We start from the raw sequence: 288,358 nt of genomic DNA on the forward strand, positions 1-288,358 counted from the left end.
CCTAACCCTATCTCTAACCGTAACCATAACCGAAACTCGAAATCTAACGCTAACTTCTAACCATAATCCTAACCCTAAACCTAAAGTGAACACTAATGCTAATGCTAACCCACACTATAAATCAAACCGTAATCCTAACCCTAACCCAAATCTAAACCTAATCTCAAACACTAATGTTAACGCTAACCTTAACCCTAACACTTAACCTTAAGTCTAATCCAAACACTCTCGCTAACCCTAACCCTAAACATAACCATAACCATAAGCCTAACCTCCAAACCTAAACATAACTCAAGCCCAAAACCTACCATAACCATAACCCAAAACCTAACCATAACATCTAAACTTAACCCTAACCCTAACACTAACCCTCTAACCCGAACCCTAACCCTAATCCTAGTCCTAAACCCTGTGGAGAAACCATAATCCTAAACCTAACCCTAATCCATACCACTAACCCTAAACCTAAACCTAAAACTAACCCCCAACGTAACCCCAATCCTAACCCTAACCCATATCCTAAACCTGTCTAACCATAACCCTTAAACCTAAACCTAACCCTAACCATAAAACAACCCTATAACAATAAGCTTTAACCTAAACCTAACCCTAAACCTAACCATAACCATAACACTAACCCTAACCATAAACCATAAAACTAACCTTAACACTAACCAAAAAACTAACCCTACCCCAACCCCTAATCCATACTATTAATCATAACCCTAAACCTAAAACTAACCCTAACACTAACCCCAATCCTAACCCTAAACCTAAACATAACCCTAACACCTAACCCTTACCCCAACCCTAACACTAACCATAATCCCAACACTAACCCTCACTCTAAATCCTAACCCTCACTTTAACCCTAATTCTAACCCTTATCCTATCCCTAAAATTAACCCTAAACCTAAAACTAACCCTAAACCTAACACTAAACCTAAACCTAAAACTAACAATGACCGTAACCCTAAACCCTAACCCTAACCATAACATGATCCGTAACCCTAACCTTAACCCTAACTCTAACCCTAACACTAAACTCGAACCGTAATCCTAATCCTAAACTTAAACCTAAACCTAACCCGAACTTCTAATCCTAATCCTAACATAAACCCTAACCCTAACCATAACCCTAAGCCTAAACTGTAACTGTAAAATTAATCTGAACACGAACCATAACCCTAACCCTAACCCTAACCCTAAACCTAACCCTAACCCTAACCCTAACCTCTAACCCTAACCCAAACTCTAACCATAACACTCTAACCCTAAACCTAAGCCTAAGCCTAAGCCTAAGCCTAACCCTATCCCTAACAGTAACCCTAACCCTAACCTCAATCGTAAACCTAACCCTAAACCTAACCTAAACACTGTCAAACCCTAACACTAAACCTAACACTAACCCTAAGCCTAACACTAACCTCTAACCCTAAAATTAATTATAACCCTAAACCAAACACTAACACTAACCCTAAACCTAAACCTAAACCTAACGCCAAACCTAACTTCTAACACTAACCATAAACCTAAACCTAAACCTAACCCTAACACTAACACTAACCTCTAACCCTAACCTTAACTATAACCCTAAACCTAACCCTAACCCTGACCCTAAACAAAAGCCTAACCCTAACAGTAACACTATCTAACCCCTATTCTAACCCTAACCCTAATCCTACCACTTACACTAACATCTAACCCTAACCTTAATTATAACCCAATCCTAAACCAAACCATAATCCTAACCCTAACCCTAACACTAACATCTAAACCTAATCCTAACCCAAACCCTAACCCTAACATTAAATTTGACTTCTAACCCTAACCCTAAGCCTAACCCTAAACCTCAACCTAACCCTAAAACTAACCCTAACGACAAACTCTAATCCTAACGCTAACCCTAACCCTAGCACTAACCCTAACCTAACCTAACTCTAACCCTAACCCTCACACTAACCATATCCCTATAACCTAACACCGAACCCTAATTCTAACTCTAAACCTAACACTAACGTAATCGTAACCCTAACCCTAATCGTAATCCGAAGCCTAACCCTAACCCTATCTCTAACACCTAACCTCTAAACCTAACCTAACCCTAACCCTAACTCTAACACTGACTCTAATCGTAACACTAACCCTAACCCTAAACCTAAACCTAACTCTAACTATAACCCTACTCCTAACCCTAACCCTAACCCTAACCCTAACCCTAACACAAACCCTAATCCTAACCCTAACACTAACCCGAAAAATAACACTAAATTTAACTTAAAACCTTAACCCTAAGCCTAACCCTAATCCTCAACCTAAGCCTAAAACTAACACTAACGGCAAACCCTAATCCTATCCCTAACCGTAACCCTAGCAGTAACCCTAATGGTAAATATAACACTAACTCTATCCCTAACATCTAACCCCTAAAAAACCCTAAACCTAACCCTAACAATAACCTAATCATAACCTTAAACCTGACCATAATCCAAAGCGTAACAATAACCGTATCTCTAACAACTAATCTCTATACCTAACCCTAACCCTGACCCTAACCATAACACTAACCCTAACCGTAACCCTAATTCTAAATCTAACCCTAACCCTAACACTAACTTTAATCCTAACACTTATCCTATCCCTAAACCTAAACCTAACCCTAACCCTAAGCTAACCCTAACCCTAACCGTAACTCTAAACCCTAATCGTAAACTTAACACTATCCCTAACCCTAAACATAACCCTAACCATAATCCAAACACTAACACAAACCTAAATTCTAACCCTCACCCTAAATCTTACCCTGAATCTCAACTTAACCCTAAACTTAACCAAGACCCTATAGCTAACTTCTAACCCTAACCCTAACCATAAATTTAAGCTTCAACACAAACGCTAACACTAATGCTAACCTCTAAGCCTAACCGTAACCCTAACTGGAACATAACCCTAACTTCAAATCTAAAGCTAACTTCTAACCATAATCCTAACCCTAAACCTAACTGTAACCCTAACCGTAACACTAACCGTAACCCTAAAATCGAACCATAAGCCTAACCCTAACCTGAACCCTAAACCTAACACTAACCTCTAACCCTAACGCTAACGGTAACCCTAACCTTAACACTTAAGACTAACCCTAACCCTAACACTATCCCTAAACCTAACCCTATCCCTAAACACAACCCTTAACCTAAAACTAATACAAACCCTAATCCCTAACCCTAACCATAACCCTAACCATAACCCTAACGCTTACCCTAATCCTAACACTAACCCTAAACATTAAACCTAACCCTATCCCATGCCCAACCAAAAGCCTAACGTCTAACCCTAACATTAACTAAAGCCCAACCACTTACCATAATCCTAACCCTAAACCTAACCCTAAACTCTAACCCTAACATTAATGCTAACACTCTATTCCTAACTCTAAACCTAACCCTAACCGTAATCCTAACCCATAATGCCAAACCATAATCCTAACACTAAACCTAACCGTAACTCTAACACTAACCCTAACCCCATTCCTAACCCTAACCCAAATCCTAAATCTGTCTAAACATAACCCTAAACCTAACCCTAACCTTAAACCTAAAACTACCCTCTAATCTTAACCTTTATCCTAAAACTAACCCTAACCCTAAACCTAACCATAACCCTAACACTAACCATAAATGCTAAACCTAAACCTAACCCTATTGAAAAAACTAACCCTACACCTAACTCTAACCATACCACTAACCCTAAACCTAACCCTAAAACTAACCCAAACCCTAACCCAAATCCTAACCTAACACTAAGCCTAAACTTAACACCTAAACCTTACCCTTACCCTAAACCTACCCAACCCTAACTCTAACCCTAACCCTTACCCTAAACCTAACCCTAACCCTAAACAAAATCCGAACAATAACAGTAACCCTCACACTAAACCTATCCTCTAACCTTAATCCTAACAATTATCTTATCCCTAAACCTAACCTTAAACCTAAACCTAACCCTAAACCTACCCATAACCGTAACCCTAAATTATAACCCTAACCCTAACACTATCCGGAACCCTAATGTTAACCATAAACCTAATGCTAACACTAACTGTAACACTAATCCTAACACTAAACTCAAACCGTAACCCTAATCCTAAACCTAACCATACTTAACCCTAACCCGAACTTCTTACCATAAACCTAAACCTAACCCTAACCCTAAACCCTAAGCCTAACCTGTAACCCTAACATTAATCCGAACACAAAGCCAAATCCTAACCCTAACCCTAACCCTAAATTCTAACACTAACCCAAACCCTAACCCTAACACTCGAACCCTAAACCTAAGCCTAACACTAAATCTAACCCTAACACTAACACTAACCTCTAACTTTAACATTAATTATAACCCTAAAACTAAACCTAACCCTAACCCTAATCCTAAGCTTACCCCTGACACTAACCCCAAACCTAACTTCGAACCCTAACCCTAACCCTAACCCTAAAGCTAACACTAACCCTAACACTAACCCCTAACATTTACTCTAACCCAGTCCATAAACCTAACCCTAACCCCTAACACTAACCCGAATGCTAAGCCCTAAAATTAACCCTAAACCTAATGCTAACCCTAAGCCCTAACAATAACACTAACACTAACCCTAAACCTAACCTCTACGTTAACCCTAGCACTAACCCTAAGCCTAAGCCTAACCTTAATAGTATAATCCAAAGCCTAAACCTGTCCTTAAACTTAACCACAACCCTAACCCTAACCCTAATCATAACCTCTAAATCTAAACCTACCCCTAACACTTACCGTAACACCTAAACTCTGACACTAACCCTAACCTTAACCCTAACCGTAACCCTAACCTCTAACCATAAACCTAACCCTAAACCTAACCCTAAACCTAACCCTAACCCTAAGCCTAACCCTATCTTTAGCGATAACTCTCTAACCCTAACTCTAACCCTAACCCTAACCATAACCATAACCATAACCATAACCATAACCATAACCATAAGCATAACCCCTAACACTAACGGAAAGGCCTAAAACTAACACTAACCCTAACACTAACCCTAAAACTAACACTAACCCTAACCCTAACCTCTAACCTCAACCCTAAACCTAACCCTAAACCAGCACTAGCCCTAACCCTAACCCTAAACTAATCGTAACCCTGAACCTAACAGTAATCAGAAGCCTAATCGTAACCCTATTTCTAACACCTAACCTCTAAACCTAAACATAACCTAACCCTAACAGTAACCCTAACCCTGACCCTAAAAATAACACTAACCCTAAACCTAACCCTAAACATAATTCTAACCCTAACCCTAACCTTACCACTAACCGTAATCCTAACCCCTACCCTATCGCTACACCTAACCCTAACCCTAATGCTAAACATAACACTAACGCTAAACATAACCCTAAACCCTAACCCTAACCCTAACACTATTCCTAGCCATAAACCTAACACTAACCCTAACACAAATATAACTTCTAACCCTCACACTAAATATAACCCTAAATCTCAACCCTAAAACTAACCATAACCCTATAGTTAATTTCTAACATTAACACTAACCCTAAACCTAAGGTTTAACCCAAACGCTAAAACTAACGCTAAACTCTATGCCTAACCCTAACCCTAACCATAACCATAACCCTAACTCCAAATCTAACGCTCACTTCTAACTATAATCCTAACCCTAACCCTAACACTAACTCTAACACTAACCCTGATACTAAAATCGAACCGAAACCCTAACACTAACCCTAAGCCTAAACCTAACCCTAACTTCTAAGCCTAACAATAACCCTAACCCTAAACCTAACAATTAACCCTAACTCAAAACCTAAAATTATCCCTAACACTAACCCTATCCCTAAACACAACCATAACCCTAAACCAAAACCTAACCCTAATCCATAAAACTAATCCTAACCCTAACCCTAACCTTAACACATACCTCTATCAATAACCCTAACCCTAATGTTAATCCTAACCCTAAACTTAAAACTAACAATAATCCAATAATCATAAGCCTAACCACATCCCTAACTATAACCATAACCCTAAACATAACCATAACCATAATCTCTAATCCTAACTCTAATGCTAACCCTAACCGTAAACTCTAAGCCTAACCCGAAAACTAACCCTAAAGCTAACCCTAGCCTTAAAAACTAAATCTAACGCTAACCTCTAACCATCAACCGAACACTAGCCCTAACCCTAACCCTAAACCTACCTTAAAAATAACACTAACACTAACCCTAACCCTAAAACTAACTTCTAACCCTAACCCTAAACCTAAACCTAACCATAACCCTAACACTAACCCTAACACTAACCCCTAATCATAACACTAACCCTAACCCTAACCCCTAAACCTAAACAAAACCGTAAGCCCTAAACCTAAATCTAACCCTAACACTAACAATAATCCTAACACTAAACCTAACCCTAAATCCTACCACTAAACCTAAATTTAAACCTAAGCCCTAAACCTAACCCTAACCCTAACCATAAAACCAAACCTAACACTAACCCTAACTGTAATCATAACCTCTAACAATAAATTTAAACCTAACACTAACCCTAACACTAACCCTCTAAGCCTAACCTTAACTCTAACCCTAAACCTAACCCTAACCTAACCCTAATCCTAAAACCTAATGCCAAACCCTAAGCCTGAACCTAACTCTAAACCTAACACTAACCCTAACCGAAATCCTAACCTTAACCCTAATCCAAAACTTGTCTAACCCGAAGGCTAAACTTAAACCTAACCCTAAAACTAACCTCTAAGCATACACTTAATACTAAACTTAACCCTAACCCTAACCCTCAACTTAACACTAACCCTAACCGGAACCTAACCATAACACTAACACTAACCCTAAACTTAAACGTAACCCTAAACATGACCCTAACCATAACCATAATCATAAAACCTAACCCTAAAACTAACACTATCCCTAACCCTAAAACTTACCCTAACACAAACGTAACTTGTAATCCTCACACGAAATTTAAACCTAAATTTCAACTTAACCCTAAAACTAACCATAACCCTATAGCTAACTTCTAACCCTAACCCTAACACTAAACCTAAGTTTCAACCCAAACGCTAACCCTAACACTAACATCTAAGCCTAACCCTAACACTAACCATAAGTCTAACTCCAAAACTTACGATAACTTCTAACCATAATCCTAACCCTAAACATAACCCTAACACTAACCCTAACGATAAGCCTAACGCTAACCCACCCTAAAATCAAACTCTAACCGAAACCTAACACTAACCTCTAACCATAACCTTAACCCTAACCCTAACCCTAACCCTAAACTCTAATTGTAACAATAACCCTAACCCTAAACTTAACCCTAACATCCAAGCCTAACCCTAACTCTAACCCTAACCTTAACCCTAACACGAAACCAACTTCTAACCCTAACACTAACCCTAACCCTAAACCTAAATCAAACCGTAACCCTAACCCTAACCCTAACACTAACCCTAAACACTAACCCTAACCCTAAACCCTAACCATAAACCTAACACAATCCCTAACCCTAAACCTAAATGTAAACCTAAACCTAACCCTATCTCTAACATCTAACAGCTAAACCTAATGCTAATACGAACCCTAAAACTAACACTAAACCTAACCCTAACACTACCTAACACTAAGCCTAACCCTAAAGCTAATCATAACCCTAACCATAACTGTAATCTGAAGCCTAACCTTAACACTCTCCCTAACACCTAAGCCCTAAACCTAACCCTAACACTAAACCTAACTCTAACCCTAACCGTAACCATAACCCTAACCCTACATCTAACCCTAACTTCTAATCCTAAACGTAACCCTAACCATAACAATAATGCTCACCCTAATCCTAACATTAATCCCTTACCCTAACCCTAACCCTAAGCCTGACTGTAATACCTAACCCTAACCCTAACCCTACCTCAAACTCTGTTGTTAACACCTAAACCCTAACTCTAACCCTAACTCTTAAACTAAAGCTAAAACTAAAACTAACCCTAAACCTAACCATAACTCTAAGCCTAAACCTAATCATAACCGTAAACCTAACGATAACCAGAAGCCTAACCCTAACCCTCGCCCTAACACATAACACCTAAGGCTAACCCTAAACCAAGCCCTAACCCTAACCATAACCATAACATTAACCCTAACCCTAACACAAACACTAAGTTCTAATACTAAACCTAACCCTAACTCTAACACTAAACCTAAACCTAACCCTAAACTCTAACCCTAATCCTAACCCTAACCCTAAACCTAACACTATCCCTAACCCTAACCCTAGCCTAAAGCTAACACTATCCCTAACCATAAACCTAACCCTAAACAAACCCTAACCTAACACTAACTCTAACCCTAACACTAACCCTAACGCTAATGCTAACCCTATATATCACAACAAACCCCTAAACTTAACCCTAACCCTAACCCTCAAAAAAATCTTAACCAGAACCCTAAACCTAATCATAACCCAAAATGTAAACATAACCCGAACCCTAACCATAACCCTCTTCCTAACACATAATACCTACCCCTAAACCTAAACCTAACCCTAACCATAACCATAACCATAACCCTACCCTAAACCTAACCCTAACCCTAAATTCTAATCCTTACAGTAACCCCACCCCTGACACTAAACATAACACTAACCATAAACGTTAACCCTAAACCTAACCCTAACACTAACATTAAACCTAAACCTAATTCTAATGCTAAATTCTAAACCTAACCATAAAACTAACACTAACCCTAACCCTAACTGTAACCCTAACCCTTAAATTGATATTAATGCCTAACCTTAACCCTAACCCGAACCCTTAAACTAACCTTAACATTGACCATAATACCTAACCCAAACCCTAACCGTAAAGCTACCATAACCCTATCCCTAATGCTAACCCTACACCTAAACCTAAGCCTAACCCTTACCTCTAACCATAAGCTTAATACTAACCCTAGCCCTAACCTTAACCCTAACCCTAAACTCTAACACTAACCCTAACCCTAAACGTATCCCTAAAACTAACCCTAAACCTAACACTAAACCTAACTTCTAATACTAACCCTAACCCTAACCCTAAAGCTCAACCTAAACATAACCCTAATCATAACACTAACCCTAACTCTAACACTAAACCAGACCCTAAACCCTAACCATAACCCTAACCCTAAAACTAACCGTAAACTTAACACTAAACCTAACCCTTACACTAAACTCTACCCCTAAACCAAACACTAACCCTAACTGTCAACCTAAACCTAACACTAACCCTAACCGTAACCCTAAGAATAAACCTAATTGTAACCCGAAACCTAACCATAACCAAAAGCCTAACACTAACCCTCTCCCTAACACCTAACACATAATGCTAACCCTAAACCTAGCCCTAACGCAAACCCTAATCGTAACCCTAACAATAACCTTAACCGTAACCCTAAATTCTAATGCTAAACCTAGCATTAACCCTAACCCTAACCCTAAACCTAACCCTATCCCTAAACTTAACCCTAACCCTAAACTCTAACATTAAACATAACACCTAACACTAATTATAAACCAAAGGATAAACATAACATTAATCCCTAACCCTAACCCTAACGCTACCCAATAAACTAACCCAAATACTAACCGTAATACCGAACCCTAAACATAACTGTAAACCTACCATAACAATAACACTAACCCTGACCCTACTCCTAAACCTAACAGTAAACCATACCTCTAAACTTAACCCTAGCCCTAACACTAACCCTAACCCTAAAATTAACCTTAACCCTAACCCTAACCATAACACAAAACTAACAATAACCCTAACCCCATACCTCTAACACTAACCCTAACGGTAAGACTAACACTAAACCAAACTTCTAAACCGAACCCTAACCCTAACCCTAAACCACAACTTAACCCTAAAGTTTAACCTAACCCTAACCGTAAACTTAACTCTAACTCTAACCCTAAACCTAACCCTAACACTAACCCTAAACCTCAACCTAACCCTAACCTTAATCATAACACTAACTCTAACCCTGAACATAACCCTATCACTAACACCTAACCCCTAAACCTAATGCTACATCTAACCCTAAAACTAACAGTAAACCTAACAGTAAAAAACCCAAACCCTAACACTTATTCTAACCCTAAACCTTAACCCTAAACCTAACCCTAAACCTAACCCTAACCCTAATACCTAACCCCTAACCCTAACCCTAACAATAACCCTAACACTAACCCAAACTGTAACCATAACCCTAACCCTAAACCTAACAATAACCCTAACCCTAACGCTAACCCTAACCTCTAAGCCTAACCATAACTCTAAACCTAAAACTAACCTCTAAACATAACGCTAAGCCTAACACTAACCCTAACCGTAACCCTAAATTCTAATCCTAACACTAACCCTAACATTAACCTGTAAACCTAACCATAACCCTAAACCTAACGCTAAACTCTAAACATAAACCTAAGCCTAACCCTAACCCTAAACCTAACCCTAACCCTAATCCTAACCCTAACCCTAACCATGAATCTAACCCGATCACTAACACCTAACACCTAAACCTAACCCTAAAACTAAAACTAAACCTAACCGTAACACTAACCCTAAACCTAACCCGAACCATACCTTAACCCTAACCCTAACCCTAACCCTAACCCTAACCCTAACCCTAACACTAACACTAACGCTGTCCCTAAGCCTAACCCTAAACCTAATTGTAACACCAACACTAACTTTAAACCGCAGCCTAACCCTATCCCTCTCCCTAACTCTTAACCCATAAACCTAAACCTAAAACTTACCCTAACACTAAACTTAACCATAACCATAATCCTGACCCTTAACCTAACCCTAACCCTAAATTCAACTCCTAACCCTAACCCTACCCCTAACACTAAACCTAACACTAACCCTAAACTTTGACCCTAAACCTAACCCTAACACTAACACTAACACTAACCCTAACCTAACTCTAACACTAAACTCTAACTCTAACACTAAAATTAACAATGACCCTAACTCTATTAATCTCTAACCCTAACCCTAACCCTACCCCTTAAAATAACCCTAACACTGACCGTAACACCTAACCTTAACCCTAAACCTAAACCTACCATAACCCTAATCCTAACACTAACCCTACCCCTAAACCTAACCCTAACCCTCACCTCTAACCACAAACCTAACACGAACACTAACCCTAACCTCTAACACTAACCCTAACCCTAAACCTATCCCTGACACTAACCCAAACCTAAACCTACCATAACCCTAACCCTAACCCTAACCCTACCTCTAAACCTAACCCTAACCCTCACCTCTAACCACAAACCTAACACTAACCCTAACCCTAACCTCTAACACTAACCCTAACCCGAAACCTATCCCTAACCCTGACCCTAAACCTAACACTAAACCTAACTTCTAACACTAACCCTAACTATAAACCTAACCCTAAACCTAAACCTAACCCAAAACCTCAACCTAACCCTAACCCTAATCATAACCCTAACCCTAACGCTAACACTAACCCGGAGCATAAACCCTAACCCTAACTCTAACCCTAAAACTAACAGTAAACTTAACACTAAACATAAACCTTGCACTAAACTTTATCCCTAAACCTGACACTAACCCTGTCAAACTAAACCTAACCATAACCCTAAGACTAAATCTAATCGAAACCCTAAACCTAACCATCACATGAAGCCTAACACTAACCCTCTTCCTAAAACCTAACCCCTAATGCTAACTCTAAAACTAGACCTAACACTAACCCTAACCATAACCCTAACCCTAAATTTAACCCTAAACCTAAATTCTAATCCTAAACCTAAGCTTAAACCTACCCCAACCGTAAACTTAACCCTAACCCTAAATTCTAACACTAATCCTAATACTAACCCTAACTCTAACCCTAACCATAAGCCTAAGCCTAAATGTAACATTAATCCCTAACCCTAACCCTAACGCTACACGTTACACTAACACAAACACTAACCATAATACGGAACCCTAACCCTAAACCTAAACTTACCATAACACTAAACCTAACACTAACCCTACCCCTAAACCTGACCCTAACCCATACCTCTAAACCTAACCATAGCCCTAATGCTAACTCTAACCCTAAACCTAAACTGAACTCTAACCCTAACCCTAACCATAACACAAACCTAACAGTAACCCTAACCCATATCTCTAATCCTAACCCTAACCATAACACTAAGACTAAACCAAACTTCTAAACCTAACCCTAAACCTGAACCTAACACTAAAGCTTAACCTAAACCTAACCCAAACCCTAACCTTAACCCTAATGCTAACCCTAAACCTAAGCCTAAACCTCAACCTAACCCTAACCCTAATCATAAAACTTACACTAACCTTGAACCTAACCATCTCACTAAAACCCAACCACTAAACCTAAAGCTAAAGCTAACCCTAACCCTAAACCTAATCATAACCCTAACACTAACTGTAACCCAAAGCCTAACCCTAACCCTCTCCCTAACACCTAACACGGAACCCTAATCATAACACTAACCCTAACACTAGCCCTATTTGTAACCATAATCCTAACCCTGAAGGAAACACTAACCCTAACCCTAACTCTAACCCTAACCCTAAACCTAACACTACCCCTAACCCTAACTTCTAAACTTAAACCTAACCCTAAACCTAACACTAACCCTAACACTTACCCTAACCCTAATCCTAACACTAAAACTAACCCTAACCCTGATAGTAATACCTAACCCTAACCATAACCCTAACACTACCATAAGCCTAAACCTAACCCTAACCCTAACACTAACCCTAAACCTAAACCTAACCATAACCCTATACATAACCATAACCCTAATCACAACCATAACCATAACGATAACCATAACCATAACAATAACCATAAACTCTAAGCCTAACCCTGACCCTAAACATAACCCCAAACTCTAACACTAAACCTAACACTAACCTCTAACCATAATCCTAACCCTAACCCAAACCCCAGCCCTAATACTAACCCTAAACCTAACCCTAACCTAAACCCTAACCCTAACCCTAACACTATCCCTAAACCTAACCCAAATCCTAACCGCAAACACTAACACTAAACCTACCACTAACCTCTAACCATAACCCTAAACCTAACCCTAGCCATAACCATAAACCTACACCTAAACTCCAAACATAACCAAAACCCTAACACTAACCCTAACCCTAATTCTAAACTCTAACCCTATCCCTAACCCTAACCCTAAACCTAACACTAAAACTAACCCTAAACCTAACCCTAACCTTATCCCCGAAACTAATTGTAACCCTAACGCAAACCGTAAACGGAAGCCTAACCCTAATCCTTTTCCTAAAAACCTAACCCCTAAACCTAACACTAACACTAACACTAACCCTAACCCTAACCCTTACCCTAAACCTAAACCTAAATCTAAGTTTTAACCCTAACCCTAACCCTAACCTTAACCATAACACTAAGCCTAACCCTTACCCTAACCCTAAACCCAAACTCTAACCCTAAACCTAATGTTATCCTCTAACCATAGCCCTAAATCTAACCTTAACACTAACACTAACCATAACCCTGACCCTAAACTCTAACCATAACACTAACCCTAACCCTAAACCTAACCATAACCCTAACCCTAACACTATCACTAACACCTAACCCTTAACCCTAACACTAACTCTAACCCTAAACCTAAAACTAAATCCAAATTTTAACCCTAACCTTAACCCTAACCAAAACAATAACACTGAGCCTAAACCTAACACCAAACCTAATGCTAACCTCTGACCATAACACTAAACCTAATCTTAACCCTAAACTCTAACCCTAACACTAACCCTAACCCTAACATTAAACCTAACTCTAAACCTAAACCTAAAACAAACGCTAACCTCTAACCATAACCCTAACCCTAACCCTAGCCCTAACCCTAACATTAACCCTAAAATCTAACTGTAAGCAAAACCCTAATGCAACCCCTAACACTAATTCTAAACTCTAACCCTAAACATACCAATAATGCTACACCTAATTGTAACCTTAGCACTAACTGTAACACGAGGCCTAACCATAACACTCTCCCTAACACCTAACCCCTAACACTAACCCTAAACCTAACCCTAATGCTAACAACAACCCTAAACCTAAACCTAACTCTAAACCTTACCCTAACCATAACACTAACACTAACCCTTACCCTAACACCAACATTAACCTCTAAACCCAACCCTAACCCTAACAGTAACCCTAACTCTAAACCAAAGACAAACCCTAATCATAACCCTTACCCTATCCCTAACTCTAACTCTATCCCTAAACCTAAACCTAAGCTTTAACCCTAACGCTAACCCTTACCCTAACCATAAGCTCTAAGCCTAAGGCTAACCCTAAACCCTAACCCCAGACTGTATCACTAAACCAAACCCAAACATCTAAACATAACCCTAACCCTAACCCTAACCCTAACCGTAACCCTAACCCTAACCAGGACCCTAACACTAACCCTAACCCTAACCCTAACCCTAACCCTAACCTAAACCCTAACCCTATTCCTAACACTATCTCTAACCTTAACCCTAACAGTGAACCTAACCCTAACCTTAACCTGAAAACTAACCATAACCCTAACTCTAACACTGACACTAACCCTAAACATAAGCTTTAACCGTAACACTAACCCTAATCTCTAAGCCTGACCCTACCAGTAACTCTAACCCCAAACTCTAACCCAAACCTAACACTAACCTCTAACCATAACCATAACCCTAACCCTAAGCTCTAACAGTAAAACTAACCCTAACCCTAACCCTAACACTGAAACAAATTCTTACCCTAAGACTAAACCTAAACCAAACCCCAACCCTAACAATAACACAAACACTAACCCTAAACCCTCACCATAAACCTAACACCATCCCTAACCCTAACCCTAACCCTAACCGTATACCTAACCGTAACCCTAACACTAACACTAGCCCTATCCCTAACATCTAACCCCTAAACCTAATGCTAAACCTAACACTAATCCAACAATAACCATAACCCTAACAATAACCCTAACCCTAAACATAAGCGTTAACCCTAACCTTAACCCTAACCCTAACCTCTAAGCCTAACCCTAAACTCAAACTCTAACCGAAACCTAACACTAACCTCCAACCATAACCTTAACCTTAACCCTAACCCTACCACTAACCCTAAACGCTAACCATAACAAAAACCCTAACACTAAACCTAATCCTAACATTTAAGCCTAACCCTAACCCTAAACCTATCCTTAATCCTAACAAGAAACCAACTTCTAACCCTAACCCTAACCCTAACCTAAATCTAAACCAAACTGTAAACCTAACCCTAACCCTAACACTAACACTAAACCCTAACCCTAACCATAAACCCTAACCCTAAACCTAACACTATCCCTAACCCTAAACCTAACCATAAGCCTAACCCTAACCCTATCCCTAACACCTAACACCTAACCCTATCCCTAATCCTAACCCTAAAACTAACACTAAAGCTAACCCTAACAGTACACTAACCCTAAGCCTTACCCTAAAGCTAATCGTAACCCTAACCCTAACCGTAATCTGAAGCCTAACCTTAAACCTCTGTCTAAAACCTAACCCCTAAACCTAACCCTAACTGTAACCATAACCATAACCTTAACCCTACCACTAAATCTAACTTCTAATCCTAACCCTAACCCTAAACCTAGCCATAACCCTCACCCTAAACCTAACATTAATCCCTTATCCTAAACCTAACGCTACACATTAAACTAACCCTAAGCTTGACTGTAATAACTAACCCAAACCCTAACCCTAACCCTGTCGCTAACACCTGTACCCTAACTGTAACCCTAACTCTTAAACTAACCCTAAACCTAAACCTAACCCTAAACCTAGCCCTAACACTAAGCCTAAACCTAATCATAACCATAAACCTAACCGGAACCAGAATTCTAACCCTAACCCTCTCCCTAACACCTAACCCCTCACGCAAATCTTAAACCTAGCCTTAACCCTAGCCCTAAAGGTAACACTAACCCTAAATTCTAATCCTAAACCTAACACAAACTCTAACCCTAAACCTAAACCTAACCCTAAACTCTAACCCTAATCCTAAATCTAAACCTATCCCTAAACCTAACACTATCCCTAACCATAAACCTAACGCTAAACATAAACCTAACACTAACCCTAACCCTAACATTAACCCTAACCCTAACGCTAACTCTATCTCTGACACCAAAACCCTAAACTTAACTCTAACCCTAACCCTAAAACAAACCCTAACCAGAACCCTAAACCTAATTGTAACCCTAAACGTAACCGTAACTCGAATGCTAACCGTAACTCGAATGCTAACCATAACCCTCTTCCTAACACCTAACACCTAAACATAAACCTAAACCTAACCCTAACCCTAACCATAACCATAACCCTAACCCCAAACCAAACCGTAACCCTAAATTCTAATCCTAACCCAAACCCTAACACTAACACTAAACCTAACACTAACCCTAAATTTTAACCCGAAACCTCACCGTAACACTAACACTAAATGTAAACGTAATTCTAACCCTAAACTCAAACTCTAAGCCTAAAACTAACACTAACCCTAATACTAACTGTAACCCAAATACTTATACTAACATTAACCCATAACCCTAACCCTACCCATTAAACTAATCCTAACACTGACCGTAATACCTAACCCTAACCCTAATCCTAAACTTACCATAACCCTATCCCTAACACTAATCCTAAACCTAAAACCTTCCTCTAACCCTAAACCTAAAGCTAACCTCTAATCATAACCCTAAACCTAACACTACCCCTAACCCTAACCCTAACCCTAAACTCTAACCGTAACCAAAACCCTAACATTACCCTAGCCCTAATTCTAAACTGTAAACCTAACCCAAAAATTAGCCCTAAACCTAATTGTAATCCTAACCCTAACGGTAACACAAAGCCTAAACCAAACACTCTCCCTAACACCTAATCCCTAACACTAACACCTACTCTAACACTCTCCCTAACACTTAATCCTTAACCCTAAACCTAAACCTAAACCTAAACCTAACTCTAACCATAACCCTAATCCATAACATAACCCTAACCCTAAATTCTAATCCTAATCCTAACCCTAACCCTAACCCTAAATTCTAACCCAAAACCTAACCCTAACAGTAACACTAAACATAACCCTAACCCTAAACATAACACTAACACTAAACCTAACATTAATCCCTAAACCAAAAGATAACACTACCCCTTAAACAAACTCTAAACCTGACAGTAATAACAAACTGTAACTCTTAAAGTACCATAACCCCAATCCTAAAGCTAACCCTAACACTAACCCTAAACCTAAACCTAAAACTAAACCTAATGCTAACCTCTAACCATAACCCTAAACCTAACACTAAACCTAACCCTAACCCTAAACTCTAACCGTAACCAAAACTGTAATGCTACCCCCAATCCTAATTCTAAATTCTAACCTTAACCATAAAATAAACCTAAACCTAATCGTTACCTTAACCCTAACCCTAACAGGAAGCCTAACCCTAACACTCTCGCTAATACCTAACCCCTAACCCTAACCCTAAACCTAAACATAAACCTAGCCCTAACCTAGCCCTAACCTTAACCCTAACTCTACCACTAACACTAACCCTAAACTATAACCATAAAACTAACCCTAACACTAAACCTAAGCCTAAGGCTAAACCTAACACTCACCCATACCTCAAACTCTAACCTAACTCTAACAGTAACGCTAACCCTAACCCTAAACCTAAACTCTAACACTAACCCTAACCCTAAACCTATCCCTAACCCTAAAACTAACATTAAACCTAACTTCTAACCCTAACCCTAACCCTAACCCTAACTTCTAACACTAACCCTAACCCTAAACCTATCCCTAACCCTAAACCTAAACCTAACATTAAACCTACCTTCTAAACCTAACCCTAACCCTAACCCTAAACCTCAACCTAAACCTAACCCTAAACCTAGCCCTAAACCCTAACTGTAAACCTAACAATGATTAAACCTAAACAACACCGTAAACATAACCCTTACCCTAAACCTAAGCCTAACACTACCCCTAAACCTATCCCTATCCCTAACACCTAATCCAAAGCCAAACCCTAAACCTAACCCTAAACCTAACACTAAAGCTAACTCTAACACTAACACTAACCTTACACCTAACCCTAAACCTAATCGTAACCCTAATGCTAACTGTAACCCAAAGCCTAATCTTAAACCTCTGCCTAACAACTAACCCATATCACTAAACCTAACACTAAACCTAAACCTAAACGTAACCATTACCCTAACTCTACCACGAACCCAAACATCTAAACCTAGCCCTAACACTAACCCTAACCCTAATGCTAACCATAACCATAACACGAAACCTAACATTTATCCCTAGCCCTAAGCCTAACCCTTCCTCTTAAACTAACCCTAAACCTGAATGTAATACCTAACCCTAACACTAACCCTAACCATAGCATAATCCTAACCCTTAACATAAACCTAACCCTAACACTAACCCTAAGCCTAACCCTAACACTAACCCTAACCTTAACCCTAAAACTAACCCGAACCTTAACCCTATCCCTAAACATAAACACTAAGCCTAACACTAACCGTAACCCTAACATCAAACTCTAACACTAGACCTAATGCAAACCTCTAACCATAACCATAAACCTAATCCTAACCCTTAACCTAAAGCCTAACCCTAACCCTAATACTATCCATAGTGCTAAACCTAACTGTAAACCTAACCATAACCCTAACCGTAACCCTAACCCTAACCCTAACCATAACCCTAATCCTACCCCTAACACTTAACCACTAACTCTAACCTTAACTCTAACCCTAAACCTATCCGTAAACCTTACCCTAACCCTAACTCTAACCCTAACCCTAATCCTATCCCTAACACTTAACCCCTAAACCTAACCCTAAAACTAACCTTAAACCTTAAACCTAAACCTAACCCTAACCCTAAACCTAATTGTAACCATAACACTAACCATAACCTGAAGCCTAACCCTAACCCTCTCCCTAACACCTAACCCATAATACTAACCCTAACACTAACCCTAACCCTAACGGTAACCATAACCCTAACCCTACCCCTAACACTAACTTCTATTCCTAACATTAACCCTATCCCTAAAACTCACGCTAACCCTAAACTTTAACCCTAAACATAAGCCTAAGACTCACCATAACACTCACGCTAGAACTAACCCAAAACTCTAATGCTAACACTAACCCTCACCCTAACACTAAACTTTAACTCTAACCATAAACCTAATTCTAACAGTAAACCTAACGCTAACCTCTAACCATAACACTAAACCTAACACTACTTCTAAACCTAACCCTAACCCTACATTCTAACCGTAACCAAAACCCTAACGCTAACCCTAACCCTAATTCTAAATTCTAACCCTAACCCTAACATTTACCCTAAACCTAATTGTAAACCTAACCCTAACGGTAACACAAAGCCTAACCCTAACACTTTCACTAACATGTAATCCCTATAACTAACACCTATTCTAACACTCTCCTTAACACCTAATCCCTAACCCTAACCCTAAAACTAAACCTAACCCTAACCCTAACCCTAACCCGTAACCCTAATCCGAAACAAAACCCTAACCGTAAATTCTAATCCTAATCCTAACCCTAACCCTAACCCTAAATTCTAACCCAAAACCTAAGCATAACCGTAACACTAAACATAACCCTAACACTAAACATAACACTAACCCTAAACTTAACATTAATCCATAACCCAAATCCTAACACTACCCCTTAAACAAACCCTAAACCTGACAGTAATAACAAACCCAAACCCTAACAATACCATAAGCCCAACCCTAAAGCTAACCCTAACCCTAACCCTAAACTTAGCTCTAACCCTAAACCTAACGCTAACCTCTAACCATAACCCTAAACCTAACCCAAACCGTTAGCCTAAACTCTAACCGTAAACAAAACACTAACGCTACCCCCAACCCTAATTCTAAATTCGAACCTTAACCCTAAACTAACCCTAAACTTAATCGTAACCTTTCCCCTAATCGTAACATGAAGCCTAACCCTAACACAATCACTAACCCCTAACCCCTAAACCTAACCCTAAACCTAAACCTAAACCTAACCCTAACCTTAACCCTAACTCTACCCCTAAAACTAACCCTAAACTATAACCGTAACACTAACCCTAACACTAAACCTAAGCCTATGCCTAAACCTAACCCTCACCCATACCTCTAACTCTAACCTAACCTTAACCCTAACCCTAACCCTAATCCTAATCTCTAACACTAACCCTAACCCCAAACCTATCCCTAACCCTAAAACTAACATTAAACATAACTTCTAAACCTAACCCTAACCCTTATCCTAAACCTCAACCTAAACCTAACTCTAACCATAACCGTAAAACTAACCATAACCATAACCCAAAGCCTAACCATGACCCTAAACCTAACTCTAACTATAAGCCTAACCCTACTTCTATCATTAACCCTAACCCTAAACCTCAACCTAAACCAAACCCTAACCATAACCCTAAAACTAACCATACCGTCACCCAAAGCCTAACCGTGACCCTAACCCTAACCGTAACCCTAACCCTAATTCTATCCTTAACCCTGACACTAACCCTAAACCTAAACAAAAATCTAAACCTAACACAAACCCTAAAACTAACAGTAACGCAAAACATTAACTTACCACTAACCTCTAAACCTAACCCTAACCCTGTGACCCTAAACCTAAACCTAATCTCTAACCCTAACCCTAACACTAACCCTAACCATAACCTCTAAGCCTAACCCTAACACAAACGCTAATGCTAAACTCAAAACCTAAACCTAACCCTAACACTAACAATAACCCTAAACCTAACACTAACCCTAAACTCTAACCCTAACACTAACACTAACCTTAACCCTAACCTAACCCTACCTCTAAATCTAACCCTAATCCTAAACCTAACCCTAACCCTAACCATAACTCTAAGCATAAACCTAATCGTACCCCAAAACCTAACTGTACCCAGAAGACTAATTCTAACCCTCTCCCTAACACCTATCCACTAACTCTAACCCTAAACCTAGCACTAACCATAAACTTTAATGTAACCCTAAATCTAACCCTACACCTACCATAAATGGTAATCCTAAACCTAACCATAACCCTAAACTTAACACTAAACCTAACCCTAAAACAAAACTCTAACCCTAAACCTAAATGTAACCCTAATCCTAACCCTATACCTAACCCTAAAACTAAGCCTAAACCTAACACTATCCCTAACCCGAAACCTTGCGCTAAACCTAAACCTAACTGTAACCCTAAAGCTAACTCCATCCCTAATACCTAAATCCTAACACTAACACTAACCCTAACCCGAAAGCATAACCATAACCCACTTCCTAACCCGTAACACCAAGCCATAAACATAAACCTAACCCTAGCACTAACCGTAACGCTAACACTAAATCTGACTCTACCCTAAATTCTAATCCTAAACCTAAACATAACCCTAATCCTAAACGTAAACCTAACCCTAAAATTTAACCCTAAACCTAACCCTAACCCTAACACTACCCCTAAATCTAACCCTAATCCGAAACAATAATCCTAACCCTAAAACTAAACCTAACCCTAATCATAAACCAAACCCTAAACCTAACATTAATCCCTAACCATAACCCTAACTCTACCCCTTAAACTAACCCTAACACTGATCGTAGTAGCTAACCCAAACTCTAACCCTAAACCTACCATAACACTATCCCTAAACCTAACCCTACACCTAAACCTAACCCTAACCCTTACTTCTAACCCTATCCTAACCTTGACCCTAACCACAAACCTAACCTTAAACCTAACCTTTAACACTAACCCTAACCCTAAAACTACCATAACCCTAAACCTAACCCTAACACTAACCCATACCTCTAACACTAAACCTAACCCTAAACCTAACGCTAACTCTAAACCTAAACATAACCCTAACACTAAACATAACCCTAAACCTAACGCTAACTCTAAACCTAAACATAACCCTAACACTAAACCTAACCGTAACACTAACCTGTACGTCTAACAATAAACCTAACCCTAACACAAACCTTAACCCTAAACCTAAGTCTAAACCGAACACTAACTTCTAACCCTAACAATAAACCTAACACTAACGCTAAATCAAACTTCTAACCCTAACCTTAATCCTAACCTTTAAATCTAACCCTAACCATAAACCTAAACCTAACCATAAACCTATTCCTAAACCTAACCCTAAACCTAAAACTAATCCTAACACTAACCCTAACCCTAAATTTTAATTCTAACTCTACCCCTAACCCTAAACCTAACCCTAACCCAAACCCTAAACCTAAATCTAAGCCTAACCCTAAATCTAACTCTAACTCTAACCCTAACTCTAACACTAAACCTAACCCTAACACGAATACTAATCTCTAAACTTAACCCTAACCCTAACCGTAACCCTAACCTAAATTTAACCACTAACCCTAATCCTAACCCTAACACTATCCCTAACCCTAAGCCTAAACCTAAACCTAACACTAAGACCAACACTATCCTTAACACCTAACCACTTACCCTAACTCTAAAACAAACCCTAAATCTAACCCTAACCATAAATCTAAACCTAATTGTAGCCCTAACGCTAACCCTAACCCAAATCCTAATGCTCTTCCTAAAACCTAACCTCTAATCCTCACCCTAATCATAACCCTAACCCTAACACTAACACTAACCCTAACCCTAACTCTAACCCTAAACCTAACCCTAAACCTAACATTTACCCTAACAATAACCTTAAACCCTAACTCTAAACCTCACTATCCCTAACCCTAACCCTAACCTTAAACCTAACCCTAACCCTAAACCTATCCTTAACACCTAACCCCTAACCCTAACACTAAACCTAATGCTAAAATAAACCCTAAAACTAACCCTAACTCTATCTCTAACCCTAAGCCTTACCCTAAAGCTAATCATAACTCTAACCCTATCCATAATCTGAAGCCTAACCTTAAACCTCTCCCTTACCCCTAACCCCAGCCCTAAAACTAACCCTAACCTTAACCGTAACCATAATCCTAACTCTACCACTAACCCTAACTTTAAATCCTAACCCTAACCCTAACCATAACCCTAAAAGTAAACCTAACATTAATCCCTTACTATAACCCTAACTCTACCCCTTAAACTAACCGGAAGCCTGACTGTAATACCTAACCCTAACCGTGTCACTAACACCTAACCCCTAAACCTAACCATAACCCTACCTCTCAATCTAACCTTAAACCTAAACCTAACCTTAACACTAACCATAACCATAAGCCTAAACCTAATCCTAATGCAAAACCTAACCATAACCAGGATACGAACCCTAGCCCTCTCCCTAACACATAACCTCTAACTCTAACCCTAATCCTAGACCTAACCTTAAAAGTAACCCTAACCCTAACCCTACACCAACCATAAACTGTAATCCCAAACCTAACCCTAACCCTAACATTAACACTAAACCTAAAAACTAAACCTAAAACTAACCATAACCCTAACACTAACACTAACCCTAACCCTAACACTAACACTAACACTATCGCTAACCCTATACTTTACACTAAACCTAACCCTAGCCATAACTTTAACCCTAACGCTAACTCTATCCCTAATACCTAACCCCTAACACTAACCCTAACCCTAAACTAAAGCCTAACCATAACCCTCTTCCTAACACTTAACACCTAAACATAAACCTAAACCTAACCCTAACCCTAACCGTAACTGTAACCATAACCGTAACCCTAACCCTAAACCGAGCTCTAACCCTAAAAGCTAATCAAAAGATTAAAAAAACCCTAACCCTAAATGTAACCTAATCCTAAAATTTAACCCTAAATCTAACCCTAACCCTAACACTAACCCTACACCTAACCCTAATCCTAAACTCTAACCCTAACCCTAACATTAATCCTAACCCTAAGCCTAACCATAAACCGAACACTAAACCTACCATTAATCCCTAACCCTAACCCTAACCCTACACCTTAAACTAACCCTAACACTGAACGTAATACCTAACCCGAACCATAACCCTAAAACTACCATAACAGTATCCCTAATCCTAACCCTACCCCTAAACCTAACCCTAAAGCTTACTTGTAACCCTACCCTAACCCTGACCCTAACCACAACCCTAACCTTATCCCTAACCTCTAACACTAACCTAACCCTAAAACTATCCCTAACACTAACACTAAACCGAACACTAAACCTAAATTCTAACCCTAAACCTAACCGTAACCCTAAACCTCAATCTAACAATAACCCTAACCATAACCCTAACCGTAACCCAAAGCCTATCCGTATCACTATCCCTAAACCAAAACATAAACCTAATCCTAACCCTAACCCCAACCCTAGCCCTAACAATAACCCTGACCCTAAAACCTAACCCTAACCCTAACCGAAATGCTAACCCTAAACCTAAGCCTAACCTTAACCCAAACTGTAAACCTAACTCTAACATTAACCCTAACCCTAAATTCTAATCCTAAATCTAACTTAAACCCTAACCCTAAACCCAAACCTAACCCTAACCCTAAGCTCTAACCTTAAACCAAATGCTAACCCAAACACTAACCCTAAACCTAAACCTAACCTTAAATCTAACCCTAACCCTAACAAGAACTCTAAATCTAAAACTAACCATAACAAGAACTCTAAACCTAAAACTAACCATAACCCTAACACTAACACTAACCCTAACCCTAACACTAACACTAACACTATCGCTAACCCTATACTTTACACTAAACCTAACCCTAGCCATAACCTTAACCCTAACGCTAACTCTATCCCTAATACCTAACCCCTAACCCTAACCCTAACCCTAACCATAAACCCTCTATCCTAAACCTAACCATAAACCTAACGCCAAAGCTAACAATAATCCCTAACCCTAACCATAACACTACTGTTAATCTAACACAAACACTGACCGTAATACGTAACCCTAACCCTAAACCTAAACCTAACACTAACCCTAACACTAACCCTAAACCTAACCCTAACACTAAAACCTAACCCTAACTCTCATATCTAAACCTAACCCTAACAAGAACCCAAAACTAACCCTAACCTTAAACCTAACCATAAATCTAACAATCATCCCTAACCCTAACCACAACCCTACCAGTTAAACTAATCCTAACAAGCACCATAATACGTAACCCTAACTCTAACCCTAAACCTACCATAATACTAATTCTAACCCTAACCCTACCCCTAAAGCTAACCCTAACACATACCTCTAACCCTAACCCTAACCAAACCCAACCCTAAACATAACCTTAATCCTAACCATAACTTTAACACTAAACCTAACCCTAACACTAACCCTAATGCTAACTCTAACCATGACCCTAACCCTAACACTAACCCTAAACCTAACCCTAAACCTCAACCTAACCCTAACCTTAATCATAACATTAACCCTAACAATAACACCAACCCTAAACCATAACCATAACCCTAAAGCTAACGGTAAACCTAATCCTTACCCTAAACACTACCCCTAAACTTAACACTAAACCTAACCCTAAACCTAAACCTAACACTAACCCTAAACTTAAACCTAAGCCCATACATAATTGTAACTCTAAACCTAACCATAACCCGAAGCCTAACACTAACCCTGTCCGTAACACCTAACCACTAAGGCTAACCCTAAACCTAGCCATAACCCTAACCATAACCCTAAACCAACCCTAACCATAACCCTAACATAACGCTAACCCTCTCCCAAACACCTGACCCCTAAGCCTAACCATAACACTAACCCTAACACTAACCCTAACCCTAAATTCTAATCAGAACCGTAACGTTAACCCCAACCCTAAACCTAAACTCTAACCCTAACCCTAACCCTAACCCTAACACTGTCCCTAACCCTAAACCCAATCCTAAATCTAACACTATCCCTAACCCTGAACCCTACCATAAACCTAAACGTCATCCTAACCCTAAACTTAACCCTAACCCTAACCCTAACGCTAACTCTATCCCTAATACATTACACCTAACCCTAACCTTAAAACACTAACGCTAAACCAAAGCCTAACCATAACCCTCTTCCTAAAACCTAACACCTAAACCTAAGCCTAAACCTAACTTTAACCCTAACCACAACCAAAACCCTAACACTAAGCCTAAGTCTAACCCTAAATTCTAATCCTAACCCTAAAAATAATGCTAATCCTAAATGTAACCCTACCCCTAAAATTAAACCCTAAAACTAACCATAACACTAACAGTAACATTAAACCTAACACTAACCCTAAACTCTAACCCTAACCCTAACACTAACCCTAACCCAAACCCTAACCATAACCTAACCCTAAACATAACCCTAACCCCTAAAATTAAACCCTAAACCTAACCGTAACCCTAACACTAACATTAAACCTAACATTAAACCTAAATTCTAACCCTAACCCTAACCCTAACCCTACCCCTTAAACTAACCCTAACACTGACCGTAATACCTAAATTGAACCCTAACCCTAAACCTACCATAACACTATCACTATCCCTAACCCTACGCCTAAACCTAACCCTACACCTAGATGTAACCCTAAACCTTACTTCTAAACCTAACCTAACCCTGACTCTAACCACAACCCTAACCTTAACCCTAACCTCTAACACTAACCCTAACCCTAATACTAACCCTAACACTAACCCTAAAACTAACACTAAACCTAACTTCTATCCCTAACCCGATACATAACACTAAAACTCAAACTAACACTAAACCTAACCCTAACCCTAACCATAACCGTAACCCAAAGCCATTCCATAACACTATCTTCTAACAATAACCCTAACCCTAACCCTAACATTAAACCTAACACTAATTCTAAACCTAACACTTACCCTAACCCTAAACCTAACCCTAAACCTCAATCTAACCCTAACCCTAATCATAACCCTAATTCTAACTCTAACCTTGACCCTAAACCCTAAACCTAACCCTAACCCTAACCCAAACGCTAATCCTAAACCTAGCCCTAAACCTAACCCTAACCTTAACCCTAAACCTAAACCTCAACCTAACACTAACCGTTACGCTAAACAAAAACCTAACCCTAACCCTAACTCTAACTCTAACCCTAAACCTAAAACTAAAACTAAAAATAACACTAAACCTCAACCTAACCCTAACACTAATCATAACATTAATCCTAACCATAACCCTAAACCCTAACACTCACCCTACAACTATAGTTAACCGTAAACCTAACCCTAAACCTAAACCTTATCCAAAACTCTACCACTAATCCTAACACTAACCCTAACCCTAACCATAAACCTAAACCTAACACTCACCCTAACCTTAACCATAAGCCTATACCTAACCATAACCCAAAACCTAACCGTAACCTGAAGCCTAACCCTAAACCTCTCTATAACAACTAACCACAAATGCTAACCCTAAACCTATCCCTAAACCTAACCCTAACCCTAAACCTAACTCTAACCCTAACCGTAACACTAAACCTAACCCTAAACCTAAACCTAACCAGAACTCTAACCCTAAAGTTTAATTCTAAACCTAACGGTGACCCTAAGCCTAACCCTATACTTAACCCTAACCCTAAACTCGAATCCTAAACCTGACCCTATTTTTAACATTAAGCCTAAACCTAACCCTAACACTAAACTCTAAACCTAAGTCTAACGCTAACCCGAAACCAAACTCTAACACTAAACCTAACTGTAACCTTAAACTTAATCCTAAACCTCAACCTAACACTAACCCTAACAATAACCATAACCCTAAGCACTAACCCTAACACTAACCCTAACTCTAACACTATACCTAACCCCAAACCTAACACTAAACCTAACACTATCCCTAACACTAAACCTAACTCAAAACCTAACCCTAAACCGATCAATAACACTAACGCTAAATCTATCCCTAAAACCTAACACGAAACCCTAACCCTAACCTTAAAACAAACCCTAACCTTAACTCTAAACCTAACCCTAAACCTAATGGTAACCCTAAACCTAACCGTAACACTAAGCCTAAACATAACCATCTCCCTAACACCTATCCCGTAACCCTAATATTAAACCTAAACCTAACCCTAATCGTAACCATAACCCTAACCCTAAACCTAAGCCTAACCCTAAATTCGAATCCTAATCATAACCCTAACCCTAAAACTTAACCTAACCTTAACCCTAAACTCTAACGCTAAATCTAACACTTAACTTAACTTCTAACCCTAACCCTAAACCTAACCCTAAACCTCAACCTAACCCTAACCATAAGCCTAATCATAACCCTAACTGTAACCCAAAGACTAATCATAACCCTGTCCCTAAGCATAACCCTGACCATAATCCTAACCCTAACCCTAGCCCTAACCGTAACCCTAAACCTAACTCTAAACCTATCCCTAACCCGAACACTAAAACTAACTCTAAACCGAACACTAAAACAAACCTCTAAACCTAACCCTAACTCTAACCGGAACCCTAACCCTAAACCTAAGCTTTAACACTAACCCTAACCTTAACCTCTAAGCCTAACCCTAAGCATAACCCTAACACCAATATCTAACACTAAACCAAATGCTGACCACTACCCATAAGCCTAAACCAAATCCTAAACCTAAACCTAAAACTAACCCTAACACTAAACCCTAACACTAACCCTAACACTATCCGTAAACCTAAACCGAATTGTAAACCTAACCCTAATGCTAACCCTAACCCTAACCCTATCCCTAACCATAACCATATCCCAAACACCTAAACCTCTAACCCTAAGCATAAACCTAACCCTAGACCTAACCGTAAACCTAACTCTGACCTTAATACTAACACTAACCCTAAACCTAACACTGAACCTTATCATAAAACTAACACTAACCATAACTGGAAGCCTAACCCTAACCCTCTCTCTAACAACTAACCCCTAACCCTAACCCTACACTAACCCTAACCGTAACCCTAACCGTAACACTAACATTAACCTTAACCCTCTCCCTAACACATAACCCCTCAAACTAACCCTAACACCAACCCTAACCCTAACGATAACCCTAACACTAACCCTAACCATAATCATAACCCTAAACCTACACCTAACCTTAACTTCTAATCCTAACCCTAACCCTAACCCAAAGCCTAATGCTAACCCTAAACTCCAACCCAAACCCTAACACTAAACCTAAGCTAAACTCTAAACGTAACCCTAAGCCTAGCCCTAACCCGAACCCTACCACTTAAACTAACACTAACCCTGATATTATACCTAGCACTAACCTTAACCCTAAACCTACCATAACCCTAACCCTAACTCTAACTCTACCCATAAACCTAACCCTAACCCATACCTCTAACCCTATCCCTAACCCTAACACTAACACTAACCCTAACACTAACCCTAAATTAACCTCTAATGCTAACCCGAACCCTAACACTAACCTATGCCTAATGCTAACCCTAAACCTAACACTAAACCTAACTTCTAAACATCAACATAACACTAACCCTAAACATAATGCTAAATCTAATCCTAACCATAACCCAAAGCCTAACCGTAACCCTATCTCTAAGCCTAACACTAACCCTCATCCTAACCCTATCCCTAAACCTAACCCTAACTCATATATCTAACCTAACCGTAACACTAACTCTAATCCTAAACATAACCCTAAACTTAACCTTTAACCCTAAGCCTAACCCTAACCTAAATTTAACCCTAACCCTAACCACAACCCTAAGCCTAAATCTAAACCTAACTCTAAAACTAACCCTAACACCAACCCTAACACTAACCCTAATCCTAACACTTACCTCTAACCCTAACCCTAACCCTAACCCTAACACTAAAACTAAACTTAACCTTAAACCCTAACCCTAACACTAACCCTAACCCTAACCCTAACCGTAACCCTAACCCTAGGCCTAACCCTAAATCTAAACATAAATCTAACGCAAATGCTAACCCTAACCATAACACTAACCCTAACTTAATCGTAACCCTAACCATAAATGTAACCCGAAGCCTAACCCTAAACCTATCCTTAACACGTAACACCTAAATGTAAACCTAAACCTATCCATACTCCTAATCCAAACCCTAGACCTAATCCTCACTCTAACCCTAACCCTAACACAAACCTAACCCTGACACTAAACTCTAACCATAACCCTAACACTAACCCTAACTCTAACCCTAACCATAAACCTAACCCTAAACATAACATTAATACCTAACCCTAACACTAACCCTATGCGTTAATCTAATGCTAACACTGTCTGTAATGTGTAACCATAACCGTAACCCTAAACCTATAATAACACTAAACCTAACCTGAACCCTACCCCTAAACCTAAACTTAACCCATACCTCTAACCCTAACCCTAACCCTAACACTAACCCTCACTCAACCCTTACCGTAACCATAAACCTAGCCTTAACACAAACCCTAACACTAATCCTAACCCATACCTCTAACCCTAAACCTAATCCTAACCCTAACATTAACCCTAACCCTAATCGTTTCCCTAACACCTAACCACTAACCCTAAAAATAATCATAACACTAACCCTAACCCTAACTCAATCCTTAACTCTAAACATAAGTTTTAACCCCTATCCAAAACACTAACCTTAACCATATCCTCTAAGCCTAACCCCAACCCTAAACCTAAACCCAAACTCTAACACTAAACCTAACGCTAACCTCTAAACATAACCCAAACCCTAACCTTAACCCTAACTCTAACCCTAAACCTAACCCTGAACTCTATCTATAACACTAACCCTAACCCTACCCGTAACCCTAACTGCAACCCTAACCCTAACGAAAACCCTAACATCTAACCATAACCCTAACTCTAACTGTAACCCTAACCCCAACCCTAACACTAAACCAACTTCTAACTCTAAAACTAACCCTAACTCTAAACCTAACCCTAACCCGAACAATAACCCTAAACCAAACTCTAAACACTAACACTAAACCTAACACGATTCCTAACCCTAACCCTAAACGTAAACCTAACCGTAACCCTAACCCTATCCCTAACACTATCACTAACACCAAACCCCAAACCTAAAACTAACACTAAACCTAACCCTAACCCTAACCCTAAGACTAAACCTAAGCCTAACCCTAAACCTAATCATAACCCTAACAATAACCATAACCCGAAGCCTAATCTTAATCCTCTCCTTAACACCTAACCCCTAACCCTAAACCTAACACTATCCCTAATACTAACTGTAACCATAAACCTAACACTACCCCTAACCCTAACTTCTAATCCTAAACTTAACCCAAACCCTAACCCTAGCAAAACCCTAACCCTAACCATAACCATAACCCTAAACCATACCTCTAACCGCAACCCTAATCCTAAACCTAAACCTAACCCAAAACCAAAGCTTTCATGATAACCCTAACACTAAGCCTAACCATAAAATCTAAGCCTAACACTAACCCTAAACTTAACACCAAACTCTAACACTAAAATTAATGCTAACCACTAACTATAACTCTAACACTAATCCAAAACCTAAAGCCTAACCCTAAAATTAACCATAACCCTAAAACTAACCGTAAACCTAACCTTAACCCTCACCGTAATCCTAACCCTAACCCTAACCATAACACTAAGCCTATCCTTAACACTAAACCAGTAACCATAACACTAAAACTAACCCTAAAACTAACTGTAAACCTAACCCTAACCCTAACCATAAACCTAAACCTAATCGTAACCCTAACAATAACCATAACCCCAAGCATAAACCTGAGCCTCTCCCTAACAACTAACACCTAAGCCTAAGCCTAACACTAACCCTAACCCTAACCGTAACAATAACCCTAACCCTACCCCTAACACTAACTTCTAATCCTAACATTAACCCTAACCATAAACATAACCCTACCTCTAAACTCTAACCCTAAACCTAACCCTAACACTAACCCTAACACCCACCATAGCACAAACCAAAACCTTAACCCTAACACTAACCCTAACACTAATACTAACCTTTAACTCTTACCCAAACCCGAACCCTAACCCTAACCTTGATGCTAACCCTAAACTTAAGCTCTAACCCCAACCCTAACACTAACACTAACCTTTCCCTAACCCTAACCCTAACCCTAACCCTAACACTAACACTAAACCTAACTTCTAACCATAACCCTAACCCTAACCCTAAACCTCAACCCAACTCTAACCCTGATCATAACCCTCACCCTAACTCTAAACATAAACCAAAGCCTAACCATAACACTATCCCTAACCCTAACACTAACCCTAAACCTAACCCTTACCCTAACCATAACCCTAAACCGAAACCTAACTCTAAACCTAACCCTAACATTAACACCAACACTAACCCTAAACCTAACCCCGACACTAACCTCTAAACCTAACCCTAACCAAAACCGTAACCCTAACCCTAAACCTAAGCTTTAACCCTAACCCTAACACTAACCCTAACCATAACCTCTAAGCCTAACCCTAACATTAATGCTAATCCCAAACTCTAACACTAAACCAAACACTAACCTCTAACCATAACCCTAAACCTAATCCTAACCATAACCCTAACCTTAACCCTAATCCTAAGCATAATCCTAACACTATCCATAACCCTATACCTACCCAAAAATCTAACCCTAACCCTAACACTAGCCCTATCCTTAACACCTAACCCCTAACCCTAAACCTAAACCTAACCCCGAAATTAACCTAACCCTAACAGTTTCTGTAACAGTAACCCTAAACCTAATCATAACCCTAACACTAACCATAACCCGAAGCCTGACCCTAACTGCTCCCTAACACCTAACACCTAAACCCAGCCCTAACACTAACCCTAAATCTAACAGTAACCATAACACTAAACATACCCCAACCCTAAATTCTAATCCTAACCCTACCCTAAACCTGAACATAACCCTAAACCTCACCCTAACCCTAAACTCTAACCCTAAACCTAAATCTAACCCTAAACTTACTTTAAGCCTGACTGTAATACCTAACCCTAACCCTACCATAAGCCTAAACCTAATCCTAACACTAACCCTAATTCTAACGCTAAATTCTAACCCTTAACCTAACGCTAACACTAACCCTAAACCTAACCCTAAAGTCTAACCCTAACCCTAAACCTAACACGATACCTAACGCTAAACCTAACCCTTACCATAACTTTAACTCAAAACCTAACCTTAATCCCTAACCCTAACCATATCCCTAACCTAAAATAAACCCTAACCCCAACCAAAATACCTAATACTAACGCTAACCTTACCATAATCCTACCCTATACCTTTAAACCTAAACCTAACACTAACTTAAACCTAAAACTAGCCCTAACCCTAAACCTAACACTAACCTCAAACCCTGAACCTAACCCTAAACCTAACCCTAACACTAAACCTAATTTCTAACCCTAAACCTAAAACTCTACCTAACCCTAACACTTAACCTAAACCTAACCCTAAAACTAAACATACCTAACACTAAACTTAACTCTTACCCTAAACAGTACCAGTAATTTAACACTAACAATAACCCTATCCCTAACTTAAAACTGTAAACATAAGCGTAAACCTAATCGAAACCCTAAACCTAACCGTAAACCAAAGCCTAGTCCTAACTCTGTCCCTAAAACCTAACACCTAACGGTAGCCTTAAACCTAGCACTAAGCCTAAACCTAACACTTACCCTAACCCTAACACTAACCCTAACCCTAAGCCTCAACCTAAACCTAACCCTAACAATAACCCTAACACTAACCCTAACACTAACCCTAAACCCTAACCCTAACCCGAACCCGAAACCTATCCATAACCCTAACCCTAACCCTAAACATAAAACTAGCCATAACCCTAAACCTAACCCTTAAACAAAACCTAACACTAACTCAAATGCTAAACCTATTCCTAACACCTAACCACTAACCCTAACTGTAAAACAAACCCTAAGCATAACCCTAAACCTAATCATATCTCTAAACCTAAACATAACCCGAAGCCTAACCATAACACTCTCCCTAACACCTAACACCTAACTCTAACCTTAAACCTAACCCTAACCTTAATGGTAAGCATAACCTTAAACCTAAACCTAACCAGAACCCTAAATTGAAATCCTAACCCTAAACCTAACGATAAACCTAACCCTAACCCTAACCCTAACCCTAAACCTAACACAAACCTTAAACACTAGCCCTTACCCTAACCCTAACACTAACTACAACCTATCCCTAACATCTAACTCCTAAACATAACCTGAACCCTAACCCTAAACCTAACCATAAATCTAATGAAAACGGAATCACTAACCCTAACGCTAAACCTTACCTTATCATAACCCTAACCTTAACAGTAACCCGAAGACTCACTCTAACTCTATCCCTAACACCTGACCCCTAAACCTAACCCTAACCCTAATCCTAATCCAAACCCTATCCCTAACCCTAACCGTAACCCTAACCTTAACCATAACAATAACTTCTAAGCCTATCCCTAACCCTAAACCTAACCATAACCCTAACCCTAACCTAAACCCTAACCATAACCCTAATACTACCACTAACCCGAAACCTACGCGTAAACCTAACCCTAAACCTAACCCTAACCCTAAACTTAACCGTAATAGTAACCCTAACACAAATCATAACCTGAAGCCTAACCATAACCCTATCCTTAACACCTAACACCTAACCCTAATCCTAACACTAACCCTAACCCTAACCCTAACCCTAACCCTAACACGAACCCTAAAGACTAATACTAACTCTAAAACAAAACATAACCCAAAACCTAACCATCAACATCCCTAATCATAACCCTATTCCTAACCATAACCCTAATCCAGTCCCTAACACTTAACCCCTAATCCAAACACTAACCCTAACCCAAAAACTAACCATAAACCTAACCGTAACCCTAACCCTAACACTAACCTTAAGCTTAATAGTAATCCTATCCCTAGCACTTAACCCGTACCCCTAACCCTAAACTAACCATAACACTAACCGTAAACCTAACCCTAAACCTAATCCTAACATTAACACTAAAACTAACCCTAAACCTAACCCTAAGCCTAAACCTTACCCTAAACCTAATCATAACCTTATAACTAAAAGTTACCTGAAGAATAACCCTAACCCTCTCCCTACTAACTAATCCCTAACACTAACCCTAACACTAACCCTATCCGTAACCGTAACCATAAATCTAACCCTACACCAAACACTAAATTCTAATCCTAACACTAACTGAAACCCTAAACCAAACCCAGCCCTAAACTCTAACACTAAATCTAACCCTAACACTAACCCTAACCCTCACCTTAGCCCTCACCCTAAACTCGAACCCTAACACTAACTCTAACACTAAAAGTAACACTTAACTCTAACCCTAACCCTAATTCTAACACTAAACCTAACCCTAACCTTAAACTCTAACCCTAACATTAACCCTAACCCTAACCCTAACACTAACCTATCCATAAAAATAATGCTAAACCTAACACTAACTCTACCTTCTAACCATAACTCTAACCCTAACCCTAAAAGCCAACTTAAACCTAACCCTAGCGAAAACCCTAACCTGAACTCTAACCATAACCCAAAGACTAACCGTAACTCTATCCCTAAACCTAACCCTAAACCTAATCATAAACCTAATCCTAACCCAAACCCAAACCTAAACCTAAATCTGAACCTAACCCTAAACCTAACCCTAACACTATCACAAACACTAACGCTCAAACTAACCCTAACTCTAACCTCTAAACCTAACACTAACACTAACCGTAACCCTAACCCTAAACCTAAGCTTTAATGCCAACCCTAACACCAACCCTAACCATAACCTCTAAGCCTAATCCTAACCCTAACGCTAACCCCAAATTTAACACTAAACCTAATGCTAACCTCTAACCATAACCCTAACCCTAATCATAACCCTAACCATAACCATAACCATAACCCTAAGCATAACCATAACACTATCTGTAACCCTAACCCTAACCGTAAACCTAACACTAACACTAACCATAACCTAACCCTAACCCTAACCCTAACATGAACCCTAACACTAAACCTATCCCTTACACCATAACCCTAACCCTATCCCTTACACCATAACCCTAACCCTAACACTAAACCTAAGCCTGAAACCAACCGTAAACCTAACCCTAACCCTAAACTTAACCCTAACCCTAAACCTAATGGTAACCCTAACACTAAACGTAACCCGAAGCCTAACCCTAACCCTCTCCCTAACACCTAACACCTAACCCTAACACTAACCCTAACCCTACCCCTAACCCTAACTTCTAATCCAAATCCTAACCCTAAGCCTAACCCTAAATCTAACCCTAATACTCAATTTTAATCTGAAACCTAACTCTAACCATAACCCGAACCCTAATACTAACTTAAACTCTGACAGTAATACCTAATCCTAAACTAACCCTAACCTTACCATAAGCCTAACCCCAATTCTAAACTTAACCCTAATTCTAACCCCAAATTCTAACCCTAAACCTAACCTAACCATAACAGTAACACTAAAACTAACCCTAACACTAAACTCTAACCCTAACATGAACCCTAACTCAAAACCTAAACCTAACCCTAACCCTCACCATAACCCTAAACCAAAACCTAACCTTAATCCCAAACTCTAACCCTAACACTGAAACAAACTCTAAAACTGACCGTAATACCTAACTGTAAATCTAACCCTAATGGTAACCCTAACATAAGCCTAACCCATACCTCTAAGCCTAAACCTAGTGCTAACAGAACCCTAAACCTAACCCTAACCCAAATCCTAACACTAACCTCTAAACCTAACCCTAACCCTAAGCCTAACACTAACACAAAAACTAACTTCTAACCCTAACCCTAACCCTAAACTTAAACCTCAAACTAACCCTAACCCTTAACCTAACCCTAATCCAAACCTAACCCTAACCCTGACCATAACCCTAAAACTAAACAAAACCCTAACACTGAACCTAAACCTTACCCTAAATAGTACCCCTAAAACTAACACTAACCATAATACTAACCCTAAACCTAAACATAATACTAAACCTAACCAAAACCTTAAGCCTAAACCTAATCATAACCTTAAACCTAACCATAATGCAAAGCCTAAACCTAACTCTCTCCCTAACACCGAACCCCTCAACCTAAACCTAACCCTAACCCGAAATTCTAATCCTAACCCTACCCTAACCCTAATGCTAAACCCAAACCTAAACCTAAACTATAGCCCTGAATGTAACCCTAACCCTAACCCTAACCCTAACCGTACCACAAGCCTAACACATACCTCTAACCGTAAACCTAATGCTAACTCAAATCTTAAACCTAACAATAGACCTAAACCTAACCCAAACACTAACCCTAACACTAACATTAAACCTAACTTCTAACACTAACCCTAACCCTAAACCTAAACCTAACCCTAACCCTTAACCTAAAACTAATGCTAACCCTAGCACTAACGCTAAAACTAACCGTAAACCAAACACTGAACCTAACACTTACCCTAAACAGTACCCCTAAACCTAACACTAACCATAAACCTAATCTTAAGCCTAAACCTAACACTAAACCTAACCATAAAGTTAAGCTGAAACCTAATCTTTACCCTAAACCAAACCATAACCCAAAGCCTAACCCTAACCCTCTCCCTAACAGGTAACCCCTAAGGCTGGCCCTGAACCTAGCCCTAAACCTAAAGATAACACTAACCCTAACCGTAACCCTAATCCTAACATTAACCAAACCCTAACCCGAAATCTAATCCTAACCCTAATATCGAACCCTAAACCTAACCCTAAACCTAACATTAACTCTAACCCTAACACTAACCCAAAACCTAACCCTAACACTAAACCTAACACTAACACTAACCAAACCCTAAACCTCAACCTAAACCTAACCCTAACAATAACCCTAATCCTAAACTTATACCCTAACCCTAACCCTAACTCGCACCCTATCCCTAACCCTAACCCTAAACCTAACATTATCAATAACCCTAAACCTAACCCTAATACTAAACCTAACCCTAACCCTAACACTAACACTATCCCTAACCTAACACCTAAACCTAAACCTAACCATAACCTTAACCGTAAAACAAACCTAACCATAACCCTAAACCTAACCCTAAACAAAATCATAACCCTAAACCTAGCCGTAACTCGGAGCCTAACCATAACCCTCTCCCTAACACCTAACCCCTAACCTTAAACCTAAATCTAACACTAAATTCTAATACTAACCCTAACTCTAATCCTAACGCTAAACCTAACACTAAACCTAAACTTTAACCTGAAATCTAACCCTAACCCTAACCTTAACCATAAATTTAACTCTAACCCTAAACTCTAACCCTAACCCTAAGTACAACCTTGTCCCTAATACCTAATTCCAAAACCTAATCCTAACCCTAACCCTAAAACTAACCATAAAGCTAAAGCAAACGCTAACCCTAACCCTAACACTAACCCTAACCTAATTGTAACCTTAACCTTAACCATAACATGAAGCCTAACGCTACCCCATCCCTAACACCTGGCCCCTAAACCTAAACATAACCCTAAACCGAATCCTAATCCAAACCCTAACCATAACCCTAACACTAAACTAATCATAATCTTAACTCTAACCGTAACCCGAAGCCTAGGCGTAACCATATACCTAAACCTAACCCTAACCCTAAAACTAAACCTCAACCTAAGCTTTAACACTAACCCTAACCCTAAACCTAACCCTAAACCTAACTCTAAACCTAACCCTAACTTCTAAGTCTAACCCTAAACCTAAAAATAACAATAACCCTAAACCTAACCCTAACCTAAACCCTAACATTAACCCTAATACTATCCCTAACACTAACCCTAACCATAAACCTAACGCTAACCCTTACCCTAACCCTAACCCTAACATTATAACTAACAACTATCCCCTAACTCTAACCCTAAACCTAGCCCTAAAACTAACCCTAAACCGAACCCTAAACCTAAACCTAAACCTAATTGTAACCTAACACAAACCATAACCAGAAGCATAACACTAGCCCTTTCCCTAAAACCAAACCCTAACCCTAACCCTAATACTAACCCTAACACTAACCCTAAGCCTAACCCTAACGCTAACCTTAAACCTAAGTTTTAAACCTAACCCTAAACTGAACCTTAACCATAATCTCTAAGCCTAAACCAAACCCTAACCCTAAACACAAACTCTAATCCTAAACCTAATGCTAACCTCTAACCATAGCCCTAACCCTAACCTTAATCCTAACGTCTAACTGTAAAACTAACCTAACCCTAACACTAACCCTAACCCTAAACCTAACCCTAACCCTAACCCTAAACCTAAGCATAAGCCTAAACCTAATTGTAACTCTAATGCTAACCATGACTCAAAGTCTAATCTTAATCCTCTCCCTAACATCTAACCCCTAACCCTAACCCTAACCCTAACCCTAACATTAACCCTAACCCAAAATGTAACCATAAACATAATCCTACCCCTAACCCTAACGTCTAATACTAACCCTAAACCTAACCCTAAGCCTAACCATAACCATATCCATAAACATAAACATAACCCTAAACCTAACATTAATCCCTAACCCTAACCCTAACCCTAACCGTAAAACTAACCGTAACCCTAAAACTAACCGTAAACCTAACCTTAACCCTAACAGTAACTCTAACCCTAACCCTAATCATAACACAAATCCTGTCCCTAACACTTAACCCATAACTCTAAAACTAAAACTAACCATAAACTTAACCCTAGCCTTAACCCTAACCCTAACACTAAGCCTAACCCTAATCCTATCCCTAACACTTAACACCACAACTTAACACTAAATGTAACCCTAATACTAACTGTAACCCTAACCCTAACGCTAAACCTAACCCTAAACCTCATCATAACCCTAACACTAACCGTAACCCAAAGCCTAACCCTAACCCTCTCCCTAATACATAACACATAACCCTAACCCTAACCGTAACCATAACCCTAACCCTACCCCTAACACTAACTTCTTTTACTAACAGTAACCTTAATCCTAAACCTAACACTAAACCTAAACTTTAACCCTAAACCTAACGCTAACAATAACCCTAACCCTAAAGGTAACCATAACCCTAAGCCTAAACCTAAACCTAAACCTAATCGTAACCTTAACACAAACTGTAACCTGAAGCCTAACCCTAACCCTAACCCTCTCCCTAACACCTAAACCCTAACCATAAACCTAACACTAACCCTAACACTAAACTCTAATCCTAAACCTAACCCTAATGCTAAATGTAACACTAACCCTAAACTCTAACCTTAACACTAACACTAATACTCACCCTAAATTATAACCCTAATACTAACACTAAGTTTAATTCTAACCCTAACCCTAACTCTAACACTAACCCTAACCGTAACCTTAACCTCTAACCCTAACCCTAATAACACTAACCTATCCCTAACACTAACCCTAAATCTAACACTAAATCTAACTTCTAAATGTAACCCTAACCCTAACCCTAAATCTCAACCTAACCCTAACACTAACCGTAACCCAAAGCCTAACCCTAACCCTCTCCCTAATACATAACACCTAACCCTAACCCTAACACTAACCCTAACCCTAACCATAAACATAACCCTAACCCTACCCCTAACACTAACTTCTTTTACTAACAGTAACCTTAATCCTAAACCTAACACTAAACCTAAACTTTAACCCTAAACCTAACGCTAATGATAACCCTAACCCTAAAGGTAACCATAACCCTAAGCCTAAACCTAAACCTAATCGTAACCTTAACACAAACCGTTACCTGAAGCCTAACCCTAACCCTCTCCCTAACACCTAAACCCTAACCATAAACCTAACACTAACCCTAACACTAAACTCTAATCCTAAACCTAACCCTAATGCTAAACGTAACACTAACCCTAAACTCTAACCTTAACACTAACACTAATACTCACCCTAAATTATAACCCTAATACTAACACTAACTTTAATTCTAACCCTAACCCTAACTCTAACACTAACCCTAACCGTAAACTTAACCTCTAACCCTAACCCTAATAACACTAACCTATTCCTAACACTAACCCTAAATCTAACACTAAATCTAACTTCTAAACGTAACCCTAACCCTAACCCTAAACCTCAACCTAACCCTAACACTAAGCATAAACATAACACTATCTGTAACCCTAAACCTAACCGTAAACCTAACCCTAACACTAACCCTAACCCTAAACCTATCCCTAACACCTAACCCCTAATCCTAACCCTCAACCTAAACCAAAAACTAACGGTAAACCTAACCCTAACCCTAACCATAACCCTAAATATAATAGTAACCCTAACACTAACCGTACCCCGAAGCCTAACCCTAACCCTCGCCTTAACACCTAACACCTAACCCTAACACTAACCCTAACAGTAACCATAACCCTAACCCTAACCTTAACACTAAATTCAAATCCAAACCATAACCCTAAGCCTAACCCTAAACCAAACCCTAACACTCAACGCAAGTCCTAAACATAACACTAATCCTAACCTTAACCCTAAAACTAACTTTAACCCTGACGGTGATACCTAACCCTACCATAAGCCTAAGCCGAATGCTAAGTCTAACCCTAAATCTAACCCTAAATTCGAACCCTAAAACTAACCCAAACCCTAACACTAACACTAACCCTAACCTTAACAAATCTAACCCTAATCCTAACCCGAAACCTAACCCTAACATTAAGCCTCACCATAACCCTAACCCAAAACCTAACCTTAATCTCTAACGCTAACGGTAACCTGAAGCCTAACCATAACCGTCTACCTAACACCTAACCCCTAACACAAAACATAAACCTAACCCTAACCAAAAATTCAAATCCTAAACTTAACACTAATCCTAAGGCTAAACCTAACCCTAATCCTAAACTCTAACGCTAAACCTAACCCTAAACGTAACACTAAACTCTAACCCTTACCTAAAGCTAAACCAAACCATAACTCTAACACTAACCCTAACCCTTACCCTAAACTCTAACCCTAATCCAAAATTAATCATAACTGTAACCCTAACACTCAACATAACTGTAACACAAAACCTAACCTTAATCCCTGCCCCTAACCCTAATCCTAAACCTAAAACTAACCTTAACCCTGACCGTAATTCCTAAGCCTAACCCACATCCTAACCCTAACCTAAGCCTAACACATACCTCTAAACCTAAAACTAATGCTAACTCAAACCCTAAATCTAACCCTAATCCTAAACCTTACACTAACCACTAACTCTAACCCTAACATTAACACTTATATTAAACCTAACTTCTAACCCTAACCTTAACCCTAAACCTAAAGCTCAACCTAAGCCTAACCCTTAACCTAAACCTAACCATAACCGTAACTCTAACCCTAACCCTAAAACTAACCAAAAACCTAACACTGAGAGTAACCCATAACCTAAAGAGTACACCTCATCCTAACACTAACTGTAAGCCTAACCCTAAACCTAAACCTAAACATAATCGTAACCTAAGCCTACACCTAATTGTAACCCTAAACCTAACCGTAAACCAAAGCCTAACCTGAACCCTCTCGCTAAAACCTTAACCCCGAAGGTTGGCGGTAAACCGAGACCTAACACTAAGCCTAACCGTAACGCTGACGCTAACCATAAATTCTAATCTTAAACCTAACACTAACCCTAACCCTAAACCTAACCATAACCCTAATCATAACCCTAATCATAACCCTAAACCTAACACTAATTCTAACCCTTACCTAACCCTAAACTCTAACCCTAATCCTTAACCTTAACATGAAACCTAACCCTAACAATAACCCTAACCCTAACCCAAACCCTAATCATCAACCTAACCCTAACCCTAACAATAACCCTAATCCTAAACCTAAACCCTAACACTAATGCTAACCTGAAACCTATCCCTAACCCTAACACGAACCATAAAACTAACACTATCTCTAACCGTAAACCTAACCCTAACACTAAACCTAACCCTAACCCTATCGCTAACTCTATCCCTAACACCTAACACCTAACCCTAAGCCTAATCCTAACCCTAACCATAAAACAAACCCTAACCATAACCCTAAACTTATCCTTAAACATAATCATAACCCTAAACCTAATTGTAACCCGAAGCCTAACCTTAACCCTCTCCTTAACCCCTAACCCCTATCAATAAACCTAAACCTAACCCTAAATTCTAATCCTAAACCTAACACTAACACTAACCCTACCCCTAACCCTAACCCTAACCTAAATTCTAAACCTAAAAATAACCCTAACCCTAACACTAAACTTAACCCTAACCCTAAACTCTAACTCTAACCCTAACCCTAACCCTAACACTAAACCTAACTACAGCCTTATCCCTAAAACATAATTCCTAAACCTAACCCTAACCCTAACAGTAAAACTAACCGTAAATCTAAAGCAAATGCTAACCCTAACCCTAACCCTAACCCTAACCTAATCATAGCACTAACCCTAACAGTAACCAAAAGCCTAATGCTACCCTTATCCCTAACACCTGACCCCTAAACCTAAACCTAATCCTAACACGAATCCTAATCCAAACCGTAACTCTAACCCTAACTGTAAACTTAACCCTAACCCTAACCCTAACACTAACCTAATCTTAACAGTAACCCTAACCGTAACCCAAAGCCTAAGCATAACTCTATCCCTAACACTAACCCTAACCCTAACCCTAAACCTAACCCTAAACCTAAATCTAATCGTAACCTAACACAAACCATAACCTGAAGCCTAACCCTAACCTAAACCTACCCTAAATTCTAATCCTAAACCTAAACCTAACCCTAACACTAACACTAACACTAACACTAACACTAAACCTAAGTTTTAACCCTCACCATAACCCTAAACTTAAACATAACATCTAAGCCTAACAGTAATCCTAACCCTAAACCCAAACTCTAACACTAAACCTAACGCTAACCTCTAAACATAACCCTAATCCTAACGTTAACCCAAAGGCTAAATGTAAAACTAACCACACCCCTAACATCTAACCTAAACCTAAATCTAACTCTAACACTATCACTAACCCTAACACTGAAACAACTTCTAACCCTAAGAGTAACCCTAACCATAAACCTAAACCTAACCCTAACCCTAACCCTAACCCTAACCCTAAACCTAAGTTTTAACCCTAACCCTAGCCCTAACTATAAGCATAACGTCTAACCCAAATCCCTAACCCTAAGCATAAACCCAAACTCTAACTGTAAACCTAATGCTATCCTCTAACCCTAACCCTAACCCTACCCCTAACACTAAATTATTTTCCTAACTCTAACCCTAACCCTAAACCTAACACTAAACCTAAACTCTAACCCTAAACCTAACCCTTACCCTAAAACTAAACCTAACCATAACCGTAAGCCTAAACCTAACCCTAAACCTAATCGTAAACCTACCACAAACCGTAACCTGAAGCCTAACCCAAAACCTCTCCCTAAGACCTAACCCCTAACCCTAACCCTAACACTAACCCTAATCCTAACCCTAACTCTAACCCTAACCCTAACCCTAATCCTAAGTTTTAAACCTAACCCTAGCCCTAACCTTAAGCAAAACCTCTAGCCCAAATCCCTAACCCTAACTGTAAACCCAAACTCTAACCATAAACCTAACGCTATCCTCTAGCCATAACCCTAACCCTAAACTTTACCCTAACTCTAACACTAACCCTAACACTAAGCTCTAAACGTAACACTATCCCTAACCCTAACCTTAACCCTAACCCTAACCCTAACCTTAATCATAACATCTATCCCTAACCCTAACCATAAACCAAGCCTAACACTGAACCTAAGCCTAACCCTAAACCTAATCGTAACCCTAACACTAACCATAACCCGGAGTCTAATCTTAACTGTCTGCCTAACACTTAATGACTCACCCTAAAACTAACACTAACCCTAACCCTACCTGTAACAATAAACCTAATCCTACCCATAACCCTGACTTGTAATCCAAACCTAACCCTAACCATAACCATAATGATAACCATAACCCTAAACCTAACATTAACACCAAACCCAAACCTAACCCCAACCCTAATAATTAAACTAACCCTAAACCTGACTGTAATACCTAACCCTATCCCTATCCCTAACCATAGCATAACCCTAACCCTAATCCTAACCCTAACCATAACCCTAACCCATACCTTTAACCCTAACCCTAACACTAACCCTAAAACTAACCCTAATCCTAACCCTAACCCTAACCCAAAACTTAAGCTTTAACGCTAACCCTAACACTAACTCTAACCATAAACACTAAGCCTAACACTAACCTTAACCCTAACATCAAACTCTAACACTAAACCTAACGCTAACTTCTAAACATAACCCTAACACTAATCCTAACCCTAAACCTAGCCCTAACAATAACCCTAAAGCCTAACCCTAATGCTAAAACTAACCAAAGCCCTGAACCTAACCATAAACCTAACCCTAACCCTATCCGTAACCCTAACCCTAACCCTAACCCTAACCATAACACTAGTCCTATCCCTAACACCTAACCACTAACCCTAACACTAACCATAACCATAAAACTAACCATAAACCTAACCCTAACCATAACCCTTACCCTAACACTAACCGTAACACTAACCCTAAACATAATAATAACACTAACACTAAACGGAAATGAATGCCTAACCGTAACCTTCTCCCTAACATGTAACACCTAACCATAACCCTAACACTAACCCTAATCCTACCATTAATCATAACCCTAACCCTACCCCTACCCCTAACTTCAAATCCTAATCCTAACACTAACTCTAACACTAAACCTAATTCTAATCCTAAAATCGAACCTTAAACCTAACTCTAACACAAACCGTAAACCTAAAACTAACTTTAACTCTGACTGTAATAACTAACCCTAACCCTAACCCTAACCCTAACCCTAACCCTACCATAAGCCGAAGCATAATCCTAACCCGAAAATTAATTCTAACCCTAAATTCTAATGCTAAACCTAACCCGAACCCTATCACTAAAACTAACACTAACCCTAACCCTAAATTCTAACCCTAACCCTAACCCTAACCAAAAACCTAACCATAACCATCAACATAAACCTAACCCAAAACTTAAACTTAATTCCTAAGCCTAACCCTTACCCTAACCCTAACCCTAAACCTAAACCTAAAACTAACTCTAAAATCTAACCCTAACCCTAAACATGACCCGAAACCTAAACCTAACACTAACCATAACCCTAACCCTAAACCTAAACCTCAACCTAACCCTAACCCTAACAATATGCCTAACCCTAACACTAACCCTAAACACTAACCCTTAGTCTAACCCGAACCCTATCCCCAAGCCTAACCCTAATCCTAAACCTAACACTATCCCTAACCCTAAACCTAACCCTAACAATAATCCTAACCCTAACCCTAACACTAAATCAATCCCTAACACCTAACCCTAGCCCTAACTCTATCCCTAAACCTAACCGTAAAACAAGCCTTAACCATAACCCTAAACCAAAACCTAAACCTAATTGTAACCCTAAAACTAACCGTAACATGAAGCCTAACCATAAAAGTCTCCCTAACAACTAACCCGTAACCCCAACACTAAACCTAAGCCTAATCCTAAAACTTAAAGTAACCCCTAACCCTAACCCTAACCCTAAACCTACCCCTAACCCTTACACTAAACCTAAATTCTACCATAACATTAACCTTAAACATAAACCTCGACGTAACCCTCTTAACCTAACCCTAACCCAACCCTAACCCTAACCCTAAAACTAACTGTAAACCTAACTGTAAATCTAAACTTAACACTAAACAGTACCCGAAACCTAACACTAAACATAACCATAACTAAACCTAAACCTAACCCTAAAGCTAACCATAACCTTAAGCCTAAACCTAATCGTAACCCTATACCTAAGTGTAACCAAAGCCTAACGCTAACACTCTCCCTAACAACTAACACCTAACCCTTACCCTAACACAAACACTAACACTAACCCTAACCCTAACCCTAAACCTAAATTTGAAGACTAACCTTAACACTAACCATAACCATAACTTTAAACCTAACTCTAACCTTAACCCTAACCCTAAACTCTAACTGTATCACTAACCCTAACACTAACCCTAACACTAATATCTAACCACAACCCTAACTCTAACACTAACTCTAACCCTAACCCTCAGACTAAACCAACTTCAAACGCTAACACTAAACCTAATCCTAAACCTAACTCTGACATTAAACAAACTTCTAACCCTAACACTATCCCTAACACTAAACCTAAACCTAAACCTAACCCTAAATCTGACACTAAACCTATCCCTAACCCTAACCATAAGCCTATACCTAACACCTAACCCCAACCCTAAACCTAAACCTAACCCTAAAATTAACACTAAACCTAACCCAAACCCTAACCCTAAACCAAATCATAACCCTAATGCTAACCGTAACCCAAAGTCTTATCTTAACACTTTCTCTAACACCTAACCCTAACCCTAACACTAACCCTAACCCTAACTGTAACCATAAACCTAACCCTACCCCTAACACTAACTTCTAATACTAACCCTAAACCTAAACCTAACCCTAACCCTAGCATAATCCTAAAACTAATCCTAACTCTCACACTAACCATAACCATAACCCTAACCCATACCTCTAACCGGAACCCTAACACTAACCATAACACTAACCCTAATCCTAGCCCTAACCCTAAACCTAACCCTAAACCTAAGCCTTAAAGCTTAGCCTAACACTAAAACTAACCTTAAACTCTAAACCTAACCCTAACCCTAACCCTAAGAGCAAACTCTACCACTAAACCTAATGCGAAACTCTAACTATAACCATAAGCCTAATGCTAACCCTAACCCTAACCCTAACCCTAAAACTTACCATAACACTAAGTCTAAACATTACCCTAAACCTAATTGTAACTCTAACACAAACCGTAACCTTAAGCCTAACCCTAAACCTCTCCCTAACACCTAACAACTAACCCTAACCGTAACCATAAACCTAACCCTACCCCCAACACTAAATTCTAATCCTAACACTAACCCTAATGCTAAATGTAACACTAATGCTAAAATCTAAGACTAAAACTAACCCTAACACTCACCCTAAACTATAACCCTAGCACTAACCTTAACACTAACACTAACTTTAACTCTAGCCCTAAACCTAACTCTAACACTAACCCTAACCCAAACCGTAACCTTAAACTCTAACCATAACCCTAACAATAACACTAACGTATCCCTATCTCTAACCCTAAATCTAACACTAAACCTAACTTCTAAACGTAACCCTAACCCTAACCCTAAACCTCAAACTAACCCTAACACTAAGCATAAACCTAACACTATCTGTAACCCTAATTCTAACCGTAAACCTAACCCTAACACTCACCCAAACCCTGAAACTATCCCTAACACCTAACCACTAACCTTAACCCTTAACCTAATCCTAAAACTAACCATAAACCTAACCCTAACACAAACACTAACACTAACCATAACCCTACATCTAAAGGTAACCCTAAAACTAACCGTAACCCGTAGCCAAACCCTAACCCTCTACCTAACACCTAACCCTAACACTAACCCTAAGAGTAACCATAACCCTAAACCTACCCCTAACCCTAATTTCTAATCCAAATCATAACCCTAAATCTAACCCTAAACCAAACCCTAACACTCAACTCTAATCCGATACCTAACTCTAACCCTAACCTTAACCCTAAAACTAACTTTAACCCTGGCCGTAATACCTAACCATAACCCTAACCCTAACTCTACCATAAGCCTAAGCCTAATGCTAAGTCTAACACTAAAGCTAAACCTAAATTCTAAACCTAAAACTAACCCTAACCGTAACACTAACACTAAACCTAACCTTAACAACACTAACCCTAACCCTAACCCTAACCCGAAACCTAACCCTAAAATTAAGCCTCACCATAAGCCTAATCCAAAACATAACTTTAATCTCTAACCCTAACCCTAACACTAAAACTAACTGTAGCCCTGACAGTAATACCTAACCCTAACCCTAACCCTAACCCTAATCCTAATACTAACATAACAGTAACCCATACCTCTAACCCTAAACCTAATGCTAACTCAAACCCTAAACCTAAGCCTAACCCTAAAACTAACACTAAGACTTAACCCTAAACCTAAACTTAACCCTAACCCTAACACTAAACCTAACTTCTAACCCTAAACCTAACCCTAAACCTAAACCTCAACCTAACACTAAGCCTTAATCTAACACTAACCCAACCCTCACCCTAAACCTAACCTTAATGTTAACCCTAAAACTAACCATAAACCTAACACTGAACCTAAAACTTACCATAAACAGTACCCCCAAACCTCACAGTAACCATAACCCTAAGCCTAAACCAAGCCGTAAACTTAAGCCTAAACCTAATCATAATCCTAAACCTAACAGTAACCCAAAGCCTAACCCTAACACTCTCTCTAACACCTAACCCGTAACGCTAGCCCTAAACCTAGCCGTAACCCTAACCATGACCATAACACTAACACTAACCCTAAACCTAACCCTAAATTCTAATCATAAACCTAACCTTAACACTAACCCTAACAATAAAATCTAACCCTAACCCTAACACGAACCCTATCCTTAACCCTAACCCTAACCCTAAACCTAACACTATCCCTACCCCTAAACCTAACCCTAAAACTAACCCTAACACTAAACCTAATCCTAACCCTAATGCTAACTCTATCCCTAACATCTAACCCCTAACTCTAAACCTAACTGTAAAACAAACCATAACCATAACCTTAAATCTTACCCTAAACCTAATAGTAACACTAAACCTAACCGTAACCCAAAGCCTAACCATAACCCTCTACCTAACACCTAACCCCTAACCCTAGACCTAAACCTAACCCTAATCCAAAATTCAAATAATAACCCTAACCCTAATCCTAATGCTAAACCCAACCCTAAACCTAAACTCTAATCTTAAATCTAACCCTAAACGTAAAACTAAACTCTAACGCTAATCCTAAACCTAAACAAAATCCTAACACTAACACTAACCCTAAACCTTACCCTAAAATCTAACCCTAACCCTAACCCGAAACCTAACCCTAACCGTAACCCTAACCCTCACCATAACCCTTACCCAAAACCTAACCTTAATCCCTGACCTAACCCTAACCCTAACCTAAAAACTAACATTAACCCTGACCGTAATACCTAACCCTAAGCCTAACCATAAATCTAACACTAACATAAGCCTAACCCATACCTCCAACCCTAAAATTAATGCTAACTCAAACCCTAAAACTAACCCAAACCCTAAATGTAACACTAAACACTAACTCTAACCATAACCTAAGCCTAAACCTAATGGTAACCCTAAACTTAACCGTAAACCAAAGCCTAACCCTAACCCTCTCGCTAAAACCTAACCCTGAAGGCTAGCCCTAAACCGAGACCTAACACTAAGCCTAACCGTAACCCTAACCCTAACCCTAAATTCTAATCATAAACCTAACCCTAACACTAACCCTAAACCTAAACCTAACCCTAAACCAAACCATAAACCTAACAGTAACTCTAACCCTAACCCTAACCCTAAACTCCAACCCTAACCCTAACCCTAACATGATATCTAACCCTAACCCTAACCCTAACCCTAACCCAAACCCTGAACCTCAACCTAACCCTAACCCTAACAATAACCCTAATCCTAAACCTAAACCCTAACCCTAATGCTAACCCGAACTGTAACCCTAACAAAAACCCTTACCCAAAGCCTAAACCTAACCTAAATTCTAAACTTAAACCTAACCCTAAACCTAACCCTAACCCTAAACTCTAACCTTAATCCTAAACCTAACCTAAAATCTAACTACAACCTTATGCCTAACACCTAATTCCTAAACCTAGCAGTAACCCTAACCGTAAAACTAACCATAAATCTAAAGCAAATGCTAACCCTAACCCTATCTAATCATAACACTAACCCTAACAGTAACACAAAGCCTAACCTAAAACCTAAACCTAACCATAACCCTAAGCCTAAACCTAACCCTATACCTAATCGTAACACTAAAACAAACCATAACCTGAAGCCTAACCCTAACACTCTCTGTAACACCTAACACCTAACCCTAAGCCTAACACTAACCTTAACCCTAACCCTAACTCTAACCCTAACCCTAAACCTAAGTTTTAAACCTAACCCTAGCCCTAACCTTAAGCATAACCTCTAACCCAAATCCCTAACCCTAATCGTAAACCCAAACTCTAACCATAAACCTAACGCTATCTTCTAACCATAACCCTAACCCTAACCTTAAACCTAACTCTAACACTAACCCTAACCCTAAACTCTAACTGTAACACTAATCCTAACCCAAACCTTAACCCTAACCCTTACATCTAACCCTAACCTTAAACCTAAACCAAAACCTAACACTAAACCTATGCCTAACCCTAAACCTAATCATAAAACTAACGCTAACCATAACCCAGAGTCTAATCTTAACCATCTGGCTAACACCTGACCCCTCACCCGAACACTAACACTAACCCTAGCCCTACCTGTTACCATAAACCTAACCCTACCCATAACCCTGACTTGTAATCCTAAACCTAACCAAAACCATAACCATAACCATAACCATGACCATAATGGTAAGCATAAGCCTAAACCTAACATTAACCCCAAACCCTAAACCTAACTCCCAACACTAACTCTTAAACTAACCCTAAACCTGACTGTAATACCTAACCCTACCCTTAACCCTAAACATAGCATAACCCTAAACCTAACCCTAACCATAACCATAACCCATATCTCTAACTCTAACCCTAAAACTAACCGCAAATCTAACACTAATCTTAACCCTAATGCTAACCCAAAACCTAAGCTTTAACGCTAACCCTAACACTAACCCTAACCATAAACTCTAATCCTAACACTATCCTTAACCCTAACACCAAAATCTAACACTAAACCTAACACTAACCTCTAAACATAACCTTAACCCTAATCCTAACCCTAACCCTAAACCTAACCCTAAAGCTTAACCCTAACGTTAAAACTAACCATAACCCTAAACTTAACCATAAACCTAACCCTCACACTAACCATAATGCTAACTCTAACCATAACACTAATCCTATCCCTAACACCTAATTCCTAACCCTAACACTAACCCTAAACCTAAAACTAACCACAAAACTAAACTAACCACAACCCTTACACTAACCCTAACCCTAACCCTAAAACTAACTCTAACCCTGACCGTAATACCTAAACTTAACCCTAAATTATAATCATAAAACTAACCCTAACCCTAAACTCTAACCCTAACCCTAACCCTGACCCGAAACCAAACCCTAACCCTAACCCTAACCCTAACCCTAAACCTCAACCTAAACCTAACCCTAACAATATGCCTAACGTTAACCCTAGGCCTAATCACTAACCCTAAGCCTAACCCGAACCCTATCTCTAATCCTAGCAATAATCCTAAACCTAACACTATCCCTAACCCAAAACCTAACCCTAACAATAATCCTAACCATACCCCTAACGCTAAATCAATCCCTAACACCTAACACTAGCCCTAACCCTAACCCTAAACCTAACCATAAAACAAGCCTTAACCATAACCCTAAACCAAAACCTAAACCTAATTGTAACCCTAAAACTAACCGTTACCTTTAGCCTAACCATAAAATTCTCTCTAACAACTAACCCGTAACCACAACACTAAACCTAAGCCTAATCCTAAAACTTACAATAACCTCTAACCCTAACCCTAACCCTAACCCTAATCCTAACACTAACCCTAAACCTAAATTCTACCCTAACACTAACCCTAAACATAAACCTCGACCTAACCCTCTTAACCTAACCTTAACCCAACCCTAACCGTAATCCTAAAACTAACTGTAAACCTACCTCTAAACCTAATTCTTACCCTAAACAGTACCCCAAACCTAACACTAACCATAACCCTAACTCTAAACATAAAACTAACCCTAAAGCTAACCGTAACCTTAAGCCTAAACCTAATCGTAACCCTAAATCTAACCGTAACACAAAACCAAACACTAACCCTCTTGCTAACAACTAACACCTAACCCTAACCCTAACATAAACACTAACAATAACCCTAACCCTAAACCTAAGCTTTAAGACTAACCCTAAGCCTAACCATAACCATAACATTAACCGTAACTCTAACCTTAACCCTAACCCTAAACTCTAACCATATCACTAACACTAACACTAACTCTAACCCTAATATCTAACCCCAACCCTAACTATAATTCTAACTCTAAACCTAACCCTAAAACTAAAACTAAACCAACTTCTAACCCTAACACTAAACCTAAACCTAAAGCTAACTCTAACAGTAAACCAACTTCTAACTCTAACACTAACCCTAACACTAAACCTAAACCTAAACCAAACCCTAAATATGACCCTAAACTTAACCCTAACCCTAACACTAAGCCTATCCCTAACACATAACCCCAACCATAACCCTAAACCTAACAATAAAATTAACACTAAACCTAACCCTAACCTTAACCTTAAGCCAAACCCTAAACCTAATTGTAACCTTAATGCTAACCGTAACACAAAGTCTTATCTTAACTCTCTCCCTAACACCTAACACAAAACCCTAACCCTAACACTAAACCTAACCCTAACTGTAACCATAAATCTAATCCTACCCCTAACCCTAACTTCTAATACTAACCCTAAACTTAAAGCTAACCCAACCCTAACCATAACCGTAACCATAACCATAACCATAACCATAACTCTAAACCAAACATTAATCCCTAACCCTAAACCTAACACTTAAACTAACCCTAAACCTGACTGTAATACCTAACCCTAAACCTAACCATAACACTAGCATAATCCTAAAACTAACACTAACCCTCACCCTAACCATAACCCTAACTCTAACCCTAAACCTAAGCTTTAACGCTAACCCTAACACTAAAATTAACCATAAACTCTAAGCCTAACACTAAACCTAACCCTAACAGCAAACTCTACCACTAAACCTAAGCCTAACTTCTAACCATAACCAAAACCCTAATGCTAAACCTAACCCTAACCCTAAACCTAAAGCTTAACCCTAACCCTAAAACTAACCAAAAACCTAAATCTAACTGTAAACCTAACCCTAACCTTAACTCTAACCCTAACCAAAACCATAACACTAATACTGTCCCTAACATTAACCCATAACCCTAACCCTAAAATTAATCATAAACCTAACCCTCACCGTAACACTAACCCTTACACTAAGCCTAACCCTAATCCTATCCCTAACACTTAACCCAAAACCTTAACCCTAAATGTAACGCTAAAACTAACTGTAAACGTAACCCTAACCTAAAGCTAACACTAAACCTAATCATAATCCTAACACTAACCGTAACCCAAAGCCTAACCCTAACCCTCTCCCTAATACATAACATCTAACCCTAACACTAACACTAACTCTAACCCTAACGGTAACCATAACCCTAACCCTACCACTAAAACTAACTTCTTTTCCAAACTCTAACCCTAACAATAAATCTTACACTACACCTAAATTCTAGACCTAAACCTAACCCTAACCATAACCCTAACACTAAACCTAACCATAACCATAAACCTAAACCTAACCCTAAACCTAATCTTAAACCTAACACAAACCGTAACCTGAAGCATAACCCTAACCCTCTCCCTAAGACCTAACCTCTAACCCTAACATTAACCCTAACCCTAAACCTAACCATAACCCTAACCCTACTCCTAAAACTAAATTACAATTCTAACACTAACCCAATGCTAAACATAACACTAACCCTAAACTCTAACCCTAACACTACCCCTAACACTCACCCTAAATTCTAACCCTAACACTAACACTTACTTTAACTCTAACCCTAACCCTAACTGTAACACTAACGCTAACCCTAAGCGTAAATTTAACCTCTAACCATAACACTAACAATAACACTATCCTATCCCTGAGCCTTACCATAAATCTAACACTAAACCTAACTTCTAACCATAACCCTAATCCTAATCCTAAACCTCAACGTAACCCTAACTCTAAGCATAATGCTAACACTATCCATAATCTGAAACCTAATCGTAAACCTAACCCTAATACTAACCATAAACCTATCACTAACACCTAATCCCTAACGCTAAACCTAAACCTAACCCCTAAACTAACCATAAATCAAACCCTAACACCAACCCTAACCATAACCGTAAGCCTAATTGTAACCCAAACACTAACTGTAACCCAAAGCCTAACCCTAACCCTCGCCCTAACACATAACACCTAACCCTAACCCTAACACTAACCCTAACAGTAACCATAACCTTATCCCTACCCCTAAACCTAACTTCTAATCCAAACCATAACCATAAGCCTAACCCTAAACCAAACCAAAACACTCTAATCCTAAACCGAACTCTAACTCTAACTCTAAGCCTAACCTAACCTAACTTTAACCCTGACCGTAATACCTAACCAAAACCCTAACCCTAACCCTACCATAAGCCTAAGCCTAATGCTAAGTCTAACCCTAAATCTAACCCTAAATTCTAAACGTAAACCTAACCCTAATTCTAACACTAACACTAACCCTAACCTTAAAAACTCTAACACTAACCCTAACCCTAATCCAAAACCTAACCCTAACACTAAGCCTCACCATAACCCTAACCCAAAACCTAAAAATCTCTAACCCTAACACTAACACTAAAACTAACCCTAACCCTAACTGTAATACCTAACCCTAACCCTAACCCTAATCCTAATACTAAGATAAGAGTAACCCATACCTCTAACCCTAATCCTAACGCCTACTCAAACCCTAAACCTAACCCTAACCCTAAACCTAATAGTAACCCTTAACCATAAAACTAACACTAACACTAAACCTAAATTCTAACCCTAACCCTAACCCTAAACCTAAACCTCAACCTAACACTAACCTTTAACCTAACACTAACCCAACCCTAACACTAAACCCAAACTTAAACTTAACCCTAAAACTAAATGTAAACCTAACATTGAACCTAAAACTTACCATAAACAGTACAACCAAACCTCACACTAACCATAACCCGAACCCTTAACCTAGCCGTAAACTTAAGCCTAAACGTAACCATAACCCTAAACTAACCCTAACCCAAACCTAATGCTAACACTCTAACACCTAACCCATAACGCTAGACCTAAACCTAGCCCTAACCCTAACCCTAACCCTAACCCTAACCCTAACACTAAATTCTAATCATAAACCTAACCTTAATCCTAACCCTAACCCTAAACCTTAACAATAACCGTAACACGAACCCTATCCCTAACCCTAACCCTATCCCTAAACCTAACACTATCCCTACCCCTAAACCTAACCCTAAAACTAACTCTAACACTAAACATAACTCTAACCCTAATGCTAAATCTATCCCTAACAACTAACCCATAACTCTAACACTAACCAAAAAACAAACGCTAACCAGAACCCTAAACCTTATCCTAAACCTAATAGTAACCCTAAACCTAACCCTAACCCTAAACCTAATAGTAACCCTTAACCATAAAACTAACACTAACACTAAACCTAAATTCTAACCCTAACCCTAACCCTAAACCTAAACCTCAACCTAACACTAACCTTTAACCTAACACTAACCCAACCCTAACACTAAACCCAAACTTAAACTTAACCCTAAAACTAAATGTAAACCTAACATTGAACCTAAAACTTACCATAAACAGTACAACCAAACCTCACACTAACCATAACCCGAACCCTTAACCTAGCCGTAAACTTAAGCCTAAACGTAACCATAACCCTAAACTAACCCTAACCCAAACCTAATGCTAACACTCTAACACCTAACCCATAACGCTAGACCTAAACCTAGCCCTAACCCTAACCCTAACCCTAACCCTAACCCTAACACTAACACTAAATTCTAATCATAAACCTAACCTTAATCCTAACCCTAACCCTAAACCTTAACAATAACCGTAACACGAACCCTATCCCTAACCCTAACCCTATCCCTAAACCTAACACTATCCCTACCCCTAAACCTAACCCTAAAACTAACTCTAACACTAAACATAACTCTAACCCTAATGCTAAATCTATCCCTAACAACTAACCCATAACTCTAACACTAACCAAAAAACAAACGCTAACCAGAACCCTAAACCTTATCCTAAACCTAATAGTAACCCTAAACCTAACCTTAACCCGAATCCTAACCATACCCCTCTACCTAACACCTAACCCCTAACCCTAAACATAAACCTAACCCTAACCTGAAATTCAAATCCTAAACCTAACCCTTATCCTAAAGCTAAACCTAAACCTAAATCTAAACTCTAACCTTAAATATAACACTGAACCTAACACTAAACTCTAACCCTAACCCTAAACCAAACACTAACACTAACACTAACCATAACCATTACCCTAAACTCTAACCCTAACACTAACCCTAACCCTAACCTGAAACCAAACCCTAACCGTAACCCTAACCCTCACCATAACCCTAACCCAAAAGCCAAACTTAATCCCTTAACCTAACGCTAACCCTAACCCTAAAACTAACCTTAACCCTAACCCTACCCTTAACACTAACTTCTTTTCCTAACACTAACCCTAACCTTAAACCTAACACTAAACCTAAACTCTAACCCTAAACCTAACCCTAACCGAAACCCTAACCTTAAACCTAACCATAACCCTAAGTCTAAACCTAACCCTAAACATAAATGTAACCCTAACACAAACCGTAACCTGAAGCCTAACCCTCTCCCTAACACCTAACCGCTAACCCTAAGCCTAACACTAATCCTAAGCCTAACCCTAAACCTAAATCTGACCCTAACCCTACTAACCATAACCCTAACCCTACTACTAACACTAAATTCGAATCCTAACACTAACACTAATGCTAAATGTAACACTGACCCTAAAATCTAGCACTAACACTAACCCTAACACTCACTCTAAACTATAACCCTAACACTAACACTAACACTAACACTAACACTAACACTAACTTTAACTAACCCTAACCCTAACTTTAAAACTAACCCTAACCCTAACCATAAACTTAACCTCTAACCCTAACCCTAACAATAACACTAACCTACCCCTAAGCCTAACCCTAAATCTAACACTAAACCTAACTTCTAAACGTAACCCTAACCCTAATCCTAAACCTCAACCTAACCCTAACGCTAAGCATAACCCTAACACTATCCATAACCCTAAACCTATCCATAAACCTAACCCTAACACTAAACCTATCCATAACACCTAACACCTAAGCCTAACCCTTAACCTAAACCTAAAACTAACCGTAAACCTAACCCTAACACAAACACTAAATCTAATAGTAACCCTAACATTAACTGTAACCTGAAGCCTAACCCTAACACTCGCCCTAACACCTAACACCTAACGCTAAAGCTAACACTAACCCTAACAGTAACCATAACCCTAAGCCTACCTTTAACACTAACTTCTAATTCAAATCATAACCTTAAGCCAAACCCTAAACCAAACCCTAACACTCAACTCTAATTCGAAACCTACCTCTAACCCTAACCCTAAAACTAATTTTAAACCTAACCATAATACCTAACCATAACCCTAACCCCAAACCTACCATAAGCCTAAGCCTAATGCTAAGTCTAACCCTAAATCTAACCCTAAATTCTAACCCTAAACCTATTCTTAACCCTAACACTAACACTAACCCTAACCTTAACAACTCTAACGCTAACCCTAACTTGAAACCTAACCCTAATATTAAGCCTCACCATAACCCTAACACAAAAGCTAACCTTAATCTCTAACCCTAACCCTAACACTAAATCTAACACTAACCCTGACCATAATACCTAACCCTCACCCTAACCCTAATCCTAATACTAACATAAGAGTAACCCATACCTCTATCCCTAAACCTAACACCTACTCAAACTCTAAACCTAACCCTAACCCTAAACCTAACACTAACACTTTACCCTAACCCTAACCTTAACCCTAACACTAAACCTAACTTGTAACCCTAACCCTAACACTAAACCTAAACCTCAACCTGAAACTAACACTTAACCTAACACTAACCCAACCCTAACACTAAACCTAACCTTAACCATAAAACTAACCATAAACCTAACACTGAACCTAAAACTTACCATAAACAGTACCCCCAAACCTCACACTAACCATAGCCCTAACCCTAAACTTAGCCATAAACTTGTCTAAACCTAACCCTAACCCTAACCTAACCGTAACCCAAAGCCTAACCCTAACACTCTCTCTAACACCTAAGCCATAATGCTAGCCCTAAACCTAGCCCTAACCATAACCATAACCCTAACCCTAAACCTAAACCTAACCGTAAACGAAAGCCAAACCCTAACAATCTCTCTAACACCTAACCCAAAAGCTAGCCCTAAACCTAGCCCTAAACATAAGCATAACCCTAAGCCTAAATCTAAACCTAACCCTAACCCTAAATTCTAATCATAAACTTAACCTTAACCCTAACCCTAAACCTAAACCCTAACCCTAACCCTAACACGAACCCTATCCCTACCCCTAAACCTAACCCTAAATCTAACACTATCCCTACCCCTAAACCTAACCCTAAAACTAACCCTAACACTAAACCTAACCGTAACCCTAATGCTAACTCTAACCCTAACTGTAAAACAAACCCAACCATAACCCTAAACCTTACACTAAACCTAATAGTAACCCTAAACCTAACCGTAACCCGAAGCCTAAACATAGCCCTCTGCCTAATACCTAACCCCTAACCCTAAACCTAAACATAACTCTAACTCTAAATTTAAATCCTAACCCTAACCATAATCCTAAGGCTAAACCTAATCCTAAACCTAAACTCTAAACCTAAACCTAACCCTAAATGTAACACTAAACTGTAACCCTAACCCTAAACCTAAACCAAACCCTAACACTAACAGTAACCCTAACCCTAACCCTAAGCCGAAACCTAACCTTAACCGTAACCCTAACCATCACCGTTGCCCTAACCCAAAACCTAACCTTAATCCCTGATCCTAACCCTAACCCTAACCCTAAAACTAAATTTAACCCTGACCGTAATACCTAACCCTAAACCTAAACCCTAAATCTAACTGTAACATAAGCCTAAACCATACCTCTAACCCTAATACTAACCCTAACCCTAACGCTAACCCTAATGCTAAGCTTAATGCTAACCCTAACACTAAAACTAACTGTAAACTCTAAGCCTAAACCTAATCCTAACCCAAACAGCAAACTCTACCACTAAACCTAACGCTAACCTCTAACCACAACCATAACCCTAATGCTAACACTAACCCTAACCCTAAAACTAACCGTAACACTAAACCTAACCGTAAACATAATCCTAACCCTAATGGTAACACTAACCCTAACCCTAACCATAACACTAATCCTGTCCCTAACACTTAACCCATAACCCTAACCCTAAAACTAACCATAAACCTAACCCTCACCTTAACACTAACCCTTACACTAAGCCTAACCCTAATCCTATTCCTAACACTTAACCCCAAACCTTAACCATAAATGTAACCGTAAAGCTAACAGTAAACCTAACCCTAACGCTAACCCTAAACCTAAGCTTAAACCTAATCATAATCCTAACACTATCCAACCCAAAGCCTAACCCTAACCCTCTCCCTAATATATAACCCCTAACCCTAACTGTAACACTAACCATAACCCTAACCGTAACCATAACCCTAACCTTACCCCTAACACTAACTTCTTTTCCAAACACTAACCCTAAACCTAAAACTAACACTACACCTAAACTCTAACCCTAAACCTAACCCTACCCGTAACCCTAACACTAAACCTAACCATAAACATAAGCCTAAACTTAACCATAAACCGAATCATAAACCTAACACAAGCCGTAACCTGAAGCCTAAACCTAACCCTCTCGCTAACACCTAACCCCTAACCCTAACCCTAACACTAATGCTAACCCTAACCGTAACCATAACCCTAACCCTACCCCTAACACTAAATTATAATTCTAACCCTAACCCAATGCTAAACGTAACACTAAACCTAAACTCTAACCCTAACACTACCCCTAACACTCACGCTAAACTCTAACACTAACACCAACCCTAATACTAACACTTACTTTAACTCTAACTCTAACCCTAACTATAACACTAACCCTAACCCTAACCATAACCTTAACCTCTAATCATAACCCTAACAATAACACTAACCTATCCCTAATCCTAATCCTAAATCAAACACTAAACCTAACTTCTAATCATAACCCTAACACTAAACCTAAACCTCAACCTAACCCTAACCCTAAGCATAATGCTAACACTATCCGTAACCCGAAACCTAATGGTAAACCTAGCCCTAACACTAACCCAAACACTAACCCTAACCCTAAACCTATCCCTAACACCTAACCCCTAACCCTAACCGTAAACCTAACCTGAAAAACTAACCATAAAGCAAACACTAACACTAACCCTAACCATAACCGTAAACCTAATTGTAACCCAAACACTAACTGTAACCCGAAGCCTAACCACAACCTTCTCCCTAACACCTAACACCTAACCCTAACCCTAACATTAACCTTAACAGTAACCATAACCCTAACCCTACCCCTAACCCTAACTTCTAATCCATACCATAACCCTAAGCCTAACCCTAAACCAAACCCAAACACTCAACTCTAATCCTAAACCTAACTCTAACCCTAACCCTAACCAGGAAACTAATTTTAACCATGACCGTAATACCTAACCAAAACCCTATCCCTAACCCTACCATACGCCTAAGCCTAATGCTAAGTCTATCCCTAAATCTAACCCTAAATACTAACCCTAACCCTAACCCTAACCCTAACACTAACACTAAACCTAACTTCTAACCATAACCCTAAACCAAAACCTAAACCTCAACCTAACACTAACCCAACCCTAACCCTATACCTAACCTTAACCTTAACCCTAAAAATAACTGTAAACCTAACACTGAACCTAAAACTTAGCATAAACAGTACCCCCAAACCTCACACTAACCTTAACCCTAACCCTTAACCTAGCCATAAACATAAGCCTAAACCTAATCATAACCCTAAACCTAAACCTAACCCAAAACCTAACCCTAACACTATCTCTAACACCTAACCTGTAATGCTAGCCCTAAACCTAGCCCTAACTGTAACCCTAACAATAACCCTAACCCTAAACTTAACCTTAACCCTAACAGTAAATTCTAATCATAAACATCACCTGAATCCTAACCTTAACCCTAAACGCTAACCCTAAAACTAACATGATCCCTATCACTAACCTTAACCCTAACCCTAAACCTAACACTATCCCTACCCCTAAACCTAACCCTAAAACTAACCCTAACACTAAACCTAACCCTAAACCTAATGCTAACATTATCCCTAACACCTAACCCCCAACTCTAACAATAACCATGAAACAAACCCTAACCATAACACTAAACCTTACCCTAAACCTAAGAGTAACCCTAAACCTAAACCTAACCTGAAGCCTAAACACAACCCTCTACCTAACACCTAAACTGTAACCTTAACCTAAACCTAACCCTAACCCGAAATTCAAATCCTAACCCTAACTCTAATCCTAACGCTAATCCTAACCCTAAACCTAAACTCTAACCCTAACCCTAACCCTAAACCTAAACCAAACCCTAACACTAACCCTAAGCCTTACCCTAAACTCTAACCTTAACCCTAACCCGAAACCTAACCCTAACTGTAACCCTAACCCTCACCATAGCCCTAACCCAAAACCTAAACTTAATCCCTGACCCTAACCCTAACCCTAACACTAAAACTAACCTTAACACTTACTGTAATATCTAACCCTAACACTAACCCTAATCCTAACCATAACATAAGCCTAACCCATACCTCTAACCCTAAAACTAACACTAACTCTAACCCCAAAACTATCCCTAACACTAAACCTAATACTAACCACTAACTCTAACTCTAACTCTAAACCTAACATTAACACTAACATTAAACCTAACTTCTAACCCTAACCCAACCCTAAACCTGAACCTCAACCTAACCCTAACCCTTTACCTAAACCTAACTGTAACCCTAACTCTAACCCTAACCATAGAACTAACCAAAAACCTAACCCTGAATGTAACCCATAACCTAAAGAGTACCTCTAATCCTAACACTAAACATAACCTTAACCCTAAACCTAAACCTAATCCTAAACCTAACCGTAACCTAAGCTGAAACCTAATCATAACCCTAAAACTAAGTGTAACGCAAAACCTAATACTAACCCTCTCCCTAAAACCTAACCCCGAAGGCTAGCCCTAAACTGAGACCTAACACTAACCCTAACTGTAAACCTAACCCTAACCCTAAATTCTATTCATAAACCTAACCCTAACCCTAAACCTAAACCTAAGCCTAAACCTAACCCTAAACCTAACCCTAACACTAACCCTAACCCGAACGTGAAACCTAACCCTAATACTAACCCTAACCCTAACCCTAACCCTAATATTAACCCTAACCCTAACCGTAACCATTAGCCTAACCCTCCACCTAACACTAACTTCTTTTCCTAACCATAACACTAACCTTAACCCTAAACCTAACACTAAACCTAAACTCTAACCCTAAACCTAACCATAACCCTAAGCCTAAACCTAAACCTAATCATAAGCCTAACACAAACCATAACCTGAAACCTAACCCTAACCCTCTCCCTAACACCTAACTCCTAACCCTAACACTCACACTAACCCTAAACCTAACTGTAACCATAACCCTAACACTACCCCTAACACTAAATTCTAATCCTAACACTAACCCTAATGCTAAACGTAACACTAACCCTAAAAACTAACGCTAACACTCACCCTAAACTATAATCCTAACACTAACCCTAACACTAACACTAACTTTAACTCAAACACTAACCATAACTCTAACACTAACCCTAACCCTGACTGTAACTTTAACCTCTAACCCTAACCATAACAATAACACTAATCTATCCCTAAACCTAACCCTTACCCTAAATCTAACACTAAAGCTTACTTCTAAATGTAACCCTAACCCTAACACTAAACCTCAATGTAACCCTAACCCTAAGCAAAAATGTAACAATATCCGTAACCCTAAACCTAACCGTAAACCTTACCCTAACACTAACCCTAACCCTAAACCTATCCCTAACACCTAACCCCTAAACCTAACCCTAACCCTAAAGCTAACCCTAAAGCTAACCGTAAACCTAACCCTAACACTAACCCTAACCATAACTCTAAATCTAATTGTAACCCTAACACTAACTGTAACCAGAAGCCTAACCCTAACCCTCGCATTAACACCTAACCCTATCCCTAACCCTAACACTAACCCTAACAGTAACCATAACCCTAACCGTACCTCTAACCCTAACTTCTAATCCAAACCATAACCCTAAGCCTAACCCTAAACCAAACCCTAACATTCAACTCTAATTCTAAACCTAACTCTAACCCTAACCCTAAAACTAACTTTAACACTGACCGTAATACCTAACCATAACCCTAACCCTAACCCTAAGCCTAATGCTATGTCTAACCCTAAATCTAAACCTAAATTCTAACCCTAAACCTAACCCTAACCATAACACTAACACTAACCCTAACAGTAACAATAACCCTAACCCTAACCCTACCCCTAACCCTAACTTCTAATCCAAACCATAACCCAAAGCCTAACCCTAAACCAAACCCTAAAACTCAACTCTAATTCTAAACCTAACTCTAACCCTAACCCTAACCCTAAAACTAACTTTAACACTGACCGTAATACCTAACCATAACCCTAACCCTAACCCTAACCCTAAGCCTAATGCTATGTCTAACCCTAAATCTAAACCTAAATTCTAACCCTAAACTTAACCCTAACCATAACACTAACACTAACCCTAACCTTAACAACTGTAATCCTAACCCTAACCCTAACCCGAAACCTAACCCTAACACTAAGCCTCAACGTAACCACAACCCAAAACCTAACCTTAATCTCTAACCCTAACCCTAACACTAAAACTAACCCTAACCCTGCCTGTAATACCTAACCCTAACCCTAACCCTAATCCTAAAACTAACATAAAAGTAACCCATACCTCTAACCCTAAACCTAACGCTAACTCAAACCCTAAACCTAACCCTAAACCTAAACCTAAAACTAACCCTTAACCATAAGCCTTACCTTAATCCTAACACTAACACTAACACTAAACCTAACTTCGAACCCTAACCCTAAGGCTAAACCTAAACCTCAACCTAATACTAACCCTTAACCTAACACTAACCCAGCCCTAACCCTAAACCTAAGCTTAACCTTAACCCTAAAACTAACTGTAACCCTAACAATGAACCTAAAACTTACCATAAACAGTACAACCAAACCTCACACTAACCGTAACCCTATCCCTAAACCTAGCCACAAACTTAAGCCTAAATCTAATCATAACCCTAAACCTAACCATAACCCAAAGCCTAACCCTAACACTGTCTCTAACACCTAATCCATAACGCTAGTCCTAAACCTATCCCTAAACCTAACCCTAACCCTAAGGCTAATGCTATGTCTAACCCTAAATCTAACCCTAAATTCTAACCCTAAAACTAACTCTAACCATAACACTAACACTAACCCTAACCTTAACAATTCTAACCCTAACCCTAATCCTAACGCTAAACCTAACCCTAAACTCTAACCATAAACCTAACCCTAAATGTAACACAAAACTCTAACCATAACCCTAAACCTAAACCAAAGCCTAACACTAACACTCACACTAACACTAACAATTACCCTAAACTCTAACTCTAACCCTAACCCGAAACCTAACCCTAACTGTAACCCTAACCCTCACCATAACACTAGCCCAAAACCTAACCTTAAACCCGGACCCTAACCCTAACCCTAAAACTAACCTTAACCCAGACCGTAATACCTAACCCTAACACTAACCCAAATCCTCACCTTAACATGAGCCTAACCCATACATCTAACCCTAAAACTAATGCTAACTCAAACACTAAATCTAACCCTAACCTTAAACCTAACACTAACCACTAACTCTAACAATAACTCAAACCCTAACATTAAAACAAACATTAAACCTAACTTCTAAACCTAACCCTAACCTTAAACCTGAACCTCAAACTAACCCTAACCATTAACCTAAAAATAACCGTAACCCTAAAACTAACAATAAACCTAACACTGAAAGTAACCCATAACCTAAAGAGTACCCCTAATCCTAACACTAACCATAAACCTACCCTTAAACCTAAACCTACGCATAAAACTAACTGTAACCTAAGCCTAAACCTAATCGTAACTGTAAACCTAAGCGTAACACAAAGCCTAACGCTAACTCTCTCCCTAAAACCTAACCACGAAGGCTAGCCCTAAACTGAGACCTAACACTAACCCTAACCATAACCATAAATTCTCATCATAAACATAACCCAAACCCTAACCCTAAACCCAAACCTAACCCTAAACCTAACACTAACTCTAACTCTAACCCTAACCCTAAACTCTAACCCTAACCCTAATGTGAAAACTAACCCTAAAACTAAACCTAACCCTAACCCTAATGCTAACACAAACCCTAAAACCTAACACTTAACCCTAACCCTAATCCTAAACCTACCCGTAAAAAAAAACCTAACCATAACCCTCTCCCTAACCGCTAATCCGTAACCATAAACCTAACCCTAAAATTAACAAACCTAACAGTAACCCTAACCCTTAGCCTAACCCTAACCTAATCGTAACCCTAAGGCTAACCGTAATCCAAAGTCTAATCTTAACCTTCTCCCTAAAACCTAACCCCTAACCCTAACCTTAACACTAACCCTAACCCTAACTGTAACCATAAACCTAATCCTACCCCTAACCCTAACTTCTAATACTAACACTAACACTAAACCTAACCCTAAGCATAACCATAACCATAACCATAACATTAAACCTAACATTAATAATTAACCCTAAATATAACTCTTAAACTAAACCTAACCCTAATACTATCTCTAACACCTAACCCGTAACACTAACCCTAAACCTAGCCCTAACCCTAACCCTAACCATAACCCTAACCCTAACACTAACACTAACAATAACGCTAACACTAACACTAAATTCTAATCATAACCATAACCGTAACCCTAAACCCTAACCCTAAAACTAACACGATCCCTATTCCCAACCCTAAACCTAACACTATCCCTACCCCTGAACCTTACCCTAAAACTAACCCTAACACTAAACCTAAACCTAAACCTAAACATAATGCTAACTCGATCCCTAAAACCTAACCCTAACTCTAACCCTAACAGTAAAACAAACCCTAACCATAAACCTAAACCTTACCCTAAACCTAAGAGTAACTCTAAACCTAACCATAACCCGAAGCCTAACCACAACCCTCTACCTAACACCAAACCCCTAACCCTAACCTAAACCTAACCCTAACCCCAAATTCAAATCCTAACCCTAACCCTAATGCTAATGCTAAACCTAACCCTAAACCCAAAATCTAACCCTAAACCTAACACAAAACTCTAATCCAAACCCTAAACCTAAACCAAACCCTAACACTAACACTAACCCTAACCCTTACCCTAAACTCTAACCCTAACCCTAACACCAGCCCTAACCCAAAACCTAACCCTAACCATAACCCTAACCCTCACTATAACCCTAACCCAAAACCTAACATTAATCCCTGACCTTAACCCTAACCCTAACACTAAAACTAACCTTAACCCTGACTGTAATACCTAACCCTAACACTATCCCTAATCCTAACACTAACATAAGCCTAACCCATAACTCTAACCCTAAAACTAATGCTAACTCAAACCCTAAACCTAACCCTAACCCTAAACCTAATACTAACCATTAACTCTAAACCTAACTCTAAACCTAACATTAACACTAACATTAAACCTAACTTCTAAACCTAACCCTAACCCTAAACCTGAACCTCAACTTAACCCTAACCCTTAACCTAAAACTAACCATAACCCTAACTCTAAACCTAACCATAAAACTAACCATAAATCTAACACTGAAAGTAACCCATAACCTAAAGAGTACCTCTTATCGTAACACTAAACATAACACTAACCCTAAACCTAAACCTAACAATAACCTAACCGTAACCTAAGCCTAAACCTAATCGTAACCATATACCTAACCGTAACGCAAAGCCTAATGCTAACCCTCTCCCTAAAACCTAACCACGAAGGCTAGCCCTAAACTGAGACCTAACACTAACCCTAAACATAAACCTAACCCTAACCCTAAATTCTAATCATAAACCTAACCCTAACCCTAACCCTAACCCTAAACCTAAACCTAAGCCTAAACCTAACCCTAAACCTAACACTAACTCTAACCCTAACCCTAAACTCTTACCCTAACCCTAACGCTAACCCTAACCCTAATGTGAAACCTAACTCTAACACTCAACCTAACCCTAAACCAAACCCTAAACATCAACCTAACTCTAACCCTAACAAAACCCTAATCCTAAACCTAAACCCTAACCATAACGCTAAATCAAACCCTATCCCTAACCCTAACACTAACCATAAACCTAACAGTATTCTTAATTGTAAACCTAACACTAACACTAAACCTAACCCTAACCCTAACGCTAACTCTATCCCTAACACCTAACCCCTAACCCTAAACATAATCTTAACCCTAAAGGTAAAACAAACCCTAACCATAACCCTAAACTTAACCCTAAATATAATCGTAACCCTAAACCTAACTGTAACCTGAAGCCTAACCATAACCCTATCCCTAACCCCTAAACCCTAACCTTAAACCTAACCATAAAATTAGCACTAAATCTAACCCTAACCCTAAACCTAATAATAATCCTAATGCTAACCATACCACAAAGTCTAATCTTAACCCTCTCCCTAACAATTAACCTGTAACCCTAACCCTAACACTAACCCTAACCCTAACTGTAACCATAAACCTAATCCTACCCCCAACTCTAACTTCAAATACTAACACTAAACCTAAAGCTAAGCCTAAACCTAACCATAACCATAACCATAACCATAACCCTAAACCAAACATTAATCCCTAACCCTAAACCTAACCCTTAAACTAACCCTAAACCTGACAGTAATACCTAACCCTAAACCTAACACTAACCCTAGCATAATCAGAAAAACTAACCCTAACCTTCACCTTAACCATAACCATAACCCTAACCCATACCTCTAACCGGAACCCTACACTAACCCTAATCCTAAACCTAACCCTAACACACAACCTAAGCTTTAACGCTAACACTAACACTAAAACTAACCATAAACTCTAAGCCTAACCCTAACCCTAATGCTAACAGAAAAATCTACCACTAAACCTAACACAACCTCTAACCATAACCATAAACCGAATGCTAACCCTAACCCTAACCCTAACCCTAAAGCCTAACCCTAAGCCTAAAACTAAAAGTAACCATAAATCTAAACGTAAACCTAACCCTAACCTTAATGGTAACTCTAACCCTAACACTATCCATAACACTAATCCAGTCCCTAACACTTAATCCATAACCCTAACCGTAAAACTAACCATAAACCTAACCCTACCCTTAACCCTAACCCTAACACTAGGCCTAAACCTAATCCTATCCCTAACACTTAACCCCAAACGTTAAACCTAAATATAACCCTAAACTAACTGTAAAACTAACCCTAACCCTAAACCTAACCATAATTCTAATCATTACCCTAACACTAACCATAACCCAAAGACTAACCCCAACACTCTCCCTAATACATAACCCCTAACCCTAACCCTAACACTAACCCTAACCCTAACCGTAACCAAAGGCTAACATTCCCCCTAACACTAACTTCTTTTCCTAACACTAACCCTAAACCTAAACCTAACACTAAACCTAAACTCTAACCCAAAACCTAACCCTAACCATAAACCTAAACTAAACCATAACCCGAAGACTAAACCTAACCCTAAACCTAACCGTAACCCTAAAACAAATCATAACCTGAAGCCTAACCCTAACGCTCTCCCTAACATCTAACCCCTAACCCTAAGCCTAACACTAACCCTAACCCTAACCCTAACTCTAACCCTAACCCTAACCCTAAACCTAAGTTTTAAACCTGACCCTAGCCCTAACCGTAAGCATAACATCTAACCCAAATCCCTAACCATAACCGTAAACCCAAACTCTAACCATAAACCTAACGCTATCCTCTAATCATAACCCTAACCCTAATCATAACCCTAAATCTAATACTAACCCTAACCCTAAACTCTAACTGTAACACTAACCCTAACCCTAAACTTAACTCTAACCCTAACCCTAACCTTAACCCTAACATCTAACGCTATCCCTAACCCTAAATCAAACCCTAACATTAAACCTAAGCCTAACCCTAAACCTATTGTAACCCTAACACTAACCATAATCCTGTCTAATCTTAACTGTCTGCTTAAAACCTAACCAATCACCCTAACAATAACACTAACCCTAAAACCACCTGTAACCATAAACTTAACCCTACCCCTAACCCTGACTTGTAATCCTATACCTAATCCTAACCATAACCATAACCATAACCATAATGATAACCATAACCATAAACCTAACATTAACCCTAAACCCTAAACCAAACCCAACCCTAAAACTTAAAGTAACCCTAAACCTGTCTATAATACCTAACTCTAACCCTAACCATAACACTAACACTAACCCTAAACATAATCGTAACACTAACTGTAAACCGATGTCTAACCGTAACCCACTCCCTAACACCTAACACATAACCATAACCCTAACACTAACCCTAACCCTACCAGTAATCATAACCCTAACCCTAACCCTAACCCTAGGTTCAAATCCTAATCCTAACACTAACCCTAACACTAAACCTAATTCTAATCCTAAAATCAAACCCTAAACCTAACTCTAACCCTAACCATAACCCTAAAACTAACTTTAACTCTGACCATAATAACTAACCGTAACCCTAACCCTAACCCTAACCCTACCATAAGCCTAAGCCTAATCATAAGCAAAAACGAAATTCTAACCCTAAATTCTAACCCTAGACCTAACCCTAACCCTAACACTAACAGTATCACTAACCCAAACCCTAACCCTATATTCTAACCCTAACCGTAACCCTAACCCAAAGCCTAACCATAACCCTCACCATAAACCTAACCCAAAACTTAACCATAATCCCTAACCCTAACACTAACCCTAAACCTAAAACTAACTCTAACCCTGACCGTAATACTTAAACCTAACCCTAAATTATAATCATAGAACTAACCCTAACCCTAAACTCTAACCCTAACCCTAACCCTGACCTGAAGCCAAACCCTAACACTAACACTAACGCAAACCAAAACCTAAACCTAACCCTAACCCTAACCCTAACAATATGCCTAACGCTAACCCTAACTCTAAACACTAACCTTAAGCCTAACCCGAACCCTATCCCTAAACCTAACCCTAAGCCTAAACATAACACTATCCCTAACCCTAAACCTAACAATAATCCTAACTTAACCCTAATGCTAAATCAATCCCTAACACCTAACCCTAGCCCTAACCCTAACCCTAAACCTAACTGTAAAACAAGACTTAACCATAACCCTAAACCAAAACCTAAACCTAATTGTAACCCTAAAACTAACCGAAACATGAAGCCTAACCATAAAAGTGTTCCTAACAACTTACCCGTTACCCCAACCCTAAACCTAACCCTAACACTAAAACACTAACCTCTAACCCTAACCCTAACCCTAATCCTAACACTAACCCTAAACCTAAATTCTACCCTAACACTAACCCTAAACATAAACCTCGACCTAACCCTCTTAACCTAACCCTACCTAAACCCTAACCCTAGCCCTAAAACTAACTGTAAACCTACTCTAAACCTAACTCTTACCCTAAACAGTACCCCAAAGCTAACACTAACCATAACCCTAACTCTAAACCTAAACCTAACCCTAAAGCTAACCGTAACCTTAAACCTAAACCTAATCGTAACCGTAAACCTAACCATAACACAAAGCCTAATGCTAACCCTCTCCCTAACAACTAACACCTAACCCTAACCCTAACACAAACACTAACACTAACTCTAACCTTAACCCTAACCCTAACCCTAACCCTAACCCTAAATCTAATGCTAAACCTAAGTTTTAAGACTAACCTTAACCCTAACCATAACCATAACCTTAACGGTCACACTAACCTTAACCCTAACCCTAAACTCTAACCATATAAATAACCCTAACACTAACCCTAACCCTAATATCTAACCCCAACCCTAACTATAACTCTAACTCTAACCCTAACCGTAACCCTAAAACTAAACCTACTTCTAACCCTAACAGTAAACCTAACCCTAACCCTAATCCTAACACTAAACCAACTTCTAACCCTAACACTAACCCTAACACTAAACCTAAATATAACCCTAACACTAACCCTAAATCTGACTCTAAACGTAACCCTAACCCTAACCCTAAGCCTATCCCTAACACCTAACCCCAAACCTAACCCTAACCCAAACCCTAAGCTTAACCCTAAACCTAATTGTAACCCTAATGCTAACTGTAACCCAAAGTCTTATCTTAACCCTCTCCCTAACACCTAACACCTAACCCAAACACTAACACTAACCCTAACACTAACTGTAACCATAAACCTAATCCTACCCCAAAGCCTAACTTCTAATATTAACCATAACCCTAAACCTAATTCTAACCCTAATCATAACCATAACCATAACCATAACACTAAACCTAACATTATTCCCTAACCCTAAACCTAACCCTTAAACTAAACCTAAACCTGACAGTAATACCTAACCCTAAACCTAACCCTAACCCTAGCATAATCCTAAAACTAAACCTAACCCTCACCCTAACAATAACCATAAAACTAACCCATACCTCTAACCGGAACACTAACTCTAACCCTAACACTAACCCTAATCCTAACCCTAACCCTAACCCTAACCCAAAATCTAAGCTTTAATGCTAACCCTAACACTAAAACTAAAAATAAACTCTAAGCATAACCCTAACCCTAAACCTAACAACAAACTCTACCACTAAAAGTAAAGCTAACCTCTAACCATAACCATATCCATAACCCTAACCCTAACCCTAACCCTAACCCTAACCTTAAAGCCTAACCCTAACCCTAAAACTCACCATAACCCTAAACCATATCGTAAACCTAACCCTAATCGTAACTCTAACCTTAACTGTAACCATAACACTAATCCTGTCCCTAACACTTAGTCCATAACCCTAACCCTAAAATTAACCATAAACCTAACCCTAACCTTAAACCTAATCCTTACACTAAGCCTAACCCTAATCCTATCCCTAACACTTAACCCAAAAACCTTAACCCTAAGTGTAACCATAAAAATAACTGTAAACCTAACCCTAACCCTAACCCTAAACCTAACCCAAAACCTAAACATAATCCTAACACTATCCATAACCCAAAGCCTAACCCTAACCCTCTCCCTAATACATAACACCTAACCCTAACCCTAATGCTAACCATAACCCTAACCGTAAAAATAACCCTAACCATACCCCTAACCCTAGCTTCTTTTCCTAACACTAACCCAAAGCCTAAACCTAAAAGTAAACCTAAATTCTAACCCTAAACCTAAACCTAACCCTAACCCTAAACCTAAACCTAACCATAACCCTAAGCCTAAACCTAACCCTAAACCTAATCGTAACCCTAAAACAAAACATAACCTGAAGCCTAACCATAACACTCTCCCTAACACCTAACCCCTAACCCTAAGCCTAACACTAACCCTAACCCTAAATCTGACCCTAACTCTGACCCTAACCCTAACCTATAACCTAAGATTTAAACCTAAACCTAGCCCTAAACTTAAGCAAAACCTCTAACCCAAATCCGTCACCCTAACCATAAACCCAAACTCTAACACTAACCCTAACACTAAACTCTAACTGTAACACTAACCCTAACCCTAACATTAACCCTAACCCTAACCCTAACCCTAACCCTAACCCTAAACTCTAACAGTAACACTAACCCTAACCCTATCCTTAACCCTAACCCTAAACCTAACCCTAACATCTAACCATAATCCTAAACCTAAACCAAACCCTAAACCAAACCCTAACAGTAAACCTAAGCCTAAACCTAAACCTACTCATAACCCTAACGCTAACCATAACCCGGAGTCTAATCTTAACCATCTGACTAACAACTAACCCATAACCCTAACACTAACACTAACCCTATCCCTACCTGTAACCCTAAATTTAACCCTACCCCTAACCCTGTCTTGTAATCCTAAACCTAAACCTAACCCTAACCATAACCATAACCATAAACATTACCATAAAGATAACCATAACCCTAAACCTAAAATTAACCACAAACCCTAAACCTAACCCTAAACCTAACCCTTAAACTAACCCTAAACCTGACTGTAATACCTAACCCTATCTCTAACCCTAACCATCGCATAACCCTAACCCTAACCATAACCATAACCCTAAGCCATACCTCTAGCTCTAACCCTAACACTAACCCTAAAACTAACCCTAATCCTAACCCTAACCCAAAACCTAAGCTTTAACGCTTACCCTAAAACTAACCCTAACCATAAACTCTAAGCCTAACACTACCCTTAACCCTAACATCAAACTCTAACACTAAAACTAACGTTAACCTCTAAATATAACCCTAACACTAATCCTAACCCTAACCCTAACCCTAAAGCCTAACCTTAATGCTAAAACTAATCATAACCCTAAACCTACCTGTACCATAAACCTACCATAACCGTAAACCTAACCCTAACCCTAACCGTAACCCTAACACTAACCCTAACCATAAAACTAACCATAAACCAAACCCTAACCATAAACCTTACCCTAACCTTAACCCTAACACTAACCCTAAACATAATCGTAACACTAACACTAACTGTAAACCGATGTCTAACCGTAACCCACTCCCTAACACCTAACACCTAACCATAACCCTAACACTAACCTTAACCCTACCAGTAATCATAACCCTAACCCTACCCCTAACCCTAAATTCTAATCCTAATCCTAACACTAACCTTAACATTAAACCTAATTCTAACCCTAAAATCTAGCCCTAGCCCTAACTCTAACCCTAACCATAACCCTAAAACTAATATTAACTCTACCATAATAACTAACCCTAACCCTAACCCTAACTCTACCATAAGCCTAGGCCTTATCCTAACCCTAAAAGGAATTCTAAACCTAAATTCTAACGCTAAACCTAACCCTAATCCTCACACTAACATTAACACTAACATGAACCCTAACCCTAAACTCTAACCCTAACCTTAACCATAGCCGAAAACGTAACCATAAACCTCAGCATAACCCTAACCCAAAAGTTAACCTTAATCCCTAACCCTAACCATAAAACTAACTCTAACCCTGACCATAATACCTAACCCTAACCCTAAATTATAATCATAAAACTAACCCTAACCCTAAACTCTAACCCTAACCCAACCCTGACCCAAAACCTAACCCTAACACTAACCCTCACCTTAACCCTAAACCTAAACCTAAACCTCAACCTATCCCTAACCCTAACAACATGCCTAAACCTAATCCTAACCCTAAACACTAACCCTAAGCCTAACCTGAGCCCTATACCTAACCCTAACACTAAGCCTAAACCTAACACTATCCCTAACCCAAAACTTAACCCTAACAATAATTCTAACACTAACCCTAATGCTAAATCAATCCCTAACACCTAACCCTAGCCCTAACACTAACCCTAAACCTAACCATAAAACAAGCCTTAACCATCACCCTAAACCAAACCCTAAACCTAATTGTAACCCTAAAACGAACCATAACCTGAAGCCTAACCATAAAAGTCTCCCTAACAACTAACCTGTAACCCCAACACTAAACCTAACGCTAACCCTAACCCTATCCCTAACACTGAACCCCAACCCTAACCCTAAACCTAACCCTAAAACTAACACTAAACCTAACCCCAACCCTAACCATAAACATAACTTCTAATCCTAACCCTAATCCGAATCCTAACCATAATCCTAACCATAACAAAACCCTAAAATAACATTACTCCCTAACCCTAACCCTAGCCCTTAAATAACACTAACACTGACTGTAATACCTAACCCTAAAACTAACCCTAACCCTAGCCCTAATCCTAATCCTAACCCTAACCCTAACGCATAGCTCTAACTTTAAAACTAACCCTAACCCTAACACTTACCATAAAATCTAACACTACCTAACACTAAACCTATCCCTAACCATATCCCAAACCTAACACTAAACCTAACTTCTAAACCTAACCCTACCCCTAAACCTAAAACTCAAACTAAACCTATACTTAACAACAACACTAAAGCTAACATTAAAGGCTAACCCTAAACATAACACTACCCTAACTCTAACACTAACCCTAACCCTAACCTAACACTAAACCTAATTTAAACCTAACCCTAATCCTAATACTAAGCCTAACCCTAACACAATCCCTAACCCTAACCGTAAACCTAACACTAACCCTAATAGTAACCATAACACTAATACTATTCCTAACCATAACCATAAACCTAAACTGAACCCTAAGTCTAACACTATCCCTAACACCTAAACACTAACCCTAACCATAAACCTAACCCTAAAACTTACCCTAAAACTAAGCCTAACATTAAACCAACTTCGAACCTTAACCCTAAACCTAAGCTTTAACCCTAACCCTAACCCTAACCTTAACCTCGAAGCCTAACCCTAACCCTAATCCAACCCCAAAATCTAACCCTAAACCTAACGCTAACCTCTAACAATAACCCGATGACTAACACTAACCCTAAACCTAACCCTATCCTTAAACATAACCCTAACCTCTAACACTAATGCTAACCCTAACCCTAAGCCTAACCATAACCCTAACGATAACCCGAAACTCTAACACTAAAATTAACGCTAACCTCTAAGCATAAACCTAACACGAATCCTAACCCTAACCCTAAACCTAACCCTAATTCTAAGTATAACACTAACAATATCCGTAACCCTAAACCTAAACATAAACCTAAACCTAACACTAACCCAAACCCTAACCCTATCCCTATACCTAACACCTAACCACAAAACCTAACCCTAAATGTAACCCTGAAACTAACCGTAAACCTCACCCTAACCCTGACCCTAACAGTAACCCTAACCCTAATCCTAAACCTAATCGCAACGTTAACACTAACCTTAACCTGAAGTCTAACCATAACGCTTTTGCTAGCACCTAACACCTAAACCTAACCCTAACATTAACCCTAAACTTACCATCAATCATAAACCAAACCCTACACCTAACCTTAACTTCTAATCCTAATCCGCAAAATAACCCTAACCCTAAACCTAAACCTAATTCTAACACTAAACTTTAAACCAAAACCTAACTCTAACCCTAACCATAACCCTAACCCTAAAACTAACTTTAACCCTTACTGTAATACTTAACCCTAACCCTAACCATACCATAAGCCTAAGCCTAAGCCTAACCCTAAACGTAATGCTAACACTAAATTCCTTTTTTTTTTTTTTATTTAAGAGGAAAAAGAGAAAAACACAAAACAAACCAAAGCGGCGTAAGGGTACACGCAATACAGAACTACAAAACAAAACAAAACAAAACAAAACAAAAAACCATAACAGTAAGAAATTACCTGCTAGTAGATTACACACTATTTCCTTGAAAATAGTTCCTCAAATCACAGTATCAAAGAACACAAGGTGGACATTCAAACAGGGAGACTGCAAACAGCTGTGTTCAATGTTCCAAAAACATTGATAAAGTCAGCTATTTAACACCTCCAAACACACTTGCTGTTATATCCGTTAGAGCTCTTTTTCTTTTTTATTTTCCCTCTCTTTTTTACAACAAAATTTACACATCTTGGATTTTATTACTCCTTAGTGCTTATTACTTTCTTTGGGGGGGGGAAGAATACAGTCAAATATGGCAAAACAAAGCTGTCAGTCAATACCAAGGATAGACGTAGCACATGGTGTAGAACAGAGTACAAGTTTATCAACAATGGTTATCAACGTTGTCCCTTGTTTCCTTAAAAAGAATTGTCTATCTTATTAGATATTATAAAGTTGGACAAAACAGTAGAGAACAAGACCAATAAAACTTAGGCATTGTAAACATTACAGGACTTCCAAAGAAGACAATAGTCAAACCAGAATGGGTATCTTAGTGAATCTTATTGTCTTCAAAGTAGTTGCCTATGTCTTCAAACTTGATACTATCGTATAGAATGGAACAGAGTCTAATCAGTCAAAACAAGATCGTGGGATTACTACAGGACTTCAAAACAAGTTAATAGGAAATCGAAAAGAGTTACTATTTATATATCCTAATTTTTTTTGAATTTTTTCTTTAATTGAGACAAACATAAGAAATGACTAAATAATTTTTTTGAAACAATAAGGGGGAGATTGAGATAAAACAGGACATAACAATATAACAATAGAGGTCACAGCATGACTGTTTCAATAACCTAGTACTTCACCACCTTATAACCTGACTTAATAGTAGTTACCATAGTGTCTTTTTCCTTGAAATATTTGGGTAAAACTTCATATACTCTAGCTTCAAATATTTTCATATCAAGAAGCCCAGAATAAAGCCTTTCTAATTAATGAGTGAAAACTTTATAAGGCTTCAAGGCCATCTAATGGGGAATCATGATTACCACATATTTTTATATATTTGAATCATTACTTACATTAGGGAAACTATTCGGTATTCACACATGCGAGATTGATTTATTTCACTTATGAGTATGGTCTCAAGCTGTGCCCATTTATTGATAAATATCTCAATGTGATCCTTCTTTATAGCTGAATAATACTCCATTGTATAGAAATACCACAACTTTTTTATCCATTCCTCAGTTGATGGGCACTTGGGTTGTTTCCAAGATCTGGCGATTACAAATTGTGCTGCTATAAACATAGGTGCACATATATCACTGTGGTATGATGCTTTCAGTTCTTCTGGGAATATGCCTAGAAGTGGAATAGCTGGAATAAATGGGATTTCCAGTCCCAACTTTTTGAGAAATCTCCAGACAGATCTCCACAAAGGCTGTACCAGTCTACACTCCCACCAGCAGTGCAGGAGAGTTCTTTTTTCCCCACAGCCTCTCCAGCATTTGTTGTCAGTTTTCTTGATCCTGGCCATTCTTTCAGGAGTGAGATGGTATCTCAGTGTGGTTTTAATTTGCATTTCTCTAATGACCAATGATGATGAGCATTTTTTCATGTATTTATTTGCCATTTGCATTTCTTCATCTGAGAATTGCATATTCATCTCAGATGCCCATTTTTGGATTGGATCTTTGAATTTCGGAGGTCTGAGTTTCTTTAATTCTTTGTATGTTTTAGACAAGAGGCCCTTGTCTGAGAGAGAGTTCACTAAAATCTTTTCCCAGTTTGTGGGTTTTCTTTTCACCTTATTTTTGATAAAAGAGCCAAGCAGGTTCACTGGAAGAACGACAGTCTCTTTAATAAATGGTGCTGGAAAAACTGGCTCTCCATTTGCCAAAAACTAAAGCTAGACCCATGTCTATCACCATGTACTAAATTAAAATCTAAATGGGTCAAAGATCTGAATATTAAAGCAGAAACACTAAATCTATTGGAAGACAAAATAGGTAGAAACCTTGGAGACATAGGAGTAGATAAAGAATTCATGAACAGGACTCAAACCGCACGGGAAATACTTCCCAGAATCAATAACTGGGACCACTTCTTATTAAAAAGTTTCTGCACGCTAACACTAAATTCTAACGCTAAACCTAACCCTAACCCTAACACTAACACTAACACTAACCTTAACCCTAACCATAAACTCTAACCCTAACCCTAACCCTAACCGAAAACCTAACACTAACCCTCACCATAACCCCAACCCAAAACCTAACCTTAATCCCTAACCCTAACCCTAACCCTTACCCAAAAACTAACCCTAACCCTGACCGTAATACCTAACCATAACCCTAACACTAAATTCTAATAATAAAACAAACACTAAACCTAATTCTAACCCTAAAACTAACCCTAAACCTAATATCTAACCATAAACATAACCCTAACCCTAACCCTAACACTAACACTAACACTAACACTTAACCTAATGCTAAACTCTAACCCTAACCCTAAACCCACCCAAAACCTAACCCTAACATTAACCCTAACCCTAACCCTAACCCTAACCTAAACCTCAACCTAAGCCTAACCCTAACAATAGCACTAACCCTAAACTTAAAACCTAATATTAAGCCAAACCCGAACCCTATCCCTAACCCTAACAATAAGCCTAAACCTAACACTATCCCTAACCCTAAACCTAACCCTAACACTAATCCAAACCCTAACCCTAATGCTAACTCTATCTCTAACACCTAACACCTAACCCTAGCCCTAACCCTAACCCTAAGCCTAACCGTAAAACAAACCTTAACCATAACCCTAAACCTAACCCTAAACCTAATCGTAACCCTAAAACTAACCGTAACCTGAAGCCGAACCTTAACCATCTTCCTAACAACTAACACCAAACACAAAACCCCAACACTAAAAGTAACCCTAAACCTAAAACTAACACTAACCTCTAACCCAAACCCTAACACTAATCCTAACCATAACCATAAACCTTAACCTAACATTAATCCCTACGTAATCCTGACACTTAAAATAACACTTAACCTGACTGTAATACCTAACACTAACCCTAACACTAGCATAAGCATAAAACTAACCATAACCCTAACAGTAACCCAAACCATAACCCTAACCCATACGTCTAACCGGAACCCTAACACTAACCCTAACACTAACCCTAATCCTGCTCCTAACCCTAACACTAACCCAAAACCTGAGTTTTAACGCTAACCCTAACACTAAAACGAACCCTAATCTCTAAGCCTAACCCTAACACTAACACAAACAGTAAACTCTAAAACTAAACCTAACGCTAACCTCTAACCGTAACCATAAACATAACCCTAATCCTAACACTAACCCTAAACCTAACCGTAAGCCTAAACCTAAAGCCAAACCTTAACCCTAAAAGTAACCGTGACCCTAAACCTAACCATAAACCTAGCCCTAACCATAACTCTAACCCTAACACTAACCATAACACTAATCCTATCCCTAACATTTAACCCATAACCCTAACCATAAATGTAACCCTAAAACTAACCGTAAACCTAACCATAAACGTAACACAACACTAACCCTAACCATAAACCTAACCCTAAACCTAAACCTAAAACTAATCATAACCCTAACCTTAACCGTAACCTAAAGCCTAAACCTAACCCTCTCCCTAATACCTAACCACTAACCCTAAACCTAAAACTAACCCGAACCCTAACCAAACCATAACCCTAACGCTACCCCTAACACAAACGTCATATCCTAACACTAACCCTAACCCTAAGCCTAACTCTAACCCTAAATTCTAACACTAAACCTAACCCTAACGCTAACAAAACCCTAACCCTAACCATAACCCTAAGCCTAAACCTAACACTAAACCTAATCTTAACCCTAAACAAACCGTAACCTGAAGCCTAACCATAACCCTCTCCATAATACCTAAGCCCTAACCCTAACCCTAATACTAAATTCTAATCCTAACACTAAACCTAATGCTAAACCTAACACTAACCCTAAACTCTAACCCTAAACATAACCCTAACACTAACCTTTAATTCTATCCCTAACCCTAACTCTAACACTAACCCTAACCCTAACCCTAACCTTAAACTCTAACCCAAACCCTAACCCTAACACTAACCTATCCCTAACCCTAACCCTAAATCTAACACTAAACCTAACTTCTAAACATAACCCTAACCTTAACCCTAAACCTCAACCTAACCCTAACCATAACCCTAATCCGAACGCTAACCATACCCCAAAGCCTACCCATAAACCTATCCCTAAACCTAACACTAAGCATAATCATAACACTAACCCTAACCCTAAACCTAAACCTAAACCTAAACCTGACTCTAAACTAAACCCTAACACTAACACAAACACTACACATAAACCTAACCCTAACACTAACCTCTAAACTAACCCTAACACTATAGGTAACCCTAAACCTAAACCTAAGCTTTAACCCTAACCCTAACACTAACTCTAACCATAACCACTAAGCCTAACTCTAACCCTAATGCTAACCCCAAAATTTAACACTAAACCTAACACTAAACTCGAACCATAACCCTAACCCTAATCCTAAGCCTAATACTAACCCTAACCTTAACCCTAAACTTAACCCTAAACCTGAGCATAACCCTAACACTATCTGTAACTCTAAAATTAACCATAAACCTAACCCTAACACTAACCCTAACCCTAACCATAACCATAACCATAAACCTATCCCTAACAACTTTTCTCTAACCCTAATCCTAAACCTAACCCTGATACTAACCGTAAACTTAACTATAAGCCTAACCCTAACAGTAACCCTAAACCTAATCATAACCCTAACACTAACCATAACCCGAAGGCTAAACCTCTCCCTCTCCCTAACACCTAACACCTAACCCTAACCCTAACACTAACCCTAACCCTAACAGTAACCATAACCCTAACCCTAGCCCTAACAAAAACCCTAAACCTCAACCTAAACCTAAACCTAACAATAACCCTAACCCTAACCCTAACCCTAAACCATAATCATAACACGAAACCTATCCCTAAACCTAACCCAATAACTAACACTATCCCTAACCCTAAATCTAACCCAAAAACTAACCCTAACACTAAACCTAACCCTACCCTAATGCTAACTCTATCCCTAAAACCTAACCCTTAACCCTAACCCTAACCGTAAAACAAACACTGACCATAGCCCTAAACCTTACCCTAAACCTAATCATAACCCTAAACCTAACTGTAACCTGAAGCCTAACCATGACCCTCTCCCTAACACCTAACCCCTAACCCTAAACCTAAACCTAGCCCTAACCCAAAATTCAAATCCTAACTCTAACCCTAACCCTAAGGCTAAGCCTAATACTAAACATAAACTCTAACCCTAACCCTAACACTAACCCTAACCCTAAACTCTAACCCTAACCCTAACCCTAACCCGAATCCTAAATCTAACACTAACCACTAACCCTAACCCTAACATTAACACTAACATTAAACCTAACTTCTAACCTTAACACTAACCCTAAATCTGAACCTCAACCTAAACCTAAACCTTAACCTAACCCTAACCCTAACCCTAAAACTAACTGTAAACCTAACACTGAACCAAACCCATACCATAAACCGTACCCTAATCCAAAAACTAACCATAACACTAACCCTAAACCTAACCATAACCTTGAGCCTAAACATAATCATAACCCTAAACCTAAACATAACCCAAAGCCTAAACATAACCATCTCTCTAACACTTAACCAGGAAGGCTAGCCCTAAACCTAGCCCTAATACTAACCCTAACAGTAACCCTAACCCTAACCCTAAAACTAACCCTAACTCTAATATCTAAACTTAAACCTAACCCTAAACCTAACACTAACTCTAAACTTAATCCTAAACTTTAACCCTAAACCTAACTCTAACACTAACCCTAACCCTAACCCTAATCCAAATGCTAAACCTCTACCTAACCCTAACAATAACCCAAATCCTAACCTAAACCCTAACCCTAATGCTAACCCGAACGCTATTCCTAACCCTAGCCCTAACCCTAAACCTAACATTATCCCTAAACCTAAACCTAAACATACACCTAACCCTAACACTAAACCTAACCCTAACACTAACCCTAACGCTAATTCTATCCCTAACACCTAAACCATAGGCCTAACCCTAATCCTAACCCTAACCATAAAAAAACCCTAACCATAACCTTAAACTTAACCATAAACATAATCGTACCCTAAATCTAACCGTAACCCGAAGCCTAACCATAACCCTCTCCCTAACACCTAACCCCTAACCCTAAGCCTAAACCTAACCAAAACCCTAAATTGTAATCCTCAACCTAACCCTAACCCTAATGCCAAACCTAACCCTAAACCTAAACTCTAACCCTAAAACTAACCCTAACCCTAATGCTAACTCTATCCCTAAAACCTAACCTAACTCTATCCCTAACCCTAAACTAAAACCTAACCTAACTCTATCCCTAATCTTAAACTTAAACCTAACCCTAAAGTTTAACCCTAACCCTAACCCTACCCTAAATACAACCTTATTCCTAACACCTAATTCTTAAACCTAACCCTAACCCTAACCATAAAACTAACCATAAATCTAAAGCAAATGCTTACCCTAACCCTAAACCTAACCCTAACCTAATCATAACCCTAACCCTTACCGTAACCCGAAGCCTAACCCTACCCCTATCCCTAACACCTGACTTCTAAACCTAACCCTAACCGTAATATGAAGCCTAACCCAAACCTTAAACCTAACCCTAACCGTAACACTAACCCTAACCCTAAACTTAACCCTAACCCTAACACTAACCTAATCATAAGTATAATCCTAACCCTAACCCAAAGCCCAAGCATAACCCTATCCCTAACACTAACCCTAACCCTAACCCTAAACCTAACCCTAAACCTAAGCTTTAACCCTAAATTAACCCTAATGCTAACCATAACTACTAAGCCTAACCCTAAACCTAACCTAACACTAAACCTAACTATAAAACCAAGCATAATAATATCCCTAACATTAACACTAACCATAAACCTAACCCTAACACTAACCCTAACCCTAACACTATCACTAACACCTAAACCCTAATCCTAACGCTAAACCTAACACTCAAACTAACCCTAAACCTAACCCTAACCCTAAACCTAATCTTAACCTAACACAAACCATAACCCGAAGGCTAACCCTAAACCTTTCCCTAACACCTAACCCTAACCCTAACTCTTATACTTATCCTAACCCTAACCCTTATACTAATCCTAACCCTAACCCTAACCCTAACACTAAACCTAGGTTTTATCCCTAGCCATTACCCTAAACGTAACCATAACATATAAGCCTAACCCTAATCCTAACCCTAAACCCAAACTCTAACCCTAAACCTAACGCTAACCTCTAAACATAACCCGAAACATAACCCTAAGGTCTAACTGTAACACTAACCCTAATGCTAACACTAAACCTAAACCTAACATCTAACCCTAACCCTATCTCGAACTCTAACACTGACCCTAACCCTAGAGCTAAAGCAACTTCTAACCCTAACATTAACCCTAACCCTAAACCTAAAACTAACCCTCACCCTAACCCTAACACTAACCCTAAACCTAAACGTAAGTTTTAACGCTAACCCTAGACCTAACTTTAAGCATAACCTCTAACCCTAATCCCTAACCCTAACCCTAAATCCATACTCTAACTATAAACCTAACGCTATCCTCTAACCATAACAATAACCCAAACTTTAACCCTAACACTAACCCTAAAACTAACTGTAACCATAAACCTAACCCTACCCCTAACCCTAACTTCTAATCCTAACCATAACCATAACCATAACCATAACCGTAAACCTAAAATTAATCCCTAACCCTAACACTAACCATAAAACTAACCTTTAAACTAACCCTAAAGCTGAAGGTAATACCCAGACCTAACCCTAAACCTAACCCTAGCAAAACCATAACCCTAACCCTAATTCTAACTCATACCTCTAAACCTAACCGTAACACTAACCATAATCCTAACCCAAAGCCTGCCCCAAAATCTAAGCTTTAACACTAATACTAACACTAACCCTAACAATAAACTCTTAGCCTAACCCTAACCATAACCCTAACATCAAACTCTAACACTAAACCTAACACTAACCTCTAAACATAACCCTAACACTAATCCTAAACCTAAACCTAACCCTAAAGCCTAACCCTAACACTAAAACTAACCATAACCCTAAACCTAACTGTAAAGCTAACCCTAACCCTAACCGTAACACTAACCCTAACACTAACCATAACACTAATCCTATCCCTAACACTTTTTCTTAAACCCTAACCCCAACCCTAACCATAAAACCAACCGTAAACCTAACCCTAACCATAACACTTACCCTAAACCTAAGCCTAACCAGAATCCTATCCCTAACACTTAACTCCTAACCCTATCCCTAACACTAACCCTACAACTAACTGTAAACTTAACCCTAACCCTAAACCTAACCCTAACCGTAACCGTAACCCTAAACCTAATTGCAACCCTAACACTAACCGTAACCCACAGCCTGACCCTAACCCTCTCCCTAAAAACTAACCCCTATTCCTAACCCTAACCCTAACCGTAACCATAACCCTAACGCTACCACTAACACAAACATCTTTTCCTAACATTAACTGTAACCCTAACCCTAAACCTAAGCTTTAACCCTAACCGTAAACCTAACGCTAAATATAACCTCTAAACCTAACCCTAAACCTAACCCTAACACTAAACCTTACCCTAACCCTAATACCATCCCTAACACTAACACTAAGCATAAACTTAACCCTAACCCTAACCCTAACACTAATCCTAATCCTAACACTATCACTAACACCTAATCCCTAACCCTTACCCTAAACCTAACGCTGAAACTAACCCTAAACCTAACACTAACACTAAACCTAAACCTAATCATAACCTAACACAAACCATAACCTGAAGCCTAACCCTAACCATTTCCCTAACACCTAACCCATAACCCTAACCATAATATTAACCCTAACCCTAACCCTAACCCTAACCCTAACACTAAAGCTAAGTTTTTTCCCTAAACATAACCCTAATCATAACAATAACATATAAGCCTAATCCTAATCCTAACCCTAAACCCAAACTGTAACCATAAACCTAACGCTAACCTCTAAACATAACACTAACCTTAACCCTAAGGTCTAACTGTAACACTAACCCTAACGCTAACACTAAACCTATCCCTAACATCTAACCCTAAACCTAACTCTAACACTAATGCTAACGCTAACACTAAGCCTAACACTAAAACAACTTCTGACCCTAACAGTAACCCTAACCTTAAACCTAAACCTAACCATAACCCTAACCATAACCCTAACCCTGAACCTAAGTTTTAACGCTAACCCTAGCCCTAACCTTAAGCATAAACTCTAACCCTAATCACTAACCCTAACCCTAACCCCAAACTCTAACCATAAACCTAACGCTATCCTCTAACCATAACCCTAACCCTAACCTTATGCCTAACTCCAACGCTAACACTAACCGTAACACTAATCCTAAAACTAACCTTAACCCTAACCCTAACCCTAACATCTAACCCTAATCCTAACCGTAAACCAAACCCTAACACTAAACCTGAGCCTAACCCTAAAGCTAAGCATAACCTTAATGCTAAGCATAACCCGAAGTCTAATCTTAACCCTCTGCCTAACACCTAATGCCTAACATTAACACTAACACTAACACTAACCCTAACTGTAACCATAAACCTGACCCTACACCTAACCCTAACTTCTAAAACTAACCCTAACCCTAACAAAAACCCTAACCCTTAACTATAACCATAACACTAACCCTAACCCTAAGCTTAACCCTAACACTAACCCTAACCCTAACATCTAACCCTAACCCTAACTGTAAACCAAACCCTAACACTAAACCTAAGCCTAAACCTAAACCTAAGCGTAACCCTAATGCTAACCATAACCCGAAGTCTAATCTTAACCCTCTGCCTAACACCTAACCCCTAACCCTAACACTAACCCAAACCCTAATTGTGACCATAAACTTAACCCTACCACTTACCTTAAATTCTAATCCTAAACCTAACCCTAAACCTAAACCTAACCCTAACCCTTAAACTAACCCTAAACCTGACTGTAATACCTAACCCTAACCATAACCCTAATCCTAGCATAACCCTAACCCTAACCCTAAACATAACCCTACCCCATACCTCTAACTCTAACTGTAACACTAAACCTAACACTAAAACTAATCCTAAGCTTAACCCTAACCCAAAACCTAAGCTTTAATGCTAACCCTAACACTAACCCTAACCACAAACTCTAAGCCTAACCCTCACCATAACCCTAACATCAAACTCTAACACTAAACCTAATGCTGACCTCTAAACATAACCCTAACACTAATCCTAACCTAACCATAACCCTAACCCTAAAGCCTAACCCTAACACTAAAACTAACCTTAACCCTAAACCTAACCCTAAACCTAACCGTAACCATAACCATAACCCTAATCATAACACTAATCCTATCCCTAACACTTAATCCCTAACCTTAACACTAACACTAACCATAAAACTAACTGTAAACCTAACACTAACCATAACACTTACCCTAACCCTAAGCCTAAACAGAATCCTATCCCTAACACTTAACCCCTAAACCTAACCCTAAACCTAACTCTACAACTAACTGTAACCCTAACACTAACCCTAACCATAACCCTATCCCTAAACCTAACCCTAAACCTAATCGTAACCCTAACACTAACCATAACCTGGAGCCTAACCCTAACCTCTCCGTAACACCAAATCCCTATCCCTAACCCTAGCAATAACCCTAACCCTAACCCTAACCATAACCATAACCCTACTCCTAACCGTAACTTCTTATCCTAACACTAACCCTAATCCTAAACCTAACCCTAACCCTAAACTCTAACCCTAAACCTAACCTTATCACTAACCCTAAAGTCAACCTAGCACTAACCCTAAACACTAACCCTAATACTAACCATAACACTAACACTAACATTTAACATTAACCCTAACCATAACCCTAACTCTAACCCTAACCCTAATCTAACCTTAACCTCTAACCCTAATCCTAACCCTAACACTAACCTATTCGGAAACCTAACCGTAACTTAAAACTAAACCTAACTTCTAACAATAAGCCTAAACCTAACCCTAAACCTAAACCTAAACCTAAACCAAACACTAAAATTAACACTAACCTGTAACCATAACCCTAGCACTAATCCTAACCATAGGCCTAAACCTAACCACAGCCCTAACCCTAACCCTAACCTTAGGCATAACCCTAACATTATCCATAACCCTAAACGTAACCGTAAACCTAAACCTAACACTAAACCTAACCCTAACACTAACCCTATTCCTAACACCTTACCCCTAACCCTAAACCTAAACCTAAGCTTGAAACTAACCGTAAACCTAACACTAACCCTAACCCTAACCCTAACACTAACCCTTAACCTAATTGTAACACTAACACTAACCGTAACCCGAAGCCTAACCATAACCCTCTCCCTAACACATAACACGTATCCCTAAATACTTATCCTAACAATAACCCTAACCCTAAACTCTAAACCCTAAACCTAACCTTAACACTAACCCTAAAGTCACCCTAGCACTAACCCTAAACTCTAACCCTAACCCTAAAACTAAATTTAAACCTGACCGTAATACCTCACCCTAACCCTAACCCTAATATAAGCCTAAGCCTAATCCTAACACTAAAGTTAAATTAACCCTAAATTCCAAGGTTAAACATAATCCAAACCCTAAAACTCACACTAACCCTAAACCTAACCCTAAACTCTAACCCTAAACCTAAACCACAACCTAATCCTAAACCTAACACTAACACTAACCCAAAATCTAACATTAATCCCTAACACTAACCCTAATCCTAACCCTAAATTCTAATCATAAAACTAACCCTAACCCTAACTCTAACCCTAAACCGAACCCTAACCATAATATCTGACACTAAACCTAACACTAACAATAACCCTAACACTAAACCTAACCATAAACTCTAACCCTAACACTTACCCTGACACAAAACCCAACCCTAACGCTAACCATAACCCTAAACCTAAACCTAAACCTAAACCACAACCTAACCCTAACCCTAAAAATAACCCTAAACCCTAACCCTAAACCCTAACCCTAAGCCTAACCGAAACCTATCCATAACCCTAACACTAAGCCTAAACCTAACACTATCCCTAACCATAAATCTAACTCTAACCTTAAACTGTAAACCTAAACCAAACACTAACACTAACCCTAACCTCACCCTAGCACTAACCATAAACTCTAACTCTAAACCTAACCCTAAAACTAATCCTAACCCTAACCCTAATGCTAACTCTATCCCTAACATGTAACACCTAACCCTAGCCCTAACCCTAACCCTAACAGTAAAACAAACTCATACCATAACCCTAAATCTAACCATAAACCTAATACTAACCCTAGCATTAAACGTAACTTGAAGTCTAACCATAATCATCTCCCTAACAAGTAACTCCTAACCCCAACACTAAACCTAACCCTAACTCTAAAACTAACACTAACCTCTAACCCTAACACTACCCCAAAAACCTATCTTCTAACCCTAACACTAAACCTAAACCTTGACCTAACACTAACTCTTATCCTAACCCTAACTCAACCCTAACCCTAACCCTAAAATTAACTGTAAACTTAACCCTAAACCGAACCCTTACGCTAAACAGTACCCCTAAACCTAACACTAATCATAACTCTAACCCTAAAACTCAACCTAACCCTAAACCTAACAGTAACCTTAAGCCTAAACCTAATCGTAACCAAAAACCTAAACATAACACAAAGCCTAACCCTAATCCTGTCCCTAACATTTAACACCTAAACCTAACCCAAACAATAACACTAACCATAACAATAACCTTAGCCCTAACCCTAAACCTAAGTTTTAAGCCTAACCCTAACCGTAACCATAACCCTAACCATAACCCAAACTCTAACCTTAACCCTAACTCTAAACTCTAACCGTAACACTAACCCTAACACTAACCCTAACCCTAATATCTAACCTTAACCCTAAATATACCTCTAACTCTAACCCTAACCCTAACCCTAAAACTAAACCAAATTCTAACCCTAATACTAGCCCTAACCCTAAACCTAAACCTAACCCTAAGCCTAACCCTAACCCTAACCTAAACCTAACACTAACCTCTAAACCAATCCCTAACCCTAACCATAACCCTAACCCTAAACTTAAGATTTAACACTAACCCTAACAGTAACCCTAACCATAACCTCTAAGCCCAACCGTAACCCTACCGCTAAACCCATACTCTAACACTAAAATTAACACTAACCTGTAACCATAACCCTAACACTAATCCTAAACCTAACCCTAAACCTAACCCTAACCCTAACCCTAAGCATAACCCTAACAATATCTGTAATCCTAAACCTAATCATAAACCTAAACCTAACACTAACCCTAACCCTAAACCTAACCTAACCCCTAACTCTAAACCTAAACCTAAGCATGAAACTAACCATAAACCTAACCCTAACCCTAACCCTAACCCTTAACCTAATAATAACACTAACAGTAACCATAATCCGAAGCCAAACCATAACCCTCTCCCTAAGACCTAACACTTAACCCTAACTTCTAATCCTAATCCTAACACTAACCATAACCCTAACTCTAAACCTAATTCTAACCCTAAACTCTAACCCTAACCCTAACCCTAAAACTAATTTTAACCCTCACCATAATACCTAACACTAATCCTAACCCTACCATAAGCCTAAGCCTTATCCTAACCCTAAACGTAATTCTAACCCTAAATTCTAACGCTAAATCTAACCCTAACCTTAACACTAACACTAACCCAAATCCTAAACTCTAAAACTAACCCTAACCCTAACCCAAAACCTAACCCTAACAATCACCATAACCCTAACCCAAAATCTAACCTTTATCCCCAAACCTAACCCTAACCCTAACCCTAAAACTAACCCTAACCCTGACCATAATACTTAACCCTAACACTAACCCTAAATTCTAATCATAAAACTAAACCTAACCCTAACTCTAACCCTAAACCTAACCCTAACACTAATATCTAACCCTAAACCTAACCCTAACACTAACCCTAACCCTAAACCTAACTCTAACACTAATCCTAAAACTAACCCTAACGTTAACTGTATCCCTAACACCTAACACATAACCCTAGCCCTAACCCTAACCCTAATGATAAAACAAACCAAAACCATAACCCTAAACCTAACCCTAAACCTAATCGTAACCCTAAAACTAACTATAACCCAAAGCCTAACCATAACTGTCTCCCTAACAAGTCATCCCTAACCCCAACACTAAACCTAACCTTAATCCTAAAACTAAGACTAACCTCTAACCCTAACCCTAACCATAACCATAACACTAACACTAATCTTAAATCTAATTTCTAACCCTAACCCTAAACCTAAACCTCGACCTAACCCTAACTCTTAACCTGGCCCTAACCCAAACCTAACCCTAACCCTAATTCTAACCCTAACCCTTAACCTAATCATAACACTAATACTAACCGTTATCCGAAGCCTAACCATAACACTCTCCCTAAGACATAACACTTAACCCTAACTTCTAATCCTAATCCTAACACTGACCCTAACCCTAACTCTAAACCTAATTCTAACCATAAACTCAAATCTAACCCTAACACTAAAACTAATTTTAACCCTCACCATAATACCTAACACTAATCCTAACCCTACCATAAGCCTAAGGCTAATCCTAACCCTAAATGAAATTGTAACCCTAAATTCTAACGCTAAATCTAACCCTAACCTTAACACTAACACTAACACAAATAGTAAACTCTAAACCTAACCCTAACCCAAAACCTAACCCTAACCATCACTATAACCCTAACCCAAAATCTAACCTTTATCCCCAAACCTAACCCTAACCCTAACCCTAAAACTAACCCTAACCCTGACCATAATATTTAACCCTAACCCTAACCCTAAATTCTAATCATAAAACTAAACCTAACCCTAACTCTAACCCTAAACCTAACCCTAACACTAATATCTAACCCTAAACCTAACCTTAACACTAACCCTAACCATAAAACTAACTCTAACACTAATCCTAAAACTAACCCTAATGCTAACTCTATCCCTAACACCTAACACCTAACCCTAGCCCTAACCCTAACACTAAAGATAAAACAAACCCAAACCATAACCCTAAACCTAACCCTAAACCTAATCATAACCATAAAACTAACCATAACCTGAAGCCTAACCATAACTGTCTCCCTAACAAGTAATCCATAACCCCAACACTAAACCTAACCTTAATCCTAAAACTGACTAACCTCTACCCATAACCATAACCATAACCATAACACTAACACTAACACTAAATCTAATTTCTAACCCTAACCCTAACCCTAAACCTCGACCTAACCCTAACTCTTAACCTAGCCCTAACCCAAACCTAACCCTAACCCTAAAAGTGACAGTAAACCTAACCCTAAACCTAACACTTACCCTAAACAGTACTGCTAAACCTAATACTAACCATAACCCTAACATTAAACCTCAACATAACAATAAAACCTAAGCATAACCTTAAGCCTAAAACTAATCTTAACCCTAAACCTAAATGTAACACAAAGCCAAAGCATAATCCTCTTCCTAACACCTAACACATAACCCAAAACCTAACCCTAACACTAACACTAACACTAACCATAAACCTAACCCTAAAACTAAGTTTTAAGCCTAACCCTAACCCTAACCTAACCCTAAACATTACCCTAACTCTAACAATAAACGTAACCCTAATATCTAACACTAACCCTGATTATAACTCCAAATCTAACCCTAACATTAACACTAAACTTAAACGTAACATGACACTCTAACCCTAACTCTAACCCTAAACCTAATCTTAAACCTAAACCTAAACCTAGATACAACCTTATCCCTAACACCTAATTCCAAACCAAACCTTAATCCTAACCATAAAAGTAACCATATATCTAAAGAAAACGCTAACGCTAACCCTAACCCTAACCTTAAAACTAATTCTAACACTAATACTCTAACCCTAACCCTAAACTTAAAACTAACTTTAACCCTGACACTAATACCTAGCCCTAATCCTAACCCTACCATAACCCTAAGCCTGATCCTAACCCTAAACGTAATTCTAACCGTAAATTCTAATGCTAAACCTAACCCTCACCCTAAACCTAACCCTAACACTAACCCTAACCCTAAACTCTAACCATTACCCTAACCCTAACCCTAACCCAAAACCTAACCCTAACCATCACCATAACCCTAAGCCAAAATCTAACCTTAATCCCTAAAGCTAACCCTAACACTAACCCTAAAACTAACCCTAACCCTGACCGTAGTACTTAACCCTAACCCTAACCCTAAATTCTAATCATAAAACAAACCCTAACTCTAACTCTAACTTTAAATCTAACCCTAACCCTAATATCTAACCCTAAACCTAACCCTAACACTAACACTAACCCTAACCTAACCCTAAACTCTAACCCTAACACTACCCCTGACTCGAAACCTAACACTAATACTAACCCTAACACTAACCTTAACCCTAACCTTAAACCTAAATCACAACCTAACTCTAACACTAACAATAACCCTAACCCTAACACTAACACTAACACTAACACTAACACTAACACTAACACTAACACTAACACTAACCATAAACCTAACCCTAAACCTAAGTTTTAAGCCTAACCCTAACCCTAACCTAACTCTAAACTTAACCCTAACTCTAACACTAAACCTAACCCTAATATCTAACACTAACCCTAATTATAACTCCAAATCTAACCTAACATTAACCCTAAAATTAACCCTAACATTACACTCTAATGTTAACTTTAACCCTAAACCTAATGCTAAGCCTAAACCTAACCCTAACCCTAAATACAACCTTATCCATAACACCTAACTCCAAACCTAACCCTAATCCTAACCATAAAACTAACCATATATCTAAAGCAAACGCTAACGCTAACCCTAACCCTAAACCTAAACCTAATTCTAACACTAATACTCTAACCCTAACCTTAAAACTAACTTTAACCCTGACACTAATACCTAAACATAATCCTAACCCTACCATAACCCTAAGCCTGATCCTAACCCTAAACGTAATTCTAACCATAAATTCTAACGCTAAACCTAACCTTAACCCTAACCCTAACGCTAACACTAACCCTAACCCTAACCCTAAACTCTAAACCTAACCCTAACCCAAAACCTAACCGTAACCATCACCATAACCCTAACCCAAAATCGAACCTTAATCCCTAAAGCTAACCCTAAACATACCCCTGACCCGAAACCTAACACTAATACTATCCCTAACACTAACCCTAACCCTAACCCTAACCCTAACCCTAAACCTAAATCACAACCTAACCCTAACACTAACAATAACCCAAACCCTAACCCTAAACCCTAACCCTCAGCCTAACCCGAACCCTATCCCTAACCCTAGCCCTAAGCCTAAACCTAACACTATCCCTAATCCTAAACCTAACCTTAACACTAATTCTAAACCTTACCCTAACACTAACTCTATCCCTAACACCTACCTCCTAACCCTAGCCGTAACCTTAACCCTAACCCTAACGGTAAAATAAACCAAAACCATAACCCTAAACCTAACCCTAAACCTAATCTTAACCCTAAAACTAACTGTAACCCGTAGTCTAACCATAACCATCTCCCAAACAAGTAACCCCTAACCCCATCACTAAACCTAACCCTAACCCTAAAACTAACACTAACCGCTAACCCTATCCCTAACACTAACACTAACAATAAACCTAAGCCTAACTTCTAACCCTAACTCTAACCCTAAACCTCGACCTAACCCTAACTCTTAAACTAACCCTAACACTAAAACTGACCATAAACCTAATGCTAAACCTAACACCCTAAACAGTACCCCTAAACTAACACTAAACATAACCGTAACCCTAAATCTCAACCTAACCCTAAGACTAACTGTAACCTTAAGCCTTAAACTAATGGTAACCCTAAATCTAAACGTAACACAAAGCCTAACCCTAACCCTCTCACTAACACCTAAGACCTAACCCTTACCCTAACACTAACACTAACACTAATACTAAACATAACCCTAGACCTAACCCTAACCCTAAACTCTAACCGTAACACTAAATCTAACACTAAACCTAATGCTAACTATAACTCTAACTCTAACCCTAAACCTAACCCTAAACTTTAACCCTAAACCAAAAACTAACCCTAAACCTAACAATAACCCTAACCCAAAATCTAACATTAATCCCTAACCCTAACTCTAACCCTAACCCTAAAACTAACCCTGACCATAATACCTAACCCTAACACTAACCCTAACCCTAAATTCTAATCATAAAACTAACCCTAATCCTAACTCTAACCCTAAACCGAACACTAACCTTAATATCTAACCCTAAACCTAACACTAACTCTAACACTAACCCTAACCCAAACCTAAAACTAAACTCTAACCCTAACCCTTACCCTGACCCGAAACCTAACCCTAATGCTAACCCTAACCCTAACCCTAACCCTAACCCTAACCCTAACCCTAAACCTAAACCACAACCTAACCCTAACCCTAACAATAACCCTAACCCTAACACTAAACCCTAGCCCTAAGCCTAACCCGAACCATATCCATAACCCTAACACTAAGCCTAAACCTACAACTATCCCTAACCGTAAACCTAACTTTAACAATAAACTCTAAACCTAAACCTAACACTAACACTAACCCTAACCTCACCCTAGCACTAACCATAAACTCTAACCCTCAACCTAACCCTAAACCTAACCCTAACACTAACGCTAACTATGTCCCTAACACCTAACACCTAACACTAGCCGTAAACCTAATTCTAACCCTAAAAGTAAAACAAACCCAAAACATAAGCCTAAATGTAACCGTAAACCTTAGCACTAAACGTAACTCGAAGCCTAACCATAACGATCTCCCTAACAAATAACTCCTAACCCCAACACTAAACCTAAACCTAACACTAACTCTAAAACTAACACTAACCTCTAACCCTAACCCTAACCCTAACACTACCCCTAAACCTAACTTCTAACCCTAACACTACCCCTAAACCTCGACCTAACCCTAACTCTTAACCTAACCCTAACTCAACCCTAACCCTAACCAGAAAATTAACCGTAAACCTAACACTAAACCTAACCCTTACTCTAACCCTAAAACTAACCATAACCCTTACCGTAATACTTATCCCTAACCCTAAATTCTAATCATAAAACTAACCCTAACCCTAACTCTAACCCTAAACCTAACCCTAACACTAATATCTTACCCTAAAACTAACAGTAATACTAATTTTAACCCTAAACCTAACCTTAAAATCTAAGGCTAATCTTAACCCTGACTCAAAACCTAACACTAACACTAACCCTAACCCTAAATCCTAACCCTAAGCCTAAACCTAACACTATCCCTAACCCTAAACTTAACCCTAACACTAATCCTAACACTAACCCTAACGCTAACTCTATCCCTAACCCCTAACACCTAACCCAAGCCCTAACCCTAACCCTAAAGGTAAAACAAACCCAAACCATAACCCTAAACCTAAACATAACCCTAAAACTAACCATAATGTGAAGCCTAACCATAACCGTCTTCCTAACCAGTAACCCCTAACCCCAACACTAAACCTAACCTTAACCCTGAAACTAAGACTAACCTCTAACCCTAACTCTAACCATAACGATAACACTAACACTAACACTAACACTAACACTAACCCTAAACCTAATTTCGAACACTAACTCTAACCCTAAACCTCGACATAACCCTAACTCTTAACCTAGCCCTAACCCAAACCTAACCCTAACCCTAAAAGTGACCGTAAATCTAACCCTAAACCTAACCCTTACCCTAAACAGTACCCCTAAACCTAACACTAACCATAACCCTAACACTAAACCTCAACATAACACTAAACCTAATCATAACCTTAAGCCTAAAACTAATCTTAACCCAAAACCTAAATGTAACACAAAGGTAAACTATAATCCTCTTCCTAACACCTAACACCTAACCCTAACCCATACTCTAACACTAACACTAACCCTAGCTCTAACCATAAACCTAACCCTAAACCTAAGTTTTAAGCCTAACCCTAACCCTAACCCTAACCCTGATCCTAACCCTAACCCTAAACTTAACCCTACCTCTAACCCTAACCCTAACCCTAATATCTAACCCTAACCCTAATTATAACTCCAACTCTAACCCTAACCTTAACCCTAAACTTAACCCTATAATTACCTCTAACCCCAACCCTAACCCTAAACCTAATCCTAACCCTAAACCTAACCCTAAACAACCTTATCCCTAACACCTAATTCCAAACCTAACCCTAATCCTAACCATAAAACTAACCATATATCTAAAGCAAACGCTAACACTAACGCTAATCCTAAACCTAATTCTAACACTAATACTCTAACCCTAACGCTAACCTTAAAACTAACTTTAACCTTGACCGTAATACCTAACACTAATCCTAACCCTACCATAATCCTAAGCCTGATCCTAACCCTAAATGTAATTCTAACCCTAAATTCTAATGCTAAACCTATCCCTAACCCTAACCCTAACCCTAACCCTAACCCAAAACCTAACCCTAACCATCACCATAACCCTAACCCAAAAATCTAACCTTAATCCCTAAAGCTAACCCTAACATTAACCCTAAAACTAACCCTAACACTGACCATAATACTTAACCCTAACCCTAACCCTAAATTCTAATCATAAAACAAACCCTAACTGTAACTCTAAACTTAAACCTAACCCTAACCCTAATATCTAACCCTAAACCTAACCCTAACACTAACACTAACCCTAATCATAACCCTGAACTCTAACCCTAACTCTACCCCTGACCCAAAACCTAGCACTAATACTAACCCTAACCCTAACCCTAAACCTAACCCTAAACCTAACCCTAACACTAACCTGAACCCTGACCTATCCCTAATATCTAACCCTAACCCAAACCCTAACCTATCCCTAATATCTAACTCTAACCCTAACCCTAACCCTAAATTTAACCCTAAAAGTAACCCTAAACCCTAACACTAAACCTAACACTATCCCTAAATCTAACCCTAACCATAAACCTAACCCTAAAATAACCCTACCCTAAAATTATGTAACATCTACCCCCTAAACATAACGCTAAAACTAACCCTAAAACTAACACTAAACCTAACTCTAACCCTAAGCCTAAACCTAAACCTACTCATAACACTAACCCTAACAGTAACCCAAAGTCTAACATTAACCCCCTCCCTAACACCTAATCCCTAATCCTATCCTTAATTATAACCTTAACATTAACCTTAACCCTAACCCAAACCCTAACATTAATTCTAAACAAGACGCTAAACACTAACCATAACCTTAACCCTAACCCTAACCCTAAGCCTAACACAAAATTCAAATGATAACACTAACCCTATACCTAACCCTAAGTCTAACACTAACCTCTAAACCTAGCACTAACCCTAACCCACACAGTAACCCTAACCCTAAACCTAAACCTAAACCTAAACCTGACCCAAACCGTAACACTAACACTAACACTAACACTAACACTAACACTAACACTAACACTAATCTAAACACTATCCCTAAACCTAACACTAAGCTTAAACCGAACCCTAACACTAAACCTGACCCTAACCCTAACCCAAACCCTATCTCTAACACCTAAGCCCTAACCCTAACGCTATCTTAAAACTAACACTAAACCTAACCTTAACCCTAACACTAACCCTAACCTTAACCCTAAACCTAATCATAACCCTAAGCCTAACCATAACCAAAGCCTAACCATAACCCTCTTCCTAACAGTTAACCCCTAACCCTAACCTTAAACATAATGCTAAGTTTAACTCTAACACTAACCCTACCACTAACCCTAACACTAAACCTAAATATAACCCGAAACTCTAACCCTAAGCCAAACCATTACACTAAAACTAACCCTAAACTCTAACTGTAGCCCTAACCCTAACTCTAACCTTTAACTCTAACCCTAACCCTAACACTAACCCTAACCGTATCCCTATATCTAACGCTAACTTCTAACACTAACCCTAATCCTAACCCTAACAATAAAGCTAATACCTAACCCATAACCCTAACCCTAAACCTAATCGTAAACCTAACCCTAACCTAACCCAAAACCTATTGTGTAATTCTAACCCTAACCCTAACCCTAAACCTAACCCTAACCCTAAACCTAAGCCTAAGCCTAACACTAACCCTAATCAAAACCATAATCCTATCCTTAACACCTAACACCTAAACTTAACACTAACCCAAACCCTCACCATAAATTCTAATCCTAAACCTAACCCTAAAACTAACCCTAACCCTAAACCTAACCCTAACCCATAACTCTATCCCTAACACCGAACCCCTAAACCTAACCCTAACCCAAAACCTAACACTAAATCTAACGCAAACCCTAACCCTATATATAAACCTAACCCTAACCCTAACCCAATCCCTATCTCTAACACATAACCCCTAACCCTAACCCTAACTCTAAAACTACCACTAAACCTAACCCTAATGCTAAAACAAACCCTAACCTTAACCTTAAACCTAATCATAACCCTAACCCTAACTGTAACACAAAGCCTAACCATAATCTTCTCACTAACAGTTAACCCCTAACCATAACCTTAATCATAACACTAACCCTAATGCTAAACCTAACTATAACCCTAAACTCTAATCCTAAGCCAAACACTTGCATTAAAAATAACCCTAAACTCTAACCGTAACCCTAACCCTAACAATAACCTTTAACTTTAACCCCAACCCTAACCCTAACCGTAACCCTAAACCTAACGCTAACCTCTAACATTAACCCTAACCCTATTATCTAATTCTAATTCTAACCCTAACCCTAAATCTAACCCTAATCCTTAACCTAACCCTAACCTTAACCCTAACCCTGAGCCTAACCCTAACCCTAAACAAAACCATAACCCTATCCTTAACACCTAACACCTAAACCTAACACTAACCTAAACACTAACCCTAAATTCTAATCCTAAACCTAATGCTAACCCTAACCCTAACCATAACCATAACCCTAAACATAACCATAACCCTATCCCTAATACCTAACCCCTAAACCTAAACCTAACCCTAACCCTAACACTAAATCTAATGCAAACACCAAACGTAACGCTAACCCTAACCCTAACCTAATTGTAATTCTAACCTTAACCATAAACCTAAGCCTCAGCATAACCCTAACCCTAACTCTAACCCTAACCCTAACGCTAAACCTGTCATGGTTTATGTTTGTGTCCCCCACGCCTCATGAGTTTGCATTGTTCATTTGTGATGGTTCATGGTATAGTGCCTGGATTGATGGTGTCAGTGCTCTATCCACATAGGGGTGGAGCCAGGATGTGATGTAATGGCAGGAAGAAGTTATGTCTTTCTCTTTGCAGGTTCAAGCTCACTGATGCCGGCTGCCATGAACTGCAGCCCAGTCATGCCTGCCTGTCTTGGAGCCAACTGAGTGTGGACTGAAACCTCCAAAAACTGTAAGAAATAAACCTTTCCTTTCCCAACTTTGGGCTTCAGGTATTTTCTCTCAGCGATGAATAAAAAGTAACTAAGACAAACCCTAACCCTAATCCTAACACTAACACTAACCTCCAAAACTAACCCTAACACTAACGGTAATCCTAACCCTAATCCTAACCACTAATCCCAATCCTAATGCTTACCATATCCCTAACCCTAACCCTAAACCTAAACCTAACACAGAACCTAACCATCACCTCTAAGCCTAACCTTAACCCTAACCCTGACCATAACCCTAACAGTAACCCTAAACTGAATGCTAACCTCTAATGATCACCCTGAACCTAACAATAACCCTAACCCTAACCCTAAAACTAACACTAAACTCTAATCGTACCACTAACCCTAATCATAACACTAACACAAACAATAACATCTAACCTTAACCTTAACCCTAAACCTAACCATAACCATAAACATAACCCGAACCCTAAACCTGACATTAATCACTTACCTTAACACTAACCCGACCCCTTAAACGAAACCTAACAATGACTGTAATACCTAAACCTAACCCCAGCCCTAACCCTAGCATAACCATAACCATAACATTAGCCATAAGCCCAACCCTAACACTAACCCTAACCCTAACCCATACATGTAACCCTAAAACTAACCCTGACCCAAACACTAACACTAACTCTAACCCTAAACCTATCCATAACCCTAACTCTTAATGTAACACAAAACATACCTTCTAACCATAGCCCTACCCTTAACCCTAAACCTCAAGCGGACCTTAAGTCTATCCGTATCACTAACCGTAACCCTAAACATAACCCTAAGCATAACCCTAACACATAACTCTATACCTAACATCTAACCCCTAAACCTAACCCTAACCAAACACCTAACACTAAATCTAACGCAAACCCTAACCCTAAAACTAAACCTAACCCTAACCCTAACCATAATCCAAAGCCCAACACTAAACCTAGCCCTAACTCTAACCCTAACCCTAACTCTAACATGGATCATAACCCTAACTCTAACCCTAACACTAACTTCTAAAACTAACCCAAACCCTAACTGTAACCCTACATGTAAAACTTACCACTAACCTAATACTAACCCTTGCCCTATCCCTAACGCTAACCCTAAACCTAACCCTAACACTGAACCTAACCTTTAACCATAACCATAACCATAATCATAACCATAACCTATAACCTAAGCCTAGCCCTAATACTAACTCTACACACTAAACCAAACGCTAACCTCTAATCATAACCCTAACCCTAACACTAAACCCAACACTAAAATCTAACCGTAACACTAACCCTAACACTAACACTAACCTCTAAGCCTAGCACTAATCTTAACCCTAACCCTAACCCTAACCCTAACACTAAACTTAACTTCTAACTCTAACACTAACCCTAACCCTAAACCTAAACATAACCATAACCCTAACACTAACCCTAAACACTAATCCTAAACCTAACACTATCCCTAACCCTAACCCTAACCATAACCATAACCATAACCATAACCCTATCCCTAACACCTAACCCCTAAACCTAACCTTAACCCTAATCCTAGATTCTAATCCAAACCCTAACCCTAACCCTAACCCTAACCCTCACCCTAATGTAACCCTAACATTAAAACTAACCACAAACATAACCCTATCCCTAACTCCTAACCGATAAACCTACACCTAACACTAAACCTAACCCTAAATCTACCGCAAATCCTAAATGTAACCCTAACCCTAACACTCACCTAATTGTAACCCTAAAATTAACCATAACACCAAGCCTAACACTAACCCTAACTCCAACCCTAACCCTAACCATAAGAATAACCCTAACCCTAACCCTAACAATAATACTTACCGCTAAACCTAACACTAATATTAACCGTAATCCTAACCCTTAACGTAACCTCTAACCCTAATCCTAACCCTTACCCTATACCTAACTCTAACCCTAACCCTAAACCTAACACTGAACATAAGCTTTAACCCTAAGCCTAACCCTAACACTAACCATCATCTCTAAGCCTAACCCTAAACCTAACCCTAACACTATCCCTAAACCGAATGCTAACCTCTAACCCTAAACCTAACACTAACCCTAAACCTAACCCTAAACTCTAACCATAACACTAACCCTAATCCAAACACTAAACTCTAACACCAACACTAACCCTAACCCTAACTCTAACTGTAACATTAAACCTATCTTCTATGCCTAACACTAACCCTAATCCTAACCCTAGGCCTAACACTGTCGCTAACACCTAATCCCTAACCCTAACCCTAACTTTAAAACTAACCTTAACCTAACCGAAACACTAACCCTAACACTAACCGTAATCATAATCATAAAACTGATCATAAACCTAAACATAACCATAACCCTCTCCCTAACACCTAACCCCTAACGCTAACCCTAAACCTAGCCCTAACCATAACCTTAAACTTAACACTAACACGAACCCTAACCTATCCCTAATATCTAGCCCTAACCCTAACCCAAACTGTAACCCGAACACTAAACTATTCTTAATATCTAACCCTAACCCTAACCCGAACACTAACACTACACCCTAACAGTAACCCTAACCCTGACCGTAAACCTAACCCTAACCCTAACCTTATCCCTAACATCTAAGCCCTAACCGTAACGCTAAACCTAACCCTAAAACTAACACTAAACCTAACGCTAACCCTAACCCTAACACTAAGCCTAACTCTAAACCTAATCATAACACTAAACCTAATGGTAACCCCAAGTCTAACATTAACACCCTCCCTAAGACCTAACCCTAACCTTAATTATAACCTTAACACTAACCCTAACCCTAACCCTAACCCTAACCCTAACCCTAACATTAATTCTAAACTGAACACTAAACTCTAACCATTAATTCTAAACCTAACAATAACCCTAACCCTAAATTTAACCCTAAACTCTAACCATAACACTAACCCTATCCCTAACCCTAAGCCTAACACTAAACTCTAACCCTAGCACTAACCCTAACACTAACCTCAACCCTGACAGTTACACTAACCCTAAACCTAAACCTAAACCTAACCCTAATGCTAACCTTAACCATAACACTAACACTAACCCTAACCCTAACACTATCCCTAACCCTAATACTAAGCCTAAACCAAACACTAACACTAACCCTAACCCTAACCCTGACCCTAACACTCACCCTAAACCTAAACCTAACCCTAACCCTAACCCAAACCCTAAACCTAACCCTAACCCGAAGCCTAACCTTAACCCTCTCCCTAACACCTAACCCTAACCCCAACCATAACACTAACCCTAACCCTAACCATAATCATAACCATAACCCTAACCCTACCCCTAACCCTAACTTCTAATCCTAACCCGAACCATAACCATAACCATAACCATAACCATAACCATAACCATAACCATAACCCTAAAACTATCATTAATCCCTTACTCTCACTTTAACCCTACCCCTTAAAAAAATCCTAAGCCTGAATGTAATGCCTGACCCTAACCCTAACCCGAACCCTAACCCTAACCCTAACTCTAAAACTAAATCTAAACCTAACCCTAACCTTAATCCTAAGCTTAAAACTAATCATAAACCTAAACCTAACGTAACCAGAAGCCTAACCATAACCCTCTCCCTAACACCTAAGCCCTAACGCTAACCCTAAACCTGGCCCTAACCCTAACCCTAATCCTAAACTGAACTCTAACCTATCCCTAATATCTAACCCTAACCCTAACACTAACCCTAACACTAACCATAAACCATAACACTAAAACTAACACTATCCCTAAGCCTAACTCTAACCGTAAACCTAACCCTAAACTAACCCTAACCCTAACCCTATCCCTAACATGTAACGCCTAACTGTAATGCTAAACCTAACCCTAAAACTAACACTAAAACTAACGCTAATCGTAAACCTAACACTAAGCCTAACCCTAAACCTAATCATAACACTAACACTAACAGTAACCCAAAGTCTAACATAAACCCCCTCCCTAACACCTAACCCTAACCTTAATTATAAACTTAACACTAAACCTAAACCTAACCCCAACCCTAACATTAATTCTAAAACTAAACCTAACCATAACCCTAAATTCTAACCCTAAACCTAACCCTAACACTTACACTAACACTAACCCTAAACTCTAACCGTAACCCTAAAAATAACACTAACCTTTAACTCTAATACTAACCGTAATCCCAAACATAACTCTACCCCTAAACCTAAACATAATGCTAACTTATAACCATAACGCTAATATTAACCCTAACCCTAATGCTAACAATTAATGCCTAATCCTAACCCTAAACCTAACCCTAACCCTAACCCTTGCCGTAAACCTAACCCTAACACTAACCTTAAACTCAAATCCTAACCGTAACCCTAACCCTAACACTAACCCTAACCCTAACCATAACCCTAACACTAACCTGAACACTAACGCTAACCCTAACATCTAAACATAACCCTAACCTTAACCGTAACCCTAACCTTAAAACTAACCACTTAGCCTAATCCTAAACCTTACCCTATACCTAACCCTAACCCTAACACTAACCCTAACCCTGAACATAAGTTTTAACCCTATCTCTACAGCTAAAACTAAGCATAACCTCTAAGCCTAATACTAACACTAACCTAACCATAACTCTAACCCTAAACCAAATGCTAACCTCTAACCATAACACTAACAATAACCCTATTCCTAACCCTAACCCTAACCATAACCATAACCCTAATCAAAACCATAACCCTATCCTTAACACCTAACACCTAAACCTAACCTAACCCTAAATTCTAATCCTAAACCTAACCCTAACCCTAACCATAACCATAACCATAATGATAACCCTAACCATAACCCTATCCTTAATACCTAACCCCTAAACCTAACCCTAACCCTAACACTAAAACTAATGCAAACACCAAATGTAACAATAACCCTAAACCTATCCCTAACCTAATTGTAACAATAACCCTAACCATAACCCTAAGCCTAACCCTAAACCTAACCCTAACTCTAACCCTGACCCTAACACTAACCCTATCCCTAATCCTAACACTAACACTAACCTCGAAACCTAACCCTAACAGTAACCGTAATCCTAACCCTAAACCTAACCACTAACCCTAATCCTAACCCTTAACATATCCCTAAGCCTAACCCTAACACGAAACCTAACACAGAACCTAACCATCACCTCTAAGCCTAACCCTAACCCTATCCATAACAGTAACCCTAAACCGAATGCTAACCTCTAATGATCACCCTAAACCTACCAATAACCCTAAACCTAACCCTAACAATAAAATTAACACTAAAATCTTATTGTACCACTAACCGTAATACTAACACTAACACAAACAATAAACTCTAACTTTAACCGTAACCCTAACCCTAGCCCTAACCATAACCATAAACCAAACCCTATACCTAACATTAATCCCTTACCCTAACGCTAACCCGACCCCTTTAACGAACCTTGAAACTGACTGTAATACCTAAACCTAACCGCAGCCCTAACCCTAGCATAACCCTAACCCTAACACTGCCATAAGCCTAACCCTAACACTAACCCATACATATAACGCTAAACCTAACCGTGACACAAACACTAACCCTAAACTCTAACACAAACCCTAACCCTAAACCTATCACTAACCCTAATACTTAATGTACACTAAACATACATTCTAACCCTACCCCTACCCTAACAATAAACCTCAACCTAACCCTAACCCTAACCATATCACTAACCGTAACCCTAACACTAGCCCTAAACTTTAAGCCTAAACATAACCCTAACCCTAACCCTAATCCTAACCTAACACTAAATCTAATGCAAACCCTAACCCTAAACCTAATCCTAACCCTAAGCCTAACCATAACCCTAAGCCTAACCCTAACCCTAGCCCTAACTTTAACCCTAACCCTAACCCTAACACGAATAATAACCCTAACACTAACCATAACAATAACTTCTAAAACTAACCCCAACCCTAACCGTAACCCTACCTGTAAAACTTGCCACTAACCCTAATACTAACCCTTGCCCTATCGCTAACCCTAACCCTAAACATAACCCTAACACAGAACCTAAGCTTTAACCCTAACCCTAAACATAACCTCTAAACCTAAGCCTAACCCTAATACTAACTCTAACCCTAAACCAAATGCTGACCTCTAATCATGACCCTAACCCTAATCCTCACACTAACCCTAACATTGAACCTAACACTAAAATATAACCGTAAAACTAACCCTAACACTAACCCTAACCCTAACACTAACCTCTAAGCCTAGCACTAATCCTAACCCTAACCCTTACCCTAACACTAAACTTAACTTCTAACCCTAACACTAACCCTAATCCTAAATCTAAACCTAACCATAACCCTAACACTATCCCTAAACCCTGACCCTAAACCTAACACTATCCCTAACCCTAACCCTAACCATAAACATAACCATATCCCTAACACCTAACCCCTAAACCTAACCCTTATCTTAGATTCTAATCTTAACCCTAACCATAACCATAAACCTAACCATAACCATAACCCTATCCCTAACTCCTAAACGATAAACCTACCCCTAATCCTAAAACTAACCCTAAATCTAGTGCAAACCCTAAACGTAACCCTAACCCTAACACTAGCTCTCACCTAATTGTAAACCTAAACTTAAAAATAACCCCAAGCCTAACACTAAACCTAACCCTCACCCTAACTCTAACCCGAACCCTAATCATAAGACTAACCCTAACCCTAACACTAACACTAATATCTAAACCTAACCCTAATACTAACCATAATCCTAACCCTAAACCTAACCACTAACCATAATACTAACCCTTACCCTATCCCTAAATCTAACTCTAACACTAAACCTAACACTGAACTTAAGCTTTAACCCTAAGTCTAACCCTAACATATCCCTAAACCGAATGCTAACCTCTAACCATAAAGCTAAACCTAACCCTAACCCTAAACCTAACCCTAAACTCTAAGTGTAACACTAACCCTAACCAAAACCCTAACACAAACTTTAAACTCTAACACCAGCACTAACCCTAAACCTAACTCTAACTGTAACATAAACCTATCTTCAAAGCCTAACACTAACCCAAACCCTAACCCTAAACCTAACCATAACCCTAAGCCTAATGCTAAACCCTAACCCTAACCTTAACACTATCCCTAAAAGTAATTCTAACCCTAAACCTAACCCTAACCCTATCCCTACCTAAATCCTAACCCTAAACCTAACTGTAAAACTAACCCTAAATCTAACCCTAACCAAACCCTAAATCTAATCATAACACTAATCCTAACCCTAACCCAAAGCCTAACACTAGCCCTCTCCCTAACACCTAACCCTTATCCCTAACCCTAATAATAACGCTAACCCTAACCGTGCCCTAAACCTAATGCTAAACCTATCACTAACCTTAACCCTAAAACTAACCATAACCACAAACTCTAACCCTAAACCTAACACTAACCCTAACCCTTACACTAACACTAACCATAAACTCTAACTGTAACCCAAACCCTAACACTAAATTTAACTCTTACCATAACCCTAACCATAATCCAAACCATAACCATAACACTAAACCAAAAGCTAACCTCTAACCATAACCCTAACCCTAACACTACCCCTAACCCGAACCCTCACCCTAAACTCTAACCATAACCCTAACCCGAAGGCGAACCCTAACACTAATCCTAACCTCTAACCCTAATACTAAACCTAACCTTAAACCTAAACCTAAACCTAACTCTAAACCTAACTCTAACCCTAACACTAAGCCTAACCCTTATACTAACCCTAACACTAACCTCTAATCCAAACCCTAACCCTAACCGAAACCCTAAACCTAAACCTAATGACTAACTCTAATCCTAACCCTTACCCTATCCCTAACCCTAACTCTAAGCCTAACCCTAATCCTAAGCTTTAACCGTAACCCTAACCCGAACAATAAGCTCTAAACCGAAGCCTAAGCCTAACCCTAACCCCAAACTCTATCACAAAAACTAATGCTAACGCCTAACTCTAACCCTAACGTTAACCCTAACACTAAAACTAACCCTAACTCAAACCATAAAACTAACCGTAAGCTGAAGCCTAACCTTAACCCTCTCCCTAACACCTCACCCTTAACACCAACCCTAACACTAACCCTAACCCTAACCGCAACCATAACCATAACCCTAAGCCTAGCCCTAACTCTAACTTCTAATCCTAACTGAACCCTAACCCTAACCATAACCATAACCATAACCCTAAATCTAACATTAATCCTTTACCCTCACCTTAACCCTACCCCTTAAAAATACAATAAGGCTGACTGTAATACCTGACCCTAACCCTAACCCTAACACTAACCCTGTCACTAACAGCTAATCCCTAACGCTAACCCTAAACCTAACCCTAACTCTAAAACTAACCCTAAAACTAACCCTAACATTAACAGTAATCCTAAGCCTAAAACTAATCATAAACCTAAACCTAACCGTAACCAGAAGCCTAACCCTAAACCTCTCCCTAACACCTAAACCCTAACTCTAAGCCTAAAATTAGCCCTAAACCTAATCCTAGCCCTAACCTGAACTCTAACCTATCTCTAATATCTAACCCTAAACCTAACCCTAATCCTAACACTAATCCTAAACCCTAACACTAAACCTAAAACTATTCCTAACTCTAACCCAATCTGAAACCTAACCTTAACCTAACCCTATCCCTAACATCTAACCCCTAACTGTAACGCTAAACCTAACCCTAAACTAACACTAAACCTAACGCTAACACTAACCCTAACACTAAGCCTAACCCTAAACCTAATCATAACACTAACACTAACAGTAACACAAATTCTAACATAAACACGCTCACTAACACCTAACCCCTAACCCTAAACTTAATTATAACCTTAACACTAAACCTAAACCTAACCCCTACACTATCATTAATTCTAAACCTAAACCTAACCATAACCCTAAACTCTAACCCTAAACCTAACCCTAACCATAACACTAATATTTACACTAACACTAACCATAAACTCTAACCGTAACCCTAACCCTAACACTAATCTTTAATTCTAACACTAACCGTAACCCCAACGCTATCCCTAACCCTAAACCTAAACCTAATGCTAACATCTAACCATAACCCTAATATTAATCCTAACCCTAACGCTAACAACTAACACCTAACCCTAAACGTAAACCTAATCCTAAACCTAACCCTTACCATAAACCTAACTATAACACTAACCCTAAATTCTAATCCTAACCGTAACCCTAAGCCTAACACTAACCCTAACCCTAACCATAATCCTAACACAAACCCTAACATTAACCCTAACACTAACATCTAAACCTAACCCTAATCTTAAAAATAACCACTAACCCCAATCCTAAACCTTACCCTATACCTAACCCTAAACCTAACACTAACCCTAACCCTGAACCTAAGTTTTAACCCTATCCCTAAACCTAACACTAAGCATAACCTCTAAGCCTAACACTAACACTAACCTAACTCTAACTCTAACCCTAAACCAAATGCTAACCTCTAACCATAACCCTAACAATAACCTTAACTCTAACCCTAACCCTAACCATAAACCTAAACCTAAACTCTAACCGTAACACTAATCCTAAACCTAACCCTAACACTAACCTCTAACACTAGCAGTAACTCTAAACCTAACCCTAAACTTAATAGTAACCCTAACCCTAAACCTAAACTTACCCTAACAGTAACCCTAACACTAACACTGACACTAAACCATAACACTAACGCTAACATTATACCTAAACTTAATCCAAACTCTAAACTGAACCCTAACCCCAACACTAACCCTAACCCTATCGCTAACGCCTAACCCCTAAACCTAACCCTACCCCTAACTCTAAAACTAACACTAACCCTAACGCTAACCCTAACACTAACATTAACCCTAAACCTAATCATAACCCTAACCCTAACTGTAACCCAAAGCCTAACCATAATCCTCTTCCTAAAACCTAACCCCAACCCTAACCTTAATCATAACCCTAGCACTAAGTGTAAACCTAAACCTAAACCTAACATTAATCCTAACCCTAAAACTAACCATAACCCTGAACTCTAAGAATAAACCTAACCCTAACCTTAACCCTAACACTTACACTAACACTAACCCTAAACTCTAACTGTAACCATAAACCTAACCCTAAACTTTAACTCTAACCCTAACCATAACCCTAACCATAACCGTAACCGTAACCCTAACCCTAACACTAACTCTAACCCTAAACCTAATGCTAACATGAAACCATAATCCTAACGATAACGACAACATCTAAACCCTAAACCTAATCCTAAACGTAACCCTAACCGTAAACCTAAACCTAACCCTAAATTCTAATCCCAACACTAAACGTAACCCTAACAGAAACCCTAATATAACCCTAACACTAACCCTAACATTAACCCTTACCCTAAATTCTAATCAAAACCCTAACCCTAACCCTAACCCTAAAACTAACCCTAAACCTAACCCTAACCGAAATCCTAAACATAACCATAACCATATCCTTAACACCCAACACCTAAACCAAACCCTCACCGTAACCCTAAATATAAACCAAACACTAAATGTAACCCTAACCCTAACGCTAACCTATTTGTAACCCTAACCATAACCATAACCCTAAGGCAAATGCTAACACTAACCCCTAACCATAACCCTCACCATTACCCCTAACCCTAAAACTAACCCTAAGCCCTAACCCTAACCCTAACACTAACCCTAACCCTAACCTCTGAAACTAAACCTAAACCTAAACCTAACCTTAACCCTAACCAAAACCCTAACCCTAAGCCTAACATTAACCCTAAGTTCTAATCCTAAGCCTAACCCTAATCCTAACCCTAAACATAAACCTAAACGTAACACTAAACTCTACCCTAAACCTAATGCTAACCCTCACAATAAACATAACCCTAAACTCTAACACTAACCCTACCTTAACCCTAACACTACCCTCTAATTTTAAACCTAACACTAACCCTAACCAGAGCTTTAACCCTAACCATAACCATAAAAATAACCATAACTCTAACACTAATCCAAACGCTAACCTCTAATCATAACCCTAACACTAACCCTAACACTAACCATAAAATTAACCCTAACACTAACCCTTACCTTAACCCCAAACCTAAGCTTTAAACCTAATCCTAAGCCAAACCTAACGCTAACCTCTAACCATAAGCCTAACTGTAACCCTAAACCTAACCCTAGACCTAAACCTAAACATAACAATAACCCTAAGTCTAAGCCTATCCTTAACATCTAACCCTAACCCTAACCCTAAACCTAACTCTAAACCTAAACAGAACCTAATCATAACCCTAACCCTAACCAAAACCCGAAGCCTAGCCATAACCCTAACCCTAAACCCTAACACTAAACCCACAACTATCCTTAATCTTAACAGTAATGGTAAACCTAACCCTAACCCAAACCCTAACCTTAACCATATCCCTAACACCTAACCCCTAACCCTTATGCTAAACCTAACGCTAAAACTAACACTAAACATAAACCTAACCCTAATTCTAAACCTAACACAAACCCTAAGCGTAAAGGTAACCATAACCCTAAAACTAACCACTAACCCTAATCGTAACCGTTACCCTATCCCTAACCCAAAACATAACACTAACCTAACACTGAACCTAAGCTTCAACCCTAATCCGAACAGTAACCCTAACCATAACTTCTAATCCTAACCCTAACCTTAACCGTAACACTAACCCCAACCCTAAACCAAATGCTAACCTCTAAACAAAAGCCTAACTCTAACTCTAACACTTACCCTAAACCTAGAGCTAAACCTAACCCTAACACGAACCCTAACACTAACATAAACCCTAACCCTAACCCTAATACTATCTGTAACCCTAACCCTGACCCTAAACCGAACCCTAAACTTAACCCTAACACTAACACTAAACCTAACCCTAACTCTAAAATTAACCCTAAACCTAACCCTAACCCTAACCCTAACCCTACACCTAACACAAAGCCTAACTCTAACCCTCTCCCTAAAACCTAACCACTAAACCTAACCTTAATCATAACCCAAAGACTAAGCATAACCCTAAACCTAACCCTTACCTTAAGCCTAAAACTAATCCTAAAACTATCCCTAACCCTAACACTAAACCTAACAGTATACCTAACTTCTAACCCTAACCCTAAACCTAACCCTAAACTTCAACATAACCCTAACCCTAATGATAACACAAACCCTAACCCTAAACCTAACTTAAACGCTAACCCTAAACATAACCATAACAATAACCGTAACCCTAACCCTAATGTGAACCCGAACCCAAAACACTATCCCTAACACCTAACCCCTAAACCTAACCCTAACTGGAACACTAACATTAAATCTAATGCAAACCCTAACCCTAAACCTAACACTAACCCTAACCCTAACCTAATTGTAACCCTAAACTTAACCCTAAACTAATTGTAACCATAACCATAACCATAAACATAAGCCTAACCCTAACACTAACCCTAACTCTAACCCTATCTTTAACCCTAACGCTAACTCTAACCCTAACCCTATAACTAACACTAACACTAACCTCTAAACCTAACCCAAACACTAACCGTAACCCTAATCATAAAACAAACCACTAACCCTAATTCTAAACCTTACCCTATCCCTATCCATAACCCTAACCCAAACGTAACCCTGAACCTAAGCTTTAACATTAACCCTAACCCTAACCCTAACACAGTCCTAACCATAACCTCTAAACCTAATGCTAACCCTAACCCTAACTCTAACCCTTAACCAAACGCTAACCTCTAACCATAACCCTAACCCTAACCCAAACCCTAACCCTGACATTAACCCAAACACTAACCCTAACCCTAATCCAAACCGAGTGCTAACCTATAATCATAAGCCTAAACCTAACCCTAACACTAACACTAAACTCTAACCGTAACCCTAACACTAGCCCTAATCCTATCCATAACATATAACCCTAACCCTAACCCTAACCCTAACCTATTCGTAACCCAAACCATAACCGTAACCCAAAACCTAACTGTAACTCTAACCCTAACCCTAAGGATAACACTAACCCTAAACACTAAACTTAAATCTAACAAATCCGTAATCCTAACCCTAATCGTAAACCTAACACTAACCCTACCATTAACCACTAACCCTTAACCCGTACGCTAAACCAAACCCTAAAACTAACACTAAAACTAACCCTAACCCCAACCCTGACCCTAAGCCTAACCCTAAACCTAATTGTAACCCTAAACCTAACGGTAACCCGAAGCCTAACCTTAACCCTCACCCTAACAACTAACCCCTAACCCTAACCCTAACCCTAACCCTAACCCTAACCATAAACATTACCAAAACACTAACCCTAACAGTAAAACCTAAACCTAAACCTAACCCTAACTCTAACCCTAACCCCAAACCTAACCCTAAACCTCAACTTAACCCTAACCCTAACGATAACACTAACACTAACCCTAACGCAAACCCTAATCCTAAAAGCTAACCCTAAACATAACCCTAACCCTAGACCTAACCTAACCATAACCATAACTCTAACCCTAACCCATTACCCTATCCCTAACACCTCACTGCTATATTTAACCATAACTCTAACCCTAATACTAACAGTAAATCTAATGTAAACAATAGCCCTAACCCTAACACTAACCTAATGGTAACCCTAACCCTAACAATAACCCTAAGCATAAGCTTTGCAGTAACCCTAACTCTAACCTTAACACTAACCCTCACACTAACCCTAACTCTAACTCTAACACTAACCTCTAAACCTAACCCTAACCCTAACTGTAACCCTAAACCTAAACTTAACCACTAACCCTAATCCTAACCATTATCCTATCCCTAACCCTAACTCTAACACTAACACTAACCCTTAACCTAAGCTTTAACCCTAACCCTAAACATAACCTGTAAGCCTAAACCTAACTCTAACCCTAACCCTAACTCTAACCCTAAATAAACGCTAACCTCTAAGCATAACCCTAACACTAACCCTAACTCTAACACTAACCCTAACCCTAAAACTAAACATAACACTAAACCTAGCCTTAACCATAACTCTAACCATAACCATGACCCTATCCCTAACACCTAACCCCTAAACCTAAACCTAACCCTAACCCTAACTCTTACCATAAATCTAACACAAACACTAAACGTAATGCTAACACTAACCCGAACCCTAACCTAATTGTAACCCTTACCCTAACTTTAAGCCTAACCCTAACACTAACCTTAACCCTAACCCTAACTCTAAACTTAACCCTAACATTATCATTAAATCGAACCCTAATCCTAACACTAACACTAACCTCTAAACCTAACCCTAACAATAACAGTACTCCTAAACCTAAACATAACCACTAACACTAATCCTAACCCTTACCCGATCCCTAACCCTAACATTAACCCTAAACCTAATACTGAACCTAAGCTTTACCACTAAGGCTAAACCTAACCCTAAACATTACCTCTAAGCCTAACCCCAACCGTAACCCTAACCCTAAACCTAACTCTAACACTAAACCGAATGCTAAACACTAACCATAACCCTAACCCTAAAACTAACACTAACTCTAACCCTAACCCTAAAACTAACACTAAACTCTAACCGTAAGACTAACCCTAACAATAATACTAACCTCTAACTCTAACCCTAACCCTAACACTAACCTCAACCATACCACTTAAACAAACACTAACCCTGACTGTAATACGTAACCCTAACTTTAGGATAACCCTAACCCTAATGCTAAGCATAAGCCTAAACCTAACACTAACACTAACTCTAACCCATACCTGTAATACTAACCCTAAACCTCACCCTAACTAAAACACTAACCCAAAACTCTAACACTAACACTAACCCTAAACCCAAATCTATCCCTAAACATAAGCCTTAACCTAAGACAAAACATAACTTCTAACCCTAATCCTAAACCTAAACCTCAGCCTAAAGCTAAGCCTAACCATATCACAAACCGTAACCCTAACCCTAACCCTAAATTGTAAACTTAAACATAACCGTAACCCTAAACTTAATCCTAACCCTAACCATAACTGTAAGCCTAACCCTAACCCTAACCCTAACCCTAACTCTAACCCTAACCTAAACACTAACTCTAACCATAGACCTAGCACTAACACTAACTTCTAATTCTAACCCTAACAATAACCATAACCCTAAGCCAAACCCTAACCCTAAAAATAAAATCTAACCGTAACACTAACCCTAACACTAACCCTAACCCTAACACTAACCTCTAAGCCTAGCACTAATCCTAACCCTAACCGTAACCCTAACCCTAACCCTAACCATAACCATAACCATAACCCTAAGCCTAAAACTAACCCTAAACCTAACTGTACCCCTAACCCTAACACTAACCTTAACCCTAGCCCTAACACTAACAATAACCTCTAAATCTAACCCTAATCCTAACCATAACCCTAACCCTAAAATTAACCACTAAACCTAATCCTAACCCTTGCCCTATCCCTAACCCTAACCCTAACCCTGAACCTAAGCTTTAACCTTAACACTAACCATAACCATAATCATAACCTCTAAGCCTAACCCTAACCCTAACTCTAACCCTAAACCAAATGGTAAACTCTAACCATAAACCTAACCCTAACCCTAATCCTAACACTAAACCTAACCCTAAAATCTAAACGTAACACTAACCCTAACCCTAACACTAACACTAACCTCTAAACCTAATAATAACCCTGAACCTAACAGTAACCCTAACCCTAAACCTAACCATAACCCTAAACCTAAACCTACCCCTAAATCTAAACTTAAACCTTACCATAATACTAACCCTAACCATAATCTTAACCCTAACCCAAACCTAATCATAACCCTAACCCTAACCATTAACCTAACACTAAACATAAACTTAACCCTAAATTCTAATCCTAACCCTAACCATAAACCTAACCCTAAACATAAACTTAACCCTAAATTCTAATCCTAACCCTAACACTAAACCTAAACTTAATCCTAACCCTAACCCTAACCCTAACCATAACCATAACCTTAACCATATCCCTAACACCTAACCCCTAAACCTAAACCTAAACCTAACACCAATTTAAATCCTAACCCTAACCCTTACCCTAACCCTAAACCTAACTTTAGCCCTAACCCTAACCCTAACACCTAACCCCTAAGCCTAACCCTAACCCTAACCATAACACTAAATCTAATGCAAACCCTAAACCTAACCCTAACCCTCACCCTAAACCTAACCTAATTGTAACCCTAACCCTAACCATAGCCCTAAGCCTAAGCCTAAACCTAACACTAACCCTAATTCTAACCCTAACCCTAACCCTAACACTAACACTAACCCTAACACTAACACTAACCTCTAAACCTAACCCTAATACTAACAGTAATCCTAACCCTAAACTTAACCACTAAACCTAATCCTAACACTTACCCTATCCCTAAACCTAAGCCTAAACCTAAACCTAACACTGAACCTAAGCTTTACCTCTAAGCCTAACCATAACCCTAACCCTAGCAATAAACCGAATGCTAACCTCTAAACATAACCCTAAACCTAAACCTTACCCTAACACTAACCCAAACACTAATCCTAACTCTAAACTCTAACCATAACACTAATGCTAACCCACACCATAACACTAACCCTAACCTCTAAACCTAGCACTAACCCAAACCTTAACCCCAAACTTAACACTAAACCTAACTTCTAAGCCTAACACTAACCCTAAACTTGAAAGAAACACTAATGCTAACCCTAAGCCTAATCCTAAACCCTAATCCTAACCCTAAAACTATGCCTAACACTAACCCAACACCTAACCCTAACCCTAACCCTAACCATATCCCTAACACCTAACCCCTAACCCTAACCCAAACTCTAAAAGTAACCCTAAATCTAACCCTAACACTAACCCTAAACCTAATCGGAACCCTAACCCTAACCCTGACACAAAGCTTAACACTAAACCTCTCACTAACACCTAAACCCTAAAGCTAACCCTAATCACAACGCTAAACCTAACACTAACCCTAAACCTAACCCTAACCCTAACACGAATCTTAACCCTAAACCTAACCTTAACCCCAAACTCTAACCCTAAAACAAACCCGAACCCTAACCCTAACCCATACCCTAACACTAAGCCTAATCTCCAACCGTAACCCTAACACTAACACTAATATTTAACTCTTGCCCTAACCCTAACCCTAACACTAAACTTAACGCTAACATCTAACCATAACCCAAACTGTAACCCTAAACCTAACCCTAACCCTCACCCTAAACTCTAACTATAACCCTAACCCTAAGGCGAACCCTAACACTAATCCTAACTTCTAACCTTAACTACAACCCTAACCCTAACCTAAACCTGACTCTAAACCTTACCCTAACACTAACTCTAACCCTGACACTAACCCTAACACTAAACTCTAAAGCCAACACTAATTCTAACCGTAACCCTAACCCTAAACCTAAGGACTAACCCTAATCCTTACCCTTATCCTATCCCTAACCCTAATTCTAACCCTAAACCTAAACCTAAGTTTAACCCTAAGACTAACCTTAACCCTAAGCATCAGTTCTAAGCCAAAGCCTAACCCTAACCCTAACACCAAACTGTATGACTAAACCTAAAGCTAACCTCTAACCATAACCGTAACGCTAACCTCTAAGCCTATCCTTAACACTAACCCTAACCCTAAATGCTAACCGTAACACTAACCCTAACCCTAAACCTAACCCTAACATCTAACCCTAACCCTAACTCTAACCATAACCCTAAACCTAACCCTAACAATAAACCAACTGATAACCGTAACCCTAACCCTAAACCTAGATCAAGCCCTATCCCTATCCCTAATGCAAACACTAATGCTAAACTCTAACCATAAACCTAACACTATCCTTAACCCTAACCCGAACCTTAAACCTAACCCTAACCCTAGCCCTAAGCCTATCACTAACAACTAAACCCTAAACCTAACGCTAAACCTAACCCTTAAATTAACACTAAACCTAACCCTAACACTAACCCTAACCCTAAGCCTAACTCTAAAGCCATTTGTAACTGTAAGACTAACCATAACCTGAAGCCTAACCTTAACCCTCTCCCTAACACCTAACCCCTAAAATTAACCTTAAACCTAACCATAACCCTAACCCTACCCTAAACCTAAATTCTAATCCTAACCTAACACTAACAATAACCATAACCATAAACCTAATCCTAAAACTAACATTAATACCTTACCCTCACCCTAACCCTACCCCTTAAAATAATCCTAAGCCTGACAGTAATACCTAACCCTAACACTAACCCTAACATTAACCATGTGGCTAACACCTAACACCTAAGCCTAAACCTAACCCTAACTCTGAAACTAAACCTTAACCTAAACCTAACCGTAACCCTAACTAAGCCTAAACCTAATCGTAAACATAAAACTAACCATAAACGGAAGCCTAACCCTGACCCTCTCCCTAACACCTAAACCCTAACGCTAACCCTAAACCTAGCCCTAAACCTAACCCTCACCCTAAACCTCACCATAACACTAACCCTAACCCTAACCTATACCTAATACCTACCCCTAACCCTAACCCTAACCCTAACCCTAACACTAACACTAACCTTAAACCCTAACACTAAACCTAACACTATCCATAACCTTAACCCTAACAGTAATTCTAACCCTAACACTAACCCTAACCCGAACCCTAACACATAACCCCTAACCATAACGCTAAACCTAACCCTAAAACTAACACTAACCCTAACCCTAAGCCTAACCATAAACCTAATCGTAACACTAACTCTAACCATAACCCGAAGTCTAACCTTAACCCTCTCCCTAATACCTAGCCCATAACCCTAACCCTAACACTAACCCTAACCCTAAACATAATGTTATCCCTAACTCTACCCCTAACCCTAACTTCTAATTCTAACACTAACCCCAACCCTAACCCTAACGCTAACCCTAACCCTAACCCTAACCCTAACCCTGACACTACTCCTAACCCTAACTTCTAATCCTAACCCTAACCATTACCATAACCCTAACCCTGAATCTAACATTATTCCCTTACCCTCACCAAAACCCTACCACTTAAAATAACCCTAAGCCTGTTATACATAACCCTAACAATCACCCTAACACTAACCATGTGGCTAACACCTAACTCCTAAGCCTAACCCTAACCCTCATTCTAAAACTAACTCTAAACCTAATCCTAATCCTAACCCTAACTGTAACTCTAAGCCTGAACCTAATGGTAACCCTAAACCAAACTGTAACTGGAAGCCTAACCCTAACCCTCTCCTTAAAACCTAACCCTTAACGCTAACACTAAACCTATACCTAAACCTAACCATAAACCTAACCCTAAACCTAACTCTAACCTATCCCTCATACCTACCCCAACACTAACCCTAAGCCTAACCCTAGGCCTAACCATATCCCTAACACCTATCCCCTAACTGTAATGCTACAACTAACAATAATCCTAACCCTAACCCTAACCATAACCCTATGCCTAACCCTAAACCTAATTGTAACACTAACCCTAACCATAACCTGAAGTTTAACCTTAACCCTCTCCTAACACCTAACACCTAACCCTAATGCTAACACTAACCCTAACCCTAAATGTAACCATATCCTTAGCCCTACCCCTATCCCTAACATCTAATCCTAACTCTAAACCTAAACCTAACCCTAACCATAACCCAAAACCCAAACCTAACATTAAGCCCTTACCCTAACCCTTACCCTACCCCTTAAACTAATCCTAAGCCTGATGGTAATACCTAACATTAACCCAAAATCTAAACCTACCATAACGCTAACCACAACCCTAACATTAACCCAAAGCCTAACCCTCACCCGTAAACCTATCCCTAACCCTTACCTCTAAAACGAACCCTAACACTAAACCTATCCCTAAACCTAACGCTAAAACTAACACTAAACCTAACTTCTAACACAAACCCTAATCCTAACCCGAAACCTCAACCTAACCCTAATTCTAACCATAACACTAAACCTAAAACTAACCCTAAACCTAAACCTAATCCATAACCCTATCCCTAAAACCTAACCCCTATATCTAACCCTAACCTCTAACCCTAACACTAAATCTAATGCAAACCCTAACGCTAGCCCTAACCCTAACCCTAATCTTAATGCAAACCTAATTTAACCCTAACAGAAACCATAACCCTAAGAATAACCCTAACCATAACCCTAACTCTAACCCTAAGCCTGACATTCACACTCACACTCATGCTAACCCTAACGTTAACACTAACCTCTAAACCTAACCCTAACCCTAACCATAACCCTAACACTAAAACTAACCACTAATCCAAATCCTAACACTTATCCTATCCCTAACTGTAACCGTAACACTAACTCTAACACTGAACCTAAGCTTTAACCCTAACTCTAACTCTAACCTTAACGATAACCTCTAAGCCTAACACTAACCCTAACACTAACCAAAATTCTAACTCTAAACCAAACACTAACCTCTAACAATAACCCTAACACTAACCCTAACACTAAACTTAAACCTAACCCTAAACTCTAACTGTAACCCTAACCCTAACACTAACGCTAACCATGAACCTAAGCTTTAAACGTAACCCTAACCATAACCTCTAAGACTAACCCAAAACCTAAGCCTAGCCCTAACCCTAACTCTAACCCTAAACCAAACCCTAACACTAAATATAAACCTAACCCTAACACTAACCCTAAACCTAACTCTAAGCCTAACTTCTAACACTAACACTCACCCTAACCCTAACCCTAAACCTAACCCTAACCCTAAACATAATGTTATCCCTAATCCTAACCCTAACCTATCCCTAATACCTACCCCTACCCCTAACCCTAACAATAACACTAACACTAAACATAAACCCTAACCCTAAACCTAACACTATCCATAACCTTAACCCGAACCTAACACTATCCCTAACCCTAAACCTAACACTAAACTGAACCCTAAACCTAACCCTAACCCTAACCTCAACCCTAACCCTAACACAAACCCTAACCCTAACCATAACCATAACCATAACCATAACCCTATCCCTAACATCTAACCCCTAAACGTAACCCTAACCGTAAATCTAAGGCAAACGCTAAACCTAACCCTAACACTAACCATAACCCAGCCTAATTGTAACCTTAACACTAACCATAACCCTAAGTCAAAACATAAACCTTACCCTAACTCAAAAGGTAAGGCTAACCCTAACACTAACCGTAATCCTAATCCTAATACTAACACTAACCATAATCCTAAACCTTATCATATCCCTAACCCTAAATCGAACCCTAAACCTAACCCTGAACCTAAGCTTTAACCCTAGGCCTAAACCTAACCCTAACCATCACATCTAAGCCTAACCTTAAGCATAACCCTAATGCTCACCCTAAACCGAATTTAAACCTTTAACCATAATCCTAACCCTAAATTTAACCATAACTCTAAACTTAACATTAAACCTAATCCTAAACTCTCACCGTAACACTAACCATAACCCTAACCCTAACACTAATACTAACCTATACCCCTAACCCTAACCCTAACAATAAACCTAATCATAACCAAAACCCTAAAACTTACATTAATCCCTTACCCTAACCCCAACCTTACCCCTTAAACTAACCCTAACCTTGACTGTAATAACTAACCCTAACCCTAAGCCTGACCCTAGCATAACCCTAACCCTAACCCTAACTCTAACCCTAACCCTAACCCTTACCTCTAACCCTAAGCCCAACCCTAATGCTAAATCTATCCCTAACCCTAACCCTATATCTAACACTAAACATAACTTCTCACCCTACCACTACACTAAGCCTAAGCCTAAACCTCAACCTAAACCATAACACTAATCCTAAACCTAACACTAACACTAAACTATACCCCTAACCCTAACCCTAACAATAACACTAATCATAACCCTAACCCTAACCCTAAACCTTACATTAATCCCTTACCCTAAGCCAACCTTACCTCTTAAACTAACCCTAACCCTGACTGTAATAACTAACCCTAAACCTAAGCCTGACCCTAGCATAACCCTAACCCTAGCCCTAACAATAACCCTAACCATAACACTAACCCTTACCTCTAATCCTAAGCCTAACCCTAAAGCTAAATCTATCCCTAACCCTAACCCTATACCTAACACTAAGCCTAACATCTAACCCTAACACTAAACCTAACCCTAAGCCTAAACCTCAACCTAAACCTAACCTTGACCGTAACACTAATCCTAACCCTTACCCTAACCCTAACCCTAAAGGCTAACCCTAACCCTAACACTAACACTAACCCCAATCCTAATCGTAAACCTAACCCTAACCCTAAACCTAACCTATCCCTAACACCTAAGCCCTAACCCTAACGCTAAACCTAACCCTAAAACTAACACTCAACATAAACCTAACCCTAAACCTAACCCTAAGCCTAACCCTAAACCTAATTGTAACCCTAAACCTAACAGTAACCGAAGCCTAACCTTAACCTTCTCTCTAACATCTAACACATAACCCTAACACTAACACTAACCTAAACCTAAATCTAACCCTAACCCTAACACTAAACCTAACTATAACCCTAGCACTAACCCTAACACTAAACCAACTTCTAACCCTAACACTAAACGTAATCCTAAACCAAACCCTAACACTAACCCTAACCATAACACCAACCCTAAGCCCTAACACTAAACCTAACACTATACTTAAACTTAACCCTAAAAGTAAACCTAACCCTAAACCTAACCCTATCCCTAACACCTAACCCGAAACCTAATGCTAAACCTAACCCTAAAACTAACACTAAACCTAACCCTAACACTAAGCCAAAACCTAAGCCTAACCCTAAAGCTAATCATAACCCTAAACCTAACTGTAACCTGAAGTCTAACCTTAACCCTCTCCCTAACACCTAAATCCTAACCCTAACCCTAACTATCACCATAACCATAAAGCTACCCCTATCCTTAACTTCAAATCCTAACCTAACCCTAACAATAACCCTAACCATAAACCTAACACTAAACCTAACATAAATCCTTTTACCCTAATCCTAACCCTACCACTTTAACTAACCCTAAGCCTGATTGTAATACATAACACTAATCCTAAACCTAACACTAATTCTAATCCTAACCCTAACCCTAAACCTAACACTCACCTAATCGTAACTCTAACCCTAACCATAACACTAATCCCAATACTAACCCTTACACTATCCCTAGACATTAAACTAATCCTAAAACTAACACTGAAACTAAGCTTTACCCCTAAGCCTAATCCTAACTGGAATCATCACCTCTAAGCCTAACAATAACAATTAACCCTAACCCCAAACCTAATCATAACCGTAACCTTAAACTTAAACTTAAAACCAAACTCTAAATGTAACACTAACAGTAACCCTAACCCTAACACTAACCTCTAAACCTAACACTAACCCTAAAACTAGCCCTAACCCTAATTGTAACCCTAAACCTAACTGTAACCAGAAGCCTAACCTTAACCCTCTCCCTAACACCTAAATCCTAACCCTAACCCTAAAACTAAACCTAACCCTAACCCTAACCATAACCATAAACCTACCGCTATCCCTAACTTCAAATCCTAACATAACCCTAATAATAACCCTAACCATAACGCTAACCCTAAACCTAAAATTAATCCTTTTACCCTAACCAAAACCCTACCCCTTCAACTAACCCTAAGCCTGATTGTAATACCTAACACTAACCCTAAACCTAACACTAACCCTAACCCTAAACCTGTCGCTAACAATTAACCCCTAACACTAAACCTAACCCTAACTCTAAAACTAACCCTAAACCTAAACCTAACCCTAATCCTAACGGTGACTCTAAGCCTAAACCTAATCGTAACCCTAAACCTAACCATAAACGGAAGCCTAACACTGAGTCTCTCCCTAACTGTTAACCCCTAACACTAACCCTAAACCTAACCCTTACCCTAACCCTAACTCTAATCCTAACACTATCCCTAACCTATCCCTAACATCTAATCCTAACCCTAACCCTAACACTAACACTAACCTTAACCCTAACCCTAAACATAACCCTAACCTAATCATAAATCTAACCCTAACCATAACACTAACCCTAATCTTAACCCGTACCTAACCCTAAACCTAACCCTCACCTAATCATAACTCTAACCCTAACAATAACACTAACCCTAATCTTAACCCTTACCCTATCCCTAACCCTAAACTTAATCCTAAAACTAACCCTGAACCTAAGCTTTACCCCTAAGCCTAACCCTAACAGCAATAATCACCTCTAAGCATAACCCGAAATATAACCCTAACCCCAAACTTAATCATAACCCTAACCCTAACCTTAAACCTAAACCTAAACTCTAAATGTAACACTAACACTAACCCTAACCCTAACACTAACCTCTAAACCTAACCCTAACCCTAACCATAAAACTAACCCTAAACTTAACATTAATCCCTTAGCCTAACCCTAAATCTACCCCTTAAACTAACCTTAACCCTGGCTGTAATACCTAACCCTAACCCTAGCATAACCCTAACCCTAACCCTAACCCTGACCTTAAACCGAATAGTAGCCCTAACCCTAACTGTAACCCAAAGCCTAACCCTAACCCTCTCCCTAACACCTAACCACTAAACCTAACCTTAATCATAACCCTAAGACTAAGCGTAACCCTAATCCTAACCCTAACCCTAAGCCTAACCCTAATCCTAAAACTATCCCTAACCCTAAGATTAAACCTAACAGTATACCTAACTTCTAACCGTAACCCTAACCCTAACCCTACTTCAACCTAACCCTAACCCTAATGATAACACAAACCCTAACCCTAAACCTAACCTTAAAAGCTAACCCTAAACATAACCCTAACAATAACCGTAAACCTAACCCTAACGTGAACCCGAAGCCAAAACCCTATCTCTGACACCTAACCCCTAAACCTAACCCTAACCTGAACATTAACATTAAATCTAATGCAAACCCTAACACTAAACCTAATCCTAACACTAACCCTAACCTAATTGTCACTCTAAACCTAACCCTAAACTAATTGTAACCGTAACCATAACCATAACCATAAGCCTAACCCTAACACTAACCCTAAATCTAACCCTAACTCTAACCCTATCATTAACCCTAACACTAACCCTAACCCTAACCCTAACCCTAACCCTAACACTAACACTAACACTAACCTCTAAACCTAACCCAAAAGCTAACCGTAACCCTAACTGAAAACAAACCACTAACCCTAATTCTAAACCTTACCCTATCCCTAATCCTAACCCTAAACCAACCCTAACCCTGAACCTAAGCTTTAACATTAAGCCTAACCCTAACCCTAACCCAGTGCTAACCATAACCTCTAAAACTAACGCTAACCCTAACTCTAACTCTAACACTTAACCAAACACTAAACTCTAACCATAACCCTAAACCTAACCCAAACCCTAACCCTAAATTAACCCGAACACTAACCCTACCCCTAAAACAAACCTAGCGCTAACCTCTAATCATAAGCCTAACCCTAACCCTAACACTAAACTCTAACCGTAACCCTAACACTAACCCTAAACCTATCCCTCACTTTTAACCCTAACCCCAAACCTAACCTAATTGTAAACCAAACTCTAACCATAACCCGAAACCTAACTGTTACTCAAACCCTAACCCTAATCATAACACTATCCCTAAAACCCAACCTTAAACCTAACACTATCCGTAATCCTAAACCTTATCGTAAACCTAACCCTAATGCTAATCCTACCACTAACACCTAAACCTTAACCCTTACACTAAACCAAACCCTAAAACTAACACTAAACCTTACCCTAACCCCAATCTTGACCCTAAGTCTAACCCTAAACCTTATTGTAACCCTAACCATAATCATAACCCGAAGCCTAAACTTAACCTTCTCCCTAACAACTCACCCCTAACCCTAACCCTAAACGTAACCATAACCCTAATCTACCACTAACCCTAACTTCAAATCCTAATGCTAAAACAAACCCTAACCCTAACCCTAACCCCAAACCTAACCCTAAACCTCAACTTAAACCTAACCCTAACCATAACACTAACACTAACCCTAACTCTAACCCTAATTCTAAAAGCTAACCCTAACCTTAAGCCTAACCCTAGACCTAACCCTAACCGTAATCATAACTCTAACCCTAACCCATAACCCTATCCCTAACACCTCATCGCTAGACCTAACCATAACTCTAACCCTAACCCTAACAGTAAATCTAACACAAACACTAGCCCTTACCCTAACACTAACCTAATTGTAAACCTAACCCTAACCATAACCCTAAGCATAAGGTTAGCCCTTATTCTAATCATAACCATAACCATATCCCTAACACCTAACCCCTAAACCTAAATCTAATGCAAACCCTAAACCTAACCCTAACCCTCACCCAAACCCTAACCTAATTGTAACCTTAACCATAACCATAACCCTAAGCTTAAACCTAACCCTAACTAAATTCTAACCCTAATCCTAACCCTAACACTAACCCTAAACCTAACACTAACACTAACCTCTAAACCTAACCCTAATACTAACCGTAATCCTAACCCTAAATTTAACCACTAAACGTAATCCTAACACTTACCTTATCCCTAAACCTAGCCTAAACTTAAACCTAACACTGAACCTAAGCATTAACTCTAAGCCTAATCATGACCCTAACACTAACACTAAACCGAATGCTAACCTCTAAACATAACCCTAAACCTAAACCTTAACCCAATACTAACCCTAACAGTAATTCTAACTCTAAACTCTAATAATAACACTAACCCTAACCCAAACCGTAACACTAACACTAACCTCTAAACCTAGCACTAACCCAAACCCTAACCCCAAACTTAACAATAAACCTAACTTCTAAGCCTAATACTAACCCTAACCCTAAACTTAAAAGAAACCCTAACCCTAACTGTAACCATAATCCTAAAACCTAACCCTACCACTAACACTATGCCTAACACTAACCCAACCCCTAACCCTAACCCTAACCCTAACCCTATCCATAACACCTAACCCTTAACCCTAACCCTAACTCTAAAACTAACCCTAAATCTAACCCTCACCCTAACCCTAAACCTAATCGTAAATAACCCTAACCCTAACACAAAGCTTAACCCTAACCCTCTCCCTAACACCTAAACCCTAAAGCTAACCCTAATCACAACGCTAACCCTAAACCTAAACTCTAAACATAACCCTAACCCTAACACTAATATTTAACTCTTACCCTAACCCTAACCCTAAATGTAACCCTAAAACTAAACAACACTAACATCTAACCATAACCCAAATTGAAACCCTAAACCTAACCCTAATCCTCACCTGAAACTCTAACCGTAACCCTAACCCTAAGACGAACCATAACACTAATCATAACTTCTAACCCTAAATACAACCCTAACCCTAAACCTAAACCTAACTCTAAACCTAACCCTAACACTAACCCTAACCCTGACACTAATCCTAACACTAAACTCTAAACCCAATCCTAACCCTAACCGTTAACTAAACCCAACCCTAACCCTAACTCTATACGTAAGGACTAACCCTAATCCTAAACCTTATCCTATCCCTAACCCTAACTCTAACCCTAAAACTAAACCTAAACCTAAGCTTTAAAACTAAGTCTAACCTTAACCCTAACCATAAGTTCTAAGCCAAAGAAAAGACTAACCCTAACACCAAACTCTATGACTAAACCTAACGCTAACCTCTAAACATAACCCTAACCCTAACCCTAAACGCTAACCATAACACTAACCCTAACCCTAAACCTAACACTAACATCTAACCCTAACCCTAACACTAACCCTAAACCTAACCCTAAAACTAAACCAACCTCTAACCCTAACCCTAACCCTAACGCTAAACCTAAATCAAGCCCTAACCCTATCCCTAACCCTAAAACTAATGCTAAACTCTAACCATAAACCTAACACTATCCTTAACCCAAACCCGAACCTTAAACCTAAACCTAACCCTAACCCTAAGCCTATTCCTAACAACTAAACCCTAAACCTAACGCTAAACCTAACCCTTAAACTAACACTAAACCTAACCCTAACACTAAACCTAACCCTAAGCCTAACCCTAAAGCTATTTGTAACTGTAACCCTAACCATAACCCGAAGCCTAAACTTAACATTCTCCCTAACACCTAACCCCTAAAACTAACCCTAAACGTAACCATAACCATAAGCCTAACCCTACCCTAACCCTAAATACCAATCCTAACACTAACCCTAACCATAACCATAAACCTAACCCAAAAACTAACATTAATACCTTACCCTCACCCTAACCCTACCCCTTAAAATAAGCCTAAGCCTGACTGTAATACCTAGCCCTAACACTAACCCTAACATTAACCACGTGGCTAGCACCTACCACCTAAGCCTAACACTAACTCTAACTCTAAAACTAACTCTTAACCTAACCATAACCCTAACCATAACCCTAAGCCTAAACCTAATCATAAGCATAAACCTAACTGTAAATGGAAGCCTAACCCTGACCCTCTCCCTAACATCTAAACCCTAACGCTAACCCTAAACCTAGCCCTAACCCTAACCCTCACCCTAACCCTAACTCTAACCTATCCCTAATACCTACCTCTACACCTAACCCTAACACTAACACTAAAGCTAAACCCTAACCCTATACCTAACACAATCCATAACCCTAACCCTAACCGTAATTCTTACCCTAACACTAACCCTAAACATAACCCGAACCCTAACACCTAACCCCTAACCATAACAATACACCTAACCCTAAAACTACCACTAAACCTAACACTAACCTTAACCCTAAGCCTAACCATAAACCTAACCGTAACACTAACCCTAACCATAACCCGAAGTCTAATTTTAATACTTTCCCTAATACCTACCCCCTAACCCTTACCCTAACACTAACCCTAACCCTAAACAGAGGCTTATCCCTAACTCTACCCCTAACTCTAACTTCCAATTCTAAAATTAACCCTAACCCCAACCCTAACCCTAACGCTAAACCTAACCCTAACCCTAACCTGAAACCCTAACCCTAACCCTAACCGTGACACTACCCCTAACCCTAACTTGTAATCCTAACCCTAACTATTACCATAACCCTATCCCTGAACCTAATATTAATCCCTTACCCACACCCTTACCCTACCCCTTAAAATAACCCTAAGCCTGTTATAACTAACCCTAACACTCACACTAACACTAACCATGTCACTAACACCTAACCCCTAAGCCTAACCCTAACCCTCACTCTAAAACTAACCCTAAACATAAACGTAACCCTAACCCTAACCGTAATCCTAAGCCTAAACCTAACCATAACGCTAAACCAAACCGTAACCAGAAGCCTAACTCTAAACCTCTCCTTAAAACCTAACCCCTAACGCTAACGCTAAACCTATACCTAAAGCTAACCATAAATCTAACACTAACCCTAACACTAATCTATCCCTCATAGCTACCCCAAAACTAACCCTAAGACTAACCCTAAGCCTAACCCTATCCCTAACAACTAACACCTAACACCTAACCGTAATGCTACAACTAACACTAATCCTAACCCTAACCCTAACCATAACCCTAAGCCTAAACTTAAATCTAATTGTAACACTAACCATAACCATAACCCGAAGTCTAACCTTAACCCTCTCCCTAACACCTAACACCTAACCCTAATGCTAACCCTAACCCTAACCCTAAATGTAACCATATCCTTAGCCCTACCTCTAACCCTAACATCTATTCCTAAGCCTAAACCCAACCCTAACCATAACCCTAAATCTAAATCTACAATTAAGCCCTTACCCTAACCCTTACCCTACCCCTTAAACTAAACCTAAGCCTGATGGTAATACCTAACACTAACCCAAAATCTAACCCTACCATAACACTAACCATAACCCAACCCTAACCCTAAGCCTAACCCTCACCCGTAAACCTAACCCAACCCTTACCTCTAAAACGAACCCTAACACTAAACCTATCCCTAAACCTAATGCTAAAACTAACACTAAACCTAATTTCTAACACAAACCCTAATCCTAACCCGAAACCTCAACCTAACCCTAACTCTAACCATAACACTTAACCTACCACAAACCCTAACCCCAACACTAACCCTAACCCTAACGCTAACCTAAATTAACCCTAACAGAAACCATAACCCTACGCCTAACCCTAACCATAACCCTAATTCTAACCCTAAGCCTAACACACACACTCACGCTAACCCTAACCTTAACGCTAACATTAAACTCTAAATCTAACCCTAACCATAACCATAACCCTAACTCTAAAACTAACCACTACTCCTGATCCTAACCCTTACCCTATCCCTAACTATAACGCTAACACTAACTCTAACACTGAACCTAAGCTTTAACACTAACTATAACCCTAACCTTAACCATAACATAAGGCTTCTAAGCCTAACATAAACCCTAATGCTAACCAAAATTCTAACCCTAAACCAAACACTAACCTCTAACAATAACCCTAACCCTAACCCTAAACTCTAACCGTAAACCTAACCCTAACACTAACGCTAACCATGAACCTAAGCTTTAACCGTAACCCTAACCATAACCTCTAAGACTAAACCAAAACCTAAGCCTAGCCCTAACCCTAACTCAAAACTTAACCTTAACCCTAATCCTAATACTAACACTAACCTCTAAACCTAACGCTAGAACTAACCGTAAAACTAACTCTAAACCTAGCCACTAAACCTAATCCTAAACCTTATCATATCCCTAACCCTAAACCTAACCCTGAAAGTGTTTTAAACCTAAGCCTAACCCTAACCCTAACCATCACCTCTAAGCCTAACCCTAACCCTAACACTAATGCTAACCCTAAACCGAATGGTAACCTTTAACCAAAATCCTAACCCTAAATCTAACCATAACCCAATCCTTAACCTTAAACCTAACCCTAAAATCTATCCATAACACTAACCCTAACCCTAACACTAACACTAACACTAACACTAACCTATACCCCTAAACCTATACCTAACACTAATAACCCTAACACTAAACCTAAACCTAAGCGTAAGCCTCAAACTAAAACTAACCTTAACCATAATATTAATCCTAATCCTATATCTAACCCTAACCCTAAAGGCTAACCCTAAACCTAACGCCAACCCTAACCCTAATGCTAACCCTAACCCTAACACTAATCCTAAACCTAACCATAAACCTAACCCTAAACCTAACCCTAACTCTAAACCTATCCCTAACACATAAGCCCTAACCCTAAGGCTAAACCTAACCCTAAATCTAACACTCAACCTAAATCTAACCCTAAACTTAACCCTAAGCCTAACCCTAAACCTAACCATAACCGAAGCTTCTTAACCCTTAACCCTCTCCCTAACATCTAACACATAATCCTAACCCTAACACTAACCCTAAACCTAAACCTAACTCTAACCCTAACACTAAACCTAACCCTAACCCTAGCACTAACCCTAACACTAAACCAACTTCTAACCCTAACACTAACCGTAATCCTAAACCTAAACCAAACCCTAACACTAACCCTAACCATAACACTAAACCTAAACACTAACACTAAATCTAACCCTATACTTAACCCTAACCCTAACTGTAAACCTAAACCTAACCGTAACGCTAACCCTATCCCTAACACCTAACCCTAAACCTAATGCTAAACCTAACCATAAAACTAACACTAAACCGAACACTAACACTAAGCCAAAACCTATGCCTAACCCTAAAGCTAATCATAACCCTAAACCTAACTGTAACCCAAGGCCTAACAACCTACTCCCTAACACCTAAATCCTAACCCTAACCCTAACCATAACCATAAACCTAGCTTATCCCTAACTTCAAATCCTAACCTAACCCTAACCATAACCCTAACCCTAACCTAACATTAATCCTTTTGCCCTACCCCTAATCCTACCCCTTCAACTAACACTAAGCCTGATTGTAATACCTAACCCTATTCCTAAACCTAACACTAACCCTAACACTAAACCTGTCGCTAACAATTAACCCCTAATACTAACCCTAACCCTAACTCTAAAATCAACCCTAAACCTAAACCTAACCATAAACCTAACCGTGACTCTAAGCCTAAAATTAAACGTAACACTAAACCTAACCATAACTGGAAGCCTAACACTAACCCTCTCCCTAACAGTTATCCCCTAACATTAAGCCTAAACCCAGCCCTAAACCTAACCCTTACCCTAACCCTAACTCTAACCCTAACTCTAACCTATCTCTAAAATCTAACACTAACCCTAACCCTAAACCTAACCTTAACCTAATCATAACTCTAAACCTAACCATAACACTAACCTAATCCTAACCTTACACTATCCCTAACCCTAAACCTAATCCTAAACCTAACCCTGAACCTAAGCTTTACCCGTAAGCCTAACCCTAACCGTAATCATCACCTCTAAGCATAACCGTAAAAATAAACCTAATCCCAAACCTAAACATAACACTAACCCTAACCGTAAACCTAAACCTAAACTCTAACTATAAAACTAACACTAACACTAACACTAACCTAAACAGAACTCGAAACCTAACACTAACCCTACGTGTATCGCTAACACCTAAACCTAATAATAACCTTAACACTAACTCTAAAACTAACCCTAAACCTAACCCTAACCCTAAACTTAACCATAACCCTAAACCTATCATAACCTTAATCGTAACCGTAAACCTTAAGTCTAACCCTAGCCCTCTCCCTAACACCTAACCCCTAACCCTAATCCTAATCCTAACACTAACACTGCACTCTAAAGCTAACCCTGGGACTAACCATATTCCCAAACCGAAACCTAACCACTAACCTTAATCCTAAGTCTTACCCTATCCCTAAACCTAAACTTAACCCTAAACCTAACCCTGAACCTAAGCTCTAACCCTAAGCCTAACACTAACCCAATCCCTATCACATCTAAGCCTAACCCTAACCCTTGCCCTAACTCTAACTCTAAGCCTAAACCGAATGCTAACCTCTAATCATAACCCTAACCCTAACACTAACACTAATCCTAACCCTAAACCTATGTCTAACCCTAACCCTAACCCTAACCCTAAGGCTAAAAATAACCCTAACCTCTAACACTAACCCTAATCCTAAACCTATTCCTAACCCTAACCCTAAACCTAACACTAAGCATAACTTCTAACCCTAACACTAACCTTAACACTAAACCTCATGCTAACCCTAAACCTAAACATAACCCTTACCCTATCCCTAACCCTAACACTATCGCTAACACGTAAACCTAATCCTAAAGCTAAAACTAACACTAAACCTAACCCTAACACTAACCCAAAACCTAAGTCTAACACTAAAGTTAATCGTAACCCTAAATCTAACCGTAACCGGAAGCCTAAACTTAACCCTCTCCCTAACACCTAAACCCTAACCCTAACCATAACCACAACCATAACCCTACCCCTAATCCTAACTTCTAATACTAACCCTAACCTTAAACATAACACTAACCATAAACCTAACCCTAAAACTAATGTTAATCCTGCACCCTAACCCTAACCCTTCCCATTAAAGTAACCCTAAGCCTGATTGTAATATCTAACCCTAATCCTAACCCAACCCTAACACTAACCCTAACCCTAACCCTGTCACTAAAAATTGACCCCTAACCCTAAACTTAACCTTAACTCTAAAATGAACCCTAAATCTAACCCTAACCGTAACCATAACCATAACCCTCAGCCTAAACCTAATCATAATCATAAACCTAAGTGAAACAGGAAGCCTAACACTAACCCTCTCCTTAACAATTAAACCCAAACGCTAACCCTTAACCTAGCCCGAAACCTAACCCTTACCTAACCCTTACTCTAACCTAAACCTAACCCTAATTTTTCCCTAACATCTAAACCTAACCTTAACCCTAACCCTAAACCTAACCCTAACTTAATCGTATCTCTAAACCTAACCATAACACTAACACTAATCCTAACCCTTACCCTAAACTTAAACCCAAAACCTGACCCTAAACCTAACCCTAACCCTACATCTAATGCAAACCCTAAACCTAACCCTAAACCTAGCTCTAAACCTAACACTAAACCTGACCCTAAACCTAACCCTAACACTACATCTAATGCAAACCCTAAACCTAACCCTAAACCTAGCTCTAAACCTAACACTAACCCTCACCCTAACCCTAACCCTAAAACTAAGCCAAACCCTAAAACTAACTTCTAAACCTAACCTTAACCCTAACAGTAACCCTAAACCTAAAACTAACCACTAACCCTAATCCTAAATCTTACCCTATCCATATCCCTAACCCTAAACCAGAACCTAAGCTTTCACCCTAACATTAACACTAACCCTAACCATGACCTCTAAGTCTAACCCTAACTCTAACCCTGACCCTAACTCTAACCCTAAATAAAACGCTAACCTCTAACCATAACCCTAACCCTAACCCTAACCCTAGCCCTAACCCTAAACCATAACACAAACTCTAACCATAACGTTAACCCTAACCCTAACTCTAACACTAACACTAACCACAAACACTAGCACTAACACTAACACTAACCCTAACACTAACCTAAACAGAACCCTAAACCTAACCCTAAACCTACACCTATTGCTAAAACCTAAAGCCTAAACCTAACCTTAACACTAAAACTAAAACAAACCAAACCCTAACCCTAACCAAAACCCTAAACCTAATCGTAACCCTAACTGTAACTGTAACAATTAAGCCAAACCCAAACCAAATCCCTAACACCTAACCCCTAACCCTAACTCTAACAATAACCCTAACACTAATCCTAACACTAACACTAACCTCTAAACCTAACCCTAGCACTAACCATATTCCTAGCCCTAAACATAACCACTAACCCTGATCCTAACCCTTAGCCTATTCATAACCCTAAACATAACCCTCAACCTAACCCTGACCCTAAGCTTTAACACTAAGCCTAACGCTAACCCTAACCATCACATCTAAGCCTAACCCCAACCCTAAATCTAAAGTTAAACCGAATGCTTACCTCTAACCATGGCCCTAACCCTAACCCTAACCCTAACCCTAACACTAACACTAACACTAACAATAACCCTAACCCTAACCCTAACACTAACCCTAACCCTAACCTATACTTCTAACCCTCACGGTAACCCTAACCCTAATGCTAACAGTAACCCTAACCTCTAAAACTAACCCTAACCTTAGACCTATTCCTAACACAAACGCTAAAAGTAACACTAAACCTAAATTCTAAGCCTAACACTAATACTAACCCTAAACCTCAACCTAAACCAAAAACTAAAGATAACACTTACACTAACCCTAACCCTAACACTATCCCTAAAGGCTAACCCTAACCATAACCATAACACTAACCCTAACTGTAAACCTAATACTAACCCTAACCCTAACCCTATCCCTAGCACCTAACCCCTAACCATAACGCTAAACCTAACCCTAAATCTAACACTAACCCTAACCCTAACACTAACCCTAACCCTAAGACTAAACCTAAACCTAATTGTAACCCTAAACCTAACCATAACCTAAACCTAACCATAACCCTAACCCTAACCATAACTTCTAAGCCTAACCCTAACCCTAACCCTTAATCTAAGCCTCAACCAAACGCTAACTTCTAACCATGAACCTAAACTTAAACCTAAACCAAACCCTAAACTCTAACAGTAACACTAACGATAACCCCAATTCTAAGGCTAAGACCACCCTCTAACCCTAGCACTAACACTAGCACTAACCCTAAACTGAAAACTAACCCTAAACTTAATCCTACCCCTAACGCTAAAACCTAACCCCTAAACCTAACCCTAACCCTTACTCTAAAACTAACCCTACCCATAACCCTAACCCTAACTCTAACAATAACACTAACCCTAACCCTCTAACCCTAGAACTAATCCTAAGCCTAACCCTAACCTAAACCTAACACTAACCCTAACCCTAATCCTAAAGCTTACCCTATACCAATTCCTAAAATTAACCTTAAACCTAACCCTAACCATAACCCTAAACCTAAACATCACATCTAAGCCTAACCCTAACCCTTACTCTAACGCTAAAACGAATGCTAACCTCTAACCATAACACTAACCCTAACACTAACCCTAACCCTAAACCTTACCTTAACCCATACCTCTAACCCTAAAAATAACACTAACGCTAACACAAACCCTAACATCTAACACTAACCCTGACCCTAAACATTTTTCTAACCCTAACCATAAACCTAACACTAAACCTAACTTCTAACCCTAACACTAACCCTAAACCTAAACCTCAACCTAAAACTAAACCTAAAGATAATACTTACCCTAACCCTAAGCCTAACCCTATCCCTAAAGGTTAAGCCTAAACCTAAACTTAACCCTAACCGGAAACCTAACCCTAACCCTGTACCTATTCTTAAGACCTAAACCTAACCGTAATGATAAACCTAACAATAAATCTAACACTAAACCTAATCCTAAGCCTAAACCTTAAACTAATTGTAACCCTAACCCTAACCCTAACCGTAACCTGAAGCCTAATCTTAACCCTCTCCCTAACATCTACCCCTAACACTAATGCTAACACTAACCCTAGCCCTAACCCTAACCCTAAGCTTAACCTAACACTAACACTAACCGTAACTTTAACCCTAACCCTCACACTAAACTTACTTCTAACCCTAACACTAACCTTAACCCTAAACCTAAACCCAACCCTAACCCTAACACTAATAGTGACCCTAAACTCTAACACTAAACCTAACACTATACTCAACCCTAACCCTAACTGTAAACCTAAACCTAACCCTAACCCTAACTCTAACCCTAACACCTAACCCCTAACTCTAACGCTAAATTAAACCCTAAACTAACACTAAACCTAACCCTATCCCTAACCCTAACCTTAAGCCTAACCCTAAACTTAATCGTTAACCTAACACTAACCATAACCTGAAGGCTAACCATAACCCTCTACCTAACAACTAACACCTAACCCTAAACCTAACAGTAACCTTAACCCTAAATGTAACAATAACTCTAACCCTACACCTAACCCTAACTTCTAATCATAACCCTAACCCTAACCCTAAAAATAACCCTACCCGTAAACCTAACATTAATCCTTTACCCATACCCTAACTGTACTCCTTAAACAAACACTAAACCTGACTGTAAAACCTAACCCTAACCCTAAACCTAACCCATACCTCTAACCCTAACCCTAAACCTAAACTTAACACTAACCTTAACTTCTAACACTCACCGTAACCCTAAACCTAACCGTTAACCTAACACTAAATTTAACTTCTAACTCTAACCCTAACCCTAAACCTCAACCTAAACCTAACCCAAACCATAACACTAAGCCTAACCCTAACCCTAACCCTAACCCTAAACACTAATCCTAACCATAACCCTAACCCTAACCCTAAACCTAAGATTAAACCTAACCCTAACCCATAACCGTATCCCTAACACCTAACCCCTAAACTTAACTTCTAATCCTAACCCAAAGGCTAACCCTAATCCTAACCCTAACTCTAACCCTAACACTAAACCTAACATTAATCCCTTACCCTAACCTTAATGCTACTCCTTAAACTAACCCTAACCCTGACTGTAAAACCTAACATTAACCCTAACACTAACACTACATCTAATACAAAGCCTAAACCTAACCCTAACCCTAAGCCTAACTCTAACCCTAACCCTAAACCTAACACTAAAACAAGCACAAACCCTAACCCTAAAACTAACTTCTAAACCTAACCCTAACAATAAAACTAACTTCTAAACCTAACCCTAAAACTAACCACTATTCCTAAACCTAACATTTACCATATCCCTAACCCTAACCCTTATCCTAACCCTAACCCTGAAGTTAAGCTTTCACTCTATCCCTAACACTAACCTTAACCTCTAAGCCTAACCCTAACCCTAAACCTAACCCTAAATCACACGCTAACCTCTAACCATAAACCCAAACCTAACCCTAAACAAACCCTAAACTCTAACCGTAACAATAATCATAACAATAATTCTAAGGCTAAGACTAACCTCTAACCATAGCACTAAAACTAAAACTAACCCTAACACTAACACTAACACTAAAACTAACCCTACTCCTATCGCTAAAACCTAACCCCTAAACCTAACCCTAACCCTAACTCTAAAACTAACCCTAACCATAAACCTAACACTAACCCTAACACTTACCCTAACCCTAACCCTAACCCTCTAACCCTAGCACTAACCCTAACCCTATACCTAACACTAACCCTAACCCTAAAGCTAAACCTAACCCTAAACCTAACCCTAACCCTTAAACCTTACTCTAACCCTAACACTATCCCTAAACCTAACCCTAACCGTTAACCGAACCCTAAATCTAACCCTAAAACTAACACCTAACACCTAACACCTAACCCTAACCCTAACTCTAAAACTAACCCTAAAACTAACCCTAACCCTAACACTAACCCAAACCCTAACCCTAAACCTAATGTTAACCCTAAACCTAACAATAACCCAAAGCCTAAAGGTAACACTCTCCCTAACTCCTAACCCCTAACCCTAAACTTAATCATAACCCTAAACCTAAACTTAATCCTAACCCTAACCCTAACACTTACATAACACTAACCCTAAACTCTAACAATAACACTAACCCTAACCCGATCCTTTAACTCTAACCCTAACCCTAACTTAAAACCTAAACGTAATGCTAACATCTAAGGATAAACCTAACCCTAACCCTAAATCTAACCCTAACCCTAAACCCTTACTCTGACCCTAACACTATACCTAACCCTAACCCTAACCCTAAATAGAACCCTAAACCTAACACTATTGCTAACACCTAACTCCTAACACTAACCCTAACTCTAAAACTAACCCTAAAACTAAGCCTAACCCTAACACTAACCCAAACCCTAACCCTAAACCTAATGGTAACCCTAAAACTAACAATAACCCAAAGCCAAACATTCTCCCTAACTCCTAACCCTTAACCCTAATCTTAACCATAACCCTAAACCTAAACCTAAACCTAACCCTAACCCTAAACCTAACACTTATATAACACTAACCCTAAACTCTAACCATAACACTAACCCTAACCCGAACCTTTAACTCTAACCCTAACCCTAAATCTAATGTTAACATCTAAGGATAACCCTAACCCTAACCCTAACCCTAACCCTAACCCTAACTCTAACTCTAACACTAACACCTAATACCTAAACCTAAACCTAAACTTAATCCTAACCCTAACCCTAACCGTAAACCTAACCATACCCTAAATTCTAATCCTATTGTAACACTAACCCAAAACCTAACTCTAACACTCACACTAACTTTAACCCTAACAAAAACCATAACCCTATTCCTAACACCTAACCCCTAAAACAAACCCTAAAACTAACCCTAATCCTAACCCTAAATTCTAATCCTAACGTTAACCCTAACCCTAATAACTCTAACACTAAAACTAACCCTAGCCCTAACCCTAACCATAACCCTAACCAAAACCATAACCCTATCCCTAACAACTAAACCCTAAACCTAAATCTAACCCTAACCCTAACACTAAATCTAAGGCAAACACTAAACACAACCCTAACCTTAATCCTAACCCTAACCTAATTGTAACACTAACACTAACCATAACCCTAAGCCTAAACATCACCCTAAACCTAACACTAACAAAAACCCTAATGCTAATCCTAACACTAACACTAACCTCTAAACCTAACCCTAACACTAAGTGTAACCCTATCCCCATACCTAACCACTAAAACTAACCCTAACCTAAAACTCTAACCGTAACAATAATCCTAACCCTAATCCTAGCACTAACTTCTAACCCTAACCCTAACCCTAAACCTAACTCTAAACGTAACTTCTAACCCTAACCTTAACCCTAACCCTAAACATAAAACTCAACATAACCCTAAACCTAGCCATAACATTAACCGTAACCCTAACCCTAACCCTAAGTCCTAACCATAACCATAACGCTAAGCCTAAACCTAACACTAACCCATAAGCCTATCTCTAACACCTAACCCCTAAACCTAACCCTAACCCTAACACTAAATCTAACGCAAACCCTATCCCTAACCATAACCCTAACACTAACCCTAACCTAATTGTAACCCTACCCTAACCATAAACCTAAGCATAACCCTAAGTGTAACCCTAAACCTAACCCTAACTCTAACCCTAACCCTAAGCTTAACACAAACCCTAACCCTAACCCTAAACCTAACAATAAATCTAACGCAAACCCTAACCCTAACCCAAACCCTAACAGTAACCTAATTGTAACCCTAACCCTAACAATAACCCTAAGCCTAAACCTAACCCTAAACCTAACTCTAAGACTAACCCAAACCCTCACACTAACCCAAACCCTAACCCTAAACCCTAAACCTAACCACTAACACTAAACCTAACCCTGAACCTAGGCTTTAACCCTAAGACTAACCCTAACACTGAGCATCACCTCTAAGCCTAACCCTAACTCTAACCTTAACACTAACTCTAACCCTAAACCGAATGCTAACCTCTAACCATAACCCTAACCCTAACAGTAACCCTAACCCTATACATAACCATAAAACTAACAATAAACTCTAACCGTAATACTAACCCTAACACTAACACTAACCTCTAACACTAACCCTAACACTAACCCTTACCCTAACCCTAACCCTAACCATAACCCTAACCCTAAACCTAACATTGATCCCTTACCCTAACCCTAACCCTTAAAATAACACTAGCCCTCACTGTAATACCTAACCCTAACTCTAACACTAACCCTAGCATAACCCTATCCGTAACGATAACCCTAACACTAACCCTAACCCTAACCCTAAACCATACCTCTAACCCTAAACCTAACCCAAACCCTAAACCTAACACTAAACCTAAACTTTAACACTAACCCTAACCTTAAACCTATACTTAATCCTAACCTGCAACCTAACACTAAACATAACTTCTAACCCTAACCCTAACCCTAAACCTCAAAGTGACCCTAACACTGACCATAACACGCACCATAACCCTAACCCTAAACCTAAAAGCTAACCCTAACCATAAAGCTAACCATAAACCTAACACTAACTCATAACTCTATCCCTAACACCTAACACCTAAACCTAATCCTAAACTTAACCCTAACACTAAATCTAATGGAAATGCTAACCCTAATCCTAACCCTAACCCTAACCTAATGGTAACCCTAACCCTAATCATAACCCTAAGTCTAACACTAAAACTAACCCTAACTCTAACCCTAAACCTATTCCTAACACTAACCCTACCACTAACCTCTAAAACTAACCCTAACCGTAACACTAACCCTAAAATTAACCACTAACTCTAATCCTAACCCTTACCCTATACCGAACCTTATCCATAACAATAACCCTAACCATGAACTTAAGTTTTAACCCTAACCATATCCCTACCACTGAGAAAAAACTCTAAGCCTAACCCTAACTCTAACCCTAAACCTAACCTTAAAACTAACATTAACCCTAACCCTAACTGTAACACTAACCCAAACCCTAACCCTAAACCTAACCATAAATCTAACTATAACCCGAACACTAACACTAACCCTAAAACTAACCCTAACCCTAAACGTAAACTTAACTCTAACCCTAACCCTATCCCTAACAATAAACCGAACCGTAACTGTAACACTAACCCTAACCATCACGCTAACCCTAACCCTAACCCTAACCCTAACCCTAACACTAACACTAATACTAACCCTAACCGAATCCTAACTATAAAACTAATCCTAACCCTAACCCTAACACTAACACTAACACTAACACTAACACTAACACTAACACTAACACTAACACTAATCCTAATCCTAACTATAACACTAATCCTAACCCTAACCCTAACCCTAACTCTAACACTAAACCTAACACTAACTGTAACACTAACACTAGTCCTAACTAACCCTAAATCTAAACTTAACCCTAACACTAACCCTAAACTTAACCCTAAACCTAACACACAACTCTAACCCTAAGGCTAAATGTAACCCTAACAGAAATCATAAAACCTAACCCTAACCTAACACTATCACTAACACAAATGCTAACACTAAACATAAACCTAAACCTAACCCTAACCCTAACCCTAACACTAACAATAACCCTAACCCTAATCGTAACTATAACACTAATTCTAACCCTAAACCTAACCCTAAGCCTAACCCTAATCCTAACTCTAACACTAAACCTAACACTGTCTATTACACTAACACTAGGCCTAACTCTAACCCTAAATCTAAACTTAACCCTAACACTAACCCTAAACTTAACCCTAAACCTAACACACAACTCTAACCCTAAGGCTAAATGTAACCCTAACAGAAATCATAAAACCTAAACCTAACCTAACACTATCACTAACACTAATCCTAACACTAACCATAAACCTAACCCTAACCCTAACCCTAAACTTCAACCCTAACCTTAACACTAACACTAAGCTTAACTTGTAACCCTAACCCTAACCCTACAACTAAACCTAAACCTAAACCTAACCCTAACCCTAACCCTAACGACAAACCATATTCCTAACCCTAATGCTAACCCTAACCCTAACCCTAAATCTAACTATAAACGGAACACTAACACTAACCCTAAACCTAACCCTAAACCTAACACTGTCTAAACCTAACTGTGACCCTAATCTTAACCCTAACCCTGACACTAACCTCTAACGATAACCTTAATTCTAACCCTAAACCTAAACCTAACACTAATCCTAACCCTAAACCTAACTATAACCTTAACCTCTAACCCTAACCCTAACCCTATCACTAAACTTAACTTCTAACCTTAACTATAACCCTAACCCTAAACCTCAACCTAACACTAAACCTAACCATAATGACAAACCCTAATCCTAACCCTAACACTAACCCTAACCCTTAACCTAATGCTAACCTAAACCTAGCCATAACCCTATCCCTAAACCTATCCCTAACACCTAAACCCCAACCCTAATCCTTACCCTAACCCAAAAACTTACGCTAAAACTAAACCTAATCCTAAAACTAACCATAGACCTTACACTAACCCTACCCTAATCGTAATCCTAAACCTAACCGTAATCCGAAGCCTAACCCTAAACCTATCACTAACACCTAAACTCTAAACTTAACCCTAACCATAATCCTAACCCTAATTGTGTCAGTAAACCTAACACTAACCCTAACCCTAACCCTAAACCTAACTCTAACCCTAACCCTAACCCTAACGCAAACCCTAACCCTAACCCTAACTGTAACTCTAACCCGAAAAGTAACACTAACCCTAAACCTAACCCTAACTGTAACCCTAACTGTAACTCTAACCATAACAATAAAGCTAACACTAACCCTAACCCTAAATGTAACACTAACCCTAACCCTCACCGTAACCCTAACCCTAACCCTAACTCTAACACACAGCTGTAAACCTAAGGCTAATCCTAACCCTAACCGTAACCATAAAACCTAACCCTAACCCAACACTATCACTAATCTTAATGCTAACCCTAACCCTTAACATAATCCTAAACATAACACTACCCCTAACCCTAACCCTAAGCTTCAACGCTAACCCTAACACTAACCCTAAAACTAAACTCTAAACCTAACCCTAACCCTAACCTTAACCTCTAAACCTAACCCTAACCCTAACCCTAACCCTAACCCTAAACCTAAACCTAAACCTAAACCTAACCATAACGCTAACGACAAACCATAATCCTAACCTTAACACGTACCGTAACCCTAACCCTAACCCTAACCTAAACCTAACCGTAACACTAGCCCTAACCCTATCCCTAACACCGAAACCCTAAACCTAACACTAACCCTAACTCTAAACCTAACGCTAACTCTAATACTAATCCTAAAACTATCCCTAACCCTAAACCTAAAACTAACCCTAACCCTAACCCTAACCCTAACACTAACACTAAACCTAACTGTAACACTAACCCTAAACCTGACCCTAACCCTAACTATAACCCTAACCCTAATACTAAACCTAACACTCAACTCTAACCCTAACCCTAAACCTAACCCTAACTGTAACCCTGAAAACTAACCCTTACCCAACACTATCACTAACCATAACTTTAACCCAAACACTAACCCTAACCATAACTCTAAACCTAAACTTAAACCTAACCCTAACACTAAGCCTAACACTAACCCTAACCCGAAGCCTAACCCTAACACTAAAGTCTCACCCTAACCCAAAGCCTAACAATAACCGTAACCCTTACCTAAACCTATAATCTAACCCTAATCCAAACCGTTACCCTATCCCTAAACATAACTCTAACACTAAATCTAACATTAATCCCTAACCCTACCCCTTAAACTAACCCTAACCCTGACTGCAATACCTAACCCTAACCCTAACCCTCGCATAACCCTAACCGTAATCCTAACTGTAAACCTAAACCTAACACTAACCCTAAGCCTAAACCTATCCCTAGAACTAACCATAAGCCTAACACTTAACATAACTTCTAAGACTAAACCTAACCCTAAACCTGAAACTCAACATAACCCTAACCCTAACCTTAACACTAACCATAACCTTTAAATTAACCCTAAAAGCTAACCTTAACCATCACCCTAACCCTAAAACTAACCCTAACCCATAACCCTATCCCTAACACCTAACCCCTGAACCAAATACTAACCTTAACACTAACACTAAATATAACGCAAACCCTAACCTTAGACCTAAACCTAACCCTGATGCTAACCCTAACGCTAACCCTAAGGTTCAACCCTAACCCTAACACTAAACTCTAACCCTAACCCTAAACCTAAAATTAACCTCTAAACCTAACCCTAACCCTAAACCTAAACCTAAACATAACCCTAACGACAAACCATAATCCTAACCCTAACCCTAACCCTAACCCTAACCTAAACCTAACTGTAACACTAACCCTAACCCTATCCCTAAAACCTAACACCTAACCCCTAACCCTAACCCTAACCCTAACTCTAAACCTAACACTAACTCTAATCCTAATCCTAAAACTATCCCTAATACTAGGCCTAAAACTACCCCTAACACTAACCCTAACACTAACACTAAAACTAACTAAAACACTAACCTAAACCTAACCCTAAACCTAACTATAACACTAACCCTAACACTAACCCTAAAACTCAACTCTAACCCTAACTCTAAACCTAACACTAACTGTAAACCTGAAAGCTTACCCGAACCCAATACTATCACTAACCCTAACCTTAACCCTAAACCTAACCCTAACCCTACCTCTGACCCTAAGCTTCAACCCTCACCCTACCCCTAACTCAAATACTAACCCTAAACTTAACTCTAACCCTAACCCTAACGCTAACCCTAACCCTAAGCCTAACACTAACCCTAACCCAAAGTCTAACCCTAACACTAAACCCTAACTCTAACTCAAATCCTACCAATAACTGTAACCGTAATCTTAAACCTATACTCTAACCCTAATCCTAAACCTTACCCTATTCCTAAACATAACTCTAACACTAAATCTAACATTAATCCCTTACCCTAACCCTAACCATAACCCTTAAACTAAACCTAACACTGTCTGTAATACCTAACCCTAACCCTAACCCTAGCATAAATCTAACCCTAACGCTAACCATAAACCTAACCCTAACACTAAACCTAAGCCTAAACCTATCCCTAACCCTAATCCTAAACCTAACACTTAACATAACTTCTAACCCTAAACCTAACCCTCAACCTCAACCTAACCCTAACCTTAACAATAACTGCAACCTTAAAACTAACCCTAAATGCTAAACCTAACTGTTACCCTAACCCTAAACCTAACCCTAACCCTAACCGGTAGCCCTATCCCTAACACCTAACCCCTAAACCTAATCCTAACCTTAACCCTAACACTAAATCTTATGCAAGCCCTAAACCTAAGCCTAACAATAACCCTAATCTTAACCCTAACCCAAATATAATTGTAACACTAACTCTAACCATAACAGTAAGCCTAAACCTAACCCTAAACCTAACTATAACCCTAAACCTAATCCTAACACTAACCCTAACACCAACACAAACACACTAATATCTAAACCAAACCCTAACCCTTACCATAACCCTAACCCTAAAACTAACTACTAACTCTAATCCTAACACTTGCCCTATCCCTAACCCTAACCCTAACCCTAACCATAATCATAACTCTAACCCTAACACTAACTCTAAACCTAACCCTAACCCTAACACTCACACTAAATATAAACCTAAACTCTAACAGTAACACTAACCCTAAATCTAACCCTAACACTAGCACTAACCTCTAACCCTAGCACTAACCCTAACACTAAAACTAACTTCTAACCCAAACACTAACCCTAACCCTAAACCTAACCCTAATACTCACCCTAACTCTAATGCTAACCCTAAACACTATCCCTAACCCTAAAACTATCCCTAACACTAAACCTAAGCGTAAACCGAACCGTAACCATAAAGTTAACCCTAACCATATCACTAACATGTAACGCCTAACAGTAATCCTAACACTAACTCTAAAACTGGCCCTAAATCTACACCTAACCCTAACCCTAGCGCTAACCCTAAACCATAACACTAACTGTAAACCTAATCATAACCCTAATCCTAACCTTAACCCAAAGCCTAACCCTAAACCTCTCCCTAACACCTAAACCTTAACCTTAACCTTAATCATAACCCTAACACTAAGCATAAACCTAACCCTAAGCCTAACAATAATGTTAACCCTAACCCTAAACCTAACTATATCATTAAACCCTAACCCTAATCTAACCCTAACTCTAACCATAACTCTTATCCTAAAACTAACCCTAAACTCTAACGGTAACCCTAAATCTAATCTTAAGCTTTAACTCTAACCATAACACTATCCCTAATCCTAACCTTAACACTAACCCTAACACTAACAACTAACCATAACCCTTACACTAACCCTAACCTTTAGGCTAACACCTAACCCCTAACCCTAACACTAAACCTAAACCTAATACTAAACCTAACCCTAACCAAAAACCTAATCCTTACCCTATCCCTAACCCTAAATTCTTATCCTAACCCTAAGCCTAGCCCTAATCCTAACGCTAAACCTAACCCTAACCCTAACCCTAACGATAACCATAACCGTAACCCTATCCCTAACACCTATCCCCTAAACCTATCCCTAACCCTAACTGTAAATAGAACAAAAACAGTAAACGTAACCCTAACCCTAACCATACCCCTAACCTAATTTTAATCTATCCCTAAACATAACCCAAAGCCTAACATTAACCATAACCCTAACATTAAACCTAACCCTAAATCTAACCTAACCCTAACCCTAACACTAACCCTTACTCTAAAAGTAACCCTAAACTCTAACCGTAACCCTAACCCTAACCTTGAACTCTAACCCTAACCCTAACACTAAAGCTAATGCTAACCTCTAAACATAACCCTAACCCTAACTCTAACGCTAAAACCTAACCCCTAACCTTAACCCTAACCCTAAACATAATCCTAACACTAACCCTAACCCTAAGCCTAACCCTAACCTTAACCCTAAACCTAAACCTAACACTAACCATATCCCTAACCAATCACCCTATCCCTATCACCTAACACCTATCCCTAACACTAACCCTAAATCTAACCCTAAACTCCACCATAACACTAACATGAACCACAAAACCATCCCTAACATCTAACCCTAATCCTAACCCTAACCCTAAAGTAATCGTAACCCTACTCCTAACCGTAAACCGAAGCCTAACCATAACCCTAACCCTAACCTTAACACTAACTCTAAACCCTAACCCTAATCCTAACACTATCCATAACCCTAACTCTAACCTTAAATTAACTCTAACCCGAACCCTAACACCAACCATATCCCTAACACCTAATGCCTAACCCTAACACTAAACCTTACACTAAAACTAACGATAAACCTAACCCTAACCCTAAAGCTAACCCTAAGCCTAACCCCAAACCTAATCATAACCCTTATCCTAACCGTAACCCAAAGCCTAACCTTAACCCTCTTCTTAACACCTAAACCCTAACCCTAACACTAAACCTAACCTTAAACGTAACGATAACCCTAACCCCAACTTCTAATCCTAACCCTAAACATAAACCAAACTTTAACCCTAATCCTAAACCTAACCCAAACACTAAACCTCAACACAACACTAACCCTAACCATAACACTAACCCTAACCCTAACACTAACCCTAAACGCTAACCCTATCCATAACCCTAACCTTAGTTGTAACCGTAAACATAACCCTAACCCTAATCCTAACCCTAACCCTAACACCTCACCCATAAACCTAACCCTAACCATAACCCTAACCCTAAAACTAAATCTAACGCAAACCCTAACCCTAACAGTAACCTAATTGTAACCCTATCCCTAAACATAACCTTAAGCCTAAACCTAACCATAAACCTAACTATAAACCTAACCCTAACCCTCACACTAACCCGAACCCGAGCCTAACCCTAAACCTAAACATAACCACTAACCCTAATCCTTACTTTAACCCTATCCCAACCCCTAACCCTAACCCTAAACCTAACGCTGAACCTAAGCTTTAACCCTAAGACTAACCCTAACACTAACAATCAACTCTAAGTCTAACCCTAACTCTAACCCTAACACTAACTCTAACCCTCAACTGAATGCTAACCTCTAACCATAACCCTAACCCTAACACTAACCCTAACCCTAAGCCTAACCCTTAAACTAACACTAAACTCTAACCGTAATATTAACCCTAACACTAACACTAACCCTTAACCTAACCCTAAACATAACCCTAACCCTAAACCTAACATTGATTCCTTACCCTAAACCTAACCCTACCCCTTAATCTAACCCTAACCTTGACTGTAATACCTAACCCTAATTCTAACACTAACCCTAGCATTACACTAAACCTAACCCTAACTGTAACCATAACCCTAACACTAAGCCTAACCCTAACACATACCTCTAACCCTAAACGTAACCCTAAGCCTAACCCCAACACGAACCCTAAACTCTAACAGTAACCCTAAACCTAAACCTATCCCTAAATCTAACCTGAAAAGTAACACTCCACATAACTTCAAACCCTAAAAATAACCCTAAACCTAAACCTCAAAATAACCCTAAACCTGACCACAATACTAACCGTAACCCTAAACTTAACCCTAACCAAAACCCTAACCCTAAACCTAACCCTAACTCACAACCTTATTCCTAACACATAACACCTAAATCTAACCCTAACCCTAACACTAAATCTAACGCAAACCCTAACACTAACCCTAACCCTAACCTAATGGTAACCCTAACCCTAGGCATAATCCTAAGCCTAACCCTAACCCTAACCCTAACTCTAATCTTAACTCTAACACTTACACTAACCCTAACCTTACCACCAACCTGTAACCTAAACCTAACCCTAATGGTAACCCAAAGCCTAAAACAAACCACTAACCCTAATCCTAAACCTTACCCTATCCCTAACCCTAACCCTAATACTACTCCTAACGCTGAAGCTAAGTTTTAACCCTAACCCTAACACCATCACTAAGCATAACCTCTAAGCCTAACAATAACCCTAACCCTAATTCTAAACATAAACCAAATGCTAACCTCTAACCATAACCCTAAACCTAACACTAAACCAAACCCTAACCCTAAAACTAACCCTAAACTCTAACCGTAACACTAACCCTAACGCTAAACTTAACCCTAACCCTAAACCTAACCCTAACACTAACCTCTAACCCTAGCACAAATCCTAACCCTTACCCTAAACCTAACATTAACCCTAAACCTAAACCTAAACCTAACCCTAACCCTAACACTAAACTTTAACCCTAACCTTAATACTATCCCTAACCCTAAACCTAACACTAAACTGAACCCTAACGCTAATCCAAACCATAACACTATTGGTAACAGCTAATCCCTAACCTTAACCATACCACTAACTCTAAAACTAACCGTAAACCTAACCCTAACCCTAACACTAACCCTAAACCTAATCATAACATTAACCCTAACCATAACCCAAAACCTAACACTCACCGTCTCCCTAAACCTAACCCCTAACCCTAATCTTAATAATATCCCTAACAATAAGCGTAACCATAACCCTTGTTGGGAGCCGCGTCTGTGATAGTTCGCCTTACTTGGCGGACGTGCGGCCTGTAGTAAAGAGTGAAGCCTGAGGTAGATTACCCCTCCCATCGAATATGTTAGTTTCCTGCTTACCGTGTAAACAACCCGCTCAACAATATAGTCTGCCTAGCAACTGATGATGTTAGCCAATCAGCTTGCCTTGCTTACTTTAACATGATTGGACACTGTATCCGTATATATACCGGTGCCACCCCTGGGAGGAAGTAGAAGCCAGGTAGAAGCCCGGAAGTAGAAGCCCAGAAGGAGCTGCGGAGAGCGGACCGATAGAGGCTTCGGGGCAGACTGAAGCACAAGAGGAGCCGCGGAGAGCGGACCAAAGGAGGCTTCAGCTGGGAGAACCCAGGGCAGGCTGTACGGAGAAGGAAAATAAAAAGAAAAGGTTGTCCACTACCAGACTATGTCGTGTGTCCTTCCTGCCGGCCGGGAGCGGACATCGACATTTGGAGGCCCGCCCGGGGACTGATCACCCCCGAGACGTGGAAGTGGACAACGCTCCAGTACAGAGCTGCGAGACAGGTGAGTTGGGGATAAGCCTGGGCTCTGGGTGGCGCGCACCTACAGGGCTTTTAGACTCCCCTCAGGCTCACGCGTAAGTGGCGGATTTTTGGGCCTCACGCGGTGAGTAACATATTAAAAAATGGGAAACATGCTAGGTAGCGGCACTAAGAGCGAGGGTGGTTGTGGAGAAAGCTCTCAAGAGCTTACAAAAGTACGCAGGGTATCTGAGCAGGCCCAGTCAGGGAGCTCCCGAGAGGGGTCCGTCAAGGGGAACAAGGATGCTAAGGAGGAGGACGGGGCTCTAGCCTCGGAGTCGTCTGACTCCGAGGACGAGGGAAAGTTGAATGGCAGGGAGGCCAAAGAGACTAGCTGTCAGGAGCCTAAGTCGCTCCATAAGGAGTCGGGTCTGCGGAAGAGTAGAGAGCTCCTGAGTGCGCCCCGGCGCGAGAGGGAGGCAGAGCCTTCCGCCCCACCTCGGGGGCCGTTTCCGGAGGCGATCCCTCGCCACGAGGCGGCCGCCTGGGAGCCCCCCCCCTTTCGTCAGAACAGGAAGTGATGCACGGGCCCCCATTCTCCGACCAATCACGGCCACCGTCTTATGCTCCGCCGCCGGCGGATCGGTATTTTCACAGGTGGCTTTGGCAGGGGAGACGCTTGTTTCATGAGGTACATCCACCACCTGGGATGGATAGTGACCCCTACGAGATATTTCCTGTACAAGTAGCTATGGGTCAGGGACGCAATGTACGGGAGCCTTTTGAGATAAAGCAGATTAGAGAACTTAAAAATGCAGTTACAACTTTTGGGCCGACTGCGCCTTACACCATTGCCATGCTGGAGAATCTGTCTTCTGGGCCCCTCACCCCCGCGGACTGGATTCAGCTGGCGGGGGCGTGTCTGCCCTCGGGTGGTTACCTGGATTGGCGAGCCTGGTATGCAGAGTCCTCTGCAGAGCAGGCTGAGAGAAACGCCAATCGGGGAGACCGGGGGTGGAACAAGAGAATGCTTGTGGGAGAGGGTCGGCGCGCTGATGGTCAGACTCGGTTCCCCGGCGCTCTCTGGCGGGGAGGAGATAGAGAGCCATCCGCTCCGCCCTGGAGCTCTTTTCTAAAAGCGGCTCCCCGCCGAGAGGCCGCCACAGGAAACCCTCCCTTCCCTCAGCCGGCACAGGAAGTGACGCCCCGTTTCACTCTGTCGCGACCGCAGTCTTATGACGTCGCGCCGCTGGGCAGACGGTATTTTCATGGGCGGCTACTCTGCCGAGCAGGCTGAGAAAAACGCCGGTCGAGGAAAAAGGGGCTGGGGATTTAGCTCAGCGGCTTAAGCGCCTGCCTTGCAAGTGTGCAGTTGTTAGTTCGATCCCTGGTACCAATAAAAAAAAAAAAAAAAAAAAAAAAAAAAAAAAAAAAAAAAAAACGAAAAAGATAAAAATAAAAAATAAAAAACAAAAAGGGGGAGTAAACCCTCGAGGTTTGATCCCTGGTGATGTTTGGCAGATGGACATCACACATATACAGGAGTTTGGGACTCTTAAATATGTTCATGTTTCCACAGACACCTGTTCTCACGTCATATTTGCAACAGCAGAAACAGGTGAAAAAGTGTCTAATGTGATCAATCATTGCCTGGCAGCTTGGGCCGCATGGGGCAAACCAAAAATATTAAAAACTGATAATGGACCAGCCTATATAGGCAAAGCTTTCAATGAGTTCTGCAAAATGATGGAGGTTCAATTAAAACATGGTATCCCATACAATCCCCAAGGTCAAGGAATCATTGAGAGGGCTCATAGAAGCCTCAAAGAAATTTTACAAAAACAAAAAGGGGGAGTAGGCCAAGGCCTGGCCCCAAAGGCACGATTATCCATGGCACTATTCACACACAATTTTTTAAATTTAAATAATGATAATCGCTCCCCAGCTGTGGAGCACTGCAACCCTTCCCCCAACCATAAAGGGTGGGTGAAGTGGAAAGATGTCCTGACAGGACAGTGGATGGGCCCGGATCCAGTGGTCAGCTGGAACCGAGGCGCGATTTGTGTTTTCCCACAGGAACCGGGACGAGAACCACTGTGGATACCGGAGAGACTGACACGGGCAACAAAGCCCTCGACTGAAGATCAGACCTGCCCTACTGGAGATCCATCACAGACCAACCAACAAGATGAATAGAAATAGCGGTAGCCCGAAATGGACAAAAAGATCCTCAGGCATATGCATGGCTTGCTCGATTGGCCCACGACCGAGTCTAGATATGGCGGGCATCCTTCATTCTCCTCCATAAGGTGACAATACACAGCAGGGTAGATGAGTCAATGACGGGTAAGAGCGTGCCTCCCCAGCACGACTCGACCTAAGCCAGGCCCTACCCCATCCTGCACGTAAGCCGCTGGACTGTTAGATGCTGCCCAGGTCTAAATTTCTCTCCAAGGGGATTTCTTTACGGAGAGGAAATGAGTGCAAGCTTGTGTGCATCCAGGTTCCGTCCAGTTTGTGCCTGGCCCTAGAAAAAGGACGAGGGCCTCAGGGCCTTGGCAGACCATGGCATGGCCAACCAGGGTCTAAGCCAAGGACCTACGGTGGGCCTACGCATAGGGCATAAGCCTCTGCACCCAGTCCAGGAAGGGCTACGATGCGCACATTCATAAAAAATAAAATAGGGGGAGATGTTGGGAGCCGCGTCTGTGATAGTTCGCCTTACTTGGCGGACGTGCGGCCTGTAGTAAAGAGTGAAGCCTGAGGTAGATTACCCCTCCCATCGAATATGTTAGTTTCCTGCTTACCGTGTAAACAACCCGCTCAACAATATAGTCTGCCTAGCAACTGATGATGTTAGCCAATCAGCTTGCCTTGCTTACTTTAACATGATTGGACACTGTATCCGTATATATACCGGTGCCACCCCTGGGAGGAAGTAGAAGCCAGGTAGAAGCCCGGAAGTAGAAGCCCAGAAGGAGCTGCGGAGAGCGGACCGATAGAGGCTTCGGGGCAGACTGAAGCACAAGAGGAGCCGCGGAGAGCGGACCAAAGGAGGCTTCAGCTGGGAGAACCCAGGGCAGGCTGTACGGAGAAGAAGAATAAAAAGAAAAGGTTGTCCACTACCAGACTATGTCGTGTGTCCTTCCTGCCGGCCGGGAGCGGACATCGACAAACCCTAACCATAATATTAATCCTAACCCTAAATATAAACACAACCCTAAATTCTAAAGCTAAACCTAACCCTAACCCTAACAGTTACACTCACACTAACCCTAAACTCTAACCGTAATGTTAACCCTAACCCTAACCCTAACCCTATCCCTAACCCTAACCCTAACCCTAACCCTAAATCTAACACTAACTGTAACCCTAATCCTAACCCTAAGCTTGAACCCTAACCCTAACACTAACTCTAACACTAACCTCTAACCCTAACACTAACCCTAACCCTATACTTGACCTCTAACCCTAACCGTAACCCTAAACCTCAACCCTAACGCTAACACTAACCATAATGACAAAACCTAATCCAAACCCTAACAATAACCCTAACCCTTAACCCAACACTAACCTAACCCTAACCGTAACGCTAACCCTAACACTATCGCTAACACCCAATCCCTAACCCTAACCATAAACCTAACACAAAACCTAACGCTAACTCTAACCCTAACCTGAAACTAACACAAGCCTTTACACTACCCGTACCCTAATCATAACCTTAACACGAACAGTAATCCCAAGCCTACCCCTAAACCTATCACTAACACCTAAACTCTAACCCTAACCCTAACCCTAACCCTAATTGTGATACTAACCCTAACCCTAAGCCTAACTCTAACCCTAACCCTAATGCTAAAACTAACACTAACCCTAACTGTAACACTAACATTAACCCTAATTCTAACCCTAACCCTAACTCTAACTCTAACCCGCACACTAACCCTAAACCTAACCCAAACACTAACTCTAACCCTAACCCTAACCCTAACTGTAAAACTAACACTATATCTAACCCTAACCCTAACCTTAACACTAACCCTAATCCTAAATGTAACACTAACACTACACCTAACCCAATCTCTAACCCTAACTCTAACCATAACGCTAACACTAACACTAAACTTAACACTAAATGTGACACTAACCCTAGGCCTAACCCTAAACCTAACTCTAAACTTAAAGCTAACACTAACCCTAACAATAACCCTAACACACAACTCTAACCCCAAGGTTAAATATAACCCTAACCGTAACCATAAACCCTAACTCTAAACGAACACTATCACTAATCCTTACGCTAACCCTATCCCTAAACCTAACACTAACTCTAACACTAATATCTAAACCTAAACCTATCCCTAATCCTAAACTTAACATCTAACCCTAACCTTAACCCTAACCCTAACCCCAAACCTAAACCAAAACCTAACACTAAGCCTAACGTCAAACCATTATCCTAACCTTAACACTAACCCTAACCCTAACCATAACCCTAACCCTAACCCTAACCCTAACGCTAACCTAACCCTAACCATAACACTAACACTAACCCTATCCCTAACACCTAACACCTAACCCCTAACCTAACCGTATTCCTAACTCTAAACCTAACGCTAACTCTAATCCTAATCCTACAACTATCCCTAACCCTAACCCTTACACTAACCCTAACTTAATAGTAACCCTAACCTTAACGGTAACCGAAGCCTAACCCTAACCCTATCACTAACACATAACCTCTAAACCTAACCCAAACTCTAAGCCTAACCCTAAGTGTGACTAACCCTACTGCTAACCCTAACAGTAACTCTAACCCTAACCCTAACCGTAACACTAAACCTAACCCTAACTGTAACACTAAACCTAAACCTTACCCTAACCCTAAATCTAACCCTAACCCTAACACTAACACTAATCCTAACCCTAACCCTAACCCTAAACCTAATACTAAACTCTAAACCCTAACCCTAACCCTAAAAATAACTCTAAACCTAACCCTAAAACTATCCTCTAACTCTAATCCTAACCCTAACCCTAAACCTAAACCTAACCCCAAACCTAACCCTAACCCCAACCCCAACCCTAACTCTAATCCTAACACTAACACTAACCCTAAATCTAACTGGAACACTAACACTAACTCTAAACCTAACCCGAACTCTAACCCTAACCCTAACACTAATCCTAACCCTAACAATAACCGTTTCACTCAACTCTAACACTAACCATAAACTAACACTAAACATAACCCTGAACCCTAAAACTAACCCTAGACTATCACTAACTCTAAACCTAAAAATAAACCTAACCCTAACCCTGAGCCTAAGCTTCAACCCTAACCCTAACCCTAACCCAAACCTTAACCCTAAACCTAACTCTAAACCGAACCTTAAGCCTTAAACTAACCCTAACCTGATGCCTAACCCTACTACTAAACTCTACCCCTAAACCTAAGCCTAACAATAATGTTAACCCTAAACCTAAACCTATACTCTAACCCTAATCCTAACCCTTGCCCTATCCCTAAACATAACCCTAACACTAAATCTAAGATTAATCCCTTACCCTAACCCTAACCCTGCACCTTAAACTAACCCTAACCCTGAAAGTAATACCTAACCCTAACCCTAGCATAACCCTAACCATAACCCTACAGCTAACACTGATCCTAACCCTAAACCTATCCCTAACCCTAACCTTAAACCTAACACTAAACAACGTCTAACCGTAACCCTAACTCTAAACGTAAACCTCAACCTAACCCTAACCCTAACCAAAACACTAACAGTAACACTAACCCTATCGCTAAACGCTAACCCTAACCATAACCCTAACACTAAACCTCACCGTAACCCATGACACTATGCCTAACTCCTAACCCCTAAACCTAATCCTAACCCTAAACTTAACACTAAATCTAATGCAAAACAAAATCCTAACCTTAACCCTAACCCTAACCCTAAACCTAATCATAACCCTAACCCTAAACGTAACCCAAAGCTTAAGCTAACCCTCTTCCTAACACCTAAACCATAACCCTAACCTTAATCATAACCCTAACATTAAGCGTAACCCTAACCCTAACCCTAAAGCTAACTCTAACACTAAACTTAACCATAACCCTAAACTCTAACCCTAAACCTAACGGTAATCCTAACTCTTACCCTAACACTAACGCTAACACTAACCCTAAACCTAACTGTATTCTGAAGCCTAATCCTAACCATCAATATCACCTAACATTTAAACTTAACCCTAACCCTAACACTAACCCTAAACCTAATCATAACATTAACCCTAACCATAACCCAAAACCTAACACTCACCGTCTCCCTAAACCTAACCCCTAACCCTAATCTTAATAATATCCCTAACAATAAGCGTAACCATAACCCTAACCATAATATTAATCCTAACCCTAAATATAAACACAACCCTAAATTCTAAAGCTAAACCTAACCCTAACCCTAACAGTTACACTCACACTAACCCTAAACTCTAACCGTAATGTTAACCCTAACCCTAACCCTAACCCTATCCCTAACCCTAACCCTAACCCTAACCCTAAATCTAACACTAACTGTAACCCTAATCCTAACCCTAAGCTTGAACCCTAACCCTAACACTAACTCTAACACTAACCTCTAACCCTAACACTAACCCTAACCCTATACTTGACCTCTAACCCTAACCGTAACCCTAAACCTCAACCCTAACGCTAACACTAACCATAATGACAAAACCTAATCCAAACCCTAACAATAACCCTAACCCTTAACCCAACACTAACCTAACCCTAACCGTAACGCTAACCCTAACACTATCGCTAACACCCAATCCCTAACCCTAACCATAAACCTAACACAAAACCTAACGCTAACTCTAACCCTAACCTGAAACTAACACAAGCCTTTACACTACCCGTACCCTAATCATAACCTTAACACGAACAGTAATCCCAAGCCTACCCCTAAACCTATCACTAACACCTAAACTCTAACCCTAACCCTAACCCTAACCCTAATTGTGATACTAACCCTAACCCTAAGCCTAACTCTAACCCTAACCCTAATGCTAAAACTAACACTAACCCTAACTGTAACACTAACATTAACCCTAATTCTAACCCTAACCCTAACTCTAACTCTAACCCGCACACTAACCCTAAACCTAACCCAAACACTAACTCTAACCCTAACCCTAACCCTAACTGTAAAACTAACACTATATCTAACCCTAACCCTAACCTTAACACTAACCCTAATCCTAAATGTAACACTAACACTACACCTAACCCAATCTCTAACCCTAACTCTAACCATAACGCTAACACTAACACTAAACTTAACACTAAATGTGACACTAACCCTAGGCCTAACCCTAAACCTAACTCTAAACTTAAAGCTAACACTAACCCTAACAATAACCCTAACACACAACTCTAACCCCAAGGTTAAATATAACCCTAACCGTAACCATAAACCCTAACTCTAAACGAACACTATCACTAATCCTTACGCTAACCCTATCCCTAAACCTAACACTAACTCTAACACTAATATCTAAACCTAAACCTATCCCTAATCCTAAACTTAACATCTAACCCTAACCTTAACCCTAACCCTAACCCCAAACCTAAACCAAAACCTAACACTAAGCCTAACGTCAAACCATTATCCTAACCTTAACACTAACCCTAACCCTAACCATAACCCTAACCCTAACCCTAACCCTAACGCTAACCTAACCCTAACCATAACACTAACACTAACCCTATCCCTAACACCTAACACCTAACCCCTAACCTAACCGTATTCCTAACTCTAAACCTAACGCTAACTCTAATCCTAATCCTACAACTATCCCTAACCCTAACCCTTACACTAACTCTAACTTAATAGTAACCCTAACCTTAACGGTAACCGAAGCCTAACCCTAACCCTATCACTAACACATAACCTCTAAACCTAACCCAAACTCTAAGCCTAACCCTAAGTGTGACTAACCCTACTGCTAACCCTAACAGTAACTCTAACCCTAACCCTAACCGTAACACTAAACCTAACCCTAACTGTAACACTAAACCTAACCCTTACCCTAACCCTAAATCTAACCCTAACCCTAACACTAACACTAATCCTAACCCTAACCCTAACCCTAAACCTAATACTAAACTCTAAACCCTAACCCTAACCCTAAAAATAACTCTAAACCTAACCCTAAAACTATCCTCTAACTCTAATCCTAACCCTAACCCTAAACCTAAACCTAACCCCAAACCTAACCCTAACCCCAACCCCAACCCTAACTCTAATCCTAACACTAACACTAACCCTAAATCTAACTGGAACACTAACACTAACTCTAAACCTAACCCGAACTCTAACCCTAACCCTAACACTAATCCTAACCCTAACAATAACCGTTTCACTCAACTCTAACACTAACCATAAACTAACACTAAACATAACCCTGAACCCTAAAACTAACCCTAGACTATCACTAACTCTAAACCTAAAAATAAACCTAACCCTAACCCTGAGCCTAAGCTTCAACCCTAACCCTAACCCTAACCCAAACCTTAACCCTAAACCTAACTCTAAACCGAACCTTAAGCCTTAAACTAACCCTAACCTGATGCCTAACCCTACTACTAAACTCTACCCCTAAACCTAAGCCTAACAATAATGTTAACCCTAAACCTAAACCTATACTCTAACCCTAATCCTAACCCTTGCCCTATCCCTAAACATAACCCTAACACTAAATCTAAGATTAATCCCTTACCCTAACCCTAACCCTGCACCTTAAACTAACCCTAACCCTGAAAGTAATACCTAACCCTAACCCTAGCATAACCCTAACCATAACCCTACAGCTAACACTGATCCTAACCCTAAACCTATCCCTAACCCTAACCTTAAACCTAACACTAAACAATGTCTAACCGTAACCCTAACTCTAAACGTAAACCTCAACCTAACCCTAACCCTAACCAAAACACTAACAGTAACACTAACCCTATCGCTAAACGCTAACCCTAACCATAACCCTAACACTAAACCTCACCGTAACCCATGACACTATGCCTAACTCCTAACCCCTAAACCTAATCCTAACCCTAAACTTAACACTAAATCTAATGCAAAACAAAATCCTAACCTTAACCCTAACCCTAACCCTAAACCTAATCATAACCCTAACCCTAAACGTAACCCAAAGCTTAAGCTAACCCTCTTCCTAACACCTAAACCATAACCCTAACCTTAATCATAACCCTAACATTAAGCGTAACCCTAACCCTAACCCTAAAGCTAACTCTAACACTAAACTTAACCATAACCCTAAACTCTAACCCTAAACCTAACGGTAATCCTAACTCTTACCCTAACACTAACCCTAACACTAACCCTAAACCTAACTGTATTCTGAAGCCTAATCCTAACCATCAATATCACCTAACATTTAAACTTAACTCTAACCCTAACTCTAACCCTAAAACTAATACTAACCCTAACCCTAACTGTAACACTTACCCTAACCCTAACCCTAACTCTAATTTAAATCCGAACACTAACACTAACCCTAAACCGAACCAAAACCCTAGACCTAACTGTAACCCTAACACTAACGATAACCCTAAGTGTAACACTAACCCTAATCCTTACCCTTAAACTAACCCTAACCCTAACTCTAACCCTAAATCTAACACTAACCCAAATCTAACTGTAACACTAATCCTAAGCCTAACCCTAAACCTAACTCTAAACTGAAAACTAACACTAACTGTAACACTAACCCTAACCCTAAACCTAAACCTAAGCTTCAACGCAAAGTCTAACCCTATCTCTAGCTCTAATTCTAACACTAACCGTAACCCTAACTCTAAACTTAACCTCTAACCCTAACCCTAACACTAACACTAAACCTCAACCTAACCCTAACACTAACCCTAAAGAAAAACCATAATTCTAACCCTAACACTAACCCAAACCTTAACCTTTACACTAATACTAACCTAATTGTAACCCTAAACCTAACACTAAATGAACGCTAACCCTAACCCTGTCACTAACACTTAACCTCTAAACCTATCCCTAACCCTAACCCTAACCCTAACTGTGACACTAACCCTAACCCTAACTCTAACCCTAACCGTAACTCTAACCCTAACCCTAACCCTAACTGTGACACTAAACCTAACCATAACTCTAACCCTAACCATAACTCTAACAATAACCCTAACCCTAACACTAACACTAAGCCTAACTGTAAAATTAACCCTAACCCTAACTCTAACCCTAACACTAACCCTAACCATAACCCTAACACTAATGCTAACTCTAAACTCTAACATTAACCCTAACCCTAACAATAAATATAAGCCTAATCCTAAACCTATCTCCTAACCCTAATCCTAACCCAAAGACCAACACTAACCCTAATTCTAGCCATAACCCTAACCCTAACTGTAACTCTAACACTAACCCTAACCCTAAACCTGCCCTAACCCTAACTCTAACCCTAACCCTAACCATAACAGTAACTCTAACCTTAACTGTAACACTAACCCTAAACCTAAACCTAACCCTAACTGTAAACCTAACCCTAAAACAAATCCTAACCCTAACCCTAACCCTAACACTCAACTCTAACCCTAACCCTAACCCTAAACCTAACACTAACCCTAACCCTAAACCTAACCATACCAAATAAGCCTAACACTAACCTTAACAACACACATAAATCTTACTCTAAACCAAACACTAATCTCTAACCACAAACCTAACCCTAACCCCAATACTATCCCTAACCGTAACCTTAAACCTAACCATAAATTCTAACTGTAACACTAACCCTAACTCTAACACTAACCATGAACCTAAGCTTTACCAATAACCATAACCCTAATGCTAACAATAAACTCTAAGCCTAACCCTAACCCTAACCCTAAATCCAACCCTAAACCAAACGCTAACCTCTAACCATAATGCTAACCCTAACCCTAACCCAAATTCTATCCCTAACCCTACACTCTAAATGTAACACTAACCCTAACCCTAACCCTAACACTAACACAAACACTAACTTCTAACCCTAAACCTAACCATAACACTAAACTCTAACCATAAACCTAACCCTGACCCTAATCGTAACCCCTACCCTAACACTAACCAAAAGCCTTAACCGTAACTCTAACCCTAACCTTTAACTTTAACCCTAAACCTAACCCTAAACCTAATGCTAACCACTAACCATATCCCTAACACTAAACTTAACCCTAATGCTAACACCTTACCCCTAACCCTAAAGCTAAGCCTAATCCTAACCCAAACCCTAAATGTAAACCTAACCCTAACACTAACCCTTACCCTAAATTTAATCCTAACCTTAGCCCTAACCCTTAGACAAACCCTAACCCTAAAGCTAACACTAACCCTGAACCTAAACCTAACCATAACCATAACCCTAACTCTAACACTAAACCTAACCTTAATGCTAACCCTAACCCTAAATTCTAACCCTAACCCTAACCCTAAAACTAAACCTAACCCAAATTCTAACCCTAAACTTAACCCTAACCATAAGCATAACCCTATCCCTAACACCTAACCCCTAAACCTAACCCTAAAACTAAAGCTAAGGCAAACGCTAAATGTAACCCTAACACTAATTCTAACCCTAACCTTAATGTAACCCTAACACTAACAATAAGCATAAGCTTAAACCTAACACTAACTCTAACCTTAACCCTAACACTAACACTAACCCTAACCCTAATCCTAATACTAACACTAAACTCTAAACCTAACCTTGGCACTAACCGTAATCCTAAAACTGAACATAGTCCTAACATTTATCCAATCCATAACCCTAAACCTAACCCTGAACCTAAGCTTTAACCCTAAGCCTAAACCTAACCCTAACCATCAACTTTAAGCCTAACCCTAACCCTAACTCTAAAACTATATCAAATGCTAACCTCTACCACAACCTGAACCCTAAACCTAACCATAACCCTAACCCTAACCATAAACCTAATGATAAACTCTAACCATAACACTAACCCTAAGCCTAACCCTCACACTAACATCTAAACCTAACCCTAACCATAACCCTAACCATAACATTAACCATAACCATAACCCTAAACCTAACATTAATCCCTTACCTTGACCCTAACACTACCCCTTGAACTAACACTAACACTGACTGTAATACCTAACTCTAACCCTAACCCTAACCCTAACCGTAGCATAACCTGAACCCTAACCCTAAGCCTAACACTAACCTTGACTTTTAACACTAACCTTAACACTAAACCTATCCCTAACCCTAACCCTAACCCTAAACCTGACCCTAACACTAACCATAACCTTATCCCTAACACCTAACTGTAACCCGAATGGTAACCCTAAACCTAAATCTAACACTATACCTAACCCTTACCCTAACCCTAAGCCTAACTCTAATCCTAACACTAACCCTAACCCTAATCCTAACTCTAACCCTAAACCTAACACTAATCCGAACCCTAACCCAAACCCTAACACTCAACTCTAAGCCTAACCCTAAACCTAACCCTAACCGTTACCCTGAACTCTAACCCTAACCCAACACTATCACTAACCCTAAACTTAACCCTAAACCTAACTCTAACCCTAACCCTGACCCTAAGCTTCAACCCTAACCTTAACCCTAACCATAACAATAATCCTAACCCTAACCCTAACTCTAAACCTAAGCCTAAACCTAACTCTAAACAGAAGCCTAACAATAACCATAACTCTAACCCTAAAACTATCCTCTAACCCAAATCCTAACCCTTACACTATCCCTAAACATAACCCTAACACTAAATCTCACATTAATCCCTTACACGAACCCTAACCCTACACCTTAGCCTAACCCTAACACTGACTGTAATACCTTACCCTAACCCTAACCTTAATCCTAGCATAACACTAACCCTATCCTTAAATGTAACCCTAAACCTAACACTAACCCTAACCCTAAACCTTTCCCTGACCCTAACCCTAATCCTAACACTAAACATAACTACTAAGCCTTACCATAACCCTAAACCTAAACTTCAACCTAACCCTAACCAAAATATTAACCGTAACCTTAAACCTAACCCTAAATGCTAACCTTAACCAAAACCATAACACTAAACCTAACACTAACCCATAACACTATCCCTAACACCTAACCCCTAAACCTAACCCTAACCTTAACCCTAACACTAAACATAACTCTAACCCTAACTGTAATCCTAACCCTAACCCTAACCCTAACTACTCACCCTAATCCTAACCTTGCTCTATCGCTAACCCAAACCATAACACTAACACTAACACTGAACTTAAGATTTAACACTAACCCTAACCATAACCCTAACCATAACCTCGAAGCCTGTCCCTAACCCTAACCCTAACTCTAACCCTAAACAAAACACTAACCTCTAACCATAACCCTAAACCTAACCCTAACACTAACCAAAACCATTACACTATCCCTAACACTTAACACCTAAACTTAATGCTAACATTAACCCTAACCCAAAATTGTAATCCCAATCGTAACCCTAACTCTAACCCTAACCCTAAAACTAACCCTAACCCTATCCAGAACTGTAATGCTAACCATAACCAAAACCCAATCCGTAACACCTAACCCCTAAAACTAACCCTAACCCTAACCCTAACTCTAACCCTTACCCTAACCCTAACTCTAACCCTAACCCTAACCTTAACCCAGACTCTAACCTAATTGTAACCCTAATCCTAACCATAACCCTAAGCCTATCCTTTACACTAACCCCTAAACATAACCATAACCCTTACCCCTAACCCTAACACTAATCCTAAGGACTAACCCTAACCCTAACACTAACCCTAAGGACAAACCCTAACCCTAACACTAACCCTAACACTAACCTCTAACCATTACCCTAACCATAACTCTTACACTAACCCTATAATCCTAAGCCTAACACAAACCCTAACACTAACCCTAAACATAAGCTTAACCCTAACTATAAGCATAACATCTAACCCTAACCCTAACCCTAAACCTAATCCTAAACCAAATCCTAAACTTAACCCTAACCCTAAGCCTAACACTAACCCTAACTTCTAATCCTAAGCCTAACCCTAAACCTAATACTAAACATAAACCTTAACCTAACACTAAACTCTAACCCTACACCTAACCCTAACCCTCAAACTAACCCTTACCCTAAACTCTAACATATCCGTAAACTTAACCCTAACACTACCCTTTAACTCTAACACTAACACTAAACCTAACCCTAAAACTAACCCTAACCTCTAACCCTATATATAAGCCATTAACCCTAATCCTAACTCTAACCCTAACCCCTAATGCCAAAAACTAATCTTAACCCTAACTCTAACTCTAATCCAAACACTCACTCAAAACCTAACTCCAATCCTAACCCTAACCCTAACACTGTCTAAATCTAAACCTGAACCTAAACCTAACCCTAACACTATCCCTAACTCTGACACTAAACTCTAAACATAACCTTAATTCTAACACTAAACCTAAACTTAACGTTAATCCTAACACTAACCCTAACCCTAAACCTAACCATAACCCTAAACTCTAACCCCAACCCTAACCCTAAACCTAAACCTAACTCTAACCCTAACCCTAACTCTAACACTAAACCTGAACCTAAGCCTAACCATAACTACAAACCCTAATCCTAACCCTAACTCTAACCCTTAACCAAAGGTAACCTAAATCTAACCGTAACCCTAACCCTAACCCTATGACTAACACCTAATCCCTAACCCTAACCTTAACCCTAACCTGAAACCTAAAGCTAACTCTAAACCTAATCCTAAAACTAACCCTAGCCATTACACTGACACTACCCTAATCATAACCCTAACACTAACCATAATCCGAAGCCTAAACCTAACCCTATCACTAACACCTAAACTCTAAACCTAACCCTAACCCTAACACTAACCCTAACTCTAAACCTAAATGTGACACTTAGCCTAACCCTAACCTTAACTCTAACCCAAAAACAAACCCTAACACTAAACCTAACCCTAAATGTAATACTAACCCTAACCTTAACCCTAACTCTAACTCTAACCCGAAGACAACACTAACACTAAACCTAAACTTAAACCTAATCCTAACCCTAACCCTAACTGTAACACTAACACTAACCCTAACACTAACCCTAAACCTAATCTTAACTGTAACACAAACCCTAACCCTAACCCTAGCCCTAACCCTAACTCTAATCCTAACCCTAACACTAACACTAAACCTAACCTTAACTATAACACTAACCCTAACACTAACCCTAACACACAACTCTAACCCTAAGGCTAAACTTAACCCTAAATGTAACCACAAACCCTAACCCAACACTATCACTAAACCTAATGCTAGCTCTAACCCTAAACCTAACTCTAACCCAAACCCTAATGCTAACCCTAAGCTTCAAACCTAACCCTAACACTAACACTAACACTAACACTAACCTCTAACCCTAACCCTAACCCTAAACCTATATTTAACTTCTAACCCTAACCCTAAACCTAACCCTAAACCTAAACATAACCCTAAAACTAACCCTAATGATAAACCATAATCCTATCCCTAACACTAAACCTAACCCTAACCTTAACCCTAACCTAAACCTAAATGTAACACTAACATTAACCCTGTCCCTAACACCTAACACATAAACCCTAACCCTAAACCTAACCCAAAGTGTAAATTTAACACTAACTCTAATCCTAATTCTAAAATTATCCCTAAGCCTAAACCTTCCACTAACCCTAACCTAATCATAACCTTAAAGCTAACCATAACTGAAGCCTAACATTAACCCTATTACTAAACCATAACTTATAATCCTAAACCTGACCCTAAGCCTAAACCTAACTGTGACACTAACCCTAATCCTAACCCTAAAGCCTAAATGTAAATCTAACACTAACCCTAAACCTAACATTAACCCTAACCCTTACCCTAACCCTAACTCTAACCCTAACACTAACACTAACACAAACACTAACACTAACACTAACACTAACACTAACACTAACCCTAACACTAAGCTCTAACCCTAACAATAAATCTACACCTAACCCTAAACCTATCCTCTAAAACTAATCCTAACCCTAACCCTAAAACTAATCCTAACCCTAATCCTAACCCTAAACTAACCCTAATTCAAACCCTAACAATAACCCTATCTCTAACACTAAACCTAACTGTAACACTAACCCTAACCCTATACATAACTCCTAACACGTAACTCCTAACCTTAAACGTAACCCTAACTCTAAATTTAACGTTACCTCTAATCCTAAATGTAAAACTATCCCTAATCGTAACCCGTACACTAATCCTAACCTAATAGTAATGTTAAAGCTAACCATAACCGAAACCTAACCCTAACCCAATCACTAAAACATAACCTCTAACCCTAACCCTAACCTTAAGCCTAAACCTAACTGTGAAACTAACCCTAAACCTAACCATAAATCTAACCCTAACCCTAACCCTAACCCTAACACTAACAGTCACACTAACGCTAACACTTAACCTAACACTAACTCTAACCCTAACCCTAACCGTAACACTAACATTACCACTAACCCTAACCAATACACTAAACTCTAAACCTAACACTAACCCTAACAATAACTCTAAACCTTACCATAAACCTATCCTCTAAACCTAATTTTAACCCTAATCTTAACCTTAAACCTAATTCTAACTCTAACCCTAAAACTAATCCTACTTCTAACCCTAAACCTAACCCTTACTCACACCCTAGCCCTAAACCTAACATTAACACTAAACCTAACTGTAACACTAACCCTAACCCTAACCCTAACTCTAACCCTAAACCTAACACTAATCCTAACCCTAACACAATCCCTAACACTCAACTCTAAGCCTAAGCCTAAACCTAAACCTAACCCTAACTGTAAACCTGAACCCTAACCCTAACCCAACACTATCAGTAACCCTAAACGTAACCCTAAACCTAACCCTCACCCTAACCCTGACCCTAAGCTTCAACCCTAACCCTAACACTAACCCTAACCCTAAGCCTAAGCCTAAGCCTAAACCTAACCCTAAACTGAAGCCTAACAATAACCGTAACCCTAACCCTAAACCTATCCTCTAACCATAATCCCAACCCTTACCCTATCCCTAAACAAACCCTAACACTAAATCTAACATTAATCCCTTACCCGAACCGTAACAGTACCCCTTTAACAAACTGTAACACTGACTGTAATACCTAACGCTAACCCTAACCTTAACTCTAGCATAACACTAACCCTAACCCTAAATGTAACCCTAACCCTAACACTAACCTAAACTTAAACCTTTCCTTAACCCTAACCCTAACCCTAACACCTAAACCCTAAAATTAACAATAACCCTAACCGTAACATTAACCTAACCCTAAACCTAAGCCTAACCCTAAATTCGAATCCTAATCCTAACCCTAACACAAACCCTAACACTAAAACTAATCCTAACCCTAATCCTAACCCTAATCAAAAACTATCACTAATTCTAACGATAAGCCTAACCCTAAACCTAACTCTAACCCTAACTCTAAACCTAACCCTAATCTTCAACCCTAACCCTAACACTAACACTAACCTCTTAACCTAACCCTAACCCTAACCCTATCCCTAACACGTAACACCTAACCCCTAACCCTAACCCTAACCCTAAGCCTAATCCTAACTGTGAAACTAACCCTAACCCTAAGGCTAACCCTAATCGTAAATCTAAACCTAACACTAACCCTAACCCTAAGTGTCACAATAACCCTAACCCTTACCCTAATCCTAACTCTAACCCTAAACCTAACAATAACACTAACACTAACACTAACACTAACACTAACACTAACACTAACACTAACATTAACGCTAACCCTAACACTAAACTCTAACCCTAATACTAACCCTAAAAATAATTCTAAACCTAACCTTAAACCTATCCTCTAAACCTAATCCTAAACTTAATCATAACACTAAACCTAATCCTAACACTAACCCTAAACCTAACCCTACTTCTAACCCTAACCCTAACCCTAACCCCAACCATAACTCAAAACCTAACCCTAAGCCTAACACTAACACTAAACCTAACCCTAAACCTAACCCTAATCCTAACCCTAACCCTATAGCTAACACTAACCCTAACCTTAAACCTAACACTAAACTGTAACTGTAACCCTAACCCTAACTCTATCACTAACCATGAACCTAAGCTTTACCCCTAACCATAAACTCTAAGCCTAACACAAACCCTAACCCTAAATCTAACTCTAAACCAAACACTAACCTCTAACCATAACACTAACCATAGCCGTAAGCCTAATCCTAAACCTAACCCTACATTCTAACCATAACACTAACACTAACCCTAGCCCTAACACTAACAATAACCTCTAACCCTAAACATAACCATAACCCAAAACTCTAACCTTAAACCTAACCCTCACCATAATCCTAACCCTTACCCTAATACTAACCCAAAGCCCTAACCCTAACACTAACCTCTAATTTTAACCCTAACCCTAATCCTAACCCTAAACCTAATGCTAACCCATAACCATATCCCTAACATTAAACCTAACACTAATGATAACACCTAACCCCTAAAACTAATCCTAACCCTAACCTTAAATGTACACTTAACCCTAACACTAACTCTTACCCTAAAATCTAATCCTAACCCTAACCTAACCCTAACACTAAACCTAACCCAAAACCTAACCCTAACCCTGACGCTAATTCTAAACCTAACTTAACCCTAAACCTAACCAATACCATAACCCTAACTGTACACTAAACCTAACTCTAAAGCTAACCCTAACCCTAAATTCTAATCCTAACCCTAACCCTAACCTTAAAACTAACCGTAACCCAAATCCTAACACTAAACCTAACCTTAACCATAAGCAAAACCCTAGCCCTAACACCTAACCCCTAAACCTAACCCTAAACCTAAATCTAACGCAAACGCTAAATGTAACCCTAACACTAACCTTAAACCTAACCTAATGGTATCCCTAACACTAAAAATAACCCTAAGCGTAAAACTAACACTAACTCTAACCTTAAGCCTAACACTAACACTAACCCTAACACTAATCCTAATACTAACACTAACCTCTAAACCTAACCTTGCACTAACCATAATCCTAAAACTAAACTTAATCCTAACACTTACCCTATCTATAACCCTAAACCTAACCCTAAACCTAATCATGAACCAAGCTTTAACCCTAAGCCTAAACCTAACCCTAACCATCACCTCTAACCCTAACCCTAACCGTAACTCTAAACCTATATCGAATGCTAACCTCTAACCACAACCCGAACCCAAAACCTAACCATAACCCTAACCCTAACTATAAAACTAACTATAAACTCTAACCATAACACTAACCCTATGCCTAAACCTAACACTAACACTAACCTCTAAGCCTAACCCTAACCCTAACAATAACAATAACCCTAACAATAACCCTAACCCTAAACCTAACATTAATCCCTTACCCTGACCCTAACACTACCCCTTAAACTAACACTAACCCTGACTGTAATACATAAACCTAACCATAACCCTAACCATAACCTTAGCATAACCCTAACCCTATACCTAACCCTAACAATAACCCTGACCTCTAACACAAAATCTAACCCTAAACCTATCCCTAACCATAACCGTAAACCTAACACTAAACCTAACTTCTAATCCTAACACTAGCCCTAAAACTAAACCTCAACCTAACACTAACCCTGACCATAACACTAACCCTAACCCTAACCCTAATCCTAACCCTAACCATAACCCTAACCCTCACCCTAATGGTAAACCTAACCCTAACACTAACCCTAAACCTAACCCTAACCCTATCTCTAACATTGAACCCCTAACCCTAATGCTAAACCTAAACCTAAATCTAACAATAAACCTAACCCTAACCTTAAGCCTGACCCTAACCTAATCGTAACTCTAACCCTAACCGTAACCTGAAGCCTAACCTTAAACCTCTCTCTAACATCTTACCCCAACCCTAACACTAACACTAACCCGAACCCTAACCCTTACCTTACACTAAACTTAACCCTGACTGTAATACCTAACCCTAACCCTAACACTATCATAACCCTAACCCTAACCCTAACTCAAAACCTAACTCTAACCATAACATTTAACTCTAACCCTAACTGTACCCCTAACACTAACCATAACCCTAAACCTAAACCTAACGCTAACATCTAACCATAACCCTTAACCTAACCCTAACCCTAACCCTAAACCTAATCCTAATGAATAACCCTATCCCAAACACCTAACACGTAAACCTAACCCTAACCCTAACACTAACACAAAATCTATTGCAAACCCTAACCCTAATTTTAACCCTAACCTTAAGCCTACTCCTAACCTAATTGTAACCCTAAACCTAAACATAACCCAAAGCCTAAACCTAACCCTAAACCTAACCCTAACCCTAACCCTAACAGTAACCCTTACCCTAAGCCTAACACTAACCTCGAAATCTAAACCTAACCCAAACCTAACACTAGCCCAAAACTAACGACTAACCCTAACCCTAACCCTTAGCCTATCCATAACACTACCCTAACACTAACCCTAAACCTGAACCAAAATTTTAATCCTAACCCTAAACGTAACCATAACATCTAAGCCTAACCCTAACCCTAACCCTAAACCTAACCCTAAACTCAAACCATAACACTAACCTAACCCTAAACCTGACCATAGCACTAATTCCTAACCCGAGCACTAACCCTAACCCTAAACCTAAACCTAACACTAATGCTAACCCTAAAAGTAAACCTAACCCTACCTCTAAGCCTAACCCTAACAGCAAACCCTAAATCTAACCCTAACAATATACCTAAAACTAACCCTAACCCTAATCCTAAACTGAACCCTAACCATAAACCTAACTCTAACGCTAACCCTAAATTCTAATCCTAAACCGAACCCTAATGCTGAAACTAACCCTAATCCTAACCTTAACCCTAAACCTAATCCTAACCATAAGCATAACCCTATCCCTACACTTAACCCCTAAACTAAAACCTAAGCCTAAATCTAATGCAAATGCTAAACGTAACCCTAACACTAACCCTAAACCTAACCTAATGGTAACCCTAACACTAACAATAACCCTAAGCGTAAACCTAACACTAACTCTAACCTTAACCCTAACACTAACACTAACACTAACCCTAATCCTAATACTAACGCTAACCTCTAAACCTAAACCTTGCACTAACCGTAATCCTAAAACTAAACCTAATCCTAACACTTACCCTATCCATAACCCTAAACCTAACACTGAACCTAAGCTTTAATCCTAAGTCTAAACCAAACCATAATGATCAACTCTAATCCTAATGCTAACCATAAATCTAAACCTATATCGAATGCTAACTTCTAAACACAACCCGAACCCTAAACCTAGCCATAACCCTAACCCTAACTGTAAAACTAAGGATAAACTCTAACCATAACACTAACCCTAAGCCTAAACCTAACACTAACACTAACCTCTAAACCTAACCCTAACCCTAACAATAACCATAACCCTAACAATAACCCTAACCCTAAACATAACATTAATCCCTTACCCTGACCGTAACACTACACCTTAAACTAACGCTAACCCTGACTATAATACATAACCCTAACCATAACCATAACCCTAACCCTAACCCTAGCATAACCCTAAACCTATATCTAACCCTAACACAAACCCTGACCTCTAACATGAAACCTAACCCTAAACCTATCCCTAACCCTAACCCTAAGCCTAATACTAAACCTAACTTCTAACTCTAACACTAACCCTAAAACTAAACCTCAACCTAAAACTAACCCTGACCATAACACTAACCCTAACACTAACCCTAACACAAAACGCTAACCCTAACCCTAACCCTAACCCTAATGGTAAACCTTATCCTAACACTAACCCTAAAGCTAACCCTAACCCTATCCCTATCCCAAACACCAAACTCCTAACACTAATGCTAAACTTAAACCTAAATCTAACACTAAACCTAACCCTAACCCGAACCTTAACTCTAACCCTAAAGGTAAACCTTACCCTAACACTAACACTAACACTAACCCTAACACTAACCCTATCCATAACACCAAACCCCTAACCTTAATGCTAAACCTAAACCTAAATCTAACACTAAACCTAACACTAAACCTAACCATAACCATAACCCTAAACCTAAGCCTAACCGTAAACCTAATCCTAACCCTAACACTAACCGTAACCTGAAGCCTAACCTTAAACCTATCTCTAACATCTTGCCCCTTACACTAATCCTAATACTAACCCTAACTCTAACCCTAACCCTAACCATTAACTAACCTTATCCCTGACTGTAATAGCTAACCCTAACCCTAACCCTAACACTATCATAACCCTAAACCTAACTCTAACCCAAACACTAACCCTAACACTTACATTTAACTCTAACCCTAACTGTAACCCTAACACTAACCCTAACTATAAACCTAAACCTAATGCTAATATCTAACCCTAACCCTAACCCTAACACTAATCCATAACCCTATCCCTAACACCTAAAATGTAAACCTAACCCTACCCATAACACTAACACTAAATATAATGCAAACCCTAACCCTAATCCCAACCCTAAACTTAAGCCTAGCCCTAACCTAATTTTAACCCTAAACCTAACCATAACCATAACCCTAAGCCTAAACATAACACTAACACTAACCTCTAAACCTAACCCTAACACTAACCATAACCATAACCCTAACCATAACCCTAAGGCTAAACCTAACATTAATCCCTTGCTCTGACCGTAACACTACCCCTTAAACTAACACTAACCCTGACTGTAATACATAACCCTAACCATAACCCTAACCCTAACCCTAGCATAACCCTAACCCTATATTTAATCCTAACACAAAACCTGACCTCTAACATGAAACCTAACTCAAAACCTATCCCTAACCCTAACCCTAAGCCTAACACTAAACCTAAATTCTAACCCTAACACTAGCCCTAAAACTAAACCTCAACCTAAAACTAACCCTGACCATAACACTAAACCTAACCCTAACCCTAACACAAAACGCTAACCCTAACTCTAACCCTAACTCCTAACCCTAACCCTAACCCTAACCCTAACCCTAACAGTAAACCTTATCCTAACACTAACCCTAAACCTAACCCTAACACTATACCTATCCCAAACACCAAACCCCTAACCCTAATGCTAAACCTAAACCTAAATCTAACACTAAACCTAACCCTAACCCGAACCCTAACCCTAACCCTAACCCTAACAGTAAACCTTACCCTAACCCTAAACCTAAACCTAACCCTAACCCTATCCATAACACCAAACCCCTAACCTGAACGCTAAATCTAAACCTTAATCTAACACTAAACCTAAAACTAACCCTAACCGTAATGCTAAGCCTAAGCCTAACCGTAAACCTAATCGTAACCCTAACATTTACCATAACATGAAGCCTAACCTTAAACCTCTCTCTAACATCTTACCCCTAACACTAACCCTAACTCTAACCCTAACCCTAACCCTTAAACTAACCTTATCCTGACTGTAGTACCTAACCCTAACCCTAACATTTAACTCTAAGCCTAACTGTAACCCTAACACTAACCCTAACCATAAACCTAAACTTAATGCTAATATCTAACCCTAACCCTAACCCTAACCCTAACACTAATCCATAACCCTATCACTAACACCTAACATGTAAACATAACCCTAACCCTAACACTAACACTAAATATAACGCAAAACCTAACCCTAATTCCAACACTAACCTTAAGTCTAGCCCTAACCTAATTGTAACCCTAAACCTAACCATAACCCTAAGCCTAAACCTAAGCCTAAACCAAACCCTAACCCTAACCCTAACCCTAACGGTAACCATTACCCTAAGCCTAACACTAACCTCTAAATCTAACCCTAACACTAACACTAAGCCAAAGACTAATGACTAACCGTAATCCTAACCCTTAGCCTATCCATAACACTAACCCTAACCCTGAACCTAAGTTTTAATCCTAACCCTAACCGTAACCATAAGCTCTAAGCCTAACCCTAACCCTAACTCTAACCCTAAATCAAATGCTAACCTCTAATCATAACCCTAACACTAACCCTGATCCTAAACCTAAACCTAACACTAAACTCAAACCATAACACTAAACCTAACCCTAAACCTGACCCTAACACTAATTTCTACCCGAGCACTAACCCTAACAATAAACCTAAACCTAACACTAACCTTAACCCTAAAAAGAAACCTAACCCTAACCCTAAGCCTAACCCTAACACCAAACCCTAAACATAAACCTAACAATATCCCTAACCCTAAGCCTAACCGTAACACCAAACCCTAAACATAAACCTAACAATACCCCTAACCCTAACCCTAAACCGAGCCCTAATCATAAACCTAACTCTAACGCTAACCCTAAAATCTAAACCTAAACCTAACACTAACTCTAAAACTAACCCTAACCCTAAGCCTAACCCTAACCCTAACCTTAAACCTAACCCTAAAAAAAACCATTACACTATCCGTAACAACTAACACCTAAACCTAACCCTAATATTAACCCTAACCCTTAATTCTATTCCTAACTCTAACCCTAACCCTAACCCTAACCCTAACCGTAAAACTAACCCTAACCCTACTCCAAACCCTAACTGTAACCATAACCGTAACCATAACCATAACCATAAGCTCTAACCCTAACCCTAAGCCTGTTGTGACACTAAGCCTAACCCTAACCATAAGCCTAACTCTAACCCTAACCCTAATCCTAACACTAACCCTAACCCTAACTGTAACACTAACCCTAATCCTAACATAACTCTAACCGGAACACTAACACTAACCCTAAACTTAACCCTAAACCTAACCTTAAACCTAAACCTAACGCTAACACTAACCCTAACTGTAACACTAACCCTAACCATCACCCTAACCATAACCCTAATACTAACCCTAAACCTAATCCCAACTGTAACAATAACCCTAACCCTAACCCTTAACCTAACTCTAATCCTAACTCTAACTCTAACACTAAACCTAACCTTAACTGTAACACTAACCCTAATCCTAACCCTAACACACAACTCTAACCCTAAGGCTAAATCTAACCCTAACTGTAACTATAAACCCTATCCCTAACCCAACACTATCACTAACCCTAACGCTAACTCTAACCCTAAACCTAACTCTAACCCTAACCCTAACCCTAACCCTAACCCTAATCCTAACTCTAACACTAAGCTCCAACCCTAACCCAAACACTAACACTGACCTATAATGCTAATCCTAAACCTAACCCTAATACTATACTTCTAACTATAACCATAACCATAATTGTAAACTAAACCTAAATCTAACCTTAACGACAAACCATAATCCTAACCCTAACACTAACACTAACCGTAACCTTAACCCTAACCTAACCTAACCGTAACACTAACCCTAACCCTGTCCCTAACACCTAACACATAACCCCTAACCCTAAAGCTAACGCTAAGTCTAAATTTAATGCTAACTCTAATCCTAATTCTAAAACTATCAATTAGCCTAACCCATAACCTAACCCTAACCTAATCGTAACCTTAAAATTAACCATAAACGAAGCCTAACCCTAACCCTATCACAAACACATAACCTCTAACCCTAACCCTAACCCTAAGCCTAACACTAATTGTGACACTAACCCTAACCCTAAGCTTAACCCTAACCGTAAATTTAACCCTAAACCTAAAACTAATACTAACCCTAACCCTAACAATCACACTAATCCTAACCCTTACCCTAACACTAACTCTAACCCTAACCCTAAACCTAACCATAACCGTAACCGTAACCATACCATAACACTAACACTAACACTAACCTAACCCTAACCCTAACACTTAACTCTAACCCTAACACTAACCCTAACAATAACTCTAAACCTAACCCTAAACCTATCATCTAAAACTAATCCTAAACTTAATCCTAACCCTAAACCCAATCCTAACACTAACCCTAACCATAAAACTACTTCTAACCCTAACCCTAAACCTAACCCTAACTCAAACCCTATCCCTAATCCTAACACTAACACTAAACCTAACTGTAACACTAACCCTAACTGTAATACTAATACTAACACTAACATCTAAATCTAACACTTGCATTAAATGTAATCCTAAAACTAAACCTAATCCTAACACTTACCATATCCATAACCCTAAACCTAACCCGAAACCTAACCCTGAACCTAAGCTTTAACCCTAAGCCTAAACCTAACCCTAACCATCACCTCTAATTCTAACCCTAACCATAACTCTAAACCTATATCGAATACTAAACTCTAACCACAAACCGAACACTAACCCTAACCCTAACCCTAACCCTAACAGTAAACCTAACCCTAACCCTAACCCTAACCCTAACCCTAACCCTAACCCTAACGGCAAACCTAACCCTAACCCTAACCCTAAATCTAACCCCAACCCAACCTTATCCCTAACACCTAACCCCTAACCCTAATGCTAAACCTTAACCTAAATCTAACATTAAACCTAACCCTAACCCTAAACCTAACCCTAAACCTAGTCTTAACCCTAACCCTAACCATAACCTGAAGCCTAATCTTAAACCTCCCTCTAACATCTTACCCCTAACCCTAACCCTAACACTAACCCTAAACCTAACCCTAACCCTTAAACTAACCTTAACCCTGACTGTAATACCTAACCCAAACCCTAACCCTAACCCTAACATTTAACTCTAACCCTAACTGTACCCCTAAAACTAACCCTAACCCTAAACCTAACACTAACATCTAACTGTAACCCTAAACATAATCCTAATCCTAACCCTAACCCTAAACCTAACCCTAATCCATAATCCTATCCCTAACATCTAACATGTAAACCTAACCCTAACCATAACACAAACACTAAATCTAACGCAAACCGTAACCCTAATCCTAACCCTAACCTTAAGCCTAGCCCTAACCTAATTGTAAGCCTAAACCTAATCATAAACCTAAGCCTAAACCAAACCCTAACCCTAAGCCTAGCCCTAACAATAACCCTAATCCTAATCCTAATGCTAAACTCTAAATCGAACCCTAAGCCTACCCTAACACTAAGCCAAAAACAAATGACTAACCCCTAATCCTAACCCTCACCCTAACCCTAACACTCACCCTAACCCAAAATTAAGCTTTAATCCTAACCCTAACCATAACAATAACCTCTAAACCTAACCTTAACTCTAACTCTAACCCTAAACCCAACGCTAACCTCTAACTATAACCCTAAACCTAACCCTAATCCCAACCCTAAACCTATTCCTAAACTCAAATCATAACACTAACTCTAAACATAAACCTAACCCTAACACTAATTTCTAACCCTTGCACTAACCACAACCCTAAACGTAAAGCTAACACTAACCCTAACCCTAAAAATAAAACTAACCCTAACACTAACATTAACACCAAGCCCTAAATCCAACCATAACAATATCCCTAACCCTAAACCTAACCCTAAACCTAACCCTAACCATAAAACTAACCCTAATGCTAACCCTAAATTCTAATACTAAAACCTAACCCTGACGCTAAACCTAACCCTAACCCTACCATAACCCTAACCATAACTCTAACCCTAATCAAAATCACTAACCTATCCGTAATACCTAACACCTAATCCTAACATTAAAATCTAACCCTAACCCAAAGCCTAACAATAACCTTAACACTAACCCTAAACCTATCCTCTAGCCCTAATCCTAACCCTTACCCTCTCCCTAAACATAACCTTAAGACTAAATCTAACATTAATCCCTTACCCGAACCCTAACCCTACCCCTTAAACTAACCCTAACACTGACTGTATTACCTAACGCTAACCCTAACCTTAACACTAGCATAACACTAACCCTAACCCTAACACTAACCCTAAGCCTAAACCTTTTCCTAACCCTAACCCTAAACCTAAAACTAAACATAACTAATAACCCTAACCCTAACCCTAATGTAAACCTCCACCTAACCCTAACCCTAACCATAACACTAACCTTAACCTTAAACATAACCCTAAAAGCTAACTCTACCCATAACTGTAACACTAAACCTAACACTAACACATAACCCTATCCCTAACACCTAACCTCTAAACCTAACCTTAACCTTAACCCTAACACTGAATCTTACGCAAAACCTAACCCTAACCCTAACCTTAACCCTAACTTAATTTAAACGCTGACTCTAACCATAACCCTAAGCATAACCCTGACACTAAACCTAACTCTAAACCTAACCCTAAACTAACACTAACCCTAACCTTAACCCTAAAGCTAACCCTAACACTAACCTCTGGACCTAAATCTAACACTTACCGTAACCCTAACCCTAAAACTAACTACTAACCCTAATCCTAAACCTTGCTCTATCGCTCACCCTAACCCTAACTCTAACACTAACACTAAAACTAACCCTAAACTTAAAGCTAACCCTAATCCTAACAATAATGATAACCATAACCATAACAATTAAACCCTAAAACTAACCCCAACCCTAACCCTAATCCTAACCCTAACCCTAACCCTAAAATTAATGCAAACACTAAATGTAACCCTAACCCTAACCCTAAAACTAATGCAAACACTAAACATAACCCTAACCCTAACCCTAACCCTAACTTTAACCTAATTGTAACCCTAACACTAACCATAAGCCTAAACCTTAAAATAACCCCTAACCATAACCATAACACTTACTCCTAACTCTAACCCTAATCCTAAGACCTAACCCTAACCCTAACCCTAACCTAACACTAACCTCTAACCCTTACCCTAACCCTAAAAACCTAAATCTAACCCCAACCCTAACCTTAACGCTAAACATAAGCTTAACCCTAACCATAACATAACTTCTAACCTTAAACCTAACCCTAAACCTAATCCTAAACCTAACCCTAAACTTAACCCTAACACTAAGCCTAAAAAAACCCTAACTTCTAATCCTAAGCCTAAACCTAAACCTAATCCTAAACATAAACCTTAACCTAACACTAAACTCCAAACCTAAACCTAACCCTAACCCTCAACCTAACCCTAACTCTAAACTCTAACCCTAACTGTAACCTTAACCCTAACCCTCCCCTCTAAATCTAAACCTAACACTAAGCCTAACCTTAAAACTAACCCTAACCACTAACCCTATCCCTAAAATTTTAACCTGAACCCTAAAAATAACCCTAACCCCTAATGACAAACCCTAATCTTAACCCTAACTCTATCTCTAACCCAAACACTCACCCAAAACCTAACCCCAATCCTAACCCTAACCCTAACCCTAACCCGGTCTAAACCTAAACCTGACCCTAACCCTAATCCTAACCCTAACACTAACAATAACCCTGACACTAACCTCTAACTATAACCTTAATTTTAACCCTAAATCTAAACTTAACATAAACCCTGACACTAACCCTAACCCTAAACCTAACCATAATCCTAAACTTTAACCCTAATCCTAACCTTAACACTAACTCTAACACTAACCCTTACTCTAACACTAAACCTGAACCTGACACTAACCCTAACCATAATGACAAACACTAATACAAACACTAACCCTCACCCTTAACCTAAGGCTAACCTAAACCTAACTGTAACCCTAACCCAAACCCTATTGCTAACACCTAATCCCTAACCCTAACCCTAACCTGAAACATAACGGTAACTATAACCCTAATCCTAAAATTAACCCTAGCCATTACACTAACCCTAACATAATCGTAACCCTAAACCTAACAGTAATCCGAAGCCAAACCTAACCTACCACTAACACCTAAACTCTAAACCTAACCCTAACGCTAACCCTAACTCTAACCCTAACCCTAACCCTAACCCTAACCCTAATTGTGACACTAACCCTAACCCTAACCCTAACCTTAACTCTAACCAAAACACTAACCCTAATCCTAACCCTAACACTAACACTAACCCAAACGCTAACCCTAACCCTAACTCTAACTCTAACCCAAACACTAACACTAACCCTAAACCTAAACTTAAACCTAATCCTAACCGTAACACTAAACCTAACACTAACCCTAACCCTAACCCTAACACTTACCCTAACCCTAACTGTAACACTAAATTTAACATCACCCTAAACCTAACCCTAGCACTACTCCTAACACTAATCCTAACTGTAACACTACCCCTAACCCTAACCTTTAGCCCTAACCCTAACCCTAACTCTAACACTAAACCTAGCCCTAACTGTAACACTAACCCTAACACTAACCCTATCACACAACTCTAACCCTAAAGTTAAACCTAACACTCAGCATAACCATAAACCCTAGCCCTAATCCAAAACTATCACTAACCCTAACGATAACCCTAACCATAAACCTAACTCTAACCCTAACCCTAACCCTAACCCTAAGCTTCAACCCTAACCCTAACACTAACACTAACCTCTAAACCTAACCCTAACCCAAACCCTAAACTTAACTTCTAACCCTAACCCTAACCCTAACCCTAAACCTAAACCTAAACCTAACACTAAGGACAAAGCACAATCCTAACCCTAATACTAACCCTAATCCTAACCTTAATCTTAACCTAAACCTAACCGTAACACTGACCCTAACCCTATCCCTAACACCTAACACCTAACCCCTAACCCTAAACCTAACAATAAGTCTAAACCTAACGCTAACTCTAATCCTAATTCTAAAACTATCCAAAAGCCTAACCCTAACACTAACCCTAACCTAATCGTAATCCTAACACTAACCACACCCAAAGCCTAACCCTAACCCTATTACAAAAACAAAACCTCTAACCCTAATCCTAACACTAACCCTAACCCTAACCCTATTTCTAACCCTAACCCAAAGCCTAACCCCTACCATAACTCAAAACCTAACCCTAACACTAACACTAACACTAACACTAACACTAAACCTAACTGTAAAACTAAACCTAACGCTAACCCTAATAATAACTTTAACCCTAAAGTTTCACTAATCTTAAAAATAACCATAACCCTAACACTCAACTCTAAGACTAACATTAAACCTAATCCTAAACGTAACCCTGAACCCTAACCCTAACCCAACACTATCACTAACCCTAACCTTAACCCTAACACTAACCCTAACTCTATACCTGACCCTAAGCTTCAATACTAACGCTATGCCTAAACCTAAACCTAAACCTAACCCTAACCATAACCCTAACCCTAACCCTGACCCTATCCCTAACCCTAACCTTAAACCTTACCCTAAACTCTAACCATAACCCTAACCCTTACTCTAACACTAACCATGAACCTAAGCTTTATCCCTAACCCTAACCATAAACTCTAAGCCTAACCCTAACCCTTACCCTAAATCTAACCCTAAACCAAACGCTAACCTCTAACCATAACACTAACCCTAACCGTAACCCTAATCCTAACCCTAACCCTACACTCTAACCGTAACACTAACACTAACCCTAACCCTAACACTAATAACCTCTAACCCTAAACCTAACCATAACCCTAAACTCTAAACCTAAACCTAACACTCAGCCTAGTCCTAACCCTTACCCTAACACTAACCCAAAGCCATAACCGTAACCCGAACACTAACACTAAACTTTAACTTTAACCATAACCCTAACCCTTAACCTAATGCTAACCCATAACCATATCCCTAACATTAAACCTAACCCTAATGATAACACCTGACCCCTAACCCTAACCCTAAAACTAATCCTAAACCTAAACCTAAATGTCAACCTAACCCTAACACTAACCCTTACCCTAAATTCTAATCATAACCCTAAACCTAACCCTAACGTAAATCTAATCCTAACCCTAATCCTAACCCTAACACTAACCCTACCAGTCACACTAACCCTAAACAATTACCCTAAACCTAACTCTAAACCTAGCCCTAACTGTAACACAAACACTTACACTAACACTAACCCTAACCCTAACACTAAAATCTAACCCTAAAACTAACCCTAACAATAACTCTAAACCTAACCCAAAACCTATCCTCTAACCCTAACCCTAGCCCTAAACCTAACCCTAAAGCTAACGCTAACCTCTAACCATAACCCTAACCAAAGCCTAACTCTAACGCGAACACCTAACGCCTAACACTATCCCTAACCCTAACCCTAATCCTAATCCTAAAAATAAATGTAAACCTAACCCCAACCCTATCCCTTACCTAAATTCAAATGCTAACAGTAATGATAAGCTTAACCCTATGCCTAACTCTAAACTTAACCCTAAACATAAACCTAAACCTAACCATAAACATAACCCTAACCATAACCATAACCCTATCCCTAACAACTAACCCCTAAACCTAACCCTAACCCTAGCCCTATCCTTAAATCTAAGGCAAATCCTTACATAACCCTAACCTTAACCCTACCCCTAACCTAATTGTAATCCTAACACTAACCATAACCCTAAGCCTAACCCTAATCCTAACCCTAACTCTAAACCTAACCCTAAACCTAACCATAACCCTAACCCTAACCATAATCCTATCCCTAAAACCTAACACCTAGATATGACCCTAAACCTAATGCTAAAACTAACACTAAATCTAACGCTAACACTAAACCTAAACCTAACCCTAAAACTAATAGTATCCCTAATACTAACCCTAAACCAAAGCCTTACCCTAACCCTTTTCCTAACACCTAACCCCTAATCTTAATGCTAATCATAACCCTAACTCTAACCCTAATGCTAACCTTAAACCTAACACTAACCCTAACACTAAAACTAACTATAACTCTAAACTCTAACCCTAAACATAACCCATACTATAAATGTAACCCTTACCCAAACACTAACCCTAAACTCTAACCATAACCCTAACCCTAACGCTAAACCTCAACCTAACCCTAAGCCTTAACCTAACCCTAAACCTAACCCTAACCTTAACCTTAACCCTAATTCTAACCCTAACCCTAACTTTAACACTAACCCTAAACCTCAACATAACCCTAACCCTAATCATAACACTAACCCTAACCCTGAAACTAACCCTATCACTGACACCTAACTCCTAAAACTAACGCTAAACCTAACCCTAAAACTAACACTTAACCTAACCGTAACACTAACTCTAACCCTAACCTTAAACCTATCCCTAAACCTTACCCTAACCCAAACCCTAAACCCTAACCCTAACCGTAACACTAACGGTAACCCTAATCCTAACCCTATCCCAAACCCAAACCCCAAACCTAATCGTAACCCTAACACTAACCGTAACCTGAAGCCTAACCCTAATCCTCTACCTAAAACCTAACACCTAACCCTAACCCTAACGCTAACCCTAATATTTACCCTAACCGTAATCATAATCCTAACCGTAAACATAACCCTAACCCTAAGCATAACACTAACCGTAACCCTAAACCTAACTTCTAATCCTAACCATAACCCTATCACTAATACTAACCCTAACCTCTAAGCCTAACCATATCTCTAAAACTAACACTAACCTCTAAACATAACAGTAAGCCTAACCCTAAACGTAACCCTACCCCTAACCCTAACTTCTAACCCTAACCATAATCCTAACCCTAACCCTAACCTCTAAACCTAACCATAACCCTAAACATAATGGTAACCTCTAAACATGAACCTAAACTAACCCTAACTCCAACTCTAAACTTAACACTAAACCTAACTGTAATAGTAACCCTACACTTAACCCGAACACTAACCCTAAAACTAACCCTAAACCCTAACCCTAACCCTAACCCTATCCCTAAACCTAACCCTAAACCTAATCGTAACCCTAACACTAACTGTAACCCGAAGCCTAACCCTAACACTTTCCCTAACACCTAACACCTAACCCTAACTCTAACACTAACTTTAACATTAACCCTAAACGTAACCATAATCCTAAACCTAAACCTAACCCTAACACTAACCCTAACCCTAACAGTACCCCTAACCCTAACTTCTAATCATAACCCTAACCCTAAAACTAACTCTAACCCTAAACCTAACCTTAACCCTAATCATAACCCTAACACTAACCCTAACCATACCATAACCATAATCAGAACCTCTAAGCCTAACCCTTACCCTAACCCTAACCCCAAACTCTAACACTAAACCTAACACTAACCTCTAAGCCTAACCCTAACCCTAACCGTAAACCCCACTCAAATACTAACCCTAACCCTAACCATAACTTAAACCCTAACACTAACCTTAACACTATCCCTAAACTTAACCCTAATCCTAACTGCAAACCCTAACACTAAACCTAACATTAATCTCTAACCATAACCCTAACCCTAACCCTAACCCTAGACATAACCATAACACTAATCCTAAACTCCAACCGTAACCAAAACCCTATCACTAACCCTAAACCTAATTCTAAACTCTAATTCTAACCCTAACCCTAATACTAAACCTAATTGTAACCTTAAACCAAACTGTAACCTGAAGCCTAACAATAACACTCTCCGTAACACCTAACCAGTAACCCTAACCCTAACACTAATCCTACCCCTATCCCTAACCATAAACTCTAACAGTAATACTAACCCTAACACTAAAATCTAACCCTAACAATAACTGTAATACTAAACCAATGTCTAACACTAGCACTAACCTTACCCCTAAACCTAAACCTAACCCTAAGCATAACCCAAACCCTAATCCCTAACACTAACCTAACACTATCCCTAACCCTGACCCTAACCATAAACCTAACCCTAACCCTATCCCTAACACCTAACTCCTAAACCTAATCCTAAGCTTAACCCTAAAATTAACACTAAACCTAACACTAACCCTAACCCTAAGCCTAAACCTAAACTTAATTGTAACCCTAAATCTAACCTAACCTGAAAGCTAACCTTAACAATCTCCATATTACCTAATCCCTAAACCTAACCCTAACACTAATCCTAATCCTGACCATAATCCTACCCCTACCCCTACCCCTAACCGTAACTTCTAATTTTAACCCTAACCCGAAACCTAACCCTAACCTATACCCTAACCCTAACCCTAACGCTCTAACGCTAACCCTAGCCCTAAACCTAACCCTAACACTAACACTAACCCTAAACCTTACCCTAACATGTAACCCTAACCATAACTGTAACTCTAACCCTAACCCTAAACATAACACTAAACCAAATTCTAACCCTCACACAAACCCTAACCTTAAACCTAAACCTAACACTAACCCTAGATGCTAACCCCAAACCTAAATCTATTCCTAAACATAATCCTTATCAAAAATCTAAACCTAACCTTAATCCTAACCCTATCCCTAACACCTAACCCCAACCCTAACCCTAAACTTAACCCTAAAGTTAACACTGAACCTAACACTAAGTATAACCCTAACCCTAAGCGTAAACATAAACCTAATCCTAAACAAAACCTAACCCGAAGCCTAAGCTTAACCATCTCCCGAACACCTAACCCCTAACCCTAACCCTAACACTAATACTAAGCCTAACCATCAGCATAACCCTAACACAATCCCTAACTGTAACTTCTAATCCTAACCCTAACCGGAAACCTAACACTAACCCTAACAATAACCATAACGCTAAACCTAAAATTAATCCCTAACCCTAACCCTAACGCTACCCCTTAATCTAACCCTAACCCTGACTGTAATACCTAACCCTAAACAAAACCCTAATCCTAAACCTAGCAAAACACTAACCCTAAACCTAACACAAATCCTAACGCTAACCCTAACCCATACCTCTAACTCTAACCCTAACCCTAACTCTAATACTAACCATAACCTCTAACACTAACCCTAACCCTAAACCTACACCTAACCCTAACCCTAAAGCTAAAACTAAAGCTAACTTTTAACCCTAACCATAACCCTAACTTTAAACCTCAACCAAAACCAAGCCCTAACCATAATACTAACCTTAACACTAACCCTAACACTAACCTAACCCTAAACCTAACTCTAAACATAACAGTAACCCTAATACAACCCAAACCATAACCCTAACCCTAAAACTAACCTCTAAACCTAACTGTAACCCTAACAATAACCATAACCCTAAACTCAACGACTAACCCTAATCCTAACCCTTACCCTATCCCTAATGCTAACCCTAACCCCAACCCTAAACCTAAGTTATAACCCTAACCCTAACCATAACCATAACCATAACCTCTATGATTAACTCTAACCCTAACCCCAAACGATATCACTAAACCTAACGCTAAACTCTAAACATAACCCTAAACCTTAACCTAACCCTAACCCTAAACCTAACCTTTACAATAACCCTAACCCTAACCCTAACTTAACGCTATCCCTAAAGCTAACACTAACCCTAAACATAACCCTAACTGTAAACCTAATCCTAACCCTAACACTATCCCTAAGACCTAAAGCTCAACCCTAAACATAAACCTAACCCTAAAACTAACCCAAAACCTAACCCTAACACTAACCCTAACCCTAATCCTAACCCTAACCATAAATCTAATTGCAACCCAAACACAAACCGTAACTGAAGCCTAACCCTAACACTCTCCCTAACACCTTACCCCTAACCCTCTCCCTAGCACTAAACCTAACCCTAACCCTAAACCTAAGCTTTAACCCTAACCCTATACCTAACACTAACCCTAAACTCTAAGCCTAACCCTAACCCAAACCCAACACCAACTCTAACACTAAACGTAATGCTAACCTCTAACCCTAACCCAAACACTAAACCTAACACTATCCCTAACCCTAACCCTAACCATAAACCTAACCATAAAACTAACCCTAACTGTATCCCTAACACCTAACACCTAACCCTAATGCTAAAGCTAACCCTAAAACTAACACTAAACCTAACCCTAAACCTAACCCTAATACTAACCCTAATCGTAACCCAAAGCCTACCCTTAACCCTCTCCCTAACACCTAACCCCTAAATCTAACACTAACCCTAACTCTAATCGTAAGCATAACCCTAACCCTACCCCTAACCCTAACTTCTAACACTAACCGTAACATTAGATCTAACCTTACACATTAAACTAACCCTAACACTGACTGAAATACCTAACCCTAACCCTAACCCTAAACACAAAACCTAGCCAAACCCTAACCCTAACACTAACCCTAACCCTAACTTAACCCTAAACTCTAATCGTAAACAAAAGCGTAATGCTACCCCTAAACCTAATTGTAAACTCCAACCATAACCCTACCACTAAACTTAAACCTAATCGTAATCTTAACCCTAACCGTGACACGAGGCCTAACCCTAACACTCTCCCTAACACCTAACCACTAACCCTAACACTAAACCCTAAACCTAAACCAAACCCTAACCCTAACCCTAAACCTAACCGTAACTCTAACCCTAAGCCTAAGCCTAAACCTAACTTAAACCTAATCCTAACACTAACCCTAACCCATATCCTAAATCTAACCCTAAACCTAACCCCAACCCTAACCCTAACACTAACCCTAACCCTAACACTAACCCTAAACTCTAACCGTAACACTAACCCTAATCTAACCCTAAAACAAACCCTAACGCTAAACCTAAACCTAACCCTAACCCTAAACCCTAACCCTAACACGATCCCTAACACTAACCCTAACCGTAAAACTAACCCTAACAATAACTCTAACCCTAACCCTATCCCTAAAATCTAACTCCTAATGCAAACCCTAAACCTAAAACTAAAACTAACACTAATTCTAACACTTACCCTAACCCTAAGCCGAACCCTAAACCATATAATAAACCTAACCCTAACCATAACCCAAAACCAAACCATAACCCTCTCCCTAACACCTTACCCCTATACCTAACCCTAACACTAACCCTATCCTTAACCGTAACCATAACCCTAACCCTATCCCTACCCTAACATCTAATGCTAACCCTAACTCTAACCCTACCCATAAACCTAACCCTATAACTAACATTAATCCCTATCCCTAACCCTAAACCTACCTCTTAAACTAACCCTAACCCTGACTGTAATACCTAACCATAACTCTAACCCTAAACCTAGCATAACACCAACATTAACCCTAATCCTATCCCTAACGCATACCTCTAACCCTAACACTAACCTAACCCTAACACTAACCCTAACCTCTAACACTAACTCTAACCCTAAACCTATCCCTAACCCTAAACCATATCATAAACCTAAACCTAACCATAACCCAAAGCCAAACCGTAACCCTCTCCCTAACACCTTACCCCTATACTTAACCCTAACACTAACCCTATCCCTAACCGTAAACATAATCCTAACCCTATCCCTACCCTAACAACTAATGCTAACCCTAACTCTAACCCTACCCATAAACCAAACCCTATAACTAACATTAATCCCTAACCCTAACCCTAAACCTACCCCTTAAACTAACCCTAACCCTGACTGTAATACCTAACCATAACTCTAACCCTAAACCTAGCATAACACCAACATTAACCCTAATCCTAACCCTAATGCATACCTCTAACCCTAACACTAACCTAACCCTAACACTAACCCTAAGCTCTAACACTAACTCTAACCCTAAACCTATCCCTAACCCTAACGGTAAACATAACACTAATCCTAATTTCTAACCCCAACCCTAACCCTAACCCTAACCCTAACCCTAAATGTTATCCCTAACACTAGCACTAACTTTAAACGCTATCCCTAACACTAAACCTAACGTTACACTAACCCTAACCATAACCTCAACCTGAACCTCACCCTAAACATAACACTAACCCTAAATCTAAACCTAAACACTAACCCCTAACCATAACACTAACCCTAAAGCTAACCCTATCGTTAATACCGAAACCTAACCCTAAGGCTAACACTAAAACTAACCGTAACACTACAAATAACCCTAACCCTAAACATAATTCTAACCTAACCATATCCTTAACACTAACACCTATCCCTAAACCAAAGCCTAACCCTAACGTTAACCCTAAACCTTACACTAAACCTAAAAGTAACCCTAAATCTATGCGTAATCCAAACACTAACCCTGACACTATCCCTAACACCTAACCCCTAAACCTATCCCTAACATACCCCTAACCCTAACACTAACACTAACACTAACATCTAACCCTAACCCTAACCCTAAACATGACACTAACGCTAACCCTAACCCTAAACACTAACGCAAACACTTACCCTAACACTGAACTCTAACTGTAACCCCTACCCCTAAACCTAACCCTAACCCTGAGTATAAGGCTAATGCTAACACTAACCATAACCTTAACCCTAAACCAAACCCTAAAACTAAGCCTAACCCTAACCCTAAACCTAACCCTAACCCTAACCCTAAACCTAATCCTAACCTAACCTTAACCCTAGCCCTACCGTAACCTTAACCCTAACCCAAACACTAACCGTAACCCTAACCCTAACCTTAACGCTAAACCTATCCCTAACACTTAGACCCTAATGTAAACCCTAACCCTAACACTAACCCTAACCCTAACACTAACCCTAACCCTAAACCTATCATTAACGCATAGCCCCTAAACCTAACCCTTAACCTAACACTAACCCTAACCTTAACCCTAACCCTAACACTAAGCCTAACCCTAAACCTAACCCTAACCCTAACCCTAACCCTAAAACTAAACCTAATATAAACACTAAGCCTAATCCTAAACCTAACCCTAACCCTAAACCCTAAACCTAAGTATAAGCCTAACACTAAACCTACACTTAAACGCTAACCCTAAACCTTAACTTAAACCTTACTCGAACCCGAATCCTAAACCTAAACTTAACACTAACCATAATGCTAACGCTAACTATAACACAAACACTAACCCTCAACCCAATCCTAAACCTAACCCTGAAACTAACCCTAACCCTAACCCTAACGCTAACACTAACCCTCACCCTAAACCTAACCCTAAACCTAACACAAACACTAAGCCTAATCCTTCAACCTAACACTAAACCTAACAATAACCCTAAACCTAATCCCTAACCCTAACGATAAGCCTAACACTAAAACTATCCCTAACACCAAGCCCTAACCCTCACCCTAACACAAACCCTAAACCTAACTTTAATCCTTACCCTAACCCTAACCCTAAACCTAACCTAACCCTAAACTTAACCCTAACATTAACCTAATCCGTAACACTAAGCCTAATCCTAACCCTAAACCTAACCCTCTAACATTAACCCATACCCTATCACAAAAGCTAACCCTAACCCTGATCATAACAATAACACTAACCCTAATCACAACCTCTATCCCTAATCCTAAACCTAGCCCTATCCCTAAAGCTAACCCTATCCGTAATACTAAGCATAACCCTAACACTAAAGCTAACATCTAACACTAACGCTAACCCTAATCCTAACCCGAAACCTAAACCTAACGCTAACCCTAACCCCTAACCCTAAACAAAAACCTAATACTAACGCTAAACTTATCCCTAACACCTAACCACTAACCCTAACTCTAAACCTAATCGAAACCCTAACGCTAATCCCTAACTCTAACCCTAAACATAACACTTTCCCTAATCGTATTCCTAGCCCTAACCCTAACCCGAACCGTAACGCTAACACTAATACTAACCCAATCCCAAATCCCTAAATCTATTCCTAACCCTAACACTAACTGTAACCCTTAATGTAACCCTAACCCTAAACTTAACACTAATCCTAACCCTAAACATGTACTTAACATCTAACCCCTAATCTTAACACAAACCCTAACACTAATCTTAACTGTAATCCTAACCCTAACCCTAACTCTAACCCTAACACTAAACCTCATTGTAACCTGAACCCTAACTGTAATTCGAAGCCTAACACTGAACCTATCCCTAACACCTAAACCATAAATCTAACCCAAACCTAACCCTAACCCTAAACGTAACCCTAAACCTAACACTAAGCCTAACACTAACCCTAACCCTAACGTCTAACTCTAAGCCCTAACCCTAACCCTATCGCTAACACTTACCCTAAACCTAATGCTAACCCTAAACCTAACACTGGCCCTAACCCTAACCCTAAATCTAACAATAACTCAAATCCTAAACCTATCCCTAAACATAACTCTAACACTAGCCCTGACACTAACATTAAACTTAAGTCTAAACCTCACCCTATCCTTTGACCTAAAACTAAGCCTAACCATAGACTAACCCTAAACAGAACCCTAACCCGAACACTAATCCTAACACTAACCCTAACCTCTAACTCTAACCCCTAAACCTAAGGCTAACCCTAAACCTAACCCTAACCCTAAACCTAACCTTAAGCCTAAAACTAACGATAACACTACACCTAATCCCTAATCCTAACACTAAGCCTAAACCTAACCTTAAACCTAACAATAACACTGACATTAATCCCTAACACTAATGATAAGCCTAACCCTAAACCTATCCCTAAACCCTAAACCTAACCCTAACACTAACTCTAAACCTAACCCTATTCCCTTATGTAACCCTAAATCTAAACCTAAAACTAACCCTAACACTAACCATCACCCTAAATATAACCGTTACCATAACACTAACCTTAAACTTTACTCTAACACTAACGTTAACACTAAACTCTAACCCTATCCCTAAACCTAACCCAAACCCTAACCCTGATCCTAACACTAATCCCTAAACCTAACCCTAGTCCTAATCCTAAAACTATCCCTTAATTGTAACCTGAAACATTAAACTAATCCCTAATGCTAAACCTAAACCTAGCCCTCTAAAACTAACCCATAACCTAAAATTAACCAAAATCCTAACCCTAACCCTAACACTTGATGCATCCCTAAGCCTAAAACTAACCATAACCCTAACCCTAAACCTAAACCTGAAGCTAACCTCTAACCATAAACCTAACCCTAAGCATAACCCTAACCTAAAACCTAACCCATATGCTAACCCAAACCCTAACCATAACCCCTAACCCCTAACCCTTATACTAACCCTAACCTAACCATAACACTAGCCACAACATTATTATTAACACCTAACCCCTAACCCTAACCATAACCCTAACACTAACCCTAAACATAATCCCTATCCCAGCCCTAATCCTAACGTTAACACTATCCCTAAACCTATTCCTAGCACTAACCCTAACCCAAAATAAACCTAACACTAAACCCTACCCAAACCCTAAACAAAATCCATAACCCTAACCCTAACCATAAGACTAACACTAACAGTAAACCTATCCCTAATCCCTAAACCTAACCCAAACCATAAACCAAACACGAAAACCTAACCCTAAACCTAAACCTAACCATACCCCTAACTCTAACTCTAACACTAACATTCTAATCCTAACGCTACCCCTAATCCTAACCCCTCCCTAACCATAACACTAACCCATAACCCTAAGCATAATCCTCACCGTAAAGCTAACCTCTAACCCTAAAACTAACCCTAACCCTAACACTAACACTAAACCTAACCCAAACTCAAACCCTAACCCTAAAAATGTACTCTAACATCTAACCCCTAACCCTAACACAAACCCTAACACTAACCTTAACCATAATTCTAACCCTAACCCTATCTCTAACCCTAACACTAAACCTAATCATAACCCAAACCATAACTGTTATCCGAAGCCTAACTCTAACCCTATCCCTAACACCTAAATCCTAAATCTAACCCTAACCTAACCCTAACACTAAACGTAATCTTAAACATAACACTAAGCCTAACACTAACCCTAAACCTAACCTCTAACTTTAAGCCCTAATCCTCACCCTAACCCTACCGCTAACACTAACCCTAAGCCTAATGATAACCCTAAACCTAACGCTGGCCCTAAGCCTAACCCTAAATCTAACACTAACGTAAATCCTAAATCGAACACTAAACCTAACTCTAACCCTAACCCTAACCCTAACCCTAACCCTACCCTTAAGCCTAAACCTAACCCTATCCTTTGCCCTAAAACAAAGCCTAACACTAACCCTAACCCTAACCCTAACCGTAACGCTAACACTAATACTAACCCAATCCCAAATCCCTAAACCTATTCCTAACCCTAACACTAACTGTAACCCTTAATGTAACCCTAACCCTAAACTTAACCCTAATCCTAACCCTAAACATGTACTTAAAATCTAACCCCTAACCCTAACACAAACCCTAACACTAATCTTAACTGTAATCCTAACCCTAACCCTAACTCTAACCCTAACACTAAACCTCATTGTAACCTGAACCCTAACTTTAATCCGAAGTTGAACACTGACCCTATCCCTAACACCTAAACCATAAATCTAACCCAAACCTAACCCTAACCCTAAACATAACCCTAAACCTAACACTAAGCCTAACACTAACCCTAACCCTAACGTCTAACTCTAAGCCCTAACCCTAACCCTAACCCTAGCGCTAACACTTACCCTAAACCTAATGCTAACCCTAAACCTAACACTGGCCCTAACCCTAAACCTAAATCTAACACTAACTCAAATCCTAAACCTATCCCTAAACATAACTCTAACACTAGCCGTGACACTAACACTAACCTTAAGTCTAAACCTCACCCTATCCTTTGACCTAAAACTAAGCCTAACCCTAGACTAACCCTAAACAGAACACTAACCCTAACACTAATCCTAACACTAACCCTAACCTCTAACTTTAACCCCTAAACCTAATGCTAACCCTAAACCTAACCCTAACCCTAAACCTAACCTTAAGCCTAAAACTAACCGTAATGCTAAGCCTAATCCCTAATCCCAACACTAACCCTAAACCTAACAATAACACTAACAATCCCTAACACTAACAATAAGCCTAACACTAAACCTATCCCTAAACCCTAAACCTAACACTAACACTAACCCTAAACCTAACCCTATTCCCTTACGTAACCCTAAACCTAAACCTAAAACTAACCCTAAAACTAAGCATCGCCCTAAGTGTAACCATTACCATAACACTAACCCTAACCTTTACTCTAACACTAATCTTAACCCTAAACTCTAACCCTATCCCTAAACCTAACCCAAACTCTAACCCTGATCCTAAAACTAATCTCTAAACCTAACCCTAGTCCTAACCCTAAAACAAACCCTTAATTGTAACCTGAAACCTTACCCTAATCCCTAACCCTAAACCTAACTCTAGCCCTCTAAAACTAACCCATAACCTAAAATTAACCAAAATCCTAACCCTAACCCTAACCCTAACACTTGACGTATCCCTAAGCCTAAAACTAACCATAACCCTAACCCTAAACCTAAACCTGAAGCTAACCTCTAACCATAAAACTAACCCTAAGCATAACCCTAACCCAAAATCTAACCCATATGCTAACCCAAACCCTAACCTTAACCCCTAACCCCTAACCCTTATACTAACCCTAACCTAACCATAACACTAGCCATAACTTTATTACTAACACCTAACCACTAACCCTAACCATAACCCTAACACTAACCCTAAACATAATCCCTAACCCAGCCCTAATCCTAATGCTAACACTATCCCTAACCCTATTCCTAGCACTAACCCTAACCCAAAATAAACGTAACACCAAACCTTACCCAAACCCTAAACAAAATCCATAACCCTAACCCTAACCATAGGACTAACACTAACAGTAACCCTATCCCTAAAACCTAACCCTAACCCAAACCATAAACCAAACACGAACACCTAAACCTAAACCTAACCCTACCCCTAACTCTAACTCTAACACTAACATTCTAATCCTAACGCTACCCCTAATCCTAACCCCTCCCTAACTATAAAACTAACCCGTAACCCTAACCCTAATCCTAACTGTAAAGCTAACCTCTAACCCTAAAACTAACCCTAACCCTAACACTAACACTAAACCTAACCCAAACTCAAACCCTAACCCTAAACATGTAGTTAACATCTAACCCCTAACCCTAACACAAACCCTAGCACTAATCTTAACCATAATCCTAACCCTAACCCTAACTCTAACCCTAACACTAAACCTAATCATAACCCAAACCATGACTGTTATCCAAAGCCTAACTCTAACCCTATCCCTAACACCTAAACCCTAAATCTAACCCTAACCTAACCCTAACACTAAACGTAACCTTAAACCTAACACTAAGCCTAACACTAACCCTAACCTTAACCTCTAACTCTAAGCCCTAATCCTCACCCTAACCCTAATGCTAACACTAACCCTTAGCCTAATGATAACCCTAAACCTAAGGCTGGCCCTAACCCTAACCCTAAATCTAACACTAACCCAAATCCTAAATTGAACCCTAAACTTAACTCTTACCCTAACCCTGACCCTAACCCTACCCTTAAGCCTAAACCTAACCCTAACCTTTGCCCTAAAACTAAGCCTAACACTTTCCCTGACCCTAACACTAAGCCTAACACTAGACTAACCCTAAACGAAACTCTAACCCTAACACTAATCCTAACACTGACCCTAACCTCTAACTCTAACCCCTAACTCTAAACCTAACCCTAACCCTAACCCTAACCCTAATCCTATCCCTATCTCCAAACATAAGCCTAATCCCTAACCCTTACAATAACCATAAACCTAACGCTAAACCTAACCCTAACACTCACACTAATCCAAAACACTAATGATAAGACTAACCCTAAAACAATTCCTAAACCCTAAACCTAACCCTAACCCTAGTCCCTAACATAACCCTAACTCTAAACCTAAAACTAACCCTAACACTAACAATCACCCTAACCGTAACCATTAGCATAGCACTAACCCTATTCCTTACTCTAACACTAACATTAACCTTAAACAGTAACCCTATCCCTAAACATAACCCTAACCCTAACCCTAACACTAACCCTAAACCTTACCCTGATCCTAACTCTAACCCCTAAACCTAATCCTATCCCTAAACCTATAACTCACCCTTAATTGTGAACCAAAACCTAACCTGAATCCCTAACCCTAACCCTAGCCCTCTAAAACTAACCCATAACCTAAAATTAACCAAAATCCTAACCCAACCCTAACCCTAACACTTGGCCTATCCCTAAGCCTAAAACTAACCATAACCTTAACCCAAAACCTAAACCTAAAGCTAAGCTCTAACCACAAACTTAATCCTAAGCATAACCCTAACCCGAAACCTAACTCTAACGCTAACCCTAACCCTAACAATAAACCCTAACTCTAACCCTTATACTAACACTAAGCTAACACAACACTAGCCATAGCCTTATCCCGAACACCTAATCCCTAACCTTAACCATAACCCTAACACTAACCCTAAACCTAATCCCTAACCCAGCCATAAGCCTAACCCTAACACTATCCCTAACCCTACTCCTAGGCCTAACCCAAACCCAAAATAAACCTAACACTAAAATTAACCCAAACCCTAAACAAAATCCCTAACCCTAACCCTAAAACTAACAGTAACCCTATCCCTAATCCCTAACCCTAACCCAAACCCTAACCCAAACAAGAACACCTAACCTTAAACCTAAAAGTAACCCAAAACCTTACCCTAACACTAACCCTAACTCTAACTCTAACCCTAACATTCTATTCCTAACGCTAACCCTAATCCTAACCCCTCCCTAACCCTAAGACCAACCCACAACCCTAATCCTAACCCTAACCTTAACCCTATACATAACCCTAAATCTAACACTAAACCTTTGCCTAACCCTAACCATAACAATAAACCTAACCCTAAACCTAAACCTATCCCTAACCATAATCCTAATAATAAGACTAAAACTAAATCTAACCCTAACACTAATCCCTAACCCTAATCCTAACACTAAACCTAACCCGAACACTAACCCTAACACTAACTGTAAACTGAAGTGTAACGTTAAACGTAATCCTAACACTAACCCTATCCCTAACACTTAACTTGGAACGCTAACCCTAACACTAACCCTAACCCTAACTTTAACACTAACCCTATCCCTAATCCTAAGCCTAATCCTAACCCTAACCTTAACCTTAAATTCTAAATCTAACCCATACCCTAACACTAACCTAAACCTAAATCTAACCCTAAAAATAACCATAACACTAAACCTAACCTCTAACCCTAATCCAAACCCTTACCCTAAACCTAACCCTAACCATAACCCTAACACTAACACTAACGCTAATTCTAACCTCTAAGCCTAAAACTAACCCTAACCCTAACCCTAAACCTAAACCTAACCCAAACCCTAACCCTAACCCTAACCCTAAAACTAAGCCCTAACCCCTAACCCTAACGCTACACTAACCCTAACCCTAATGCTAACCTTATCCCTAACACGTAACATCTAACCCTAAACCTAAACCTAACCCTTAACCTAAACCTAATCCCTAACACTAACCCTAAACCTAACACTCACCCTAACACTATCCCTAAACCTTAACCCTAACCCTAACCTAACCCTAATACTATACTTAAACCTAAACCTATCCCTAACCCTATCTGTAAACCTAACCTTAACAATAAACCAAACATTGACACTAAACCTACCCCTAACCCTGATCCTAATACTGAGCATAACACTAACGATATCCGTAACCCTAACCCTAACCCTAAATCTAACCCTAAATCCCTAACAAAAACACTAACCCTAACCTGAACACTAACCCTAATCCGTACCCCTAATCTTACACCTTACCATAACCCTAACCCTAAAGGTAAAACTAGCCTCTAACCCTAACCCTAACCCTAAAACTAACCCTAACTGTAACCCTTAATGTAACCCTAACCCTATCCATAACCCTAACCATAACCCTAAATACATGCTTAACACCTAACCCCTAACCCGAACCCAAATCCTAAAAGTAACCCTAACAATAATCCTAACTCTAACCCTAACACACAACCTAATCATAACCAGAACCCTAACCATAATCTGAAGCCTAACTCTGACCCTATCACCCTCACCACCCTAAATCTATCCCTAACCTAACACTAACCCTAACCCTAAAACTAACCCTAACACTAACACTAACCCTAACCCTAACCTATATATCTAACCCCTAACCCTAGCACTAACCCTAACACTAACCCTAGCCCTAATGCTAACACTTACCCTAAACCTAAACCTAACACTAAATCTAATGCTGGCCCTAACCCTGACCATAAATCTAACCCTAAACCAAATCCTAAACCTAACCCTAAATGAAACTTTAACCCTAACTGTAACCCTAACCCTAACCCTAACCGTAACCCTAATCCTAAGCCTAAATATAACCCTAACCCTAAACATAACCCTAAACCTAAGCTTAACCCTAACCCTAACCCTAAAACTAACCCTAACCCTAACCTCTAAATCTAACCCCTAAACCTAAGCGTAAGCCTAAATCTAACCCTATTCCTATCTAAAACTAAACCTAAACCTAACCCTAACACTAGCTCTAAACCTAACACTAACCCTAAGCCTAATCTGTAACGCTAACAATTACCCTAAAAATATCCCTAACCCTAAACTTAACCCTAAACCTAATCCCTAACACTAATGATAAGCCTAACCTTAAACCTGTCCCTAACCCCTAATCCTAACCGTAATCCCTAACCTAACCCTAACCCTAAACAAATCCCTAACGCTAACATTAACCATAACCCTTACAGTAACGGTAACCGCAACACTAAACCTAACCCTAACACTAACCCTCTAAAACAAACCCATAAGCTAAAACAAACTCTAATCCTAAACCTAACCCTAATCCAAAATCTTGCCCTATCCCTAAGCCTAACCTTAACCATAACACTAACCCTAACCCTGAATGTAAATCTAACCTCTAACACTAACCCTAAGCCTAAGCCTAACACTAAACCTAACCCTAACACTAACCCTATCCCTAACCCTAAATATAACACCTAAGCCCAACCCTAATCCTAACCCTAACATAACCATAACACTAGCCATAAAATTATCCCGAACCCCTAATCCGTAACCCTCACTATAAACCTAACCGAAACCCTAATCCCTAACCCAGCCATAAGCCAAACCTACCACTTTCCCTAACCCTATTCCTAGGCCTAACCCGATCCCTAACCCTAAACCTAAACCTAAACCTAACACTAACCCTTAACATTATCCCTAACACTAACCCTAAACCTAAAGGTATCACTAACTGTAAACCTATCACTAATCCCTAACCAAAACCAAACCTTAATCCAAATCCTAACACCTAACACTAACCCTAAATGTAACCCAAACCCTAACCCTAACCCTAATACTAACCCTAACAGAAACCCAACCTTCTAACCCTAACACTAACCCTAAATCTAACCCTAACCCTAAGCCTAACTCTAACCCTAACCCTTAACCTTCACACTAACCCTAAGCCTAACCCCTAAACCTAACACTAAGCCTATTCTTAACCCTAAACCTAACCCTAACACTATCCGTAATGCTAACCATGATAATAAACCGAACCCTAACCCTAATTCTATCCCTAACACTAATCCTAATACTGAGCCTAACACTAAGCTTAAACCTAACACAAAACAAAATCCCTAACCCTAAAACTCACCCTAACCCTAACACGAACACTAATCCTAATCCTAACCATAACCCTAACCATAACATTAAGCGTAACCCTAACCCTAACCGTAACCCTAACCCTAACCCTAACACTAACCCTAACACTAACACTAACACTTAACACCTAATGCTAACCCTAATGCTAACCATAACCCTAACCTCTACCACTAAGCCTATACCGAATCCTAAGCCTAATCCTAACCCTAACCTTCTAAATCTAACCCATTCCCTAATGATAACCCTCAATCTAACCCTAACCCTAACAATAACCCTAACACTAACCATAAAATCTAACCCCAATCCTATATTTTACCCTAACCCTAACCCTAAACCTAACTCTATCCTTAACCCAAAGCCTAACCCTAATCCTAAAGCTAACTTCTAACTCTAACTCTAACTCTAACCCTAACCCTAAAAATAACCCTAAACCTAACTGTAACCCTATCCCTAACTCTAAATACTAGCCTCTAACCCTAAACCTACCCTAACCCTAACCATATCTCTAAAACCAAAGACATAACCCTAACCCTTAACCTAACACTAACCCTAATCCCTAACCCTAACCCTAACACTCACCCTCACACTATCCTTAATCCCTAACCCTAACCATAACCCAAACCCAAACTCCAAAAAACTAATCCTAAAACTAACCCACACCCTAACCCTTACCCTAACCCTAACCCTAACTCTAACACTAATATTCTAACCCTAATCCTAATCCTAAACCTAACCCTAACCCTAATGCCTAATCCTAACCCAAACCCTATCCCTAACCATAAACCTAATGCTAACCCTTTCCCTAAACCTAACCCTAACAATAAAACTAACCCTAACCCTAAAACTATCCCTAAGCCTAATCCTAATGATGAGCCTAACACTAAACCTAACCCTAACCGTAACCCTAATCCTGACTCTAACTCAAAACCTAAACCTAAATCTAACCCTATTCTGTAAATCTAACCTTAACCCTTACAAAAACAATAACGCTAACCATAACTCTAAACCCTAACCCTAACACTAAACCTAATCCTAAACCTATCGCTAATCCCTAAACTAACCCTAACCCTAACACTAACCCTAACCGTAACTAAACCTAACCCTAACCCTAACCATAACTCTAACCATAAGCCTAAGCATATCCTTAAAACCTAACCCCTAACCCTACCACAAACACTAATCCTAACCCTAAACCTTACCCTACATCTAATAGTAACCCTAATCCTATCTGTAATTCGTAGCAAAAACCTGACACTAACCCTAACACCTAACTGCTAAACCTAACCCTAACCTACACCTAACCCTAACAGTATCCCTAACCCTAACACTAACCCTAACACTAACTTCTAACCCTAACCCTAAGCCTAAACATAACCCTAACACTAACCCTAACCCTAAACTCTTATCCCAACCCTTACACTAACCCTAACCACTCACCATAACACAAACCCTAACCCTAAAACTAAAGGTATCACTAACCATAATCCCAAACATAACCCTAAACCTTGTAACCAGAAACCTGATTAGGGTTTTGGTTAGGGATTAGTGATAGGTTTACGGTTAGTGATACCTTTAGGGTTAGGGCTAGTGTTAGGGATTATGTTTAAGGTTAGTGTTAGGTTTAGTGTTATTGTAACCAGAACCCGAACCTTAATCCAAAGCCTAACCATATCCCTAACAACTAACCCCTATACCTAACCCTATCCTAACCCTAACTGTAACAGTAACCCTAAGCCAAACACTAATACTAACTCTAAATTCTAACCCTAAACCTACCCATAACCCTAACACTAACCCTAACCCTAAACACTAACTGTAACCGTAACCCGATACTCTAACACTAAACCCTAACCCTAACCCTAAACTTTACCCTTACCCGAATGCTAACCATAAACCTAACCTTAACCCTAACCCCAATGCTAAGCCTAAACAGAACACTAACCCCTGCCCTAACCCAACTCCTAAACCTAACACAAAACCTATCCTAACCCTAACCCTAACACTAACACTAACACTGACACTATCACTAAGCCTAAACTTAAGCGTCACTCTAACCCTATCCCTAACCCTAAAACTATGCCTAACATGACCCTAAAACAAACACTAAACCTAACAGTAGCCCTAACCCTAATCCGTAGTCTTAACAATCAGCCTAACCCTAAGCCTAACCCTAACCCCTAACCCTAACACTCACCCTAACCCTAAACCTAAACCTAACCCTAATCGCTACCCTAACTCTAATCCAAACCATAACCCTAACCTGAACAGTAACCCTAACCCTAAACATAACCTTAACCGTAACCCTAACCCTAACCGTAAACCTAACAATAACACTAACCCTAACCCTAAAAGTTAACCCTAAACGTAACCCTAACCCTAACCATAACCCTAACCCTAACCGTAACCCTGATACTACCCCTAACTCTAACACTAATGTTCTAAAACTTACCCTAACACTAATTCTAACCCTAACCCTAACCATAACCATAACCATAACCCTAATGATAATCCTAACAATAACACTAACCCTAACCCTAACCCTAAAGCTAACCCTAAGACTAACCTCTAACACTAACCCTGTCCCTAATCCTAAGACTAATCCTAATCTTAACCATAAACCTCTAAATCTAACCCATGCACTAACACTAAACCTAACCCTAACCCTAGCAAGAACAATAACCCTAACACTAACCCTAATTCTAACCATAACCCTAACCCTAAAAACTAACCCTAAACTTAACCCGTAACCCTAAGCCTAACCCTAACCCCTAACCCTAACCCTAAACCTAACCCTAAACCTAAACCTAATGCTGACCCTATAGCTAAACCTAACACTAAAAACAAACGTAACCCTAACACTAAAGTTATCCCTAACTCTAAATCTAATACTGAGCCTAACCATAACCCTAAACCTAATTCTAACCCTAACCCTAACCCTAACCCTAACCTACTCCTAACAATAACCATAATGTTAACACTCACACTAACCCTAACAATAGCTTCTAAACCTAGCCCTAAACATAAACCTAAAACTAACCCTAACCCTAAATTCTAACCCTAACCCTAACCCTAACCCTAACCTTAACCCTACCCCTAATTCTAACCCTAACACTAACCTACCCCTAAACCTAACCATAACCCTAACACTCACACTAACCCTAACACTAGATTCTAACCCAGCCCTAAAATAAACACAACCCTAACATTAACCCTAACCCTAAATTCTAACCCTAAAAGTAACGCAAACCCTAACCCTATCTCTAACCCTAACCATAACGCTAACCCTAACCGTAACCCTGATACTACCCCTAAATCTAACACTAATCTTCTAACAATTACCTTAACCCTAATTCTAACCCTAACGCTAACTCTAACCATCTCCCTAACACGAACCATAACCATAAAACTAACTGCAAACCTAACCCTAACCCTAAACCTAACCCCTAACCACAAACTCTCAGACTAACCCTAATCATTACCATAACACTAACCCTAACCCTGACCCAAAATTTAACCTTGTCTAACCTTAACCCTAAACCTAACCCGAACCCTAATCCTAACCCTAACATAAAGCCTAATCCATAACCCTAACCCTAACCTGAACGCTAACACTATCCCTAACCCTAAGCCAACCCTAACCCTAAACCTAAATCTAACACTCACCCTAACCCTAAACCTAAACTCTAAACCTAACCCTAAACATAACCCTAAACCTAAACCTAACCATAACCCTAACCCGAACACTAACCCTAAACATAACCATAACCCTAAACCTGAACCGAACAATACCCCTAACCCTAACCCTAAGAGCTAACCCTAAACCTAACCCTAACTCTAACCATAACCCTAACCCTAACCTAACCCTAACCTTAATCCTAAACCTAACACTAAACCTAATATTAACCCTAACCCTAATCCCTAAACCTAAACCTAACCCTTACCCTAACATTAAGCCTAACAGTGAACTTAAAGATAAACACTAACCCTAACCCTAACACTAATCCCTAACCATAACCCTAACCCTAATCCTAAACCTAAACATAAACTTAACCCTAACTCTTAACCTATTCCTGTCCCTAACCCTAATCCTAATACTGAGCCTAACATGAACCCTAAACCTAACCCTAACCTTAATCCCTAACCCTCACCCTAACCTCAAAATCTAACACTAACCTAATCCTAACACTAACCCTTACCCTAACCCTAACTCAAACCCTAACCCTAACCATAAGCCTAACGCTAACCCAAAAAATAACCCTAAATCTAACCCTAACCCAAATCCTAAACCTAACCCTAAACCTAACCCTAAACCTAAACTTAACTCTAGCCCTGAACTTAAAACTAAACCTAACCCTACAAGTAACTGTAAAACTCAGCCTAAGCCTAGCCCTAACCTTAACCTTAAAGCGAACACTAACCCTAACCCTAATCCTTAACCCTAACACTAACCCTTACCCTAAAACTAACCCTAACGCTAAAGATACTCCTAACTCTAACCCTATCCCTAACACCTAAACCTAACACTAACCCTAACCCTAACACTATCCCTAGTCCAAAACCCTAAAACTAACACTAACACTAACCCTAACCGTAACCCTAAACGTAACCCTAAACTTAAACATAACCCTAAACATAACCCTAACCATATCCTTAACACCTAACCCCTAAACCTAACCCAAACGCTAACCCTAAAACTAACCTTAACACTAACCATAAACCTAACCCTAAACCTTATTGAAACCTGAACACTCACCGTAATCTGAAGCCTGACCCTATCCCTATCCCTAACACCTAACAGCTAAACCTAACCCTAACCCTAACCCTAAACCTAACTGTAACCCTAAGGCAAACACTAACACTATCCCTAACTTCTAGGCCTAATCCTATCCATAATCCTAACACTAACCCCAACCCTAAACTCTAACCATAACTGGAACCCTATCCTCCAACACTAAACCCTAACCCTAACCCTAACCCTAAACCTAACCTGAACCCTAACCCGAAACATAACCCTAAACCTAACCCTAACCCTAGCCGTAATGCTAAAGCTAAACCTAACCCTAACCCTAACCCTAACACTAACACTAAGCCTAAACTTAAGCCTAAACCTAACCCTATAACTAACCCTAAAACTAAGCCTAACCATACCCTAACACTAACCCTAAACCTAACACTAGCCCTATCCCTAATCCGTAACCCTAAGGATAAGCCTGGCCCTAAGCCTAAACCTAATCGCGAACCCTAAACCTCACCCTAACCCTAACCCTAAACCTAAACCTAATCGATACAATAAAACTAATAAAAACTCTAACCCTAACCCAAATACTAACTGTAACTTTAACCGTAACCTTAACCATAAACCTAACCATAAACCTAACAATAACACTAACCCTAAGAATTACACTTAACCCCTAACACTAACCATAATGCTAACCCTAAGACTAACCTCTAACATTAACCCTATCCCTAATCCTAAGCCTAATCCTAACCCTAGCCTTAAACTTCTAAATCTAAGCCATACCATAACACTAAACCTAAACCTAAGTCTAGCATGAAAAATAACCTTAACACTAACCCTAATTCTAACCCTAACACTAACCCTAAACACAACATTAAAATTAACCCATAACCCTAAGTCTAACCCTAACCCCTAAGCTACCCCTAAAACTATCCCTAACCCTAAACCTAATGCAAACCCTATACCTAAACCTAACACTAAAAACAAACGTAACCCTAACCCTAAAGTTAACCCTAACTCTAAAACTAATACTGAGCCTAACCATAACACTAAACCTCAACCTAACCCTAACACTAACCCTAACCGACCCCTAACATTAACCATAACCCTAACACTCACACTAACCCTAACACTAGTTTCTAAACCTAACCTAACCCTAAATATAACCCTAAAACTAACCCTATCCCCAAATTCTAACCCTAACCCTAAAGCTAACCCTAAACCTAACCCTAACCCTAAACCTTACATTAAGCCAAATCCTAACTCTATCCCTAACCATAAAACTAAGCCTAACACTAAAGCTAAAACTAACCCTAAACCTAACCCTAACCCTAAACTTAACACCCTCCTAACCCTAACCGTAACCCTAAACCTAACCCTAACCCTAACCCCTAACACCAAAACCTTAACCTAAACCTAATCCTTACCATAACCCTAACCCTAACCCTGACCCCAAGCCTAACCTTGTCTAACCCTAACGCTAAACCTAACCCTAACCCTAACCCTAACCCTGACCCCAAGCCTAACCTTGTCTAACCCTAACGCTAAACCTAACCCAAACCCGAACCCTAACCCTAACCCAAAGCCTAATCCCTAACCCCAACACTAACCGAACCCTAACACTAACCCTAACCCTAACCCTAAGCCAAACCAAACCCTAAACTTAATCTTACTCTCAACCTAACCCTAACCAACCTCTAATTCTAACCCTAACTAAAACCCTAAAACTAAACCTAACCATAACCTTAACCCTTACACTAACCCTAACCATAACCATAACCCTAAACCTGAACCTAAGCCTAACCCTAACCCTAACCCTAAAACCTAATGCTAACCCTAACCCTAAGCCTAACCGTAAACCTAACACTAACCTAACACTAACCCTAACAGTAAACATAACACTTACCTAACCCTAACCCTAAAAGTAAACATAACACTAACTCTAACCCTAATCCCTAAACCTAACTGTAACCCTAACCTTAAGAGAAACCCTAAATCCCTATCCCTAAAGCTAACCCTAAACTTAAACATAAACCTAACCCTAACACTAAACCTAACCTATAAACCTATCCCTAAACATAAACTTAAACCTAAACCTAACCCTAACACAAACCCTAACCCTAAAACCTAACTCTGAACCTAAACCTAAACCTAAACCCAACACAAACTTAACCCTAACCCTAACCCTATCAATAACACCAAACCCCTAATCCTTACCCTATACCTAACACTAAACCTAATCCTAAACCTAACCCTAACTCTAACGCTAAACCTAAACCTAACCCTAACCTAACCCTAACAATAATCCTTAACCCTAACCATAAACCTAAACCTAACACTAACCCTAACCATAACCATAACCCTAAACCTGAACCTAACCCTACCCCTAAACATAACCCTAAAACCTAACCCTAAACCTAACCCTTACTCTAACCGTAAACCCTAACCTAACCTAACCCTAACCCTAATCGTAAAGCTAACACTAAAGGTAACACTAACCCTAACCCTAATCCCTAAACCTAAAGCTAACCCTAAGCCTAACCTTAAGCCTAACACTAAACTTAAACATAAACACTAAACCTAACCCTAACCCTAACAGTAACCGTAACCCTACACCTAAACATAAACTTAAGCCTAACGCTTAACCTATCCCTATCCAAAACCCTAATCCTAATACTGAGACTAACATGAACACTAACCCTAACCCTAACCCTAACCTTAATCCCTTACCATAACCCTAACTCTAACCTCTAAATATAACCCCTAACCCTAATCCTAACCCTACCCTAACCCTAACTCTAAGCCTAAACCTAACCCTAACCCTAACACTAACACAAAACCTAACCCTAACCCAAATCCTAAACATAACCCTAAACCTAACCTTAACCCTAACACTAAACTTAAGCCTAAACCTAACCCTATAACTAACCGTAAATCTCAGCCTAAACCTAGCCATAACATTAATCATAAAGTGAACCCTAAAGCTAAGCCTAATCCCTAAACCTAACACTAAACCTTACCCTAACACTAACCCTAACGCTAATGATAATCCTCACCCTAACCCTATCCCTAACACCTAAACCTAACACTAACCCTAAACCTAACACTATTCCTAACCCATAACCCTAAACATAACCCTAAAACTAACCCTAACCATAACCCTAAACGTAACCCTAAACCTAAACATAACTCTAAACATAATGCTAACCATATCCTTAACACCTAACCCCTAACCCTAACCGAAACCCTTACCGTAAACTTAACTGTAACACTAACCATAAACCTAACCCTAAACATTATTGTAACCTGAAGCCTCACCGTAATCCGAAGCCTGACCATATCCCTATCCCTATCCCTAACACCTAACCACTAAACCTAACACTAACCTAACCCTAACCCTAACTGTAACCCTAAGCCAAACACTAACACGAACCCTAACTTCTCACCCTAATCCTAACCCTAACATAACCCTAAACCTAAACATAACATGAACACTAACGCTATCCCCAAATTCTAACCCTAACCCTAACGCTAACCCATAATCCTAACACTAACCCTAAACCTAAACTCTAACTGTAACCGTAAGCCTATCCTCTAACACTAAACCCTAACCCTAAACCTAAACCTAACCTGAACCCTAACCCGAAAAATAACCCTAAACCTAACCATAACCCTAACCCTAATGCTAACCCTAAACCTAACACTAACACCAGCAATACCCAAATCCTAAACGTAACACTAAACCTAACCCTAATCCTAACCCTAACAGTAACACTAAGCCTAAACATTAGCCTCACCTTAAACCTATAACTAAACCTAAAACTAAGCCTAACCTGACCCTAACACTAACCCTAAACCTAACACTAGCCCTATCCCTAACCCCTAACCCTAACGAAAAGCCTAGTGCTGAGCCTAAATCTAACCCCTAACACTAACCCTGACACTGACCCTAACCCTAAACCTAACCCTAATCTAAACCCTAACCTTAAACCGAACCATAACTGTAACTCTAACCGTAACCTTAACCGTAACGCTAACCCTAACCGTAAACCTAAAAATAACACTAAACCTAACTCTAACCCTAAACCTAACCCTAACCCTAACCCTAACGCTAACACAAAACCTAACCCTAAACCTAACCCTAACCCAAATCCTAAACCTAACCCTAAACCTAACCTTAACACTAACCCTAAACTTAAGTCTAAACCTAACCCTATAACTAACCATAAATATCCCCCTAACCCTACCCCTAACCTTAAACTTAAAGAGAACCCTAACCCTAACCCTAATCCCTAACCCTAACCCTAACCCTAATCCCTAACCCTAACACTAACCCTTTCCCTAACACTAACCCTAACGCTAATGATACTCCTTACCTTAACCCTATCCCTAACACCTTAAATTAACACTAACCCTAACCCTAACACTATCCCTAATCCATAACCCTAAACCTAACCCTAACACTAACCCTAATCATAAACCTAAACGTAACCCTAAACCTAAACATAATCCTAAACATAACTCTAACAATATCCTTAACACCTAACAACTAACCCTAACACAAACCCTAACCCTAAACCTAACCGTAATACTAACCATAAACCTAACCCTAAACCTTAATGTATCCTGAGCCCTGACTTTAATCTGAAGCCTGACCCTATACCTATCCCTAACACCTAACCCCTAAACCTAACACTAACCCTAAACCTAAATGTAACCCTAAGCCAAACACTAACACTATCCCTAACTTGTAACCCTAAATCTACCCATGATCCTAACACGGACCGTAACCCTAAACTATAACCGTAACTGTAACCCTATCCTCTAACACTAAACCCTAACCCTAAACCTAAACCTAACCTGAACCCTAACCCGAAACATAACCCTAAACCTAACCCTAACACTAACCCCAATGCTAACCCTAAAACTAACACTAACCCCAGCACTAACGCAAATCCTAAACGTAACACTAAACCTAACCCTAACCCTCAACCTAACCCTAACCCTAACCCTAACACTAACACTAACACTAAGCCTAAGCTTAAGCCTAACCCTAACCCTATAGCTAACCCTAAAACTAAGCCTAACCTTACACTAACACTAACCCTAAACCTAACACTAGCGCTATCCCTAATCCCTAACCCTAAGGATAAGCCTAGACCTAAGCCTAAACCTAACCCCGAATCCTAACCCTCACCCTAACCCTAACCCTAAACCTAAACCTAAATCTAATCGCTACCCTAACCCTAACCAAACTCTAACCCTAACCCGAACACGAACTGTAAATCTAAACGTAACATTAAACGTAACCCTAACCGTAACCTAACAATAACACTAACCCTAACCCTAACACTTAACCCCTAACCCTAACCCTAAAGCTAACCCTAAGACTAACCTCTAACACTAACCCTATCCCTAATACTAAGCCTAATCCTAATCCTAACCCTAAACCTTTAAATCTAACCCATACACTAACACTAAACCTAACCCTAACCCTAGCACTAAAAATAACCCTAACATTAACCCTAATTCTAACCATAACCCTAACCCTAAAAACTAACCGTAGACTTAATCCATAACGCTAAGCCTAACCCTAACCCCTAACCCTAACCCTAAACCTATCCCTAACCATAAACATAATGCTGACCCTATACCTAAACCTAACACTAAAAACAAACAACCCTAACGCTAAACCTATCCCTAACTCTAAATCTAATACTGAGCCTAACCATAATCCTAAACCTAAATCTAACCCTAACCCTAACCTACCCCTAACCTTATCCATAACCTTAACACTCACACTAACCCTAACACTAGCTTCTAAACCTAACCCTAAACCTAACCGTAAACACAACCCTAAATTCTAACCTAACCCTAACCCTAACCCTAAACTTAACCCTACCTCTACTCCTAACGCTAACACTAACCTACCCCTAAACCTAACCATAACCCTAACATTCACACTAACCCTAACACTAGCTTCTAACCCAGCACTAAACTAAACACAACCCTAACATTAACCCTAACCCTAACCCTAACCCTAACCCTGATACTACTCCTAACTCTAACACTAATCTTCTAACACTTACACTGACCCTAATTCTAACCTTAACACTAACCCTAACACTCTCCCTAACCCTAATCATAACCCTAACACTAACTGTAACCCTAACCCTAACCCTAAAACTAACCCCTAACCACAAACCATCAGACTAACCCTAATCATTACCATAACACTAACCCTAACTCTGACCCCAAACCTAACCTTGTCTAACCTTAACCCTAAACCTAACCCGAACCTGAAACCTAACTCTAACATAAACCCTAATTAATAACCCTAACCCTAACCTGAACCCTAACACTCTCCCTAACCCTAAGCCAACCCTAAACCTAAACCTAAATCTAACATGCACCCTAACCCTAAACCTAACCTCTAAAACTAACCCTAACCATAACCCTATACCTAAACCTAACCATAACCCTAAACCTAACACTAACCCGAACCCTAAAGCTAACCCTAACCCTAAGCCAAACCTAACCCTAAACCTAAATCTTACTCACAACCTAACCCAAACCAATCTCTAACTCTAACCCTAACCATAACCCTAAAACTAAACCTAAATAACCCTAACCCTTACACTAACCCTAACAATAAACCATAAACCTAAACCTAAGCCTACCACTAACCCTAACCCTAAAACCTAACGCTAACCCTAACCCTAACCCTAACCGTAAACTTAACCCTAGCCTAACCCTAAACCTAACAGTAAACATAACACTAACACTAACCCTAATCCCTAAACCTAACCCTAACACTAACCTTAAGCCAAACCCTAAATCCCTATCCCTAACCCTAAACCTAAATATAAACCTAAACCTAACCCTTAACCTAACCTCTAAACCTAACCCTTAACATAAACTTAAACTTAACCCTAACACAAACCCTAACCCTAAACCCTAACCCTAAACCTAAACCTAAACCCAACACAAACTGAACCCTAACTCTAACCCTATCAATAACACCTAACCCCTAATCCTTACCCTATACCTATCATTAAACCTAATCCTAAACCTATCACTAACTCTAACGCTAACCCTAAATGTAAGATTAACCCTAGCACTATCCCTAAGCCTCCCCCTAACCCTAAAGCTAACTCTAACCCTAAACCTAACCCTAACCCTAAACCTAATCCTAACACTAACCTAACCCTAACCCTAACCACAACCACAATCCTTAACCCTAATCATAACCCTAAGCTTAACCCTAACTCTAACCCTAAACTTAACCTTAACCCGAAACCTGAACCTAAACCTACCCGTAAACCTAACCCTAAAATCTATCCCTAAACCTAACCCTAACTCTAACCGTAATCCTAAACCTAACCCTAATCGTAAACCTAACACTAAACCTAATACTAACCCTAACGATAATCCCTAAACCTAAACCTAACCATAACCATAACCTTAAGCCTAACACTAAACTTAACCATAAAACTAAACCTAACCCTAACCGTAACACTCTCCCTAACGCTAACCGTAACACTAAACCTAACCCAAATCCTAAATTCTAACCCTAACCCTAAAGCTAAGCCTAACCCTAAACCTAACCCTAACCCTAACCCTAAACCTTACATTAAGCCAAATCCTAACCCTATTCTTAACCATAAAACTAAGCCTAACACTAACCCTAAAACTAACCCTAACTCTAACCCTAAAACTAACCCTAACCCTAATCCTAACCCTAACCGTAACCCTAAACCTAAGCCTAAACATCAATCGTAACAACAAAATCTTAACCTAACCTTAATCCTTACCATAACCCTAACCCTAACCCTGACCCCAAGCCTAACCCGGTCTAACCCTAACCCTAAACCTAAACCGAACCCGAACCCTACCCTAACACTAACCCTAATCACTAACCCTAACACTAACCCGAACCCAAACACTAACCCTAACTCTAAGCCAAACCTAACCCTAAACCTAAATTTTACTTTCAACCTAACCCTAACAAACCTCTAACCCTAACCATAACCATAACACTAAAACTAAGCCTAACCATAACCCTAACCCTTACACTAACCCTAACCATAGCCATAACCCTAAACCTGGACCTAGGCCTACCCCTAACCCTAACCCTAAAACCTAACGCTAAACCTAACCCTAAGCCTAATCATAAAACTAACCCTAACCTAACCCTAACCCTAACAGTAAACATAATACTGACCCTAACCCTAATCCCTAAACTTAAACCTAACCCTAACGTTAAGCCAAACCTTAAATCTCTATCCCTAACCCTAACCCTAAACCTAATCCTTAACCTAACCCTAACCCTAAACCTAACTTCTAAACCTAACCCTAAACACAAAATTAAACCTAACCCTAACACAAACCCTAACCCTAAACCCTAACCCTAAACCTAAACCTAAACCCAACACAAACTTAACACTAACCCTAACCATATCAATAACACCAAACCCCTAACCCTTACCCTCATAACACCTAACATTACCCTAATCCTTACCCTGATACTTAACACTAAACCTAAACCTAAACCTAAACCTAACCCTAACTCTAATGTAACCCTAAACGTAACCCTGACCCTAGCACTATCACTAAACCTACCCCTAGCCCTAACACTAACACTAACCCTAAACCTAACCCTAACCCTAAACCTAACCCTAACCTAACCCTAACCATAATCCTTAAACCTAACCATAACCCTAACCCTAACCATAACCATAACCCTAAACCTGAACCTAACCCTACCCCTAAACCTAACCCTAAGCCTAACCCTAACTCTAACTGTAACCCTAACCCTAACCTAACCCTAACCCTAATCGTAAACCTAACACTAAACCTAACACTAACCCTAACCCTAATCCCTAAACCTAAACCTAAGCCTAACCTAAAGCCTAACACTAAACTTAACCATAAACACTAAACCTAACCCTAACCCTAATCCCTAACCCTAACCCTAACCCTATTCCTACACCTAAACATAAACTTAACAATAATGATTAACCTATCCCTATCCCAAGTCCTAATCTTTTTTTTTAATTTAAAGAAAAGGAAACGAAAAAAAAATACATGGAGATTAAAAAAAAAGGGTAGAAATAATACTAAATTACAGACAAACAAAAGGTAAGAAATTGCCAGTTGATAAGTTACAAATTGTCATCTTCGAAATGGCTGTTCAGGTTATAGAATTAAAGTATATAGAATGACATTCAAAAAAATGACCCTACCAACCATTCTGCTCTATGGCCGAACAAAAGCTCCGTAATATGATTATCAGTCCCACCTATTTGTTTTACATCTCTAAGAGGATAAGGTTAACCATATCAAAACAGAACAGAACATTTAAAAAAAAATAAAAAAACAATTTAAAGAAATACAGATTTCAAAGCAAGTCCACTGGAGATCTACCTTATCTAACTGTCTCTAACTTCTTACAAATAGTTGTCCCTAACTTCACCCAATTTCTATACTTATTGCATATTATAGAACTAATCAAATCATTACAGGATGATGGAGTCTTTTTAGGTCCTCAAGTTCCAAATTAGGGAAGACAATACCAACTACCATCGCATCTCTCATTCTCTTTGTGATAGCCGTCCCCATCTCTGCATATGCTGAAGTTGAGCTGAAGAAACCAGTCCAGAGTCATTTTAATCAGCAAGCAATAGATTGCTAGAATTTATATTATAATGCTACAAAATAAGCCTCGGGTTTTTCAGGTCTCTTCCTCAGAGTATTTGTTCCTATCCTCTCTGTATTATAGGGAAAACCAAGTCATAACAAGACAACGAAACAATTTCCTAGATAAACATGCAATGGATAGGACTTATAAAACTATAATATAAATGATCTTCCGTAGCTACTATGTTTTCTCTTGTTATTTTCAATAGATTTGTCGACAACACTGGCTTATTATAGTTAAACATACTATCACCTATTTTTATAAAAACTTATCTTTGACTGCATTGTAGTATTTGAGAGCTGTTACTGATTCATACCAGTATGGATATCTTTTACATCTTGTCATGCTCAGAGTAGTTTCCTCTACTTTTAGGGTTGATTCTAACACGCATACCGATTTCAAATAGGATCAGTCAAGGGCAACCAATAGTCTTATGATTCAGATACAATTAAGATCAGTCATAGTAAGACAATGTAAGTAATACAGAATTTCAGCCTAAGTCAATAGGAAAGTAAGGATAGTTACCGTGGTATAACCTGCTATTTTTGGTTCTAGAGGTCTGTGCCCTCAAATCTGATATGAGTGGACAGACCAGAACAAATTTAATTCAATCTAAATATGGCACTAGGACTACTGTGTCTTTTAAATCGTTATACACCATTAGCAATGACCTCTGCTTTTTTTTTAAATATAGTTTCAGAGCTGTCTCTACTAAAGACTAGCTTACCGTCTCTGCCTCATGTCTGCTACTCCACTTTTCTGCTATAATTTGTCCACCTTATTCCCTCATTCCATGGTCTGCCCCGTTCACTGAGGCTTCTCTGCCACTGTAGCTGTAATCCTGATATATCTTCCTCTCTTTCTCTGTAATGTCCTTCAGCGCTCTCTGTAGGGTTGGATTGGTGGCCACGAACTCCCACAGTTCCTCCTTGTCTTGAGAGTATTTTATTTCTTCATTAATTTTTAGAGAGAGTTTTGACGGATATATGAACTTAGGTTGCATATTTTTTTCCTTCAGGACTTGGAATATTTCTCCCCACTCCCTTCTTGACTTAAGAGTTTGTGTTGATAAGTCTGCTGTTATTTTGATAGATTTCCCATTATAGGTAACCTGCATCCTTTCTCTGGCTGCTTTTAATATTCTGTTTTTTTGGTGGATTTCTGGGATCTCGATTATTATATGCCTAGGCGTAGATCTGTTTTGGTTGTAGGTAGCTGGCATTCTGTATGCTTCTTTTATCTGGATATCATTTCTTTTTGCTATGCGTGGGAAATTTTGCTTTAATATCTCTTTGAATATTTTTTGTATTTCATTTTTGGATGTTCCTGCTTCCTCACTCACATTCTTTATCCTTAGGTTATGTATCTTTTTATCATCTTCCAGTTTTAGAATTGCTTCTTTCTGGTTCCTTGTTATTTTTAAGAGGCTTTTTCTTTCACGTTCATAAGCCCTAAATCTCTCTTCAAGTTTCAGAAGGTTGTCTTTAGTTTCTGTCAAGGCATTTTGCCAATATTCAATGGAGTTCTTAGTTTCCTGATATTCTCTTTGGATCTGTTTCATGTATTCTAAGTTATGCTTAAATTCTTCTTCAGATGCTTCTCTTTCTTTTCTGATTTCCTCAGTTCTTCCATCTGTGTTCTCTTGGGCAGGGCTTGTCATTTCTTTAATTAATCTCTTTATATCTTGCCTCACTTGGATCAGGAGTACATCTTTAAATTCCTCTATGAGATCATGTAAGTACTTTTTAATTTCGGCTGATGCTGTGTCGAGTAGAGGATGGTTATTGTGCATGTTCTCTTCAGTGTTTAGTTCTCTTGGGTTTAATTTCTCCTGCTGAACAGCTGGAGATTTTTTTTAATTTTTATCTCTTGTCATGTTTCTGGTTTCTTTCAGACTGTCCTGGAGTTCTCTGGCCCTCTCCGAATTGCTTAGGGCCCTTCAGAAGCGTGCTGGCTTGAGTTTTTGCTGTCCTTCCCAATTTGCTGTTATCTGGGGTAGGCTGGGATGTAGGGGCGGTACAGTCTAGTCTCTAGCCTCTGTGTCAGTTAGTTCATAAATTAGGCTGTACTTTCTGGTTGTCACTGAGTTGTGACTATTTTGTATCTGCTTATTGGGCCCCAAGAAGAGGCTTGGTTTAGCCCCAGTAGCTCCTGCCAGTTCTCTTTGAATCAGAAGCAGCTGAGTAATGGCACAGGATTCTGCCCAGGTCCCAGCCGTTCTCTTCCAAACCTCTCTGTGATAGGAGCACCAGAAAAGCAGATCTGCCCAAAACCAAGATGGCTCCCAATAAGTTCTCTGTGTGGAGCTGAAGCCAGCAAGTAATCAGGCTCTGCCAGGACTCAGGATGTCTTCCACCAGCCCTCCCTACAGGGGGACCTGGTGATGTCACCAAGCTGCGGTTTCTGCCGCCAGGCTAATATGTCTGCACCAGACTCTGTGTTATTGATTTCCCCGTGGTGGCGGGCCAGCTGTTCTCTGGCCAAACCCAGCAGCCGTGGAGTTTTCTGTACTCACCAGAGTCCGGTGCAAGTCCTCGTTCCCCGACCGCCACACACCAAGCTGTCCACTTTTCCCCTACTCGCGGCTCAGTGCTGACTGGTCAGATTTCTGTGCACCATTTAGATTTGAATCGCCAGAGCTTTGTACATCCACTCTGGTGCAGCGGTGCAGAACTGGCTGCTACTTGGAGTCTCGATCTGGGTCTCAGTTTCCCGCGGTCCCCAAAAGCAACTCAGCTTTTCGTGCTGGGTCCACGAGTCTGTTTGTTGATTTAAGGGTGCGGGATTTGCAGCCTCTGGTCTCAGCACGACTTTAAATCCTCCAGCTGTACTGTCTTGGTTAATAAGAATTGCTATCGATTTGTCTGGTCCTCTCCATGCTGTCTTTTTTTAGCTTTGAGTTTGAATTCTCTGGAGAGACTCTTCGCTCAATCCCCTAGCTCGCCGCCATTTTCAGCACCCCAAGTCCTAATCTTTATACTGAGACTAAAATGAACCCTAAGCCTAACCCTAACCTTAATCCCTAAGCCTAACCCTAAGACTAAACTCTAACACTACAGCTAGCACTAATACTAAGCCTAATCCTAACCCTAAACCTCTAAATCTAACCCATGCACTAACACTAAACCTAACCCTAACTCTAGCACTAACAATAACCCTAACACTAACCCTATTTCTAACCCTAACCCTAACCCTAACCCTAACCCTAACCCATAACCCTGACCCTAAACCTATCCCTAAACCTTAACCTAAGGCTGACCCTATACCTAAACCTAACACTAAAAACAAACAACCCTAACGCGAAAGTTATCCCTAACTCTAAATCTAATACAGAGCCTAACCATAAACCTAAACCTAAAACTAACCCTAACCTACCCCTAACACTAACCATAACCTTAACACTCAAACGAACCCCAACACTAGCTTCTAACCCTAACCCTAACCCTAAACATAACCGTAACACTAACCCTAACAATACATTCTAACCCTAACCCTAAACCTAACCCGAACCCTAAACCTAACCCTAATCCTAACCCTAACCCTAACCTACCCCTAAAACTAACCATAACCCTACACCCACACTAAACCTAACACTAGATTCTAACCCAGCCCTAAACTAAACACAACCCTAACATTAACCCTAAACCTTAATTCTAACCCTAAACTTAACGAAAACCCTAACACTGACACTAACCCGAATCCTAACACTAATCCTAACCTTAACCCTGACACTAACCCTAACTCTAACACTAATCTTCTAACACTTACCCGAACCCTAATTCTAACACTAACCCTAACCCTAACCCAAACTGTAAAACTAAGACTAAATCTAACCCTAAAATTAACACTAATGCTAACCCTAACCCTAATCATCTCCCTAACCATAACCATAACCTAATCCTAACAGTAACCCTAACCGTAAACCTAAACCTAACCCCTAACCCCAAACCCTCAACCTAACCCTAATCCTTACCATAACACAAACACTAACCCTGACCCCAAACCTATCATTGTCTAAACCAAACCCTAAACCTAACCCGAACCCGAAACCTAAGCCTAACATTAACCATAATCCATAACCCTAACCCGAACCCTAACACTATCCTGAACCCTAAGCCAACCACAACCCTAAACCTAAATCTAACACTCACCCTAACCCTAAAACTAACCTCTAAACCTAAACCTAACCATAACCCTAAACCTAAACCTAAACCTAACCATAACCATAACCATAACACTAACACTAACCCTAAACATAACCATAAACCTAAACCTGAACCAAACCATACCCCTAACCCTAACCCTAAAACCTAACCCTAACCCTAACCCTAACCTAAACCTAAAACTAAGCCTACCAAAATCCTAACCCTAACCATAAACCTAACCTTAAACGTAACCCAAACCCTAACCCTAACTTTAACCCTAACCCTAACAGCTAACACCAAAACCTCAACCTAACTCTAATCCTTACCATACTCCTAACACTAACAATGACCCCAAGCCTAACTTGTCTAACCCTAACCCTAACCCCAACCTGAACCCGAACCCTGACCCTAACACTAACCCTAATCCCTAAACCTAACCCTAACCCAAACCCTAACCCTAACCCAAACCCTAACACTAACCCTATCACTAAGCCTAATCCTAACCCTAAAATTAATCTAACCCTAACCCTAACCATAACTATAAGCTTAACCCTAAACTTGAACCTAACCCTACCCCTAACCCAGCTCTAAAACCTAACCTTAAACCTAACCCTAAACCTAACCCTAACCCTAATCTAACCCTAACCCTAACAGTAACACTAATACTAAGCCTAACCTTAAACCTAACTCTAACCCTATACCTAAGAATAAAACTAAGCCTAACACTAATACTAACACTCACCCTAAACCTAACACCAACCCTAACCCTAATCCCTAAACCTAACGATAACCTTGAAACTAACCCTCACAAAAAACCCGAACCCTAACCCTCACCCTAACCCTTACCCTAAACCTAACCCTAATCGCTACCCTAACCCTAATTCAAACACTAACCCTAAAATGAACACTAATGCTAACCCTAACCGTAACCTTTGCCGTAACCCTATACATAACCCTAACAATAACACTAACCCTAACACTTAACCACTAACCCTACCCCTAACACTAACCCTAACCCAAAACTCTAACACTAACCCTATCCCTAATCCTAAGCTTAATCCTAACCCTAACCCTAAACCTCTAAATCTAACCCATAACCTAACACTAATCCTAAACCTAACCCTAACCCTAACACTAAAAATATCCCTAACGCTAACCCTAACAACTAACCCTAATCCTAAAAATTACCCTAAACCTAACTCTAAACCTAAGCCTAACCTTAACCCTATCCATACCCCTAGCCCTAACATTAACCCTAAAACTAAACTCTAACACTAACCCTAACCCTAACACTAAACATAACTGTAACCATAACCCTAACCCTAAACACTAACCCCTAACACTAACCACACACTAAGCCTAATCCCTAGCCCTAATCCTAACCCTAACATTCACGCTAAGCCTATCCCTATTCTCTAACGATAAACCTCACCCTAACACTAAACCTAACTCTAACACAAACCTTTTAACCATAACCCTAGCCCTAATCCTAATCCTAAACCTAGCCCTAACCCTAACCCTTAACCCTAAGCATAAACCTAACACTAATTCTTACCCCTAACCCTAACCCTATCCCTTACCCTAAATCTAATGCTGACCCTATACCTAAACCTAAAACTAACAACAAACTTAACCTGAACCCTAAAGCTATCCATAACCCTAATACTAATAAAGAGCCTAAACCTAACCCTAACCCTAACCGTAACCCTAACCCTATCCAACCACTAACCCTAAGCATAAAACTAACACTCACACTAACCCTAACACTAGCTTCTATCTCTACTCCTAACCCTAAACATAACCCTAACACTAACCCTAACACTAATCTCTAACACTAACTATAACACTAACCCTAACCCTAATGCTAACTGTAACCCTAACACAACACTTAACCCGAAAACCTCAACCTAAACTTAATCCTTACCCTAAACCTAAAACTAAATGTGACCCAAAGCCTGACATTATCTAATCCTAACCCTAAACCTAACCTGAAATCGAAACCTAACCCTAACACTATCCCTAAACACTAACCCAAGCCTAACACTAACCCTAACCCTAAGCCTAACACTAACCATAAACCTAAATCAAACCCAACCCTAAATGTGACCTCTAACCCTAACACTATACATAACCCTAAACCTAAACATATCAGTAAACGTAACCCTAACACTTACCCTAATATAACCCTAACCCTAAACCTGAACCAACCCTACACTTACGCCTACCCCTAACCCTAAAACCTAACCCTAACCCTAACACTAACCGTAACACTAAAAGTAACCGTAACCCTTACCTTAAACCTACCCCTAACCCTAACCCTATCCCTAACACCAAGCCCCTAACCCTAACGTAACACTAATGCTAACCATAACCATAACACTAACACTAACACTAACCCTAACCCTAATTTCTAACGCTAACCCTAAACCTTAACCTAACCCTAACATCTAACACTAACACCTAACCCTAACCCTAACCCTAACCCTAACCCTAACGCTAACACTAACCCAAACCTAACCCAAATCCTAACCCTAACCCTAACCCTAAGACAACCATAACCCAAACCCTAACCCTAAACCTAACCATAACCCTAAAGATATCCTTAACACCTAATCACTAAACCTAACCCAAAACTTAACCCTAACCCTAAACATAACCCCTAATCCCAAACCCTAATCATAACCTTAATCCTTACCATAACTGAACCCTAGCCTAACCTTGTCTAACCAAAACCTAAACATAACTTGAACTGAACCCGAACCCTAACACTAACCCTAATCCCTAAACCTAAACCTAATTGTAACCCTAACTCTAACCCTAACACAAACATGAACCCTAACCATAACCCTAACACTAAAATTTACCGTAAACCTAAACCTAATACTAAAACTAACGCTAACATCTAACCCTATCCCTAACCATAACCCTAAACCTAAACCTAACCCTAACCCTAACCCTAACCTTAACCCTAATCCTAATCCTAACACTAACCCTATCCCTAAACCTAAACCTGAACCTAACCTTACCCCTAACCCTAACCCTAAAACCTAACCCTAAGCGTAATCCTAACCCTAAACCTAATCCTGACCCTAACACTAAACCTAACGCCTTACCCTAAGCCTCACCCTAACCCTAACTCTAACTCTAACCATAATCGCTACCCTAACCATATCCAAAACCTAACCCTAACACTAACCCAAACCCTAAAACTAAACATAACCCTAACCTTAACCGAAAACCTAACCCTAACTTAACACTAACGCTAACCGTAACTCTAATCCTAACACTAACCCTAACCCTAACTTCTAACCCTAACCCTAACCATAACCATAACCCTCACACTAACCCTAAACCTAAACTCTAAACCTAACCCTGAACAAAACCCTAAACATAACCCTAACATCTAACTCTAGCAAGTAACCCTAACCCTAACCCAAACCCAACCCAAACCCTAACCCTAACCCTCACCCTAAACCTAACCCTAAATCTAACATGAACCCGAACCCTAACCCTAACACTAACCCTAACCTTTAACCCTAACCCTAATCATAACCCTAAACATAAACCTAGCCATAGCCCTAACCATAACACTAACCCTAAACATAACCCTAACAGTAAACCTGAAACTAACACTGCCCCTAACCCTAAACCTAAGACCTAACCCTAACCCTAACCCTAACCGTACCCTAAGAATAACCCTAACCCTAACCTTAACACTTAACCCTTAAACCTAACCCTAATGCTAAAATTAACCCTAACCTTTAACACTAACCCTAGCCCTAATCCAAAGCCTAATCCTAACACTAACCCTAAAACTCTAAATCTAATCCATACCCTAACACTAACCCTAAACCTAACGCTAACAATAACCCTAACACTAACACTAACCTCTAACCCTAATCCTAACCCTTACCCTAACCCTAACCATAAACCTAATACTAACCATAACCCTAACCCTAAACCAAAACCTAACCCTAAAGCTAAATTCTAACCCTAACCCTAAGCCTAACCATAACACTAACACTAAACCAAACCCTATCCCTAATCCTAACCCAACTCTAACCCCTAACACCTAACCCTAACCCGACTGTAATCCTAAATACTAACCCTAACACTATCCCTAATACCTAACCTTAACAGTAACCATAACCCTAACACTGAAAGCCTAACCCTAAAAATATCCTAACCCTTACCCTAACCTTAACCATAAACCTAAACCTAACCATAATTCTAACCCTAATGCTAAACCTAACAGTAAAGCTAAATTCTAACCCTAACCATAACACTAACACTAAACCAAACCCTAACCCTAATCCTAACCCCAACTCTAACCCCTAACACCTAACCCTAATCCTAAATACTAACCCTAACCCTAACCCTAAGACTCACACTAACACTATCCCTAATACCTAACCCTAACAGTAACCGTAACCCTAACCCAAACCTTAACCCTGAAAGCCTAACCCTAAACCTAACCCAAAACTTAACCCTATACCTAACTCTAACACTAACTTTCTAGCTCTAATACTATCACTAATCCTAAACCTAACCCTAACCCTAACCCTAATCATAAACCAGATCCTAACCCTACCCCTAACACTAACCCTAAAACCTAACCCTAACCCTAAAACTAACCTTAACCCTAACTTAACCCTGACCCTAATCCTAACGCTAACAATAACCCTAATACTAACCCTAACCTCTAACCCTAATCCTAACCCTTACACTAACCCTAAACATAAACCTAACCCTAACCATAACCTTAACCATAACACCAAACCTAACACTAAAGCTAAACTCTGACACTAACCCTAAGCCTAACCATAACACTAACACTAAACCAAACCCTAATACTAATCTTAACCCTAACTCTAACCCTAACACCTAACCCTAACCCAACCCTATTCCTAAATACTAACCCTAACCCTAAAACCTAACCATAACCGAAGCACTAACCCAAACCCTAAAACTAACAGTAACCTTAACCTTAACCCTAACCCTAAACCTAACAATATCCCTAACACCTATTCCCGATCACTAACCCTAAACCTAACCCTAACTTAACACTAACCCTAACCCTAACACGAATCCTAACACTAACCCTAACCCTAACTTCTACCCTAACCCTAAATCTAACCCTAACTTAACCCTAACCATAACCCTAACAGTAACCCTAAACCTGACACTAATTCTAACCCTAACTTCTAACCCTAACCCTAACCAAAACCCCAACACTAACCCTAACCCCTAAATCTATCCCTAACACTAACCCTTACCCAAAACCAAAACTCACACTCTAACCCTTAACCCTAACACAAACTCTAACCCTAATCCGAACGCTAACCCAAAACTTAACCCAACAGCTAACCCTAACCCTCACCCTAACCCTCACAATAACCCTAACCCTAACCCTAACCCAAAACCTAAACCTATAACTCAACATAACCCTAAACCTAACACTAACCCTAACACTAACTCTAAACTTAAGCCTAACCCTAACCCTATACCTAAACCTAAAAGTAAGCCTAACCATAATCCTAACCCTAACCATAAACCTAACCCTAAACCTAACCCTAACCCTAACCCAAACTCTAACCCTAACCCTCACCCCTAACCCCAAAACCTCAACCTAACACTAATCCTTACCATACCCCTAACACTAACACTGACCCCAAGCCTAACCGTGTCTAACCCTAACCCTAACCTCAACCCGAACCTGAACCCTAACCCTAACACTAACCTTAATCCCTAACCCTAATCCTAACCTAAACCCTAACACTAACCCTATCCCTAAGCCTAATCTTATTCCTAAACCTAAATCTAACCCTAACCCTAACCATAACTACAACCCTAACCCTAAACTTAAACCTAACCCTATGTCTAACCCTGCCCTAAAACCTAACCCTAAACCTCACCCTAAACCTAACCCTAACCCTAAGCTAACCCTAACCCTAACACTAACACTAACACTAAGGCTAACCTTAAGCCTAACCCTAACCCTATCCCTAACCATAAAACTAAGCCTAACACTAATCCTAACACTCACCCTAAACCTAATACTAACCCTAAACCTAATACTTACCATAACCCTAGTCCCTAACACTAACGATAAGCCTAACACCAACCCTAACACTAACCCCTAATTCTAACCCTCACCATAACCCTAACCCTAAACCTAACCCTAATCGCTTCCCTAACCCTAATCCAAACACTAACCCTAACACGAACACTAACGCTAACCCTAAACGTAACCTTAACCGTAACCCTAACCGTAACCCTAACAATAACACTAACCCTAACACTAACATTTAACCCCTAACCCTACCCCTAACGCTAATCCTAAACCCTAAACTGTAACACAAACCCTATCCCTAATCCTAAACCTAATCCTAACTCTAACCCTAAAACTCTAAATCTAACCCATACCCTAACACTAACCCTAACCCTAACACTAACAATAACTCTAACGCTAACCCTAACATCTAACCCTAATCCTAGCCATTAACCTAAACCTAACACTAAACCTAACCCTAACCATAACCCTATCACTAACCCTAACCATAAATCTAAAACTAAACTCTAACCCTAACCTAAACCCTAACACTAAACATAACCATAACTGTAACCCTAACCCTAAACACTACCCCCTAACATTAACCCTACCCTAAGCCTAATCCCTAACCCTAACCCTAACCCTAACAATCACCCTAAGCTGATCCCTATTCTCTAACCCTAAACCTCACCCTAACCCTAACCCTAATCCTAACTCTAAACAACCCTTCTAACCCTAACCATAGCCCTAATCCTAATCCAAACCTAACCCTAACACTAAACCTTAACACTAAGCCTAAACCTAACACTAATCCTTAACCCTAACCCTAACCCTATCCCTAATCCTAAACCTAATGCTGACCCTATACCTAAACCTAAAACTAACTACAAACTTAACCAAAAACCTAAAGCTATCCATAAACCTAATACTAATACAGATCCCAAACCTAACCCTACCCTAAACGTAAGCCTAAACCTAACCTACCCCTAGCCCTAAACATAACACTAACATTCACACTAACCCTAACACTAGCTTCTATCCCTAATCCTAACCATAAACATAACCAAAATACTAAACCTAACCCTAAAATCCAACCCTAACTATAACGCTAACCCTAACCCTTACTGTAACCCTAACTCAACACCTAACCCCAAACACTCAACCTAAACCTAATCCTTACCCTAACCCTAAAACTAACCCTGACCCCAAGCCTGATATTGTCTCATCCTAACCCTAAACATAACCTGAAATCGAACACTAACCCTAACACTAACCCTAAACACTAACCCAAGCCTAAAACTAACCCTAACCCTAAGCTTAACATTAACCATAAACCTAAATCTAACCCTAACACTGACCTCTAAACCTAACACTAAATATAACCCTAAACTTAAACCTAACCATAACCCTAACACTAACACTAAGCCTACTATAACACTAACCGTAAACCTGAAACTAACCCTAACCCTAACCCTACCACTAACCCTAAAACCTAACCCTAACCCTAACACTAAAACTAACCATAATCCTTACCATTAACATACCCCTAACGCTAACCCTATCCCTAACACCAAGCCCCTAACGCTAACCCTAAAACCTAACCCTAACTTAACACTAACATTATCCGCAACCAAAACACTAACACTAACCCTAACCCTAATTTCTAACCCTAAACCTAAACCTAACCCTAACCCTAACATCTAAACTGACACCTAACCCTAACCCTAACTCAAACCTAACCCAAATCCTAACCCTAACCCTAAGCAAACCCTAACCCGGACCCTAACCCTAAACTTAACACTAACCCTAACCCAAGCCCTAAACCCTAACCATAACCCTAAATATAAGCCTAAACATATCCTTAACACCTAACCACTAAACATAACCCAAAACCTAACCCTAACCCTAAACGTAACCCCTAACCCAAAATGCTCACCCTAACCCTAATCCTTACCATAACTGAACCCAAGCCTAACCTTGTCTAACCCTAAACCTAAACCTATCCAAAAACCTAAACCTAACCTTAACACTAACCCTAATCCAAAAACCTAAACCTAACCTTAACCCTAACTCCAACCCTAACCCAAATACGAACCCTAACCATAACCCTAACCCTAAACCTAACCATAAACCTAAACCTAACACCAAACCTAACACTAAACTCTAACCCTATCCCTAAACATAACCCTAAACCTAAACCTAACCATAACCCTAAACCTAACACTAATCCTACACATAACCTTAAACCTAAACCTAACCATAACCCTAAACTTAACACTAAACCTACACATAACACTAAGCCTAAATGTAAACATAACCCTAACACTAACCCTAACCCTAAGACCCAACCCTATCCCTAACACTAACCCAAAACCTAAAACTAACCATAACCCTAAGCTTATCCCTAACCCTAGCCCTAACCGTATCCCTAACAACTATTCCCTATCCCTAACCCTAAACCTAATCCTAACTTAAGACTAACCCTAACCCTAACCATAACACTGACACTAACCCTAACACTAAACCTAAATTCTAACCCTAAACCTAACCAGAATCCTAAATTTAACCTTGTCCCTAACCCCTAATCCCTAACCCTAACCATATGCCTAATGCTAACCCTTACCTTAAGCCAAACCATAACCCCAAAACCTTAACCCTAAACCTAACCGAAACCCTAAACCTAAATCTAATCCTAACCCTCACTCTAACACTAAACTTCTAACCCTAACCCACAAACCTAACGCTAAAGCTAACGCTGACCCTAAAACTATCCCTAATACCTAACCCTAACCCTAACACTAACAATAATACTAACCCTAACCGTAACACTACACATAACCATAACTCTAACCAAAACCACAACCATATCCTTAAGAACTGTGCCGTAAGCTTAACCCAAACCCTAACCCTAAACCTAAACCAAAGCCTAGACCTCATAGTAACACTAAACCTATCCATAATCCTAAGGCTAATGCTGACCCTATCACTAACACCTAACCCGTAAACCTAACCCTAACCTAATGCTAACCCTAACATTAACCCTAACCTTAGCACTAACCCTAAATCTAACTTCTAACCCTAAACCTAACCCTAAATATAACACTAACAATAACCATAATCCTAAACTCTAACCCTAACCCTTACCCGAACCATAACGCTAAACTCTAACTCTAACCCCTAACACTAACCCAAACCCTAACCCGAACCCGAACCCAACCCTAAACCTAACCCTAAGGCTAACCCTAAAACTAAGCCTAACCCTAACCCTAAACCTAACCCTAACCCTATCCCTAACCTTCAACATAATCCTAAATCAACCGTAGAACTAACCCTAATGCTAACCCTAAAACCAAGCCTAACCCTAACCCTAAACCTTTCCCTAACCTTAACATTTACCCTAACACCTAGCCCTAAGCCTAACTCTATCCCTAACCCTAAACCTAATGCTGACCCTATACCTAAACCTAATGCTAACAACAAACTTAAACCTAATCCTAAAGCTATCCCTAAACCTAATCCTAATACTGAGCCTAAACCTAACCCTAATCCTAACCGTAACCCTAAACCTAACCTACCACTAACCCTAACCATAATGCTAACACTCACACTAACCCTAACACTAGCTTCTAACACTAACCCTAACCCTAACACTAAGACTGACCTAAACTCTAACCCTAACCCTAAGGCAAACCCTAACCCTAACCCTAACCAAAACCCTAACTCTAAACCTAATCCTAACCCTTACATTGAGAGTAACTTTAAACCTATCCCTAACCGTAAAACAAAGCCTAATCCTAACGAGAAACCTAACACTAACCCTAACTGTAACCCTATTCCTAATCCTACTTTTAACACTAACCATAATCCTAACCCTAACCCCTAACACCAAATCCTCAACCTAACCCTAATCCTTACCATAATCCTAACCTTAACCCTGACCCCAAGACAGTCTTATCTAAACCTAACCCGAACCCGCACCCGAACCCTAACCCTAACACTAACCCTAATTCCGAAACCTAACCCTAACCCTATTCCCAAACCCTAACCCTAAACCAAAATCTAACCCAGCCCTAACCATAAATTCTAACACTAACCCTAAGCATAACCCTAAACCTAAAGCTATCAAAAACCCTAACCCTAACACTAACCCTAAACATAATCCTAACCCTAAACCTGAACCTAACCCTACCCCAAACCCTAACCCTGAAATCTAAACCTAAGCCTAACCCTAACCGTAAACCTAAACCTAAACCTAACCCTAACCCTAAACCTAACACTAACACTAACCCTAATCCCTAAATTTAATGATAAGCCTAACCCTAACCCTAAAACCTTATCCTAAACCTCACCCTAAATTTAACTGTAACCCTAACCATAATCGATACACTAACCATATCCAAAACCTAACCCGAACCCGAAAATGAACGGCAACCCTAACTGTAACCTTAACCATAATACTAACTCTAACCCTAACCCTAACAATAACACAAACCCTAACCCTAACACTTAACCCTAAACCCTAACCCCAATGCTAACCCTAAACCTAACATCTAACACTAACCCTATCCCTAATCCAAAGCCTAATCCTAACACTAACCCGAAACTTCTAAATCTAATCCATACTCTAACACAAACCCTAACCCTAACACTAACACTAACAATAATCCTAACAATAACCCTAAACTCTAACGCTAATCCTAACCCTTACTATAACCCTAACCATAAACCTAACCCTAAACATAACCCTGACCCTAACCCAAACCCTAAAGCTAAACTCTAACCCTAATCCTAACCATAATCCTAACACTAAACCTAACCCTAACCCTAACCCCTAACCCTAACCCTACCCTAACCTTAATTCCTAACCCTAACCCTAACCCTAACCCTAACGCTCACTGTAACACTATCCCTAATACCTAAAACTAACCCTAAGTGTAACCTTAACCCAAACCCTAACCCGAAACCCTAACCCTAAATCTAACCCAAACCCTAACACTAACCCTAACCTAACCCTAACTCTAACTCTAAAACTAACCTTCTAAACTCAAAACGAACCCTAATCCTAACCCTAAACCTAACCCTACTCCTAACCCTAACCTAACCCTAACCCTAACCCTCACTCTAAAACTAAATCCTAAACCAAACAATAATCCTATTCCTAACCCTAAACATAATGCTGACCCTCTACCTAAACCTAACACTAACAACAAACTTAACCCTAAACCTAAATGTATCCCTAAACGGAAATACTAATACTGAGGCTAAACCTAAGCCTAACCTAAACCTACGCCTAACCCTAACCCTAACCTAGCCCTGACCCTAAACATAACCCTAACACTCACACTAACCCTAACCCTAGCTTCTAACCCTAACATTAACCCTAAACATAATCCTAACACTAAACCTAATGCTAAACTCTAACCCTAATCTTAGCGCTAAACCTAACACTAACCCTAAATCCAACATTAAACCCTAAGTCTCACATTAACTCTTACATTAAGCCAAACCCTGAAACTATCGCTAACCATAAAACCAAGCCTAACCCTAACCCTAAACATAACCCTAAACCTAAACCTAAGCCTAACCCTAAACTTAAATCTAACCCTAAATGTAACCCTAACTTCAAAACCTAATCCTAACCATAACCTTAAATCTAAACCTAACCATAACCCTAACCCTAATGATAACTCTAACCATAACCATAACCCTAAACCTGAACCTAAACCTATCCCTAACCCTAACCTTAAAACCTAAACCTAACCCTAACACTAACCCTAACCCTAAGCCTAACCCTAATCCAAAACCTAAATCTAATTCAGCCCTAACCCTAACTTTAACCCTAACCTTAATCATAACCATAAACCCAAACCTAACCATAACCTAAACCCTAAAACTAACCCTAATCATAACCCTAACCATAAACCTGAACCTAAACCTACCCCTAACCCTAACCCTAAAACCTAACCCTAACCGTAACACTAATCCTAACCCTAAAACTAACCGTAACCCTAACCTTAACTCAAAACCTAACCCTAACTTAACACTAACCATAACCATAACTCTAATCCTAACACTAACACTAACCCTAACTTCTAATCCTAACCCTAACCATAACCATGACCCTAACACTAACCCTAACTCTAAACTGTAACCCTAACCCTGAACATAACCCTAAACCTAACCCTAACCCAAACATCTACATCTAGCAAGTAATCCTAACTGTAACACTAACCCAAACCCAACCCAAACTCTATTCCTAACACTAACGCTAAACCTAAACCTAACCATAAACCTAATGCCAACCTCTAACCCTAACCATAAGCATAACCCTAAACCTAAACCTAACCCTCACCCTAAACCTAACACTAACACTAACCCTACCCATAACTCTAAGCCTAAAGGTAAACATAACCCTAACACTAAAGCTAACCCTAAAAGCTAACCCTATCCCTAACAGTAACCCAAACCCTAAAACTAACCGTTACCATAAACTTAATCCTAACCCTCGCACTAACCCCATCCCTAACACCTATCCCCTATCTCTAACCCTAAACCTAACACTAATTAAACACTAACCCTAACTGTAACACTAACCCTAACCCTAACACTAAACATAAGTTCTAAACGTAACCCTAACCCTAAACTTAGCCTTGTCCCTAACCCTTAACCCTAACCCTAAACCTAATGCTAACACTGACCCTAATCCCTAACCCTAACCCTAAGAAAACCCTAACCCCCAAACCTTAACCATAAACCTAACTGAAACGCTAACCCGAAACCTAGCCCTAACACTAACCCTAACACTAACACTAACCTTCTAACCCTAACCCACAACCCTAATGCTAAGCCTAAATCTAACTCTAAACCTATCCCTAATACATAAACCTAACCATAACACTAACCCTAATACTAACCCTAACCTTAACAATAAACATAACCGTAAACTTAACCGGAACTCTAACCAAAACCCTAAGCATATTTTTAACACCTATTCCCTTATGCTGACACAAACCCTAACCCTAACCCTAAACCTAACACTAAACCTAATAGTAACAATAAACCTATCCATAATCCAAAGTCTAACGCTGACCCTATCGCTAACACCTAACCCCTAAACCTAACTGAACCTAATGCTAACCTTAACCCTAACCGTAACACTAACCCTAAAACTAACTTGCAACCCTAACCCTCAATTTAAACATAACACTAACAATAACCATAACCCTAAACTCTAACCCTAACCCTTACACTAACCTTAACCCTAAACTCTAACTCTAACCCCTAACACTAACCCAAACCCTAACCCTAACCAGAACACTAACCCTAACCCGAACCCTAACCAGAACCCTAACCCTAACGCTAACCCTAAAATTAAGCCTAACCCTTACCCTAAACCTAACCCTAAACCTAATGCTAAACCTAAGCCTAATCCCTAACCCTAACCCTAAGCCAAACCGTAACCCCCAAACTTTGACCCTAAACCTAACCGAAACCCTAACTCAAAACATAACCCTAACCCTAACTCTAACACTAACCTTCTAACCCTAACCCGTAACCCTAACGCTAACCTACAGCTAACCCTAAACCTGTCCCTAATACCTAACCCTAACCCTAACACTAACCGTAATACTAAACCTAACCATAACACTAAACATAACCATAAACCTAACCATAACTCTAACCAAAACCATAACCATATCCTTAACACCTATTCCCTAACCCTGACCCAAACCCTAACCCTAATCCTAACCTAACCCTAACACTAACTCTAACACTAACTTTCCAACCTGAACACTAAACCTAATCCTAACCCTAAACCTAACCCTAATCCTAACCCTAACCTAACCCTAACTCTAGCCCTAAGCCTAACCCTAAACCCTAAACCTAACCCTAATCCTATTGCTAACCTTAACCCTGATGTTGACCCTATACCTAAACCTAACACTAACAACAAACTTAACCCTAAACCTAAAACTATCCCTAACCAAAATACTAATACTGAGTCAAAACCTAAGACTAAACCTAACCCTATGCCTAAACCTAACCCTAACCTAGCCCTAACCCTAATCATAACCCTAACACTCACACTGACCCAAACCCTAGCTTCTAAACCTAACATTAACCCTAAACATAACCCTAACGCTAAACTCTAACCCTAACCATAGTGCTAAACTTAATCCTAACACTAACTCTAACCCTAACCCCAAACCTAACCCTCACACTAACTCATACATTAAGCCAAACCCTAACCCTATCTCTAACCGTAAAACTAAGACTAACCCTAACCCTAAACATAACCCTAAATCTAAACATAAGCCTAACACTAAACTTAAATCTAACGCTCAACCTAACCCTAACTTCAAAACCTAATCCTAACCATAACCTTAAACCTAAACCTAATCATAACCCTAAACCAAACACTAACTCTAACCATAACCCTAACCCTAAACCTGAACCTAAACCTATCCCTAACTCTAACCCTAAAACCTAACCCTAACCCTAACACTAACCCTAACCCTAAAACTAACCTTAACTCTAACCTTAACCCAAAACTTAACCCTAAATTAACACTAACCATAACCGTAACTCTAATCCTAACAGTGGGCCTAACCCTAACTTCTAACCCTAAACCTAACCATAACCATAACCCTAACACTAACACTAACCCTAAACTCTAACACTAAACCTGAACATAACCCTAAACCTATCCCTAAACCTAACATCTAACTCTAGCAAGTAAAACTAAGTCTAACTCTAACCCATACCCAACCCAAACCCTAACCCTAAACCTAAACCTAATGCTAACACTGACCCTAATCCCTAACCCTAAGCCTAAGCCAAATCTTAATCCCCAAACCTTAACCCTAACCCTAACTGAAACCCTAACCCTAACTGAAACCCTAACCCTAAACCTAAACCTAACCCTACCTCTAACACTGACCTTCTAACCCTAACCCGCAACCCTAACGCTAAGCCTAATGCTAACTCTAAACCTATCCCTAATACCTAACCCTAACACTAACACTAATACTAACCCTAACCGTAACATTAAACATAACCATAAACTTAACCGTAACTCTAACCAAAACCCTAACCATATTCTTAACACCTATCCCCTAACACTGAAACCAACCCTAAACCTAACACTAAACCTAATAGTAACACTAAAACTATCCGTAATCCAAAGACTAACGCTGACCCTATCGCTAACACCTAACCCGTAAACCTAACCCTAACCTAATACTAACTCTAAACTTAAACCTAACCTTAACACTAAACCTAAACATAACTTGCAACCCTAACCCTAAACCTAAACATAACACTAACAATAACCCTAATCCTAAACTCTAACCCTAACTCTTACACTAACCGTAACCATAAACTCTAACTCTACCCTCTAACACTAACCCAAACCCTAAGCCTAACCTGAACACTAACCCTAACCCAAACCCTAACGCTAACCCTAAAACTAAGCCTAACACTTACCCTAACCTAACCCTACCCTAACTCTAACCCTAACCCCAAACCTAACGCTAACCCTAAGCCTAATCCCTAACCCTAACCCTAAGCCAAACCCTAACCCCCAAACCTTAACCTAAACCTAACCGAAACCCTAACCCTAAACCTAAACCTAACCCTAACTCTATCACTAAACTTCTAACCCTAAAGCGCAACCCTAATGCTAACCCTAAAACTGTCCCTAATACCTAATACTAACCCTAACACTAACCATAATAGTAACGCTAACCGTAACACTAAACATAACCATAAACCTAACCCTAACTCTAACTGAAACCCTAACTGTATCCTTAACACCTCTCCCCTAACGCTGACACAAACCCTAACCCTTACCCTAAACCTAACCCTAAACCTAATAGTAACACTAAACCTATCTGTAATCCGAAGCCTAACGCTGACCCTATCGTTAACACCTAACCCGTAAACCTAATCCTAACATAACCCTAACTCGAAACTTACCACTAACCCTAACCCTAACTTGCAACTTTAACCCTAACCCTAAAAATAACACTAACATTAACCCTAACCCTAAACTATAAACCTAACCTTTACACTAACCGTAACCCTAAACTCTAACTCTAACCCCTAACAGTAACCCAAAATCTAACCCTAATCTGAAAGCTAGCCCTAACACTATCCCTAACGCTAACCCTAAAACTAAACCTAACCCTTAGCCTAAACCAAACCATATCCCTAACCCTAACCCTAAGCATAAACCTAACCATACAGTAATAACTAACCCTATCTCTAACCCTAAAAAAAAGCCTAACCCAAACCCTAAACATATCACTAACAATAACTGTTACCCTCTATCCCTAACCCTAACCCTTAACCTAACCCTAACATTAACTCTAACCCTAAACATAAACCTAACCCTAACCCTAAACCTAACCCTAACACTTACTCATAACCCTAACCCTAACCCTAACACTATCACTAACCCTAACACCTAAGGCTAACCCTAAAAATAATCTAACCCTAAAACTAATCGTAACCCTGACCTTAACCCTAACCCTAACCCATCAATAACACCTATTTCCTAAACCTAACCCTGAACGTAACCCTAACCTAAACCTAACCCTAACCGTAACCCTAACACTATCATTAACACTAAATCTAAATTCCAACATTAAATCTAAATTTATCCCTAACCCTAACCTCTAGGTCTAACCACTAAATCTAACCCTAACCCTAACCCTAACTAGAACCATAAACTCTAACTCTAACCCCTAACTCTAACCCTAACCCTAACCCGAACCCGAACCCTAACCTAAAACCTAACTCTAACCCTAACCCCAAACCATAACCCAAAATCTAGCCCGAAACCTAACCCTAAACCTTACCCTAACACTAACCTTAATGCTAACCCTAACCCTAACATTAACCCTAACCCTAACCCAAACCTAAACCTAAATCGTACCTTAACCCTAACCCTAACACTAAACCTAAACCTATCCGTAACCTTAAGCCTAATCCTAACCCTGTCCCTAAAACTAAAACTAAGACTAACTCTATACCTAAGCATAAATCTAACACTAAACCTAACCATAACCCTAATCCTTAACCCTAACCCTAATCTTAACATTAACCCTAACACTAATCCCTAACGCTAATGAGAAGCCTAACCCTAACCTTAGCCCTTACCCCTAACCTAACCCTCAATGTAACACTAACCCTAAACCTAACCATAACCCCTAACCTAAACCTAACCCTAACCCAAACACTAACCATAACCCTAACTGTAAACATAACACTAACTGTAACGCTAACACTAAACCCTAATGCTAACCCTAACGCTAACGCTAATGCTAACCCTAACCTCTAACACTAACCCTATTCCTAACCCTAAGCCTAATCCTAACATTAACCCTAACCCTCTAAAACTAATCCATACCCTAAAACTAAACCTGACTCTAACCCTAACACTAACAGTAACCCTAAACCTAACCCCAACATCAAACCCTAATCCTAACAGTTACCCTATTCCTAACCCTAACCGTAACCTTAACCCTAACTATAAAGTTAACCTCTAACACTAACTCTAACCCTAACCCTAACCCTAAACCTTACCCTAAACCTAACCCAAACACTAACACTAAGACAAACCACTAACACTTAACCCTAACCATAACCCTAACCCTAAACCTAACGCTAACCCTAACCTTGTCCCTAAAACCTAACCCCTAACTCTAACCCTAAGCCTAACCCTAACTCTAACCCTAATCCCTAACCCTAAACCTAACCCTAACACTCACGCTAACCCTATCCCTAATCCGTAACCCTAACCTCAACCCTAACACAAACACTTACCACGAATCCCTAACACGTAACCTAAGCCAAACCCAAACCTAAATCTAACCATAACCTTAACCATATCCTTAACACCTAACCCCTAAATTTAACCCAAACCCTAACCCTAACCCTAAACCTAACCTTAAACCTAATAGTAACCCTAACCCTATCCGTAATCCGAAGACTAACCCTGACCCTATCCCAAACACCTAACCCCTAAACCTTACCCTAACCTATCCCTAACCCTACTTGTAACCCTAACCCTAACACTAACCCTAACCCTAAATTCTAACCCTAACCAGAACCCTAACAGTACCTCTAAACTCTAAATCTAACCCCTAACCCTAACCCTAACCCAAACAGTAACTCAGACCTTACCCCTAACACTAACCCTAACCCTAACACTAACACTAATGATAACCCTAAAACTAAGCCTTACACTAGCCCTAAACCTAGCACTAACCATAACCCTAACCCTAACCCTCACCATAATACTTAACCAAAATCCTAACGCTAACCCTAACCCTAACACTAACACTAAAACTAAGGCTAAACCTAACCCTAAACCTAATCATTACCCAAACCCTAACCATAACATTAAGCTTAACCCTAATCCTATCCCTAACCCTAAAATTAAACCTAATCCTAACCCTAAACCTAAGCCTAAACTCTAGAACTAACTGTAACCCTAATCCTAAAGCTAAACTTAACCATAACCCTAACCCTAGCCTTAACCCTAAAACTAACCCTAACAGAAACCCTATCTATAACACCTAACCCCCAACTCTAACCCTAAACCTTACACTAACCCTAACTCTAAACCTGAACCTAACACTAACCCTAAAACTAACCCAATCCTAATCATAACCATGAACATTACTGTAACCTGAAGCCTAACCTTAACCCTATCCCTAACTCTTAACCCATATCCATAACCCAAATCCTGACTCTAACCCTAAGCCTAACCCTAACCGTAACCATAAACTCTAACACTAATTCTAACCATAAAATCCTAGCCCTAACCCAAACAGTTACCATAAAACTAAATCTAATGCCTAACCCCAAACCATCACCCTAACTCTAACTGTTAAAATAACCAAAAACCACACCCTAACCGCAAGCCTAACCTTGTCTAATCCCAACCATAAACCTAACCCGAATCCAAAAACTAACACTAACACTAACCTTAATTGCTAACATTAACACTAACCTAACCGTAAACCTAACCCTAACACTAACCCTAAACCTAACACTAACCCTAACCCTAAACATAAACCTAACCCTATCCCTAACCTCTAACCCTAACCCGAACCCTAACCCTAACCCTAAACGTAAACCAAACCATAACCCTAACCCTAACACTAACCTAAACCTAATCTTACCCTAAATATAAACATAAGTCTAACCCTAACCCTAACCCTAAACCTAATCATAACCCTAACACTAACCCTAACCCTAACCGTAACCCTTACCCTAACACTAACCCTATCCGTAACCCTAAACATAACCTTAATCTTAATTGAAAGACTAACCCTAACCATAAACCTAACTCTAACACTATACCTAAGTCTATCCCTAGACCTAAACCTAACACTAACCATAATCCTAACCCTAACCTTAACCATAACCATAACCATAAATCTAACCCTAACACTAACACTACCCCTATTCGTAATCCCTAACACTAATCCTAATCCTAACACTAAACCCTAACCCCTAACCCTAACCCAAAGCCTAAACCAAACCCTAACCCTAATCCTAGCTGTAACCCTAACCCACTATCACTAACCCTAACCCTAAAACTAATCCAAACCCTAACCCTAAACCTAACCCTAAGCCTAAACCTTACAAGAACCCTAAGACTATCCCAAATCCCTAACCCTAATCCTAACCCAAACACTGACCCTAACCGTAACCCTAAACGTAACCCTAACCTTAAATGTAACACTAACAATAACACTAACCCTATCATTAACACCGAACCCCTAACCCTAACCCAAACCCTAACCCTAACCCTAACCCTAAACCTAACACTAAACACAATAGTAACCCAAACCTATCCATAATCCGAAGCCTAACCCTGTCACAATCCCTAACACCTAAACCCTAAACCTAACCCTAACCTACACCTAACCTTAACCGTAACCCTAACCCTAACACTAACACTAACTTCTAACCCTAACCCTAACCCTAATTCTAACCCTGACCCTAACCCTAACACTATCGTTAACACCTAACCCCTAAACCTAACCCTAACCTAAACCGAACCCTAACTCTAACATTGTCCGTAAACCTAACACTGACACTAACTTCTAACCCTAACCATAACCATAACCATAAATTTAACACTAAAACTAACCCTAAACGCTAAGCCTAACCCTAACCCTAACCAAATCCGTAACACTAACCCTAACCCTAAACATAACCCAAACCCTAACCATAAACCTAACACTAAACCCAAACCTAAAACTAACACTGACACTAACCATATCACTAACACGTAACCCCTAAAGCTAACCCTAAACCTAACCCTAAACCTAACCATAAACCTGAAACTAACCCTAAACCTAACCCTAACCCTAAATTTAATCATAACCCTAACCCTAAACATAACCCGTAGCCTAACCTTAACCCTATCCCTAACATTTAAGCCCTAACCATAACCCTAAATCTAACTCTAACCCAAAGCCTAATCCAAACCTAACCCTAATCCTAACCATAAAAACCTAACCCTAACCCAAACATTAACCCTAATCCTAATCCTAACACTAACCCTAACCCTAATTCTAACCCTAACCCTAAACCTAAACATAACGCTAACCCTAACCCTAATCCCTAACCGCTAACCCTAATACTACCCTAAGCCTAACCCTAACACTAACCCTAAACTTATGCATAACACCTGACCCATAACACTAACCCTAAACCTAACCCTAAAACTATCCATAATCCCAAACCATAACACTCACCCTAGCCCTATCCCTAATCCGTAACCCTAAACCTAACCCTAACCCAAACCCTAATCGCGAAATCCTAAGCCTAACTTAACCCAAAAACTTACCCTTACCCTAACGCTAACCCTAACCCTGACACTAACCTTAACTCTGACACTAACTTTCTAACCCTAAACCTAACACTACTTCTAACCCTAACCGTATTCCTAACCCTAACACTAACCCTAACCATAGCTGTAACCCTAACCCAAACCCCTAACCCTAACCCTAACCCTAACCCTATCCCTAACCCTAAACCTAACATTAACCCTAACTCCAACCCTAACTGTAATCTGAAGCTTAACACTATCCCTATCCCTAACACCTAGCCCCTAACCCTAACCCTAAACCTAACCCTAACTTAACACTAACACTAACAGTAACCATAGTCGTAACACTAACCCTAACTTCAAACCCTAACACTAACCATATCCATAACCCTAACACTAAACCTAACCCTAAACTCTAACACTAACCCTGAACCTAACCCTAAACCTAACCCTAACCCTAACATCTAATTCTAGCAAATAACCCTAGCCCTAACCCAACCCAACTGTAACCCAAACCCTAAACCTAACCCTAACCCTAACCCTAATCCTAACCCTAAACCTAACCCAAACGCTAACCCTAATTCTAACCCTAACTCTAATCCCTAACACCTAGCCCTAACCCTACCCTAATCATAAATACTAACCCTAACCCTAAACCTAACACTCACCCTAACACTATCCCTAATACCTAACCCTAACCCAAACCATAACCATGAAACCCTAACACTAAACCTAACACAAACCCTAATCCTAACCCTAACTCTAACACTAACCTTCTAACCCTAAAACTAACACTAATCCTATCCCTAAACCTAACATTAATCGTAAACCTGAACATAACCCTACCCCTAACACTAAACCTAAAACCAAACCCTAACCCTAACCCTAACCCTAACCCTAAAACCGTAACCCTAACTTAACCCTAACTCTAACCCTGTCCCTAACACCTAGCACCTAAAACAAACCCTAAACCTAACCCTAACTTAACACTAAACCTAACCGTAACCCTAACCCTAACAGTAACCTTAACCCTAACTTCTAACCATAAACTTAACCATAACCATAACCCTAAAACTAATCCTAACCCTAAACTTTAACCCTAACTCTAACATTAACCCTAACACTAACATCTAATTCTAACACCTAACCCTAAACCTAACCCTAAACTTAACACTAGCCCTAACACTAAAACTAAACCTAATCCAAACCTAACACTAACCCTAACCCTAAAAATAACCATAACCTTAACCCTAACCCTAACCCTAACCCTAACCCTATCCCTAACACCTAGCCCCTAACCCTAACCCTAAACCTAACCCTAACTTAGCACTAACACTAACAGTAACCGTAGTCGTAACACTAACCCTAACTTCTAACACTAACACTAACCATATCCATAACCCTAACACTAAACCTAACCCTAAACTCTAACACTAACCCTGAACCTAACCCTAAACCTAACCCTAACATCTAATTCTAGCAAATAACCCTAGCCCTAACCCACCCCAACCCTAACCCAAACCCTAACCCTAACCCTAACCCTAAACCTAACGCTAACCCTAACCCTAATCCTTAAAAGTAAGTCAAACCCTAACCCCAAAACTTAAACCCTCAACCTAACTGAAACCCTAACCCTAAACCTAACCCTAACACTAAATCTAACACTAGCCTTCTAATGCTAATCCGTAACCCTAACGCTAAACCTAACTCTAAACTTATCCCTCATACCTAGCACTAACCCTAATACTAACCCTATCCCTACCACTAAACATAACCATAAACCTAATCGCAACTCTAACCAAAACCCTAACCATATCCTTAACACCTATCCCCTAAACCTGACCTAAACCTTAACCCTAAACATAAACCTTACAGTAACGCTAAACCTATCCGAAATCAGAAGCATAATGATGACTCTATCATTAATACCTAACCCTTAAACCTAACCCTAACCTAACCCAAATCTTAACACTAATCCTAACCCTAAATTCTAACCATAACCATAACACTAAACAAACACTAACAATAACCCTAACCTTAAACTCGAACCCTAACACTTACACTAAGCATAACCCTAAACTCTACTCTAACCTCTAATGCTAACCCTAACCCTAACCCTAACCCTAACCCTAAACATAACCCTAAGCCAACCGTAATACCTTATCCTAATCCAAACCCGACCATAATACCTAACCTTAAATCTAACCCTAACCCTAAACCCAAGCCTAACCCTAACCCTAAACCTATCCCTAACCCTAAATTTACCCTAACACCTAGGCCATACCCTAACTCTATCCGTAACCCTAAACCTAATGCTGACCCTATACCTAAACCTAACACTAACAACAAACTTAACCCTAACCCTAAAGCTATCCCTAACACTAATACTAATACTGAGCCTAAACCTAACCTTAATTCTAAGATTATCCCTCAACCTAACCTACCCCTAACCCTAAACATAACCCTAACACTCACACTAACCCTAACACTAGGTTCTAACCCTAACCATAATTCTAAACATAACCCTAACACTAACCCCAACCCTAAACCTAAATGATACCCTAACCCTAACGCTAAGCCTAACCCTAACCCTAACTCTAACCCTAACCCTAACCCTAATCCTAACCCTAAACCTAATGCTAACCATTACATTGAGCCTAACCTTAACACTATACTAAACGTAAAACAAAGCCTAAGCCTAACCCTAAACCTAAACATAACACTAACCCTAAGCCTAACCCTAACCCCTAACTCCAAATCCTCAACCTAACTCTAATCCATACCATAACCCTCACCCTAACCCTGACCCCAAGCCTGCCTTGTCTAACCTTAACCCTAAACATAACACGAAGCCGAACCCTAACCCTAACACTAAACCTAATCCCTAACCCTAACCCTAACCCTAACCCTAACACTAACCTAAGCCTAACCCTAACACTAAACCTAAATCTAACCCAGCCCTAACACTAACATCTAACCATAACCCTAATCATAACCCTAAACCTAAACCTAAGCATAACCCTATTCCTAACACTAACCCTAACATAATCCTAAACCTAAACCTGAACCTAACCCTACACCTAACCCTAACCCTAAAATCTAACCCTAAGCGTAACCCTAACTCTAAACCTAAACCTAAAACTAACCCTAAACCTAATCGCTAACCCTAACAATTAGCATAACCCTAACCCTAACCCTAACCCCTAACCCTAACCCCCACCCGAACCCTAACTCTAAACCCCACCCTAATAGCTACACTATTCATAATCCAAAACCTAACACTTACCCAAACAATAATCGTAACCCTAACCGTAACCTTAACCGTAATCCTATCTCTAAACCTAACCCTAACAATAACCCTAACCCTAACCCTAACCCTAACACTTAACCCTTAAACCAAACCCTAACGATAACCCTAACCCTAACCTATAACACTAACACTATCCCTAATCCAAAACCTAATCCTAACACTAACCCTAAACATCTAAATCTAAACCATACACTAACACTAACCCTAACCCTAACCCTAACACTAACAATAACCCTAACACTAACCCTAAGCTCTAACTGCAATCCTAACCCTTACCCTAAACCTAACCATAATGCTAGCCCTAACATAATCCTTACCGTAAGCCTAACCCTAACACTAAACCTAACACTATCCCTAATCCTAATTCCTGACTCCTAACCCTAACCCCACCCTAACCCTAATCCCTAACCCTAAACGTAACCCTAACACTCACTGTAAACCTATTCTGAATCCCTAACGCTTACCTTAAGCCTAACACAAACCCTAACCCCGAAACCATAACCCTAAACCTAACCATAACCCTAACACTAATCCTAACTCTAATTCTAACCCTAACCGTAAACCCAACCCTAACCCTAACTGTAACCCTAACCCCAACACCAAACCCTCAACGTAAACTTAATCCATACCATAACCCTAACCCTAACCCTGACCCAAGCCTAACCTTGTCTAACCCTATCCCTAAACCTAACCCAAAACCAAACCCTAACCCTAAAACTAAACCTCATCCCTAACCGTAATCCTAACACTAACCCGAACACTAACCCTAACCTTAAGCCTAACCCTAACCCTAAACCTAAATCTAACCCTAACCCTAATCCTAACCTCTAAACCTAACCCAAAACATAACTCCAAACCTAAACCTAACCATAACCATAACCCTTACACTAACCCTACCATAACCCTAAACCTAAACCTGAACCTAACCCTTCCCCTAAAACTAACCTTAAAACCTAACCCTAACCCTAACACTAACCCTAAACCTAAAACTAACCGTAACCCTAATTTTAACCCTAACCATAACCTTATCCTTAAAAACTAGCACCTAAATATAACCCTAAATCTACCCCTAACTTAATACTAACTCTAACTGTAACCCTAACTCTAACAATAACCCTAAAACTATCTTCTAAACGTAACCCTAACTATAACCATAATACTAACAGTAACCCTAACCCTAATCTCTAAACTTAACCCTAAACCTAATCCTAACCATAACACTAACCCTAACCCTAACATCTAACTCTAACACCTTACCCTAACCCTAACCCAACCCTAACCCGAAACCTAATCCTAAACCTAACCCTGACCATATCCCTAAACATAACCCTAACCATATCCACAACAACTAACACCTAACCCAAACCCAAAACCTAATCTTAACCCTAAACCTAACCCCTAACACCAAACCCTCACCCTAAACCTAATCCTTACCATAACTGACCCTAAGCCTAAGATTGTCTAAAGCTAACCCAAACATGAATCCTAACACTAACCTTAATGCCTAAATTAAACCTAACCATAACTTTAACCCTAACCTTAACACAAACCCTAAACCTAACCTTAAACCTAACTCTAAACCTAAACCTAACCCTAATACTAACGCTAACCTCTAACCCTAACCCTAACACTAACCCCAAAACTAACAGTAACCATAAACTTAACACTCACCCTAACCCTATCCCTAACACGTATCACCTATCCCTAACCCTAAACCTAACCCTAACTTAACACTAACGCTAACCATCACATTAACCCTAACACTAACCCTAAAATCAATGGCTAACACCAACCCTAACCATAACATTAAGCTAACCCTAACCCTAACTGTAACAGTAACACTAACCCTAAGACTAATTATAATCCTAACTTCTAACCGTAACCCAAACCAAAACCCTAACACTAACCCTAACCCTAAACTCTATCCCTAACCCTAACCCTAAAACTAAACTCTAACTCTAACCCCTAACCCTAAAACTAACCCTAACCCTAACCCTAACCCTAACACTAACCCTAAACCTAACCCTAACCCTAACCCTATCCCTAACTCTAAACGTAACCCTAACCCATATCTTAACCCTAATCCTAACCCCTAACACCAAAACCTCAACCTAACCCTAATCCTTACCATAACCCTAAGCCTAACACTGACCCAAGTCGAACCTTGTCTAACCCTAACCCAAAACCCAACCCGATCCCAAATCCTAACCTTAACACTAACCATAATGCCTAACCCTTTCCCTAACCCTAAGCCCTAACCCTAATACTAAAACCAAACCCTAACACTAACCGTAACCCTAACTTTAATCCTAACCCTAAGATAACCTTAACCCTAATCCTAACCCTAACACTAACCCTAACACTAACCCTAACCCTAACCCTAACCCTAACCCTATCCCTAACCCTAACACTAACCCTAACCCTAACCCTAACCCTAACCCTATCCCTAACCCTAACACTAACCCTAACCCTAAACCTAACCCTAACACCTAAACCCATAACTCTCAACCTAAACCGAATCCTTACTATAACACTAACCATAACCCTAACCCTAACCCTGACCCCAAGCCTAACCCTGTCTAACCCTAAATGAAAGCTAACCCGAGACCAAAACCTAACCTTAACACTAACACTAATCCCTAAGCCTAACCCTAACCCTAACCCTAACATTAAACCTCACCCTAAGCCTAACTCTTACCCTAAACCTAAATCTAACCCTAACCCTAACCTTTAACCCTAACCCTAAACATAACCCTAAAACTAAACCTAACTATAACCCTAACCTTAACACTAGCCCTACCATAACCCTCACCCTAAACCTGAGCCTAACCCTACCCCTAACCATAACCCTAAAACCTAACTGTAAAGCTAACAGTAACACTAACACTAAAACAAATCGTACCCTAACCTTAACCCTAACCCTAACCCGAACACAATCCCTAAAACCTAGCCCCTAACGCTAACCATAAACCTAACCTTAACTTAACACTAACCCTAACAGTAACCATAACCCTAACACTAACACTAACCCTAATTTCTAACCCTAACCCTAACCATAACAATAACACTAACACTAACCCGAACCCTAAACTCTAACCCTAAACCTAAACCTAAACCTAAACCTAACCCTAAACCTAACCCTAACCCTAACAACAAACTCTAACACCTAACCCTAACCTTAACCGAACCCTAACTCAAAACCTAACCCTAACCCTAACCTAATGCGAACCCTAACCCTAAACCTAACACAAACCCTAAACCGAAGCATAAACCTAACCATAACCATAACGCTAAACGTAACCCTAAACATAAGACTAACAATATCCTTAAGACCTAACCCTTAACCCTAACACAAACCCTCACACTAACCTTAATCCTACCATAACTGACCCCAAGCCTAATCTTGTCTGACCCTAACCCTAAACCTAACCCGAATCTGAACCATAACCCTAACACTAAACCTAATCACAAAACCTAAACTTAACCCTAACTCTAACCCTAACGTTACACGAACCCTAACCTTAAACCTAACCCTATCCTAACCCTAAACCTAGACTTAACACTAACCTTAACGCCAACCTCTAACCCTAACCCTAACCAAAACACTAAACCAAAACCTAACCCTAACCCTAACCCTTAAACTAAGCCTAAACCTAACCATAACACTAACTCTAATCCTAACACTAACTCTAACCCTAATTCCTAACACTAACTATAAGACTAACCCTAAACCAAACCCTAACCCCTAACCCATACCCTCACTCTAACCCTAACTCTAAACCTAACCCTAATCACTACACTAACCATAATTTAAAACCTATCCCTAACCAAAACACTAACAATAACCATAAGCTTAACATAAACCATAAACCTAACCATTTCCGTAACCCTAACAATAACCCTAACCCTAAAACTAAGACTTAATCCTTAACCCTAACCCTAACCCTAACCATAACCCTAACCCTATCACTAATCCTAAGCCTAATCCTAACCCTAAACATAAAACTCCAAATCTAACCCATACCCTAACACTAACCCTAACCATAACACTAACAATAACCCTAACATAAACCCTAACCTCTAACCCTAACCCTAACCCTTACCCTAACCCTAACCCTAAACCTAAACCTAAACCTAAACCTAAACCTAAACCTAAACCTAAACCTAACCATAATCCTAACCCTAACTCTAACCCTAACCCTAACCCTAACCCTAGGGCTAAACTCTAACACTAACCCCAAATATAACGGTAACACTAAACCTAACCCTATTCCTAACCCTAACCATAACCCCTATCCCCTAACCCTAACTCTAACACTACACAAAGCCTAATCCCTAACCAGAACCCTAACACTCACCCTAACACTATCCCTAATACCTAACTTTAACCCTAACACAAAACCAAACCCAGAAACCCTAACCCTAAACCTAACCCAAACCCTAACCCTACCCGTAACCCTAACTCTAACACTAACTTTCTAACCCTAACCATAACCAGAATCTGAACCCTAAAACTAACCCTAAACCTAACACTAAACCTAACCCCTAAACCTAAGCCTAACCCAAACACTAACCCCTAAACCAAACCCTACATATATTCCTAACGCTAAACCTAATGATGACCCTATACCTAAAACTAACAATAACAACAAAATTAACCCTTACCCTAAAGCTATCCCTAATCCAAATACTAATACTGAGCCTAACCCTAACCCTATCCTAACCCTAACCCTAACCATAAACCTAACACTCACACTAACTCTAACACTAGCTTAAAACCCTAACCCTAAGCCTAATCCTAACACTCACACTAACCCTAACACTAAACTCTAACCCTAACCATAGCGCTAAACCTAACACTAACCCTAATCCTAACCCTAACCCTAACACTAAAACTCACCCTAAACGTTACATTAAGCCAAACCCTAACCCTATCCCTAACCATAAAACTAAGTCTAACCCTAACCCTAAACCTAAACATAACCCTAACCCTAACCCTAACCCTAAACCTAAGCTTAACCCTAACTTAACACTAACCCTAACCGTAACCCTAAGCTAACACTAACACTAATCCTAACTTCTTACCCTAACCCTAACCATAATCATAACCCTAACACTAACACTAACCCTAAACTCTAACCATAACACTAAACATAATCTTAACCTAACCCTAACGATAACAACTAACACCTAACCCAAGCCATAACCCTAACCCAAGCCTAACCAAAACCCTAACCCTAACCCTACCCAACCGTAACAGGAACACTAACCCTAACCCTAAACTTTATCTAATCCTAAACCTAACCCTAAGCTCAAAACATAACCCTAACCATAACCATAAGTGTAAAACTAACCATAACCTTAACCCTAACACTAACCCTAACCATAACCATAAAACTAAACCTGAAACTAAACCTACCCCTAACCCTAACAATAAAACCTAACCCTAACCCTAACTGTAAGCCTAACCCTAAAAGTAACCGTAACACTAAACTTAACCCTAAACCTAACCCTATCTCTAACACCTAGTCCCTAACCCTAACCCTAAAGCTAACACTAACTTAACACTAACCCTAACTGTAACACTAAGCTAACAATAACACTAACCCTAACTTCTTACCCTAACCCTAACCATAATCATAACCTTAACATTAACCCTAACCCTAAACTCCTACCCTAACCCTAAACCTAATCCTAAACCTAACCCTAACTATAACAACTAATGCTAACACCGATCCCTAACCATAACCCTAACCCAAGCCTAACCAAAACCCTAGACCTAACCCTACCGAACCATAACAGGAACCCTAACCCTAACTTCTAACCCTAACCCTAACCATAACCTTAACCCTAACAGTAAACCTAACCTTAACTCTAACCCTAACCCTAAACCTAACGTTAAACCTAACCCTAACCCTAACAACTAACTCTAACACCTAACCCTAACCATAACCCAACCCTAACCATAACCCTACCAAACCCTAACATGAACCCTAACCCTAAACCTAACCCAAACCCTAACCCTAAACATAAACATAACCCCTAACCCCAAACCATCACCCTCACCCTAATCCTTACCATAACTGACGCCAAGCCTAACCCTGACTAACCCTAACCCTAAATCTAACCCGAACCGGAACCCTAAACCTAAAACTAACGCTAGTCCCTAAACCTAACCTAACCCAAACCATAGCAGTAAATCTAACCCAAAACCTAGCCCTAATCCTAGCCCTAAACTTAAACCTGAAGCTAACCCTCACCCTAACGATAACCTCTAACCCTTAACCTAACCACAACCCTAAACCTAACCCTAAACATAACCCTGACCCTAACCATAACTTTAAAACTAACCATAAACTCTAACAGTAACCCTAACCCTAACCGTAAACCTAAAACTAAGCTTTAACCCTAACCATAACCATAACCTTGAAGCGTAACCCTAACCCTAACACAACCCTAACTATAAACCTAAACCAAACGCTAACATCTAACCATAACCCTAACCCTAACCCTAACACTAAACCTAACTTCTAACCCTAACACTAACACTAACCCTAAACCTAAACCTAAGCCTAAGCCTAACCCTAACCCTAACCCTAACCCTAAAGCCTAACCCTAAACCTAACACTATCCCTAAATCTAAACCTAACACAAAACCAAACCCTAAACCTAACCCAATCACTAACACTTAACCCCTAACGCTAACCCTAAACCTAACACTAAAACCAACCGTAAACCTAACCCTAACTCTAACGCTAAACCTAATGGTAACCCTAACCATAACCATAACCCAAAGCCTAACCCTAAAACTCTCCCTAACACCTAACTTCTAACCCTAACCTTAATCATATCTCTAACACTAAGCGTAACACTAACCCTAACCCTAAGCCATAACTCTAAGCCTAACCCCTCACCCTAAGCCCTAACACTAATCCTAACCCTAACCCTAACCCTAACTGTAAACCTATCCTTAAGCCTACCCTAACCCTAACCCTATCCCTATCACTAACACCTAACCCCTAACTCCAAAGCTAAACCTAACCCTAAAACTAACACTAAACCTAACACTAACCCTAACCCTACCCTAAGCCTAACCTTAAACCTAATTGTAACCCTAACACTAACTGTAACCCGAAGCCTAACTGTAACCCTAACCCTAACCTTAATGCTAACACTAACACTAAACCCTAACCCTAAACCTAACACTAACCCTAACCCTAACACTAACACTAACCCTAACTTCTAACCCTAACCCTAAACCTAAATCTAACACTAACCCTAACACTAAGCCTAACCTCTCACCCTAACCATAACACTAACCTTAACAATAACCCAAACTAAACCATAATCTCTAACCCTAATCAGAATCCTAACCCCAACAGTAACCCTAACCCTAACCCTAACCCTATGCCTAACCCTAAGCATAATGCTAACCCCTAAACCTAACATCTAACACTAAGCCATAAACTTAAGCCCTAGCACTAATCTTAACCCTAACATTAACGCTAAACCTCAAACTTACCCTAACCCTAACCATAACTCTAACCCTAAGCCTAACTCTAAATGCTCACAATATCCATAACTTTAACCCTAAACCTAAACCTAACCCTAAAACTAACCCTAACCCAACCTTAACTATAACCCTATCCCTAACACCTAAACCCTAAACCTAACCCTAACCCTAAAACTAACCCTAAATCTAACACAGACGCTACCCCTACCCCTAACCCTAACACTAACCCGAACCTCATTGTAACCTAACCCTAACCATAACCCAAAGCCTAAATCTAACCCTATCCCTACCACTTAACCCAAAAACCTAACCATGACCCTAACACTTATCTTAGTCCAAATCCTAACCCTAACCATAAACCTAACCCTAATCGTAACCTAGTCGTAACCCTAACCGCTACCGTAACCTGAAGACTAACCGTAAGCCAATACCTAACGCAAACCCTAAACCTAACACTAAACCTAAACCTAACTCTAAATCTAACGCTAACCCTAACCCTAACGCTAACCCTAACCATAACCCTAACACTAACCTTTAACCTAAACGAAACACTAACCGTAAACCTAGCATAACCGTAAACCTAATGACTAACCCTAACCCGAACCCTTACATTATCACTAACACTAACACTAACGCTAACCCTAACCCTAAACTAAGCTTTAAACCTAACCCTAACCCTAACCCTAACTACAACTTCTAAGCCTCACCCTAACCCTCACCCTAAGCCGAAAAACTATCACTAAACCTAAAGTTAACCTCTAAACATACCCTTAAACCTAACCCAACCCTAACCCTAACCCTAACCCTAACACAAACCCTAACCTAATCTTAACCCTAAAACAAACCATAACATGAAGCCTAACCGTAATTCCAACCATAACCCAAACCATAACACTAAACCTAAACCCTAACCCTCAACCTAACACTATCCCTAATCCTACCCTAATCCTAACAGTAAACCTATAACACCTAACCTCTAACACTAACGCTAAACCTAACCCTAAAACTAACAATAAAACCTAACCCTAAACCTAACCCAACACTAACCTTATCCCTAACACCCAAACCCTAAACCTAACCCTCACCCTAACCTGAATACTAATCCAAATCCTAACCCTAACTGTAACCCTAGCCCTAACCCTAACTCTAACCTAATCGTAACCCTAACCCTAAATGTAACCCTATCCCTAAACCTAACACTAACTCTAAACCTAAACCTAAACCTACCTCTAAACCTAAGCCTAACCCTAAAACTAACCCTATCCCTAAGCGTAACACTAACATTAACCTCTAAACCTAAACCTAAACCTAACTGTAAACCTAAACCTAAACCTAATGACTAACTCTAATCCTAACCCTTACCCTATCCCTAACCCTAAACCTAAACCTAAGCTTTAACCCTAACCCTAACCCCAACCCTAACCATTACCTCTAAGCCGAACAGTAAACCTAACCCTAGCCCCAAAATATATCATAAAAATAATGATAACCTCTAACCGTAACACTAAACCTAGCCCTAAACCTAACCCTAAAACTAACCCTAACCCTAAACTTAATCTTAACCCTAACCCTAACCCTAAACCTAAGCTTTAACCCTAAACCTAACCCAAAGCTAACGCTAACCGCTAACCCTAATCCTAAACTCTAACCGTAATATTAACCCTAACCCTAAACCTATTCCTAACATCTAACCCTAAAACTAACTCTAACACTAATCCAAGCCTAATTGTAACTCTAACCCTCACCCTAACCCAATGCCTAACCATAACCCTAACCTTTACCCTAACACCAACACTAACCCTAAACCGTAACCCTAACCTAACACTATCACTACAGCTACCCTAACTATAAACCTAACACTTACACTAACCTAAATGTAACCATATCCCTAACACCTAACACCTAAACCTAACACTAAACTAACTTTAACACTAACCTCTAAACCTAACCATAACCGTAAGCCTTACTCTAAACCTAAAGACTAACATTAATGCTAACCCTTACACTATACCTAAACCTAACACTATCTCAACCCTAAACCTAACCTTAATGCTAACCCTAACCCTAACCATAACCATAACCATGACTTCTAAGCCTCACCCTAATCCTCAACCTAACCCCCAAATCTATCACTAAACCTAATGCTAACCTCTAACCATAACCCTAACCCTAACCCTAACACTATCCCTAATCCTAAACCTAAGTTTTAAACATTACCCTAAACCATGACTAATGCTAACCACTAACCGTAACCCTAAACTTAACCATAAAGCTAACCCTAACCCTAAACTCTAACTGTAACACTAAACTTAACCCTAAACCTATTCCTAACATCTAACCCTAACATTAATCTAACCTTAAACCTAACCCTAACCTAAATGTAACTCTAACTCTAACTGTAACCCGAAGCCTAACCGTAACACTAACCCTAGCCCTAACCTTAACACTAACCCTTAACCCTAACCCTCAACCTAACAATATCCCTAACCATCACCGTAAAACTAGTCTTACCCCTAAAACTAACCCTAACCCTATATCTAACACCTAACATCTAACTGTAATGCTAAACCTAACCCTAAAACTAACACTAAACTTAACCGTAACACTAACCCTAACCCTAACCCTAACCCATAACCCTAAACCTAACATATAACCCTAACCCTAAACCTAAAACTAACCCTAACCCTAAACTTAATATAAACGTAACTCTAACCCTAACCATAATCCGAAGCCTAAACGTAACCCTGACCCTAACCCTAACCCTAACATTAACCATAAACCCCAACACTAAAACTAACACTATCCCTAACCCTAACCCTAAAAAGTAACCCTAACCCTCTCACTATCACTTAACCCCTAACCCTACTGCTAAATCTAAACCTAAAACTAACACTAAAACTAACCCTAAACATATTGCTAACACCTAACCCCTAACCCTAACTTATACTAACCCTAAACCTATCCATAACCCTAACTCTAACCCTAAAGCTAATCATAAACCTAACCCTAACCATAACACAAAGCCTAACCCTAACTCTATCCCTAACACCTAACTCCTAACCCTAACCTTAATCAAAACTCTAATACTAAGCATAACCCTAACTCTAACCCTAAACATAAGCCATAACCATAAGCCTAACCACTCACATTAAGCCCTAACACGCATCCTAATCCTAACCCTAACTGTAAACTTAACCCTAACCCTAACCTAACCCTATCTCTAATACCTAACCCCTAATCCTAACGCTAAACCTAACCCTAAATTTAACACTAAACTTAACACTAACCCTAACCCTACACTAAGCCTAACCCTAAACCTAATTGTAACCAAAACCCTAAACATAACACAAAGCCTAACCGTAAACCTAACCCTAATCCTAACTCTAACACTAACACTAAACCCTAACCCTAAACCTAATACTAACCCAAACCCTAACCCTAACCCTAACCCTAACCCTAACACTTACCCTAACTTCTAACCCTAAATCTAACCTTAACCCTTAACCTAAACCTAACCCTAACCCTAACACTAAGCCTAACCTCTTAACCTAACAGTAACACTAACCCTAACCATAACCCTAACAGTAACCATAATCACTAACCCTAATCGTAACCCTAGCCCTAACCCTAACCGTAACCTTAACCCTAACACTAAACCTAATGCTACACTTAACACTAACCGTAATGCTAACCCCAATAACCTAACACCTCACCTTAAGCCATAACCATAAGCCTAACCCCTAACCTTAAGCCCTAACACTAATCCTAACCCTAACACTAAACATCAAACTTATCCTAACCCTAAACATAACACAAACCCTAACCCTAATCCTAACCCTAAATGCTAACACTAACCATAACTTTAACCCTAAACCTAAACCTAACCCTAACGCAAACCCTACCTATAACTTTATCCCTAACACCTAACCCCTAAATCTAACTCTAAACCTAAACCTAAAACTAGCCCTAAACCTAACGCAAACGCTACCACAAACCCTAACCCTAACCCTAACACTAATGGTAACCTTATGGAAACACTAACCCTAACTGTAACCCAAAACCTAACCATAACCTGAAACCTAACACTAACCCTATCCCTAACACCTAACCCCTAAACCTAACCCTAACCCTAACACTAATCCTAATCCAAATCCTAACCCTAAAATTAAACCTATCCCTAACCCTAACTCCAGCCTAATTGTAAAACTAACCCTTACCGTAACCCGAAGCCTAGCCATAACCCCATACCTAACATTAACCCTAAACCTAACACTAAACCTAAATCTAACTCTAAACCTACAACTAACCCCAATAATAACCCTAACCCTAACACTAACCCTAACACTAACCTCTATACCTAAAACTAGCCCTAACCGTAAACCTAACATTAAACCTAACGACTAACCCTAATCCTAACCCTTACGCTATCTCTAACCCGAACGCAAACACTAAACCTCAATCTAGCTTTAACCCTAACCCTAACCCTAACCGTAATGATAACTTTTAAGCCTCACCCTAACCCTCACCCTAACTCCAAACTCTATCACCAAACCTAACACTAACCTCTAACCATAACACGAAACCTAACTGTAACCCTAAACCTATCCCTAACCCTAACCCTAAACCTAAACCTAAGGTTTAACCCTAAACTTAACCGAAACCTAACGCTAACTGCTAACCCTAACCATAACCCTAACCCTAAACTCTAACCATAACACTAACCCTAACTCTAAACCTATCACTAATATGTAACCCTAACCCTAAACCTAACTCTAATGCTAACTCTATCCCTAACATCTAACCCTAACCCTAACCTAACCCTAAACCTAACCCTAACCTAATCGTAACCCTAACCCAAAGCATAACACAAAGCCTAACAGTAATCCTAACCATAACCCGAACCATAACACTAACCCTAAACCATAACCCTCAACCTAACACTATCCCTACCCTAACCCTAATGCTAACCGTAAACGTATAACACCTAATCCCTAACACTAACGCTAACCTAACCCTAAAACTAACACTCAACCTAACCATAACACTAACCCAACACTAAACTTATCACTAACAACTAACACCTAAACCTAACCCTAACCCTAACCCAAATAATAATTCAAATCCTAACCCTAAGCGTAACCCTAGGCCTAACCCTAACCCTAACCCTAACTGAATCCTAACCCTAACCCTAAACATAACCCTAACCCTAAACCTAACCCTAACTGTAAACCTAAACCTAAACCTAAACCTAACCCTACAACTAACATTAACCCTAACCCTAACCCTAAGCCTAACACTAACACTAAACTCTAAACCTAACCCTAACCCTAACCGTAAACCTAAACCTAAACCTAACGACTAACCCTAATCCTAACCCTTACCCTATCCCAACCCTAAACCTAACCCTAAGCATAAGACTAACACTAAATCAAACGCAAACCCTAACTCTAACCCTAACCCTAACACTAACCTAATTGTAACCCTAAAACTAACCATAATCCTAATCCTAACCCTAAACTTAACACTAACTCTAACCCTAGCCCTAACCCTCACACTAACCCTAACCCTAACCCTAACACTAATACTAACCAGTAAACCTAACCCTAACCCTAACCATAACCCTAAACGTAAAACTAAGCACTGACCTAATCCTAATCTTAGCATATCCCTAACCGAACCCTGCGCCCAACACTAACACTCAACCTAAGCTTTAACCCTAACCATAATCCTAAGCATAATCATAACCTCTAAGCCTAACAGTAACCGTAACACTATCTGTAACTCTAACCGTAAAACAAAAGCTAACCTCTAACCATAACCATAACCCTCACCCTAACCTTAAACCTAAACCTAAACTTTAACCGTAACCCTAACAGTAATCCTAACTGTAAACCTGAACTTAAGCTTTAACCCTAACCCTAACCCTAACCTTAACCATAACCATACCATAACCTCTAAGCCTAACCCCAACCCTAACCTAACTCTAAGCCTAAAACAAACGCTAATCTCTAAACATAACGAAAACCCTAACACTAAAACTAACTTCTATCCTTAACCCTAACCCTAACCCTAAACCTAACCCTAACCCTAACCCTAAACCTAACACTATCCCTAACAATAACCCTAACCCTAAACCGAACCATAAACTTAACCATAACCCTAACCCTATCGCTAACACCTAACCCCTAACCCTAACCCATAACAGAACTCTAAAACTAACCCAAAACCTAACCCTAGCACTAACCATAAACCTAACCCTAACCCTAACCCTAAACCTAATCATAACCCTAAGACTAAACGTAAACCAAAGCCTGACCCTAACCCACTCCCTAACATCTAACTCCTAACACTAACCTTAACCATAACCCTTACACTAAGTGTAACCCAAACACTAACCCTAACCCTAAACTGAACCATAACCCTATACTCTAACCCTAAACCTAACCCTAACCCTAAACCGAACCCTTACACTAAAACTAACCCTAAAATCTAACCGTAATGCTAAACCTAACCCTAAACTTTAACTCTAACCCAAATAATATCCCTAACCATAACCCTAACCCAAAACCTAATGCTAACCTCTAACCATAACTATAACCCTATCTCTAACTGTAACCCTAACCCTAATCCTAACATTAACCCTAACCCATATCCCTATCCCTAACACCTAACCCCTAAACCTAACCCTAACCCTAACCCTAACCCTAACCCTAACACTAAATATAACGTAAACCATAACCCTAACCCTAACGCTAACCTAATGGTAAACCTAACCATAACCATAAACCTATGCCTAACTCTAAAAATAACCCTAACTCTTACCCTAACCCTAACACTCACACGAACCCTAAAACTAACCCTAAGGCTAACTCTAACCCTAACAGTAACCCTAACCCTAAAGCTAACCACTAAACCTAATCCTAACTCTTAGCATATCCCTAACTGATCCCTACCCCTCACAGCAACTCTGAACCTAAGCTTTAACCCTAACCCTAACCATAACCATAACGATACCCTCTAAGCCTAACACTAACACTAACACAAAAACTAACACTAACCCTAACTCTAACACTAAACCAAAATCTATCCTCTAACCCTAACCCTAAAAGTAACCCTAACATTAAACCTGAAACTAAACTCTAACTGTAACCCTAACTTTAATGCTAACTGTAAACCTGAACCTAAGCTTTAACCCTAACCCTAACCCTAACCATAACCATAACCTCTAAGCCTAACTCTAACCCTAACCTTAATTCTAACCCTAAAGCAGACACTAACCTCTAACCATAACCCTAACCCTAACCCTAACACTAACCTTAACCCTAACACTAAACCTAACTTCTAACCCTAACACTAACCTAACAATAAACCTAAACATAACCATAACCCTAACACTATCACTAACCCTCACCCTAACCCTAAACTGAACCCTAAACCTAACCCTAAATATAACCGCATCGCTAACACTTAACACCTAACCCTAAACATAAGCCTAACTCTAAAACTAACCCTAAACCTAAAACTATCCCTAACCCTAATCCTAAACCTACCCCTAACCCTAACACTAACTTTAAAACTAATCGTAACCCAAAACCTAACCGTTACCCAAAGCCTAATAATAACCCACTCACTAAAACCTAACTCCTAACCCTAAACTTAACCATAACCCTAACACTAAGTGTAACCTTAACCCTAACCCTAATCCGAACAATAACACTATACTCTAACCCTAAACGTAACTGTAACCCTAAACTGAACCCTTACACCAAAACTAACCTTAAACTCTAACCATAATGCTAAACCTAACACTAAACTTTAACTCTAACCCAAACTATAAAACTACCCTAACCCTAACCCTAACCCAAAACCTAACGCTAATCTATAACCATAATCTTAACCCTAACTCTAACCGTAATGCTAACCGTAACCCTATCACTATCCCTAACCCATAACCCTATCCCTAACACCTAACTCATAAACCTAACCTAACCCTTACCCTAAAACTAAATCTAAGGCAAACACTAAGCCTGGCCCTAATGCTAACCTAAAGGTAACCCTAACACTAACCATATCCCTAAGCCTATCTCTAGCCATAACCATAACTCTAACCCTAACCATAAACTTCACACTAACCTTAACCCAACCCTAATGGTAACCCGAACCCTAAAACTAACCACTAAACCTAATCCTAACTCTTAGCATATCCCTAACAGAACCCTACCCCTATCCCTAACCCTGAACCTAAGCTTTAACACTAACACTAACCATAAAAATAACCATAACCTCTAAGCCTAACATTAACCTTAAAACTAACACTAACTCTAACCCTAAACCACAACCTAACCTCTAAGTCAAATCCTAACCCTAACCCTAACCTTAAACCTAAACCTAAACTCTAACCATGACACTAACCTTAACCCTAACCGTAAACCTGAACCTAAGCTTTAACCCTAACCCTAACCATAACCTCTAAGCCGAACCCTAACCCTAACCCTAAACCTAACTCTAACGCTAAAGCAAATGCTAACATCTAACCATAAATCTAACCCTAACACTAACCCCAACCCTAAACCTAAACCTAACTTTAACCCTAACACTATACCTCACCCTAACCCTAACCCTAAACCAAACCGTAAACCTAACCCTATACATAAACCTATCACTAAAACCTAACACCTAAACCTAACCCTAAGCCTAACTCTAAAACTAACTCTAAACATAAACCTAACCATAAACCTAACCATAAACCTAATCGTAACCCAAACCATAACCGTAACCTAAAGCCTAACCTTAACCCTCTCCCTAACACTAACCTTAATTATAACCCTAACACTAAGCATAAACCTAACCCTAAACCTAACAATATCCCTAACCCTAACCCTAACCCTAACCCTAACCTAACCCTAACCCTAAAACTAACACTTATCCTAACACTAACCCTAAGCTCTAATCGTAACCCTAACACTAAATTTTAACTCTAACCCAAACTTTAGCCCTAGCCCTAATCATAACACTAAACCTAACGCTAAACTCTAACAATAACCGTAAACCTAACCCTAACCCTAAACCTAACCCTAAATTCTAATCCTAACCCTAACCATAACCCTAAACCCATCCCTAACACCTAACCCCATAACCTAACACTAAATCTAAACCTAACACTAACCGTAACCATAACCCTAAGCCTAACCCTAAACCTAATCGTAACACTAAGCCTAACCGTAAACCGAGCCTAACATTTACACTCACTAACAACTAACCCCTAACCCTAAACCTAACACTAACCCTAACCCTAAAAGTAACCATATCCCTAACCCTAGCCCTAACCCTAACTTCTAATCCTAACCCTAACCCTAACCATAACCATAACCCTAACACAGACCTAACATTAATCCCGAACCCTATCACTAACCCTAACCCTTAAACGATCCCTAGGCCTGATGGTAATACCTAACCCTAAAATAACGCTAACACTAGCATAACGCTAACCCTAACTCTAACCCTAACCCTAACACTAACCTTAACCCATACATCTAATCCTAAACTTAAACCTAATCCTAACCCTAACACTAATCCTAACCTCTAAAACTAACCCTAACCCTAAACCTATCACCAACTCTAACCCTAAACCTAACACTAAACCTAACTTCTAACCCTACTCCTCACCCTAACCCTCAATCTAACCATTACCCTAACCATAACACTATCCCAAACCCTAACTCTAACCCTAAACTCTAACCCTAACCCTAGCCCTAACAATAAGCCTACGCCATAACCCTACACCTAACACCTAACCCCTAAACCTAACCCTAACCCTAACCCTAACTCTAACCCAATTATAACCCGAAAACTAACCATAACCCCAAGCCTCACCCTAACACTAAACCTAATTCTAAACATACCCTAACACTCACACTAACACTAACACTAAACTAACACCAACACTAACATCTGAAACTAATCCTAAGCCTAACCGTAAACCTAACCTAAAACTATCCACTAACCCTAATCCTAACCCTTACCATATCCCTACCCCTAACCCTAATCCTAACCCTAAACTTGAACCTAAGCTTTACCCCTAATCCTAACCCTAACCCTAGCCAGAACCATAATATCTAAACCTAACACTAACCCTAACTCTAACCCTAAACCAAAAGCTAACCTCTAACCAAAACCTTAACCCTAACCATAACGTTAAACGTAATCCTAAACTCTAACCGTAACCCTAACTGTAAGGCTAAATGTAAACCTGAACCTAAGCTTTAACCCTAAACCTAACCCTAAGCATAATCTCTAAGCCTAACCCTAACCATAAACCTAGCTCTAACGCTAACTCTAAACAAAACGCTAACCTCTAAACATAACGTAACCGTAACACTAAATCTATCTTCTAACCCTAACCCTAACCCTAACCCTAACCCTAAACATAAACATAAACCTAACACTAACCCTAACCCTAAACCCTAACCCTAAACCTAACACTACCCCTAAACCTAACCCAAACCTTAAACCGAACCCTAAACCTAACCCTAACCCTAATCCTATTGCTATCACCTAACCCATAACCCTAACCCTAACCCTAAACCTAAACCTAATCATAACCTAACCCTAAACGAAAACCAAAGACAAACCCTAACCCTCTCCCTCACAACTAACTCCTAAACCTAAATTTAATCATAAAGCTAACACTAACCCTAACCATAAACAGAACTATAACATTAAATTTTAACCCTAAAACTAACCCTAACCCTAAAACTAACGCTTTCCCTAACACTAACCCAGAACTCTAACTGTAACACTAAACCTAACGATAAAATTTAAATCTAACCCAAACCCTAACCTTAACCCTAAACTTAACGTCTACCTCTAACCATAACTGTAACCCTAACTCTAATCGTAACCCTAACCCTAACCCTAACACTAACCTTAACTGATAACCCTATCACTAACACCAAAAACCCTAAACCTAACCCTAAACCTAAACCCAAAAATAAATCTAATGCAAACACTAACCCTAACCTCAACACTAACACTAACCCAATTATAACCCTAACACTAACCATAAGCCCAAGCCTCACCCTAACACTAAACTTAACTCTAAACCTATCCCTAACACTAACTCTAACCCTAACTCTAACACTCACACTAACCCTAACCCTAACTCTAACCCTAATCCTAACCCTAACCATAACACTAACCTCTAAACCTAACCGTAACCCTAAACGTAACCATAACCCTAAAACTAACCTCTAAACCTAATCCTAACACGTAGCATATTCCTAATCAAACGCTACCCCTAAACCTAACCCTCAACCAAAGCTTTAACCCTAACCATAACCATAACCATAACCATAACCATAACCTCTAAGAATAACACTAACCCTGATATTAACCCTAACTCTAAACCTAAACGACAAGCTAACCTCTAACCATAACCCAAAAACTAACCCTAACATTAAACCTAAACCGAAAATCTAATCGTAACCCTAACCTTAACCCTAACCGTAAACCTGAACTTAAGCTTCAATCCTAACCCTAACCATAACCTCTAAGCCTAACCTTAACCCTAACCCTAACTCTGACACTAAAACAAACACTAACTTCTAAACATAACCCTAACCCTAACACTAACCCTAACACTAAAACTAACTTCTTAACCTAACACTAACCCTAACCCTAAACCTAACCCTAAACCCTAACCCTAACCCTAACAATATCCCTATCCCTGACCCTAAACCAAACCCTAAATCTAACCCTAACCCTTAACCCATCGCTAACACTTAACCCCTAGCCATAATCCTAACCCAAACTCTAAAACTAACCCTAAACTTAACCATTACCCTAACCCTAAACCTAATCGTAACTCTGACCCTAACCGTAAACCAAAACCTAACCCTAACCCATTTCCTAACTTTTAACTCCTAACCCTATCCTTAATCATAACCCTAAAACTAAGCGCAACCCTAACACTAACCCTAACCCTAAACTAAACCATAACCGTAAAAGGTAACCCTAACCCTAACCCTAAACCTAAACCTAACCCTAACCCTAACCCTAAACCTAACCCTAACACTAAATCTAACACAAACCCAAACCCTAAACCTAACACTAACCTAATTGTAACCCTAAACATAATCATAACCCTAAGCCTAACCCTAACCATAACCCTAACTCTAAGCCTAACCCTAACCCTCACACTAACGGAGGCCTTAACCCTAACGATAACAATAACTTCTACACCTAACCCTTACCCTAAACCTAAAGTAACTACTAACCCTATTCCTAACCCTTAGCATATCTGTAACCGAACCCTACAACTAACTCTCACCCTGAACACAAGCTTTAACCCTAACCCTAACCATAACCATAACCATAACCTCTAAGCCTAACACTAACCCTAACTCTAACCCTAAAACAAAACCTAACATTTAACCATAACCCTAACCCTAACCTAACCTTAAAACTAACCCTAAACTACAACCGTAACCCTAACCTTAACCCTAACCATAAACCTGAACTTAAGCTTTAACCCTAACCCTAACCATGACCTCTAAGCCTAACCCAAACCCTTATCCTAACTCTAACCCTAAAGCCAACGCTAAACTCTAACAATAACCCTAACCCTAACCTTAACACTAAAACTAACTTCTAACCCTAACACTAACCCTAACCTTAAACCTAAACCTAATCCTAACACTAAACCTAACCCTAACCACTAACCCTAACCTTAACACTATCCCTAACCCTAAACCTAACCCTAAACCAAACCCTAAACCTAACCCTAACCATAACCCTATGACTAACATCTAACACCTAACCCTACCCCTAACCATAACCCTAAAACTAAAACTAAACCTAACCCTAAACATAACCGTAACCATAAATCTAATCATAACCCAAACCCTAACTGAAACCCAAAGCCTAACCTTAACCCTCTCCCTAACACCTAACCTCTAACCCTAACCTTAATCATAACCCTAAGTGTAAACCTAAACCTAACCCTAACAATAACCCTAAACCTAAACCGAACCATAAACATAAACTCTAACCCTAAACCTAACCGTCAACCAACACTTAACACTTACCCTAACACTAACCCAAAACTCTACCCTAACCCTAAAACTAAACCTAACGCTCACCTCTAACCATAACTGTAACACTAACCCTAACCCTAACACTAAATTCTAATCCTAAACCTAACCATAACCCTAACCATAACCCTAAACCTAGTCCTAACACTAACCTAACAATAAATTTACCATAACCCTTAATCTATCCCTAACACCTAACCACTGAAACTAAACCTAACACAAAATTCTAATTCTAACCCTAAACCTAACCCTAACGCTAAAATTAACCCAAACCTCTAACACTAAACCTAACAGTAAACCAATCCCTAACCCTAACCCTAAACCTAACACTAACCCTAAATTCTAACACTAACCCTAAACCAAACCCTAACATAAATGTGATCCTAACCCTAAACATAACCCTAACACTAACCCTAACCCTAACCCTAACCCTAACCCTGACCCTAACCCTAACCCTAAGGCTAAGCCTAAACCTAAACCTAAGCTTTAACCCTAACCCTAACCATGACCCTAAGAATAAAATCTAAGCCTCATCCTAACCCTAAACCTAACCCTAACCACAAACTCTATCACTAAACCTAACACTAACCTCTAACGATAACCCCAACCATAACCCTAAACCTAAACCTAACCCTAAGCCTAACCCCTCACATTAAGCCCTAACACTAATCTTAACCCTAACCCTAACTGTAAACCTAACACTAACACTACCCTAATCTGCAATCCTATTTTGAACACCTAACCCCTAACCCTAACGCTAAACCTAACCCTAAAAGTAACCCAAAATCTAAGGCTAATCCTAACCCTATCCTAAGCCTAACCCTAAAACTAATTGTAACGCTAACCCTAACCGTAACCCAAAGCCTTTCCATAACCCTAATCCTAACCCTAATCCTAACACTAACACTAAATCCTAACCCAAAACCTAACACTAATGTTAACACTAACCCTAACCCTAACCCTAAACCTAATCCTAAACCTAACTCTAAACCTAAACCTAAGGCTAATACTAACCCTAAACCTAAAACTAACCCTAACACTAACCTCTAAACCTAAACCTAACCAAACCATAAACCTTACCCTAAACTTAACCACTGACCTTAATCCTAACCCTTAACCTATCCCTAATCCTAACGCTAACCCTAACACTAAACCTAAGCTTTAACCCTAAGCATAACCCTAACACTAATCCTAACCCTAACCCTAACACTAACACTAAAACTAACTTCTAAACCTAACCCTAACCCTAACCCTAACCCTAACCCTAACCCTAAACCTAAACATAACCCTAACTCTAACCCTAACCCTAAACTGAACCAAAAACCTAACCCTAACCCTAACTCTATCGCTAAAACCTAAACCCTAACTCCAAACCTAAACCTAAATCTAAAACTGACCCTAAAACTAAACCCTAACCCTAACACTAAGCCTAACCCTAAACTTAATCATAAGACTAACCCTAACTGTAAGCTGAAGCCTAACCTTTACACTCTCCCTAACATGTAACCACTAACCCTAACCCTAACGCTAACCCTCAACCTAAACGTAACCATATCCCTAACCCTCCCCCTAACCCTAACTTATAATCCTAACCGTAACCCTAAGCATAACCCTAACCCCGACCGAGATGAAACATTAATCCCTTACTGTAAACCTAACCCTAATCGTTAAACTAACCCTAAGCCTGACTGTAATACCTAACTCTAACCCTAACCCTAACCCTGGTATAACACTAACCCTAACTCTAACCCTAACCCAAAACCTAACCCAGACATCTAACACTAACCCTAACCCTAACCCTTAACCCTAATCCTAACACTAACACCAACCCTAACCTCTAACACTAACCCTAACCCTAAACCGATCCCTAACCCTAACCTTAAACTTAACACTAAACCTAACTTCTAACCCTAACCTTCACCCTAAACCTCAACCTAACCCTAACACTAACACTAACCCTAACCTTAACCCTAACCCTAAACAAAAACCTAATGCTAACCTCTAACCATAACCGTAACACTAACCCTAACCCCTAAAACTAACCCTAACCCTAACACTAAATTCTACTCCTTACCCTAACCATATCCATAACCATAACCCTATAATTAATCCTAACCTAACCATAACCTAACCATAACACTTACCATATCCCGAACACATAACCCCTAAAACTAATCCTAACCATAAACCAAAATTCTAATTCTAAACCTAAACGTAACCCTAACCCTAACCTCTAACACTAACCCTAAGAGTAAAACTATCCCTAACCCTAACGCTAAACCTAACACGAACCATGAATTCTAATGCTAATCCTTACCCTAACCCAAACCCTAACCTTAATGTAATCCTAACCCTAAATATAACCCTAAGCCTAGCCCTAACCCTAACATTAACCCTATCCCTAACCTTAAAGCTAACCCTAACCCTAAACCTAAGCTTTAACCATAACCCTAACCATGACCCTAAACACAAAATCTAAGCCTCATCCTAACCCTAACCCTAACTCTAACCACAAAAACTATCACTAAACCTAACACTAACCTCTAACCATAACCCTAACCATAAACCTAACCCTAACCTTAACCCTAAACCTAAGGCTAACCCCTCACATTAAGCCCTAACACTAATCCTAAACCTAACCCTAAACCTATCCTAATCCGCAACCCTATCCCTAACACCTAACCCCTAACCCTAATGCTAAAACTAACACTAAAATTAACACAAAACCTAACGCTAATCCTAACCCTACCCTAAGCCTAACCCTAAACCTAATTGTAACACTAACCCTAAACGTAACCAAAAGCCTACCCTTAACCCTAACCCTAATCCTAACACTAACACTAAATCCTAACCCTAAACCTAACACTAATGCTAACACTAACCCTATCCCTAACCCTCTTCGTAAACCTAAACTTAACTCTAAACATAAACCTAATCCTAATACTAACTAAACCTAACCCGAACCCTAACACTAACCTCTAAACCTAAACCTAACCCTAACCGTAAACCTAACCCTAAACCTAAAGACCAACCTTAATCCTAACCCTTAACCTATCCCTAAACCTAACGCTAACACTAACCCTAAAACTAAGCTTTAATCTTAACCCTAAACCTAACCATAATGATAACTTCTAAGCCTCATGCTAACCCTCACCCTAACCCCAAACTCTATCACTAAATCTAACGCTAACCTCTAATCATAACCCTAACACTAACCTAACCCTAATCCTAATCATAACCCTAACACTAACCCTAACTCTAACCCTAACCCTAACACTAACCCTAACACTAACCCTAAACCTAAAACTAAGCTTTAACCCTAACCCTAACCCAAACCTAATGCTAACCGCTAACCCTAATCCTAAGCCTAAACCTAAATTCTAACTATAACACTAACTTGAACCCTAAACTATCACTAACATGTAACTCTAACCCTAAACTCAATCCTAAACCTAACCCTAAACCTAACACTAACCTAAATGTAACTCTAAACCTAACGGTAACCTGAAGCCTAACCATAACACTAACCCTCACAATAACACTATCCCTAACACTAACCCTAACCCTAAACCTAAACCTAACGCTAACCTCTAACCATAACCGTAACCCTAACTCTAACAATAACCCTAACCCTAACCCTAACCCTGACACTAACCCCAACCCATAACTGTATCCCTAATACCTAACCGCTAACCCTAACCCTAACCCTAAAGCTAATCTTAACCCTAACCCTAACTCTAAATCTAATGCAAACCCTAAACTTAAACATAACCCTAACTCTAACCCTAATGCTCACCTAATGGGAACACTAACACTAACACTAACAATAACCCTAAGCCTAACCCTAACCATAGCCCTAACTTTAACCCTAACCCTCACACTAACCCTAACACTAATCCTAACACTAAACTCTAAACGTAACCCTAACCCTAACTGTAAACCTAACCCTAAAACTAACCAGTAACAGTAATGCTATCCCTTAGCATATCCCTAACCTAACCGTACCACTAATGCTAACCCTCAACCTAAGCTTTAAACCTAACTGTAAGCCTAACCCTAACCAAAACCTCCATGCCTAACATTAACCCTAACAATAACCCTAACTCTAACCCTAAACCAAAAGCTAACCTCTAACCATAACCCTAACACTAACCCTAATCTTAATCCTAACCATAATGTCTAACCATAACCCTAACCTTAACGGTAACCATAAACCTGAACTTAAGCTTTAACTCTAACCCTAACACTAATCCTAATCCTAACCCTAACCATAACATCTAAGCATAACCTTAACCCTAACGTTAACTCTAACACTAAACCAAACGCTAACCTCTAAACAAACCTAATCCTAAATCTAAACCGAACACTAACAATAAAACTAAATTCTAACCCTAACCCTAAACCTAAACCTAAAGCTAAATATAACACTAAACCTAACCCTAACCCTAAACCGAAGCATAAACGTAACCCTAAACCTAACCCTATCACTAACACCTAAACCCTAACCCTAAATCTAAAACTAAACCCTAACCCTAACCCTAACCCTAAACCTGGCATAACCCTAACCCTAACCCTAACCCTAACCCATACATCTAACCCTAAATATAACCCTAATCCTAACCATAACACAAACCCTAATCTCTAAAACTAACACTAACGTTAAACCTATACATAACCCTAACCCTAAACCTAACACTAAACCTAACTTTTAACACTAACCATCACCCTAAACCTCAACCTAATCCTAACCTTAACCATAACACTAACGCAAACTGTAAAAGTAACACTAAACTCTAACCCTAACCCTAAACCTAACCCTAACCCTAGCAATAACACTAACCCTAACCCCTAACACTATCGCAAACACCTAACCCCTAAACCTAACCCTAACCCTAACCTAACCCTAACCATAACCCTAACGCTAACCTAATTTTAACCCTAACACTAACCATAACCTTAAGCCTAATCCAAACACTAACCCTAACTCTAAACCTAACCCAAACACTCACACTAACCCTAACCATAATCATAACGCTAACAGTAACATCTAAACCTAACCCTAAGCCTAACTGTAACCGTAACCCTAAAACTAACCACTAACCCTAATGCTAACCCTTACCATATCCTTAACCCTAACCCTAATCCCAACCCTAACCCGGAACCTAAGCTTTAACCCTACCCCTAATCCTAAAACTAACCCTAACCATAACCTCTATGCAAAACACTAACCCTAAAACTAACCCTAACTCTAACCCTAAATGAAAAGCTAACCTCTAACCCTAACTGTAATGCTAACCCTAACCATAACCTAAATCCTAATCCTAAACTCCAACCATAACCTTAACCATAACACTAAATGTAAACCTGAGCCTAAGCTTTAACCCTAACCCTAACCCTAACCCTAACCATAACCTCTAAGCCTAACCCTAACCATAAACCTTACACTAACTCTAACCCTAAACCAAAAGCTAACATCTAACCATAACCCTATCACTAACCGTAACCCTAACACATAACCATTCTTCTAAACCTAACACTAAGTCTAATCCTGAACCTAAACCTAAATCTAACTCTACGCCTAACCCTAAACCCTAACCCTAACACTAAGACTATTCCTAAACCTAACACTAACTGTAAAACTAACCCTAAAAATAACCCTAACACTAACCATATGGCTAACACCTAACCTCTAACCCTAACACTAACCATAACTCTAAAACTAACCCTAAACCTAACTCTAACCCTAACCCTAACTCTAATCCTAACCCTAATCCTAACCCTAACTCTAACCCTAAACCTAATCGTAACCCTAACACTACCCGAAACCCAAAGTAAGGCTAACACACTCCTTAACACCTAACTGCTAACCCTAACCTTAATCATAGCCCTAACATCAAGCGTAACCCTAACCCTAACACTAACACTAACCCTAACCCTAACCCTAAATCAAACTATAACCCTAAACTTGAACCCTAAACCTAACCCTAACACTAAACCTAACATTTACCCAAATACTAACCCTAAATTCTAACTGTAAGATTAAACCTAACCATAACCTTTAACTCTAACCCAAACCCTAATCCTAACCCTAAACCTAATGCTAACCTCTAACCATAACCGTAACCCTAACTCTAACTGTAACCCTAATGCTAACCCTAACCCTAACACTAACCCTAACTCATAACCGTATCCCTAACACCTAACCCCTAAACCTAACCCTAACCCTAACCTAACCCTAACACTGAACCTAACGCTAACCTAATTGTAACCCTAACACTAACCATAAGCCTAAGACTAAGCCTAACCTGAACCATAACCCTAACCCTTACCCTAAATCTAACTCTAACACTAACTTCTAAACCTAAGCCTAACCCTTACCCTAACCGCAACCCTAACCCTAAAATTAAAATCTAACACTAATCCTAAGCCTTAGCATATCCCTAACCGAACCCTACTCCTAAACCTAACCCTCAACCTAAGGTGTAACCCTAACCATAACCATAACCTTTAACCCTAACCCTAACCCTAACCCTATCCCTAACCCTAACCTAAACCTAAGCTTTAACCCTAACCCTAACACTAACCCTAACCAAACCTCTAAGCCTAAACCTAACACTAACCATAACCATAAATGCTACAGATAAACCTAACACTAACACTAACAATAAATCTAAACCTAACACTAACCCTAAACTCTAACCCTAACACTAACACTAACCCTAACACTAGACATACACCTAACACTAAACCTAACATTAATCCCTATCCATAACCCTAACAATACCCGTTAAACTAACATTAACACTGACCGTAATACGTAACCCTAAGCCTAGCCCGAAACCTACCAAAATTCTAAACCTAACCCTAATCCTAACCCTAAACCTAACCCTAAACCTAACCCTACCCCTAACCCGTACCTCTAACACGAAACCTAAACTTAACCCTAACCTGAATACTAAACCTAACTCTAAAACTAACATTAACCTCTAACCCTAACACTAACCTTAACCCTAAATCTAACACTAACACTAAACCAAACTTCTAACCCTAACCTTAATCCTAACCTTTAACTCTAACCCTAACACTCTCCCTAAACCTAACACTAACACTAACCCTAACACTAACCCTAACATTATCCCTAACACCTAACCCCTAACACTAACCCTAACTATAACTCTAAAACTAACCCTAAATCTAGCCCTAACCCTAAACCTAATTGTAACCCTAACCCTAACCCAAAGCCTAACACTAACCCTCTTCCTAACAGCTAAACTCTAACCCTCACCCGAATCATAACCCTAACCCTAACCCTAACCCTAACCCTAACACTAACACTAACCCTAACGCTAAACTTACCATAACACTTAACTCTAAACCTAAACCTAACCCTAACCCTAACTTAAACCCTAACACTAACCCTAAATCCTAACTCTAAACCTAACACTATTCCTAACACTAACCCTAACCTTAAACCTAACCCTAATGCTAATCCTATCCCTAACACCTAACCCCTAACCGTAATGCTAAACCTAACCCTAAAGCTTACCCTAAAGCTAATCGTAACCCTAAACCTAATCGTAATCTGAAACCTAACCTTAAGCCTCTCCCTAACACCTAACCATTAACCCTAACACTAACCCTAAACCTTACCATAACCTTAAACCTAAACCTAACATTAATTCCTTACCCTAACTCTAACTCTACCCCTTAAACTAAACCGAAGCCTGACTGTAATACCTAACCCTAACCCTAACTCTGTTGCTAACACCTAACCCTTAACCCTAACCCTAACCATAGCTCTAAATATAACCCTAACCCTAAACATAACCCTAAACCTAACCATAAGCCTAAGCCTAAACCTAATCATAACCCTAAACCTAACCATAGCCCGAAGCCTAACCCTAACCGATTCCCTAACATCTAACCCCTAACGCTAACCCTAAACCTAGCCGTAACCCTAACCCTAACACTAACACTAACACTAACACTAAACCTAACCCTAACACTAACCCTAACTCTAAACCTCAACCTAAACCTAAACATAACAATAACCCTAACTCTAACACTAAACCTAAATGCTAAGCCTAACCCTAACCCTCTCCATAACCCTAATCTTAACCCTAAATCTAACACTATCCCTAACCCAAAACCTAACCTTAAACCTAACACTAACACTCAACCTAACCATAACCCTAACGCTAACTCTATCAATAACACTTAACCCCTAACCCTAACCTAACACTAACCCTAACCCAAACCCTAAAGCTAATTGTAACCCAATACCTAACCATAACCTGAAGCTTAAGAAAAACCCTCTCCCTAACACCTAAAGCTTAAACCTAGCCCTAAACCTAACCCTAACCGTAACTGTAACCATCACCTTAACCCTAAACTAACCCTAAACTTAAATTCTAATCATAACACTAACCCTAACACTAACCCTAATCCTAAACTCTAACCCAACCTTAACCGTAACCCTAACTGCAACATTATCCCTAACACCTAACCCTTAAAACTAACACTAACGCTAACACTATAAATAACCATAAATTTAATGCAAATGCTAACCCTAACCCTAACCCTAAACCTAACCCTAATCCTAATCCATAGCCAAACCCTAACCCTAACACTAAAACTAACTTAATTGTAACCATAACCCTAACCATAACCCAAAGCCTAAGCGTAACTCTATCCCTAAACATAACCTTAACCCTAACCCTGATCCTAAACCTAACACTAAACCTAAGCTTTAACCCTAACCCTAACCCTAAGCATGACCTCTAAGCTTAACCCTAACCCTAACACTAACACTAAACCTAACCCTAACCCTAACTCTAACCTAAACCCTAACCCTAAACCTAATACTATCCCTAACCCTAACCCTTACCCTAACCCTTACCCTAACCTTAACCCTAGCCCTAACACTGTCACTAACAAATAAACCTAACCCTAAACCTAACCCTAAAACTAACCCTAACCATAACCCTAGCCCTAAACCTGAACCTAAGTTTTAACCCGAAGCCTAACCCTAAACTTAACCATAACCTCTAAGCCTAACCCTAACCCTAAACCTATACACAAACTCTAACCCTAAAGCTAAGGCTAACATCTGACCATAACTCTAACCCTAAACTTAACCCTAAATTAACACTAACCCTAACTATAAAATCTAACTGTAACACTAACCTTAACGCTAACCGTAACTTTAGCCCTAACATCTAACCCTAACCCTAACTCTAACTCTAAACCCATCACTTACCCTAACACTAAACCAACTTCTAACCCTAACACTAACCTTAAGAATAATCCCTAACACAAACCCTAACCCTAAACCTAACCCTAAACCCTAACCATAAACCTAACACTATTCCTAAACCTAAACCTCACCGTAAACCTAACCCTTACCCTAAACCTAACCCTAACACTATCCCTAAACCTATCCATATTCCTAACACCTAACCCAAACCCAAACCCTAAACCTATCCCTAAAACTAAAATTAAACCTAACCCGAAAACTAACCCGAAGGCTACGCCTAATCGTAACCCTAACGCTAACGGTAACCCGAAGGCTAATCTTAACCTACTCCCTACCAACTAACCCCTATCCCTAAACCTAACACTAAACCTAAACCTAACCGTAATCATAACCCTAACCCTACCACTAACACTAACATTTAATCCTAACCCTAACACTAACCCTAACTCTAACTCTAACCATAACCATAACACTAAACCTAACATTAATCACTAGCCCTAACCCTAACCCTATCCCTTAAAGTAACCCTAAACCTGAATGTAATACCTAACCCTAACACTAACCCTAACAATAGCATAACCCTAAACCTAACCCTAACCCAAACCCTTACCATAAATCTAACCCATACCTCTAACCCTAACCCTAAGACCAACCCTAATACTAACCCTAACCTTAACCCTAGCCCTAACCATAGACACTAAGCCTAACCCTAACCCTAACCCTAACACCAAACTCTAACACTAAATGTAACACTCACCTCTAACCATAACCATAAACCTAATCTTAACCCTAACCCTAACCCTAATCCTATCCCTAACACTTAACTCTTAACTCCAACCCTAAACCTAAATGTAAAACTAACTGTAAACCTAAAACTATCCCTAACCGTAATCTTAAACCTAATCGTAATTGTAACACTACCCATAACCCGAAGGCTAACCCTTACCCTCTCCCTAACACCTAACCCCTAACAATAAGCCTAACACTAAACCTAACACTACCCGTAACCATAACCCTAACCCTACCCCTAACACTAACTCCTTTTTTTTTTTTTTTGTCTTTTTCCTTTTTATCGGTACTGGGGATCAAACACATGACTGATTGCTTGCAAGGCAGGCACTTATGCCACTGAGCTAAGTCCCAAGCACCTAACTTCTATTCCTAATATTAAGCCTAACCCTAAACCTAACCCTAACACTCACCCTAACCCTCAAGACAGCACTAACCAAAAACTCAAACGTTAACCCTAATCCTAACACTAACTTTAACTCTAACACTAAACCATAAACTAACCATAAACTAACCATAAACCTAACGCTAACCTCTAACCATAACCTTAAAGCTAACACTACCCCTAACCCTAACACTAACCCTAAACTCTAATCATAACCAAAACCCTAACGCTACACCTAACCCTAATTCGAAACTCTAACCCTAACCCTAACACTAACCTTAAACCTAATTGTAAACCTAACCCTAATGGTAACACAAAGCCTAACACTAACACTCTCCCTAACAGCAAATCCCTAACACTAAAACCTACCCTAAGACTCTCCCTAACACCTAACACCTAAACCTAACCCTAACCCTAACCCTAAATCTAATGCAAACGCTACCCCTAACCCTAACCCTACCCCTAACTCTAAACCATAACCCTAACCCTAACACTATCCCTAAACTTAACCCTAAACCTAAACCGAACCGTAAGCTTAACCCTAACCCTAACGCTATCGGTAACACCTAAAACCTAACCCTTACCCTAACCCTAACTCTAAAACTAACCCTAAAACTAATCCTAACTCTAACCCTAAACCTAACCCTAACCCTAATCGTAACCCTAAATTCTAATCCTAACCCTAACAATAAACCTAACCCTAAACCGAAACCTAACCCTAACCCTAAACCTAACCCTAACCTAAACCTAACCATAACCATTACAACTAACCCCTAAATCTAAACCTAACCCTAACGCAAAATTCTAATCCTAACCCTAACCCTAACCCTAACCCTAACCCTAACCCTAACCCTAACATTAACCCTAACCTCGATCACTAAGTCTAACCCTAAACCTATCCCTAACACTAACTTTAAACCTAACACTAAACCTAAATTCTAACCCTAACCCTAACCCTATCCTAAATGTAATCCTACCCTAACCATAACTGTAGGCCTAGCCATAACTCTAACACTAACCCTATCCATAACCTTAGCGCAAACCCTAACCCTAAACCGACGCATTAACCCTAACCCTAACCATAACCCTAAATATAACTACTAAGTCTCACACTAAACCTAACCCTAACCACAAACTGTATCACTAAACTTAACGCTAACCTCTATCCATAACCCTAACCCTAACCCTAAACCTAAACCTAACCCTAAAACTAAAGTTAATCCTAACCCTAAATCTAACACTAAACCTAACCTTTAACTCTAACCCTAACCCAAACCTAATGCTAAAAGCAAACCCTAACCATAACCCTAACCCTAAACTCTAACCGTAACACTAAACCTAACCCTAAACCTATCCCTAACATCTAACCGTAACCCTAAACCTAACCTTAAAACTCAAACTAACCCTAACCCTAAACATAACACTAACCCAAACTCTAACTCTAACCCTAAATATAACCATAACCCTAACCCAAACCCTAACACTAACCTAACCCATAACCCTATCCCTAACACCTAAACCTAAAACTAAAACTAACACTAACACTAAACCTAACGCAAAACCTAACCCTAACCTTAACGGTAACCTAATTGTAACCATAACCCTTACCATAACCCTAAGACTAACCCTAACTCTAAGCCTAACCCTAACCAAAATGCTAACTCTAATCCTAACCCTAACAATCACACTAACCCTAACCTTAACACTAACACAAACACTAACCTCTAAACCTGACCCTAACACTAATCGTAACCATAAGCTTAAAACTAACTAGTAACGCTAATAATAAACCTTACCATATCCCTAAACCTAACCTTAAACCCAATCCTAACCCTAACTCTAAAACTAACCCTAAACCTAACCCTAACCCTAATCATAACCCTAAAGCTAATCATAACCCTAACCCTAACCATAACCCAAAGCCTAACCCTAACCCTCTCCCTATCACCTAACACCTAACCCTAAAATTAATCATAACCTTAAACTAAGCATAACCCTAAACTTAACCTTAACACTAACCCTAACTCTCAAATGACCAATTAAACTAAACCTAACTCTTACACTAACACTAACCCTAAACTCTAATCATAACCCTAAACATAATCCTAATCTTTAACTCTAACCAAATCCTAAACCTAAAGTTAACAATAACCCTAAACCTAAGATAATCTCCAACTATAACTGTAACCCTAACCTTAATCCTAACCACTAACACTAACCCTAACCTTAGCTTATCCCTTACATAACACAAACAATAACTGAACCTAAGCTTTAACACTAACCCAACACTAAATCTAACCATAACCTCTAAGCCTAACACAAACCCTAACACTAAGCCTCACTCTAACTCTAAACCAAAAGCTAACCTCTAACCATAGCCCTAACCCTAACCTTAAACTTAAACCGAACCCTAAACTCTAACCATAACCCTAACCCTAACTGTAATTCTGAAACAAAGCTTTAACCCTAACACTAACCCTAACCCTAACCCTAACCTCAAAGCCTAACTCTAACCCTAACCCTAACTCCAACCCTAAACCAAATGCTAACTTCTAACCATAACCCTAACCCTAACTGTAACCCTAACCCTAACGCTAACACTAAACCTAACTTCTAACCCTAACACTAACACTAACACTAAACATAATCCTAACCATAATCCTATAGCTAACACCTAACCCTAACCCTAACCCTAACAGTACCCCAAACCATAAACCCTAACACTAACCCTAACCTTAATACTATCCCTAAACCTAACCCTAGCCCTAAACCGAAACCTAAACCTAACCCAAACGGTAACCCTATCGCTAACACCTAACACCTAACCATAACCCTAACCCGAATTCTAAAACTAACCCTAAAACTAATCCTAATTCTAACCCTAACACTAACCCTAAACCAAATCATAACCCTAACCCTAATCATAACCAAAATCCTAACCCTAACCCACTCTATAACACCTAACCCCTAACCCTAACCATAATCATAACCCTAACACTAAGTGTAACCCTAACACTAACCCTAACATTAGCCCTAACCCTAAACCAAACCATAACCCTGAACTCTAAACCTAAACCTAACCCTAACTCTAAACCTAACACTTATCCTAACACAAACCCTAAACTCTAACTAACCCTAACCCTAACCCTAAACTTTAACTCGAACCCAAACCCTAAAACTAACCCTAAACCTAAACCTAATGCTAACCTGTAACCATAACCATAACCCTAACCCTAACCCATAAACCTATCCCTAACCCTAATACTAACCCTAAATTCTAATCCTAACCCTAACCATAAACCTAACCCTAAACCTAAACCTAACCCTAACCCTAAACTAAACCTAACCCTAACCATAACCAATACACCTAAGCCCTAAAACTAAACCTAACCCTAACGCAAAATTCTAATCCTAACCCTAACCGTAACCCTAACACTAACCCTGACCTCGAATACTAAGCCTAACCCTAAACCTATCGCTAACCCTAACTATAAACCTAAATTCTAACCATAACCCTGACCCTAACCCTATCCTAAATGTAATCCTAACCCTAACCATAACTCTAGGCCTAGCCATAACCATAACACAAACCCTATCCATAACCTTACCGCTAACCCTAACCCTAAACCTAAGCTTTAAAACAAACCCTAACCATAACCCTAACAATAACTTCTAAGACTCACCCTAAACCTATCCCTAAATACAAACTCTATCACTAAACCTAACACTAGCCTCTATCCATAGGCCTAACCATAACACTAAACATAACCCTAACCCTAAATCTAACACTAAACATAAGCTTGAACCCTAACCCTAACCCAAACCTAACGCTAACCGCTAACCCTAGCCCTAACCCTAACATTAAACTCTAACCATAACACTAACCCTAACCCTAAACCTATCCCTAACATCTAACCCTAATCTAACCCTAACCCTAACCCTAACCCTAATCCTAACACTAACCTAAACGTAGCTCTAACCCTCACAGGAACCCAAAGCCTAAACATAACCCTAAACCTAACCCTAACCCTAACAATAACCTTAAACCATAACTTAAAACCTAACACTATACCTAACACTAACCCTAAACCTAAACCTAACCCTAACCTCAAAGGAACCCGAAGCCTAACCGTAACCCTAAACTTAACCCTAACCCTAAAACAAACCTTAAACCGTAAGCCTAAACCTAACACTGTAGCTAACCCTAACCCTAACCGTAAACCTAACCCTAAACCTAACCCTAACCCCAATCCTAACCCTAACCCTATCCCTAAAACAAAACCCCTAACCCTAATGCTAAACCTAAGCCTAAAACTAACACTAACACTAAACCTGACCCTTACACTAAGCCTAACCCTAAACCTAATCGTAACACTAACCATAACCGTAACCCAAAGCCTAACCTTAACCCTCTCCCTAACACCTAACCCCTAACCATAAATTCTAATCCTAACCCTAACCCTAACCATAATCCAGAACTAAAATTAATACCTTACCCTAACCCTAAGCCTAGCCTTAAACTAAACCTAAGCCTGACTGTAATACCTAAACCCAACTCTAACACTAAACCTAGCATAACCCTAACCCTAACCATAAACCTCAACCTCAACCTAACCCTAACCCTAAGCATAACACTAACCCTAATCATAACCCTAACACTAAATGCTAAACTTAACCCTAACAATAACCCTAACCTCTAACACTAACCCTAACCCTAAACTATCCCTAAGCCTAACCCTAAACCTAGCACTAAACCTAATTTCTAACACTTACCCTAACCCTTAACCTCAACCTAACCCTAACCCTAACCATAACACTAACCCTAATCCTAAACCTAACATTAAACTTTAACCCTAACCATAACCCTAACCCTAAAACTAACTCGAAGCCTAACACTAAAACTAACCCTAATCCATAACCCTATCCCTAACACCTAAACATTAAACCTGACCCTAACGCAGTCCTAAACCTAACACTAAATCTAACACAAACCCTAAACCTAACCCTAACCCTAACCTAATTGTAACCCTAACCTTAACTATAATCCTAAGTCTAACCCTAAACCTAACTCTAACTCTAGCACTAACCCTAACACTCACACCATCCCTAACATTAACACTAAAACTAACAGTAACCTCTAAACCTAACCCTACCCTATCTGTAACCCTAACCATAAAACTAACCACTAACCCTAATCCTAACCCTTACGCTATTCCTAACGGTAACCCTAACCCTAACCCCAACCCTAAACCTAATAGTAACAGTAAACCTAACCGTAACCCAAAGCCTAAACCTAACACTCTCCATATCACCTAATCCCTAATCCTAACCTTAATAATAACCCTAATACTAAGCATAACCCTAGGCATAACCCTAACCCTAACCCAAAACCTAACTCTAACCTTAAACTTAACCCTAACCCTGAACCTAACTTCACACTAACACTAACACTAAACTCTAAGTGTAACCCTAAACCTTACCCTAACTTTAAGTCAAAACCAAACCCTAACCCTAAACCTAATCCTAACCCTAACCCTAAAACTAAAACTAACCTCGAACCTAATGGTAACCCTAACCCAAACCATAACCATAAACCTAACCCTAACCCGAACCCTAACATATCCCTAACATCTAACCCTAACCCTAACCCTAATCCTAACCCTAACACTAAATCTAATGCAAACCCTAAACCTAACCCTAACCCTAACGCTAATCTAATTGTAACCCTAACCCTAACATATCCCTAACATCTAACCCTAACCCTAACCCTAAAACTCAAAATAACCCCAACCATAATCATAACACTAACCCAAATCCTAACCATAACACTAACCTAACCCATAACACTATCGCGAACACCTAACCCCTAAACCTAACCCTAACCCTAACACTAAAACTAAATCTAATGCAAACCCTAACCCTAACCCTAACGCTAACCTAATTGTAACTGTAACCCTTACCATAACCCTAAGCCTAACCCTAACCCTAAGCCTAACCCTAAACAAAACCCTAACTCTAACTCTAACCCTAACCCTCACATTAACCATAACCCTAACCCTAACACTAACACTAACCTCTAAACCTGACCCTAACCCTAACCCTAACCCTAACCCTAACCCTAACCATAACCATAATCTGTAAGCCTAAACCTAACCCTAACCCTAACCCTAACTATAACCCTAAACCAAATGCTCACCTCTAACCCTAACAATAACCCTAAACCTAACCCTAACCCTAACCGTAATACTAAACCAAACTCTAAAGTTTACACTAAACCTAACCTTAAACCTAAATCTAAATCAAACCCTAATCCTAACCCTAAACCCTGACCCTAACCCTAACACTATCCCTAACCCTAACCCTAAACGGAACCCTAAACCTAACACTAACACTATAACTAACACCTAACCGCTAAACCTAAACCTAACCATAACTCTAAAACTAACCCTAAACCTAAACCTAACCCTGAACCTAAACCTAACTCTTAAACTAACACTAACACTAAACTCTAGGTGTAACCCTAAATCTAACCCTAACCTTTAACTCTAACCAAAACCTTAACCCTAACCCTAAAACTAATGCTAAACTCTAACCATAACGGTAACCCTAATCCTAACCATAACCATAACCATAACCCTAACACTAACCCTAATCCATAACCCTAAACCTAACCCTAAACCTAAACCTAACACTAACCCTAACATTAAACCTAAGCCTATACCTAACTGTAACCCAAAATCTAAGCGTAACACGAAGCCTAACCCTAACCCTCTCCCTAACACCTAAACACAAATGTTAACCCTAAACCTATCCCTAAACCTAACCCTAACACTAACCCTAACTCTAACCCTAACTGTAACCCTAATCCTAACCCTAAACCTAAATCTAATTGTAACCATAAACCAAAAGTTTAATCCTAAACCTAATGGTAAACCTAAGCCTAAGCCTAACCCTAACCCTAACCCTAAACCTAACCCTAATCGTAACCCTAAACTCAAAAACTAAACCTAACCCTATTCCTAACACTAACCCTAGACCTAAACCTAAACCTAAACTCTAAACCTAAGCTAACTTAAACCCGAAACGTAACCCTAACACTAAACCTAACTGTAACCCGAAACTTAATCCTAAACCTCAACCTAAAACTAACAATAACCCTAAACCTAAACCCTAACAATAACCCTAACCCTAACTCTAACACTATCCCTACACCCAAACCTAACACTAAATCTAACACTATTCCTAACTCTAACCCTAACCCTAACCCTAACAATAACACTAACGCTAACTCTATCCCTAACACCTAACAAATAATCCTAAAGCTAACCTTAAAACAAACCCTAACCATAACCCTAAACCTAACCCTAAAACAAATGGTAACCCTAAACCTAACCGTAATAGTAAGCCTAACCATAACCATCTCTGTAACACCTATCCCATAACCCTAACTGTAAACCTAACCCTAAATCTAACCGTAACCGTAACCCTAACCCTAAACCTAAGCCTAACCCAAAATTCTAATCCTAACCATAACCCTAATCCTAAAACTTAACCTAACCCTAACCCTAAACTCTAACCCTAATCCTAACACTAAACCTAACTTCTAACACTAAACCTAACCCTAACCCTAACCCTAACCCTAAACCTCAACCTAACCCTAACCATAACCCTAAACGGAACCCAAAGCCTAAACGTAACCCTATCCCTAAACCTAACCCTGACCCTAATCCTAACACTAACCCTAACCCTAACCCTAAATCTAAACCTAACTCTAAACCTACCCCTAACCCTAACACTAACGTTAACTCTAAACCTAACGCTCACACTAACGTCTAAAGCTAACGCTAACTCTAACAGTAACCCTAACACTAAACCTAAGCTTTAACACTAACCATAACCATAACCTCTAAGCCTAACCCTAAGCAAACCATGACACCAATCTCTAACCCTTAACCTAACGCTAACCTCTACCCATAAGCCTAAACCTAATCCTAAACCTAAACCTAACCCTAACCCTAACACTAAACCCTAACACTATCCGTAAACTTAAACCTAAACGTAAACCTAACCATAACCCTAACCCTAACCATATCCCTCACACCTAACCCCTAACCCTAAGTCTAAACCTAACCATAAACCTAACACTGGCCTTAATACTAACCCTAACCCTTACCCTAACACTGAACCTAATCATAAAGCTAACACTACCCATAACCTGAAGCCTAACCCTAGCCCTCTCCTTAACAACTACAATGCAACCATAACACTAACCCTAACCCTAACTGTAATCATTACCCTAACCTTACACCTAACCCTAACTTCTAATCCTAACCTTAACCATAACCCTAATGCTAACCCTAAACTCTAACCCTAAACCTAACAATAAACCTAAAGCTAAACTCTAAACATAAACCTAAGCCTAGCCCTTAACCTAACCCGAATCATACCCCTTAAACTAACACTAACCCTGACAGTAATACCTAGCTGTAACACTATCACTAAACCTACCATAACCCTAACCATGACTCTAACCATACCCATAAAGCTAAATCTAACCCATACCTCTAACACTATCATTCACCCAAACAGTAACCCTAGCACTAACACTAACCCTAACCTGAACCTCTAATCCTAACCCTAACCCTAACACTAACCAATCCCTAATCCTTACCCTAAACCTAACACCAAACCTAACTTCTAACCCTAACCCTAACCCTAAACCTCAATCTAAACCTAATCCTAAACATAACCCTAACCATAACCCAAAGCTTAAGCGTAACCCTATCCATAAGCCTAACACTCACCCTAATCCTAACCCTACCCCTAAACCTAACACTAACCCATACATCTAACCCTAACCCAAACCCTAACCCTAATCCTAACCGTTAAGCTAAACTTAACCTCAAACCCTAAGCCTAACCCTAACCCTAACCTAAATTTAACACTAACCCTAACCATAAACCTACGCCTAAAACTAAACCTAACTCTAAACCTAAACCTAACACTAACCCTAACCCTAGCCCATACCTCTAACCCTTCCCCTAACCCTAACACTAAACCTAAACTTAACCTTAAACCCTAACCCTAAACCTAAACCTAACCCTAACTCTAACCTTAAAACTAAACATAAATCTAACGCAAACGCTAACCCTAACACTAACACTAACCCTAACCTCATCGTAACCCTAAACCTAAACATAACCAGAAGCCTAACCCTAACCCTATCCCTAACACCTAAATGTAACCCTAAACCTAACCCTAATCCTAATCCAAGCCCTAACCCTAACCCTAATCCTAACTCTAACCATAAACCTAAAACAAACCTAACCCTAACCCTAAACTCTAACAGTAACCCTAAACCTAACCCTAACTCTAACCCTAACCATAAACCTAAAACTAAACCTAACATTAATCCCTAACCCTAACCCTACGTGTTAAACTAACGCTAACACTGACCGTAATACGTAACCCTAACTTTAACTCTAAACCTAAAATAACACTAAATCTCACCTGAACCCTACCCCTAAACCTATCCCTAAACCATACCTCTAACCCTAACGCTAAACCTAACACTAACCTGAACGCTAACCCTAACCATAACACATACCTCTACCCTAACCCTAACCTAACTCTAAACATAACACTAACCCTAACCTCTGACACTAACCCTAACAATGAACCTCTCCCTAACCCTAACACTAAAGCTAACAATAAACCTAACATTTATCGCTAATCCTAACCTAAACCTAAACCTAACCCTAACCATTAAACTAAACCTAATCCTAAGTCTAACCCTAAACCTAACCCTAACCCTAACCCTAACACATAACCCTATCCCTAACACCTAACACTTAAACCTAACCCTAACACTAAACCTCAACCTTACCCTAACCATAACCCTAAACATAGCCCTAAACGTAACCCAAAGCCTAACCGTAAACCTATCCTTAAACCTAACCCTGACTCTAATCCTACCTCTAACCCTAACCCTAAGCCTAAAACTAAAAATAATTCTAAACCTAACCCTAACCCTAACACTAACTCTAAACCTAACCCTAATACTAACCTCTAAACTTAACGCTAACTCTAACCATAACCCTAACCCTAATACTAACCTCTAAATTTAACGCTAACTCTAACCATAACCCTAACCCTAAACCTAAGCTTTAACACTAACCCTAACCATAACCTCTAAGCCTAACTCTAAGCAAACCATGACACCAATCTCTAACACTAAACCTAATGCTAACCTCTACCCATAAGCATAAACCTAATCCTAAACCTAAACCTAACCCTAACCCAAACCCTAACTATAAACCCTAACACTATCGGTAAACCTAAACCTAAATGTAAACTTAACCCTAACCCTAACAATATCCCTAACGCCTAACCCCTAACCCTAAGTTTAAACCTAACCCTAAACCTAACCGTAAAGCTAACTCTGACCTAAATACTAACCCTAAGCCTAAAACTGAACCTAATTGTAAAACTAACACTAACCATAACCTGAAACCTAACCATAACCCTCTTCCTAAAAACTAACCTGTAACCCTAACCCTACACTAACTGTAACATAAGCCTAACCCTAACCGTAACATTAACCCTAACCCTATCACTCTTCCTAACAACTAACCCCTAACCCTAACCCTAACACTATCCCTAACCTAACCCTAACCGTAATCATAACCATAACACTACACCTAACACTTACTTCTAATCCTAACCTTAACCCTAATCCTAACGTTAACCCTAATCTCTAACCCTAACCCTAACCCTAACATTAAACCTAAAGCTAAACTCTAAACATAATCCTAAGCCTAGCCCTAAACCTAACCCAAACCATACCCCTTAAACTAACACTAACACTGACAGTAATACCTAGCTGTAACCCTAACTCTAAACCTACCATAACCCTAACCCTAACTCTAACTATAAACCTAAACCTAAACCTAACAAATACCTCTAACCCTGTCCTTAACCCTAAAAGTAAACCTAACCCTAACAATAAACCTAACCATAACCTCTAATCCTAACCCTACCCCTAACGCTAACCTAGTTGTAACCCTAACCCTAACCATAACCCTAAACCTAACCCTAAATCTAAGCCTAACCCTAACCCTCACACTTACCCTAAACCTAACACTTACTCTAACACTAACCTCTAAACCTAACCCTAACCGTAACCCTAACCCTAAGACTAACCACTAACACTAATCCTAACCCTTAGCATATCCCTTATATAACACTAACCCTAACCCTAACCCTGAACCTAAGCTTTAACCCTAACCCCAACACTAAACCTAACCATAACCTCTAAGCCTAAGACTAAACCTAACACTAAGCCTAATTCTAACCCTAAACCAAAAGCTAACCTCTAACCATAAACCTAAACGTAACCCTAAACTTAAATATAACCCTAAACTAACCGTAACGCTATCCCTACCATAATCAGAAGCCTAACCATAACACAAATCCTAATCGTAACACTAACCCTAAACTCTAACCCTAAAGCTAACACAATATATCCCTAAGCCTAACCCT

The sequence above is a fragment of the Cavia porcellus genome, unplaced genomic scaffold (assembly GCF_034190915.1).
Source record: "Cavia porcellus strain 051 isolate PalLab524CR breed Dunkin Hartley unplaced genomic scaffold, mCavPor4.1 scaffold_34, whole genome shotgun sequence".
In the NCBI taxonomy this organism is placed as follows: domain Eukaryota; kingdom Metazoa; phylum Chordata; class Mammalia; order Rodentia; family Caviidae; genus Cavia; species Cavia porcellus.